A 228,847-nucleotide genomic window follows, 5' to 3' on the forward strand; every position below is an offset into this window, starting at 1 on the left:
GGAAAGAACGAGATGGCTTGTAGGCTGAGAACAGGATGCAGTCATTTACACTGAACATTTTTTACTGCAGGAAAGCATCCTACTGGTTGTTGTAATCAGGAAAGAGAAAGTGTGCAATGTCTTAATCTTGTGCAAGAAGTTTTATGAAGCAAGAGAGCTGATAAGAGACATGCAAAGTTTAGGGTTACACATTATGCTTATGTGTGGGACACAACAGAGAGAAGGAGAATGTTATTTATTGAAAGGGATCTTCTCATTAGGACGACTTATAACAAAAGGACAATGACAAACTAAAGATATAGAAGGAGTGATGCAACGTAAAACGATGCCAGCTGCTGGCAAACACCAGAAAAGAAGAAGTAGAAGAATAATTTCAGTAGGTGGCAGTCGAGTACAATCACGGAAGCGCCCGTTGTTGTACCAGTTCCTTTAAGGATGTCCAAGTTTTGTAGTTCCTGTGTTGTTGACCTGTCAGCCTTGTAGTACAGGCTGTCACTGCTGAGAATTTGTCTGTCCTTCTAGTTGATGCGGCATTTTGACAGCGACACAGAAAATACTGGGACGTTGGACGCACAGGATTGTTCATCTTTACCGTTGTCACTTGTGCTAGCGAACTAGCGAGCTAACGGCTAAAGTTAGCAAATAGGCGGCCAACTTTAAAAGGTAGATTGGTAACTAGCAACTGAGGGTGGCTAGCAGCGTTAGCTAGCTTTCTTGCTTTCAGCCAGCTAGCCTGCTGGCACTGCGAGGGTAGGAAGCCGCCCACTCGTGCAAGGCAGCATTCCGAAAAAAAACAGCGAAAGGTAAGCAAGCAGAAACTTCAAACAGATACCTGACGTTAGCTAATGTTACGAGCCGGGATTTTTAGCCTAGTGAGGTTGGGAATTTCAGTGAGAGGCGAAAAAGTCGGCACAGCCAGGTTTTTTACTGCTGTACTTCACAACTATTATCACCAAGCCCTCTGTCAGCTGTTGGTGTCTCTCCTGTCAATAGTTGAGGTTAGATGCCTGTTGCACTCTCTGTGTCAACTTTGCATGTGTCTGCAGCCTTACTGAACAGCATTATAACTTCCCAGGGATTCTAGACATTGTGGACATTGTGTTAAATGCTGTGTGGTTTTCAAAGTGTGGTCGGAGGACCTTTAGTGAGCCGGGCCAGGACCGAGTAACTTCTGTGTTTAAACCTTACTGTACGAGCGAAGACAGCGTTGGATGTGCACACAGTTACTATTCTTAGATGTGACCCGAATTTGAACAGGTAACTTCCTGTAATCAATGATTAATCATTTGAGTCATTTGTGGAACAGTGCCACAGTCAGTGTCTCATTTCAGTTTTTGATGTGTTTCTGGAAGATATGCAGGTTTTAGCCTGATAGTTGTCTTAAGAAAGATATTGAAAAGTCTCTTTTAGCTTTGAGAACGTAAAGAGAAATAAAGATGATTCTGTACTAGGCTAGCCAAGTATTTATAAAGCAGTTACAAAAAGAGCAACCACTGACTAAAGTGCTGGACAAAGCAATAAAATACAATTTGAATAAAGTTTAAATAAATAAAAGGCTAGAAGGCTAAACTTATAGGGTTAAGGTAATCACTACAAGTTTAATACATTATATTGTTTTCTTGGATTTGCTGAGAAGCATTGTGCTATTTAATAATTTTACAGGTTTGATCGTGTACCTCATTTGCACAGCACTTATTCACACAGTGCTTGGCACTGGCCTCTTTGTTGCGTTCTTATTATAGCAGTCAGTTTCAGTGACGATGACATGCGCTCTTCATCTAAGTCTTCTCTGTCACTGTGTGGGAGCCTTGTAGGACTTCTCAGTCCCAGCGTTCAGCTGCTGGCAGGAGGGGGGGGCGTTTGTGAAAGTGCCCAGTGTTGGATCAGGTAGCTGTCACCACCAGGAATGTTGAGCTGCCATGTCCTTCACTCATTGTACTGAGTCACAGTTTCATAACTGACACAGCAGCAGATGTCCAGCCAGGGGCTATTATGACCTAATCGCAAGTTAAAGGAAACGTTTTCTTTTGCTTTTCCATTTCTTCTAAATTTATTGTAAAAGTTTCAGATAATTAGGTCAGTTGTTAATGCTCTCAAATCTGGATACCAATGTTGAACTTTATTCATACATCACTTTCCAAAAACATAGTTGTGAAGTGCTTTGCATGACCCAGCAAAATAGATCACTATTAAAACTTTAAAAAAAAAGAAAAGTACACACAACTATAAAAACAAAACAGCAAAAACATGATATGTACTTGAACAGTGTGTGAAATATGACGGGTGAAATAAATATATGCAATAAAGCATCAGGTTTTTTAAGTATTGGTGTTGTCTGCATGAATTTGTTAGATGAATTTGACATAAAAGTGGTCATAAAGGGAGAACAGATAAAAACTTGTTTAAGACACAACTAGTGTTAAGTAAAAGGATGAATTGGGATTATCCTAAACTATAAATAATGCACATCTACTCTAGTTGAATAATAATATGGAGCTGGATATCTGAGTATGTCTCCTTTAAGGAAGTGCCATGGTTAATCATAAAAAGTGAATATCCACTTTAATGACGTGTGGTTTGATGGAATGTGTGGAATGAGGCAGAGCCTCCACCCATAACACTAGCACACTTATATTATAGACTTGACTTTTTTCTATATTCTGACTGTCGGGGTGGTTGGAACGTCTTTGTTTTGAATGAGTCGTGAAGCTAAATGTCAAGTGATGCTTAAGAGTCTCTTTTTTTTTTACAAGGGCACAGACACACTGCAGACAAGATACAAACACAAGACCTTCCCATATTTGTTTTCTTCTGCATGGTTGATTAATGAACATACACGTATTCGGTTGTCATTTTGGCTATGGATTACTCGTTAATCATTTTTGAAAGTAAGCATTTCTAATGTTTAATAACTTTTATAATGTGAGCTTGTTGGTTTGATAAGAGAAGCCGACCGAAGTCTCATGAGGGGATTATTCATCTTTGCAAGAAGTATTCCTTTATAGCTTCCTCCAAATATCTCAGGCTGTGCCATAAAGTTGTGGAAAGGCATCCAGCAGGCTCTTATGTGTATCACAAAGTCAGCTAAGTCTATCAGCGTAGAGTATAAAAATACGCCTACTTGTGGTGACCTGCTGACACTGGAGAAACGGGGCTGGGTTTAATGTTCCCACATGCGAGGCTAACTTGATCTCACACGAGGCATCAGATGTAAAGGCTGAATGGGTTAATGTTCTGTATGTTTAGAAATTAACTATGGTATGTTGGAACAGGTGGTGTTTGCTTAATTTTCACTTGACCTGTATTTCTATGGATGTGAGAATCTGTCATGGTGGTTCATACTGTGTTCTCCCAGTTTCTGGGTCAAAGGTGACTCGGCATATACAGTGGGGCAAAAAAGTATTTAGTCAGCCACCGATTGTGCAAGTTCCCCCACTTAAAATGATGACAGAGGTCAGTAATTTGCACCAGAGGTACACTTCAACTGTGAGAGACAGAATGTGAAAAAAAAATCCATGAATTCACATGGTAGGATTTGTAAAGAATTTATTCGTAAATCAGGGTGGAAAATAAGTATTTGGTCACCTCAAACAAGGAAAATCCCTGGCTCTCACAGACCTGTAACGTCTTCTGTAAGAAGCTTTTCTGTCCCCCACTCGTTACCTGTATGAATGGCACCTGTTTGACCTCATCATCTGTATAAAAGACACCTGTCCACAGCCTCAACCAGTCAGACTCCAAACTCCGCCATGGCCAAGACCAAAGAGCTTTCGAAGGACACCAGGAAAAGAATTGTAGACCTGCACCAGACTGGGAAGAGTGAATCTACAATAGGCAAGCAGCTTGGTGTGAAAAAATCAACTGTGGGAGCAATCATCAGAAAATGGAAGACATACAAGACCACTGATAATCTCCCTCGATCTGGGGCTCCACGCAAGATCTCATCCCGTGGGGTCAAAATGATCATGAGAACGGTGAGCAAAGATCCCAGAACCACACGGGGGGTGTTAAGGTTCAATATTGAGGAGGGGTAGAGGAGGTAATCTACTTCCATAATAACAACACTGGTCCGGCCGGGTGGAGTCAAACGATGATTTTAATGACACGCGTGGGAAGATCGCCCACTGTACGCAGACAGCGCCGATCCCCAACTTACAGAGCATAAGCAGGTGTTTTATACCTTCTGGGCTTAAATTCACTGACACCCCTAAACGTCACTCAGATACAGTTCATACATACAGTGGGGCAAAAAAGTATTTAGTCAGCCACCGATTGTGCAAGTTCCCCCACTTAAAATGATGACAGAGGTCAGTAATTTGCACCAGAGGTACACTTCAACTGTGAGAGACAGAATGTGAAAAAAAAATCCATGAATTCACATGGTAGGATTTGTAAAGAATTTATTCGTAAATCAGGGTGGAAAATAAGTATTTGGTCAATAACAAAAATACAACTCAATACTTTGTAACATAACCTTTGTTGGCAATAACAGAGGTCAAACGTTTACTATAGGTCTTTACCAGGTTTGCACACACAGTAGCTGGTATTTTGGCCCATTCCTCCATGCAGATCTTCTCAAGAGCAGTGATGTTTTGGGGCTGTCGCCGAGCAACACAGACTTTCAACTCCCGCCACAGATTTTCTATGGGGTTGAGGTCTGGAGACTGGCTAGGCCACTCCAGGACTTTCAAATGCTTCTTACGGAGCCACTCCTTTGTTGCCCGGGCGGTGTGTTTTGGATCATTGTCATGTTGGAAGACCCAGCCTCGTTTCATCTTCAAAGTTCTCACTGATGGAAGGAGGTTTTGGCTCAAAATCTCACGATACTTGGCCCCATTCATTCTGTCCTTAACACGGATCAGTCGTCCTGTCCCCTTGGCAGAAAAACAGCCCCATACCATGATGTTTCCACCCCCATGCTTCACAGTAGGTATGGTGTTCTTGGGATGCAACTCAGTATTCTTCTTCCTCCAGACACGACGAGTTGAGTTTATACCAAAAAGTTCTACTTTGGTTTCATCTGACCACATGACATTCTCCCAATCCTCTGCTGTATCATCCATGTGCTCTCTGGCAAACTTCAGACGGGCCTGGACATGCACTGGCTTCAGCAGCGGAACACGTCTGGCACTGCGGGATTTGATTCCCTGCCGTTGTAGTGTGTTACTGATGGTGACCTTTGTTACTTTGGTCCCAGCTCTCTGCAGGTCATTCACCAGGTCCAGAATGTGAGCAATTAGAAATTATTTTACTGCTATTGTTAATAATTATCATCATTACCATTGCATTAATAATACAATCTGCAGCATTGATATTGTATTCAGATGTTTAAACATATTGGTACCCGATTAGCCTTTATTACAGGTGCAGTTATAACCACTCTAAACTGTTGAGTTAAATCTATAATCTTAAATGCTTTTGAATGCTTGTTATAATCTTAAATGTGTACGTGCTGGCCTTCTGTCTGGTGGAAAAGGTTACAAGTTGAAACTGAGTGCAGTTCATGATGACACAAACACACAGTAGACTTTATCTCATTTATAGGTGAGAGGTTAATCATGTTTGCTTGTAACTCTAAAATTGTCTCTGTAAAAGAGGAACAGTTTGGTTTTCCAGACGGGAAGTGAAAGTCAGATGACAGGAAGCATCTGCTGTGGAGACGGAGACAATGTTATTTTAAACTGTCTTAAGTCATTGTGGTTTTGAAACCTATGTATGAACTGTATCTGAGTGACGTTTAGGGGTGTCAGTGAATTTAAGCCCAGAAGGTATAAAACACCTGCTTATGCTCTGTAAGTTGGGGATCGGCGCTGTCTGCGTACAGTGGGCGATCTTCCCACGCGTGTCATTAAAATCATCGTTTGACTCCACCCGGCCGGACCAGTGTTGTTATTATGGAAGTAGATTACCTCCTCTACCCCTCCTCAATATTGAACCTTAACACCCCCCGTGTGGTTCTGGGATCTTTGCTCACCGTTCTCATGATCATTTTGACCCCACGGGATGAGATCTTGCGTGGAGCAATTCATGGATTTTTTTTTCACATTCTGTTTCTCACAGTTGAAGTGTACCTCTGGTGCAAATTACTGACCTCTGTCATCATTTTAAGTGGGGGAACTTGCACAATCGGTGGCTGACTAAATACTTTTTTGCCCCACTGTATCACCTGTCATAACACGACAGCTGTATAAATTTACAGTCTGTCCGTGATGTATATTATATTTTTAGTGTGCTTGTGTGCTTTAATTATGTAATACAGTTCCTACCCCCAACATAAAGTGTTACTAATAGGGCTGGGCTATATCATACCGTTCACGGTAATACCGGTGTAATGTTGGGCAACGATAGGAAAATAAAATATCGCGATAGAATATGGGTAAAACGCGCATGCGCAGTGCCTTCGTTTACATACGCACATGGCGGCGATGCAGAATGAGAAGGGCGAAAGTGGATCGTTAAATGAAACGGATGAACCAGAATTGGTTTGTAAAAATGCTGCAACTTCAGTGGTATGGAACTGGTTTAGCTTTCATCCGTCAGATACACAACAAAGCACTATTTTTGGTAGCGCATGCTAGCGGGCCGTCGTTATTACCGTGTTTTTCGGAAAATACAGCACACTTAAAATCAATCCTTTGATTTTTCTGAAAATCGACAGTGCCCCTTATAATACCGTGTGCCTTCTGTATGAATTCTGGTTGTGTTTACTGACCTCGAAACGATTTCATGTCGTACACGGCGCTCGAAAATCTTTCAAATGTTTCAGTACGACTTTGCTAAGCTACAAAGCCGCACTGCTTGATGATTGTCGGAGCATTACGGCTACCGTAGTCAGGCGCCTCGCGGAGTGATACGTACTGTGCGTCAACATAATATTACCGTATTGTGTGTGTATAACCTCTTTCTAAGTTTTATGGATATTATAGATGGTTATGCTGAGGATATGTAGGCCAATTTCCACTGGAAATGCCTTTTGGTTAAGCTGTCAGCAAGGAATTTGCATTTGCACTGTTAATTTTTATATAACTTTAATGCACTTAAAAAAGCTGCTTGTTTACGTGAAAATAAGTGAAAATACATTGATGTGGTTTTTTGTTTTTTTTTGTTTTTTTTTGCACTAATAAAGTTGAGGAGTTGTAAAGTATTTTGTCTAGCGTCAATTATATCGTCAGTTATATTGTTATTGCAAATTTTCAAATGTATATCGTGATAAATATTTTTGGTCATATCGCCCTGCTCTAGTTACTAATTAACCTAGGACATGGAAAAGAGTTGAATGTGAAGTGTGGGGTGTTTAAATTGCACTTGTCTTGACCTTTGACCCAGATGGAGGCCCAAAGCTCCAGCACACTGCTGCTGTCAAGAAAGAGAAGAAGAGATGGCTCCAATGGGGAGGCCGAGGAGGGTGAACGGTTTGGGAAAATCCCCAGGTGTACTGTGGTGAGTCTTTGTGCTTTAACAGCACCGTATTTGCTGTGCAACCTTTGTGCGTAATGCTGTACAAAGTGCACACCAATGCAAAGAGCCCCAAGCAATAATACTGCAGTGTGAGATATCAGCTGATGTTTGCTGAGGAAATGTCATCCGTTCACCCTTGATGTCCACATCAGTTTATGCTGTAAGAGTCCAGGAAAGAGCAATTACATCATTTTAAAGATATGACGACAGTTTTTCTAGTATTTGTGAGGAAATTAATTTAAATAAAAAACAAAAATGCACAAATTATCCTTTATATCATCTCATTCTCCTCCAATGTCTCTTTCAGGGGCTCAGGCACCCTGCACCCTTTGCAGATGAGCTAGAGCCAGCTGATAGTAAAGCTTACAAAAGAGTCAGCATGGAAGAGGCCAAGAGGGGAACACCACGTGAGTCTGAATGCTTAAATCTCTCACACTTTGATTGCCTCTCTGGTGCCACAGTCTTAAGTAAATTCACACACGTGGTCAAAATGAAACCATTTGATTCTCTCTGTCCACCTCCTAATATCTTATCTCATCTGTTCGTCCAGCTGAAAGACCTGTGAGGGTCTATGCAGATGGCATCTTTGATCTTTTCCACTCAGGTCACGCCAGAGCCCTCATGCAGGCTAAATGCCTCTTCCCAAATACACATCTCATTGTTGGAGGTAAGCTTGAGTGTGTGTTGCTGCTCTCAGCTGCTGGATTTTGTTCAACAGCTGGATATTCTTTCAGCGTTTCGTTTTTATGCTCTGTGAGCGTACGTCACATTCTGTTCCCGACTGTCTAATAAAATAAGAACAAACAGTGTGGTGGTGTTTTTAATGGCAATGCAATCAGAGATTGTTACATGATGCTCCTTGAACTTTAGTCACAGTAAATCCCTCAGCTGAAGTATTTGAGTATTTTCTGTCTCTATGGCTTTCCCTTCTGTTTAAATCAGTTTTTCAAAGCCTCTTTCTTTTGTGGAGAAACTTTAAATCTTCACTTCTTTAAATATTTCCTGTCAGTGTGCAGCGATGACCTGACTCACAAGTACAAGGGCTTCACAGTGATGAACGAGGATGAGCGATATGATGCTATCAGACATTGCCGCTATGTGGATGAAGTAGTGCGAAACGCCCCCTGGACGTTAACGCCAGAGTTTCTTGCAAAACATCGTGTGAGTACATGACACAGAATTAAAAACCACAACTAGAAACTTTCAGTCCCTTCACTCAGAACTTGGAGTCAGACTGTAGACATGTTTATAGTGCTAACTTTTTCCCTACTGTTTTGTTTGTTTTATTTTGTTTTATTTTTGTACAGCTTGTAGATCTGAATCTCCTGTGTTTATCTGTGTTGCTTGTAATGACCTCTCCAGATTGACTTCGTGGCCCACGACGACATCCCATACTCCTCAGCGGGCAGTGATGATGTTTACAAGCACATTAAAGAAGCTGGTGAGCAACAGCATAATGGAGATTAGGAATGTGGTGTGCAGTCAACAAGGATCAAATTGGATAAGTCCAGAAACTCTTATCGCTACAGCTTTTTCTGCTTTCTTTAGGTATGTTTGCACCCACCCAGCGGACAGAGGGCATCTCCACCTCTGACATCATCACTCGCATAGTCCGTGACTATGATGTATATGTCAGGCGCAACCTGCAGCGAGGGTACACAGCCAAGGAGCTCAACGTCAGCTTCATCAATGTACGAAACTTTGCTTTGCTCTAACCGGACGTTAAACAGACAGCGGATGTGTTCGTTAACCTGTCTCCTTTGTCACGTGCACCCTTAACAGGAGAAGAAGTACCATCTCCAGGAGCGCGTGGACAAGGTGAAGAAGAAGGTGCGTGACGTAGAGGAGAAGAGCAAGGAGTTTGTCCAGAAGGTGGAGGAGAAGAGCATCGACCTGATTCAGAAATGGGAAGAGAAGTCCAGGGAGTTTATTGGAAACTTCCTGCAGATGTTTGGCCCTGAGGGAGCCTTGGTGAGGATGCTGGTTTTGTTTGGTCTTTAAACACTATTTAATGAGGAATTTGATTGGAAACGTGCTTTTTGGCAATGTTAAATGTCTGGGAGACTTTTTCTCTTGAAAGAAAGGCTTTATAGCCAGTGATACACACATCTGCGAGGTGAGAGTATTGTTGGTGTAAATGAACAAAGCATAAACACGGTAGAAATGGTGAAGTCTAAAATAACATGACTTTGTGATAGTAGGCTTCAGTCACACAGGACTGTAGACCAGTTACTGACAATGTAGGAACCACCAATGTGAGGGGAAAATGTGCAACTTTTGCAAGTGTCTGCTGTGCAGCCGCTCACAGTGACGTGGTATTGTTTTGATACAGCGATACAAAATGTCACTATTTTAATAAATCAATTTAAATACTCTGGGAATATTATGAACAATAGGGCTCATCTTATGCATTACCAACATCAGTTGCCAACTGGTCGGGATTACACATTTTTCCTTAGCGACGAGAGGTTACCAGGGGACGTTTAAGTCATAGATGTCTTTTGTCTTTATTTTAGGTTATTAGCTCAGTCGGTTAATTCCATTGTGCATAATATGTGTGATCTACAAATCAGAACATTTAATTTTGTCCTTCAGTTGTTTGAACTCACAGGCAGGCAAAGATCCAAACTTATTTTCGCTTGTCTCGGCCAAGATCTTGCCTGGGACTTTTAAAAAAGTTTTCAGCTCATATTTCTGATATCAGGTCGGAGTCCCAAAACACACGTCTTCCCATATGTGACACGATAGTACTATAGAAATGAAATGCAGTCTTAGTGTTTTTTGATGGTGTCTGGGATTTAAAGCAGAGATATAAACTTGTAACAATGAAAAAAGCCGTCAGGAAATGAGACTCATAAAAAGAGCTTTACTTTGAGAGTTGACTTCCTTTCTTTCTTGCACAACTTTAGCTGAAAGTAAATTGTGTAACTTCAATCAAAAAGAGCTATAAAAGCAAGAGACCCCCACATGGTAAAATTATGCACTGTTACAAACAAGTTTCCTCTTTGCAAATATTTCAATGGCAGAAACCACCACCTGGACCATGTGTACTGTGTGTTTTTGTTACCACTGTATGTAGAAAAGTCACACTGACTTAAAATCAGACGGCACAGCACATTATTCCTGCATTCAGCTGATTTGATCATCAGCTCATCTGTTCCCGCCTTTGTCTCACCTCCACAGAAACACATGCTGAAGGAAGGACGTGGCCGCATGCTGCAGGCCATCAGTCCCAGACAAAGCCCCAGCAGCAGCCCCACCCGTGAGGAGCGCTCTCCCTCTCCCACCTTCCGTCTCCCCTTCTTCTCCAAGACCTCCCCGCCGCCCTCACCTCCCCATCACAGCGGGGCCCGCGGATACCTCATCAGCGAGGACGACGACGATGAAGACGACGAGAACTAGACTTCGTTCGCGCTCTCCGCTGTCAGGTCGCAGTCAGCTCTGCTAAACTGGTAGCACTGTCGAGTAGCGTGAATTTCATCGAGCTCCTGCTTTAAATGTCTTTTTGTTTTATGGTTTTACTTTGACCTTTAGGACTTCATTGTCATTAAAACAGCCAGGTTTAGTTTTTTTGTTTTTTTTAAACGGCCAATTTCATCCTCTTTGTTCCTGTGTAAGGATCAGTTAAAATTATGGCTGTAGTCACTTGAGTTCTTTACAGGTAAGTTTCATTTATCTTTCACTTTGATGTTTGCGTTGGGGTTTTTTTTTTTTTTTTTTGGTTTTTTTAGTCACTCACTGTCACAGATATTTCACGCGGTGCACTCGTCTACAACGGTATTATTAAGGTTAGCATTGTATTGCATTAGTTGTGGGTCCCCCCGCCATGGCTTTGACACCAAAGTCGGTGTCGGAAAGGTCAGCCGAGGAATCACAAAGACACTGTTGGGTATCTCGGGCTGCGGGTTGTCAGAGCAGGTCAATTATTTTAAAGTTTTACGTGCCCTGCTCATGCAGCGGGGCAATTTATATTCTGCTCATACTAACAAAACAAAGACTTGGCTCTTTTTTATTTCTCATTTTTAAAATAACCAGGAAACTCCAGATCCAGTGTGAGCTGAATCTGAGAGTACATTTGTTCTACTAAACAGCAGCGTTTTTCCAATGTGTGTGTGTGTGTGCCTGCCTGCAATTGGGCCTGTTTTTGTCAGTGTATGCGCATGTTCGTGTGTCAAAGCTCTTAAATTGGCATGTTTGAAACGTGTTCTGTCAATATTTCCCATCTGTTGACAGATCTGGTGTAAGCTACGACTTTAATGCATATAGTAATAAATTTGCTTTTAAATCGTGTCTGCAGACGGGAAATCGGTCTTTGAAAGACTAGTTTGGGACTAGACGCCTTTCAGTGGCGTAAACAGAGGAACAGCAACAGTTTAGATGTTGATGTAGATACTTAAATGCTTATTTTTGTATATTTTGTTTTTCACCTGTGCTGCTTCATTTTGAGCAGATAATCAACATGAGCAGCGGTGGAAAAAGTAAAATACACAACAGTCTGGTTGCCCATCTTTACAAATAAGTATTCATAAGCACAAAACCAGGTTTCTTTGCTGAATAAAGCCTCCTAATGGGAAGCACACTAACACAGCAAATCATAAAAACTTAAGACAGGACTTCCACTTTCTGACCTGGGCTTGTGTGCACCACACTTATGGAGCTACCTCCCTCCCTGAACTGATTGTTTCCGAAGACTAGCACAAAGTATGGGGATAAGGTTTCCTTTCTAAACAGAGCCATTGTTCCTGCACTGAAGCAATGTGACTTGCTCAAATATTTAAGTCCAGCCTCTGTGTGTGTGTGTGTGTTATGTCCTGTATCTTTGGGGATAAATCATGATTTTTTCCTCCCCTCCTCTGTAACTGTGACTGAAACATCACAGGATATCTGAAGATGTAACGCAATACTGTTAAGATGACGCTAATATAAATGTTGACAGATGTCGATTGATATGCTCTAGGCTTGTTGTGGGTGAAATCTTAATTGGAACTTGAGGGAAACAGCTGAACAGGACTTGAGTACTCACCCTGCATTATTCCTTGAGGAAATCCAGCCTAGTCTTTGGTGCTGAGCTAGTTTTGGGAAGCCTCGCTTTGTTTCTTCTGGAAGTTTTTCCATTAAAAATAAATAAATCTGAACTTCTCATTAAGAGCAAATCCACCTACAAGGTGGTAGAGGCTCGAGTGGCAAGCCAAGCCAATAATAGCCACTATTACGAAGAGGCATGTAAATGTTTTAACAGGAAGTGTTTTTAATCGTGTTATTTTGCTGTTTGGGGCAATTTTGTTTTATGTCCTGTATGTAGAGAAAGAGCAAGGCAGGAAAAATGTATTAAAATTGTTGGCCAAAGCATTTCTGGATCATGAGCCATCATTTGTCTTTCAGTATTTTCCATGTTAACTGGATTCTTTGGCATTGTATATAACTTGCATTAAAAAAAACAAAAACCTGCTCCTGTTACAAAATCTGCTGTTCCCACAAAGAAGCCCATCCTTAATTCAAACAATGACAAAAGGAAACTGGTACACTAGAATTCAGACAGCCTAAAATAACATCAATCAAATGAAAACAAACAAGGTGGGTTTGGTTACAGAGTCAGATTTAATTGGACAGAACGGTCACCAGGGCTACAAACATGAAGAAGCAGACAGGTGCAAAGCAAACGCCAGGGGGAGACCTCACCTCACTGCAAACACGTCTAGGGCCTCATCTTTGAATCCCAAAGAAAACCAAGTGTGCCAAAGTTAAATTTGGGTGTGAATTTGGGTTACGACTTGCTTATCATGATGATGGTCAAGCTTAAAAACTGTCTGGAATGTTCCCTTATGTTTTAACTTCACTGACTGAATGCCAGGGGAAAAAAGTGAGGGAGAAGTAGTGGAAAAATACCAGGGAAATCTATCAAAAAAAACAAAAGGCTTGCACATCATCATTTCTGCTCTGCCTGCTTTTGAGATCCGAATGAGCACTCCTGAAAACACGGATCACATATCAGTCAATTCATTCAAAAGGGTAGATTCTACTGAGAGACGTTTGTATACAGGAACTACATCAGGATTCAATTTAAACCACAACAGCTACTAATCATCTTAGCAGGGATAACTTGAAGATTTGGGACTTCTAAGTGTAGAGTAGATAGTGGAACAATAACACTGAATAAACACAACAGGGGGGGAAGGAGGGGGGACCCTTCAAGCCTCTAGTTCGCTCCCCCGGACACTCCCGCATCACTCGTCTTTTTCTTTCAGACACCGGCTGGTTCATGTTTACTCATCACAACGAGATATATACGATACAATGGTTCACATTTTGCATATATCTGTGCATTATAACATATTTACTTTTTTTTTTCTTTGACAATGTAAATTTCAATCTTCAACACCTAGTTAGGGAGAGGTGGGAGGGGTGATAAGGGCTGAGGGAGAAAGAGGAAGGAAAAGGAGGGGAAAAAAAAAAAAATCTTAACAGGATAGATGGGAGGGGAAGTGGTGAGTTTGCTGCCTGGCAGGGGGGAGGTACAACTTTAGCAGCGGGTTTCATAGATTCCAGAGCGGCCGATGTACCGCACCCATTTGATGACATCGTGGTCACTGTAGTTGAGCTTGGACTCAAACACCTTCAAGTAGCGCACCTTCAGGCCGGATGGCGCAAAAGGAACCTGCAGGGACAAAGGAGGAATGTTACAAACGTGCCAAAACATGCAAGGTGTAGGTTGCGGGTTCTTGCAACAGGAAGTGTATTTATGTGGAAATAGTAAGCAGGATGTGATTTGCATGGAAGATAGTAGGATTTAATCCAAAGTCCATTTTTATGGCTAGCAGCTCTATAATAAGGTCCACTTAGCATTCAGAAAAGTAAGGCTCATGTGCCACTCCAATGAGCAATCTCACCTCAAAGTTCATAGAGATGGGAGGCCTGGCCCATTTCTTCTTATCGTTGGTCGGCAGAAGCTCAATCTCAGCACTGATCTGAGACTCCTTCATCCCAGCCATCCGTTTGATCCTAAACAAGCACAGAGAAAGATGTGAGACATTTATTTTCACGCCAAAAAAGAGGGAAAAAAGGAAAAGCAAAGAAAAGATATGAGGTTGTTAATCATTAACTTTTCAGAGAACATAAAAGCAAATTTGCTTTTCCCATGTGCAGCAAAGTTGATACTCACTTCCAGACAATGGCGTTCTCACTGGCCTTGTACTTGGCTTTTCCTTTCATACAAATCACCTGCACACCGCTAGTGTTGAGGGGTGTTGGGATACGCACCTGAGGAGCGACAATAAAACAATAAATAATTAGAGCAGGTAAACTTTTGACCCATAACTGCACATTTTCTCTGATTTAAGTTCTTAGAATTTAAAACGTATTTTCTTAACATCTTCTGCATTTCTGAGTAAAACACTACACATTGAGAGTAACATGAAAAAACAGCTGACCTCAATCTTCTGAGCCAGCAGTGATGGTTTGAAGTTGGACTTGATGACCACTTTCACCTCCAGTTTGGTGCGGCCCACCTCCCTGACTAGAGGAATAACTCGGAACGGCAGGATGATGTCCTTTGTAGTGCGATATCTGCAAGAAATAGCATGAGAAGAAACTATGTAAATTAGTAAAGCAGAAACAAGTCTAGTCAGTGTCTTCAGTGTTCATCCATGCCAATTAATGATGCTTTTAATGTCATTAGAGCCAAACAATTTCTCATGACTTCTTTCATGTACTGACCTCATAAGCTCATACTCTCCATCAGGGGGGATGAAGCTGATGCTACGCTCAGAGTCAAACTTACTGAGGCGCACACACTGGTGGAAGGTGCAGTCATCGATGGCTATGGACTGCTTCCCACTACCAGGAAAGAAAACACATCAGACACCACATGAGATCAAAGAACAGTCCACCTGTTTATTACTAAAAAACTACAGGAAAAACAAAAAAGGTCCCAGTCTCCAAAAGCTAAAACTACAACTTTCCCTCAATTAAGGTTTATCATATGACTACTCAAAGGGACACAACTGCTTAGTACCAAGACATGTGCACCTGGTTGAGGTTAATGTCATTATTCTGCACTTAAAACAAATCACAGTCACTGTTAGGTGTTTGGCTAAAGGATTAGATGTCAAGCAGGTAGGTGTGGGTGCAAAAAACAAACAAACAATTCTACCAAAAGAGGGAAAGCAACCACCAGGCAGCACACTCAAAAGTTAAAGACGTGTTTTGTTTGTATTGACTGTGTGGGGAGCAACAGTGCATGAGATGTACAAATTCTTAATTTGCTAAAGGGCTGAGATGAGACGGGAGCTGGTGTGAGTGTGCGTTGAGGTGGCAGAGGGTGAGGACACTTGTCAGTACAGTACCTTCCTCCCCCTAAATCACTGAGGTACAGCACATAGAAAAGAAAGAGAGGGAAAGAAAGAGATGCATCCAAAGGAAAGAAAAACGAAAAAGAAATTGTAAACCCTGTGTCGTTGCAAGCAAGACAATATTAACACAGACAAGCATAACTTAGGGCTTTTAAAACTTGGACAATGACATTTCCTGTTGTGGTTTTAAAAATAAAATGCATATCACTCACCTCTTCCCTGCATCATCAGAAGCTCCTCCCTTGCCCTGCTTGTCGATGACGATCTTGTCGTTCATGCCAAATTTGCACTCGGGCATTCCACTCAGGTAGCTCTTCATCACGACTCGGCCGGACACGTGAGCACTCAAGACCTGCCCTGTATGGGAATGCTTATGTTAGGCAAAGACAACACATGAAGCCCAAACTGTTTGATTTGTGGGATCTAATGCTGCTCAATATTAAACTCTTACTTAGAAATGTATGCCTCAAGTATGAAAACAAGTAGCAGTGTTATCACAAGTTTAGCGTTTATCACTTTCAAAATAAAATACATGCATTTCCAAGACAACAGTAAAACCTCTAAACATGTTTTCTGAGTAATCGTTGTAAACATAAGGACCCATGTTTTGGAAATTTGTAACTGAGACACCCATAATCATCTCAATCATGAGTTGCAACTGTAAACGTTAATACCTACTGCTGCTGGGGAAAAATGTCTGATACGAGACAAGAAGACAAAAACAAAAATCTGCTTTATTATTTTGAATTTGCATGATTTGAATGAGAAATTTACAGAAAGACAGTGCACACTTTATTTTCATTGTCACTTTTTCTAAAGGTGCCATAAACGCACCTTGTGGTGACATAAGCAGGTTAACGCTTTCCAGTACGTCCAGGAAGAGCTCATTGCGGCGATACTTGATGCCCTCGCGACGCCAGCCAATCTGCCCCGTCACCTGGCTGGTGATCTGAGACTGCTCCTCTTTTGTCTGAGAAACAGGGAGGGAAAATGTATCACTACTAACAAAAGTCAAAAGGGGATCATCAGCTCAGATTATCAGCATGGATCAACACATTTTCAGTATGCCGTTACCTGGTGCTGAAGTGTCCAAAGGTTGCAGTTGAGGGAAAACAATGAGACAAAAACAAAACAAAGAAACAAAAAGAAGAAAAATATTTACATTTTAAAGCAGTGGTCAGCAAGTTTAATTTTATACATTTTATTTTAGTATCATGACACTGATTAACCGCTAACCCTCTATTTTTCCTACATGACAAGTGAATATGCACTTTTTCATTTCTAGTGTTTCATATTGTGACACCGACAGTCTGGGAAATGGGGAGTGTACCCTTGTTCTGTCAGAGAGGGAGCATTCATTTATACTGACCTGTCCCTTAATGCCTTGCTGGGTTATGAAGGTCTTCAGCGCCCCAGTCTCTGAGTTCTGGGGGTAGCCAAAGTCCAGGATCTCTGTATGAACAAACACAAACACATAGCTTGTTGGGTAAGAAGGGAAAACTAGGACACGTAGGGCCAAACACAACCTGTTGACTCTGCCTTGACTTTAACCTGGACACAAACATAGTGAACAGACTAAAGCAGTGACCTCTTTTCCCAAAAATAAAACTATTTACACTCTACCATAATAGAAAAAAATATGTACATATTTAGAAAATTTAACTGATCTCTCACACGAGCGCTTGTCATCACCTACCATCCAGCAGCTCATAGATGAGCACAAAGTTGTTCTTGATGTTCTCCTCGCTGATCTTGCCGAAGTAGGCGGTCATGACGTCACACATTTTGTAAAGGAACTCAAACACCATGGCGGCGTTGACATTTTGCTTGGTGACGGCTGCCAACCAGATGTTGGAGCGCTTCACGTGGAAGAAACTGGTGCGGGCAATATTGGTTACCGGCGATCGAACCTGCTGCCTGGCGTGGATCACGTTCACGCGGAACGCATCCACAGCATTACGCCTAAGATGCAAGGACGAAAGATAGAAAGAGGAGAGGAAGTTGAGATAATTGTTTACAACAGTGTGACATCATGTGAAAGTACTGCTGCAGTTTAACTACAAGTTAAGCTCAGCCCAGACTCATAACAAACAACTTCTTAATACCTCAGGAACATATATATTCATTGAATAGAGTACCAGTTACCACAAACACATTCAACCAACAGAAAGGGGGCATGTTAAGTTGGTGTTGCTTTGTGTAAAGTGGGATAATTACCATGAAGAGACAACTGAGACATCAACGCAACAATGTCATAATTAACTCAACTTTATAGGAACAAAAAAAAAAAAAAAAAACTAACTAAATCACACAGCTAATCTTGCACAATCTGATCTTTGTTTTAATGTCTTTTTATTTAGGCAGAGAAAAAAAAAAGAGCAAAATAATCTGAATTGTATTCTACATTAAGTATACTGTAGCTTATTGCCGAAACTCAACCATGATTAACATGGATTTATAGATGACAGGGCTCTGTATGAGGGATGCAGCAAGTTCTGACAAGAATTGACAAATCCCACTGTCCCGGGAACATCTTCAAGGCCTTTTCCAGCCACGATCTCCCACCTTTACAAACCCCAAAATAAGTAGATAACAGAGTATCTCCTAACCAGGCAACATTGCAAATAAGCCTTTCAAACACTAATGTTCTACTTTTCTACTGTACAACAGCATGAAGGTTGTTCGATTTGAGTATATTTGCATATCCCCAAATAAAAAGCTGAACTCTAATGATGCCCAGCGCTGCGGTTAAGAGCTGCCTGTCAAATACAGGCCATGTAAAAATAAATGAATGATAACTAAACACAATCTTGTCTTGTTGCTGCTGCATATACAAGCAAATGTTTCACTTAAACAAAAAAAAACCAAAACAAAAAACTCTTAAGGAATGAAGGGTTTGTAAAACGTGCTAAATGCGGAAGGGTTATAAGAAATGCGAGTATGTACTGTGGCATACTGACGCGGCATGTCGGAGAAATTCTAAGTCTGCAATTGTAGAGCTTGTTGGCTAATGTTAACTTTGCCTCATGACTTATTTCATGTTTAATAAGCAAAGCTGTGACAGCATGAGTGCAGTGGGTAGCAGGTTTAATCATCATCTGCGTGTTAACACAAATACGTGTGCTCAGAGCAATAGCCTACTATTTGACAAAAACAACCATGTACAGAAACTCCAGTCACTACTCACTTCCATAACCACAGTGTAATGTAATAACTACTGGGGCAAACAGGAACACATGAGAACAATGCGTTTTAGCATGACAGTTGCACTGAACAAACAGAGGGAGTTAGGCCTGTGTTTAGCAGTCTTATTTCTGCTTTCTTATGCATTTGAAGTACATAAATGCCCCATCCACTGTTTGAGGAAATAAAATGGGGTGGACTACTTTTGCAATTCAAATGTAGCGAATTCCAATTACATCAACTGTCCATTCACCCAGATCACAGTGTATTGAACAGCAGCTATATCACAGTTAACTAGACGTTCCACCTTATTAGATCAGCTTCAGATTTAAATCATTCCATCTATTAAAATTTATACAAAAAATCATTGTTAACATCTACAAAAATGCCATTAGAATATTTAAAATCATTTGTTCAATTTATCTGAAGGGAAGAAAAAACAATAATTAGGGCAAAGGATATCTAACCATGCTCAGACTACATGCTTAGGCATCAGCAGAACTGACTGTGAGCAAGACTATTCACTGAAGTGGCCAAGTTCTTTGGCTATGACTGATGTGCTGTTATATTTCAGTATATGGTGGTTTATTTACCACTGTAATGGCATGACGGGTGACTCATGCTTGGAGAAAGTATCAGGAGTCTGACTGTGGAGTCAATGGGCATGCACTTTAGGGGATCATGGGGTCATTGATCGGTGGCCATGAGAAGGAGAGGTCATGCTTTAGAGGCTCGAGCATCTCTTACCTATTCCTACAGGGGCCAAGATGAACAGATGGAGGAAAATGGTGATACAGAGGATAGAGAGGAGACACGAATGAAGTAAAAGGACACGAGAGACAAAAATGCACAAGAGACATTTTCGTGCATCATGTAGACAGAGTGAGTAACATGGTGGTATTATGATGCCATCACTATAGCTGAATATGTTGGGAAAAGGTCAGCAGTATCATACTGCTCCTTAATCTAGTGCTTTACAACACAACAGCATGGCAAGTGAAAGATTATTTATGCCACTGCATTACCGAATTGTTATTTCAAGAAAATCAAGTTGCATGACAGCTTCAACTAAAAACTCAGTTCATAATGTAGCTGTCAAAACAACAATACTGAGCAAAGCACCATGTCTGGTTTACCCTGCATTCTGCAACAGTGAGGATCACCAATAGCAACCGATGCTGATGAGTTCACACATCAAAGATAAAGGACGAAATGTGCAAGCAAGAACATAACATTAGAATTTTCTCTGGCCTTTTCCCCCGGTAAGCGTAATACAAAGTCAATACCTTTCCTTATTCACTGCCATTCTGTAGGACACGCAACGCTGCGTTTCAGAAAGCACAACAAGCAGCTGTGTTTGTGCTACAGCTGACAACGAAGGAGCAACCATGAAAAATAAAGAAAACTATTACTTTACTGATCCTGCTAAAAACAGCACAGAATGAATATACAGATCCCTGCATGACACTGCATGTAGCCAACTCAGACCATTAAGTGGTGTCTGAGTGGCTCAGCTTTTCGAGGCAACAGGTCATACTGAACAGTTCTGCAATGCAGCACACAGCTTGCTATTCAACCCATTTTCTCCCCAACTGTGTTTGTGGTGTCACCATGCCTTCAATAATTAGATTAAATGTTAAAAAAGGTCAAAAATGTATCTCTTCACCCCAAAACAGGAGATTACGAGTGTATCAGTTCATATACTTATCCCTCTACAGCCTGTCAACCTTCACTGTGTAAATCTTTAAGGGCCTGATCTGCCAGTCCTGGAAAAGAGCCTACTTGGACTTCAAAACAGTCAATGAATGTGAATACACAGAATTTAATAGGCAAATTTAGCTATTTTCATTGGTGACTCTTTCTCAGTGTAACTCTGTAGAGCTAAATATGATACTACAAGCACTCAGCCAAGTCATACCAGACGTTAAACAGCTCTTAGTACAAAATATATATCATCCCAGGTGGCCCGGTGTGAGAACTGAGCTTGTATTTGTCCACCAAAGTGCCGCATGCTGCCTGATGGATGAAGAGCATCACCCAGGCATTGCTACCGAAATCAAACAGAGTAATACAGCGAAAACACATTTCAAGCAGACCATCTCCTGCTGTGTTACAAATATGAGATGAGGCAACTGTGGCTGCCTGACGTAATTTTACATGTATTATCTAGGGTGTTTAAATGGAGAAGAAGAAGGAGGAGATGTGGCCAAATCTTCTGGCTACCAAGCAGAGCCCTTACATGGCACATTTGAAACCACGTAGGCAACCTGACACTTCCATGGACATTATTACAATGTGGCGAGTATACTGTCAAAGGTTTCTCTTTACAACTGGCTTAAAACTGCTGTGTTAGGATAAGTCATGGTCTTCCAATAACATAAAAGTTGCTTTGTAAAGGCTTTCACATAGAAAAAACTTTTTTTTTCCTGGTATATATATGTTCCACTCCTAATATGAGACTCAAACTTACTTTTTGTGATTTTACAGAGAGTAAGTTTGAGGAAGGAGAACATGAACTCACAAATGAGCTATGCAGTAGTAACAGATCTGATATGCCTAGAGTCACACTTTATGTCTGTATAAGAGTTTTCCACAAAATTTGCAAAATACATTTCAAATTGGGACTCGATGTTAGGATTAATTGAGGATTTTTAAGCAATCTACAGCACGAATTTCTTCATGGCTTTTGTTTTCCTAACATGTGCTAGATTTAACTGATTTTATGTATTGTTATAAGCAGCGAACATTTCAGTTCAGCATACATCAGATATTATGCATTCGGTTTAAGACATTTCCTGACCCTAGAGAGTAACCTTCTGTTTGATTGAAGACTTTAAAGTTAAAATATGTGATCACTGACTAGTAAATGACTGTCTACAGGATATTAAGCAATCTTTATGGGGAGGAAAAGAAGGCTTCCTCTCTCTGCCTATCTGCCATATGGTAAGAATTAATAACTTGTGTCTTCAAGGGAGAGTCGACAGTGAATCAATTTGGAAAAGCTTTTCACTCAGCTGCACTTAACTTTTAAACACAAGGTGTGGTTGGATAAGCTTGAGTGAACCAAATGATTACCTCAGACATTATGGAAAAAGAATAACTTTTTTCCCTTTCAATTATTCTTTTCTGTATTTAGTCACTTATAAATCAAGTCTGTAATAAATATTTTTGTATCCATATATACACATTTGATTATTTAAAAAAATTGTACTACACAGAGGCAGTAACACTACTCTAAATTTAATCCTGGTGCAGGTTTGTATTTGGTCAACAACAGGAAAGACACGTGTGAACTTAGCCAAGAAGAGACATAATCCTCTCTCATCCTGGATCAACTGCAGGCTCTCCACCCACACTGCATCAGGACCTTCTCAGTGATCTGGAGTGTCTCAAAATCTGGGAACATTAGAGCAGGGTTTCTCTCAATTGAACATACCCTATGTCATCTCGGTAAACTCGGGAGATGAGGACCTCCCCCTTGTGGTTGTAGATGAACAGTCCTCCAATCATTGTGGCTGCTCTTCAATCCCAACCTGCCATGGTGAAACCAAAGCCCTCCTGAGAAAAGACAGAAATGAAGACAGGATATGTGGGAAGGAAAAGGAGGAAGAGAAGTAGAGAAGTGAAAGCAGCAAAAAAAAAATTGAGGGAGTAAGCAATAGTACAGAGAGGCATTTGTCCCTCACATCCGCTTTTTCTGTCCTTCTCACTCTCCCTCTCTCTCACACACACACACACACACTAAAGCCAGATGGATACATCCTGCAGCTGCACCACTGTGGTGACTCATTTTTCTGTAAGACGCGCACACATGCATACATTATTTACTCCGTACAGGCTAAAAACCACTGCAACTACTCTCACCACAGACAGTTCCCCGTTTTCTTCTAAAGTAAATAAGATTATTGACGAGAGATTAGCAGCTACCAATCTGACGCCGGATGCCACCAGACAGCCAGCTAAAAATCTGATGGCCTAACTAAAGTGTCGTCTTACATGTGTTGTCCGAATCGGGTTATATTCTATAATTAAAACATAATCAAAAATATTCTAAAGACATTTTTGTCGTTTGGTATTTAATTCTTGCAGAAATGTGCCCTCCTTAAAGAATGAAGATTCTGGAAAACAGAGGATGAAGGACATGCCTGACATTCCTCGAAGATAGAATCCAGACAATTTGCACACACACACACACAACAGCATTCAGAGGAAAACCACCGCACAGATATAAGCCCGCAAGTGAGAAAATATCTCCTCGTTAAAGCACCGCCGAGTCGTGACAGAATAAACCTCGCACAGAAGCCGAGGGCTTTAATCGCCCATTTATCGGCGAAGTCAAGATGTCTGCTCACTCGGGCCATTTCCTAACGTTCATACATTTTTCATATTTTTCATTTTTTCCCTCGGCCACCGCGCAGCCGGTTAGCTACCATTTTTTTGTCTTAAATATTATTAAGTGGCTTGGCTGTGGTTAGAGGCTTGACCTTCAACTAAGATCGAAGTGATGGAGAATACACCGAGTGAGATATAAGCTAGCTAATTTAGCTCAAGATAGCGGGCTAGCTGGCGGTGATATTCAGCGAACCGGAGTCGAGCCGTGCAGAATTTTAAATGGACTTCCGGTCAAAAGAAAACCAGTCAATTTGACGGGACCTTAAAGAGAACCATTAACTATCATCGACAACTTACGAGTTAGCCATGCAAATATACATCACGGGTTATTCAACAATGTTGGGTAATAATATAACGTAATAAAAGATATTAACAAGGGGGCCCTTGCTTGCTTTTAATTTGAAAGAAAAAACGAGTCCTTTCCGTTATCAGTCTAGTTACTGCTAATAGATTGACGTTAGCTAGCGCCGCGGCGGCTAATGTTGCTACGTTAGCATCGCTCAAGAATGAAACCGTTTCACCGGCTTTCCGTAACGGTTTCCGGACTACAGTTACCCTAATTAACGAAAAAACTGCAGTCCTTTCGTCTTTAGTGGCCTTACCCTAGTTCTCTCAAGAACGCCACCAGTCTTTTGCCTCCCCGTTCGTCCTCGGATAGCTTATGTCAGGATCCAGTAGGTTCCCAGTTCACACGCCCGCTAATTCCGCTCCTTCCTCCTGGTCCTCTGATAGCTGTCAGCTGACCCGCCGTCCTTACGCACAGCCGTTCCGCCGTGACAGGAAAAGGCGCGGCTGGAAAGATGTGTAAACCGCACCCAGGCCTCGATACGATAAGCGACATGGGTTACTGGCCAGTTATTTCGTAAAACATTTCACGTTTTACGGGAGATATGTTTAATAACCAGAAAGTGCGCTAGAATCCCTTAAACAATAGACTTGAATTGCGCTCACATGTATTTGTACTTGTTAAACATCGACAATTTCTCATTGGCTCCAGGAAGTTTAAGAAAAAAAACACTATTGCATTTTGTTTATTTTTTCCATGGTGGTAGTATGGGTGGTCTTGTTTTACCCTGTCCTGCAGAGTCAACTTCAATTTTATTTTCCAAACTAAACCGAATCGCCTCTCAACAGGAGTTTCCGCCTCAAACCACAGGGAACGTTTTGCATAGAGTTGTTCAGTCTGGGGCAAGTCCAAATGTACACAGGCTGAACGTTTGGACACTCCCACAGCGCTCCCGCCCCACTCTCACTCACTCACACACACATCTGTACAGCAGACTGCCCACCCTTCACATTCCTGCGCCTGGACGGTTTGCAGTCCACTGCTTTTAAATGCAAATATAACCTCAGGTACCATAGAAGGGGAAAAAAATAAACTCACTAGGTTTCAGTTTTTGGTTTTGCAGAAAGGTATACACAAGCAAACAAAACAGAAGCAGCAGATTTAAGTCATAAAACTATATTTATAAATAAAAAGACATTTTCCTTGATAAAAGAGTAGTGTGAAAGTCATGGTAAGAATTTTTTTTCCACTATACATTATCACAAGACAGTCTGAAGATTCGCTGGTTAGCAGATGAAAATGTAGTTGTGCCGTATAAAAACGACTCTGGAAACTGGATGCTCATGTTAAGCATTAAAAAGAAAAATAACTAGTTGTGACCAGCTACAAATATAATAAAACAAATGCATTCTCAAAGTATGGACTGTAATTCTCTTGCACTACATACATTTCTTTCTTTCTCTCTTAAGTCAAGCAAATACTTTAAAAGTCTGAATAAGGTTAACAGTTAGTGTTCATTTCAGCTTCTTTCAGTCATTCTTTTTTTCTTGTTAGAGGTCAGCAAGTGGGGGGGAAAAAAAACAAAACAGGAAGAGGGAAGAGGCTTCAGTCTCTCTCAGTTTTGACGTGGACAGGGGTGGGGGAGGACAGAGAACATTAGATAAGGAACCCAGAGGAGGGAGGGAAGAGTGAAAAGAAGAACAAATGAAAAACATCCATGTGGAAAAGCACTGAGTCATCTTCCCCAGCTGACCATTTCCACTGCCTCCCTCCCTTCTTCTGCTCTTTGTCCTCGCTAAAACTCTTCCCCACCGTGGGGCGGAAACTGAGAAAGGCGCTTTGGTTCCATCTGGAGCAGGGTGGGGGGGTGTTTCTTCACTGAAGAAAGTATGACCACTACAACTACTAAGAAAAAGTACAAGAGAGCAGGAGCATTTTCTCTCAGCATACACAACAGGGTGGTTTCCATTTCTGCCTTTAGGTCTCTATAACCGGTGTCACATCACATCGACAAAGAATTCTCCGGCGTTGCCCACTGCCATGCGCAGAGACTGCCGTGACGCAGTGAGCTCAGGGGGCACCGACGCAAGCTCTCTGCCTGGTGGGGCACCAGGTGCAGCTGTAGAAAGATGTGGTGGCTGAGGGGGCAGGCCAGGGGGGCCGTATACAAGACCAGGCCCATAGGCTATAGAGTGGGAGTTGGCACTGCGGTGGCTCACAGAGCTGCGGACGCTTCGTTCACTAGGGGGAGCCACTGAGCGCTCACTTGGTGCCCGGTGGCTCCTGATGTCTGATTCGCTCCCACTGCCACCGGATTTTCGGCCCTCATTCTTGCTACAGTTAGAACCGCTGCTCCCTGTGAACAGAAGAAAAGAGCAAAATTATTATGCAAGTGAGATGTATGTTTAAAAAAATAAAAATCACATCTTTTTCTAATTGGGTGCCAATGACATCACGAAGGCAGCGCTGACCCAGTTTGCAGGAGACTCCTGGGAGAGCTGCTTGACTAACGCTGACATAGTCTAGGAGCATTCAGGCCAAACAGTTTAGCTATTCCTGAAGGCAGTCACAGGTCTTTATTTTATTATCCCGCTCAGACTGCTTAATTTTAGGGCAAGTTCCTGAGAGTAATTAATTTAAGCCAAAGCAGCTCATCTGATTAAAAAGAAACTTGATGTGGAGGATGCTTTGGTCCAATGCATGTCATCAAATCCAAAAACATAGGAAAGTATTCATGTCAGTTTAATTTTGTGTCTACTAAAGAGCACGAGAGAGAGGTATAGTATGTTACCCTGTCTTAGCACAAACACTGGAAGCATGGGGGGAAAAAATCTCTTCTCCACCAGAAATATTAAAGCAAACCCAAACCCCAACACTTTGTCTTTTACATTCTGCATCCTGCTAGTTTGTGCACTACTCACCCGTGCATTTAAGTTAAATGAGTACAGAGCATCTAAGATGTTGTCTCAGTGGGCTCAGCTGTTGTTGGTTAGTAAATATCTCCAGTGTGTAAGGAAACTGCACCTTAAACCACAACGTCTGCTTTTCTAGTTCCACACATTAAACACAGAAACCCCAACATCTGAAGACTTTGGGGGTGATGGAAAGAGTCCTTTTTCACTACTCACAGAGCTAGGCTGTGTCCTTCAAGTTTTTGAAGTCAGCTTATTAAAACATACACTGTTCCTATAAGTGAATTCAAAGTGTGGAGGTAAAACTCCACACCTCTTCTCATCTCATACTGCTCAACAGGGTAAACTAAATGTAAAACACTGCAGAGATGTTGTAATATCACTTAATATACCCTTATATACTTAATATACACAGAATCTGTCTACAGGCTTATAAAGTCTTTCAGTACACTCTTTCACAAAAAAGCAGCTATAGCAAGCCCTAATGAACCTCAGCAGCAATAGCAGCAACCTTCTTGTGAGCTCTGCATCTTTGTAGAAGCTTAGTTGTTAAAAGTTTTAGGGAAACCATGTGCTACTGACATGAATTTTGATTTTTCTTTGAGGAGAAACTGCAAAAATTAACACTAATTTTATATGAAGTGCTTGAAATTTGTTGAGGACTTAATTAAACTGCACTAACCACTGTGCTGGCTCCCTGCACTGCCAGCTCCTGGTCCACCATGGAAGGGCTGCGGCAGATCGTAAGGGTGCGGAATAGGGAACTGGTAGGGCAGGGCCATGGGCCAAGGGGCTGACCCGGGATGGGGCAGAGGGGGGAGGGTGTCCTGATCTGAGGCACCACCGCTGGATCCATCATGATCATGCAGAGACAAGTGGGTCATGTCTGAGGAAAAGAGAAGACAACTCCGTTAGATTTTCAAGTCGCATCCCACTTAAACTTTGGTGAAACTTGCTGTTACTGCTCACGCTCTAAGCAGATCAGTGAGCTCAAAGTCCACTTACTGCCACAGAGGTCTCCAAAGACATAGTAGCACTGTTCAGAGAAGGTGATCTTATTGACTGTGTGTCGGATGTACCCAGCCTTCAGCAAATTGCTGGCATATTTACGAGCTTCACGGCGATCTGTGAATCCTTCCACATGATGGAAGAGCCAGTCCACCACATCAGAACCTGAAGCACATGTTTTAGAAATCAAATCGTCAGGCTACAGCTTCACTGATCATATTTAAAACTTTTTTGGCAACTTTACATAAATCTGATGGTGGTTAATTAATCTATACTTCAATTTAACATTGATTTTTGTTTTCAAGGTTGAGCTCTGGTAACCTGGTAATACACCTTGGTATAATAAAGGCAATTCGAGCTCATGCTGAATTTCTCAGTTGCTGGAATTTAAACTTTTTTTTTTCAAAATGTTAAAAAAAAAAAAAAAGTAAAAAAAAACAACAAAAAACAACTGAATTAATCGAAGCAGTATTTAGGTATTGCTTTGGCATCAGTGAAACACTCAATCTAAAAGCTGAGAAGATCTGTGTATGTGTGCGTGAATACTAGTGGGAGTAATTTTTAAAAAGCCCAGTCAAGCTCGCTTTGACAGACGTACCAATAAAGGCATTAGCGATGGTTATCTTGAGCCACATCCTGTCTCGCACCTCCAGACCTGACTCTGGGCAGGCCATCGCCTTAGCAACCGTTGCCATGTCACTGTGGATCGAGAGGTGGAAGTCATCGAATCCTAGGAAAGATGAGATGAGCAAGTTAACATGTGGGTGGTGTTAAATCTTTTAAATCAGAAATTGAAACATTTTGGTTTAAGGACAAAGAGGTCCGGCTCCATCAAGAATAAAACTGTTGAGCCACATTGTGTTTTGTTTCCAAAACATTTAAAATTAAAGAACTACTGAGTTCTGTTTTCTGGGTTTAAAAAAAATAATAAAAAAAATAAAATAAAAAAATGTTGGCCTGTTTTGGAATTTGCCTCAAATAATATTTGGTTTCCTGCGGTCTCGGCTGTTATTTGACCCCGTTCTGTTCTAATCGTGAATCAAGACTGGATTTGACTGGATCTTTGTTTGAAGTGGACTGCAACTGACTTGGATTTGATAAATCCCCCAGATGAGCCAGACCACAGTGAATTACATGTCCTCCCTAGAACACTAATGTATCTTACATATAATCTCACTGAGTTTCAGTCCATTCTCAGACAAGCTATCATGACTAAGCATCACAGTGTCCCTTCTCATCTGCCTCCATTTCAATAGGCTTTTCATTTCTTCTTTAAAAAAAAAAAAAAAAAAAAAAAAAAAATCCCTTCACAATACATCGTGGATAAGATAAAGGGCATTCATATTTTCTATTAAGTGAATTATAGACATGTAACTAATAGGCAAAAGGCAAGTTCAACAATGGTTCAAGAGAAAAGGAAATTTTTCTCCCAAAAGAAAAGGCATCGCAAAACTTCCAAAGATTAAAGGAGACACGAAAGTTGTGAGTTATGGTTCTATTTGGATACGAGTTACCGAGCAGATGGTAGCTGAGGCTGAACACAGCAAAAGCTGGAACAGATAATAGTCACAGGAATGTAGTGAGAGGGAAGGGCCGCACTTAACACTGAGACTTACTAACAGAGGTTTGGTGGTCACAGGGAGGGAGAGCTAAATGTTCCAAGTGGTATGACAAACCTGGAGTTATTTTCCTTCTCAAATGCTCATATTTATTTATTTTTAACAAGCAGGCTATAAAGAGGTACCAGGAAACAAAGGAGAAAACTAAAAAAAAAAAAGAGGAACAAAAGAGTAAAAAGAGGTACATTAAAAACTCAAAAGGTGGTACAGTTTAAATGTGGAGACAAAAAGAAAATGAACTAAAAACTGTGACTGAGAGTTAATGGAGGATGAAAGTTGCTTCGGATAAAAGTGCACTGATGACAAGCTCAAACAGGCAGCTTCGGGGGGTGATGTGACTCACGTTCAGTCTCAGGGATCGAGCTGCTGATTGAGGAGCTGGTGGAGGTGACTGTGCTCATGGAAGGGCTCATGCCATATGGAGGGTACACCCCAGTCATGGCTGCCGTGTGAGACACCCATGCAGCGGGGTCGATAGGCCGGATTGGCTCACCTGTTAAAGAGAGGGAAGGCAGCTGAAATTAATGAGGTTATTACAAAATCTTTCAAGTAAAAAATAAAAAAATGTGTCACTGCGTATAGTTATTGCAGAACAACCACTCACTCCTGGGCAGAGCAAAGCAGCTCCGAGGGTTTGGGTCCCAGCACTTTGCAACTGTCAGAGTAATGGGGCTGGTAAAAAAGACACATAGACAGTTAATTATTGGTCTTTTTGCACTCCTGTGTTATAGATGCTGCTTTTGCATTCGCTTACCCCGGCTTGTGCACTATGTCTCTTAGTACTCGAACAGCATCATCATTGCTCATGTTCTCGAAGTTTATATCGTTAACCTAGATCAATAAAAACAGAAAAATATCCCAATGAGATGCCAAGTTAGAACTAATGTGGAACTAATACTTTAAAGGAAGAGCTCAGATAGTTCAAAGGCAAAGAGACTGAGCTGGTTTGGACATGTGAAGTGAGGCAGTGGGTATATTTAGAGCAGGATGCTGAAGACAGAGCTGCCGTGGATGTAAGAGAGGAAATGCAGGTGGATGGGATCACAAAAGAGGATACAGTGGACAGGAAGGAATTCTTCAGTGTGCTTGAAAGATATATAAAGAGAGATAAAGCAATATGGCATTAAGAAATAGCCCCAGAACTACATTTTCTTCCTATAAACAGAAATATAAAAATTTCACAGCCCCACAGCGATTCCAGTTCTACTGCAGAAAGACATCAATATGGGGTCCCAAATAAGCAATTTTCCTGGGAAGTATTTTTTTACAGTATGATAAGATTGGATTAAAATCAAATTGGCAAAAAAGAGAATGTGTATAAGAAGAGTAAAAACACAAAGAATGATGTCAAGCGATGACATTACAGCCAACTGCATCTGTGACACATGCACAAGAACAGAAACCCTTGACATCATTCATTTCAGTAAAAGTGCTGGTCTCAGTTACAACGTGTACATCCACTCGCACTATGCTTGTCTAAATTCCAGATATTCAACTGTAAACTGTTTTCATTTTGTGTGCATCAGTCTCCTACTTAAGACACAAACACAGACACACACCTGCAGCAGCATATCCCCGGGCTCTATGCGTCCATCTGCAGCCACAGCTCCTCCCTTCATGATGGAGCCGATGTAGATTCCTCCATCACCTCTCTCATTACTCTGACCCACAATACTGATGCCCAAGAAGTTATACTTTTCTGTGAGGTGGGGAGGAACAGAGTATATTCAAAGAAATGAAGTATTATTTACTTCATATGCTCGCTGAACAAACATCTAACTCCTGTGTGTGTGCAAATCACCTACCCATGTTGAGAGTCACAGTGATGATGTTCAGCGACATGGTGGAGTCTGTGATGCTGCTGAATGACGAAGACTGAAGAATGAAATAAGGACAAGAATTATGAGGAATGCAAAAAAAATACATTAAGAGCAGAAACCTGAAAGATAATTTTAGGTAACCTTGGTTGATTTATTGTCTTTTACATCTGAGAGTGTTCTCACCCTGTCCATATTGGAAGCCTTGGGTTTCCTTCGCCGGCGTCGATGTCGTCTCATTAGACGAGAAGAGCTCTGCTCAGTGGAGCTACTAAACCTGAAGAGGAGGGGAAAAAAAACATGATTTAAAATGAAATAAATAATAACTAAATAACAGATGCAGATCAAATTGTCTCATGGGAGTCTTTGAAAGTAGCCGCGATCTAATCTTTGAAGTTTCTGGATATAAACTTCCCCCTTATAAGCAAATATCTCTAATTTTTTTACATGCTAATCTTCACCAGTGTACCAATATTTAGTTATAATATTGCTGCAACAATTGAGACTCTGATGTCCATCCGTTTATGACCACAGTGTACCCATTTCCAACAGGAAAGTGTGCCCATGCCACAAACCTTAAATCATCTCAAACTGGTTTCTTGAACATGGTCATGGGTTCAATGTACTTAAATGATCTCAACAGTCACCAAATCTCAATCCAACAGAGCCCCTTTGGGATGCGGTGGAATGGAAGATTCCTATCATGCACAGTCGACAAATCTGCAGCATCTGTGTCATGCAACATGAGCCACTATTGCTGAGGAATGTTTCCAGCACTGTGCTGTGCCACAAAAAAATAAAGGTAGTTCTAAAGGTAAGCAAGAGTCCAAATGGGTAGTAGCAAGGTATACCTAACAAAGTGGCCAACAAGTGTATGTGCTTCAGACACAAAGAATACTTCCAATTGAAATACATTACTTACAGTCATGCTGCCTCACAGAAATTTGTTTCTATGAACATGAATAAACAGATAGCTTCATCGTGACCATTTCAAGTTTGTTACCAGGGCTAAAATACTCCAGTCTACAGTAAGAATAAATAACCCACTGCTGTTTAATTGTACCATATAAATTTAGTAATCAAACGCTAACCATACTACTACCTACTTAAAAGAAAGGCATTTGCAAAACTGCTGAAGGCTCACTGATCCATATGTACTGGTCTTGTCCCAATCTTGTCCACTTCTGGACAGAGGTTTTCCATACCCTGTCCAGGATTCTCAGTGTGACGCTGGCCCCTGACCCCCTTCTTGCTTTGTTTGGCATCAGTGGGAATGAGATGCCTCTACCGGCCTCTAAAAGACAGGCGCTATCATTCTGTTCCCTGTTGGCCAGGAGGGCAATTCTGAGGTGGCGGGGACGCTGCACCTCCCACTAACAAACAGTGGTTATATGACCTCATGTCTAAAACTGGAAAGAATAAGACACTCCAAAACTCTACTAGGAAATTTCAAAGCATGTGAAGTTCTTTCCTTGATGTATTTCAAAATCTATAAGAATTTTTCAGGTGCATTCACTTTAGTCTGTGTGCAACTCCCTCATGTCAGGTGAACAGGTCTAGGGCAGTGACCTGGGCGGGAATGAATGGGATTATTTTGCAGGGACTATGTTATCTGGGGGACATATTTTATTTATTTTTATTTTTTTTTTAAAAGTTCTTTATTTTACCTTTTTTTTTTTTTTTTTTTACCTTAAGTGTATGGGCTAATTGCCCCAAATGTACAAATCATCTGTAATCCTTCTATTCTCAGAACCTTTGTTTACATCCATAAAGGAAAAACTCTTAATAAAAAGACATTGTTTAAAAAGAAGCCATTTGAAAGCCAGAAGGAAAACAGTTTCACAAGTCAGAATGAGCTTTAAGTATAAGACAGCATCGAACTACATTTGAAGGTTACAACATAATCAACAAAGCAAAACAAAAAAATTCTTTCTGCGTCAGAACCCCCCTAAATACGTAAGAGGTTTTTAATCCAGCTCTTTTGAAGCTGATTAAATGGGAAAAACATCCCGTCAGATGCCTAAAGACTGAGACCAGCAGAGTCTCTGCAGTGGGCTGCAAGGATTACCGCTGGAGCAGAACCCTGAGGTTACCACAAAAACCAGCACACAATTAGACAGCACTAATCTTTGCCATAAACCATCAACTATAACTCCACATGCATTCCTGAAGCCAAATGCATTTCTTCTTTTTGCAACAAACCAGCTCAACAGCTATATAACACATCTGACCTGCTGGTTGCATCATCATCATCTGAATCAAAGCAGGAAGTGGACTCCAGCTCGCTGCTCATGAAGGACGAGCAGCTGTCGTACTCGGCGCCTCCGCGTCCCATACCCCGCGATGAGTACCCGTTCTGCCGCCCACCTGCAGCAGGTTTTTAAATGAAAAACTTAAGCTAGAAAAATAAAACAATCAAAGGATACTGCATGTCTAAAGTCAATCACACTACACTTACTTTTTACCAACAAGATAACGGTTATTCATAAGTTGTGAAATACATGGAAACAACACTGATACATGCAATGAAAAACAAGAATAAGCAGCAAGTTTCTTTCTGACCATGGTCATTAGTGTGTTTCCGTCGCGGCCTCTCCCTCTCTCTCCTCTGAGACACCATGGAGCCGGTCTCTGTGTCATTGTCCAGGCTGTCCCGACCACTTGCTGCTTTCCCACTTCAGACAAGAGAGCGAGTGTTAAAGAGAGACAGAGTTACAAAACATCATGATCAGGGCATTTGAGCTTATTCAGCAGCCACTAAAACTAATGTTTATTTTAAAAGAGCTTTATAAGAATCAAATTGCTGGCTACTCTGGTTCACTGTGGTTAAGAGAGCGATCTGTACCTGAATATTTGGAAAGAATTGCAGATGTTGTGTTGATGGATTTTCAGTGTGGTGATAAAAAGAGTCACTTTACTTGCAGACATAGCATATTTCTTTAGATAGAAATATTAAAAAAAAACAAAAAAAAACAAAACAACAACTAGTAACCAGGGGCTTAAGTATGATAATAATAGCCTATGGATAAATGACTGCAAGAATTAAGCTAGATTTCCTTTCCTCCAGGGCAGTCACAAGATATCACACTTTTTTTTTTATTTAATTTGCTCTTTCCTGTTACTGTTCTTATTAGGCAACACAGAAGAACGCATTCAAGACACTCAAAAACACACAGACACACACTAAGCACAATATCTTTCATTCTCATTCACAGTAAAACAAAATATAAAGTATCAACGTCTCGTTTGAGTTCACTGACTGGTAGGAAGGGGGTCTCGAGTCTCCAATGCCCCCGGTCCTCTCCAGAGGTGGCGTCGGCTCTAAACTATCCGCCACCGAGCCTGCGTCCGTGTGCGCGCCGTCTCCGGAGACCAACTGTCAACAGACAAAGAGTCGGATCATTCAGGGGGATGAGTATCTCTCAGAGAGAAGAATTTACAGAAAGACACAGAACGAGTGAGCAGCAGACCTTCATTCACATCCACATTCAAAGGCTATACACGGTGTGTCATATTTTACTCTAACTTCCTAAATGTATGACACAAACATTTCAAAATCTCCTGCAGAAAGGGACTACAGTCTCTTGCTAAAATTCAGACTTAATCTGCCTCCTACTAGTTTCCTACTGAGAGAGCAAAGCTCTACAAAAGCAGCTGTGAATTCAGCGAGTTGAAAAAGAAAGAGCCCAAGCCAAGACTTGTGGTTTGTGTACCTGACAGTGTTGCCTAAGTTACCAAATTGTAGGGGAAAAAATGGTCTCCAACAGACCAGAACTAATGTTTTCTCAGAAATTAAATTACCGGTATGCATTTATTTCCACTTTTACCACATGCTAGTGTTTGTTAGCTTGAGACAACAAAACAATATAACTTAAATCCTGCTGTGGTTTTTGTGGAATCTTGGAAGTCATCCATATCAGAAATGAAGCATGTATTTGCATGCAACAACAAGTTTCAAGTTTGAAACTGTAGCCATCAATAGCAACCTGTGATGCTGAAAAAGTTCAGATTCAGCAGCTGCTGACCTCAATCTTAAGGATCCAATTTAAAAAAAAATATATTTAAAAAAAAAAATCAGGTTCAATTTCATTGTATGCACAGCCATTATGCACTTGAGAAATCTCTTTCGTTCAGTGCATGTTTATTAGAAATCAAGCTGTGACATCATCTAAATTAAATTACGGCAACAAAGTGAGTGTGAAGGTAAGAGTGTGTTGGAAAGAGTGTGTTGGAAAGATAAATATGTTGTGCTGAAACAGGGCATCAGTATATCAAATCAAATCACCTGTACTGTCATAATAATTCAGCTATATTACTATGTGGCAAGATAGCTCAAATTAAAGTCTTCTGCTCTTAATCACAATCACAAGAGTCTAGTTTGGTGTGCACTAAAGGGAGCTACAGAACAGGAGATACAGGGTGCTGGCTTGTTGTGATGAAATGATGTGCAGCCAGCCAGGCCTCTGGACCCCAGAGAATAATCAATCAGCTCACTGAAACAACAGACGAACAGCGGAGACAAACAAATGGACATACTCTAACAGAAATAACATTTGCCTGTACGTGGAACATTGCAACAACCCTCAAGAGATTTGGAGCAAAACGCACACAAAGGGGAACTGGCTTTTAAACACAGTAAACTAAACCTCCACGCAGTCTAATGAAAACGACCACAACAAAGAGACGCATTAGGACGAGCACGCTGGAATATACGCTCCAGAATGGAGCAATAACGCCATGTTGATGATGCTCGAATAATTAAAACCACACTGTAGAAATTAAGCGAGTGCTTTAGCCTTTCACATCACAACACAGAGCAGTCTTTCTCTCTGCTTTATTCTCTCCTCCCTGTGAGATTCAATCTTCTTGTTAGATGACCTGCAGTGAGGCCCTTTGTTATGGAGTATTTTCCGGCTATCCTGTGATTTCACTTGCTCTTAATCCAATTTCAATGTCGAGAAGAGAGGAAGGGAGGCCGTGCACGAGCGCCAGATGTCTCGAGTGTTGTGGAGACAGGAGTATTATTGCTTAGAGGCTTTAAATAAGAAATTGCATGCAAGTACATGTATGTGCTACATGTGCCAATTAACCTGTGTGCTTAAAAAAATTGATATTTTACAGTGAAAAAGACAAGGTTTAGGAAAAGAAGTGTATGTATACTGCTCCAAGGATCGTTATGTGATGATGATATTATCGCACAGATGTGCAGTGCCTCCCCCTACGCTTGAGCATGACTGGGGTAAGTCCCCAACAGATGGGACTCATTGTTACACATTCATGTACGCCACTTAACCACACAAGTTATTGCACACAAGCAAACAGCAAAAAATAAATAAATACATTTTATTGCAGCGTGTATTTTGGACCTACCCATGACACCACACGTCCATTGAAGCAGGGCAGCTTAGCATTGTCATCAGATATTTCTTCCTTTACCACCCTGTAAAGAGAACAAGGCTTTGTTTCAGTCAAACATTACCAACACAAAAGCAGTCCCTGGGCAATAAAACATGAGGGTGCATTTAGAGGAAGTGGAGCTGGACAATATATTCCACCAAGCAGGACAGACACTGACAACTGGGGACAGTTGTACACATTAAGAATCAATGACAATGTTCAATATAACCAAATGTTTGAGACTACTGGCACACGCACAGAAAACTAGTCAAAAGATGGCTCACTTGTCCATTTCATATATAGAAGTAAGCCTTAATGCGTTACAGACTGGTGCAAATACATTAACAAAAGGCATGTGTAAATGTAACCATGTGAATTTCGTGCAAACCCTCCCATTCATTCAGTCCTGCTTGCAAGGATCAGATGGCAGGCAGATCTTAACAACACCTTGTTACACAATGAAGAGGACAAATAAGGCATGTATTTAACAAGCACCTCAGAGTATTGGAGATGTCAAGATTAGCCAGGTCTTTAACAGGGAGAACACTGATGGTCAGTGAGGCTTTCCTGGTAAAGATCACAGGCTCCAAACCAGTCTAACAAGTTCCTAAAACACTAGACTTTAAGGCTAGACTTTAAGGCTTCAACAGTTAATTTAGTGCATGCACCTCCACTCTTGAAACAACACAAATAGCTGCGGATCCTTTCAAAACTCGTCCTTTCTATCTAGGTTGTTGCCCCACCCTTGTTTGAGTTTAGCCAGAAAAACTTTGGCAACCTGGCTCGAGTTTTCAAAAAAACAAAACAAAAGTACATTTCTCCCTTTTATTTAACTCTGAAGAAGGTAAAGTGTGGAGGACCATAAAACGTCTACTTTTCTGGCCATGTTTTAACACAAAGGGACACGCTCATAAAGCTGCCAGAGTGATGAACAGGGCATTCCTGTGTCCAACTTTGCATTCCTTAGGCTAATAGACAACAACAGCAGGGGCCTTCTGGTCTCACTCACTCACCAAGTGTCCGGTTAGATCCATTCATTAGCCTGCTAGCATAAGCGTTTCATACATTAGGCAGCAACTGACAGCTGTAACGTCAGTAACTAGTTAGTAACAGTGTGAATTGCTCCTTGTTTCGTTTAGTCTTCAATAAGTTTAAATGCGATTAAAGGCTTTCTCTTAGTGTTCGTGAAACTAGAAATGACCAAACTTGGTAAGACAGTACAGCATAAGCTAAGCACGAGCAATGTAAACAAACGGGGTCGGGACGCTGAACAGACCTGCTAACGATGCGACCTGGACGCTAGCAGCTAACAAAGGAACGGCAAAGCAAACGGCTAGCTGATGACTGAAAGACAGGTAACCTTAGAAGTGATGACAAGCCAGCTCCACGAGGTAACAAATATGTTACAGTTAATCTGACTGGACTGAGGTTAAGCAGACTCGGGTTGCTATGCTACGTTACGTCCACGTTAAACATAATGAACCTTTTAACAGTTACCCAAAGTCATCGTCCATAGATTTGAAGAAGAATTTGTAATTTGGTTTCTTGAGGACATTTTTGAAGTCTGCCAGCGTGACTTTGTCCGCCGGCACCGACAGTTTCACCAGATATGGTGTCTCCTGGTCGTCGAGGTGGTAGATAATTTTGGTCTCCCCCATCTCGGACTGCGGCTAAGGCAAGGCAGACTGGTTGCATCAAGCCAAGGGCCTGGCAGGCTCCCTCTCGGGCCCCGACTCCCCGTGGCGCTGGCGGCTGCGGCTTTGCCGTGGTCCACCCGGCTCTCCCTGGCTGACCGACCCGTTCCGTAGTGCCCGGTTGTGCCTTTTTTCCCCTTTCTTTCTTTTTCACGGGAGCTTGCTAACGTTACGCCTGACTCTCTATTACAAAAACACCTTGCTGTTCCACAAAGCGTCCAAACACCGCCTCAGGACTGAATTGGTTTAGTTTCCGTTTGTGTAAAACGTACAATATATCACAAAAACCTTAAAAATACGTGAGGAAAAACAGTTTCAAAGCGGCGCAAAAATAAACAATCTCAGAAGGGTCCGTACTCCCTTCTCGCTAGCTGCTCGGCTTTACTTTGTTGCACACGAAACTGCATAAAATCGTCCAAGCCTGTCTCGGAGGAGCGCCCCCCGCAGGTGAGGAGGAGAGTGACAGCTTTTCGAGGACAGCTGGGGCAATTTAACGGCTCCCATACTGCTCTGGCAAGGCCATTAAACGGCCTTTAGCAGTTTTGAAGCCCCACAGACCTCACAGTTATATGATGGTATACTTACACAGAGCTTCAATATGTTTATACTCCAATTTACAGCTGGAACCTTTATATGGATTGCAAAGAATAAGACCATCATTGTCAGTTATCATTTTACTCTCTTAGAATTTAGATCTTAATCACCCTAAAATTAAAAATTTCAGCTGTGACACAAGAGACAAATGGAAAATTTCCCTTTACATTTTAAATCTGCAAGGAGGGGGTTGGGGGGGGGGGGGGGGGGTACAAGAATGTAGGGCTTCCCATCATGCAGCAGAGAATTGGTATGGAGGGAGAGGTTTTGAAATCAAACGACTCCTTCCACATTTTTATTTGTGTATGAATTTTGCTGACCCCTTGTAATTGCTATCATAGCACCACTCAGACTGAGCAGAAGTCCAATCAGAGTGATTGAAAGGCAGTAATATTTCAATTTTATTATCAAGATTATTTGTTTTTCCCACATCAGCAGGTCAAAGAACTTAATTTATGACTGTGGATCATGGTTAACCTTCTTCAGTTTATTATATGGTCATGCATTGCATTTTGATAGAACAAATGCTGTAAATTACATCTTTATTAATGTAACTGTCAAAATATTCCACCTTTACTTTTGCTACTTATCAAAATGTCATAAATAACAAAGCAAGATATCAAGTATCAAACACTGCCTTTTAAAAACTGAATTATGAACACAGAAAAGCACAATGTGGAAAGTGTCTGATTGGCAACAGCTGACTTTTTTGGCATGACAATGGCAAACACACTGTCAATGCAGTTAAAGCAACATGACAGTTTAAAAAGTCTGAGGCTACAGTTAAAGTACTATAAGATGAAAGTACTCTTTATGGGGAATAAATGATATCTTTTCATACTAATATTGCACCTTGTGCACGTGGAGCAAGTTTTAACTGCTTTCTGAGATGCTAGTTATTGTGTCGATACTCAGAAAACAACCTAAAAGAATGCACTTAAGTGCACTGCAGTAAAAGTGTTTTTGTTTTTTAACATGTTTACGAGCATAAAGTCGTTTAACCTGTCCAAAACAGTTACAAGATGCACAATGGGCCTTTCTCATACAGAGAGTAACAACTTGAATCTTAGTAAAGGCTGCATATTAGCCATGTCTGACTTACTGCCACACCTATAGGGTGCAACAGAGACACTATTAATGTTAATTACACAAATGCTGCTGCTGCCAAAAGACGTTTGTAGGTTTTCCTGTTTTTTTAAAAGCAGGTCTGTTTTTTTGACAATTACAAGACTTGCATCACTGGAATTTTCTAAACGATTATGCATTATTATGCTGTTTATTATGCAGCGATGCATGTGTGTCTGTGTAATTTATACAGCTGGCAGTAGAATGGGAGGATGGCATGGGTCAGGCCAGCGAGAGGAAGAGGCTATAATATCCTAAGTTGAAAGCGGAGGTGGAACAGTGAGGTTGGAGAGCAATAGTTTGCACAGTGGAGATTAACAAACTACAACAGTCTACTCTGTTTCTGTTACTGTACTGGAGCCAACCCACATAATTTCCCTAGGGATTAATAAAGTATGCTGATTCTGATATAACCACCCAAACTCCTTAAAAAGTTAGAGATGTGTGGCCAAGCCGTACACCACACCATCTCAGGAATTGCTCAGTGCTGCAGTAAGTGGCTGCAGATGAGGAGCAAAGACCCCAGCTGGACCCTGACACACTCAATGCTGCTGAGGAACTTATTATTGCTTCATTATTAAAAGCTGCATTTTTTAGTTTTTGCGATAACTATCAAGAGTAAGATGCTCTTTAGTCAAATGTGAATATGTACAGAAACCAGTTTATTGGACTGAATGAATGTTCACTTGCCACAACAGAAAAAAAGCAAAACAAAAAGCAAAGAGTAATAAAATACAGCCCAGTGGACAGTTTTTCTGAAATTCTCAAACAATAAATGGTTTACAAAATGAGGGAGTCTGTCTACCTTTCTTCTGTGGATAAAACATCACTGATATCATGATCTGCCACTCAAACACTGCAGTAGGCGGATATGACAATATAACATTTTTACGGAGAAATACAAAAGAAAAAAAAAAGTGGGGAAAAGGGATTTGGTCTCTCTTTTTCTTTTAAATATGCTCTATAGAGTGCTTGGGAGCAGACTGTTGGCAGGTCTCAATCAATCATCGAGAAAGTCATCATCAAGGTTAACATCTGTGGTGTCAATGTCATCCAGCTCCATGTTGTCCAGGTCCACCTCGAGCTCATCCAGAGTCTAGGACGGAGAGACGCATACAAAAAAGGAAAATCCTTTTTAAACAATTTTCCAGCTAAATTTTCATTTGATTTTACTTCATCAACTAAGAACAGTATGTGCTACAAGTTGTTCTGTATGAATAAAACCTAAGTCATCACTTCCACACTAGAAGAGGGATTGATTGTGACAGCATAATAAATCAAAAATAAAGAGCAAAAGTCTTTACCTTATCTTTCTGTGAGAATTCATAGATTTCAGCCTCTTCCTCTTTCTCCACTGCTGCAGGAGGAGCAGGCTCAGGCTGTGAAGGTGTCACTGCAGCAATGGGAGCTGCTGCCTCCTCTTCATCTTGTGTCTGCCAAAAAAAGTGAATTAAATAAGGGAATTTTAAATTGTACTTGCCACTAATTTCTCCAGCTTTTATTCATTTTTACAGCCTACAGAAGCTACAGAACAATGAACAGTAATCAGGCTAATACAAAAGTACGGAGATATCGATACTGTATGCAAACCTTAGAGACAGGCGGTAGGAAGGTTCCTTTGGGCTCGTATCCCTGGGCCTCTTCAAGAATGTTTCTGTCTTCATTGGGCTGAAAATGTCACATACAAATTCAGAAGTGCTGCCATATTAGCGATAACACAGTTAATTTACCCAAAACTAAGCATCTTTTTTACTTAAGTCATCAAGGACTTTCAGTGAGTACTTTAATCACCGTCTCCTCACTGCATAATTTAAGTATTTTGACCAAAATCATTCAGCTTACTGTAACAAGTGGATAGTCTTTAGCAGGCCTCGTGGTGCCCAAGCAGGTTTCTCTCAGGTAGTGTTCAGCTGCAAAGGCTTCTTTCAGCCCGGGGAACAGATTCTCATACTCTGTAGGGTCTGCTAGGGATTCAGCCGCCTACAATGAAGATGCAGGTCATGACCAAGAACAGATATCTAGACTGATGCTGATTGAGTTTAACAACTAAAACAAAAATCTCAAGGACGTAACTAACCTTCTGGTTGACCTTGGCCAAATTCTCCCTCCATAATTTGACCACACGGGACACCTGGCTGGGTAGGTAAGTGCGAGCCAGGAAGGCAGCTTCAGGTAGTCTGTTTGTTCTGATCAGAAGCTCCAAACACTGATCCAGTCTGTGGAGAAAGCACAGCAGCAAGGCATGAATTACCCTGGTAGCCTCATTTTCAGTGTGAACAACAACATGATTCTATTCCACAATTCGCCCCTGCAGGCTCGTACATGTCACACTTACTTTCCCTGAAGGAAGTAGGTCATGAAGGCTACATTGTTTTTGCCGTCCCTTTCTGCTCCTTCAGCCAGCTTTCCCACCATGACAGCATTACCGGAGGCTGTAGCGAGGAGGAGCAGGCCACCATAATCCTGGGCATGGTGCAGGCACTCTTGGGCCAGGCCAAACTGGCACTTACTGATAGCCAGCTCTGCTAGCTGCTTCCACTTCTGCTCTGACTGTAGAGAACAGAGTAAAAAATATCAGAAATGTACTGGACAGAAAACCTGATCCATTGTGACATCAAATTACAATTACGGTCAAGCCTTTGATACAGAGTTTGCATTTGCTTCTGTGTCCTTACCTCTGCTTCTACAGCCAGCTGGTAAGCAATCTTCAACTCTCCCAGCTGCAAGGCTAACTCAAACCTGTGCTCAGGGTCTGTGGACACTGCCAGGGCCTGCTGCTTGAAACCCTGATGAGCCAAAGAAATTGAAACCTTAAGCATACTCACAACTCAAAAGACAACCATTAAAATAACCTCTAATAGACCAGTTTTCTACAGCTCATGTTTAAAGTCCAGTTGTGTTTCAAGATGAATGAATCGCCTTTGCTAACCTGTTTCTCCAGGAAGTGTGCCACCCTGGTCCTCTGCTCTTTAGGGATAGTGGGTAGCACCTTGTCAGCCATTCCAAAGTCCCGCCTCATCACAGCAGTCTGGTACTCCAGGACGGAGACAAGCAGGGAGTAGCTGACGATATTGAGCTCCTTGTCTCCCAGATACAGACGGTCATCTTTAGGTATGTAACCCAGTAGGTACATGGTCCTGCAGAAAAGGAAGTAGGTGTGAAAAAGCACCAAGGCTAATTTTAGAGGCCGCTTATTCTTTTTGTAGATTACATATTTACTGTAATCATCTGCTGAGTTTCTGCATTGCTGGACTGTGTTTCTAATAAAGTCGGGAGAGCAATTCTATTCAACTCGAGCCTAAATAGTCTGTATTCTTACCTGTCCAAGTGTGCAATTGTGACAATCTCTCCTCCAACGTAATAGTTGAGTCTGTTTACAGAGCTGGTGTAGATGAAGCAGTCTCCAACCCAGAGCCCAGTCTTGACAATCTCCTGGATCTCTCCCTGGACCTGAACATGTCATAACAGGTCAAATATATTTCTTAGATCAAGTATTACACTATGCTAAGCTATTCTGAACACTGACTTCCAACAAAGGATGTGAATGCACTCACATCCACACACCTACCTCAAAGGCATCTTCAATACCATCCTCTGTCACTCCCTCGTTGTTCTCTTGGGAGGCAGCGACTTTTTCTGCCAGGTAGCGCAGGATGAAGAAGGACTCCTCTGTGGCAATGCAGACCAGTTCACCAGAGTCTGACCAGAAGATCTGAAAAATATGAGAAAAAAGAAAGAAAAAGGGTAACCCTACTAGAATTACTGGACAACAGCTTCTCGCAGTCACTCACTAACTTATTTATATAGGCCAGTGCTAAAAATAAGGTTAGAGAAGCACAGAAGTAATTTGTGGTGACTTCAATTAAAAATGCACAGAGTTTCCAGACTGATAAACAGGGACCAGGACTGAGAACAAATATCTAACTCAGTAGAAGAAAGCCAGTCTTACATGCTTGGGCTGGATCTCAATGCGGCGGATTAACTCTGTGTTCTCCCAGTCGTAAAATGCCAGGCCGTTCACCGACCTCACCCCAAGCAAGAAACCTCCATAGATACCTGTAGAGCAGAAATACAGGGAAAACATCTGGTGAGAAAGACAGCCAACATACTTCCACTTCCAGTACCACAAATCCATCAGGCAGCTAAGATTTCATTACCTTCAGCTCCAAAGTCGGGCTTAAACGATTTCTTTTCTTTGAAGTTTTTAAAGAGTTTGACGACACTGCTGCTTTCTCTGATGGCATATCTTTAACAAAGAAATACAGATGTTATTCAATAAGAGAGTAGCAAAGGATTAGGGGAAAGTTAGGCTCAAGTTACGTTTTAAAATGTTCACTTACTCAGAAGAATCGTGTGCCCACACAAACTCCTGTGCTGAGCCGAAGCTCTTGTTTCTCAATGCCATAGCGGTGTAGATGATGTACTCTCCATCTCCACACACCACAACAAACCTGGTAAATGGAAAAACTGCAGATGAAGCTCCTCTGATAGAAATGTTATTATAAAATGACCAGAAACAAACATCTGTGATGCTCATTTCTGTTGATTTATAAAAAAAAAAAAGGGCTGGACCGAGTGTATGTCTACCTTCCATTAGGGTTGTGCTGGATGGTTTGAGGGTAAATCTCACAGCTGCCCATGTCTTTGACAGCCAACGGTAGCCTCTCTCCATCCTTGATTTCGGCATCACCCATGGCCTTCAGGTTGGCCTGCTGTATTTCACTGTGTTTGGCCCAAATGATTTTGCCATTGGTGTCCATAGACATGGCTGGCTCCTCCCGACCCACCTACCCGGGAGTGGATGACGGAAGAAGAAGATAGATTGGAAGAGGATGAAAATAGATTTAAGTTTTGAACACATAATTCATTTACAAAACATGATAACCTTGATAAAATTCAGCTATAAATGAGTAAATTTCAAATTCATAGTGAGTCTGTCTTCTTCCTTTCCCTCACCTTGATAATGATGCTGCCTTCATCGTAGCCTAGCGCCACATTGTTGGAGCCCCTGAGACCCGACACACACCACACTCGCTCCATGCCATAGTTCAGTGTGCTCTCAAGGCGGTAAGTGCTCGAGTGCCAGATACGCACGGTCCCTGTAGAGGGAGAGAGAACACAGTGTGAAAAGCAATAATTAATGAGATGGCAAAAGATGCATTTTGTGGGTGCACAGGTGAGGATGAGTGGGATTCCTGCTCACCATCCTCTGATCCAGTAATGATGATGGGCAGCTCTGGGTGGAAACTGACGCAAGAGACATTTTGGGCGTGGCCCTCCAGAGTTTGAACACAGGTCTTGTTCTACAACACACAGCGACAAATGGGTGAAATACTCACATGCACACAATGCTAAACCAACTATTCCAGCAGTAGCACAAGTAAATAATCACAACATTAGGAAAATCAAGTGAAATTCTCCTACCTGGTAGTCCCAGATCTTGACTTGGCGATCATCAGCCCCAGATATCAGGTAGGGCTTGTCTCCCCCACTGTAGTAATCAATACAATTTACTCCTTTCTCATGACCTTCCAAAGTGAAATTGGGAGATGAAGAGCCAAGCTGCCACACCTGTAAGAACCCCAGGAACATGACTACAAATACTTCAGGAACTTTTAACTACATATGTGTAATTTATAGTCATAAAGGAACCTACAATAGTGTATGACCCACAGTTCACAATCCACGGTGCAGATATACTATTCCTCCAGAACTTTCCAAAACATTTAGCTCCTAGGACTAATTTCCAGAAACCTTGAAGTGAAGTAAATATTGCTGTGGGATTTCACTATAGTATAAAACCTGAAAAGCAGACACTGGCCTGATGAGATTTTAAAAAGAAAAAGCTATTTTACCACATAATTTTTGCGCACCATCACAAAATAATAAACATTTTACCTTAAATGCTGACAAGTTGATTTTTTTTAAGAGTATAAGCTCAAATTCCAACTGGATACCCTTGTCTGCATAAATGCTTAAAAGATCATGAACCTTCTCAAGTCTTACCATGGGAAACAGGACTCAGCTTTAGCAGAAGCAGAAGTGAGAAAATACAAAGCAAGAGGCTCCTACCTTAATTGTTCTGTCCAAGGAAGCACTGGCAAACTGATTGTTGTCCTTGGGGTTGATGACAATCTGCATAACATAATGAGTGTGACCCTCAAACACCTGGCTGCATGACCACTTCTTCTCCCAGTCCCAAAGCTTGATCAACATGTCATCTGCAATGACACAAAAACACAGTCATGCATGTGTGATCACATAAATACATTGAATAAAGACAATTCTTCATAGTATGATCTGTGAAGCAAGCGTATGCAGAATGCCACAGATTTACAAAAAAACTAAATGAAGAAAGAAATCATGCGTTTACTAGCGTACCGCTGCTGGTGAGGATGTATGGCTGGGTTGGATGGACAGCAATGCAACGAATGTAGTCGGAGTGTGCCTCAAACATGTGGACTCGCTCCAAGGTGTTGTAGTTGAACACACGGATCTGCATGTCATCCTACACAGGGATGATAAAAAAGCTGAATTACTACTTGAAAACACATCATTTTAAGATTTTGACAACATTGGAAAACAGGATATGATCATGTGACTCCCTCAAAAACTTAGTGCACATAACATCTGAAAGATAACAATATCCTTAAAAAAATCATGTCATTAGTTTTTAAAAGTATTACTTAAAAGTTACTATTTGGCACTTCTGTTGCTTTTACCAGATGCAAGTGGATGTCTCCCTAGTGACCTGGTAGTTGACTATTTGAGTGGCAGACCACAGCATGTGTGGGATCAGGTAGGGTGATGAGGAACTATGCTGTGGCAGCAACTTTGTTACGTAGTGGGAGCAGAGCAATCTGCATCTTAATGTGGGAAAAACTATGGAGCTAGTTGGGGAGGATTAGAACACTGATGATTCGTATTTCTATACATGAGATCTGGGCAGACACAGGGAATGACCACAATAACAAAAAACTGAACTTCAATAAAAATACAGAAGACCCCCCTACAGTAAGTGCTAGAGGAATATCTACTTTCTGAAATGACTGAGCTCTTTTAATATCTGCTGGATGATGCACAAGATTCTCTGGTGGCCAGTGGCATTCTCTATTTTGTTGTGTTTGATGGGGCAATAAGCTGATCCACAGGACCAGAAATGTTGCTGATTTGGAACCTGACACTCTGAAAGCAGTGTCAGAAAAGAGGATGCTATCCAAGTTATCGAGAATACTGGTCAGTCTTTTTAACCCCATCCATGACAGTCACCAGAGCATGTTTTCATTTGCCATGTCTTGTTTATAATATCCATATAAACAATGGATAAACTTTTTGGAGTACTTTTTGGAGTATTTCATTTAACATTTAACAACTTTTTGGAGTATTTCATTTAACATACAGCACCTTTGAATTTTTTTTTTTTTTTTTTACCTTTCTGAGCTGTGATCCCAACAGAAACAAGTAAATATCACTCACCGCTCCTGTGATGACCCAGTTCTTCCTTGCCACAAATTTAGAAGCTCTGACAGGCAGGTCGCAAACTTCGAAAGTCTTGACAAGAGTCTGAAAAGAGAGCCGGCTTATAGTTTGCAACATATGGATGCGACACATCAGTGATGATCTATATGGATGTGAAGTCAGCCGTCTTTTTTTTAATATAAGCAATTTGGCACGGCTGTCACACTGGCTTCGTACCTGAGTTTCATGGTTCCAAACACAGACGCTGCCGTTGTACAGACTAGCCAGCATCCATGGCTCAGTTGGGTGAAGGTCCACACTCTTCACCCGGTCTGACCTGGCTGTCAGCCTCCGCTTAATGTCCAGCCTCAGAGGCTGAAAAGACGGAAAGAGATCAGTGTTTCCAAGCGCTGTTACAGGTGTTATGTTGAACTTAAAGTGTATCTTAAAAGCAATGAAGCTTCAAACAACAACTGGTAGCAAAACCAAAGCATCGATTAGCAGCTAGCATTCAACTCAATACATTTCGTTTAATCAAGCTAAACCTGTAACTGTGCATCCGTTAGTAATAACTGCGCAACTAACTCAACACAAATGTACCCACATGCTAACACTGGGGAAAAAAGCTTAGGTTGGAAATCCTAAAAGGCCGTAAGCTACAAGCTCTCGTGCTAACTCAAGCTAATTAGCCGCTAAGCTAGCTGCAAGATATTATTATTTGACATTGATTCACGGCTCTTTTTAAAACAAATAAGTTGGCATATATACAAACAAAAACACACTCTGTGATGTTTAAAATGCCTCTTACCATGTTTTGTCCCCGTGTTGTCACAATAAAATCAGAGAAATGTGTTGCGAACACTTTCAATCGGGGTCCAAATGTTGCGTTTTCTCAGTGAACAGCCTAGTGGACACTGACGTGGAACTTCCTGAAACGCAATCTCGCGTGAGTTGAGCCGTGCAAGTGCTGACGTGACAACATCCGTGAGCTTTGCTGCAGTCAGTCGTCAGGCTGCCACGGTGTCATTCTATGCTGTGTGTAAAGACTATATCCTATGTCTATTTTTATTCTATTATATCAGTTGCTATACAAATATAACTTCACCACCATCCATGGTTAGCCTATAAGATAAACAGGGCGCCTTTCCAATGTCATATTTTAAGATGAGTAATTTGTTGTCAATTATTTGTTTCGAAAGCAACATGAAAATTGTCCTAACCTTGTTGTCAGCTCAGTCTTATGTCCGTTTTATAATAAAAATGTAAAAATATGTAATTTTTTCTCCATTACTATCACATCATTGTCTGTTGTTAGATAGATAGATAGATAGATAGATAGATAGATAGATAGATAGATAGATACAATATGGTTCGCAAAGCATCTTTATTCATCGATTCGTTCTGCTCATATATTTAACAAAACATGTCACGTTCATTTAGAAGCATTGACTTTATTATTCTTTTCTCTTGAACACCTGACGACAAACTACACCTTCACATGTCAGCTCCTGTGGAGGAAGAGAAATCTGTTAATGTTATTCAGCAGAGGGATCAAAAGAACATTAAGCAATGTTATAGCTGGCCATTTTATACTTAACAGTCACATCCTGATTATGCAACACCTCCCACTAATGCAGTGGTTCCCAAACTTTTTTTTTTTGCTAGGGCCCTCTTTGTTTTACAAGGAAAATGGGTTTAAAAACATAAACAACTGTAGGATACTGTTTGTCTATTTAGTAAACCCATATTTACTGTTTGAACCGGGGGAACAAATTGTGGCAGGATCAGCCTGATATTATTTGTATCCCGCTGTAACTTTACTGTATAAAGAGCTAACATCTCCAAAATGTCAGGAGTAGTTAGTCATTACAACAAGTGTTTGTGAACTAAAAATCAAGAATGTGGGATACTGTTTGTCCGTGATTTGAAGAGCCCAGCGTGTGAAGGGAAAACCAATTATGCAGGGGAAACCTACCTTGGCACTTGTGCAGGTGAAACCAAAGGGAGGATATGCTTCATCATATTTTCTAGTCTTTGGCTTAGAATGAAGTTGGTTTGGAAACATACAAAGCTATGCTTCATCTCCTGCTTTGCGTTTGTGTGGGCACCCCGTGCTAACAGTGTCCAAGCGGTTTTTTGGGTTTTTTTTCCCTTTTCATACCGCGCCCCCCCTGCAATGGCTCTGCGCCCGACCTAGGGGGCGTGCCCCACACTTTGGGAAGCTCTGCACTAATGGGACACATTTCTTTATTATCATTCAGCACAAGCTCACTCTCAAATCTTTAATAACAATAAAAATAAAAATAAAAATCTAAATATCAGAAGCACTGTTAGCCCACCAGGTAGAGTTTGTCTCCTTCAGTCCAGTGCTTCCAGCCACGGTTGGCCTTCTCGCCTTTCTGAGTGCACACAAGCTTGTCCCCATCCCACTTCACCAGACTCTGAAGACAACAGTTAAACAGTTAAGCCAGTTTTTAGCTGGCGTAATGTAATTTTGTCTGAACATTGTGATAAAAAATTTCATGTTCAGATAAGCTTATATCACTGCTGCTCACATGCTCAGATTTATAACCCGAAGGCTAATGAACACTAACCAGCTTATCCTTGCTTTTATGCTAGTTTTTTTTTTAGCACTGACTTATCATAGGCATTTTTGCTCATTTTTTAAAACATTAAAGCATCAGCTAGTGCAGAGTATTAAATGAAACTTGACACTGATAAGCTTATAAATCAGTCTGAAATATACAGGACTGAATACTAATTACACATATATGAAAGATGGATTCATTTTTTAAAGAACCTTTTGTTTCAGGTATCCTGGACACACATGGGAAAGGACTGACTTATCACATCTGGACTCCAGTGGTTATCTTACCTTGACATTTCTGTTGTCTAGTCCCTTGGTGTACTCATCAAACTCCACCCCTACAGTGAAGGCCAGCTCATAATTCCTAAAGGTGCTCAGTGTTTTTAAGTCAAACTTGTCCCCATCTTGGAAAACCACTTTGGTCTGAGATAGGGAGATGGCAATTTTCCTTGTAGCAAAGTCAATATCTAGGAGCAGATTACAGAAGATTGTTCAGGCTGTATCTGAAGAGGAACAGATGATGAAGTGCGGCTGAACTGTGGTAACTCCTTAGTTACATATTAGTAATATAGCTAGCTTTGATTTTATATGTTGCGGTGATGTGAAAAAGTATTTGCCCTCTTCCTGATTTCTTATTTTTTCCATATTTTTCACACTTGTTTCAGATCATAGACAAAGAAAACCTGAATAAATGCAAAATGCTATTTCTGAATGATGAAGAAAGAGGATAAGGATCAAAGCTGTTCCTATGTTAAATGAATTTTTTTGGGAAGGTTTTAGTCTCGTTACATATGGAATAAAACTAACAAAGCATTGTATTGAAAGTACAACAAACCAACAGTTAAACATGGTAGTGGTAGTGTGATGGTCAGTGGCTGCTTTGCTGCTTCAGGACTTGGACGCTGATAAAAACCATGGTTTTAAATGATAAAACCACAAATTCTGCTCTCTACCAGAAACTCCTGAATATCTGACCATTAGTTTGTGTCCTGAAGCTCAAGAGCACTTGGGTTATGCAGCAGGTAATGATCTGAAACATCTAAGTGTGACAACTAGGCAACTATCTAAGACATCAGGAAGAGGGCAAATACTTTTTCACAGCATAATATGTATGTGTGACGTATAATCACACTCAGTTTTACTCAACAAGAATCTGTAGTAAGTAGCTCAAAATTAGACGGTTATTCTGTTAAGAAAAAGATTAAAAGTATTAAAATCTTTTAATCTTTCTTTAATCATATAACTAAGACATTTTAGTCTAAAATTGAACATATCAGGATGTAAGTTTTCTTACTCAGTACTTTCAAGTAATCCTCAAATTTCTCACTGGATTCCAGTATCCATTTTCCACTAAAGTCTGCTGGCATGGCTGCAGCTGGTGAAGCTGACATGTGACTGAAGAGTGTAGGGAGGGGGGAAGAGGCAGGGTGTCCTCTTGCTTTTATATGAGTGGGGGGCACGGGGGCAGAGTGCAACTGATAAGTGAGTTTATAGCTTAAAGAGGATTGGCAGGGGCAGTTATTTCTGAGGGGGAGGACATGCTTTCTGCGGTCACCGACGGAGGTTACCACAGGCACATCTGTGGGCATCCACGTTAAAGTGTACCATCACCATCGCTCTCATTGCACATGCACACTTGCAGCACGGGTCAGCATGCAATGTGTAGCCAGGAGAGGCTATTCTGTTTTCAGTGCTAACACTGTTTGGTCTGTTTCAATGGCAAACTCAACCAGAGCATTTGAACTTTGAACAGGTTAGAAGGTTAATAAAGTTCAACCCAACCGTTTTGTTTTCCAGAGATCCCCTCCAGAAGGTTTAATGCTACAGTATAATCACATTGAAGCACATTTAACTAAAATGCAGACTTAAAAAGAGCCCACCTTCAGCAGATGACCCACAAATTTATTGAGAATAAATACGCTTCTCTGGTTTCGTGTCGACACCTCACTCCTTCATAAAAGAACTTTTTTTTAAAACCACCCCAAGCAAGAGGACATAAATCAATAACAGCTCCTCTGAGGAATGATAAGTCAACAGAGCTTGCAGGTATATGCTGGTGAGGTGCCTGTGTGTGAATGCACAACAAGCAGCAGGAAGGAGTCAAAAGAGCAGCGTGATCAGAAGCAGCAGCGAAGAATGAGCAAGTGAGTTGCACAGCACGTATAGATGATGCCCAATTGGTAATGACATGGCACAAAGCGAGATGACAGATTAAGTGATTCAAAGCTAAATGTGACCTGAGCTGTTTGGTTCATTTGCAAGAGGAAGCAAAGAGATTTCTCTCGCATGGGAAGAGAGGTATTTTCATCTCAAAAGAGCTTCTGATACACTGGATGGTTTAGAACGGCTTCATTTATTGATTGATTCAACTTTCGCAGCCACAGTCTTAAAGGAACTGGGACAAATACATGTAACATTTTTATTCTGGAGACTGAGCATCTCAGCCAAGTTCTGCTCTTACCAAACAGGGCGCCTTCAGCTGTAATCATTTACAAAACTAAGTCAGTACATTTCTCTTCACTGCATCCACAACATTCCCAGCTGGCTCGCCCATCAGATCAGCTACAGCTATGGCACTTACGCATGCGTCCAGCACATCTAAACCTGCTAATAAAATACACAGCATTGAATTTTGTGGTGTTATATGTCAACTTGCCCATTTGTGCTACAAAGAAATTCCTTTGGCAAAGTAAGGCAACAGCATGATGGAACAGAAACGTGTGTTTGGTGAATTCACTACAGTAACATGGACACACAGACAGGCCGGAGGGATAAAAGGAAAGTCGGACTGTATGTTAGAGGAAGAGGTTGTTCCTGATGTGTCTCTCTGAGCCAGTTTTTGGTGCGGGCACCAGACTGTCCACTGAAAGCTGCTTTAAGTCTTCTTGAAGACCTGCTTGGAAACAACTCCTGCAGCTCTCAGCTCCTGGAGAGAAAAATACATGTTTGATATGTTTATTCAGACATGTGAGAGACTCAGAAAGTAATGCTGACCAATGAGAACCTCTAAGCAGTAGATGGACAAGGATTAGTGTCATCATTAACCAGAAGTAAGTGGTGCTTCTTTACTTTAATCATAAAAAGTGATACAAAAAATTACCAACTTGTAGTTAGTAAGGGGGGAGGGGCTAAAAACATCAGAGCTATCACAAACACTGGCATTCAAGGTCACATTGAACCCTGTGGCCGATTTAGAATCACCAGTTAAAATAACATGCATGTCTCTGGACTGTGAGTGGTAAGAACCCATGCAGGTACAGGGAGAATGTGAAAAAACTCCACACAGAAAGGTCCCTGCAGGCCGGTAGATTCAAACCCAGGACCATGAGGCATCACTGCTAACCACTGCACTACTAAATGCCCCCCTAAAAAAATGAAAAATTTAAAAGAAAAGAAAAAAAACAAGGAAAAAAGATGTTCAAGCTTTAAAAGTAAAAGAAAAACAATACCCTTTAGTTTATTTCATTTTAAAAAGAGCTATGTAGCCAAGATAAGCATGTAAACCTGAAATATGGCAGCGCTGTGGACTATTGCAAGATATAAACGAGAAGAACAAATCGGTCTCTCTAATCACGACAAGATTGTTGGTTTGTGTCCGTTCAACCTTGTAACACAGAGATCACTGATGTTGTTTTATTTTATTGATCGCAGATTATTTATTTTCCCAAAGACATGGGTGAATCTTATTGACCCACAAAAGAACACTGAATCCATCAAATGACCTGAAAAAAGTCGCCCCTCTTTACACTGAATTAATACACATTTCCAATTGCAGTTCATGTGTCAGCCACCAGGGGTCTCTGTTGCTCTACACTCAAACCGGCTCTGGGGAGCTCTCCACTAATACTGTAACTAATTTCAGGGAAGCTGATTGAAAACATCTGCTAGCATCACTTAAACCAAATAACTTGGCAGATTATTTTTTGTTTAGCTTTGATGGCCGTAATCATACACAGGAAAATCTGATAATGCTGTGCTAATGAAAACACTAATGGGCTACTTATTGCGTTAATGTATTTTCAGATGCAAATGCACTTTAACAGAATTTATAAAAGCATTTGTGATGCATTTGTTGGCTAACTCGAAGGCTCTGCTCATAATGACTGACAGAGGTGCCAACTACAGGAGTAGAAGAATTTGGATGGCTTTTAATTTCACAGTATGCACATTTTTTTTTTTTTAATCATGCAGTTTGCATCTGGAGGGAACACTTGGGAATCAAATATGTGAGCAGAGCTATTTAATTAAGTGGAAATAATTATTTGGCTGTGAGTCAGTTGTGTAACTGTCAGAAATCCTCCATACAGACTGTAATGTTACTGCAGCTTGAGCTGGTAGTTAATTCATACTAGAGTCCCACATAAAAATCAATGCTCTTCACATACAGCGCTGAGAGGCATTCTGGATTTGGATTAAAGTGTCTAAATTGAATGCATTAATATTCATGGCAGGGACTGATGTTTTCTTACCAGATGAAGCTCATCTCCCTCCACCCAGTGGGTCCAGCCTCTCCCTTCGATCTCTCCCTTCTGCACACACACCAGCCTGTCCCCCTCCCAGGTGATGGTGGTCTGCAAGACATCACAAGACAGAGAGAGAGAGAGAGTGAAAAAAGCATGAGGCATCAGGGAAGGATCTCTTACTACTCTTAAAACAGAGCATATTGATTTTAGTATGCAGAATACAATAAGCTGAATGAGTGACCCAGTTCTCACCATTTTCCATAATTATTCAGATAGATCTTTACGCAAAAACATGTGAATTTCCCTCTTAGCGGCACTCCAAACAGCTTAAAGCTTAACTAAAATCAGCCCATAAGCATACAAAAAAAGGGCTTTCAATGGGGACCACAAATAATCTGTGATCCTATTCAGCAGTCAGTGACATAATCTGATTAAATATGAGTTCTATCCTTGACCAGTTCTTTCCATGCAGCATTTGACATTGTTCCTTTTTACAACAATTTATAAGAGTTTGTAAAAAGTTGGAGGAAACTTTTATGAGTGGGTAGATTTTTTTTTCTGCTATTGTATAAAACAACCAGTTCTTGCAACACCATGTGCTCATTATGCTGAAGGGTGGAAGTCGTTTACACGCCCACAGAATCTGCACTCCCGTGTGTCAGTGCCCAAGATCCCAACACCTGGCAGCAGTTTGGTTCATCTGTGATGTTTAGCTAAAGTCTCAGCAGGTTCCTAACTACAGACACATTTAAGTACAAAAAGTAAAAAATCTTACCATGCATTTCCTGTCGTCCACTCCAGACAGATCCTCCTCAAACTCTTGGCCCACGTAGAAATCCATGTTGTAGTTTTTGAAGGTGCTGAGAGTCTTGATGATTATGTGGTCGCCCTCGTGAACGATGTCCTTGTCAGGCTTCAGCAAGGTGGCAATTTTCCTGATGGCAATGTTTACATCTGGCCCGTGAGCAAGGTGACAAAAAATGAATTGAAAACAAAGAAGCAGTGAGGTTTTATGCATATATGGACACACAAAGAATTGCCTCAGATTGTGTAAAGATCAGGTTTATAATTTCATCATTGCTTTTTCGAGCTGTACATTTGTGATCTGTGCCTTCCTTCTCTGGGCTTGACTCCCTGCTGAACTGATAAACTCACCCAGAGCTTTCAGATACTCCTCGAAGTTATCATTGGAAATCATTTTCCAATATCCGGTCAGATTAGGGACCATGTTGGCTGTTCCTCTGCTGGTTTCTTCACTTCCAGAGAATGAGGAGGTCTGTTGTGGACATCTGCTGGGGATGGAGTGCAGAAAACACTCTCAAAAGCCCCAATTTGAACCAAACTCATTTTAATCCGATTACCCTGCTGGGTTTCACTTCTTTTTTTTAACGGAAAATGTTGCTGGCACCTCCCACTTCCCTCCCAATGCCAACACCACGTAATCTCTCAATCCTCACCACGCTTTTACTGTGCTGGGAACCAGCGGTATGCATGTAAACACTTGTGTGCCTTGTGTTGGAGAATGCTTACGTGTTTAGGTGGGATTAGGATCAATACGCCTTCTCTATTAATTGACACAGGCCTGTTTATTTATGAAGCCACGTGTGTCAGATTTGGCCTGAAAGCTGATTCTTTTGTATAAAATGAGGCCTGCTTCACTGACGTTTGAATCAGTTTTTTCTTTTTTTAAAATTAAATATCGAAGCCATCGACAGACTAAATGAGTACAAAAGAAATCACTCAGAGAGCCAGTGAAAATGGCTGAATGGAGCATGCTAAGAGGATAATATTCACAGCACAAAAGCAGAATCACCTGAGCTTAAAATGATCCAACTCAAACAATTAACTGGCACAATATGTCTGTCACATCTTCTGTCTCGCCTTAATAACTCAATTAATTTGATAATCTCTCTTTTGGGCAGCACGCTGCAGCCAACACACCGCCTAAATCCTTTGCTGACTGAAAGACAGGCAAAGACACACACCATCATCATAATCGCCACTATTTAGTATCAATGGAATAGCAGCGCTTTCAGCCATTGGTCTCAGTGAGAAAACACCTCCCGTAACCGAGCAACTGTCAGGATTACTTTAAATCCTTTGATGGAAGAAACGCGGGCCTCACAGACACAGTGTGTGGATGACAATGGTGAAAATGAATAGAGCCAAGAATGAATCGCTGTTGTTAGGAGAGGCAGCTGCTGGGTAGAAACACCCACAGTGACACTCACATAAGAAATACGAATCAAAGAAGAAGAGAAAAGATGCAGATTCAAGTCTACTTACCTGGAAGCCTAGCAACTAAGATGTACACTCACTGGCCACTTTATTAAGTATTTACTAGCTTACTAGTACAGCTCTGGACCTCCTTTTTGCCTTCAGATCTGCTTTAATTCTTCATGGCACAGATTAAACAAGGTGCTGGACACCTCAGAGACTTTGTTTCATATTGACATGAAAGCATCACACAGCTTTGCTGGCTGCAGATCAATAATGTCAATCTTCAGTTCCACCACATCTCAACGGTGCTCTATCGGATTGAGATCTGGTGACTGTGGAGGTTGTTTGAGCACAGTGAACTTATTTTCACGTTCAAGAAACCAGTTTGAAATGATTTGAGTTTTGTGACATGGTGGGTTATCCTGCTGGAAGCAGCCAGTAGAAAATAGGTGTACTGTGGTTATAAAGGGATGGACATGGGCAGCAGCAATATTCAGGTAGGCTGTTGCATTTAAATGATGCTCAGTTGGTACTGAGGGGCCTAAAGTGTGCCAAGAAAATATCGCTGGCACAATTACACCATCGCCACCAGCCTGAACTGTTCATACAAGAAAGGACGGATGCATCAGGATGCAGGGAGACTGGAAAAACTGGTGAGAAAAGCTGTCTGTGTAACTGGAGCCACTTGAGATGGTTGGAAAGATGCACACTAAAGATCTTAGAAGCCATCCTCAACAACTCTGATCGCCCACTTTACAACATCTCTATGGAAAAAAAAAGATTCCTCTCCTTTCAATGTAAAATAGATAGAGAAAGTCATTCGCACCCACAGCCAACAGGCTTTTCAATTCTCATACAAATAGCAGACGAGCCAACGCAGACATGCGAATTTCTCTCTGGGATCAATGAAGATGTTCTTATACGTCTTATTCTACATGCCTAAATTCATCATGTAGCTGTCGTGTAATCGGGTAATAAGATATTTACATTAATGAGCAGCTGAACAGCCGTGAATCAAAGTGTATTCTTGTGATATGTGAAGCACATCATACTTTATTTATGATTTGATTTATTATTTTTTAAACTTGCGTTTAAAAAATAATAATTTTTCATATTGAATTGTCTTGACTTTCTTTGTTAAAGTGAGTGTATCTGTCTCTATGTCAACAAATGTTTGTGAACTGCGTAAACATCTGGCACATAGATGGGAAATAAGACTTCAATATGAAAGTCTTTTTAAATGTTTTAAACAAATAAAAACCCCAGCAGTCATTTTACAGCCTTTTTTTGTCGCGTGTGTGTTTGTGGGACTTGGGCCGACAAAAGCATAGAAAAATAAAATAGTCATGCGGGAATACAAAAAATATTTTATTTGAATTAATAGAACTGCCATCAAGTCCAATGAGTAAAAACACTGAATGGTGAGAAATCTCTAGGAAAAAATGTAGGATGAAGATGTGGCTCAGTATTTGCATCACTTTAGAAAACACCATGTTTGTGTTTGGATGCTTCTTACTAAAAAAAAAGAAAAAAAGAAAAGTGATGCCTGGAAAACACACTTAGGCCAACAGAGCGTCCATTCCCTGAAGACAAGCACTCATCTGTGAGTGAATTCACCCTTCGAGGGCTCCATCAGTCGTCTAGACTCTTTACCGGCTCCTGTGCCTGCTTAACGAGTGGCCTCAGCACCGCGCTCTTATTTCTCATCTCGCTGTCTTCTGTGTAAAGGTTGTGTCGGTGAATATATTCTATCACAGAGTCTGGAAGCAAGTACTTCACACTCAGACCCCGTCTCAGTGCCCGGCGGACCTCCGTGGCGCTCGTCTCGTTCTTCACCCACTCCCTCACGTGGAAAATGTTGTGCCTGCGGTGCGACAGCAGGTCCGACTCGTGCACGGCCCGCTCGGGCTGCAGCTCCCCTCGACTGACACAGACGAGGCCAAAATGCCCGACCAGCTCCTCGACGTGGTCGTCCCGCCACAAGCCGGGGATCTTGAAGGTGTCTAGGAAATCTGCCCCACACAGAAGCTTCAGCTGGGGAGACAGATCTGAGTGGGGTGGCAGAATAAAACAGAGAAAATGACTATTTACACACTTTCTAACCAGTTTTTATGATAAAACAAAAACAACGATAAAACACGGTGTGACGAATATAACAAACTTAGTTTAATTTCCCTCCAGAGATGGCTTAAAATATGCAAAAATATCCAAATTCATTGTTTTTATATCCATCCACACAATTTTAATCATCTTCCAGCACTATTGGTTTCCTTCAAATTAATATGTTGTCCTGCAGCTGGATATGCCAGTCCTCTTTCTGAGCAATCTCAACAGCAAAGAGTGACACAATCCCCATGTGCTCCTCTTTTTGAATACAGGGACAGAGTTCAGTGGGTTCTTGCCAACTGCCTAGTCCACAACCAAGCTTAAAAAAAGAAAAAAAAGTACTTTACTGAACTGCCTCCTCGAAGAGTCCACACACTAATAGGAAGCAAAATGTAAAAATTGAAGGCACCAGTGATGTGAATATCAAAGAAAAAGAAAGTGAACATTTTGCGCCTGGACAGGGCAAATAAAATGCAGAACATGACTAAAACGGACTTGTTCCACAAATTACACAACTTAGATATTCATATCGCTCGAGGCTTAAGAAAATTATAACAAGACTAATTATTCTAGGAATTCAGCTTTCACATTAAAAACTTAGAAGGTTTGCATAACCCTGATAAACCGCAATAAAAAGGAGACTGAAGCAGCAGGCGAGACTTTCTACTGCAAAATAGGCTCTGCACACAATTGCAAGCTCTATCGGCTTTGTTTTTTTCGATTAGATTTCACGAGTTTCTGTGTTCATTTTTATTTTTTGTTTCTCACAAAATGTGTCATCTTTATATAATGTGGTGTGCAAAAGCAGTAAACCCCAGAAGGCATCCCTGTAAATGCACCGTTATAAATCAAAGTTAATCCATGAAAATGGGCTAAGAATTCTCATTGGCTAGCTTTCATTTATAAGATCTATCTATCTATCTATCTATCACCATTTCTAGTAGCAAAGTCAGCATACTAACAGACTGACAATAAAAAATTCAACATCTTCATGTTTATCAGAAGAACATAAAGCCCAGCTGATGCAGAGGGCTGACATGAATGTTTTACTCTTCAAAGATACTACAAGTTTCACTTTGAGCTGACGGTGGAAGAGTCTACGAATCATTAATACTACAGCAACGCTAGTGAAAACAGTAGTGGGAGAATGCAGCATGGCCAGATTTATTAGGTGCAATGAACTTGTGATCTTGGTTGCCCCAAAGATGAGGAACAGGTCTGCAACTACTCACAGTCTACTGCCATCTTTCAAAGCAACTTTGGTCCGTCAAGGCGGCAATAAAACAGCAATAAGACTGCCATCCGTTTGTAACTGGATGGGCCCAAGTTCACAATTAGATACAATCTATTTTGACAATTTGGCAGTTAACTGTGATAAATTGCCAAAAATCACCAATCTGCATACACAAAAAATCCAATTAAACACAAATTCATTTAGAAAAGTCTTGAATGAAGGAGCAATAGTAGCTTTCTCACATACAAGGACTTAATCGATCTAAACCCCTCCCCAGTTGCTGCCCGATGGCAATTTAACTGCAAAATGACATAAGCGCTCAGAAAGCTTTTATATAGGAAAATAACCACAATACAACCATCTGGCAACCAGTCAAGTCGAGTCCCCTATTGCGAAGAGTGTTGCAGGCAAGTCGTACTCATTGATGTAGACTAAATTACTTGGTAATTATATGCAAATGCTTGACAGTCTGTCTGAGAGTGACAACACTTAGTCCAAATGAGACCTCACTGTCTGGAGAACAGGCTGCCTCCCACCAGGTGACCCATGCAAATGTATTTGAGCTGAAAGTAGTCTACCAGAGGTTGAAGATGTTGCATGCTCAACCTACGGGGAACACGTTATGTTGGTTTTATGGTCCCACAAATGTGTTAGTGCACACACAAGATTCCAGTCGGAAAGAGGGGGGAAGAGATCTGAGATGCGCTCCTGTGTAGTCCTCCAAGACCTCGACTGTGCACCTGCTCTTCTCTGTAGCTGGTTGACTGACCAACAACAGCACAAGCAAGAGTCGTACCACATACTTGATTTGGGCCGCCATGCTGGACCATAAAAACAGCTTTTTCTCATGCTGTAGAGTGAGGAGCCATAAAGGGACAAGATTTCATTTTCTGCGGCTGTCTTTAAAATATGCATGTTTTGTGATAATAAAAACATAATATAAATACCTCTAAAAATCCTGACAACACTCTGTAGTCAAGGGTTTCTAAGCTGAACAAAAAGAGACTCTTACTCGAGTTGTTGTGCATTCCCACGCTCCGCTCATACTCCTTCAGAATACGCCCGTAATGATACCTGACAACCAAAGGAAAAAAAGAAAAGATACTGATACTTTGTTTTTTTTAAACAGTTATGTGGTAATACATGCAGTTTTCTTTCATTTGTGTTTGTGAATCCAACCATTTCCTCTTTGTCCTCAGTTTTCTGTTGTTTTATTCATGTGCAGTGCATCATTCCTGCTTTGTGCAGTAACTTACTGTTCATGCATGTGCTGAGGTAATCCACTATTCAGTCTAAACATGTCAATAAAGCTTTACTGAAGTGATTAGAAAAAGGAATAATAGCCACGACTTATAGAAAAGCCTTTAAAAGAGATGAATGAAAACCTTCACTGTTTTCAAAGCTTCTTAAAGTTGTTCTGTATGTAAAAGTGTGTGCGTGTGTGTGTGCGTTGAATAATGTGTGACGTGGCCTGCTCACCGACTCATAACTTATAACAACAGTCCACTTCATGGCTTGATCAGCAAACATGGCTTACAGCAAGAATGAGACACAACTGGGCGTGTGCGTATAAGTGTCAGTTGTGGTCAGAAGTTACTATCCACTCATTGTGGGCATGAATTTCATGGTAATTTGGAGCTCTTAACAATTCCTCTGAACTGTTCTTTTACCAGGGTGGAACGATTGTACACCATACATCTTTAATGACTTTAAAAAACACAAGAACTGGGTCCATGATTCTGAATTTTCTCTAGTCTACAAAAAGTCAAAATTATACACACAGGCTCAAATATATACAAACACTCTAAAACCACTTATTAAAGGATTTAATAAAGGCTTTGCAGTGTCTATTGACTTGACAAGGGCTATTAACTTCTTGTTGGTCGTCACGATTGACTAAAACTGGTTTCTAGTTACAAACATAATGGGATTTATTGATTAACTAATTAATTTACTAATTTGATTAACCAATACTCAGAACAATTGGAAATTCCAATGAATTCAGTGAAGATTGATGAAAGAGATTTGTAGATTTACACAAGTTGAGAAGGTCTCTAGGAGTCATTTCTACATAAATGTAGATTCAAGAGCATCAGTTCAAACAACTGTACCCAAGTACAAGTTATTTAGGTGGAACAGCACTTTTCCAAAGTCTGGGAAAAGATCTGGACTGTCACCATCAAATAAGATGAAACTGGTTTGGATGACCAGCCTCAATCCTGGTCAAGAAGTTGCTCACACCTACGGTAGGCTAACTCCCCCCCCCCCCCCCCCCCCCCTCCCCCATCCTAAATTGGATAAGCAGAAAAGAACGGATAGATGGATGGATGGACGGATGGATGGATGGATGGATGGATGGATGGATGGATGGATGGATGGATGGATCTCTTGGGTCAAATAAATATGAAAATTCTGTCCAGTTAACTTATGTGTTAGTGAGCGAGCAAATACTCAGTGGGGCCTCTTTCCTATCCTTTCGCTCAGTGCAGCACCTCTCTTCAAACATATTCATCGCTCAGGCAGCCTTTTGCCACTAAACCGTTCCCAGTTGGCAAATGAATTTAACAGCCCGTGGTCCTAATTTCACCCCATGACAAAAAACAGGCCTGATATGGATCCAGTCTAGTCTAGCAGCCCCCAAGAGACTAAAGCCATAAATTAGGCAGGAAACCTGGTGGCACTCTTACATAAACAGCACAAGCTTGCATGATAAAGGGCTCACAGAGGGGCAGCAAAGGACAGTGGATCCCTGCAAACTCTGCTGGTAAGACTAGGATAATCTTATCTTCTTGCACATTAAAAAAAATCATACATATGACATGATATGAGACTCTCTAGCTATAGAATGCAGTTATTATGACAGGAGATATATTTTTTGACTGGAAATACACAACACAATGTTTCAACCAGTTCAATGTTTCTGATTAACCATCGAATTGCCAGCGCCAGGGACTTACTGACTGTGTATGTAATTGTCTGTGAGGTGTGTTCATAAAGGGTGACAGGAAAGAGAAAGAAAAATTGTTTCAACCATTCACTTTCTTGCACAATATCGCAAGATTGTTTTAAAATTTTATTTTAAAACTAATCTCCAGCAGTAAAGATGGTTTATACCTCATAGTGACCACTGTCTCCATCCAGTCTGGCTGCTGGCTCTCCCATTCATCAACTGTGACCCAGTTGGAGCTCTGAAGCGCCAGCTCTGCCATAGCAACACGATGCTTAGCCAGTACTAGGCCTTGCTTTCCATAGCTGTCACTCACTGGGGACACAATGCCACCCACCACTTGGTACTGGCCTGAGGGGAGAGAAGATTAACAGAGTTTAACTGGGTCACGACAGGGAAAAAGAAATGCAACTGTCATGTATAACAGAGATAGTGGCGTTGATACAATTAATGGTTTATCAGATCTCACATTTGAGGACAAATAAGACAATTATTCTCTTTATAACGGAGTGAGAAAGGTGGGTGATCGTGACAAGGTGTCTCAAATCATACTGTGTCATCAGTTTTAGAAAAAAGTGTGTTTATTTAGCTGACAAAGTTGGAAACAATCAGACACAGGAGGAAAAACATCTACTGTGATTTCTGAATGTCAACCTCAAGCTAGTCAGCTGATGCCTTATAGGTAAGGGGGTCGAAGGGAAAACTGTAAGAGCATTAATGTTCCTGCACGTTGAAATGCTCAGAGCAGCTTTACGATGTAAATGTCCTGAATTTATATAAGGAGGCTGTGTCTGCTGAAGCTGGGATTGTGTGGCAGAGCAGATAAGAACATAAAGCTTAGGGTGACTAATATATATATAAACATTGTTTGTATGATTGTATGGGATTCTTCGTACTGGGGTCTTAAAAGATGCAGCAATTGATTTTTTTTTCGGCCACTAGGGGGCAAAAGACCTCCACTGCCTGCTGAAAAAAAAAAGAGCCTAATTTCGCTTGCGGCAGACACAGAGAAACATTAGCATTCGTTTGGAGTTGTGTTTATGGCAACTTGACATAGGTATTCAGCTCTCTCTTCTCCAGCTAGTCGTAAAGTTTGCATGTCTGCTCTTTAGCGCTAGAAAGGTCGTAGGGAGTTTTATCAGGGATTGGTTGCCACCGCGGCAAGGAACAAGACAAATGACAGGGCGACACTCAATCAAACAGGCCAGAAGTGATAAACAATGAGCTAGTCTAAAGAGCTCTGAAAAGTGGCATAGTTGGGTTGTAATACATCACATATATAGTACCGTGCAAAAGTCTTGAGCCACCCCTCATTCCTTTATATTTTGCTAGGAAATAGTTTCAGGGATTTATTGAAATACATAGAATATACATGGAAATGCAGCATATGAGGCACAAACAGTTGGTACAAGTCTGATGAGCTTCAGAGTCAATGTTTCGTATGAACACTTTTATTCTTCAACACAGCTTAGGCAGGTTTCTTTGTAATTTCTTTAAGCAGTCTTCAGGAATAGTTCTCCAGGTTTCCTGAAGAACTATAAGCTATTCTTTGGATTCTGACTGACTTTTGCTCTGTTTTCTGTCTAGATGATCCCACACTGCTTCAGCAATGCTGAGGTCCGGGCTCTGGGGAGGCCAATCCATGACTGATAGTGTTCCAACGTGTTTCTCTATACAGGTATGCTTTTACTGATTTGCCTGTGATTTTTGGGAAAAAGAAACAAAGCGTTCGCCAATTAGACGCTATCCAGATGTTTATAATTCCATCAATTTTTACTTTTTGACAGTCACCCTTCTACTGAGACCATTTCTGATGGGGCTTCATCATGAACAGTAGATGGATCAACTGAAGGGTCAGGTGCATCTCTCAGGTCCTGCTATACTTATTCCTTAAGGACACGATTTTCAGATACTGTTCATCTGCTGTAGTTTTTAGGCCTGACACGTGTGGGTCTGGCCTTCACTTGTCCAGTTTCCTCATATTTCCTCATATTTTTTAAGGACACCATACACACCATATGCCAACTTTACAGCTACTTGCTCTTTTGGGAACCACCTTGTTGCAAACATAGTATTTTAGGTCTGTCTAACAGTTACATTTGGCATTTTTTGTAGAATCAGTTAAGAAAATGAAAACAAATGATCTGTTTTGCAACAGGCTATTAACAACGTACCTAAAGATACGTGAGTGGGTGGCTCTTGGGTGAAGAGGTTTAACAATCAAAAAACATTCCTCTGAAATTGGGCAGGTACAGGGACTGGACTGAGTGAGTGAAAAAGCAGTCAGTGTCCAAAGAAAAACTTTAAAAGTCCTTCAGAGAGGCTGGACAACTATTACTCATTGCTTGATTAGTTGTTACTACAAAGTCTATTAATCAGTGGGCTTTATGGAGGAGATCTTACAGAGGCTGGTTTTCTTTAAAGTCAAACGATACAGCGATACACAAATGATACGGGGACGTAGCGTTGTCTGTATCTGACCTGTGCTGTGCATGTGGTCTCTGGCCAGCTCGAACAGCCTCATGTGCTGGTTGGTGATTGGATTAAATGAGCCGCAGGCTAACAAGACTAGTGGGACACGGCGGGCGGCCATCTCGGTTTAACCTCTCACACCGCAGTCAAAGAACCTTAGAGGAAAGTGAAACAGAGTATTAGCCAGAGTCGCGTGATGGGACAGAAGATGACGAGACTCAAGGAAGACAGCAATGAGAAACAGTCCTCTTCTGGAAACCTCTGCATGTAATCTAAAAAGAGATTAACACCACACACACAGATGAGCACAGTCTAACCCCAGAGAAGAAAAAATTAAACTCAGGTTCCGATCTTCTAACAATTTGTCATTGGGACACCAAATCCACTTCCAGAAACATCGAAAAGAATAAAGGATGCGGCGTTTTTCTGAGGCTGAGCACTGGACGAAGTAAACAGCTACAGTGCAGTTTTGTTTTACTGTCCGTGTTTGTGTGTGTAAAGAGCCCAAAGGGAAATAAACACCAGCCACTGCTCAGCCAACTCACCACTCACTCTGCCAGGAATCCAGCCAACATTTATTTCACTTTAAATTAACTTTCTTGACCAAAGTTCAGTGAGTAGTTTATCTCAACATTTAGATCTAAAATGTTATTCGTTTGGGATTTTATTCTAATAGGCATCTGTGTGAAATTGCTCATAATTAGGAAATTAATTCTTAAGTAAAGGTCAAAAAATGTTTTTATGAGGTCATACTGAACTCAACCTTTGACAATGAAAAGAGTAATGACTCTATCCTTGATTGAGTGTTTGAGCAAAATTTTGAAGCGCTTACATGAGTGGGATGAATGTACAAAGACAACAAAATGCCTCTGGCCACAGTTGTTGGCAGCATAGAAGCAAATAGCAATCCTTCTGGATTTTGGGCTTGCCTGATACCACAAAGGTATGCACTACTCTACTATCTGTGCCTACACAAAAACGCATCGTCAGTAATAACACTAAAATCCGGGTTTTTTTTGTTGTTTTTTTGCTTACTCAATTCAGGGTTGGGTTGGAGCCTCGACAGGCTGCCAGTTTGTTTCAGGGATACGCTCACATTCACATCTACACCTAATTTAAAATCGCAGATTTCCTGAGCCCAGAGATTTCAAACATAAGGCCCGGTGGCCAAAGCCTCCAGCAGCTGTTCACAGGACGGCTTTGGAAGATGTGAAGCAGAGTGTGGATTTTTTTTACTTTTAGTAAGCAAGTCAGTAAAATGTATTATCTGTATCATCTTTTGAGACAAAGATCAAAGGTCAAAAAAAAATACATAAAAATAAAAAAGCAAGTCTAAAAAGATGAGTTTTTAGTAGTTTCTTGAAGGTGATCACTGAGTCCATAGATCAGGTCAGAGGGAAAGATTTCCATTGTCTAGGGGGCCACTGTAGCAAAATCTCCATCTCATTTAGTTTTCAGCCTTGTATGATGCACAACAAGTAGGCCCTAATCACATGACCTCAGGGTGTAAATGTTTACTGATGTGAGCTGGTGCTTGTCCAGGAAGAGCTCTAAAAGTCAGAACCAGAAACTTAAAATATACTCTGAATTTAACGGGGTACAGTACAGCTGTTCAGCAACAGTGTGACTTGAGTACAAGTGAACAATGAATTATACTAATCCAAATAAATCCATGAATAACAATCTCCAGTTCAGTGCAAACCAGAAAAGGCCAAACAGCAGCAGAGTCTGGATGAATCCTCCTGAGGTAGTACGGTCTCAGGCGCTGCGTATCCAAGCAGGGACATAGAAGAAAAATTCCTCTCCATGGAAACTCGCTAAACACAGGTAACCAGAAATGCTCAACGTCCCTTATCAGCCAGTCCCTCACTTCCAAGAAAAGGCTTAGATTCATCTGCTCTTCTCACTCTCCTCTTCTGTGGTCTGTGTGTACCCAGGAGGGCACCAATGAGGACGCCAAATGAGGCAGTAGGGGATACAAAATGCAAACACAGGAGGATGAGGCACCTCCTGTGTTTTATTTTTCCACTATCTACAATACAAATGCCTGTTTTTAAAACAGTGTGTCCATGGTTTAAAAAACATTTTTTTTCTTTCTGTAAAATAATATAAACTTTATATTTTATAACTACAGTACAGCCTGTGCAATGAGCTCCGTAATCACTCATCTGCCTGCTTTCCTAGGTGCTCGGCTGCTCTTCTATTCTTTACATCACTTCCACACGACCTACCTCCTCCCCATCCTCACCTCACCCAAGTCACTCAGACTCACTCAGACACTCAGCCAAGCCTTCATCCTCATCTTCACCACAACCAGCATCTACACATCCGGTGTGTCCTATCCTAAAACTTGTCCTGCTAGGATTACTTTCTGCCATGCTGGGTCACCTGATTCTAATTGCAAATTAATGGCGAAACAAAATTATTTCTCTATTTCACTAAATCATGTTCAATTCTTCGAAATGTTCTCTCCTTACTGCGCTTAATTAAGACATGTCAGGGATTGTTTAGCTTGTTTAGATACGTTTAGTTCAGTGGTTCCCAAACTTTTTTTGCTGGGCCCCCCTTGTTTTACAAGAAAAATGTTCGTGCCCCCCCTCGCGCGCACGAGCACATCCTCCAACCACACACACACACACACACACACACACACACACACACACACACACACACACACACACATATTTTGCTCCATTGCGGTTTATTTCACACCTCAAACATTTAGTAAACAATTAAGCAAATACAAGTAATCTGCAATAAAATACAGGTAGTAAGAAAATAAACTACTAACTCTTTTACGCTACGTCCACACCTACACGGTATTTTTGAACACGCAGCTGTTTGTCCACACGTAAACGGCGTTTCGAATCACCGAGAACGGAGATTTTTTAAAACTCCTTTTTTGCGTTTAGGTGTGGATGAGAAATACAGAGTTTGTCAAGCAAAGTCAAAGGTATGTGCCTTTTTTCACGTCACGCTGTGTGCACGTTATTGTTTACATGAGATGAATTGCAGAATGGCAGATAGAGACAAAATACTGTTAATCTGACTATCTGCAGGTTTTACACGCTTACATATACACACGCACACGCAGTTACTGTCCCTCCATTTAGAAAGGCAGAGGTGTCACGGTGTAATTATTTTACATGTAGTTGTTTTTTTTCCCGTGTAATAATATTCAACATTGCTATCAATACATTTTTCAAAAAATCCCTCTGCAAAATGGGTTCAAAAACATAAACAACTGTTGAATGCTGTTTGTCCGTGATTTGAACCGGGGGAACAAATCGTGGCAGGATCAGCCTGATGTTATTTGTATCCCGCTGTAACTTTACTGTATAAAGAGCTAACATCTCCAAAATGTCAGGAGTAGTTAGTCATTACAACAAGTGTTTGTGAACTAAAAATCAAGAATGTGGGATACTGTTTGTCCGTGATTTAAACAGCCCTGCGCTGCTCCCGACGAAGGGAAAACCAATTCTGCAGGGGAGACCTACCTCGGCACTTGTGCAGGTGAAACCAAAGGGTAGATATGCTTCACCATATTTTCTAGTCTTTGGCTTAGAATGAAGTTGGTTTGGAAACATATTCAGCTATGCTTCATCTCCTGCTTTGCGTTTGTGTGGGCGCCCCGTGCTAGCAGTGTCCAAGCGTTTTTTGTTTTTTTTTGCCTTTTCATGCCGCGCCCTCCCTGCAATGGGTCTGCGCCCCCCTAGGGGGCGGGCCCCACACTTTGGGAAAGTCTGGTTTAGTTAAACGTGCACCATATAAATTGATGTATTTAACTAGTAATTGTAATTTTGGGTATGAACAACAACAGTAAGATGCTGACCAGGAAGTTCTCTTCAGGAAGCGCTTTCAAATTACCAGCTCACTATGTTGAAAGAAAAAGAAGCCTTTGAAACACAACTTCCTCTTTGCACAAAGCTTTTAGTTTGGATGTGGACACTTACTACACCCTGCCTCACTCTGACAGAGTAATCAGACTCTTCTAGGTCATCTGGTAAATTCATTTTCACAGTTAGTACACTTGCACGCATTTCTACAATATCAACTTTAAATAAAGCTATGCAAGCAGGATCTCACACTCTCACTCCAACCCTAAAGTGTGTTTTTCTGTGAATACTCTACAATTCACATCTACTGGGAAGGCAAAATACGCCCTTTTTAAAATCTAAGTTTCTAATGATGTTATTAAGGCAGAATAACGTATGTGTCATAGATTGTAACATAATGAAGTTAATGAAGTAAGTTAAAACACCATCAACATTGAGGAAGCTGTGACAGTCCACCTTGACATTGAGCGGGCAGCTAACAGTCGCTAGCTTAGCGGACTAATAAACCAGGCGTAACGCGATTAATCAGTTAAAACAAAATAACAGCACAGTCAAGCAGGCGTGATACAATCCACACAGTGATTAAAGGCAGTAGCGATAGTTCGTTTCATTACCTTCTTTTCACATTGTTGACGTTTGGCGAGTGTGTCACACTGATACCACTCCCACCCTCCCCGTGTTTGGAGAGGCGCTTGTTTGAAGGTTCCGCAGATAAAACCTGGCTGAAGTGCGACCCCTGGTGGATGAAGGTTACAGCGACGGAGCTCTCCGTGGTACTGAAGTACGTGCAAGTTGTTGACAAGTCTTTGTAGTTAAACGTAATAACGGTGCCTTTTCATTTATTAGATGCACATTAAAGAGCAATGTTACTTTTTTTGCGCTCAGTGCTGCTGCATCTGTGGGCAATGACGGCATCTTCCCAGAACACCTTACAATTAGAAGCTGACCTTTACAGCAATGCAGCATCAAACACCTATGAGCTCCAGGTAACCTTTGATTCTATTGTTGTAAACTGCTTGTCAGATGAAAGGGGAGAGCACTGTACAACACTAACTGACTGTCTATAGAGCAACCTGCAACTGATTACAAAAATGGCCACAAATCCCTTTTCCAATAACTGTGCTTTGCAGAGAAGGTACGAGAATAACTTTAAAAGAATGTAAGCTTTCAAAGAAGTGACATGGCATTTAGCGAGCCATTGTTATATATCACTATAAAAATAGAGCAAGCCCTTTCCTGTGGGGACAACTGCACCAGTTTCATATAGGGAGCAGTGTGTGTCAGTTAAAACCAACAAAGGAGGCTTTCAGATGTGTTCATGTTCACACAAATGGATGGAAGTTATCACTGATCTTACATTTATTGCTGTTTGAGGTAAAAAATTAAGTTATCGCAGTGAATATCCAGTCCCCTAATGAATGAAACAACTGTTTTCTTTCAGTTACATGAATAATCTAGCAGTGATAAACTGTTGATAAACTATTGAACAGTTTATCACTGCTAGATTATGCCATGACTGCTCATAAACAGGAAAAAAGAGGAACAAATTAATCCAACCTACTTTGTGTGAAACATTAAGATTAAATTGAGTATTTGTCAATAACACAAGAAGCAGTCTTTTAGTGATGACACAGTGATTTTCTCCCTTTCCCTATACTAAATAATTGCTGACCTGATGGCTTCACTGCAATTAGAAAGACAGCCTGCACACCATCTTCCCCCTTGTCACTGCTCCGCTGTGACTTAGCTCCCATTAGCCATGGAAACAGCCAGCCAGGAGCATGTGTGTGTAAGTAATTGCATGTGCATGTAAATGTGGCCCTTCTTGGACTTGTATGTGTGTGTTTTCTGTCTTTGTTATCCTCTTAACTCTCCTGAGGTCTGCCCTTCTCTCTCTTGCTCCCTCTAATCCCCAGAACACACACCCACACCCAGCAGAAGAGGAAGCAGGAATATGTGTGTGTGTGTGTGTGTGTGTGTGTGGGGGGGGGGGGGGGGGGGGGTAATTGAAGAACATGTGGTCCTCGCAGAAAACCAGTGATTCTGCCACTGGGTGGAAAGTGAAAGACTCAAATCTGTGAGGGGGAGTATAGCTGTGCTCTTCAGAGGCTCTTGTTAGGAGGATACAGCTGGAAAAACATCTCACTGTGGCAGCTGCTTCATTCAATTATAGCTCTAAGAAAATGCACTTTACTTCTTAATTAACGTACATTTCCCAGATGTAGCATATCTAAGATAACTGAGATGATTAAGGGAGGGTAACTGCTAATGACCCCACTCAAAGATGCTCGTGGTTGCTCACTAATCTAAACACTTAAATGGTCAGCAGCAAGGTGTGGCAACTGACACTCCAGTGAGCCTGGAAACATGATGTTACATTTACATTGCATTAGTCATTGGCAGATTGCTCCAGGGGTTTCATTATCAATCCTCACCCCGTCTTGACACTAAAATACTAACACAATGACACTCTTCTCAGACAGATCCTCCCTGCATCCCTTCCTTCACATCTTCTGCTCCTTCTCTCTGAGAATAATTTTTTTTTGTCAAGTTTGTCAAATAAAAGCCAAACTGGGTTTTTTTTCAACATAAAAGCGTGCAATTTTTCAAAATTTGTGCAAATCTATTTTTAGGTCCGTGCAATAAAGGAAATGTTGTCTAAAAAGATTTTCTACTCCATGTAATTACAATGCTGTTGTAGCATTTGAAATGCTTCAACCTTTACAGTCGGTTGCTCTATTTTATTTTGAAAAGCAACTCCCGGAAGTGTTGGTGCGTTGACGCTATTTAAACGCCAGCCTCTCTCTCCCTCTTTGCTTACATTAACACTGACTGTCTCTCGACCTGCCGACTATCTGTCGCGCGGCCGGCCAGCTGAGAACATCCACGCGCTCGGGAGGTGAGCGAGGATATTTGGAAGAGGACAGGACGCAGAGACATCTCCTTCACGGCTCGACAAACATGCACACACTCGGGGTCCCATTTCTGCTGCTTTGGCTTATCTGGGGCCACTCCTGCGCGCTCGGTGGAAAAGGTAGGAACAAAAAGGAAAAAAAATTAGAAAGCGTGGAAAAAAAAACTTGGTTTCGAAAATCTTTGCCCCCTTTTTTGCGTTTAAGTTGCACAAGTTTGCAATGCGAGCGACAGCCGTACGTCCAAGAACTTCGCAGTCAGGTTTAGCTGTCTTGAAGTTCGGCTGCATTTAAATGATTTTTTTCTTATGAATTATTGGCCAGTGGTTAGCTGAGGTTTCCTGTCTTGGCTGTCAGTTACTGTGGCAGGTGTTCAGTTAATTGGAAGTTACCAGCGTCGAGTAATTTAAAAGAGAAATGTGTTTATATGAAACCACAACGTTAACATCAGGGGGTCGCATATGATAATTTTAATTTATGGCGAATGGATTTGCCTCATCGTTTGCTTTTAACTCTTCAAATGTGTGTGTGTGTGTGTGTGTTTTTTTTTTTGTTTTGTTTTTTTTTTTTACAAACGAAGCCTTAAAATACATTCAATTTTTCATTCTAAAAGAACATTTAATCTAAAAAATGTTTATTATTGTGTTGTATCAGACATGACTTCAGTTACATTTTACAGGTGTTTGCATGCTGTTGAACTGGTCTTCACATAACCTCCTCTGTTCTCAACAACTGTACTTGGCCTGGATACCTTTGAAGTGCAGGACAAACATGACATTTATGGCAGTTATGTTTTTGGTCATGATTGGTTGGTTGGCCAGTGATCTGAAGATGATTTCTGTCTACAATTATCGATCAGTGCTCAGGGAGGGCAGCCATGGTTGGGATGCTGTATTCCATCACGTCTTCACCCTGTGATACTCACATCTTTCTCCATCTCTTTTTCTCCGGCTCTCTCCCTCTCTCCCTCTCTCCCTCTCTCTTTCTCTCTCTCTCTCTCTCTCTCCCTCTCTCTCTCTCTCTCTCTCTCTCACACACACAGCTCTGGCTGTTGTTGCCTATGAAGGGCAGCATTGGTTTACAGTTGTATTAATTGGGTCTCTGGAGTCAGAGTGCTGGGCTGACTGGCTGTCTGCACTCAACCAAACATTATCATTATTTTTCTTGTTTATAAAAGACCTCCATATGGCCTGGAGCCAGAGGGAAAGCTAACTAGGTTTAGATTAAGTTGAGAGAATTGACTGTTTTCTGTAGAGAGTTCAAAGACTCATTAAGTTTTCAAAGGTGAGTGTAAAATGTGTGAACTCGGCTTTGATTGCTACGTATATAGTAAATCCAGAGTCAGTGGTGACTATGCAGTGCATGCTTGGGTCGTAGCTCTCTTTTCTTTTTTTCATGCTTTAACACCATAATTTCAGAAATGCATGTGAGGAAAAAAAGGTTTGAAAGGAGAAGTTGTTGTCACACAATCTTGAACCTTTGGGAAGTGAAGTGTCAGCGGTTCATATCACTTTATTGCACACTTCTGCCAACAAATCTTCAATGCAAAGTAGACAATGGAACAGACACTCGTGTGAGCAAGAATCTATAATCAGTAAATTTTATCTTAGGGAATGTCCACACAAATACATTTTAATATCAACCCGTGTAGCTTTTGCTGCATTATATGGACAAAAGCTCTTAGTCTTTGAATTCAGGTGTTTTCAGTCCCTTTGCTGCAGGTGTGAAAAATCACGTACATCAAATTTCTCATCAAATTGTGAAAGAATGGGTTGTCCTAGAGAGCTCATTAAGTTTGATAAGAGTAACAACAGCCCAATGTTACAAGTTAGTTTGTGATATCTCTTCCCTCTAGATATTCCACAAGCAGCTGTTAGTGGTATTATTGCAAAGTGAAAGTGTTTAGGAACCACAGAAACTCAACAGCAACTCAGCAATGAAATGGCAGACAATGGAAAGTTACAGTGCAAGATCATCAAGTGCTGAGGAGCAGAATCTGTAAAAGTCACCAACGCTCTGCTGACTCAATAACTACAGAGTTACAAACCTCCTCTGGCATTAATATCAGCACAAAAACTGTGTGCCGGGAGCTTTGCGGCAGGGGTTTCCATGGCCGGGCAGCTCCTGGAGGGGCAACGTGTAGGTGGCCCAGTGTTTTTGTGTACATAGTGTAAGTTTATGCCTGGTGGAAGTTTTGAAAATGCTTATGACACAACGCAAAGAAAACACTCCCGGATTTGGTTTTAGGCTGGATTTGCAGAAACTAAGAGGTTTTGAAAGATGAAGCAAATATCCGTATTTTTTTCTTTTTGTCTGGGTATTTTTTCCACATTGTCATGTTTTTTTCTGGCAGTGGATAATATTCCCCATACAGCTTTAATATGTCATGATATTTTCTTTCCAAGCCCCGAAAATCTGTCCTCTACGTATACTTTCAGTAACAGTTCCAGTTCATCATCTGACTTTGGTCCCAGCAAAGAAACCATGATGTACATAAAAGAAAATGCATTTATATTAAAAAAAAAAAAAGCTATTCAAGTGTAGAACCAGAAAGTAATATATCATCCTTTGGCTAGCTAATATAGGTATAGCATACCTCGGTTTTATTGTGCACTGCTCTATACCTCTCTTTGGCTGACTCATCTGTATCATTAGACCTTCTAGCAAAATATTCCCATTTTTCTCTTTTAAGAGTCCCACATTCCCACCGGGGCTTGGCATTTTTCTCAGTTCAGTTTCTTGCCTGCTCCAGTCGCTGTTATCATAAGTTATAGCGGCGCATGTTTGGTATTAAAATATGAATCTTTGACAATCACAGTAATATTGCCCGACCTCAATGCAGTGCACAGTGACTGAAGGCCAAATATTGTCTACTAAACATTTAATGCAACAGCTGAAATGCCTTTAAAAGTGGTCTCTAAATGTCAATGCGATGTCCTAACACTTGACAAGGCGTTGTATTGTGAAGTACCGTTTTGAAAAAGAATAGATCAGGGACTGAGAGTGCTGGTTGGATGTCTGCTTGTTGTTTAAAAAGACAAAGAGCGATTTTTCTCTTGCATTCTTGTGCGTCTGTGCAGCTTCTTTGTATTTCCAAGCTTTACAAGCTCAGCAGAACACATTATATACATGAAACAAAGGCTTTCTGCTGAATACCTTTACATAAGAAGTCGGGGAAAATAGACCAGAGCAGATGAGCGCCAAGAGAATCTGAAGGGTGCTGGGAGAGAGAGAGAGGGAGAGAACGGCAGGAAGAAATTGAAAACAAGACCAGATTTATGGGTGTCTTTTCAACAGAGCCATCCAGCTGCATTATCCCCGCCAGAACATAAATCGTGAAAGCGATGGGGAACGCAGAAGCATAACTCAGGTTTTCCTCTTCTGTGCAACGACTGGTGAAACAATGACTAGTGGGAAGTGCTCTGCCCATCCTGTCGCTCTTTTCCTCTTTACTGTCATTCATGCCCATTCTATTCCCTTTAATTCCCCCTGTTTCTTCCCGGTTGTGTTTTCTCTGCCAGCCTCTCTCTTTCTTCCTTTGACTCTGTATCACTCTTCGCTGTTCTGCTCCGCTGAGCTGATGCGATTCAGAGGGCAAATGTCACAGAGAGAGAGAAGTGTTTCGTCATTCTCCGTCTCGCTTCTTTTTTCCATGCTTGAGCAGCCTTCGTTATGATTTCCAGAGGTAGCGCTGCTCCCTCACTCTTTCTCTCTCTCTCTCTCTCTTTCATAGCCAGGATTCAATTCCAAAGGTTTATGGGCTCAAGTGAGATGTATAAATGAAGAGGCAGTCTTCTTTCTGTCTTACTTTGCCTTTTCTCATTTGGCGTGTGTCGCATTCTCACTCTATCCCGGCTGCCTCTATTACTGGCCACCTCCTCGGTCCCATTTCTATTTGCTCTCTTTCCTGTAGCTTGCACAGATTTGACTTCTGCTCTTTTATTTCCCCCTCAACTTTTCACCTCTCTGCTTTGCAATCATGTTTTCTAAATGAGAAGGTACAATATGTTTGCTGTGCGCAGTAACGGTTAGGTATTGACTTAAAAATGTCCTGAGCACCAACGTGTGAAGGAATGCTCGGTCTGACTCCTGCAGAGAGTATATGCAAATGAGGGTAGATATGCAAATAATGTCCTAATTTGGGTGTTAATTACTCAGCACAGCTAATTATAATATGTCTGATGAGGCGTAAGGTGGAGGAGAGGAGTGAAATGGAGGGGCTGCCATTGGATGATGTATGCACGGCGATAACAGTGTGTGTTTGCGGTGTGTTTGTCCGGGTGTGAGGGGAGAGAAGTGCTGGTGTTTAGCACTGCGTGTATGCCAGTATTACACCAGCTGGTCCAATGGCCCCGGTGGGGCTTTCTGGTCAACACGGCTCAATATGTGGTGGATAAACATTGCATGCAGCGCTGACTTCTGAAAGACAACCTCCTGCACTCGTCCCCTGTTATTTCACTAATGAAGTGACACACACATTCACACACCTAGACACTCCTGTACTTTAAAAAGTACAGGAAGTAAACACTTTATTTTTTTTTATTTACACACAGTAATTAGCAGCCACTGAGCTGGTGCTATAGAAGAGACTCAGAGTGAAAGATGAAAGAAGAACAATAATGTGCAGATGGATTTTCTACTGTAACAATAATCCATTTTTCTTTTTCTTTCATTATCCTCTCAGCGTATGTTAGAAATAAGAAATACATGAGGCTTTATGACACATATAATCAACTTGGACCTCACATTTCACAAGATTGGCTTCATTTGTTTGTCGGCATCAGTAAAGGCACCAGTTTGAGTAATTTGAACTTAATTACATCAAGCACCAAAGGCATTTTCGTTTCTCAAATGGTCAGAAAAATAACAATAAAATCCAAATTTATGTCAAATAAGGTAACATGATCATTTCCTTTGTGTCCACATTGATCGTTTTCACTGTTTACTGTTAATCCTCCGTACCTCCAGAAAAAACCAGATGTAAAGATGAAATCAATAACAAATTAAATGTATTAGAAAATACTTGAATTTCCCGGCAAATGATTCCAAACACAGGGGAAGTTCATGCTTAAAAGACTCAAGCTGCTTCTTCAAAAATAGCACAATGTGTGTACCTCAAGTCAGATGGTCATAAATCTTTTGGACATTAGCGCAGTGAACCAGAATGAAAGCTGCGAGCAGCAGTCATGAATCCTGTGACACTTTAGGTTCGTTCTGTTTGTGCTCATGTGTCACGTCTGCGTGGCAGTTTTCTTTGAAACAGTCCTTGCCAGCACAGTAACACCGAAGTGATACTTTTATCATCTCGGCTGATTGTGACAGTGATTGTGTTTATATTCCAGCCAGAGTGTAGGATTATAAATCCTTGACTCTTTTTGTACATAGCTAAATAAATGGATGCATTTGTAATTTAGCAATTTAATTGCTTAAGTGCAATTGTTTCAGTGAGTAATTCTGTTGCTTTGATGGCTTATTTGTTCGTACTTACCTTTCAGGAAACATGGGAAACGAGGCTAAGCATTTGCAGAAAGAGTAAACAAAGTTTGAGTTCAAGTAAGCTGTGTTTTTAGTGCTTAGACAGCCATGCAAAACTACCACTATTGAAATGGCTTGTCCTCAGTTAACATTTAAATAGAGCAATGTTGAACAGCGGCTTACAACTTGAACTGAAATGCCGTGCCTTTGCTGTGTCCCACGAGCCGGTGTCAGTAAAGCGTTATCAATTGTCTCTATGTACACAGGCCTAGCAATCCCTTATTAAACAATAGACTGTGGTCTATTGTGACTCATGATAAAGCCTGAAGTTATGAAGACATGCACCACTGCGTGCTGTTTTAATTATTATTCCAATACAAACTTATTAGCCTGCAGTGTGTTTGCACACCTAATAAAATGTGTTAGCATTGTGGTGTGTGTTCAGTTCCAACCAAATATAATATAAACCCCCTACACACAGACATACACGGTGAAACACACACATGCAAACCCACTCACACACACAAAGCTCTTTTCATGTTACCCCGAACTCGACTGAGTCATCTCCTTCATCTCTCTTTCAAGTTGTCTTGTGTGGGTCTCTTGTACAGTCAATCCAAAGCATCGCTATATGCTTTGAAATGGTTTTATGTTTGATTTTTTTTATTGCTTCTGATTCCCTCTTGTAGAGACCGTGAAAGATCCTTGTATTTTCCTTTGTGAGTTATGACTGTGGGATACGGGTGAGGTGGGCTCAAAGTGAGACTGCACAGTTCAACATCATAGGTGCTCTGGGAAGCCATGCCAAGGGAAATTCTTTTAGGTTTTCTAATACTTTGTGTACAAGGCAGCTGAATGTGTGATTGAAAAACAAATCACTTTGAAAACAAAGAATACCTTGAGAAAAACCACAACTCTGTGTGTGTGCGAGAGAGAAGGAGAGACAAGAAAGAGCGAGAGAGGGAGTTTGTGGGCTTTTGCTCACACCTTTCGTCGGCATGCACACACAGATGCATGCACCAGGTGTACCTGGAGCTACAATTGCTATTCAGTAAAAAGGGATCACAGCAGGTGAGGGGAAATGAAAGCATGTCGCTGAAAAGAAAGGTTTAATTTTCATGAGTCATCAGTCACAAGAGATGTTTCTCTTTATCGGCCTTCCTTTTCTTTATGACTATCTTTCCACCATCCCACCTGTCTCTATCTGTATCATTGATTTTGCCACATATTCTCCTACTAGCAGCACATTATGAGTGAGTTTTGTATGTGTGTGTGTGTCATTACAAATATCCCAACTTCAGATCACTTTCAAATTCCATTTTCTCCTTCCTTTGTAAAGCTGCCAGTCTGGGGCCTCACCTCACTACAGAGAGGTTGTTTTTGCCTCTGTCGCTGCCTTTCTTGTTTCCTCTTTTGTCCTTTTCCATTTCTTCTCCATATCCCCCTTGCTTGCCTTGTCTTCCACTGCCATTATAAATCATTTAGATGGTGTAGTTATAAAATGTAACTGTGTTTTGAGGTGACATTGCTGTGTTCAATTTTGTGTGTTTGTGCATCACTTTTGTACAGTGTGTCTCTTTGTGTGTGTGTGTGTGTCTATAATAGATTGTTTATGCAGAATCCCTTTATAGCAACTTGCTATTTACCAAGAGCTCTGCCTGAGACGGCGACAAATTTTGATGTGCTTCTTGAGTTTTGGGCTTGGATTTGTAAGGTTTGACCTCGCTGTGTAAAGCGCCCTGAAATAGCTTGTGATTTTGCAGCGCTTAGATGAACTCAAATAGACTGCGATGTTAAATTTGCATGAAACAAAATGAACATTTATCTTACAGGCACATCAAAAGTAGATTAGATTTGTTACTTGAGAGTATGTGTTCTCTTGTATAACACCAGAGTTTGCAGTTTTCCCACTTTAATTTTCTCCCATAAAACAATAACCTCTTTGATGAAATATCAAAGGATTTCTTCTTTTCATTGATTAAAGTCTTGTTGGGCAAATTCTTTTTTTACTTAGCTGCCTAATAACACACTCAAGTTTCAAAGTCGTATAAAGAAAAATAACCACAGCAGTAAACATCAAGGCCATTTTTATATTATTGAACAGAGATAGGTGCTCTTTGCCTCTAAAATTTACACTTCAAAGAGTTGAGGACCCAAACCCGGGTCAAAGAAGACGAAATAAACGTTCAAATTAGGGATGCACCGATACCGATACTGGTATCGGGTATCGGGGCCGATACTGTAAAATGTGTGTGTACTCATACTCGTAAAAGTTAACCGATACCATGAACCGATACTAACTTATTTCATTAATCAGAGGGTGGCATGTCATTTTTGTTGTAGTTTTTTTTAGATTGGCCACCAGGGGGACATCCCGCGCTAAACAGGCACAGGGTTAGACGAGTCAGACTGGCAGCTCCAGATAAAAAAAGAGAAACTGGAGGCTGCTGTAGCTAGGCTAAACAAAATGTCAGCAGTGTGGACCGGAACAGCCAACTTTAACTCAGGTTTTGGAAAAGCGATGAAAAATGTCAAGAGAAAATCCACAAGCAGTTAAAATAACAGAGGCTCTGACTCATTTTATCGCTCTGGATGACCAGCCAATGCCGGTCGTGGAAAACATAGGATTCTTCTCAGCATACTCGAGCTGCGATATGAAATTCCCAGCTGCCCACACATCAGGGAGATAATGGTGCCAAAACTTTCTAAAGAGGTAAAGACAAGCAGTGTGTGCGCGATGTCAGTCCTTGGTTTAACGGCACAGTGGACTGATGATCCACGGGCAGATGGGGAGTTCGTTCGTCAATGCCAAATACTTTCGTTATTTTGTTTGTTTGTTTACATTATGGACACTCTGCAACAATTTAAAAGTTTATTTTATTCTCAAACCTAATTTGTATTTATTTTATTCCAAACAGAAGTGTTTATTTATTATTCCGAAAGCTCGAGACAGTGCCAATAGTTCAGTGATATTTTGTTAAATTACAATGTGGAGACTCTGCAATAATTTAACAGAAGTGCTTATTTTTCACTTGAAATTTTTTTGTGGTCATTTTTATTAAGATATTATTTATTATCGGCAGAGAATAAAATAAAACCAATTCATTGCATTTGTGTGTGTGTGTGTGTGTGTGTGTGTGTGTGTGTGTGGTAGAAATATCGGTTTTTGTACTCTGTATCGGCAAGTACTCAGATCCAAGTATCGGTATGGTATCGGTTTGAAAAAATTGGTCTCGTTGCATCCCTAGTTCAAACCCTTTAATTTAAGGCTTAGAGTGCTACACAAATAGGCTGTCCATGAGGTAAACAACAGAGAAATATCAATGTTTTAAAAATGAATTCTGTACAATTATTCATCTAATGTTGAATAATAATGTTTTTATTACTTTGCTGCTCTGTGATTAGCCAAAGTGCCCATGGTTCCTGGGTGTGTGCATAACTATATCAGCTGCTGCGTCTAGTAGATTTGAAATTGAGATGTTACTGTTTCTATTTAACTTGATGAAGATGCAGTTTAATTGAACATCATGTGTTGGTTTTAAAGCACAGTTTTCTAATAATGTACAGGTTGGACACACTCACTCTTATGAATGATTAAGTGTGATCAAGCTTTTGACTGTATTTATGATAAAAGTGTAACTTGGACAGAAACAAGATTCCTGATTACCTGAAAATGTTGCTTTGATCTTGTTGATTAATGCAACACCAAAAGTCCAGTGTCTGTAAAAAGAAGCTATGTTGAGTTTGTCTGAAAGGTTAGAGGAACAGTCGTGATTCAGCTGAAGCTGTAGTTGTGTTGACACATTAGTTGTGTTGTGTTTAAAGCAGCAAAGCCTACAAAGCTCAAAGGTAGACCCTTTCTAAATCGTAGCCACGTTAATGAAATATTGTGAGAAAGAGCAGCACAGCATTCAGCATTTATATATTTACTAAGGTTAGAGTCATTATGCATATCTTTATCTAACACCTCTGTTGTCTCTGTAATGGAAGAATTCATGGCTAAACTAGTATTGTGTTCTATTTCATTTAACAAGTTAATAAAAGTTAATAAGGCCGACTGGGACTCTTCCGTGTGGAGTTTGCATGTTCTCCCTGCGCCTGTGTGGTTTCTCTACGGGTACTCCGGCTTCAAAAGACATGCCTGTTAGGTTAATTTGTGTTTCTAAATTGGCTGTCGGTGTGAATGTGAGTGCAAATAGTTGTCTGTGTGTCTGGACAAACCCAGTAAATTAATGTACTAAGACACACCAGCACACCAATACTGCCATCCCGCAGTATTCATTATTGTCACGTAGTGGAGGTAGGTGGACTGCAGCTTACACATCATCTCTTTAGTATGATCATTCCTATTACAGGGAACAGGTGGTGTTTGTTCCATTGTTTATGTTTCTGAGGCATTGAAAAGCCCACTTTGTAATGCAGTGTTTGTGTATTATAGATATATGTATGTGCATTATGGTGACTTGGCAAGTTCAAGCAGGCACACAGTGCAAACACAAATACACGCAGAAAATGCGCTGCCAGTTATAACAGTGAGGAGGTGCAAGTGAACACATAAAAGTTTTACAGGTTGAATCGAAGTAAACAGAGCTGTCTTTTAATGTGTTTACTGTATTTGCTGATCGACTCTGGAAACCCGGTCACAGGAAACTCTCTGTGTGCCAGAGGACAAAAAGACTGCACAGAGGAGAGTTGGGGCTGTCTTGTTTTAGGTGCATGCTTTTGCTCCAACCAAATGAACACTTATTGGGGTTTGACAAACAAAAAATGGCACCTGGTGTTGGCATCTGGACACACACACACACACACAAATGAATGATTCTGATTCTTCTAATAGGTTGATGCTATTTATCCACTAATGTTAGTTTTGGTTAATCAGAAGCACAAATATTTTGGTTTTTGACAATTCCTAGTTACTGTTTAACAAGAACATACATAATTACATAATTACCTAATTTCATCACTCACTTAATAGTATAACGTTTCCTCTATTAATACACATGAAAGATGAAGTGTGGGCATAGGGTTTATTAGGCTGTTCTGATTTGTTCATTCTGCTGTTGGTTCACTATCAAGCTCTCCTAACATTCAAACAGAAACTCCCTCTCAATGGAATAAGCAGAATTTTGACACTCACCACTGTTGTGTCAGCACAGCAGCATTTCTCATCGAGTTTTAATTTTTACGTACTCTGTTACATTAGCATTTTCTGCTGTCATTTTATTCTTGGTTCACAGCTTTTGCCATTACAACTCTGTTCTCTGTCAGCAAAAAATCCCATTTTTCTCTGCAGAATCAGCATTGTGTTTGCACACTCTGATAACGGTGCTTTATGTGTGTGTGTGTGTGTGTGTGTGTGTGTGCGCGCGCACGCGTGTGCTTTTCCAACTTTTTAAAAGTCATCATTTTGAATCAATTTACAAAATGAAACAATAATTTTATTGTAAGAGGGTGTTATTTGCAGTTAACACATTGTAAGGCCTTTGTGTATGTGCTGGTAATTTGTTTTGATTGAAATGCAGTGAGGTGCTGGTGTGCTGTGTTGTACGAAAGCATGTTCTGACAAGCTTTTTGTTATAATTTTGTTATTTATAATCTTCCTCCTTTAGAGTTTTGTGCTTTTTGTAATATTGTTAAAGCTACTTAGTGAAGTTTAGGTTGTTGCAACAATTTACACTCATGGGCTACTCTGTGAGGTATACCTGTTTAACTGCTCGTTAATGCAGATATTTAGTCAGCTAATCACATGGCAGCAACTCAGTGCAATTAGGCATGTTCATATGTACAAGATGACCTGCTGAAGTTCACACTGACCATCACAATGACAAAGAAAGGTGATTTAAGCGAAATTGAACATGGTACAGTTGTTGGTGCCAGATGGGCTGTCTGAATATTTCAGAAACTGCTGATCTACTGGGATTTTAACAATCATCTCTAGGGTTTACAGAGGATAGACTAAAAAAGAGAAAATATCCTGGGTGAAAATGCCTTGTCAAATGGCCAGATCACACAGGGTGCCATTCAGTCAGCTAAGAAGAGGTAAACAGTCTTGATTTCTGCTTTGATTTTGATGATAGGGTTAGAGTCTGACAATGAATTAACTGTACTCAAACCACAGTCACCACATCTCAACCCAGTAGATGTGGGTGTAGATTTGCATCCCATCCTGGATGTACAGCTGTCAAATCTAAAGACATGCTATCATGTCAATATAGACCAAAATCTGTGAGGAATATATCCAGCATCTTTTTGAATCTATGCCATGAAGAATTAAGACAGTTCTGTAGGCAAAAGTAGGCCCAACCTTGTACTACCAAGGTCTACCTTGGTAAAGCATCCAGTCAGTGTATAAGTACTATTTTCCGCTTCCCGCCTCAATTTGTGAAATTTTCTGATAAAATCACAAAGCATATGTTTAGATTTATTTTATGTTTTCATGAAACAACAAAATAAATCTTTCTTCGTGTTAAAAAAAATATTTTTCTCCAGTCAAACTGAAGAAATGACTGTCTTCCAAAGAAAAAAGCCAGGCAATAATTCATAATGAAAGTAAAGAATGTCTTCTATAGTCTACCTGTCATAATTAACTCACGAGTGAACTGGCAGTAAAATGCCAAAGCTTTGTGTGTGGATTTCTCACCCTCACACAGTATCTCTGTAGCACTTTTCCTCTGCAATTATAGTCAGTTTTCTTTGCAAGCAGACAATAACTATATTGTATTGAGTTGAAAAAACACCAGCACCATACTGGCATGTCATAGTGTGAAAAATAGCTGAGAACAAGAACATTCTTAAAGCCGTTGACCTCTTTACTGTGCGGGAAACCTGCAGTTAGCTGAGACTGAAGAAGTCACTTGGATGAGTGATGAAACGTTTTTTTCACTGAAAACACTATGTTCAGATGAACAGAATAAACTTTTTAGCCCTTACCTGGATGATTGAGCATGCATCAAGACATACTTGATAATAAACTCCTGAGACTTAATCACTGACCTTTCTCTAAAGTCAGAAGCGAGCTTTTCTCCTACCCAATATTGGTTGAGAAAATGAAACTCTTCAGCCAATAAAAACTTTATAGCAACACTTTAATTTTACAATTTATTGCAACATATTGAAATACGTTGGACATTTACTAAGCAGTAGGTTGACTGTGAGCATATTTCCATGATCAGTGTTCCAATTGTAAGTCTGTTATGTTGTTTTCAGCATCATTTTCTAAGCTGAAGTCGCTGCAGTTTCGAACCTGTTTCGAACACTTCATTACATGTGACCAAAATAGACATTTAGAGAGAGCAGACTGTGGATTCTCTAAAGCAAATAAGGAGGTAGTTGAGGGGGATCAAAAGGTCACCGATGGAAAAACCAGAAGTAAGGTGTGTGAAAGTGAGGGCACTGACCACAGTGCATTCATTTGGGACTCTCTTTGCCCCTCTTCTCCTCTTTATGGCCACTCAACAGTTATACTTTATCCAAATTGCCTGGTCAAAAATTGGTTTTAAGATGCCATCAATTGTGTAAATGCAGCAATGCTTACAAGCTAGGCCTGTAAATGCTATTTGCCTTGATTGGACTTGAAAAAGTTATTTGTCTGCCTTGTGCTTTGTACTTTACCCTGAGACTGTCTTCTGGTTAAGAAAACTCAACAGGTTGTTTGTGCAAGACCCTCATTACAGCCTTCAGGTGCATACATTTTAAAACTAAGCAACTGGAAGAGGTTTGTGTCCATGTTCTTTTTTCACCTAAACCATAATCTTTTCATAACTAAGTATCTTTAGTGAATAAATGTAACAATCGGTGATTACATTTAAAAATAGTCCTCCGAGAGACTTGAACCAAAGTCTGCTGGATGGAAGTCACATGTGTCGTCCCTTTTAGACTGAAAAGTAGTCATACTGGTAGCGCCAAAGATGAAACATTATACAATATTAAAGATCTACGGTGTTTACTTCTCAAGGTGATGTTTGCCTCTCCAGCATCATTTCTTTATTTAGACAGCAGCCTAGAGGAGCAGTGTGAAAGGGGGAACACTAGTAATTGCTTGGAAAGTCTTGACAAAAATTCACAGACTTGGATTTACCAGCTCTTACAGACCTTGTTTACTAGTATCATTATATTCAGAGTCTTATTTTAGTCCCGTGCTGTTTTTTTCTGTCTTTGAGAAATGAGGTCAATTTTGTAGCTATGCTGTGATTTAAGAAAAAAAAGGGGAGGAGGTGATGCTACCCTCTTCGTTATTGCAGAATATGTAATTCATCCCTGTTGTCAGATATTGATTTTTGGAGAAAAGTGATGAAAAACAATGTTTTCTTTCCCACCTTGATCCCTGTGGTAGATTAAAACAAACTGCTGAGAGTAATATGACTTGGCTTAGTATTAAATTCTGAAAATACCCTCCATGGTCTTCTGACTTATGACACTATGAAAGTGTAATACTCCAAATATATCGAAATCCCTCCTGAATCAACCTCACTACTCACATACTTTATGCTGAGGGGTGATGAAAACAAATGCCATGAAAAAAGTATTGGAGACTAAATAAAATTCCACATAAATATGGCGTTCCTGGCTTAGAATTACAGTTCAGATTGCCACTGGAAAGCAAAGTATTGAACTGTATATTATTAGAAGACGTCCAAAGGAGAACAAATAATGTTTAACATTCTTTGTCATTGCTTGCTGACATTTGCCGTATAGTCCTTTCAGTCCTCAGTCAACCCACATGTACAGCAGACTTGCTGAAATTGTCAAATAACAACAGACAAACTATCATTAAATTGTCCAAAGCTTGCACAAGTCACCTCAACTGTCCTTCTGTGTATTGAACCTCCAGGCTTTCTTTCTTTCTTTGGTGTCTGCCCCCTGTGTTTTGAAAGAAGAAATGAAGGACAGCAATGCGTCAGAAAATACCAAAGAGAAGGAAAAGAATCAGACCAACAAAGACGAGGAGGCCTAAAAACGAGACAGTGCGGAGAGGATACAGAAGGCAAGGACAGATGAAAGGCGAAATGTTAGGAGAGAGGCAGAGATAAGAAAGGAATGAAAAAAATGCGAGAATCATGACAGATAGAGAAGGAAGATAAAGGGGTAAGGCTGCATGGTGTGGCCATGTTTGCCATTGCCACTCATTGTTTGGCGGCGTGAGCAGTCTGTGGTTGGTACCAGGCCCCAGAGCGATTCATCATGATTATGTGCTGGTAGGCAGGTAATGTCACAGCAGGCAGGGCCAGGCACACCCGAGGTGGAGGCTGCCGCTATTTCTGAGCATCTGTCTTTTCCAGCCAGGATCTAGTTTGTCGCATCAGCCTGTGTTGTGTTTCTGCCGTGCCCCCTGGATGCCTTTTCTCTCTCTCTTTCACTTTCTGTTTTCTTTAATTCTCTTTGACTCGCACACACATCTGCTTCGTGGGCTGTTATAGTTGTTCTACAGGACCACATAGCAGATGTGCATGTGTTGCTTTTAGATTAACAAATGGACAGAATGTTTTGAGCTACTCTGTGCTGATGTTTTTGGATTTTTTTCCCCTCCCTAATCCTGTCTGGAGGAAGTAATTTAAACATACTTTTAAATGTTAGATTCTGCCTGCACCTGTTTGGCACTCACCTCCCCTCGTTTCATTCTCCCCTCCCTCTCTCTACGTCTCGCTCTTTTTCGGTGACTTTCTATCTTGATACTTCTCGTATCGCTAAATTCTTCTGTGGCATTTGAAGTAATTTGAATTCCTAGCCTTGAAGATTTGCATCTCTTTTATGTTTCAGTTTTTACTTATCCCAGTCAGCCACCTTTTGCTTCTTCTAAAAACAGCAGCGATGAACAGTAATGCTTGTTTGTTTAAGTGTTGGCAGTTTCGGGTATAATCCAGTTGGTGGTGGTAAGCTTGTGAAAGAAGTGCCACGTGCTTGTAACTTTTGTTTGTGTTTGCATGCTTGCAGTTTTTCATGTTCATCATACAGTTGTGGGTGTTGTTGGAGCAGAAAGACAAACACACTCACTCATACATAAACACACTCTACGTTATGTATTCTTCTTGGCTTCCTGTACACCAAGTCTCTAATGCATTGTGTGGTGGCGGGGAAGTCTGAATGATTAATGGTCGAGTCTGTGGTGTGTCTGCCGAGGCTGCGACTACAACCAGTGTCATTCTCACTTGCTGCTGTCACTCCATGAATATTGTATAGGTTAGGTCTTGATTGCCTCAAAAATATGTCCACACCTGTCCGTCTACCACCAGCTGGACATGTTTTAATTTGACTCTTTAGGCAGTTGAGCCTTCACTAAGACAGGAAATTGCTTTAATAATAGTTTTGAAATATGGAAGAGAAGTTAAAAAAATCACTATAATATGGACTGGAGAGCTAAAAATACAGTGTAAGGATATTTTTTAATAAAAATGGTATTAAAGTCAAGGGAGTCAGCACCTGATTTGTTGACATTTTGTGTGAAGGAAAAACTCAATTACTCAAAAATAAATTATGAGCATTTATTAAATAATAATGCTCCATAAATAAAAGAAAAGAATGTTGTATTTGTGCATAACAAAAAGCTCACAATTGTGCAGTCAAAATGTGAACTAAATGATGCTGAGCATAATAACAAAGACAGATTTCGCAGCTGCTCTGTTCCCAAGTTCTACTGCGTGACTGACAGCCTTGAGTTTGAAATCCGCTTAGTAACCGTGTCTCTTAACAGGTGCCATTTATGGTCCCTATATACACACAATACGGTAATATTACGTTGAAGCACAGTACGTATCACTCCGCGAGGCTCCTCTGTAGCCGCAATGCTCCGACAATCCATCAAGCGGTGCAGCTCCGTAGCTTACCAAAGTCGTACTAAAACATTTTTTGACAGATTGCTGAGCGCTGTGTACCACATAAAAGGCGCACTGTCAACTTTTGAGAAAATTAAAGGATTTTAGGCCGTGCAGCCCCAGTGGGCTGCATGGCGTTAGCGTGGTTAGCTCGTTAACACATTGACGCCGTTAACGGAGATTTGCCGTGTCCATCTTGTCGTTGCCTACAGGTGAAGCGATGGGGGAGGAGGGTGAGTTGTGTTCAGTGAAGGTGAGAGGCGAGGCAGAGTAACGTTGCGTAGAGACAAAAGTGGATGAAAGAGAGGCAAACTTGCGGCTCCACAAGTATAGTTAAGACGTAACACAGACTATGTCGATATAAACAATATTGTCACATCTTATATCTTTCATAAAAATATATCGATATTTTTTTAAAACTCGATATATCGCCCAGTCCTAATTGGTAATGTTTGGTACAGATTTTTTTTAGCCTTCATTGTTGTCTGTTTAAAGTGCACCTGGCGAATCAATGCAGACTGCAAACCAGTTATTGTTTGATCCATATCTGACATCTGCCCTCTTCAGTTTTGGACTTTGTAACTCCCCTCAGCGACATAGCCCCGAAAGTCATTATGAAACACAATGTGAAAGTCTTCTTTACAAGTAACTTGTATATGTATAGGTGTCCTTCACTGTAAGCTTCCTATTAATATGCTGCAGTACTTTATTCACTATTGACTCATGAATTATTTCTGAAGATGGATCTGGCGTAGAAAACAAGAAGGCTTAAAATAAGAGATGGAAATTACCACTTCATGTTGACTATGTGTGTTAAACCACTTGTCCAACCGGGGACGTACTGTCAAAGTCATCATCTACTATAATCACTTAGTTGACAGTTTACATTACTGAAAAGTATTAGAGTGTCAGCGTGCTGCTATGTGCCTCCAGGTGCTCTGGAATATGATTACCTGTCTGTAGATTTGCTCTGTCAGCAAAATCTTAGAGGGAAACGAAGCAGAACAACATTTAATTTTTTTTTTATGTCGTCACATCTTCCGCTTGGACAGCTTTTTAGCAGAATGTTTATATGTGCACTTCTCTCTTTGAAGTAGTAATACACGGTGAAAGCCAGTGTTGTTTTGATTGTTTAGATAATACTGGCTTCCCAAATGTTCATATTTTTCCTTGTCCTTGGACAGCTAAACACATAAACAGAAAAATTAAGGCTCTGTGATAATGACGACTTAGATTCTATACTTAACAACCATAATCAGCACCTTTGAACCAGCCCTGCGCTGCCTTGGTGCCTACACTGCTCTTCATTTGGCTCTTTCTACATTATTTTGTCAAGTGTATGTAAGTCAACTAAAACCATTGTCTACAAAGTAACTGAAAGACAAGGCTTTTTGTTGAAAGAAACCATAAATAACATAGCACTTCCTAATTCACTAACTTTACACCATTACACGCTGTCCTCCTTGTCATTTTCTTCACTCTTCAGCTCCTTAAAGTCCTTCTTCCATCTTCAAAACAAACTCTTTTCACTGGTTAGTACATTTCCATCTCTGTCCTTAATCATCCTAACCTGCTGCACATCCTTTTCTATTCACTATAAGCCTTTTCCTTTGCCACTTTGTCTTCTTTCCTCCATCTGAGGATGCACTTAACACTTTCTTGGTGGTATTGCTCAGGACTTCAGCTGTCATTTGGTAACTCTTCCCTACCACCCAGAACCTGTCTAAACTCCTCCCTGAAGTCTGTGAGACATTCTTCCTTCTTCAACTTTCACAATTTAGCCCTAGCCTCTACCTTCACTTGCTTCCTTTTGATGATTTCCATATTCTCCCCAGACACCACTTTACAGTCTTGTATCGCTTTCAGATTGCACCTTCTGCACAAGATATAGTTCACCTGTGTGCATCTTCCTCCAATCTTATATGTTACCCTATGTCCATCTGCTTTAAAGATATGCTCATCATGGCAATTTCCATCCTTTTTACAAAATCCGCCAACATCTGCCCTTTTGCACCTGTGTTGGCCAACAGCACAAGAGACAGTATTTGTGAGACATTCTTGAAAACTTGGGCACTGAAAAAAGTAACATAATGGAGCAATAAAAAATTAAATAAAAACAATAAATCTGAAGCCTACATATTTTATTGAAAGACCGCAGGTAGAGTAAGTCATTTTTTATCAGGCTTTGTTTTGATCACAAATATATGCCTGCTTTTTGAGTGACTTTATATTGTTTTTCCTGAATAAACCAAGAATCTATTGGAAGAAGAGAAGCCTTTGGGCTTATGAAACAATATCTGTGAAGAATGTATTAATTATTTATTTATTATTTAGACTCTACATAGGTAATATTTTATATGAGTAAAATTATATCCATGTCCACGACTTTTAATCTTTTATTAAAAACCATTCAATGTTATGATGGTTAAGCTGACTCCAGAACAGTTTTGTTCTTTTACCATCTCATTAGTTCAAATTACTAATCTGGTTTTAAGCATTTATGTCATTCTTCTACTTAATAGTAGTAATAGCCTTGTATTTCCTGATTTTATCCTTAAATACATCTTAAAAATAACTGGTCTGGTTTACATTATATGTAACTTTTAAAACGCCAATATCATTCATAGCATTTTTGTTCATCCATGAAGTCTTTCCCAGATGCCTGAAAGCTACATCTTTAACACTCACTGTCCAATATATCCATTATCCCTCCTCTGCACATGTGCAAATCATTTGAGCATTGCTTCTCTAGCTTTGTCTTCAAAATGCTCAACCTGAGCTGTCTCTCTGATATATTCATGTCTAAACCTATCCCTCCTGGTCAGCCAAGCTCCGCCTCCTATCTTTCTGTCAGAGCAACTGTCTCCAAACCATACATCATAGCAGGCGTCACTGCTGTCTTCAATTTCATTACAGGGTAAATGAGTTAACATTACATCATTACAGTAAATATTTGATTTTAAGGGTAAAATGTTGCATATTTAATCTCATAGATGAAAAGAATAGGTTAGCTATAGTCCAATAAAAAAAAACTGCAATCTAAACTAAAATGCGATGTAGTTGAGTATTAAAAACAATTCTTGTTATGTGTTTTCCAAGCATGTTCCCGCAATCATAAAAGTTGTGCGAGGTCAAAGAAATGTTGAAGAAAAAAATGTAAACGAGGCAAAGTGATTGTGTAATAAAACAGCAGATTTTAAAGAAAGAAAGAAATCCATTCTAACAATCACAACAATGAAATGTCCACTTATGTCAACAATTCTGAAAAGTAAAAGGTGCCTAAGGCCTTACTCAATCAAGCAAAGACTGGTGATGGACGCCTTGGTAACATGTATATCCCAACTAGCTGGCAAGTGGTTGCGGGAGGTTGCGTGCTTTCACTGAGGAAAAGCTTGTTAACTACTTGCAAAATGTGACAAGTGTGACAAAGTGTGCAAAATTGGAAGCAGAGACGGTTCACCTTCAAAGTTAAAGTTTCAAAAGGTACAACTTTTACTTTGCAGTTGACTAGTCTTGATAACATTTCCTGACTGGTTAGTTTGAATTTGTTTCCTGAAAAATCTGTATTGTTCATGTAAGTTACAGCTCATGACCAAAGCAATCACCTAGAGCTTTTTAGTGAAGCATCCACTTTGCAACAATTTTACCCAGCCATAGCAAGCTACCACTCTCAAACTGGTCACGGAAAACATATTTTTCCATCCTGACCAGAAGTTGCCAGGGGGTTGCCAACCAGTCTTGATGCCTGTGTGACTGAGACCTAAGACTTAACATAATATGTTAGGCTTTGAATATATCTCTTTCCCCTCTTAAAGATGGGTTCAGTGCAAGGGCGTAGATTTGGTTTTGGCATTGGTGGGGACGGATGATTCAACTACCAAACTCTGCCCTGTTTCTTTTATTTTCCTTTTTGTTTTTGCTTCTTAATAAAAAGAGGAGAAATATACTTGCCTACATATGCTATTCTACGTGCTTTTAAACCATTTAAAATCGCAATTCATAGTTTTATATGTGAATTATATAATATAATATTATATAAGTTACTATTAAACAAATGACTGCCTAAGTATTTTAGGCTTTAGTTTACTTCAGCCATATTCCATATAAATCAGGTATCATACAAACATAAAAATAGCTTCAAATACAGTCATGACAATAAAAGAATATGACTTTAAGTACTTAACAACATTACTTCAGTTATACTACACCAACATCTGTTATATTTTGGCACTAAGGGGACACTGAATGACCTGGTGGTTTTTGTCCATAAAACTACTCATCTAAGATTACCACAAAGTAAAAGATCTCTCAGCAAAATTATGCAACAGTTTAGGCACACTGTTGCCCCGATCAAATCAGTGAGCTGGGATGTTTTACTCTAAACATGAACTACTGTTACAGCAACAGACATGGACTACTGGTGTCCCACACAACAACTCAATGTCCTCTATGTGAATGAGCCAAACACATGCCTGCTCCTCTCGTTAACTGAGATAAACTGCTGGCATATTTGTTTTACATCTATACTGTCCAGTCTCTCCTGGTGGACATACAGCAGCATTGTTTTACCTCATTTGAGTTATTGTTAACCTTAGCCATTTTTTTAGTCTTCTGAGAGCACTGAAGCTTCTTTCAGCCTCAGTACATGCGTTTTATCTCCAGATTACAATTATTATTCTGTGCTTGATGTGCCTCACCTTTGGCCCTGGCTCTTCCCCTCTGACTGCACTAGGACATATTGCTACCTGATAAAATAACACATTGATTCGTGCCATATATAAAGTGAGACGTGTCAATTCAGATTCTTTGTAAAATATACACTAATGAAACAATTTACATCAGCAGCCTAACAATTGTCATGATAATAAATACTATTTAATCTACAGCACCAAATCATCAGTCAGTCACCTGTGACCTCACCTCTTCACCTCTGTCTGAGCTACAACATGGCAGAGCTGCCTCTGTCACCTGATAAATAACAGTGAGACATTCCAGATACATGCAGTCACACATGTGCTTCAAATACAGTAATGAACAAACAAGTCATCATCCAATTTCACCTGTGATCTTGTGTCACCATTACTCTCTGAGCTTTGTGTTGGTTCTTCTGTCACCTGACAAATAGGACATACATGACAATAAGAATAAAATGTGTGGCTGCTTCAGTGTTTCTGTCAATTTGTGCAGATCTTGACTCATCAGTAATGTTTGTATGGTGAGTGCATTTTTAAAACAATTTGTGCAAACTGCACTACAAGGTGGATATTTGCAAAATCATGACTACCTCATGACATTTTGTCTCAAAAATTAACCCTATGAATATGTCAGTACCATCCATCCATCCATTCGCTTCCGCTTATCCTTTTCAGGGTCACGGGGGGCGCTGGAGCCTATCCCAGCTGTCATAGGGCGAGAGGCGGGGTACACCCTGGACAGGTCGCCAGTCTGTCGCAGGGCCAACACACAGGGACAGACAACCATTCGCACTCACATTCACTCGCACATTCACACAGCCTCTGTAAACTAATATCCTGGCTTGCTCAAAGCTGCCGTATTCTCTGAAAGTTTCAATCAAAATTAGAAATGCTACTCTGGGAGATTGAGAGAACTAATAGTGCTGCCTGTTGTGCAGTTAGTTTCCAAAACACGTTATTCGTGATTACATACAATTTTAGACTGGTGTGGGCCAAAGCCTAGCATAGCCTGTAACGTTATTATGACGGACACATTTTATGAGTTAATTTGGCTTTAAGTGACTTACAGGTTTCTTTGAAAAATACTTATATCCAGGTTCTTCCTTTTTGCTGCCATCCTCCTCTCCTCCTCGCAGCGCAGGCTTGCCGCTGCTAAAACTAAACAGAGCTCCCTGAAAGGCACAGCCAATCACATTGGCCATATTTGTCACATGAGGTAGGACTCCAGTAGAGGACGTAATTTAACTCTTTCTGCACTGCTGGGTGAATGAGACGTTGACAGATTGTTTTTTCTTCTTCTTTCTATCGGGTTTGATTTTCTTTACTCGAATAGATCAAATTATTGGTGGGGACAATTCAATAATCGCTGAATATTGGTGGGGACATGTCCCTTCCGTCCATGCCAAATCTACGCCCTTGGTTCAGTGTATCTTACACTAAAGCAAATAAATAGGAATCATCAAAATAGCTTTTTTTTTTTTGCATTTAGTTAATTCAACCAGCTCTTATCACAGTTGCCACTTAGATGCTTCCAGGTCATTTGACTCAGGAATCTTCCTAAGCTAAATAGATTATTCAGCCTCAGTCCCAGTGTTGAAATGTATGACTTAATCATGCCCACGAGATTCCTGTACACGTCTAGTTTATCACTTTGGAATATTGGAAGTCAGCCATAGCTTTCTCTTCAAGCAAAGAACATAAAAAGGTCTAAGCTTATCAGAGTTTTTAATAGATGAAGCACATTTGCCTTAAGTGCCTTAAAACTGATTAGCTATTCATCGTGCTTCACCCCTGTTAAGGCTTCAAACACCAAGCTACATATCACTAATGCAAAACATTGCAAGAGGGTGATCAAATTCAGGAATGGTAAAAACTGAAACATCTTTCAAGTCCTAATTTGAGCAGATGCTGAATGAAAAACATGGTCACCCACTGTTTTTATGTCCATAAACACAGTAAGAAAATACAGAGCATCCTTCCTTTCACTGATAATGGCACCATTTTATTTCAAGCAGTTAATGGGCTATTTGGACATGAGAGTTGTTGTGGAGCATTGAAAGGAAACAGCTGTGATTACCTTGATCATAGTCATTTAACTGAATATTTTCAGGCTTTTTTTCTCTGTGAGTACTATGTCAACAAGAGACATTTACTGAACCTGTTCCCTCTAATACTCAGGTTAAAGGGGTGACAGTTTTCACAAAATTTGTTTATAGTGTCTTAAATATTGCCGTTGTTTATACCTATGTCTTTAAACGCCCTTGTGTATTATCGGAAAGCATGGTGTCTGTCTCACAGCAATAAACAACTTATAATCGATGTCATGCTCTCCCGCACATACTCATCTTCCTCTTTATATATTTAAATTCACAAGGCCATTTTTGGATTATTACTCAAAAGTGAACTAGTTACTAACATGGCTTTCCTTTCACTTCACAAGTGGTAATACCTGGTCCTTCAATTGCTCTTTCAAATTGTATTTAATTTTTCACCTAATTAAAAAGAAAATAAATGAAGCTTAGCTTTAGAGGGGCATGAGGGATCCGTTAACGCACTACTTAAGAAGTGTGATCTCTTGCAGCCAGCTTATTCCTGTGTGAAGAGAGAAAACGTCAAACTTTCAAATGAAAATCAGCTTCCACTTATAAATGCTACATGAAAACTTATAATCAGAAACCATGAAAACCCTCTTTGTATATTTCAGATACTGCTGTGGTTCAGTGATATTTTTTGTACATCAAGTAGAAACTCAATAAAAAATGATAACATTATTAACTGCCTTAATAGTTGGACTGTTCTATGTTTTTAAATGTCAAATGTATTACATAGACAGTTCGAAACACAATTTCTGAACATTGTAGTTATTTTATTAGATATTACAGCTCTGTTCTACAGTATTAAATTAAATGTTGAGGAGGAAGAAAAGATAGTGAGCTTTCAGAAATCCTTCCTTGTGTGATTGTTTTGTGACACTAATGGATGATATTTGCAGCCTTATGAAAAAGTTCACCACACGATTAAATCACTTGTACAGCCAGCTTTAGCAGCAATAACTTAAGTAATAATTTTCTGTAGGATCTTATCTGTCTCTCACATTCTTGTGGAGGAATTTTGGTCCACTCCTCTTTACAACATTGCTTTGTTTTATTGAGATTTGTGGCCATTCGTTTATGCACAGCTCTGTTAAGATCCCACCACATGCATTTCTGTCAGCTGGACTTTGAGTGGGCCATTGTAAAACCTTAATTCTTTCGTTTCTTTTTCAGGCATTGTGTTGTACGCTTGCTGCTAGGCTTGGGATCATTTTCCTGGTGTAAGGTTAAATTTCTATTTCCTATTGAAAAAAAACAAAAGTTGTATCCAAGATTGCCGACTTCTAAATGGCCACCATGGTCACCACCCATCTTGAGGAGTTTGCCCCCTCACATATACTAATGTGCCACAAACAGGACTTTAATATCACCAACCATTCCCATGTTATTACGGTGTATCCATATAAATGGCCCACCCTGTAGAATACTTTGATATATACGGAGGGGTTCATAGTCAGCTCCACCACTGTCCTTGAAAGCTGGTATGAGGTGTTTGTGCTCATATACTGTGTTATAGCCAGACACCCCCACTTTAAGAAACAAGATTAGCCCTCATTTATTAATATTTTCATTGACAAAACAAGTGAATACACAAAATTACTGTTCGATTTTACCGTACATGGTCTGTATTTTTACACATGGGTGTGTTAGTGGATCAGATGCAGTCTACACCAACAGGCTTGTGCAATCTGCATACTGTATACCACCAGACTCCCATTTCTCTATATAAGGAAAAAGGTTCCTCCAGGTAAAGAATTGAAAGTGGTGACAGTGTTACAAGTGAGAATTCTGCACCTCTAAGGCAAGGAAGCTGCGGAATGTTAAACTGGAGAAACTGAAACAACAATGTCTGAGGAGGAAGCTACAAAAGGCGCACCTTTCCAAAGTGTTTCCACTAGAGTGATAATGGGTTCACAAAACAAACATGAAAAAAAAGACAAAAAAAACAGATAAACAAACAAACAAAAAAAACAAATGCAAAGTTCAGGCTGAAATAATGGAGGTTCTGAAGATTTCTTTACCTGGAGACGCTTCACTGTAGGTCAAGTAAAAAAAGAGGTTCAGGCATCAATGTTCATGTGAACAATACAGCCCATAAGAAAAAGAGGAAAACAGATGGAGGACAAAGGAGCACATGATCTATCAGCCCAAAGAATGATCAAGATAAGATAATATTAGAATATGTTTACATTAAAAGCTGACAGAGTTACTCAGCTCGCAGCAGTAAATGTTGAAGACTTTGTGAAAGGGATGTCAGTTATCCAAGCTGTCAAAGGTATATATTAAAAAAATTAAAATCCCAAAATTAAAACTGAATACCCGTCAAACTAGTAGATATTCTAATAGTCTTGGAGTCCAGCTCTTTCCTGCATAAATCCATTCCCCTATAAAGAAATGAGAGCAACAGTTGCAACACTACAAAGAGAGACTCACATTCAGACTGAGACAGAGAAAGGCTAGCAGGTGGTGGGAAGACAGACAGCACAAACTGTGAGGATGGGAAGGGCATCCAATGTTTGACTTTCAAAGACTCAGAAGGACAGAGATAGACAGCACAAGCAGATGAAACGTTGCTCTCAAAAAACAAGTGCACATACAAATTGGCACGCTTCAAGGATGAGAATTCCCATTAGAGTTATTTTTGGGTGGTAATTGCTTTCAGCTGACTGAAGATAATGAAACAAAAAAGCAAAATATGAGCATTTAAAAGTGAGTTCTCTTTTGATCTTATACCAAGTAATAGAAATGATAATATTAATTTTTTTTCTACCAAAAAGAAGTCTAATCTTTTGAGGAAAAACTCCTAACATTAATCGTCTAATAGTGTTTTGCTGGGAATAACTTGAGTCCTGCATTTATGTGGATGTTATTTTGACACATATCATCCAGCCAAACACTGATGGAGGCCAAGAGTTTCCCTCTCACCGCTAGCAGGACAATGTACCTAGCCACACTACAGACACTGCTTGGGGCTGTTAGTTTTTCTTGGGCTAGTGTTGCCACTCTAAAAGAAAATAAAACTTTCCTTGTGGCTTGCCAAAGGCTCGCTGCTCCTTTATGCCTGTTTAGATTTATTTATTTCCCAGTTTGCTTTGCTGCAAAATGCTGACTGTACAGGACTGCCTAACAAGCCTAATCTAGTTACCAAGTCTAATCTAATTTGCTATCTTTAAACTGTACAGGTAGCAGATTTGATGCAATTTTCTAGGGGAAAACACAACCTGGATGGATTTGTAATAGGGTGAGGTTAATACAAGGGCAGCTGACTTTGGCAGTGCATTTGTTTTTATAACAGGTTCACCCTGATCATTGGGGTTTTTGTTTTTTTTTGTTTTTTTGGGGGGGGGGGGGGGGGGGTTGCTGGTATATCTGGTAGGGGTAAACAGCTTTGTGTCCTGTGCACATACAGTAGTTCAAGCCAAAAATATACAATAACATGTAAACCTCAGATTCCCCCACTGAAAAAAACCCCTTTGATTTGTATATTAATGTCCCAAAGGCAAAATATCAAAAATATGATGGTTGTGAATCTATTTTGGATGCAAACTACACACCCTTCTCTGTGTTCTTCCTTCCTTTTTCTTCCTTGTGATATTTCTCTGTCTGACACAAGATAAGAGCAAAATATATTATTGGACAACTGAGTGATTTCTGATTTGATTTCCTTCCTGGAAGAACGAGTTAGGCAGACCAAAACAGCACACGAGAGGAAAAGAAATAATTCTCTCCCCCTCCTTGCTTTGCTTCCTTCCTCCTAAAATGCTGTCTCTTTTCCTTTGTTTGTTTGTTCACTCTGAGTGTTGGGTTGTCACAGTTAGTATTTTGGTGATGGGTTGTCTTGCTGTTGTAGAGTTTGCAGATGCTCTGTTTATTTCACTCATCAGTCGAGTTAAAATTAAGAAAAATACAACAAAAAATCCTTTTCATCTCAGCATGCTGCCACTGCCTAATCACAACTTAATTTGCTTTTCCTTTTTAACTTTTAATTTGTTTTTATTAGTTTCCTTTTTATCACACTTTGCATAAGCTTTCTTTTGTGGATTTGATTGCCAATTAGAAATTTTTTGAAGTATGATCGAGCAGCTCTGAAACTTAGTATTAGTGTGTATTTGTCAGCTCATGTTCACGAGTTATAGAAAAGTACAGACTGTAATTTATCATCTCAGTCATGTTTCATTGTTGGGGTTAACACATAGTCACAATTATTGATGCTCTGTGTGGAAACACTCAGTAAAGTTTCAGGTATTTTATAAGCCTAAATGAAAGACTGCTCCAAACAGCTGGAAGCAACAAATATTACCTAAGCTCCTATTAATGTTTTACCAGAACCAGATTATGCTTATTATTGGTGATTCTCATTAATAACCTTTTACAGACAGGACCTATGCTATGTGCATATTATGTGCAGGCAGTGGGGCGGGTAGAAACCCTCGGAAAGATGAAGAAGGCAGTTGCCATTTTTCATTATATTAGAATCTTTAAGTATACCCCATTTGAATGTCTGTCATCGTAAATTTAAATAATACATCATTATGGTCATTGTGATCAAAGATTTTGGTGCTCTATGCAAAGCAAGTGATGTTGATCTGTTCCTTTACAGAGATTTACCTTCAGTAAATTGTCTATCAGTGAATAAATTCCTTAGGCACATCAATTTTTTTTTTTTTTTTAGTATTTGTACACTGGACATTTTAACAAAGTTGTCAGACAGTCCGTTCTGGAAAAGTTAATTTCCCCGATAAACCCCCTCTTCATTGCAGTGTTGATGTTTAAAAAGCCACGTTTGTGTTATTGATATCTTCCAGTATCAGAGGTGAAGGGTTGAGAGGAGCGAGGGAAAATTAATAACAAACTGCAGGAGTGCATAGCAGAGCCATTGATCATTTTCAACAGGCTACAGAAAAAAACATGTTGCCTTCTGCATAAATAAGTGATCTACAATGAGAAATACAACATTTACATAGATAATAAAATTACTTGTCTTGAGATAAGGCTAGAGCTTCCTCTTTTTTAATTTATGGCTGATTTTTCACCCCCTCGTGCTTCTTTATCTCTTGCTTTATTTCCACTCTCGGGTCTTTCACTCACTCTTGTTCTCGCTCACCCTTACTCAACATCCTCATTGAGGCTAAAGAGTCTTTTTACATAATTTCCTTTGGAAAACACTGCCACAAGGAAGAAACTTCCGGTGTTATGTTAGGGATTTTAACTCAGGAATGGAATATTAAATTAAAACTTGAACTGCCACATTTTTCATTCAGTCTTTTTTCTCTCTTACTATAAAAAATAATCTTGAAATGATGACACAAATGTGTCAAAATGAAGCACTTTCTCCTTTAAACCTTTAACATGTTGTGCAATGTGCAACATTTCTTAATCACTTTCACTGTAGCGCTTGGCTTCTTCGTTCCTTTTATCTGTCCAGATTTCTTCACAGAGTCCTTTTGTTCATTTATTTCTGCTGTGTAATTAAAGTAATATTGCTGGTTCCCTTAAGTGGAATCTTTTTGTGCTTCTTACACCTCTGCAAATGAGAAGACTGTTTTCCACTTGAGGGATAAAATCTGTTGTCTCGCAGCACTGATACCCATGAATGTCAAAGAACCTTGGCTGGACTTAACTGGTATTATATAGACTTAAGACAAGATTCTCCTAGGATGCTCTGGGGACTGCCTTGACAGTCTGTCAACATTACCTCAAATGACCTCTTAATAATCTTGTCCTCTTCTTTCCTCTGTCTTTACCTCCTATTTCTTGTGATGATACTTTCAGCCAGGCACTGAAATTAACCCCTGGTGAGCACCAAGTATGGGTAGATTTTCTGTTTGGATAGTAGCTCTTGGAAGGCAATCCATTTTAGTCATTTAGTGATTTTCCCCGTAGTCTGATCATCCTATCATCCCGTTGTGGGATCGCAGATGACTGATCGCATTGCCAGCAGGGTGAGATATGTTATTAAAGTGCAGATATTATGGTATTGCCTGATCCCATAATCCACAATGCTCAAAAAAGAAAAAGAAAAAAGAAAGAAACTCCTGATGTGAGACACCATGAATTTATTTATTTATTTACTTTAGCATGAAGATACATTGTATGTATATATTTTGTAAATGCCTTATCTCCTCCTTAACGGGTAAGCCAATCTGAGGGAATTTTTTTTTTTTGCATGAATACAGTAAAGCCTATAGCAATAATGGGTAATTTTTAAAGATTTTTTATGAATCCCAATTTTTTTTGATTTTCATATATATGTATTACAGTCATTTTATCATCCCCCTGAAAATGCGATGTGATATTCTGTGTTTGTTTCAGGTGTCAGGTTCAGCGTACATCACCAGTCGGTAACTTAACCATCACCAATGTTTATTGAAGTATTTAAATAAGTCCACATATGAGATCAGTAAAGAAAAAAATACAAAAAAAGCAGTCATATTGAATTAATAACAATAATATTTTATTTTCCTTTTAAAAATATTATTATGGCAGCATGTTATAACAACCCGCCCTGCTGGACTTGAACTAGACACGTTCATGGTGAGAATTTTAAGCCTCAAGCTTTTTAATTCTGTTTTTTTTTTATGACTGTGCAACATCAGCAAACTTGTTTCAACCAAAATTTCATCACCCAGCCATAAATAAGCATGCCTAACACAAAACCAGTAATGTGTGGTTTTTATTTAAAAGAGCATACAGTACAGTATTTCTGCTGTAGAGCTATTTTGCCTAAAGATATTTTTCTTTTTCAACTTTTCAAAATATTGGGAACAACTAAGAATATGAACTAAAAACATTCATTCTGACCACAGTCAAAGTGTTTGCATTTGTATCACTATTCACCATTTACAGTCTCGTAAATGTTCCTCTGTTAATCAGAATTCATTGCACTGCATTGTTAGGAAGCAGGATGTTAAATCTGTGACTGTGACTGGGTTGAGTTTTAGAGAGGTGTGTTGAACATGTTTCACAACAGCATGGAGTCATTGCGCATTAGAGTGTTAAGTTTCTGACTTCATTAAAATTTAATTTTTTCCCAGAGAAACCAGTGCTCCATTTTTACTTTTCTCTGTGCTCTGCACACACCTTCACTATCTAGGCCAATGCACCCCATGGCCCCGGACTAACTGCAAGTGTCGTATTGCAGGGAAACAAAAGACTCATACACCGTTGTGTTGGCACACCTGAAGACGTTTGTGCTATATTTGTGAGGTCCCTTCTAGTTCATATCTATTTTTTAAGACCAAAACCTTAATAAATAAAAACAAGTGAGAATCTTCAATGGGTGTTTAAAGAAGTGATGAGCGGCCCCAAAATGCCCTCATTTTGCAAACAAAAATATTTTGCTCTCAAGGCCTATAGCTTACATAGAACATATGGCCACACGCGCACAACCTGCAGTGTCAGCTGTCCTGCTGGCAGTGCCAGCCAGACAGGGCCAGCCCCTCGGTCTAGCTGTGTCCAAGAATAGCGGTGTGTACGTCTCTGTGTTTGTAAATGTGTGCACACGTACACTTTGCACCAATAGAAAGAGAATGTGTTCCTATCCAGGAATAGATTACTGCTGGATGCAGGAGCTTTATCATCTGCAGGATGTTTACTCAGAGTTGCCCATACACTCGATTCGTCTCCCAGAACCCCTAATATATCATACTGGACTATAACGACACACAGGGTATTACAATAAAAATGAATGCGGTGCAGCATGTATGACACACCAATATTTTAATCCACTGTGCAATATATTTGTGTGTAACAGAGGATGTTCTCTTTTTCTGATACTGTCCTGCTAATATTATACTATTTTGCCATTTCAACCATTTCACTTTCACAGTATGAAGGGAAAACACTAGTAAAGTTGGGATGTGTTCAAATTTGGTTGAAACAGTTGCATAACTAATGGGCAGGAATGCAGTGTAATGCTTCCTCTGTACTGTGCTGCCTCTCCTACACCAAAAAAGTCAAAACAGGTACAGGTTGTTGCAAAATGTGGCACAATGTGTTAATTTTTTTGAAAGGTGGAGTTATTTTTTGGACATTTTGTTGACTGTTTAACTATTTGTGAGTTTTTGCAAAGACTTAGCGTGCGCTGACTTCATTCTGTACACATGTGTTCGGAACAGAAACGATTTTTCATTTCTGCCAGCGATTTAAAAATTTGCTACTGGTTTTGTATGTGAAAGATAAAAACTGGGCAACACTGATATAGGTGAGTTAATGCATATAAACAAAAACGAATGCAACACCACTGTAAAAATTGCTATACTTGAAATGCACAGGGATGTTCACTTCTAATACCACAGCCTAAAATTTTTTAAGAAAGCCGAGGTGACCGATGATTGCATTGTTGCCTGAGGAAAGCAGGAACTGTATAATCACAGGAAAATACACACAGGAATGCTGTTGCAGAAATATGACACATTATTTCCTCATCCCTCCTTTCCTCTGTGTTTTTATCTACAGCAGTGTTGCATACAGTTAAATGTTACCCTGACAATAGCAGGTTAACTGTTTGACAAGAAAAAAATTAGTGTGGCAGAAGCGCAGGAACGATAAAGACTATAAACATGTGCATGCACAGAATGTTTGCTAATGTAAACAGTGTAGTCCATCAGTTTGTCATGTTTCGGCTGTGTGCAGGCAAGAGAAGGACCCAAACGCAAAACTCACCCCGCAGGAATAAAACTCAAAAAGCTGCTTTATTGCAGAATGGCACAAAAATATAACAAAACTAAACTGGGGCATGGATAAACTGACACACAGGGAAACACAGCCATGAGGGAGACTACGACACTGACAAAGAGAAACACAGGGCTTAAATACACAGAGGGATAACGAGGGAATGATACACAGGAGAGCACAGCTGGGAGTAATCAGGCCGGACGAGACAAGGGAAGCAAAACTAGAAACACTAACATGAGACATGGACCTTCAAAGTAAAACAGGAAACACACTGACTGAACCCTAAACATGCAAACTTAACAGCAACTGAGAAGACAGAACATAGGGACCAGAAATATGGTACAAAAAGGTCACAGTAGACACAACATTGAACACAGTGAAGCCATATTACAAAGCCAAAGAACTAAACCTATGATAACCATAACTGAAATCTAGGGAAACAAGAAACAGTACAACGAAGGACTCAAAACATAATCCATAATATAAAAACACAAGATCTCTTCAAAATAAAATAGGAAACATAATGAGACGCAGACATGACAACCAGAACTTGACAACGTAAGACACAGACATGAAACACATGAAGAGCAGGGGAGACTTAACAGGGGTTGGAAGACACAAGGGGAATCTAATAACAAAGAACTAGAAAAACTCATGAGCTTAATCATATAAACATCCAAATAAACTAAACTCAAAACACTGGGTCATAAGACCCAGGATCGTGACACAGTTTTGGTTTATACACTATGTGGACAAAAGTATTGGGCCACACCTCTTAAATTTAGAATTCTTACCCTTGCAGTCTTCCTTTAAAAGACTGTTATGAAGGATTCTGGGCCATTCTAAAGAAATCACTGAAACCAAATTAAAATTAAAATTATAAATGCTGATTAAAGATGAAAACCTTGAAGCGAACCTCATTTTTCGGTTTCTAATTAAGGTTTTTGCTATGACAAATGTAGTTACATTTGTTTCTTAAATCTTATATTTAAACTGAAAATTATTTTAACACAGGCAGTTGTTTTACTTGTGTGTACAATCGCTATGGACAGTAACCTTAAGCTAAAAAAACATTTACAAATTAGGTTTTTTTCAGTTTTCTGTTAATTGCTTTTTCAGTTTCATTTTCGTTTAGTAAACAGATCATATTTAAGGGTTGTATTAAGGAGTTAAGGAGTGTTTTATTAATATCTCATCTTCGTAAATCTGGAAACATTTAAATAAATGGGTTTTCTTTTCCACAGCCAGCCATCGTGCTCCTGCGTTTTCACGCACAAACACACAGACAACATTGGCCATGGTTCAGCCCTCAGGCAGCCATAGACTAAAGTTGATATGGCAGCTTTTAAGATAATGTCTTAGAACATTAGCCTTTATGAGTAACATCACTGCATGAAAGGAGAGCTATAAAGGCAGGTAGAGAGATACCGCGCTGAAATCATCATCCTCTGTGAAAATCATGCTGCTGGAGGTATTTTTCTCCAGTTTTATCTCAACAGGGAACCACGAGAAACTCTCTCCATTCCCCTGCAGGATAAAATCTAAATAAAGAATTATATCCTGTGTCTTTAAACCATAATGCTATTACTTCTACTTTAATACTACATCTGCTGTCACTGATAATATCCTGAAAAGAAATCTTTGCAGCTCAGTGCACGTGTACCTCAAGAGTAGACTGACAGCTCAAGCAGATTGTAAAACAATCTCATGGAGAGTGAAAATCTGGAGAAACTCCAGTTTTTTTAGTTTTTACTCTAGTTTTTTTTTTTTTACAATACAAAGTTGACATAACAAATCGGTTTTGTGTCAAAAAAGTGATTGGAGCCATTCAGTATAAATGATGCATGTAAACTTACACACAGTTACTAGCTGCTAATCTAATGTAAAGTGCGATCTGTTAACGATGGATATTGATACTAGTGCAGCCATAAATTCAGTTTAAAGGTTTCTTTAGTGATTCCTGATTTATTTATTTTCCCACATGGGGAAAACAGTAAAACAGGTAGGCTGACAAGTCTGCCGTTTTTTTGATTGTGGGGGAAAGAACAAAAAAACCATCACCAGCTCTGTCTGTCAAGTGGCAGAGAACACAAAGCTGGATTTCTGCTGCAGGAGGAGGTTAATGGAGCACTATCCACCAGCAATACCACATACTGTGTGGTAAAGTCACAGCAGCTGTGTAGCGTAGGCCTGGATGCAGCTCTTGCTGATTTAGACTCCACTGCTGATGGTGAAGAGAGAAATCAGTGGGAGTCAGGGGGGAGAGAGGCTTTATCCTACCTTAATTAGGAACATAAGTGAACAGAAAGTGGCTGAACAACTGAAGGTAAAGGTTAAGTCATAACATGGATCCTTTTCCCCAATGCTCATGCCCAGCGAGGGGTTAGTTTGGTGTGGAGTAATTGAAATGATGGCTGGGAGTTCACAACCCGTCTCGGCTCCACAGAGAGCAATTTACAGTCTGAGCCCTCCTTTGAAATATTTAGGATTTTTGGTCAGCAGATGGCCCAAACTGTAGAAATCTAAGTGTGCTGACTGAATAATGAATTGTCTAGTGATAAAAGCTTCATGCAGCACAGGTCCTTGATGGTTTGATTATTTCCTATCGGTTGAGTAAAAGATAACTGTTGTTCCGTGTTTTTGCAGCAGAGCTGGATTATGGCATCAGATGTTTATTCTGTGTAACCTAAACAAGTTATTTTATTGGTTTATTTTTAACGTATAGGTGTGTAGATGTTTTGCAAAGATCCATATGTTAGAATAAATGAGCTAATACCAGTAGTTCTATCTCTCATATGTGTTTTTCTGTTTTGTTGTAGACATTTTAATGTCAGAATGGTTTCCTGTGAGGTGTTTTTTTGTTTTTTAAAAAGAATAATCAAATAATCAAACAGTGCAGAGACAGAATACATTAAAGCCTTGCATGGAACACAGGTGCAGAAAAGCTCCACTGCCATGAGTATGACGTCAATGATTTGTCATTTGTAGCTATTAGAAAAACGTGCCAGCACTGATGAAGGGAATTGATAAGTTTGGAGACAAACAATTCCAAATGACAGATCACAGCTGGAACGTGTTCTTAAATCACATTTTGATTATTTTTCCTAGAAAAGTTTACAAATTCACCAGCTCTTAGTAAATATTCAGCCTTTAGTGTGTCATCTTTCTCTTTCAGCTATTTTTTCTTAAGACTTATTGGGTCAGTGTCAGATTGCATGAAATACAAATATGTCTTTTGACATTAGAGAAGGTGGTATTGAGTTTAGGCACAGCTGCACACTGGAGACCTAGATGCATTGACAGTTTTCTCGGTATAGCCATATAACCCTGGAAGCTGTCAGCCATCAGTCTTGTTAAGGTCTCCTGAGGTAAATTGGTCCCTGCAGGTGGCCAGACACAAACGATTTCAAAACCCCTAATTAACTGCAACCTTTGGAATGATCAACCTCACCTGGACGAGTGGGAACAGGGCCCTCTGCTGGAGCCTGACTTGGCACGGGGGCTTATGAGTATGAGTGCCTGGGACTGTACCGCAGCCCAAAGGAGCAAAATGGAGCTGCAGCCATATGGGCACACCACCTGCAAGGCAAGGTGCTGAGATGTGTTGCATTGCCAATCAAGTGACAGACAAAAGCGGGATATTTGGCAAGCTGACGCAAATCTCTGACAGAAACAGATATATCCTGCCGAAAACTGCTGCTTAGGATGCAGAAGCTTGCTACTGCCAAGTTTCAGCGCTGATTAATTGAATTAATACAGTAAAGAAGAAAGGAAGGGTCTACTAAATGATAATAAATTGGTCTGAAGATAAATAAGAAGCCTAAAATGAGTTCTGCTCAACAGGGGAAAAAGAAATCTTGTTTCCATTTGCGTGTCCAGTTCTACCAGACTCTACCTGCTTATCTGAACCCATGGGCTACCTATTATGTTCAAACTGAAGAGTTTAGAGTGATTTATTCTCTTTTGATCTTGCATCATTGCTCTCTCCCCGTGGCCGTCGGTGTCAGTGCACAACACCGGCAGCCTGAGCGCATCAATGAGCTGCGGCCTGAACTCTGCTGAAGTGTGAGTCACCACGGGCAACAAAACTTTAAAGCTACTTTACACCTTTGATGAGATGCAAGAAAGCATGAGCTTAATAATCTTCTGACAAATGCTACACTTAAAATATTTTGGCTGTAAGCAGTATTTCATTTTAAAAAGCCTCTGCTCAGATTAGGATTACTATGACAATCAGAATAAACTGATGAAGTTTAGCATTTGATGAGAATTAAAATCCACAATTAAAGTAAAGAAAATAAATTCATTTAAAAGAAAAGGGTTTCCTGATTAAGCCTGTCTGCAGCTTAAGCGTAGCAGATATCAAAAACATATCTGTCTGCTCATTTTAATGCCGCTGAGATTGAGACACACAGCACATTTAGACATATAGGAAAAGGAGCAACACATCTATCCTTTTCAACCAACATGAACAATGCAGGGGAACCGTGTGAGCTGGTGATAAGACTCTGCATAGATCTTCACTGCTGCCATGTGGCAGAGCCACTTACACTCGCACACCAACACGCCACCTCAAAACCAGCCCAAAATGCACTGTAAATATCCCAAAAACACAGGCTGGGGATGTGCTTAAATAAATTAAAGAAATTGAAATTTAGTTTGGGGGAGGAAGATAACACGCTGTTGCACAAATCATCGCTGGTGGATATGAAGAAAGCGGTGTGTTACAATGAGGCTTTTCGTGAATGCACCAAGGCTACTGTCAAGTTCTTTTTTGTAGAAAATCCAAAGAACTTGATGTGATCAAATATTCAGTGCCAGAAATGTTTAAAAAACAAAACAGTGCAGGCATACCAAGATGCTTTTAAGCTAATTTGAAATGTCTTATTGAATCAAGGAGCTGGTGGCATGCTGCCAGGATGTAAGAGGATTCTAATTTGCTTTTATCATGGAGGAACATTTCTGTTCTACTCAGCATGGTGAAACTAAAACATCTGTCCTTTTCGAGGTCCCGAGCTGTGATCGAAAACACAATGTTTTAACAACATTGTAAAACATTGTTTTCGCAGCTTTTTGTGATTTTTTTCTAAATGTGTTGAAGAAGGAAGATCACTGGCTCTCTACATTTATTGCTGCTTGCCCATTAATGTGCTAATCATACACATCATGAAGAGCTCCTTCAATTATACATGCAGTAAACTGAGGAGTGGATAATACGTTTGTAATTAGTATGAAGTTTATTTAAGTTGGCAGGTGCAGTGTTTATACATTAAGAATAATTATTGCATTTTCATCTGCTGTACACAAAGCACCAGCAACTGAGACCGTGTGTAACTGCGGGCAATAATTCCTCACGGGGAATATTTCCCAACACACAGTGAGATTTGCTTCCTCCCTCTCTCTCTCTCCATCTAAAAGGTCAGAGGATGAGAGCCATTTTCTTTTGCAGCTCTCTGCTTCCCGCTATTTTTGATCCAGACTTATGAATCCATTCTTTATCATCGCTAATAAAATTTGCCCGCGCTCCCTATTGCATTACTTTCTATCCCTGTCTGCTCTGTAAGACGACTCTGGTCTGATAGGGCATTATCAGACAACAGCTAAGCCCGGGACAATTATTCAACCATTAGACCAAGCAGGAAGTCTGATTAGCTTCGCTGTCAGACATCTGCCATCCCACCTGCAACCCAAGGTCTAAATAACCTCAGCTAGAGCAGAGAAGACTGCTTAGTGGGCTGAATACTAGATGGTCCTTCTATGAGTTAAACTTGCTTCATTTGTATATGATTAAACTTAAATGTGTATATTTTTGGTACGTTTGAACTGGTAAACGTATTGTTATTGCAAAAGTCAGTTCCGGCTTTATAAGCGGTTATGGAATGGCTTTCGTTTTGAAAGCTCAAAATGAACGTTACATATATATTTATATATTTCTTCACTGTTTTACTTGAAAACACAAAAGGGATCAGAAGAGGAAAATAACCTTGGATGGTTTAGTGCAATTTATGTTGCTTTAAAATACTTATGTATATATGCCTTGAAGAACAAAACGTTCAAATCTTAAGATTTGTGTCTAATCTCTGGGATAACGCAGAGTGTGTTACTTAAAAAAGAGCTGTAGACTTAGTTGATTTAATGGAACTGGAGCTCTCTAACATTAACAGCAAGTTAAGGACGAAGTTACCGTTTCCAGTCATTTGATATCATTGATTGTTGTTAATTTCTTAAAAACAGGTTCAATAATGTTGCTAATACTAAAGCTGGTTTGAAGCAGTAACCACAGACGGCAAGTCCACGCTGGTTCCAATCAACTATTAATACAATATTTACACATTTGTTGCTGTTCCAATGCAAAAGAAATTTACTTCAAAAAAAGGTCCAATGTGGTACACACTGTTTTTGTTATGCACGTTGTTTGCAGCTCTCTGTAGGACTTCACGGATGTGTTAACAAGCTTCACAGCACCAATTTGAATTCTAGCTGTCCAAGCAATTTTACAGAAGCGAATGATCTTCCCTTGGAAATGGCTGCTTGGCTGACAGTAAAGAATCTGCAGTGCTACTTATCAATGCATACACACTTTAATCCACTGCGTGAATATCTAGTTGAGTAAGTGGCCTATAGGGCAAATGTTACATCACTTCATTAAAGTTCCACAGACAATAAACACAGCCCCTGTTATGAAGAGACTGCACTGATCCCCTGCATTTCTATAATTAACCAGCAAATTAGCAAGCAGCAAACAGGGAAGGAGGGTGAAGAGGACAGATGGTGGGGTTGCCACCCATGCCGATGCTGTACGAGTGAGAGTAGGCAAGAGCCTGAAAATAGATCATTAAACAGAATAAAGGAGGATGAGGACAAATCATTGGCATAGAAGAATGAAAAGAAATAAAACCACAGGCGCAGTATCGCAGCAGATGTGCAGCCTGAAGTAGCACATAGTTTAGACTGATACATAGACACTTGTGGTCCTGCAAAGTTTAAACAGTATATGCAGTTTTTTTGTGAGTATTCACTTATGGGATTTGTAATGATATAAAAACTGGGGGTTTTTATAAAAAAAAAATTTATGTAATTTTAGTTATATTTACCATTTAAAAAGTAATGCAAAAATACAGAAATGTGTTAAATAAATAAATATAAGAAAAAAATGGGAATTGGTAAACAGGATCATCTGATCACTTAGGAAGCATTCTCACATCACCGCTCCAATGTTTGACAGTAGGATTTTTATGTTTGAGGGCGTATATCTGCTGCAATGATCCTCATAGCGATTATGACCAATTGTCATCACAAGTCAAACTAGCCAAGCTGAGTTAGCATTAGCCAACCTACCTGTATGTCAGTAACATGACATCACCCGATTCAAAGTAAATGAAAACCGAGGGTTTTGAATCCTGTGTGAATCCTGCCTTAGGCCCAGATGAGCGGGTGTTTTTGACAAAAAGGCTCGTCTAGCAGGGGTAACTACAGGTCCCTGCCAGCCCACCACAAAGAGCTAAACTTGACAACCAAACGACACCTCTTTTGCGTGCTGCTGAAAGCTGAGTGGGTGAGAGCCTCCCGGTGATTCGGAGACAAAGGTAGCTGCAGGCAGCTGTTACAGGCTTTTAGAAGTGAAAATCTAATTAAAATTACAATCTGATTACTTTCTTAGTCCTTAAAAAAAGTACACACCTCTGTCCGTACCACTCTCATGAATGCAGTGTGCCTTGAATGTCTTGAGAAAGAAGAAAGAACTTATTGTAGTTGTTAAAGGTCAGGATCCCTGTGACGCCATGTCCATCCCGTTTTTGTGAAAAGAAAATCTCAGAAACAACTTTAACTGACTTTCATTACATATGGAAGAAGTGATCTCAAATCAAGGGTGAGCTGCTTAGGATTTGGTTTACACCACAAAAATAGATTTTGTAGCCAAAAGTCAAGAATTCTTAATTAAACATGGATGCAAAAAACTGCAACTTGATTTGTTCGCGGAGGCAAAATAACTGCAAAGCTGTAACTCTAGTCTGCAAGCTTTTTTAAAATTGTTTTTCTTTAGACAAAGCAGTAACAGAAGTAGTTAAAAGCCTTGTGCTTCAAATGAGTATGCAGTTTGGGGAAAAAAATGATACAGTAATATATTGCGATAATTTGTGTGGCAATATTACTATTGATACAGGGACACCAAATAATATTTTATTAAATAAATTAAAATACTCTGGGAATACTACAAAAAAAGAGAGCTCATGTCACCTATGAGCTGAGCCCTCTTTCTGCAAACAGTCTGATTTCTACTGACTGCAATCATCCTCAGAGAGATAGTTGAAGGTTTTCAAATAACGTGATAATCTGCAGGGATGCAGATCACATGTGTGGAGAAGATGACCCAAAAGCAGAATCTCAGGCAGAAGAAAAAAGAAGACCCCACCCCCCCACCCCCCCTAAACAAGCCCTTTATTGATGTCCATTGTATGAAAACACAAAGAACCACAAAATAAAGGAAAAATGGAAAACTGTCACTTACTGAAGCGGCTCTACTCTGAGCCCCCCCTTCTCAGCCTATCTCTAAGGGAGAGGCCAGCCACCCTTCGGAGGAAGCCCATTTCTGCCGCTTGTATTCGCGATCTCGTTCTTTCGGTCACTGCCCACAGCTCGTGACCATAGGTGAGGGTAGGGGTGTAGATCGACTGGTAAATTGAGAGCTTAGCTTTTACGCTCAGCTCTCTCTTCACCACAACAGACTGGTACAGCGTGCGCATAGCTGCTGCCACTGCACCAATTCGTCTGTCAATCTCCCACTCCCTTCTCCCATCACTCGTGAACAAGACCTTGAGATACTTAAACTCCTCCACTTGGGGCAGGAACTCGTCCCTGACCCGGAGTAGGCACTCCACCGTTTTCTGGCTGAGGACCATGGCCTCAGATTTGGAGGTGCATATTCTCATTCCCACTGCTTCACGCTCGGCTGCGAACTGTTCCAGTGCGAAGTGCTGGAGGCCATCACCCAATGAAGCCAACAGAACCACATCATCTGCAAAAAGCAGAGAGGAACTCCTGAGACCACCCAAGTGAAAGCCCTCCGCCATTTGGCTATGCCTAGAAATTCTGTCCATAAAAATTATGAGCAGAATCGGTGGCACGGTCGAATGCCTTCTCCAAGTCCACAAAACACATGTAGACTGGTTGGGCAAACTCCCATGCACCCTTAAGTATCCTCGAGAGGATAAAGAGCTGATCCAGTGTTCCACGACCAGGACGAAAACCGCATTGTTCCTCCTGTATCCGAGGTTCGACTAACGGAGTTGTCGAAGAGGATGACCTGCCAATCTCTGGGGGCGAGGTCACTGAGGAAGTTAAACAACTACTTGGCTCCTGAAGGATGTTGTAGGGCTGTCTTGGTTGACACACCTCTACAATGTTGCGTGGAGATCAGGGGCAGTACCCCTGACTGGCAGACCGGGGTGGTGGTTCCCATCTTTAAGAAAGGGGACCGGAGGGTGTTCCAACTACAGGGGGATCCCACTCCTCAGCCTCCCTGGAAAAGTCTATGCCAGGGTTTGAAGAGGAGAGTACGTCCGTTAGTCGAACACAGGACACATGAACTTGATATAGGCAAAAGATAAACAGAGATGTGACTGACTTCACAGAGGAGATACAAATAACTAAAGACGGAAAACTAGATACAAGAGGATGGGAAATATTAAGGCAGGAGATCGATAATAAGAATTAACTCTAGACTAAATATTCAAAATACAGGAAACAAATATAGAGACATTCAACAAACCCAGCATATTAGAATATTCAAGTAAACATTAGAAAGTCCAAAAAATGCAGTTTGCCAACATGTTGCCACCGATCTGAGTGAGTTTTTATCAGTGAGCATGACTTGAGCACACTTAACTCAACTGACTGCCAGCTTGTTGCATTCTGGTGATATTCTGATAGAACAGGAAAAGTGCTGAGTGCAAATATAAGAGTTAAATGGGAATTTCTGTCTTTTTTAACAGCAACACGTGTGGTTTTCACCGATTTATCACAGGTAGTTGTTATATTATCAGAAACAAATTGCATATAATTGCCAAACTGACCCATCAGACTGATAGCTGACTAAGTCTGTCTTTATCTTATTGGATAAAACTGATATTGAGAAAGTTTAAATTTGAGGACATAAACTAGAGTTGAAAACGGTGATGAATTGCTATATGTATTACTGCAATACACAATTATATCGGATTGTGAGTGAAGTATTGTGATAACATCGTCTCGTGGGGTGTCTGGTGAGTTCCATCGCTCATATACATCCATAAATCACAATCAAAAATAAAAGTAAACACATTTAAAACAACAAGAATGAAAAGCAGACGTCTTGTACACCGTCAATATAGTGAGATTTACACATGTTGGCTTAAAAACACGAGTAAATATCACTTCTTTTTGAACACCAAAGAGAAGGATTTGATGTGTATTTTGTTTCAGGCTTGGGAAAGAGTAGCACAGATTGCTAATGGTCCTGTCCCCCCAGCAACATCCTCTCTTATGACTCTTAACAGCTTGGTTTGTGTCAGTTCATCTGGACATCACAGACGGATACTTAGGGCAGAACAAGATAGAGCTTTTAGTTTGAGGAATAAACTTTGGTAAATTATGTTGAGAGAAATGTATGTGTGCAAATTGCCCATTGCGTCTCTGGACTCCATATTGCATCCCTGTGAAAATGGTCAATTTATCCCCATTTTAATGTATCCACAAACCCCCACACATGCACATACAGACACATTAGCTTTATGGTTGTGACCTTTCCTGATAATGGTCAGATGGCTATCCGCTGACCTTGCTGTGTTAACAGTTTGTCCCCTGGCAGCTTTTTTTCTCCTTTTCTCACTTAATGGATCCCCTAATGTGATATTTCTAGAAGAAGGGAAGTGTGTGTGTGTGTGTGTGTGTGTGTGTGTGTGTGTGTGTGTGTGTGTGAGTGAGTGAGAGATAGAGAGAGATGAGGAAACAAAATTGGTAGTGAGAAGGAGACAGAGAGAGAAAATAAACTCTGACTGAGAGATGACACTTTTGTCTGAAAGTTAATGCTATTTTTAAGTACACTCTGAAAAAGAAAACAAAACTAAAAATAAAATATGCAGCTGTCTCCAATTCTCTGCCTAATTTAACAATACAAGCACTGCAATAGACAGAACCAGCTCTGTAGTTCTCACTAATGCAAGGCCATGGCTCAATTTCTTTCACAATCCATGGGCACAGAAACAAAATTATAGGCTTCCAGAGTTTAGATTTATGACTTCATTGCTTATTTTAAATGCTGTATGTGAGGATATTATGATTCAGGGTCAGCCCTTTGTCATAAAGACTTTGATGGATGGTTGTTGAATTGGATCCACTAATGACTAACCATTTGGCCAGTTCATAGCTGCTAGGAAAGCATAGACATCTCCTGGCCCTGCCATTAGATGCACTTTCTGGATTTTTTTAAAATTGGGTGACACTGGGAGAACCTATAGGTAATGGAGTTAACTCCATAACTGGCTGTAACTATAAATATTTGTTATTCTGTTGAGTGGCACAATTAAAGAATGATGTTTTGCACATAGTTTAAGTTCCTGCTCTGGCTCTACTCTACAGCTCCCTGATGGCTGAACTCCTTTCCCTATTTCTAAGGGAGAAATAGGAAATCTCCCTGAGATGGATTTCTGCTTCTTGTATCCGCAGTCTCTTTCTTACAGTCACTAACCAAAGCTCGTGAACATAGGTGAAGGTAGAGACATAGATCGACTAGTAAATTGAAAGCTTCGCTTTTAGGCTCAGCTCTCTCTGATGGTACATCCGCTTCACTGCAGCTGCAACACCAATCCATCTGTTGATCTCCCACCCACCTCTTTCGTGAGCAAGATCCCGAAATACTTAAATTCCTCTACTTGGGGCAGTAACTTGCCCCTGATGTAGAGTAGGCTCTCCACCCTTCTCCTGTTGAGGAACGAAGCACCAAGAACAAGTCCGACTCATTGCTTTGGCTTCTCTTAATATCGACATGTTTGCTTTGTTATGTTATTTGTTTTAATAGTTTAGACATCATCACAACTTTTTTGGGAATTAGGATTGTATATGTGATTTTGATACAAAGTGCAGTGGATTTGAAATGTTTAACCAGAATCAGCTGGGTGTTTTGGACCCATTCAAAGTTGACGGTTTTTCCATAGCTGGTCAGATATTTATAGTCTATGTTCAGTGTTTCAAATGATACCTAATGTAATGCTTCTCTAAAATATCTATAAATTGTTTTGAATTGAATTGTTAGACTTTTTTGGGAGAAGATGATTTTGCCTGTCACTGCTGCTCATGTGTGAACTACAACCCTCCACATTAAGCCATTTTTTGAGGCAGAGCAGGAAGAACGTTTTGTCAAAAAAGTATTTTTTTCTTTTGTGTATTTGCCAGTTTTTTTCATGTTGTGGAGACATTTAAAATTGAGCAATGATTTTGGAGAATTTGTGCACACAACACAAATGGCTGGCATTCAGTCTTTGTCATGGTGTCAGAGATAATTGATGTTTGAATAGCTGCTGGTCTGAGTAGTTCTTTTACTAAAGACAAAAACTGCATGTTTCATTCACCAGATTCTTTGTTTCTTTACCAAAACCTATTTTTGAGCATCACAGCCCTTAGCATGCACTACACACAGTATGTGTTTGAAATCAGCTACTTTAAATTATTAATGCAAACCAAACAACTAAGTCTTGATTTCTGGCTATAAAACCTACTCTGCTGTTTTTAGAGTCTATCAGAGGGCAGTAGGAAAGTATGATGAAAACATAAGAAAGATAAGAAGTATGTAAAACAGCAACAGCAAAAAGTAGGAGCATTTTCAGACTGCCACCTCAGGGGAAATCTATGAGTTTAGTTCCCTGCCTGGGGAAATTACCTGCAAATGATTAGTGTCTGTTGCATTCACGAAAGCTATATCTGCAAAGGTATTTGGACCCACCGGACAAGTTCTGAAGACCCAAACCGTAGAAAACTGAGGGTGCTCAGTTTGTGTGGAAAGGAGCAATGGACTGCCCCAACTGATGTCTTGTAATATTGAAGGTAACACAAACTGAGCGCCGTTTGTGTACACGTGGATGTAGAAAAAAAAGCAACTTGGGAGACAGGGAGGAGGAAATTCAATTTGATTGTAATCTGATGTACACATTCTACTGTTTGTGAGTTAAATTAGATTTTAGATTTGTTTTCTCTGCCTCTCCCCTATACCCCTTACAGTATTAGAGGGGGGATTTATCTGGAAAGATCTATGGTTGTGCCTGATTGAAGAATCATGCTGTGGGAATAGTGGGCAGATGGTAATCTATCAAACAGACAACGAAATGTTTTATTTCTTGTTCCGTTGCCAAAGCACTGAAGAACAAACATCTTATTTTACCCTCAATTATAAAAGCCTTGGTTCATGGACAGGCTGTTTTCCATGTGACTGGCTTAAAACGCATAAGCAATTGTTAGCTTTTGGTTTAGGCAGCGTAGTTCAATATGTTTCATTAGTCCATTTTCTTATTGTTAGTGTCTCTCTCTGTCCAGATCTTTCTCCAGATCTTTCCTTTTTTTCATTAACTAACACATTATACTATAAACCAGCATGACCCAATCTAAGTTTCATACACTGTTATCCACCAATTTCCACATAGTGTGTAAATTCAATGCGTTTCAGTTAGCTGCTGAACCATCTTTTCTGGCACAGGTTTTTGAATTAGAGGAGGAAAAACTAAATTAAAATGCAAAATTGTTTGTTTTAAAACAATGTAAAAATTGGACTGAACCAATGTGATATCAGTCACAGGTTTTCATTGTATAACTTAACATTAGTGTTTTGGCTGTGGAAATGTTGGATACTTTACTTTATGAACGCATACCGCTTCATGCACATATGTCTAAACAGTACAAAGTAATTGGCTAATAAAATACTAGAATTTCATTCATCAGAGCTCAAACAAAAACTTCTTGTTGGGCCTGTATCACAGCCAGTCAGCAATAGTCATTAAAAATGCTCCAAAAGGCACCAAGAGCACACACAGGGAAGAGGTCCAGATTAATGGCTCAAAGGAACGGATGAGGCCTGACAGACTCTGATTGGCTCAATCAAAGCGGCCTTGCCCCTACCTCAGTTATCCAGGTTAATGAGTTAAAAAAAAAAGTTCACTCCACTCATAGATGTTATGAGGGTTAAATTAAACATTAAGGCTGAACCTGACTGTATATTTGCTTGTTAAAGCTGTAAAGATGGTCATCGTAACATTGGAGTCTCTGGGGATTGACGCCCTTTTTGCAGCCAGCCACACGTGGAACCTAAAAGTACCATAGGTTATGCCGCCTTTGGTATTACTTTTCAGCATGCCTGTAACACAAAATACAAACACCTGTGAGAAAAAAAATTAAGGACATCATAATGAAAATTGCTGAACCATGTTTAGTGACATGTCTTTCAGTGTCTTTAAAGATTTATCTTTGAAAAATATCTGGAAGTAGAATCTAAGTGGTGGTTGCAGACTGCGGTAAAAGCAAATAAATTATACTTTGACCCGAAATTTCTACACTTGAAAGAAAATGCTTGTTGGATGGTGAAGAGCATAAGAATCGGGTAGGATATTTTCAGTTGTTTATTTAATGTTTAAAAAACCTAAAATTGAACAGTTGCAAATAGTAGTTGCATGGCTCAAGGTGAGAAGGTAAGTGTTTGGATTTTTATGCCTTTATATCTTAAAATCGGTGCAAATATTAATCACGAGGACTTAATGAAAATCTGATTAGATGTTGACTAAAGGTGACTCTTAAAGGACACGGGGGTGAAACTGATTAGATTTTAGTGCTCATTGTTCAAGATAACAGTGACCACTAAAATGTTTTTGACCTTGGTTTAAGAATTAATTTGCTAATTTGCCTTCACAGAAATAAAGTCCAGACATTTTCTCCATGTAAACGTTTGCAATATCATAATTCAGCAATAAAACTTCTATTGGTATTATTCAAGTTTCACATCTGGGCAAACACATTACTGGATTGTTGATAACCTATTAAATTCCTTCAAATTCTTCAGTTTATAGCATCTGGACGGAAATTGATACATACAACAAGTTTACAGTTTGGTGCAGGCAAACAACCCCATCCTCCATCCTTCATTTTAATTGTTTTTTCTTTCTTCACATTTCCACGTCGACTCATTTACAATTAACTGTTCTTAGACACATAGTTAATGTTTTTTCACGCCTTTTTTTTTGACGACATGCTTTAATCTTAGACAAATGAAATAACATCTTTTGCTTTTAAGCAAACAGATGATCATATAAAGCTGGTTAGGAAATGAGGAGAAACGAATAACATGCAACTAGTGTCCCCTTTTCAAATTGAATCACTTGTCAGCATCTTGAAACTCCACAAATCTCACCTGTGCATTCCTTTCTGTTTCTTGTCTATCTGCTACCCAGCCTGGCTGGGGAGAAAAAGCCCCAGAAATTCTCTCCCTCTGGCTGTCTCCAAGGGTAGTGGGGACAAATCACCTGCTGTAAACCTCAGCCGTGCACTCTGCTCACTGTTCCCTGTCTAAATTCAAATCAAGAGCCAAAGCTGGCGAAAATTTGATGGGGCAGTGCAGGTGGGGTAGGAAATGAGGACAATTGGTGAGAGGAATTTTATGAGTAAAAAAGTTTTTTTTACACTTTGCTTTCTGTCCTTCTACCTTATGTCCTCCTGTTTTCTTTCCTGTGGTTTCTATCACATTGTCCTTCTGACCTTTTCTTTTTAGAGATCTCTTCTGACCCTGGTTGCAGAATACCTCCTATAACTATTTCTCCCATAAAGATAACATTCGACATGACCCGTACCCTTAATGATGTGTTTTGACACCTCAGAATATATCATTATATTAAAATCCTGTGTTCTGACAGAGCCCAACCCCCACTAACTTCAGACGCACATCCAGTCATTTTGTTCTGTAAGCAGAAACTGTCCAGTTCAAAAACGAGCTTCAAGCTTTACTCCTAGTAGTAAAGAGTTAAATTTTACCTCATGTTTTTATTTCTGACCTCTTTTTCATGTATCATACTTTTTCACCACATGACTAGATTCATTTTCATCCAGGCAGTTTAATAGGAATTTCTTGTTTTATATTTGGCCTGGAATCACTAAGGTACACCTTTTTTCCCACTTTCTTTTAAATTCACTTATAAAAGTTTCTTTTTTACCAAAGGGAGAGTCTTACCTTTTTAATAACTGTGAATTAGATGTTGCCGACATCTAGAGCTATAGGTTTAGTTTTTTTTAAAAAAAAACAGCATGTCCCTGTTTACGTGCAATAGAGGACACCGAGTGATACCATATAGTCCCTGGATCTCCCTCATTTTTCTCATTAAAGTCAAGTCGGCTTTTTAGCCTACACAGCGTCTTCGTTAGCATAAACTGAAGTCAGCCAGAGATGGATTTAAAGACCTCTGTGCTGTGAGACTAAAACAGACGCAGATGTCAGATTTAAAAGCTTGATGCACCGGCACTGTATTGGAATAAGTGTTGCTGTTGAATCACTACATCGCAGTGCTTATTTAAGATGCGGCTCCACTGTGAAGGAATCATCTTATTAAAAAGACCTGAATTGACCTCATATCTACACATCCAGCACCACATGCATTGTCTCTATCTGCAAACCATACTTTATTATAACCTGGCCTTCCCTCATTTTTACTTTTTGAGATATCTGTGCAGTTTTTTTGCTATCAGACTACAACTACACAATGATTCAGTGTCTGCAATTAATTTGACTGAAACATTTAAAAACCCCAGGCCTGCTTGTTTCTAATGCTAATTCTGGCCCCGATGCCTTTTATCATGTAACTGTGTCAATTGCCATGCAGTGATGCTGTGTAGTGTGCACCAACACAATGTCCTAATGACTGCAATACAACCACTGTGCTGCTGTGTCAGGAGCACAGAATGAATCAGCAGGCTAAGCATAATTATAGAAAGGTGCAAGGTAACAGTAGCATGAGTACCAGCTAAATAACTTTGTTTTGAGTCGCACCATCGTCCCATTTTGTTCACATGCAGTTGTAGCCAAATTAAAGTGCCAAAAATGTTTAATCATCCATGTTTTTTTCTATTCTCTTTCATGTATTGAGTAGATATTTCTACCTTCCTCAGTTTGTGTATGACTGGCTATAGATATAAGCCTGGAAATCTGTCAATAAGAATAGCCGGCACTGCTAGATTGATTTATTGGACAGTTTCTCACACAGTTGATGCTCATTTAATCGATCATAAAATTGTTGAAAATGATGGATGCTTATGTTAAAGATGAACAGAGTTTCATATAATGAGGTGAGTGTATGTAAGAGTAAGCTTCTGTGAGCCAAAATGTGAGGTTTCAGACAGATTGAAACACTATATGACTTCAGAGAGAGAGGTTATTCTTAATATGGTATTTCACCAAGCACCTCCCACATGCTATTGACACCTTGGGTTTGCATTAGCCAGCCAATCAGAAGAAAGACAGACGCTCAAACCATTATTGTGAATTTAAAAAGCTCCAAAAAGAGTCCAAAAAAAGTAAAAAGGAGCAGGGATGCTTTAATTTTAAACTTCTGAAACATTTCAAATATTGTTTAAATCAAAGCAAACAAGCAATTATTGTTACAAACTATTTATTTATTTATATATATATATATATATATATATATATATATATATATTCTTTATTCTCCACATTAATAATGCAGGTTTTTTAAATTAATTTATCTTCACAACCTAATGTCACGGGCTGCTTCACAAGCCGGATCACTTTACTTACTTTTCTCATGCCTCGCCTGTGTACCACCTTTTACTCCCCACAGACTTCCACTGTCGAGAGACTGGATCTCATTATCATTTTCTTGTTCCCCCGAAACATGCGGATCATCAAGAATGCGATTTCCTTTTTCCTGATAATGCATCCTGGAAATGAACACTCCAAGCGGAGACAATTCAGCGGTAGGTGGGTTCAGTGTCATCCATTCTCTGTACAGTAAAAGCCAACAGAGATTACATGGTAAGAAATAACAACCCAAAAAGAAAATTACTGCATTGATATTATATGCTGTTTATTTATATATAAATGTTTGACGACAAAGGCAGATATCAGTCAAAATGTGGTGTTTTTTTCTCTTGACTCACCACCTTGTGAAAGTATAGTTCAGTAAATTTATACATTTATCATTTATATTTCTAAAACTTGTTAAGGCGATAGGTGCCACCCTTTAAAACAGATGTTTTTTTAAATATAAAAACAATGAATCGATCAGCTTGATTTGATACTAATAAATGTGGGTGTATGAGCAAACTTGTGCAAACACTCACTTATGCAAAAGCAATTAAGCAGTCTGCACTATAACATATGCACATGAGTTTTTTTCTTTTAAAAACCCCCACTTTGATTCTCACCAACCTCTTTCCTCTCACATCTGTACTCTCGCTTTTGTTACTTTCTTTGTGCTCTCTGTCAAAGCACAAAGAAAGTAATTTTTGGTAAAGATTGGAGAGAGAGTTGGTGAACAGAGGGTGCAAGCAGAGAGCAGGCTAATACCATACTGTGAGGTTGAGAGTTGGGTGCTCGAAAGAGAAAAATGACTTCAAATACTTCTGTTCCCTTCAGTGCTGTACCTCCCCTGGACAAAGCACTCTCTGGTGATGAACACTGCATCTGTGTGACCGGGTCACTCGTCACTGACTTTCTCTCGTCTGTCCTTCTGCTTATCGGATTATTGACCGGTCTTCACACTGTGCCTTGGCCCCCTTTTTTTCCCCCTCATAAATTTTAGGGGAGCTGCAGCCATCTGAGGATCTCAAGGTCATGTTGAATTGCATGTTCATTTTCAATAAGGAAATCTTTTTAGAAGAAAAAGCTAAGCCTGATCTTATATAAAGAAATAAGCCCACTGTATATCTAATTTCTTGGTTACACTCGGTTTTTACTGTGCTACTGTTTGCTGCTGCAGGCTTTTTAACTTAAAAAAAAAAAAGGCAAAGCGGATTACCCACCTTCAGCTTGACGACGCCCAGCAGGATGGAAATTTTCACCTTTTTTTTTAATGTTTAAAAAGAGAGAAAGAAACAAATATGACATTTCAGATAGGAGACACATGGACATTGTTGTTGCTGGGGCAAAAAGACTATAAATACAAATCATTATCGAAGTCATTATCAAAAAATATAATACGTTAGCAGGTCTATGCTCATGTTAATGTTTCTTGGCTTTGTCTAAGAAACACTTTGTTACCTGATAATGCAATACAGCTTTCCATAAGAGCAGGTTATAGTCATAAAAGTCATTAAAAACTCAGAGCCACCAGGTAAATTATAATTCACTTTTGCTTCTTGTGCTTCTATTTTCTTGTCAAGAAAAACATGCTTTGCGGTGCTGTGTGGTAAATATCGAAGGCTTGCAGCCACACTTCCTTTACTGCTGATGAATCATGCTATATCTGCCTGTAATGTAACAGGCTGGCACAAACACAGCTATAGGTGCATCCAGGTCAGTTAGCTTTGTGTTGGACCAGTGTTTTTTCTTCCAGGAAAACAACATGTCCTCATCTCTGAGATCACATTGTGATGGGAAAGCAAGACTGTTTTTGCCCGAGGGGTGGAGTTTTAAAAATGCTACTGAGAGTGAGAGACAAGGAAATAGAGTTTCCAACCTCGTATTGTAAAAATGGGCTTGTAAAATATAGTTAGTGTCCTGTGTGGGCTTACATGATCCTATGAAAAGGAAAACATGCCCTCCTTCACGTCACAGGTTTCATGTATCAAAAATCATCTGGTCTTTTTAAAATTATTTAAAGGCAATCTCAGATGACATATTACACAATGTCATTATTTATTCAGGAAAAACTGAGGCAATGTGTGACAAACTGATTACACCCTTACTGCTTCTATAGAAATTAAGAGTGTAAGTGGCATCTAGGTGCTGATAATCAAAGGCAATTAATTGATCATCAGCACATGTTAGCATTCCTATAAAATACAATATAATGCAGAATCTTATAGAACAGGGTTTAAAAGCAAAAACTCTTTTTAAAAGAAGCAAAAATATTTTTTCTGCATGACTTTATCAGTCTCTTATATCATTGTGGAGACATTTTTTTGTCCCGCTCTTTACAACGTTGGTTCAGTTCATTGAGGTTTGTATGCAATCATTTATGCACAGCTCTCTTAACTCAGCACTTCACTCAGGTTGAGGTCTGGACTTTAAATGGGTCATTGCAAAACCTTGATTCTTATCTTTTTTAACTATTCTGTTTTAGATTTGCTACTGTGCTTGCAAACATTGCATGACAAAGGTTTACTCTCAAGCTGCCAAGTTTTAGCTGACCTCACAATTGATTCAAAACTGTTTTGTGTACAGAGCAGTTTATGAATGACTGACTGACTACAAAGGTGCAAAGATCCATCAGAAGGTTGGTGGTTTGATCATTGTCTGCCCCAGTCTGAATGCCAAATATCCTTGGGCAAGATACAAAGTCCAAGTTGTTGTCCGATGCGTCAGTTGGAGTGTGAATATTAGATAGAAAGCACTTACGTAGAAAGAGCATAGAAAAAAAAGTGCTTGGGTGCATGAGGTAGTGTAAAGTACTTTGAGTGCTCAGAGTGGAAAAGTGGTATTTACCATTGCCCTTCACAACTGTCTTTGAAAGCTGATATGAGCTGTAAGTTCTCATATGATGTGTTTGGTTTTTGTCTAAACGGTCCGGCCGTTGTTGTTTTAGAGAAAAGAGGCTTTCTACCGGCAACCCCTCACACAAGCCACACTTGTTCAGTCTTTTTCTGATTTGACTCTCATTAACATTAACATTAAACATGCTAACTGATGCCTATAAAGTTTGGGTTTTTTGCAGTTTCTTTGAGCATTGCATGATCTAAATTTACATCCACTCCTGGGAAGACTGGCAATAGTCTTGAATGTTTTCCTTTTGTTAATGATCTTTCTCATGGCAGAATGATAGATTTTTAAACAGTTTGGAAATGGTCTTACAACTCTTTCCAGACTGAGGGGCAGCAATAGTTGCTTCTCTCAGATCATTGTTGATGTCTTTACTCCCTGGCATTGTGTTAACACGCACCTGAGTGTTCTAGGCCAGCAAACCGCCAAACCGTCTCCTTTTATAGAGGCGCTCACACTCACTGGTGATTAGTTAATCAAGTCCAATTGATTAGCGGCACCTGGCTGCTACTTACCCACTTAATTCCTATGGAAGCAGTGAGGGTGTAACATATCATGTGTTGTTGTTCTTTAAGGATTTTGTATCTGCTTGATGGAAATAGCACTCTCACACAAGAAATGATGAATAAAATAGTTGAATTGTGCTGTACTGGTGGTGTAAACTCACAGTTTTGGGGGTTTCTAGTGTTTCATGCTTTATCTGACTGATGCTTACTTTGTTATTCTAGTTATTCCGCTCACAAAGCTTTATCTCTGTTGTATTGGCTAATCGAGGCATAATGGCTCCCATATCCCTACTTCTAGCCTAAGAAAAGAAAGAGAAAAAACCTCAAGAAACAACTTGTCAGCTCAGTCCTTTGACTCCTCTCCTTTCCTGACAACTACAACTCTATGCGCTGTGTCAAAAGACAGAATAGCCTAATAGTGTTTTAGCCTGTTGTGTGGCCCACCATAACAAACCACTTTCAGTAGACATGCTCCCCTGCTAGGATATGGCCATACCTGTACTTTTGTCGCACAGAGCAGATCCAGTGAGGAATTATTATACAATATAAAGATTTTCAGGTTGAAAACTTAATGCTTTGAAGCCACTGAAGTAATTTCATGGATAGAGTTTAATTTGTAACCCTGACCCAGGCATTGCTGTGGTGCAGTGGAAGCTGTTGTGTTTGAGCCCAGAGGGAAACATGATGTAACACTGCGTAAATGTTTCTCAGTGTTACTGAAGGTTGTTTTCCATATATATGACATTAGTTCAGTTGATTGTTATTCACACTCTCAGTACTTGTGAGTCTCATGGTCCCACCAAGTAGAGGCTTCCTAATTAACTTCCCTTATTTCTTCCTTCCCTCTTTGTCTGTATTTTCTTTATACTTTGACTTTCTTTGTGTCAAAGTTTGTTGCTGTTGGCAATTGTTACCTTTCTCCCCGACTCCCACAGCTTTCTGAGCAGCTAAACAACTTTTGAAAAATGCCAAGGGAGTAAAATCACACTGTGAGGTGTGTGAATGTGTCACATGCCCATGTCAAGAGAAACTGCTTTTTATAACCCGTGTTACACAATCCATGACAAATACTCTAAATGACGTTAGTAGTGTTTTTGGACCCAGCGTGCTTCTGAGTGTTAAACCTACAAAAACATGAGGTTTTCATTTGAGCATATCTTTTAATGTGGATGCACTAAAGTACTGTGTAAAAACTGCATGTAGTGTGAAGCGCTCTGAGTGGTCAATAAGTTTAGAAAAATGCTATAAAAATGCCAGTCCAATCCCTTTTTAATTTTTTTTATTGTTCCAGAGAGGAAGGCTGTTGTTATTAAGTGCAAGCCATATATTTAGAAATAAACAATGAAAGATGATTGCTTCTTTAGAAATATTTTCGCACTTTGAATTGCATGCCAGGAAGAAAAATAGTTTCAAACAAGCTAAGACAGGGGGAACAGAATAGAGGCCACAGGGTTTTTGCAACTGCATAGGATGCTTTCTGGGCCTCAGCCTACCGTCCATGTTGATTACACATAAAACAGCTCTGGTTTTTGCATTATTGAATAAGGAGCAGGGCAGATGTTATGACTTGTTGCTGTTTAACCCTTTTGCCCATGGGTTCAGGTAGCTGTTATCATTCTTTGCTGTGTGTGAAAAGGGTGATTGTGTTCTGTCTCGTTGATGCAACCTTTCCTTCTTTCTCTTAACCTTTTTTTTCCTTCACCCACTATTTCTTTATATAGCACAGGCTTAGTTTGCACAGTGTGCACATAGGTCCTCTATCTGCCTCGAGTCAAATTTGTTGTTTTCTGTGTTTTTACTGTATCTGTAAAAATCACTATAATTGCTGGAGGAAATTAGTTTGCTCGACACAAGCAAGTGAAGAGCAGAGTCCAGTTTGAAAACTCATTAGTACTGAGTGTATTTCACTGCCTTTTTGAGTCATGCTGAGCACAAGTGATGTGTTCATTGCACAGGAATCTGAGATAACGCTGTTGCAACTACTGTGTGGTTCAAGCAGTGTATTTGAACACAGAGAACATATTTGGACAAAACTGTCAAAATAAATTGTATTTGAGATTACATTCCTTCAATATGTAGGAAGAGGCCTTGAGGCAAAGTAGCGCATTGTCATGCCTGCACTCTACTGCGTCAGTTGGTTGTCTTATACCATCACATGTTGCTTATACTGAAGTCTAGTCATAGATACTGTACTGTGCAGCCTAAGGCAGAGAAAATAGCTGTAACATACACAAAAAGTGGAACACAGCTAAAGCTGTATGTTATATAACACAAAATACTGTACAAAAGTCTTAAGCTATCCCCCATTTCTATATATTTTACTTCCAAGGAGCCAGACTTTGGGTATTCATATAAAGTTGTCTTGAGAAATAGTTCTCTTTTTATTTTCAGAGGAATGTTTTTGTTTGCTCGTAAAGCCCCTTTCTACTGACCTATGAGTCAGTCAAGAATAACAGAGGCACCTAACTCAACAGATGAGCAAATGAGATGAATAAATAAAATAAATAATAAATAAATAAAAGAATAAACCAATAAACACCAAATGTTGACTTTCAATATGAATAAACAAAGGTTTGCGCAAGACAGTAATATATATATCTATATCTATATATCTATCTATATATCTATATATCTATATCAATATATATATCTATATCTATATATATCTATATATCTATATTATTTATATATATATATATATATATATATATATATATATATATATATATATATATATATATATATATATATAGATATAGATATATAGATATAGATATATAGATATAGATATATAGATATATATATATTTAATATAGATAGTTAAAGCCGTGGGAGGGAAGGAGGGTTGCCCCGTAGATACTGAATTCTGGATTAGGTCGCCCCTCTAGCAGCCATACCGCTTTCCAGCATGGCCTTTGAGTGCGACTAGGTCCCTTTTATTTTTATTTCCCCTCTCCTGATTGGGGGATCGGTGGTGGCCGGCACGTAAAGAGCACTCGAGGTCCACCCCAGCATGTCAAAGCTCTAAAACCAAGATTTCTTTCTATATATATATATAATATATAATATATATATCTATATATCTATATATATAGATATATAGATATATATAATATATAATATCTATAATATATAATATCTATCTATATATATATATATATATATATATATATATAGATGATATTACTTGTTAAAGACACACTGATGTTTTAGTGTTATCATTTTTTTGTCTTTTTTGGTTTTAAGAAACATTTATGCTCCAATTATGTAAAGCAACGCTAGCATGGTAAGGAAGGAGGTTTTTCTCTTCCTTTCCACCCAACTGGATCCAGTATTAGAGGGCTGCCATTGGATTGCAGTCATTTATCTTTCAAATGTGTATATGGCATTATGAGTAATGGTACTTTCACGCTTTTTAGCTCCCTTGATTACTTTGGCCCCCACTCCTCCTCCCCCATGCCTTTTTATTCCAATGACATATTCTTTCGACTGAAATTCGGACAACTTTGACAAAGTCAGATGCAAAATGTGGAAGATTGAAAGTGAACGGAAGGGCGGCTGGGGGAAGCAGAGGTTTTGGAAATGAATCAACCTTAGAACAACAAGAACATGAATGTGGTTCAGCTGTTTGAGTTCGGCATCACTGAGGAGTTGCTGATTGCCTTTTCTTGAGTTTTTATACTAGAAATCGGTGTGTGTGCATATTTAACATAAACAGCATTCTGTTACATTCTCACGTTGTTAGTTCATCCTCCATTCATCATGTTATTATTGGAAGACTCTGGTACTGCCTCAAACCGTCCTAATGTTCCCCGTGTGGTCGTTTGTCTTTTTAACAGTGATGACACCTAAAAAGCAAAAAAACATTCTCAGGACAGACATGCACAGTTTTCAAAATGAAGAAAACACAGCTAAAATAACAACAAAACTTAAACTTGATTGATGATTCTTCAATCAGTTGGCTTTCATCAGTGTTATGACTGGAAAGTTGAACCAGCGCCGTAGCCATGGCAGCCTGTTTAGTTGGCTGACCAACTGCTGGTCAGTGCCCGCTTTCTGGTGCTGCTCTGGAGATGAAGAGTGCCGGGGAAAAGCCTGATTAGTGTTACTGACAGCTCATAGATCTTAGCTGGCTCATCCTCAGCCCAACCTCCCTGCCTCTCTTTTGTCTCATCTGCTTTCTCTCTCGTGTGCACACACATTGTACATGTGTGTGTGCACAAGGCCAGCCGCTCTATGGAGATGTTAAAACTATACCAATTTGGATTCTCTGACAGAAGCAATACCAACATTAAGTCTCAAACCTAAAGCAGCCACGCCGGCTTCTGCTCCACAAGTATTTAGAGGATGACACATTTTTACCCCTCAGCTGTAAAAGGACTGATAGGGTATTGTTGTTGTCACCCAGCTGGGCAGGTGGATGGCATGGACATCTGAGTTTGAGAATGTGACAACTTGACATTGAGGCGATGTAGGGTTTTGAAATTGATACCATAGGTGCATCTGCTAAAATTCTTGGACAAGTTACACTGACCTCAAGGTCAAGGTCAGAGGTCAAGTTTTCTGAAAGTCTTGTGAAGCCAATAACTCAAGAAGGAAGTTGCCTAGGATTTTCAAAATAATAGCACAGGTACATCTTCTTCAGCACTGTACAAGTATTTTTAATTTTTTTTTTTTTTTGCAATCTTGTAATATACTTGATCACTTTGCATTTTAAATCAAACGATAAAGGTATGATAGAAGTGTAGAATTTATGCTTTAATGCAGGTGGATTTACAAAAATGTTGTATTGTTTAGTAAATACAGCACCTATAAGTCCTGCATTTTCAGAGCCTCTGTGGTGTTTTCTTCTTCTTCTTTTCTTACTTACTTAACCAAAAGCTGTAAGTTCAAGTTTGATGGCAAAAGACATTTCTGACCAACAGTTTTGGCTTGCAGTTAATTCAAACTTGAAGAAGACCTCAACTCTATACGTTTCTCTGTTGAGTTCTTCTAGAGAGAATATCGTTAAACGACCATAAATCAAGTCACAAATTATTCTTGAAAAAATAAAAGAGGAGCTCTGAAAAGAGATGTGCCTGTGTTACTTGAGCACAAGTGTTCCCAGCTATTAACATTAGCATATGGGTGAAGAAAACCTGTCATCACACTTTAGCTAGAGTCAGTAGACTTGGCTACACGAGAAAAGGTTACTTGCAGAAAGCGTAGTTACACTAGAAGCGTATGGTGCTTTGTGGGATTCCACAAATGGCTCTGAAACAAGGCGGCATTGGCCAACTTTGCAAACTTGAACTTGTTTAACAACTGCAAAAGACACTTTCTTTTTATTGGTTCTTCTTTGTACCGAATATGAAAATCAAAATCAAAAGTGTTTTACTGCCTGGAGGTTTGTATACAATATTTTAGTGCAGTGGCAGCATAAACCCATAGATTTGCCATATAGTTTTACTATCAACATAAGGATTAATGGACCTTTCTGTACATTATGCAGACATGAAAGGCCAAACCTGCTGAGAAAGGGGATGAATAATGGCATATGTACGTCTCGGGCAAACACAGTGTACACAAACAGTCTGCAGTCTTTTACTGACCTAGCAGGGTGCATTCACAAGCCTATTAAGTTTTCTTCTGGTTTGTGTTTGTGGGCCAGTGTGTGAGAGAGAGTGTTGGTGTGTGTCATCCTCTATTGAGGTTAAGGCCCTAATAGTGTGTGCTCTTATCTGTGTTGGTACTTAAGGCTAAAGGGAGTAGTGGCAGCATGTGGTCATATGGATTAAATGTATCAGTGTGTCTACTTAAGATAGTGTAAAAAGATTGAAGTGTCTTACTGCTATGACACGAGGGTTCCTGATATTTTATATATAATCCTAGTCTTTTAACTCTTTTCATGTGACACCTGACAATGTATAATAACTGGATCAGTGGCAGTTTCAGGTCAGAAGGCAGGGATGTCAGTGTGATCCAGTTGTCTTGTGTTACATGGATCAGCTGCTCCTGTCAGTCCCAAAAACCCAGCTGAAAACCGGGGGGGGGGTTTCAGCTTTTTCAGTTATTACCCCTAAATTGTGGTATGATCTCCCCGCACATGTTAGGATGGCGATTTTTAAAACACGTCCTAATCTTAATGTTGTTGTTGATGATTTTTCTGCAGTGTTTTGGCACTTTGTCAGACTTTGTTGTAAAAGGTGCTCTATAAGTAAAATTGGATTGGACTAGACATCAGAATAATGTTTCCCTTGTCCACATTTTATTGTGTATTAAATTTTGCATCATCTATTGGATCATCTAAAAACATGAGGCATAGCCTGAACTCCCTCCCCTCCTTCTGGTGCCCTGAGGTGGTGGTGATTTATCTGCTGCTCTAGCTTCTGGTCCGTAACAAATCCCCCCACCCTCCAATCTTTCCGTCTCTTTGCAGTTACTGTACATTCACTTTCATTTTTATGTCCCTTTCTTTCTTGGTCTCTGTTCCACTTACTCATCAAGCTCTCCTTCAATCCCATTTACAATTTATACTCTTTTTATTTAACACATAGTAATTACATATATGAATGCAGCACCCCTTTCACCCAAACTCTGATGCAGAGCAGACAATAGGTTCTGTCTGTTGTGCTGTTTGGTTTTGGCCCATTTTTTCTGCGTCATACATCCTACCAGTCACCCTCACAATCTTCTGGGCTTTCCATCAGTCTGCAGCAAAGAACACAGGTTACACACACACACACACACACACACACACACACACACACACACACACACACACACACACACACACACAGTAGTAGAAGTTTGCCCAAGGCTGTTGCTGAAATGACTGGCTAACCACCAAGAGTTACATGGACTGCTTGAACTCTATCAGTCAATAGGCCATCACCCCAGGTTCTTTCCACCATGGTGGTTTGGATGTAGCCTTAGGCTGTGTGAGTTAGCCTGTGTGTTTGTATTCTGGAGGCATAAAGTACAAGTATAAAAAGAGAGGGAGACAGAGAGTGAAGGAAATACTAAAATATTTATTAACAGATTAAGAAAATAGTTTTCCAATAGTGTGCGCCTCAATCCAGTGCTAATGGCTCCACATAGTATCTGCAGTGTTTATTATGAAAGCATGGAGAAATGGGCCTTTGGAAAACAAGTAGTGCTGAAGTGAACATAAAAAACGCACAGAGTTGAAACCAGGTTAAAACTTAATACTTCCTCTCCAAGAAAAAAATAAAATCATTAAATATACCTGTATTGGTCTTGGTGGTCACCTTTGTTTACCTTTTTGGATCGCATATCCATAGCAACACCAACACACAACACATGACCAAGCATTTGTAGCTACAGGACACATGCCCAGCACTATACTGATTTTTGAAATGTGCTTAAGTGCATTACAGATTAATGATAAGGAAGTCACCAAGTGGACTGTCTCTCTAGGTCATAACATTCATTCTCATTCACTAGATGAGGCAGGATGCTCTGTATCTGTCAGATGGCTGACTGACGTCTCCTTCACACGTGAATATCCAACAATGTCTACAGATCCAAGTTGAGACATTGTCAGAAGTCTGTTTTGTAGTGTTGCCACTGTAGGTATTTTGGCCAGTATTGGCATTTAGAGCCAATATGAGGTGGCACACAGTCACTCCCTGCGTATTTACTGTGCTTCAGACAGACAGTCATATCGGACTGTTTGACATGTACCTTCATCTGGTAATGTCTAGAAAACGTTAGGACTGCATTGCATGTGCGACTGTGTGGATGTGACACTGACTGTGTTGTTTGAACTTGTGATTTATTAGAGGAGACTGTACCAGGATCATGTGAGGGTGAATACTTGAATATGTCGGAGTGATTCAGAGTACTTTTCTCTCCAGATCAATTCAGGATCTAGACCAGTGGTTCTTAACCTGGGTTCGATTGAACCCTAGGGGTTCGGTGAGTCGGTCTCAGGGGTTCAGCAGAGCCTCCACCGTGACATGCACGGCTCATTTTGTGCACCAATAAAAAACATATCTATGTCTTGAATTTGAAAAAAATCATATTTTATTTTTCACTAAAGAGGGGTTCAGTGAATGCGCATATGAAACTGGTGGGGTTCGGTACCTCCAACAAGGTTAAGAACCACTGATCTAGACAATAACCTAAGGATTTTGCCTTGTTTTTTTAGTTTAAACCCAAACAGCTTTACAGATATTAAACACATCACCAGCCTTTCCACTCACCTAAAGCTTAGAATAAGACTTCATTTATTTGCTGAAGTTGAAAATTTTTTGGCCTGAGCAGGGCAATCTGTGCTCTCTTTCATCTTTGCATTAACTCTGACTGTAATTATTCTGCCTATAAAATGATTTCCCCCCCCAAGCTGTTAGGCCCCAGGGGTCAAATGCGTAGGCTGATTATTGCTCAAATGAAAGAAACCAAGCAAACACGAATCAGTCAGAAGTGACAGAAACGTTTCTTTGAAATGCAAGTTGGATAACTTTTCAGTCAGTTTAATGTAAAATCACTATAATGCATGTCTCTCTTAGTATTTCCCATATAAAATGGAATGAGTTTTACTATTTTGTCCCTCAACACTGAGAATTTTAAAACTGTGTTTGTTCATTATAGTCACTGTGGTACTAAGCTTGATCAAATCAAGCTTAGAAGACGCACTAACCGCACCACACTTTGATCTGTCTCTTTCACTCATATTTTTTCCCCAAATTAGGGCCAATACGTATTGCTTAACTTAACAGTGAACTCCAGACTGATTTTATTATCATGACAGGTCTTCAGCATGTAAGACCCAAATTTCCATGATGAGGGTGTGTACGTTTTAAAAAGGACAGCAGAAGTGAAATTAAAATCCACACACTCGCACACAGAGAGAGAAGCTGACAGCTTAGTTTGAATCACTGTCCATTTTCTATGTTTTTCAGCATCAGCGTGCTGCTCAGCAATGAGACAGGGAGGAAAAAACATTTTTACACGCTGATTATTTTAGTCCTTTGCTGAAAAAAAGACACCATTACACATAATTATGACCAGAAGACTTGAGAAATGGTGCTAAAATTGTACTTAAAAGCTCTAAACCCTTGTTTCCCAGTGGTGCAGTATTTACTAAGTCTGTTTTGTTAAGTTACTGTGTGTTGGTGTGTTGGCATGCACATTTGTGCGTACGAAATGAGTCCTCTGTGGAAAGTAACTGTTTTTCACACTCGTACTTTTCCAGAGGGGCTTATAGGCCCCTTCAGCCATGACTAAAGCTTTTCTCTCGCTTTAAAAGTGCCTCTGCCAGCAACTTTAACCTCCCTGGGGTGATTTCTCACTTTTTATCCACAGTACCATAACATGGATTTGCAACTATTTTCCAGCCACATGTTACACCTTTATATTTAAAGTCCTTTAAGCTGACATGTGCCTTCTGAAGGAATTCCACCCATATTTTTGCAAACTGATTGAATATGGATGGATAAACTTATAGAAAAAAGGCTGTCTCAACTTAAGCCCAGGAACGTGTTGTTTCCTTGAGAAGGATGCTTTGTGGACACTTTTTTTTTTATATCGCTCTAATGGCACCCACATGACTCGTGACAGCAAATTTAATTTTTATTACAACAGCGAGCAGTCAGCAGCTCCGGAGAAATATTCACATTTACACTGGAGATCATTTTATAATTAACTGCATGTGTAATGTGATGTGCATTATACTGTTTAATCCAAAAATAACTGTATGCTCTTTACAGAAGAATAGGAAGTGGCAGCTTTAGGATGTATTTTCATCTTTTACACAAAGGGAATAGACTAACCACTTTCAGACCTTCTCATGTAGTCACTGCACTGCTCTATGAGCTGTATTGAGGACACCAGTGGAAGTAATTTCCTGCTCCCTCTTGTTAGAGCACTATTGGAACAGATTTTTTTTGCTGTAATTGAATCAGACATCTTGCTGCCCGGACAGATGTAACATACTTCCTGCTCTTTTCAATCCATTATTCCTCTGGTGGGCGTGTAGATTTTGGCGATTGTCGAAAGGAAACTGAACTGACAGGCCACGAGGAAGCAGGTTGAAGGTGGCTAGTTAAGTTCCTGTTGTACACTTTGTTTTTAAATTAAAAACCTTAAGAAACACTTTAGTGCTGTCTGCTGTGTTTTTCTTGGTCTTAAATCACATTAGGGCTAGACTATTCAAATATTTACTTCTTTTCATTGTTGCCAAATTAATGACATTGTCACTAGATTTTCTTTTTGGACAATTAACACCAGCATTGTTCTGTGAGTGGAAGGTGTGTGAGTGCAGGTCCACTACACTACAGGTAGGCTGCGAGGGACCATGGGAAAAAAGCTTATGGAGTAAAATTAAAGTCTAGTACTAAAGTTTGCTCATGTGATCGTGCTGACCTTTTATTTTAAAAAAAAAGTTAATTGTCAATGATTAATTAAAAATGTGGGTTGTTTCTTGTTTCTGAATTGAGGGATGCAGGGAAGGGTTTTAGAAACTTCAAGCTCCAAAGCTCCAAGCCCAGAAAATGATTCTAAGTTTGTTCAGAATTTTAATGTTTGGCAGCCCTATTTTTAAAATCTGTCACCACCTGTAAACATGGATTTCCAATGTATGTTAAATATTAGTTTTGTGGCCCTCACCTTTCTCAGGAAGAAAAATCCCCAAACAAAATGATCAGACTGACGGTTCACATCTTTTCCCTGATAACAGTGACAGGTAGTGAGAATGAGAGACGGCAAGCCAAGTAAAGCCACGGTTAAATGGCTCTAGATGACATATTTACCGCAGCAGACAGGGACAGACAAAAGATCTGAGACAGACGGCAAGAATCAACACAGTCAGACTCACATCTGATGCCTCTAAGGTGTAAATCGGCACTAAAAAGGACGAGAGCAGCAGCAACCAAACAGATGTCTGCCGGAGTACAACTTTCATGAGTGGATTCACTCGGAGTTTTAAATGTCAGATTATCCAGGCAGAGCAGGGAGACTTTGTTTGTGGTGATCAGTAAGCTTATATGGCACAGTGGAGCCTGCTAGTTGATTATAAAAGTGTTCTGCACATGTGATATAATCATAATTTTGTTTGGGTTTTCGGATAAGTTCACAACTGTAACTCTTTTTCTTCCCAGGCATCTATAACTGAGGTTAAACCACATTGGTATATTTGTTATTATCACTTTTTTTTCTATAATATTTCTAAGAAATGAAATAAAAGTTATTATTCAGCATAACAAAATGTGAACGAGAGGCCAGACGGTTTGGCCTGTTTTGTGTCAGTCAGTGCATTTTTGGAAGCATCAGCAGCCTCTATTTTCCTCAAAGAACAACCCCACAACTTCAGAAAATGTCTGCACGGAAATGGCCTTGCTGACAGCAACACAAAACACCTCAACAAAGCAGAAACCCATGATTTCAAAAGACTCACAAGAGAATTACCTTCCTGCGAGTGATTTTGGTAATGCAAACTTGATGCTTCCAGGAAATACCAGGAAATGAAATGAGTTTACTCCTGTGATATGCTGGCATTTCGTATTCGCCTTGTTGTCGCATGTGTGGGGGGTTTTGTTTGGTTTTTTTTCACAGTGAAAAATGTAACCAGTTCACCACATTTAAAAGTGCTGAAACACGTTTTTTCACACCTTCAGTGGAAAGCAGGCTTAAAAGTTCCATTGAATGTGCAAATCTAGGCCTGAACAGATGGAGGAATCATTCATTCCAGCCAGTCAAGGTGTGAAATGTTTATTTAACTTTTTTTGACGTTTAGCAGATTGTTGCATTTGAAGGGTGTTGAACTAAGTGCAAACTGTAGACTCTTTATGTTGGCTGATCATCACATGAATCCAAAGTCTGCAAAAGTGGAACTGTTTCTAATTGAATCCGGTCCGTCACACTGCCATCCATTCCTCCTCACTGTGGCTCCTCTCGTCTCCTGCTGCTTTCTGTTAATGGAGATATCGCCTCCTCCCTCCTTCTCCTTCCACCACTGTCCTCATCCCCTCCTCTGTTATCTCTTTGTTGTCCTCCACTCCACTTTCACTTTTCAATACTTGCCCTGTGCCTCTTCCTTGGCCCGCTCCTTGAAACTAATCGTCAGTGTGCTGTCACTCAGAGCGCTGCATCTTTTCTGTTTTCCTGCAAAAACTAATCAGTCGGCCTTTGTTGATTATTTAACACATGCTCCCTCCTTCTCTCATTATACTGTAAATCAACAAATGATTAATAACAAGGCGCAACCAGAAAGAAAACAAATAGGGTTTATTAGTGAGTGTGGGTCTGGAAGGCAGGAAGACTGAGTTTCTTTTAGCGAGGCTTAATATTCCCTGTAGTGAATGCCAAGTGCTCTAAAGGCAAACAGTTGGCATTTTGAGATCCCCTGAGTATCTATTTTTCTGCAGTGTCCTGAAATGCCCCAGCTTAAAGTAACTAAAACATTAAGCAAATGTTAACTTAAATTGTAATGATGATCATTTCCTTTTGGCACAGAGCTCGATGGTATTTGGCTTGATAGCTGCTTTGACATCCAAGATACCCTGAAACTTTCAGACAGATGGCTTGCTTTCATGAAGTTGAAGGTTTGCTTGCTTGGGTTTGAATGATTACGGTGCCTAGCATGTTATGTGCCATGCTTTTTATAGTCATTTGATGCCTTGGGTCTTTACCGTCAAGACTGGCCTTCAGTCTGTGGTGTACCTTTTTGCTTCTTGTGGTTAGACTGGTAAATATTATATTGCCAGCATGAAAAGCAGTGGTTTCTATTTTCTGTTTGAAAAGTGAATAATATTTTATTTCATTAGTTTTGCACACTAGGAATCATCAGTTATGACAAATACATATTCATGTTTACCTATAATTATATTACTTATTATTTGGGCAGTGTTGATGTCATGATTACTCATTAACTTTAGAAATATCACATTCGTTGAACTTTGTAAACTCTCTCTCTAACAGTTGAACGTAAAATGCAATTCAGCTGAAAGCCAAATAAATCAATGAAAATAAATAACAGTGGAGGTTGTTGGGCCATAGGGTTATCTGGGGAGGAATGAGGCCCAAACAACAAGCTTTCCCAAATGGGTAACATGTGGTCCTCGCTGCATCATCCATAATGGAAGGTCTGCAGGTGCAGACGGGGGTGATGAGGCCCAGGAAGCATTGCAGTTTTTCCATAGGTTCACCTGAACTTTATAGCAACTTCTGCTTCCTCTAGATAAATGAAAGACTAGCAGAAGCAGTCCACTGTAAAGAAAAGGGGTGCCCTGGTTTTCTAGTACAGGCAAAGCAAAAGTTATGAATGCAGCATAGCAACATTTTATCTCATTTATCTCTTTTATAATTGTTTGAAGCAAAAATACTCCAAAATAACCCCACCTACACACTCCCTATAATCTCTCCATAGGGTCCTGCAAACTTTTTAGATCCTCCAGAAATTGAAACCTTTCATCTCAAATTATCATTTTCAAGTTAAATTTATCATTTTATTTTATTTTCCAATCCCACAACCATCTGTCCAAATACCACAACGCTTCCGTTGTTTCTTTTGAATGCCTATAGGCATTGTGTGCAGAAAATTAAACACAGAGGCTTTGTTCCCTGTATCAGTTCATTTTGATGAAGTCAGCAGCAGACAGAGAAGGGATTGTGTGTTGCAGAGCAATTATGGCACATCTGTATCTCACATACTGCTGTTAAGACTTGAAAGCAACCATCACATCGTCTTAATGGAATTGTGGGGACAGCTAAATCTGATCAATATTTCCGTGAACTAATTGTATTCACAACTACTGTTGTGGGGGAGTTTATGTTTCCTGGTTGATGGAGACCAGAGTTTATGGCTGTTTTAATGAGTTAAGGAAAAATCAACAATACTAAAAAACAACAATATTGCCTGGAAATCTAACTGTACAAGGCAGAAAGGTCCTGAGAGAATGCAACTGAGGAGAATTAATGCTCTGAAAATGAAGCGTTGATCATCTACGACCCACTTTTGCTCCGAGTGCACAGCTTAGATGCTGCAGTCAATATGCCTAATTACTTTGTACTTGCTAACTGCAGCTCACACTTTAGCAGTGGGACTGTAAAACTCACCGTCGATGCTCACAGTACTTATAGACCTAATGTAGTCATGTTGTCTCTTCGGCATTGGAGTTTCTTATGTCTAATCTACTGGTGCTGTTCCCTTCTCTGAATTTAACTTTTGCATTCGTTTATGTGTCTGTGTTTCCAAGAGCTGTCTCCTGAACCCACTGATGAATGTCTGAGTTGCTTAATTTACATACCAAGTAATGCATTTTGCTTGTGTATTGTCCCTCTGGGTTTGAATACTTTCCGAGAATGTTATACCTATGGGGAAATCTTATTATAGGAAGTGCAACTATATGTATATATTCCTAGAGGGGAAACACTAGCAATCATTTCCAAATAGTTTCAAATGATTAAAGACTGGCTGAGGCTATGAAGACTATCAGGTATTAGTATATATTATGACATGCCTTTTGAATAGAGTGAGCATGTTTTGTGGTTCTCATGTACATGTGAAGTTAAAAGTAATGCCATGTCCAATAGTCAAAGCAGAGAAGAGGAGGGGGCAGAGGTTAGAAGTTAAAATACACTCGCTGAGCACTTGCTAGTACTGGTTTGGATCTTTCTGGCAAGGCGCTGGAAAACTTCCCAGATTTTGGTCCATATGGACATGATAGAGTCACACAGTTGCTGTTTCTCTTAATATTGCCATATTGAAACCAGCTGATTTGAGCCTTGTGACATGATTCGTTATCCTGCTGGATGGATACACTGTGGTCATAAAGGCACGGACATGGTCAGCAGCTCTCAGGTAGGCTGTGGCATGTAAACGATGCTCAGTGGGCACTAAAAGACCCTAAGTCCAAGTCCAAGAAAACATCCTCCACACTATTACACTTCCACCAGCCTAAACCACTGAAAGAAAAGGGCAGGATTTTATGTTATTTACAGCAAATTATGACTCAAACATCTGAATACTGAAGCAAACTCATTAGCTCAAGCAAGCCGTAATGGCACGCAGTGTGTTTTTTTATACAGCAACCTGTCTGCTGCAAGGTTGGGCATGTTGTGTTGGCAGATTCTCTTGTATTGGTATTTGAGTTGCTGTTGCCTTTCTATCAACTCAAAGCTGTCTGGCTATCTGCTCTGACCTCTGGCATCAACAAAGCTTCTTCACCCAGAGAACTGGATAGTTACTCTTTTTCATACCATTCTCTATAAAGACGGTTGTTTGAGAAAATCCCAGTAGATCAGGAGTTCGTGAAATACTCAGACCAGCTCGTCTGGCACCAACAGCTATCCAAGGTCGGAGTCTGTTAAATCACCCTTTTCTCATTCTGATCCTCAGTTTGAACATTAGTTGGTTGTTTTGACCATCTCTATGTGTCTGAAGGCATTGAATAGTTGACACGCTATAGGCTGATTAGAATAAGCAGTTGAACTGGTGTAGATAATGTTGGACCTGTTATTTTTAGCTGCAGGAAAAGATCAATAGCGTTTCAGTTTTGACACTATTACCTTTGTGTAACTAGAAAAGCTGAGTTTAAGCCTAAAGATAGCTGGATAACGTGTTAGCAAACAAGTGCTGTATTACATACGCAGCTGAATGAACTATAATCGGAGTTGGTGTGTCATGAGCTCATGAAGGGGCTCTTTCTAGATGCTAAAGTCATCTGGTACTTGCTCATGATTTCTTCTTATAATGTGTTTCGCAGGATAAAGTTTCTGGAGATGAGTATTGCGAATCGGCACAATGAATTTAATTGAAATTGAACCAAAATATTGTTAACTTTGTGTGATGTTTACTCTAGGTAGTGTTTTAACAGGGCTTTTTTAATTAGCTGCAGGTACACATGAGCTAGTTTGAGTTAGTTTGAGCCAAAACAAAATATTTCAAATGTTTTATGCTGTAAATCTAAAGTAATGAGATGCAGGACACTGAAGTCCTCTGCAGAGTTGGGGGAAACAATAAATGTTGCCTTTTAATCAAAAAAGATTAATCATTTTCCTCAAGGAGTGAAAAAATAATCAAATGAAAACTAAAAAAATACAAAATATGAACAATATTGTCCATTATCTTTTATCATAATAATAAAATAAAGTAATAAATTAAGTATTTTAAGTGTATTATTATTATATACATAAAGGTAATGTAACTTTGTGGATATTTTCAGGCACACTATCGACTTTGATAGCTGCTAATGCTGCGTTATTACTAGCAGACATAAACTCCTACATATCTAAGCTATTAAGCTGCCATCAATTACTGTTAGAAGTGTGATATAATGAGATCCACTGTTCAACGCTGAAGCAATTATCGCTTTCTAACCAAGCTGAAAAGCTCTGAGTCCACAGTTTTAATTCTCTGCCCGCTTTTACTGTTAAACTAACAGCATCATAAACACTTTCCCACATGGACACATCGCTATAAAACAGTAAAATAAGATGATTTGTTTAACTGCCTCATTAGAGAAAGCAAGAGTTAAAAGACGGTGTTAAATATTGTGCTACATCTCGTGGTGTCAGGGAGAGTCTCAGCGTTGCTGTTTTCTCAAAGGTGGGTAATTAATGTGTAATCTCCTTTGTGCGAGAATATGAATAACACGCTCTTGTATGCTCCTTAATTTGTGTAAAATGAACATGAAGCCAGTTAACAATAATTGGATACAAGTCTTTGTTGTTGTTCTGTTAATGAAGCAAGAATCAGGGTGATGGGGCAAAAAAAAAGAAGCGATGTATTTAAATCAGCACTAAATCTGATTTAATGTATAGTTTAAACAGTATTTTACAATTTGAAGAGTTGAGAACTTTTCCCCCCCAACAAATGTAATCAGAAATCTTTTTAACAGACTCAGTCTAATTTATTTTGACAGCGTAAGTGATAATCAGTTTCTTTTTAATGCCAGGGATGTATTTTTAAAAACCTGGCCTACTCAGAAGCCTCTTTTCTTACTGCAAGAGACGTGGCGCTGCCTCGATTCAGCGCTGTTATTCTGGCAGTGTATCCTATAGGAATCCAGTTTAATAATTTAATAGGGGAATAAATGGAAACATTTGTAAGGTTGTAAAGGCAGCAGTCTATTCTTCTGTCTGTCTGTGCCTGTCCTCTCTTTTACCACTTTAGTGCCCCTCTTTCTCCCTCACCCCACCTTCCTGCCTGCCACTCCTTTCTGTTATCTTTTCTCTTGTCAGTCTCTTTCTCTCCCTCCTTTTAATTTCTTCTTCTTAGCTCTAAATTTGAATTCGTTTTTCTGTTTTCACATTCAGGTAATACTTTATTACTGTATCTTTGTATTATCCTATTTTTCCTCACCGATGACGGGCGGTGTTGGAGTGAGATTTTAAGCCAGCTCCTCCTGTATAGACACATGAACTCTAAACCAGTCTGGATTCTCTGATAGGAGCTTTACCAAGTCTCAGATCTAAAAGGAGCTCCTCAGATTCAAAGTGTCCTGAATGAGAGAATAAGCCTTCCAGAATCAGTAAAAACCATCTTAGACATTTTTCATTTTAATCCCTTTCTGCATTTTTCATTTTATCTCCTCTTATTTTATACTGCTTTTATACTTCTTCTTATCATTATTATCACCTCTTGGTAGTCTCACCTTTTTTTTCCACTGTCGCCAAAGGAAAGATGTCTTTCACCTGTAATCAAACAGACAGTGAAAAGAAATGGATTTGACGTGACTTAAACTGATCAATACTGGCACGCTAACGCAGTGTCTTACAATATGAGCTGGGACTTAAATTAAATATAGATTATCATCCAGTTGTGTCCCTGTAGAAATATATTTTCATGAGCTTCAGTGACCAGGGGAAGACAACACAACAGATATTTTGATTTCAATAGCAGGATGGATACAAGTTAATAATCTTTTCCACTAATGTTATTTACAGGAACTCACTATCTTGTTTCTTGTGTCTGTCTCTATATTACTGTCATATCAGATTTTATACAATGCTCTAAACACACAGATCGACTTTAAGACTGTTTCTTCTAGTAAGTCAATTAGTCTTCCATAATGTGAAGTCTAATTCTGTAATGGCTGCAGATGGATCTCAGGAAGTGGCCAAAGATGCCATGCACATTGTGGCCATTGACACATGTAACCTTATTAAAGGGAAGCCTGAGTCTGGGGATGGCAGCGTCTGTCTCTCAGTTGTTCAGTTCACTGTTTTTTGTCTGGGCTCCAGGCCTATTACAATGATTTTAACTTAATTTTAGACATGCAAAGCATGAATCCAACTGACTTTGGTGAACTACTGACTTTTTCTCTGTGCCGTAACATACCATTTTAAGGAGCTCGACAACTAACTGTCTTGCTTTTTCATGCCAGTCGTTTGATATTTAGCTCTGTGTTATCCTGCTGGAAGCAGTCATCAGAAGATAGGTACTCTGTGGTGATTAAGGGATAGACATAGTGCAGCAATACTCAGGTAGGCTGTGGTATTTAAACAATGCTCAGTTGGTACTAAGAGGCCCGAAGTGTGCCAAGAAAATATCCCCCATATTATTACACTACCAGCAGCCTGACCTATAGATACGAGCCAGGATGTTTTCATGTTCATTTTAACCCTGAATATCAGAGCAGAAATCAAGACTCGTCAGACCAGGCAACACTTTTTCAATCTTTTATTGTCCAATATTAGTGAGCCTGTGAGAACTATAGCCCCAATTTCCTCTTCTTAGCTGACAGGAGTGGCACCACGTGTGGTCTTCTGCTGCTATAGCTCATGCATCAAGGTTGCATGTGTGAACATTCAAAGATGCTCTTCTGCATGCTTTTGTTGTAATAAGTGGTTGTTTTAGTTACTGTTGCCTCCCTGTTAGTTCAAAGCAGCCTGGCTATTCTCCTCTGACCTCTGGCATCAACAAGGAATTTTGACCCAGAGAACTGCTGTTCACTTTATTCTTTCTCTTTTTTCAACACATGTAAACCCCAGAGATGGATGTGTGGGGAAAATCCCAGTAGATCAGCAGTTTGTGAAAAACTCAGACCAGCCCATCTGGCACCCTCAACCACACCATGTTCAAAGTCACCTTTCTTCCTGTCTGCACTTCAGCAGGTCGTCTCGACCATGCCTACATACTTAAATGCACTGAACTGCTGCCATGTGATATATTAGATAATTAGATATATTGATATACTGTGAACTTGATCAGGAAGTAGGTGGTGACTCTAGAATATGACAACAATAATATTTGCTTAAATCTGTGGAGAAATTGCTCAAACATTGGGAAAAAAACCCCAGCGTGTATGTACATGTCCTCCAAAATCAACTACTGAGTATTATAATCAAAACAGCAATCTGTCCCTGTTTCCTGGCTTAGAAGTGAGCCCTTTTAATTTCCTTTGTATATGTGTGTGTGTGCTAGTCTGGACTGCAGATTCACATGCATGCAGTTAATGATACGTCGACACGTTTTCACAGATGAAAAACTGTGACTACATGACAGCAAGAATCTGAGCCATTGTTTGTTTATAGCAGCTCATCAAGCAAAAAGGAAACACCACTTGTGTTAATGTACAATCTTTATTTTCCCATGCTTTTCCTGTGTTTTTCCTGAGCATACAGTCTGTACAAACATGCAACAGGTACTTGGATCAGTGATGAAATTGACATTGGAAGAACACACATAAATGGAGAGCATAGACAGGTCTTTATTGCTTTCAGCTTTGAGAAATTGTCTTACAGAAAACTGCTGCTGTAGTTTAGCTGATCTTCTCTCGAAAGTTGTTCCAGACTCTTTTCTTTTCTCTTTGAATGCAATTTTTGTTTCATTACTGTGGCTCAGTACAACGATGTCAAGGATGAATACTTTAAACGCATCACTAATGGCTTTACAGTACTTCATGTCATGAAAGCCAGTATTGGTAATAGCCCATTTCCATGGTCTGATGTGTGCTATTTTGCTAATATATAGCTCCAATATCAGACTGCCTTTAAAAACTCCCAGCTCTGCTGCGTCAACCACCACCCAATTTGTTTGGGATAAATGTAAGACCTTGAGCTAGAAATTGAACTTGCCATCCATGAGTAAACTGAACTGGCTGTGGGCTGCTATTAGACTTACTGAAGACATCTTCAAATGTAAATGAAATGCTGTGTGAGCATGATGGATTAATATGTATTTATGCATGGTTAGTGCAGGCACACAGGAATGAAGAATCACTTTGGTACTGCTCATTTTTATAGTCACCTCAGCACTTCACTTTAATATTATCATGACTTTCGAGAGCCTCTCTGTAACATTGTTTCAGTTCATTTCATCTCTACTTTTTTATGGTAATTTTACACAGAAGAGTGTGTAAAATCTAAAAAGCAAGGAAATCTAAAAAATATAAGGATCAGGCTGTACCTGCATTAGGACATAAAAGTATATGTGTTTTAATGTCCTGGTTAATGCACCATTGGATCTAGCTTTACAAGTAAAATGTTCCTGAAGTAAAGATACCTAAATACCACTTGAAAACAGACCTCCACTTCTCTCTTTTCGCATTCCAGCAGAGCAGAGTCATGCTGTGTGCTGCAGTGCTTTCTATCTACTGCATGAGCATAAGATGACACTTCTTCCATGAATAATGTCATCCCTTGTGGTTATTTTTCACTGCTTATGATCCACTCTGTACTCTCTCTCAGCATGGTAGGAGTGCCATCTAGAAACATTAGATCCTTGGCAGCACAATGAAAGATTATAAGACAAATGTGACAAAGAGTTAACACAAAAGGTCATGTATTACACACATAGATGAAGATTCTTAGGTCTTGCTTTTATGTTATAAATCTAATAATAAAGCTTCGAAAGCACCGTAAACTTGTTCCAGAGGCTTTTATATAAGCCACTCTTTTGTCACAAGCTTAAAATGTTTTTGTCTCTGGGTTTTTTCTCCTTCACATCAAATGTGTTGCTTTAAATTTGTGTTTCTTTTGCTCAGACCTATTTTCTAGTTTTTGACCCTGTCCTCTCAATTCAGTGACAAGCAGGGGAGAAAATGGGATAGTAGGACAAAACAACTAAGATTTGTTCAAACAGATGAAAAGCGGCGAAAAAGCTTTAGGAAGAGTTTGATGCATTTTAAATCACTGCCAGCTGGACATGTCATCTACTCATTGGCATGAGACAAAGTGTTCCTCTTCAATGGATTGAAAGGTCGGGTTGACATCCCAGCTCCCTGCAGGGACTCACACTTGTGCACCAGAGATGCAGTATGTGTGTGGATACACAAAAGTGGCCAAGCGCATATGGTTTTTCTTGTGCCACACTGGTGTCTGTGTATTTGTGAGGTCCTGCTGCAATGAAGCAGAAGAATGTTCAATTTAAAGACTCAGTAATTCCTACATGTGTGATGGTGATCTGTGCTAACCTGTGATTTGCAGCATGGTGGTTATACTAGAAATTGTATAGTAATAAATAGAGATGCACAGAGTAAGAAACAGGGAAACAGACAATTGTAAGAAGCTTGAAAATCAATATGTCCAAATATTGTTATTCTTCAGAACTTTCTTGGGCCAGCTTTCCTGTAATGTCTTTAAGTAGTCTCCATTAATAGTTCTCCAGACTTGATGAAGGACGTTGGCTGCCTTTTATTCCGTTTTCTATCAAGATGATCCCACATTGATTCAGTAGTGTTGTTGTTGGGCTCTGTGAAGGCCAGCACATGATTGATAGTGTTTCATTGTGTTTCTTCTATCGGGGTATATTTATATTGTCTGGGCAGTATGTTTGCGATCAGCATCATGCTGAAAAATAAAGCCATTGCCAGTCCAGTTCTTTTGAAATTTGGCGTACCTCAGCTTTTTCTCACTATTTTGCTTCTTTAAGAATGGCTTCTTGACAGTCAGCCTTCCACCTCGACCATTTCTGATGAGGCTTTGGCTGATAATAGGTGGATCAACTGAAGGGCCAGATGCATCTCTCATGTTCTATGTCAGGTCTTTGCTGGATTTTTTCACAGTTTCTTAAGGACATGACTTTAAGATGGTATTCATCTGCTTTTTTTTTAGTCTGCCGCTTCTTTTGTCTTCCACTTACTCAGTTTCCTTCAATTTTTAAAAGACATGATGCACACAGTGCTAAGCTATGCTAAGCTTTTGGCAAAGCTAACTTTGGGAATCACCTTGTTAGTATGAAAATACAATTTTATGCCTCTCAATTTGTGTTATGTTTGCACTTTTTTGTAAATTCAGCTAATGAAATGCAAACAAATGATGTTTTTTTGCAACAAGCTGCCAGTAACAGTTCCTAAAGATATTTTTTTTCTTTTTGCTAAATTATCTATTAGGCGTAGACACCACACTGGTTCATCCCTTTAGTTAGGTTATTTTTCCTTTAAAAGCAATAAGCAATTTCACTGCATATCGTACTGTGTTTGACTGTGTATGTGACAAATAAAATTAAAACAAAACAAAACAACAAATTCCTCTGTAAAGGGTTGGGGGTTTGGGTCTGAAAATGAGTGAAAATGTTGCCAATGTGCAGAGAAAAACCTGAAAGGATCTTCTGAAATTCTGTAGAACTTTTACTTAAGACAACTTTAAGAATTACAAGAAAGTGTGGCTGGAAAATAAAAAAGGGGGACCTCACAACTTTTGCACAGCACAGTACTGGAAGTCAAAGTGTAGTTTACAGCTTTGCTGCAATGCTTTATCAAAGAATCACAAATTCCATCCAACAAACAACATTTTCTTTCCACACTGTTCGCCTCTTGACTTGTATTGCTCCTTTTTGCCACCTGTGAAAAAGCAACACTCCGGTGGAGGGTTATATCCTTTTGCGTCTCTCATTCTGAGTCTGTCTGTTGAGGTGACTCACTGCATTATGATAAACATGGTCATAAACTGCAGAATGAACATAGTATTGTACTAATGAAAGTACCAGTCTTTGCAGTAATGCTGTTACTTTCTGCTGCTCCCTTATTCACAAGGCATCACTATAGCAGGCAGCTCTGTATTTGTTTTTGTTTTTTGCTTTCCCTGATGTACTCCCAATGGGGTTTGAATTTCCTCTTGGGATCCAGGGATCTTTTACTTGTTAGGGCAATGTATAAATGGCTACACTATGTCTTTGCAGTAATACTGTGAACAAAATGTGCATTGAATTTCTCAAGTACAGCTATACAAACTAAGACAGTATCATTTATGTCATCCTTCCTCCTCTTTTCGCAGTCAACAAGCACAAGCCATGGATAGAAGCCTCTTATCATGGAGTGATCACAGAGAACATGGACACAGTGCTGCTGGACCCTCCGCTGGTAGCTCTAGACAAGGATGCCCCGGTGCCGTATGCTGGTAGGAAATGCAAATGCAAAATAACAAACACATTAATATCTGTTGTACAGCAAAGTGCACACATTTTAATAGAATGCAGCATGTTTATATACACACATAGTACACAGAGTGTTTCTCACACACACACACACACAAATAGAGAAGACTTTGACGATGATGCTTCAGTGCTGTGTGCAGGCAACTGTGGCAACTTCACACCCCAAGACAAAAACAGATGATCCACCAGTTCTCTGTACTCACTGTTTGTCATGGAGACTGAATTCCATTTATCACAGTTAGCAGTGTAAAACAAATGGCTTTCTTTTTAAAGAGAACAATTCTTTTCTTGCCGTTGTGCAGAATTACTTTACATGGCCCCCAAAAATAAAAAAAATCAAAGAGTTTCCTTTCTTTCTAACTCAACAGAAAACTTCTGGCCAGGATTGAGGAATTTAAATTCACAAACGCATAGACCAAGGTATTCAAGCTTACGAAAATAGGTTTATTTTTATTCTCTCACAGCCTCTTCGGTCTTCCTGTCAGGGATCTTTTCGTGGCTTCTGCTGAGGCAATTTTTTCCCATAAGCTGAAATGCCCCATTAACCTCAACAAAAGGTTGCTCTTAAATATTGAAACATATGAATATATCTCTCCTCAGCGTTTCATGATGACAATATTTATTTCAGAAGCAAAACAATGCTCTGTCATTTTCACTAGAACACTCACCTAGAATAAGCGGGGTTTACTTCACTGAATTTGCATTGTAGTAAACAGCATCTCAGCTCCAGTGTTAGTTAAATTTAATTATAGCTATTTGTATTCCGCTATCATACATTTGCTTTAATCCCAGCCACTGCAGGATTTAATATTAATTAGTTTATTATATATTTACAAAGATTTTAATACCCTCAAGGTGTCTAGCACGTGCCCTTTAGCAATAACTGACTGCAGCATCTGCATTCACTTGAAAATCTGGTTACTGAGTACTCACTGTAAGTTTTTGCGGGGAAAAAAAGCTCTCTGTGTTGTAGTGCAGTACAAATCTCCCGGGTAGCGTGAAAAACAACTAAGGAACAACCTTTGTTCAGTTTAACATTTTATTGCGTTCGTGTTTGAAGTTCGAGCTGCCACACAAACCACAGTCTTTAACATAGACGTGGATGCTCCGGGTGTAGCACTCACATGTGACACATTTAATAATGATGGTGCAACATCATTATGAACCTCATCTCCAGATCGTAGTTTCTGGAGCTGATTATATCGCCTAACAAGAGCTAAAATCAGGCAGGCGTTACACAGGTACAGCAGTGCTGACAGTGACAGGAAGAAAAGGGACAGAGAGCGCTGTTATAATTAGACAAAGTATTCTGAGACTCAAAGGCAAACGAAGAGGCTTTTGGCAGCTAACGCTTAACAGCTCATTATGGCGAAATGGCTGCTATTAATCCCAGAGCTGACAACCATGGAAAACTGATACTCAGCTATTTTTCTTCTTCTGTTTTCTTTTTTTTGTGTGTGTGTTTGTGCCAAAGCAATCTTTTCTGTTGCTTTCGGTGTTTCTCGTGAGCTGTTCTGTAAATAATCGGTAAATACAGCTGACTGTAAAGAGTGTGAAATAGCTGAAATTCATTTTCAACAGCTTTTTATACTTAACAACGTTGTACATGTTGTGTAGTACTCTATGGTGTAACCCAAATGTTGTAGGATCTGCATTGTAAATGTACTGTATAGAGATTTAACGATCCCCTTGCGGGGGAAAGGAAGACTTAGTTTCACCTCAGAAGAAAACGCAGAATATATTTAGCAACAATAGCAACTACAGTCATATTTTATTCATTACAAGTGAAGATACTGAAGAAACCGCTTCCAGACATTGTTTCTGTCCACCCAAGCAGCCTTACAGTATTTTACAGCACATAACGTTCCCTGGTAACCAAATCCATGATTTGGTAAAGGTTGAATGACACCGTGACAAGTAGGCAAACAAAAGAGGAAATTAATTGTAATTGTTTTTCTCCATGATTAACATGTGGTTTGTTTACTTGAGAAGGTCAAGCTATGTGAAATATTGCCCCAGAGGAAAACGCAGAGCTGTACACTGGCTGCTGACTGGTGATATTTCTCTCCCTGAATGTTTTTCATTGCATACGGTCTAATGAATGAAACCCATACAATAGCTACCAAGGAGACTGAAAAAATGGCCATAAAAGAGCAGCTCTGTCCCAATTTATCTCCCCTGGCAATTGCTACAGCTCACCCCGGGTTTTGCACACAATGCCCTCCTTTGGAGTTGAACTATTCTCTCAAATCTTTATCTCGATCTAGACCTTCATTTGTATCTTTCTCTCCACCCGGCGCCACATTCTTTCTCTCTCAATCCAGCCATCCTTCTTCCACTTCACTATGTCGACGCTTTGCTCCTAGCAAGCCCATATACAGCCAGTCACTTGCGCATTATATACACTCTCATCAATCCTGGTTTCGTTTTACTGCTGAAAGGAGAGGGATATCCTTCTGGCTCCACATTATTTGCAATGTGGAAACACAAATGAAGATTGCTAGGTACTTTTATTCTGTAATTCTTTATTTTTAATCATGCTAAAGGTCTCACCTTCGCTTCTTACCCCATCTCACATGTTTAAACATCTGATTTTTTCTCTTTACCATTTCGTCTTTGGCTCTGTCCTGCCCTCGTCTGCAGCGCCACATTTCACTTTGATGTAAACTACCCACGGTGGGCCTAACTTGAACATTATACGCTGAGACAGGCATCCTGGAGATAAATTTGTTATTACTATGTGGCTTGATGGCATCCTGTACCCCCCCCACCCCGCTCCACCACCTACACGTCCCTTGAGCAAAGGTGTGTGGGTCGAGGAGTATGTGCTGATAGAGCGTTCTCAATCAAATTAGCATGAGGAATGGTGACAGTGGACTCTGGGGTGCAGCAAGCCAAGCAGACAGTTTCATTTGCCTACTCTTTATCTCAAGGCCACAGTCAACAGACACAGGTTCTTACCATTCATCATGGCACCAGAATAATCTACTATGGTACATTGTTTCCACTGCAGGACACACACGGGGTAAAGCAGCACGAATTGTTTGAGAATGAGAGGCAAAGTGTGAATAGTCAGATGACAGAAAACAGAGAAGCCAGATGGACAATGACAGTGAGAGCAGGCTATGACAAGCAAACTATTTGTGCCAAAAAACATGTTTGATCATTCCCATTGGCTGCCTCTGGACACTCATGGTTATTATTGGCAATTATCACTTTAAGTTTACGGTGGTTGTTTTTTTGTTTTTAAATATTGGATACAAATCATCTGTTTATTTCTCCTAATGAACTGTTTGTGTTTCATTTTCTGAGGCCAGTCTCTCTGACCGTTAAGTATCTTAAAATATATCTGCGTAAACAGAGAGGTTGATTTTGGTTTCATCTGTTCAAAGAATGTTTTTCCAGAACTGTGTTGGCTTTTTAGCAAAGTCCAATCTAGCTTTTCTATTCTTGAGGTTTTTGTGTGGGTTCTGCCTTGCAGAAAACTCCCTGTATTTTCTCTTTATGGTACACTTGGATATTGATAGACCTACCTCCTGAAGAGTGTTGTTCACTTTGTTGGCTGTTCTGAAGGGGTTTCTCTTAAACCATGGAAATCATTCTGCGATCACCCACCATTGCTGAATTCACCAGTGCTTTCTTTCTTTCTTTCTCAGGATGTACCAAACTGTAGATTTTGTCACTCCTAATATTGTAGCACTTTCTCTGCTTTTTTTCTGTTTTTGCAGCTTAAGCGTGGCTTGTTTCTGTCATGGCTGTGTGCGGGCAGGCAGGAAACAGGACCCAAAATGCAGACTCGTGGAGGTGGAATTTAAACTCAAAGTCCACTGCTTTATTGTAGGCATAAATCAGGAAACGGAACAGAACGATGAGGGCATGAAACTGAACTACACAGGCCAGAATGAGGGTACGACGCGACGACGAGCAGGAGCAGACACAGACATTAAATACAAATGGTAAATGGTAAATGGCCTGTATTTGTATAGCGCTTTTACTAGTCCCCTCTAGGGATCCCAAAGCGCTTTACACACCCAGTCATCCACCCATTCACACACACATTCACACACTGGTGGAGGCAAGCTACAGTTGTAGCCACAGCTTCCCTGGGGCAGACTGACAGAAGCGAGGCTGCCATATTGCGCCATCGGCCCTTCTGGCCAACACCAGTAGGTGGTAGGTGAAGTGTCTTGCCCAAGGACACAACGACCGAGACTGTCCGAGCCGGGGCTCGAACCGGCAACCTTCCGATTACAAGGCGAACTCCCAACTCTCGAGCCACAATCGCCAAGAGGAAAGTAGAGCAAAGGGAAAACACCTGGAAGACACAGCTGACATCGATCAGCAGACAGGACAGGGAGAACACAACAGGTGAAAAAACAAATCTTGTTGTCCATGTTACCTTTCATACATGATTCTTACTCAGGCGTGTAAGTGTATACATTTTTTAATTTTAAGAAAAGTCCATTTGTGAAGATTCAGCCCCCCCTGTTCCCCCCTCAGTCTGTCTGTGTAAGTTCAGTTTCAGCTATTTACTGCTGTGTGAGCCATGGACGGTCCCCTTTAACCTCATTATTACTTTCCTTTGTACAGCAAAAATATTACCAGGATAAGAACAGCCTATTGATGTGCTGCCTAATTGTATCAGTGTTTGCAATATTTATCATCTGTTCCAAAAGAACAGGAAAAGACTCTGTTTCAAGCCAAGACAATTCTTGATCAGTTTGCCAAAACTACATAAACCAACTACCTGAAAGTAAAGCTGCACCTTGGTGACTAAAGCAGAGATGATAATTAAAAAGTGGAGCCCAACGAAGCACAAGCTAAGTGAAAATTTAAAGGTGGCGAGAAAAACAGAAATTGGAACAAGGAAGGAGGGAGAGAAGCAGGAAATGTTGGGGGGGAGGTGAGGTAAGAGAAGGAGATGAAAGAGAGAAACAAAGATCCATCCAAAAAATGAGGATGTGAAGTATACGTGTGTGTGTGCGAAAATGAGACTGAGAGAATAGAAAGAGACGATGTGATGGATCATCAAAGGATAAGAGAGGATATTGAAGGCAAAGTCTGATCAAACCTGCAGGTGTCTGTTTCTCTAAGGACGAGAGGAACATATCACTTTGTCTGCCTCACTCTCCCGTTCTCCCTCTTCCTTCTGTCTGTCCTCTTTGCCTTTGTGCGATGGTTAAATTTCTGCAGTGGGCGCTTAGTTGTGAGGTAACACCGAGGCAGGTCTGAAACATGAAACAGAACATCAAAGCTTCTGCGTTCTCTTCAGCTTTGACACCTACAAACCGGATTTCACTCTGCTGCAACCGCCATTAGCACATGGCATTATAAAAACTAATTTAATTCTGTCAGCACCGTGTCTGTTAGCTCCCTGCATAAGTAATCACAGAGCGCACAAAGCCAAACTCACTAGCTGAGTTATTATGAAGTGAGTATTAATAAGTTGCTTATAGAAAGAAACCCACTGGGAATGTCACTTGTTATCTTGCATGTTTTTAATTGAAAATGTTTTAATTATCTAAACACAATAAGATATGCATGAGATAAGATGAGTAGTTATGCTTATCAGTCAAAATTTAGCACTTTCACTGGAGCATAATGGAGCACTAGTGGTACAACTCCATATAGTTTGTGTACTTTGTCGACACATAAGCAAATCCACAGTGGAGGTGGAACTGTAGTATAGCTGTGCTACTTAATTTATGTCTTATAGGCTTAATTTGGCTCAAGAGCCATAAGTTGGCCCATCCAGCTGGTCTGCAGAGCATAATGTCTAATAAACACTAAACAAAACTGATTGAATGGCTTCCAGCTTTTTTTTAATCATCTGTGAAGGCTTTTAAATTTATTAAAATATGATACAGGCTCTGCAGTACAGGGTGGCACAGCGATGCAGGAGTTACTGTTACCTCACAGAAAGAAAATCCCAGGTTTGGGTTTGCTGGTTTCTCTGCGTGGAGTTTGCATGTTTTATCCCTCTGCCTGTGTCGATTCTCTGGGTACTCTGGTTTCCTTCCACAGTGTTAGGTAAACTGGTTATTCTGAATGGGCTGCAAGTGTGAATGCTTGATTTCGGTGTGTTAGCCCTGTTCAGAGACTTTGAGCATGAACAATCACCAGTAAATCCAATAAAGACATCCAAAGTTGTTGCTTTTAAGAAAATAGATGGATGGTTGGTTTCAGCAACTGAATGTACTAAAATATATGATTTGTTAGGCTTACTATCAAGGGATTCACTCATTGCACTTAATAGCTAATTTTAAAATATTTAAATATAAAACAATGAGTTATGGCTTTTATTAATTTTAACAGATAAATATTATTGATTTTTTAGAATGCATCCAATACTGTATTGATAGTTAGGGATTTTTAAATAGCACTAGTATTGTAAGAAGTTGCCTTCATTGCCGCCTGGCCTGCAGGTGATGTGTGGGTTTTTGTTCTCGTGTTTACAGGTGGTCATTTATTTTCAACTTGTAGCGTTTCGTTGTCAGTGGCCATAAAGGATTAAACTAACTCTTTCCTCTTTATGTCCCACCTGTGTTTAACTGTACTGCCCATTCTTGCGCTTGGTTATAAGACCTTTGGTTCCTGTCTACAGAATTTAAAGCTCAGCAGATGTAGCCTGTTTATGGTATGAGGCTGATTTCATCCTTTGTTTGTTTCAAGGAAACTGCAGCGTGTGTATCATAAACTCAAATCATCTTAAATGAGTAAATCATCTTAAATGCCCTGTTTCTGAAAAGATGCGCTTGTGATCTGGTACTAACCTTTTATTGGAAAACACTGACAAACAGTGAAAGAGTCCATTTATATCACGAGAAGTGCTATGTCTCTTCACTGTTGAAGGAAGCTAATTGGATCCATATAAGATGGTCAGAGTAATTACACATCCAGTAATGCTCCACTGGAGCTCTGTCGTCAATGCATTGTCAAATTGCTCACGGCGTCAAGCAACCTCTTAGCCTCTGATTGATTTTACAAAGGACTCAGACCCTTCTATTATCACCCTATTACCCAATTTTTTTCTATTTTACACTGGATCTGTCTCTCAATTCTTGACACTATGCGATGATTTTCAATTTCCCGATTACTCTCCATTTCTTTTAGTGTGTGTGCAGCTGCCCAACTTGTAATGAGCTGAGGTTTTGAGTGTGTTTTAAAGGGACAAATTTTGCTGCTTTTATATTCATGCCTTGAGGGGTCAGATAATTACCTGTAAAATAGACTGTACCATAAAAAAACAGACGAATTCATCAGTACACTCATTATCAGTCTTTGCTGAGCTGACTGCAACATGTGTCTTAGCAATAGGAGACTGAAGGGCTTTCTATCTGGTATTCTGGTTATATGCTTATATAAAGGCAAGGTTGCTGAGTGCCCACATCAGCTTGCAGTTAAATCACCGTCTTGCAGCAACTACGTAACTGTTTATTTGAAGTCAATGAGATTTTGGCTGGACTCTGAATACAAGTAGTTTAGTGTATGCAGACGGATTGTAGACTGAACCCATCGTGTTGCCATTTATCACCATTGTGGCAGACCTATTCCACGTCTTCAAAGCAACCATCTCAAAGTTTTGCAAAATTGCAAGTTCATTGCACACAATAACAGTCATTTTGGTTGTTCTACAGTCTCCAACAACTGCAGCTGTAGCATAGGTTTGTAGGATTATAAGATGTGTAAAAAAAAAACAAAAAAACATTGATTACATATACCTGTAGGTAATATAGTGTGGAACCTGAAACTCTTTAGATTGAAGGTTTTCACTCCACATTAGCTAAGACAGTGGTACATTTGACAAATACAGTGGTTTTACGTGACACTAAAAGTCTTTCCTCGTGTACTTTTGGCAGTAAAAACACATATTATGAACAAGATTCAGCATTATTGTTTTAGATCTTTGGCTCTTCCTCATGCTTTAGAGTGAATGACTGGATAACTTTATGCTGGAACCTAAGAGCAAGCCTATTTATTTATTTATTTATTATTTTGTATCTTTGTAAAGGGCCTGTAAGTTAAATGTTGAATTTTTGCCTGAAAATCCACATTTAGTTTCAGTATTTCAACCTTATATCACAGCCATTAGATATTTAAATATATTGATATCAAAGGCCGCTTTAAAAGGGTCATTTGGTGTGAAATTACAAATTCACTCAATAATTAAATTTCTCATAATCTTGAGTGATAAATCTTCTACAAGTATCCAAGTAAACTACACATGCCATTTGAGAGAAGAGAGCTTGACAGATGTAGTGGTAACACTGTAGCTGCTAATGAGCCGGGCTTAGAAAACTCTCCCTACTCACTAATAACCTATATCAAATTAATTTACGTATTGAATACTACGAACACAGCTCCACAAACTTACCCTGGCATTACTTGTCGAAGTATTGATGAAGGGGAAAAAGAGGAGGAGATGATTTTGAATCTGTGAGGGGATGAGGATGTGTTGCTCACCGTTTTGTTTTCCTAATGTTTTCTTGCCACCTTTTCAACATTTGAATATGCCTTCCTGGTACCATCTACAGTGAAGGGAAGCTCGTGAACGCTTGTTTACTGGCAGTATCTGTGTTTTTCATTGAGCCAGCAATGTGTGGAGGAGGAAGGCAGGGCTGAGATGTGCTGCCTCTCTTGTCAAAATGACAGCTGAAAAATCTGCGCTTCAAGCATGGTGCACTGACCCATGGTCCTGGTGTGAGCTGAAATTGCTTAATGAAATGGGCAGTGAATAGCAGCTGAAACTAATCCAGTAATTCTTTGTGTTCCCTGGCTCTGGCCCCTGCTCTCTCTCTCTTTCTGACAGGGGTTTGACAGGGCTTCAGAAACCTGACAGGCCAATTAGAGAGCAATTTGCATATCTTCCTCACTCCATTTGCCTTGTTCATGCGACCATAAAATAGGATAATCTGGCTTTTAGACCTGTGTACAATATCAGAATTAGTCAGACTAACTTTATCCTCCATCATCCATGACCCCTACACCCTCCTAACGCCATCCCACCTCTCTTTTGTTGTAAACCACTTAAACCTCTGTTGTTCTGTCACCAGTTCTTGCAATAATCTGGATAATGACCAAGATAAATGTGAGACGGAAGGAATGAAATAATGAGAAAACAAATTGCCGTTTGTTGACTCGCTTTAACTGGAGATGTTGATGTTGTTTATATTTGTATGTACTGTTACAAGACCAACCACCACCTGCATATAAACACTCTCTTAAGGAACTGGTAGACTGTGGTTATGGTCAGAATGAGTCAACACTATATAAAATACTTGGTTCCCTAAAACTTAACTCTATGATTAAAAATTATGATAATAAATCAAGTGTAAATCTACTGAATTAGAAATATTTGAGTGTACTTCTACTTAGAGTCTGACTCATTTGTTGGTGGTCTGACATTATTGCCAAACTTTAGCAATTTGCCAGTCATAACACCGCAATAGACGGCCAATAGATGAAAATTTTAAAAGTAAATAAGAGATGGGAGAAACACCCTTCAGCTATGATACGGGTGTTGGGATTGCATAGTTTGTCCACCAGAGGGCACTCTGTAAATTTACTGTTGGCAGGGTTTGGCAAAGCATAAACAAGTAAATAAATAAATACATATATCAAATGTTAGGGAAATTTATTAATGTTTTGTTTACTTTGAAAGAAGTAAAACATGAACTGATATATCAGAATATCAGATTATTAAATCACCAGATATCACTATCAGTATCAGTCTTAAAAGTCAGTTAGACTCCACTTCTGTATTTGACTCTGTTTAATTCCATGTTTTATTCTGGTAGTCACAGATATGTAATTCGCATATTTTGCTCTCTTTGGTTGACCTTGCTGAGTGCTGCTCCTGCTATTTCATTAAAAGTCCATGTAATAGGCTAATTGAATATTTTGGGGGACACAGGCACAGAGTGCTTGAATTTGCATCTTGTCTAAATGACATAAGACTAATTATGGAAGTAATTTTATATTTGTATGAAATAAATTCTCCCCTGTCCAGTTTAAGATGGGTATGAACTGGAATACCAACTAAAATGATGACTAAATGACTAAATACTGATTATGCTTGGATGAATACAAGCATCAGCAGAGAATCTGTGCCTATATTACACATGATGTTATCATGTGATAACATCATGTGTCGTGTTTTGAATTGATTAAAAATGCATTATTTGATACCTGTGCAAAGCAACAACAACAACAATGACATAAGCATATATGATGAGAATGGAGGAACACAAGTACTTCAATATCCAGGACAATATATGAGTACAGAACCACAGAAAAAATATCCTCTGTTGTTTGTGAATCTGACAAGATTCACTGAAGTAGTCTGTCATTTAATAATTTTATTAGATTAGATTTATTAGATCATCTATTATTTTTATTGAATTAAATTTTTAATCATTTTAATTTAATGTTTTAATAAAACTTATACATGCCAATACTACACTATTGTTTGAACAGCATGAATTAGCCGTGATTCAGACAAAAATATGTGATAGATGTTATATATATGGTAAAAATTGGTCTTTTTAGCCTTTCGGTAGGTTCTTGCTAGACAACATTACAGCTTATAATATGCCACATATAATGCAACTTTTGTGGCTATTAATGACATGCCACTGTAATGCAATTAAAATGATAGGATGCTTTTATAAAGTGTTGCAGTGGCACAAATGCTAAGAATGGCACATTTTAACCCATTGCTAAGTGATGTCATTATAATATCTCAAATAGTTAAGAACTTTCAGGGGCCTCGGATGTACCTGTGTGCCATGTTTGGTGGTTCAAGTCCTCATAGTCTAGGACAGGGGTGGGCAATCTCAGTCCACAAGGGCCGGTGTCCTGCAGGTTTTAGATCTCACCTTGGGTCAACACACCTGAATCACATGATTAGTTCGTTACCAGACCTCTGGAGAACTTCAGGACATGTTGAGGAGCTAATTTAGCCATTTAAATCAGCTGTGTTGGTTCAAGGACACATCTAAAACCTGCAGGGACACCGGCCCTCGTGGACTGAGATTGCCCACCCCTGGTCTAGGATGAGATTGCAGACAAATAAACAAACACAAAGACAGACAAACAGAACGAGATTTGTGGTGTATATATTAAGATATATAGTGTATATAGTAAGATTAACTGCAGGTCCATCCAGCAAGCTTACATTTGCAGGAATAAAAGTTATCAAGTTTAATTAGTGGAGCTTATTTCTCAGCAACATTTGTCCCTTTAATAAATTGTCAGTGTGTCAGTTGACAACTTTTGTCATGACCTCAACTGCAATGTAAGAGCTATAAAGAACCATCATACACGTCAGTCTTTCCTAACTTCTTGGATTTCCAGAGTTTTGCAATTGTTAAAAAACAAGAGAAATATTAGAAATAATACATATACAAATACATATATTTGTTCCTTGCTTTTTCAGGCTGTCCTATCCCTGTACATTGTTATATCTAACAATTCTCCCTTTCATATTGTTTTTCATGTTTTTATGTTTTAAAATCTTTTAACGGAGAGTAGAGCAAAATCATTTGCGGGTGTCAACAGTCTAAGACTCCCTGTTTACTGCCAGTTAGCTTTGGGTTTGCTGCTATTCACTAAATTAGATTCCATCCTCACGGTCCAATATACTCCTAATTAAGAGCCACACACCCACACACACACACACACACACACACACACACACACACACACACACACACACACACACACACACACACACACACACACACACATACACACACTACCTTAAGGCTGATGTGTACTTCTGCACATGGGTCTCAAGGGTCAATTATGGCAGTGTAATGATTGTAATTTGCTAATTTTTAGCCCATTATCCAGTTTTATGTCTCATGCAGTGGGTTGTAATTTAGTGAAGGAGCAATGACTGCTTTGGCCGTTGGTTGATAGATGATAGTCAGCACTAGAAAAGGGGAGCTCTGTCATTAATAGTGCCTAGGAATGAGCTGTCATGTCACCACCAAGCCCACACACAGGGACAGAGCAGAGGACAAGAGGAGAGACTGCCCTTGCCGCATTGCCTGTGGTTGCTGTGAGCTTATACTGTATTTTGTACCTTATGGATGAACTGAAAGCTGTAAACAAAATTCAGAATTTCACACTTGAACCAAGTGAGTCAGTGTTATTTGTGCCATCCAGTCAAAAATGCAGTTATGTCATTCAAATATCTTTTCTTTCTTTTTTTAGTTGACGAATGTGCCCACTTTCCCCCCACTACCCTTGCTAATTATTTTTGCCCATTGTGTTTTTCACACATTATGACATTCGGTCCACAGCACAGGGCTAAATCATCTCTGAAGTGGTCGCACAGGATCTGACAGCTGAGCAAGTAAAATACAATTTTTGTGCGTCTTCGCATGGCACCATGGCTTCTATCTGCTGTTAGGAGGAAAAGGAGGAGAACCCACTTTTTCCAGAAGTGCCAGAACATTTGAAAGGCAATTTCAAACAAGTGACAGAGTAATGGATGAGGGCAGCGGTGGCCATCAGTCAAGTGCTGCACAAAGCTAAGTCAGAGTTCCAGCTAACATATACTTATAACCACTCTCCTACCTCTGCACTACCTGCAAATGACTCAATTTCCCTCCCTGTTGTTGGGAATGACTTTGAAAAAATGTGCAAAATCCAAATACCTTCCATGAAGATGCTAAGTATTTCAGAAATCCTTTGGCAATGTCACTTGGCCACTGAATTAATGCCAGGTAGTTTGTGTATGTATTGATGTTATGAAGTGCTCATGAAGCAAATATTTTTGAGTGATTATTGACATTTTCTCACTAAAATGATCTTAGTGCATGCATATATGGCTGTATTTTGTCTATGACTTTCTCAACAGGACGAGATAGGGTCAGGAGATGCACAAACATTATCACACATACAGCATTTACTAACATGTTTTTCAGAAAGACTTTTAATAAATTCCAGTTCTTTGGATTTTTCTCTATATTATGGTCATTTTCATTTTACATCTCCTTCACATAACTTTACACTCGCCAGAATTTGAATCCTCGATGGAATTTTTTTCGACTCACCACTAAAACAGAATGAAGAAATTGAAAGCACCAAAGGTCTGTGTGAGTATTGAATAATAATGATTTGTGACTGCTGTTTCAGTTTAAATTCTAAACAGACCAATTAAATAATAGTAATAATACACAGTGTTCTTCTTCTTATTTTTAAAAAGTACCATATTACATAATGCAGCATTTTACTTAATCACTTGCCAAAGAAAATAATTTGTTACCAAAAAAGGGCAAAAGTACAGATTTTCTTTACGTAAGCAGAAGTACAGACACCTGGGTTAAAAAATACTCCAGTAAAAGTACCGAAGCAACTTTTTGTAAAAGTACAGACTCTGAATTGTACTCAAAGTAAGAAAGGAAAAAGTTGCTCCTCGAAGGATGTTTGTCATAACAATTTTACAATTAAATATTCACAGACCACGTAAAGTTACAGAGTAGGGTCGCTGAGGTGCATAGTGAGTAAAAGCAACACTCTGCTGACTCAGTGACTGCAGGGCTCCAAACCAGGAGCTTCATGGTGTGGGTTTCCGTGGCTGAGCAGCTCTTTTTGGTTGCCCTGTACTTTCGTCCATGTCATATATTCACTCAAGGTAAATGCAGATCAGCTGCCCTTTAAGTGTACACTTTCAGGTAAATCTCTATGAAAAGATGAAAGCACGAATCACCGATTTGTTTTCATTTTATTTTTAACAGAGACACTTATGCTCATTTACTTACATTAAATAAAGAGACCTCACTGGGATGTTGCAGTCTTTCAGCAAACTAATATCTCCAAAAATATCTCTGAAAAACTAAAGCTGAGCACCCTCATGTGCTAATACTGTTAAAACCACCTGGAGCTCTGCTGAGCAGCTGCTGAACTAATTTATCATTTCCAGTAAGGTTATTAGTATTCATTCTCAGGTTTTATCTAATGTTACACCCCTGAGGATTTCTTTGTCTCTGCTAATTGTGAGAGGGAGGATAAAGCCAAAATGAAAAAAGAGGACGAATGGGAATAAGGAGGTTCCTCCTCCTCCCATGGCACAAAAGGATGAAGACAATCTAATATCAACCCGTTCCTGCCCTTCTAAGACCTTTTGCTGACCTTTTCTTGTCATTTAACTATCACGAGTGGGGCTGTCGCTATGAGGTGATGAATCTGTCAACTCGCAGTGCGTGCACGTTGGGTGTTATATATGATGATTTTGGCATAATGGACGAAATTTCATACGAGATCTAATTAGTGAGACATCACTAAATGTGTTAGTGGGTAGTCATTCAACGGCAAAATATGGATGGGAGTCATATCTCTGTATCTATATCTATCTATATCCTTCTATTTCTACATCTATCTGTCTATCTATAACAAAGTAACAAACTGTCCAAGCTACTAAACTATCAAATGCTAGTCTATCGTATGGAATTGATAGTATTTTCTATGCTAATCCTTTACATCATGATTAAAATGTTATGTAAAAAACACTTATTCAACAGTCGCAGAGAACAAAGTGAACCAACTGGGATGTTGACTCTTTTAACACGCCACCGATCAAACTCTGTTCCACAAGCAGGATGTGCGTTCATGTGCTTTGTGTGTATGCATTATTTTCCTTTAAAAGAAAATTGTGTTTCTGTCTAGCTAATTAAATGTCGTTACAGTATTCACAAGAGACAAAACAGATATGACAGTTATGAAAAACTCAAATCTATTGTTACTGCTTTTCCAGTTTCACACTGTGATTCATGGCTGTATAAATGAATGGAGCTGTTCTCTCTAAAAACAAAAAGGCACTTTTACATGTACTTCAGCTGAGGAACTGCCAAATGATCAAACATGACAGCGGCGCATGCATGAGCTATTGCCTGCTGTCTTTTACGACTAACATACGCAGCATGCAGAGATCAATGAAAGTTGACAGATTAGGTTATCTTAACCTCTGCAGCATATCAAAACTACACTGCTCATTACCTTCTCTTGAGATGTTTTCTCTGAATTTACCGTCCCGATGAATGCTACGTGCAGTCTCGCCCCACAGGCGACCCCCCTGCTGGCCCGCCTGACTGATGGTTCAGTGATGTCATTTTAATAAGTGTGTATTAGCATGCAAAAGGTCTCCTGTGGATCTCAATTGGCACCTGTCAGATTTCATTGATGTTATGTTTGCTTTAACGCGTTCTATAGTTAAACATCTATAACATAATGTGTAAAATGATTATGTATCTGTTCTCACCAAATAGGAGGAAGACAGAGTGCCTGGGGAGATTAAACAGAGAAACAAATGAAATGGATAAATCTATCTGCTTTGTTTTCCATGGTGCAGTCTGTTCACAGATTGCAAAAGCCGACGAGTAAAACCTTCTATTTCCTAAACAGGAAACACAGAACATAAATGTACGTTATCTGATAGCTCAGTGGGTTTTGCAGATGACCACACGAGTTTAAGTCCGACCTGCAACCTTTTGCTGGGTTTCTTTCCCCTCATCCCTCCCCACTTTTCTGTATATCTTTACCACTCCACTATCCACTAAATGTAAAAATGCTTTAATAAACAAAACAAACATAAAAAAGATAAGCCTTTATTTGTAGTGAAGATAAAAACCACAATTCAAAGGATGGTTAATAATGGACCTGCCAGTGGTAGAAAGAGCATTTAAATGAAGGAATAGAAGACAGCTGTTCATTAACCCTTTCATCATAGAGGCCTGATAGGATAATAATAATAATAATTATATTATTATTATTATAATTATTATTATATTAAATAATAATTTAATAAATGCTCTTGCATATTAAAATATGCTTTTAGTGGGTCTTACTTAATATATACTCACCGGCAGCTTCATTAGTTATACCTTTATAATACTGGACTGGACTCCCTCCTGCCTAAAGAACAGCCTTATTCTTTGTAGCACAGATTCAACAAGGTGCTGGAAACATTACCCAGAGATTTCGGGCCATACTCATATGAAAGCTGCAGATTTGTCGGCTCCACGTCCATGATGTGACTTTCCAATTTCTCCATATTCCAAAGATGCTGTATAGGATTGAGATCTGGGAGGTCATAAGAGTACAGTACGCTTATCGTCAAGCTCAAGAAACCGTTTTGAGAGGATTTAAGCTTTGTGACATGGTGTGCTAGCCTGTTGGAAGCAGCCATAAGAAGATATGATCATAAGATGATGGACATGATCAGGAACAATACTCATGCATGCCGTGGCATCTAAACAGCGCTCAGTAAGTACTACTGTAGGTTTCCCAAAATCCATCCATCCATCCATCCATCTATCCATCCATCTAGTTCAGGATTAGAGGCTGGAGCCTACCTCAACCACATAGTGAAGGCAGGGCACAACCTGGAGAAGTCCCCAGTCATAAACTTTTGTAAATAACAGTGCAGGCTGCCTGGGGTTGTACAGTGCATCTTTATCTTTTTAGTGAGAGAGCAGGCCTTATTTTGAGAGTTCCTGGATCTCAACATCAGTTCAGTTTTTAAACTGGCTTTGACATTTATGCACTTGTCTTACATTTAAGAAAGATGATAGCACAAAGGCCAGAGAAAAGTTAATTATTAGCTGCAGCAGACAAGCACAAATTATTGCATGTACCATGGATTTGTGTCATGTGTACCAATGTTCTGGTTCTTATATAGTGCTTTACTCTGAGCACTCAAAGCTCTTTATACAACTTGCGTCAACTTGAGCTAGACTGACGTCCAATGAATAGCAGGGATCAAAGTGAATCAAAGTGTCCAGCATTTAGACTAAATACTCCTGGAAAAGGCTGGCAGGTAGCAGAAGAAATTCTTGTTCCTAAATTTCCCTGTCTTTTAGCTTTAATAGTTACAGATCTAACATAGGCCCTGGCCACTGAGTAGCATGTGACCTCTGAATAAATAAATTATGTCAAACATGCATTTATTGAACAAAGTCAGCTGTTTGAATACTGAGGGTGACTGTATGGAGCACGTAATTAAACTTTTCCTATACATGCTTTTAGTGATGTGTTTATTGTCACAGAGGCGATGAAAATGCGATTTAACAGTCATGAAATCCGTTCCTGATAGGAGGTTTGTGAGAGCATCTGTGTCAGTGTGTCTAAGCTACTGAGCCATGTCCTTCTCTTCTCAGCGTGCCGCTGAGCCGACGGAGGTCATAGTCAGAGCCACAGTGACATTTACAGCTCAGAGGCTTATGGAAACTCCCTGCTGTACCTGGAAATCTGTAATTATCTCAGAACTAGCCTGAATGCAGCCCAGCAGAAGGGTGTCAAAAAATGCACAAAGAAACAGAAGCACAGTGATTTGAACGTCACTCATAAGAGGTGTGATTTGGTTGAAAAGATAATGAACAGATGATGTTCAGTACAAAAAGGTTAATAGGAGAGCAGGCAGGCTTCGGGGAATTGGTTCTTTTTAATGAGAGTGTTTCCTGTCTCCTGCAGATTTATAATAATCTTTTATAATTATAAAACAGAAAAAGAAGATATTACTTTTATCGTCAGTTTATTGTATTCTGCTTCTAATATAAGGGGAAGAAAATGCTTGAATGATTTGACATACGATAGCAACATGGACCTGCCTATTCGGATGTTGGTCAGTCGAGTTTCTGTCTGCCAATGAATGTATCATATTCAGCCAGAGGCTGACTCACTGTCTCTGCTACTACTGACATTTGAAATGTCTTAGCAAATATTGAATGGGTAGCAGTGAATTTTGGTACAGATATATCCTCATCAGGGTGAGTTGCAGCAGGTTTTGTGATGCCTACATAGTCCTGTGAAGAATCAAATACACCCTTATTGCTTCCAAAGCCATTAAGAGGGTAAGCACAGCCAGGTGCTGTTAATCCGTTACACTTGATTAATTGATCGTCAGCAAGTGTGAGCACCGCTGTAATAGCAGAATTTTTCACAGTTTGATGAACTGGTGTGTGTTAGCACAATGCCGCAGTCCTCCCAGGAGTGAACGTCCAAACAAATTCACCTTAAAGTCAGGCACATCCAACAGATGAGACCAAAGTGGAGATGTTTGACCATAATGGATAGCACCATGTTTGAAGAAGCCCAACAAGCACAAGAACCTCACACCAACTCTCAAACTTGGCGATGGAGCGATGATGATTTGGGCTTGTTTTATAGCCGCATTGCCTGGACACCTTTCGGTGATTAAGTCGACCAGGAAGATGTGATGCCGTCTGTCTGGCATCTCAAGCTTGGATGAAATTGGGTCAATGTCCCCAAGCACAGCATCAAATCTACAACACCAAGTGTTGCAATAGTCCAGTCAGAGTCCGGACCTCAACCTGACTGACATGATGTGACGTGTCCTTAAGAGAGCTGTGCATGAATGAATGCCCGCAAACCTCAATTGACTGAAGAACAGTGGGCCAAAATTCCTTCACAACAATGTGAGAGACTGATCGTTTCACACACAATTACATTCATTAAAACATTGTTGCTACAGGTGTTTCTACAATGATGGAGGGGGCACTTGAGTTTTAACAGTACTACATGAAAACCTTATTTTTTTCACATGACTAGATTTCATCCATAACTCTTTAAGCTTGCAAAGCTGGAGATGCTCAACTGTTGTTTCTGTCAGTCCTAATTTATAATCGATCTGTTTAACTAAAATAAATTTGGCTGACATAAAAATATGCATTTTTCAACCTTTGACCAACAATTTAGGTTTAATTTATCAAAGCTTTCAAATAAAATCTTGAGAGTTGACATGAGTGCTTTTTAAGTTGTAAACCTGTCCAGTGAGGCTTAATTGGAGCCTTTTGAAAGTGTTAGGATAGAAAAAGAGAGAATCTGAATTGATTTATGGTTTAAATTGATCGGTGTTGCACTGTTTTTGTGTTCCAACCCGGAGACAAACAGCGTGAAGAGGGATGCCCTGTGACAGCTGGGATAGACTCCAATGCTCCTGTAACCCTGAAATTGATAAGTGATTAAGAAAATGGATGGATGATCTTAAAAAAATGTCATATATTATTATGACTGTAAAGCAGCATGATCCTGGCCAGGAGCGTGTTTAAATATAAGCTGCTGCATGTGTGATCAGTGAAAGAGCATGAAGCTATTAAATTGTTAGCTGGTGACCTATATTAAACAGCAGCTGACTGAGGTGCAGAGGAGGAGGTGATGAGGGTGAGTGTAGACACATGAGTGTGTGTGTGAGGTGTGTCAGGGGTGAAGGAGGGCAAGGCTGAGTGGTGCATCTGAGTGCTGATGTTAAGAGCTAAATAACTGCTTACCGCTGTGAAAGCTACTGCAGCGGAAGGGAGATGAAGCATGGGGAGGAGAAGCTGGCGAGGAGGAGGAGGAGTAGAACCATGATGAGATACTCAAGAGGTTGGTAGTGTTATTTATACCTGCTTTAGTTATCTCACACACTGGTATTTCTCTGTATACTTCCTCCCGCCTCCATCTCCCCTACAGGGTCTCTGCCCGCTCTGCCTCACTTTTTAATCCACTTCTTTGACCTCTTCTATTCTTATGCTATTGATGTAATTCAACTTTTTTTTTTTTTATCTACCCATCTTTACTGAACAAGTTTGCTGTAAAAGCACGCGGCTGAAGCATATAGTGCTCAAACTATCATCTTTCTAACACAGTTATCCAGATGTTTGCGACTGTGCCTGATTCAGCGGTTAATGGTTTTAGGCACTTAGGCCAAAATGCTCTCCTCTTCAGCATTAAAGTCACAGCTACATCTTCACTGACAGCAACAGTTCATCTGGTGAATTCCAATCCCACAACTTCAGTTTCCAATAAACACTAATTGCATCACAGACCTCCAAAGCCCCTAGCAGAATGAATGTGTATTGTCTTTGATAATGAATTCTCCCCATTCCTATATTGTGTTGTCTAAGGCATCAGCAGTCCTGGGTGAATGGATAACCTAAATGTGTGTGTGCTTGTGCATTTGCGTGTGTGCGTCCCATTTGTGTAAGCTTTTACTTTGTCACCCTGAGGTCAAGTGGATGGTGCGACAATCTCCCAAATGCAATTAGGAAGTGGCCAGCTATCTAAAGGAGACTCTGATGAATTACTCCTGCATGTCTTTCTTTAACTGACTTGGAGTTAAAGTGGAAAATAGATTCACCCATACACAGAGACAAACTGCACATTGTGTGAATACCGAGCTTTTTACTGCATTTCAGCGTGCCAAACAGGCTCTAAAGAATTTATAGCATTGAGATTGTTATCTCCTTAAAGTGGGACTATTTATTGCAGAATTTTCTGGAGGAGAGTGAGATGAGAAAATCGATTCTGGTGCGTTTGCATTAGAAGACATTTCAGAAGTAATTTTAGCTCAGTTTTAAAGAGGTAAGAACTCTTCTTGATTTATTTTCCCAATTGTCCTTGTTTGCAGTATATGTAAAGAGATGCTTTCATTCACTATACCAACCAATGGAGGCTTGCGAATCGAATACTAAGCTTACTTAACAAGCCTTGGTTACTTTCTAATTAGTAAGCCTTTCTTCTAGCAGTGTGGTCTTTTAGTCTGAAGTAGTGGAATAAAGCTTGGACTGAGGACCTAAAAATCTCTATAAAATGCAGTGACAAAAGAGCCACTACTAATATTGATAACATCGCCTCCCATCCACTGCCAGGTGCTCGGTGTCCTCTCTGTGTCTTCACCGAAACCTTCGGAGACAATCCTCTTAATGCCAGCGGGGAAAGGCTTATTGTAAGGCCATGAACCTTCATCATCCTCTTTCTCTCTTTTGCATTTTGCTCTTCCAACCCTACTCTCTTAAAACAACAACAGTAAAATAAAAGTAGCTAGAGAGGAGAGCTCCTTATAATGTTCAACTACTGCATTTATATTGAGTCACTTCGATATGTATTTCCAATAAAACTAATGTGTGTGTGTGTAGATACAGAGCTCTGTCTCATCTAGTATTTACTGGACTGCATTAGACTGTATAGCCTTGAATTGCTGAGTACAGATGGAGCATTAGGGGTTAAAATAATGTCCTTAAAAGTACAGTTGGTAAGTCTGAAGCTGGCAATCTAGTTGGAACATCTTAAACAGTTCACAGCTTATGGTGACAGAAGACTTATAGCACATTGTTTACTCTGTCACTATACAACCATCCATGTGTGATTCAGAGCAAGCTCTGTCTTCATGAACTAATTTATAACTACAATAAAATTCACAAATGTTGTAAAAATCCAACCAGTTACCAAGGATCCGGTGACCTTGCTAGAGGGCTGCAGGCTACAAAGTTCCTAATTTAACAGAAACATAAATCCCCTTTTCTCAGTGCATTTCTATTATTTGCAAACTGCTACCGGATACCTGACCAAAGGCACACAGCTCAAGCTCTTATCTTTCTGCATGAGAAAAACCCCTCATAGCTAAAGAAAAACCAAGTCCCATTAAAATCTGACACTGAATAAAGCATTCAAAATGATTTCTGATTTTATTCAGTGGGTGTTTTTTGGAGCACACTGTGCATATTGGGCAGCATGTTTGTACTTAATTCATAGAATATTTGCAGAACATTGGGTGCATACGGAGGCGTGAGGACTGTAACACTACTCAGTTACACACAGAGGTCTGACTGAGTGTAGTGTTAGAGTTTATCTGTGGGCCAGTAGTGGGATGAAATGTAATCCATCCATTAATTAAACTTGAGGGGCAAGGGTGACCGTGAGATCAGTGCTGAAGGCAAGAGAGTGAAGGAATCGAGGCTTAAAACCGTCTGATACTCTGCTTAGAAACCCTCTTTAATCAGGGTCTTACAGCTCCTTCCTACCACACACACACACACACACACACACACACACACACACTGTCACAGTAAAGCTTTTGTGTTTCCCGCTCTGCACAGAGTCAGACAAATGTGCACAGACACACCAGATGGAGTCACAACAGTATTTGATTAAGAAAAGGAATTAACATGATTGAATTTTCTGTTTCTCTGTTGAGGCTTGACTGAGAAAGTGGGTTCATATAAGGCTTTCAGTACTTTAGAAGTCACTACTTGAATTTTTCATAATCCTGTGTGCATGAACATTTATGAACCTAAAGATGTTTTCAACGGAGAGGTGACGATTGTTTGCGTGCTGTCTTTGGGTGTCAGAATTTTCTACAAGCTTCCAGATGAAACATATGACCTATGGTTTGAAGGTATATGGAAATGCATATAAAACGATCACCAACTCAATATTGTATTGCAAAAAAAAAAAGCAGAAGAATGTGCAGAGCAAACTATTATGACGCCACTAAACCAAACTGCTGAATAACTAGAAATTTGCTGAATTAAAAGATTTAAAATTATGCTGATTATGTATAAAGTGCAAAGCCATCAATTACCTCCAGGTGTCCAGGATTTGTTCCAGCTGAGAACAAGCAATTATGAATTAAGAGGAGTATTTCTTTTTCAAAAACCTATGATAATAAATAATGAAAAAAACACACTGTATTTCTGTTAATGGGATCATTTTAGGGAATAATGGCAGAGATGATCTGAAGTTATGCAGTGCTTTTGTTACACTTAAATGTTTGCTTAAAAAATGTGTCCAATAAGAAATACATCAAAATTTGATTTACTTGAAATTAATGTTATTATGAAATAACATTGTCACTTTGTGGTTAGATAACCCTTTAGTATGTATAAAGGGTAATTGTTGTTTTATACTTGTTTATTGTCTATTATTTATTTTCTGAAATGAAAAATGACATGAAAAGGAAGAGAAGAAAGAAATTGAAATTGCATTTCTTGAATGTTTTGCTGTAGATTTCATGTTTAAGCGTCGGTGTTCGTAGATCCTGATTGCTGCGTGTATTTAAAGTATTTAGTAACAGTCACTTCTGTAGTAAGTCATTCACATCTGACATGTTACAACTCTTCCACTGTTGCTTAAATTTTGAAGCCCCGTTAATTAATTAATTAATGTGTCAAAATGAACTGTCATTTAGCTGCATGTATGGAGTCGCCAATCAAATCTGATTTCTTAAAAAAAACACTAAAAAAGTTTGCTGGCTTTTAAAAAGCAGAAAAAAAATAAAAAATAAAAACTTCAAAAAGCTTTTTTCTCCCTAACTCTAACCCTGTTATTTTCACAGTGCTGTTTTAATTAAGCAGAGCCATTATGAGCCACGGGGTCATAACAGAGGAGTAAAACCTGTGAGTGCTTTTATAGCACCTAATGTTCTCGTTTCATTAACATCCATGTGGGTTATCAATCATCCAGTTCATGGTGAGTGGTTGAAAAGAAGGCAAAGAAGAAAGGTTTTTAGATCTTCAATTCTTAACCCTCTCGAGGCAGGCGTTGCCGATTTGCAACAGTTAAAAACTAACAACCTGATTACCCCACATACATATTTTATGTTTTTTATGAGTTTTTTTACTCAGAAGTACCACTGCAGGACTTGGTTGTGCATTAGCAACAAAAAGTTTAATTTGAGCCTGAGAGGGTTAAACAACTGATAGAGAAACCTAGATATTTTAGGGGATAATCCAAAGTTCAGCTGCCTTCTTTTTAGACGCTCAAGAGTTCTTGTTTCATTAATCTGGATTTTGTTTTCTATTAAGTGGGACTGTCTCTAATTCCTAGTTTTTAAGGAGTGGTGTAACATGTTTTTTAATACAGACCTTTTGTGACAAAAAGACTGGAGGTGGAGCTGGAGGTGACAGAGCTGAAGATATGAAGATTTTCATTAGCAGCGACGAGAAGGGACAAGATTAGAAATGAGCACATCAGAGGGAGAGCTCAGGTTGAGCGGTTTGGAGAAAAAGCTAGAGAGGCATGGGTGAGATGGTTTGCATCCTTTGTGTAGTATATCCACTATCCCTCCTCTGCACATGTCCAGAGTTCAGGCAGTAGGCAAAGAGGAAGACCTCAGAGGAGGTTCATAGATGTAGGGAATGATGCAGGGGCAGAGGGTTAATGTGACAGAGCAGGATGCTAGAGATAGAGTGAAGTGGAGGCAGATGATCTACTGTGGTGACCCCTAAAGGGAGCAGCCGACAACACAACAGTCTGTAAACGAATCTCGGTCAGTTCAACCATTTGTTATATCTGATTCCCCTGCTATCTCTCTCAACTTTTCTTATGAATAAAGGCTCGGTAAGTCTATATCTGTGGCACACACACACACACACACACACACACACACACAAACACACACACACAGAGGAACTTTGTTTAGCAGTGTTTAGTTATCATATAGACTATCACATTATCACTTTACAAGTGATAATCAGAAAACTATGCAACAAACAGACTTATCTGCAAAACATTTAGTGCACAAATTCAATTTAGAAACTTTTACAAACTCAGTACATGAAGTGGAGGAAGTAGAGACTATAAGACATTCAAAAAGATTCAAAAATACATTCTGGAAAAACTTTTTAGGTCAAGCAAGTTTTATGATGGGCCATTGAGATGATACAGTGATGACGATCTGGGAGGAGGAGCAGAAAGAACTGATTTAGCCATTTGGACCTAAAGTTAAATTCTTCTTTTAAACAAGCTGCGTTTGATGTGGTTAAAATGAAGATTGAACAGAAAGTGTGAGCAGTCCAAAATATAGAAATGAAAGTTAAAAGAAATGAAATGCTCTGTCAAGTCCTGCAATTTGCAGCGGGAATGCGCAAATTTGTTTTGGCTCCTTGTGACAACGTGTTAGCTTGCTGGGAATCATTTTCTCATTAAATGTATCCTTACTGTCCCTTTCCATTATTTTGGCAATTTAACATCCCAAGAAATACATGTTCCCCGACAGCTTGACATTTTGTGTCGATGCAGTTTATGCCGCTGAAGCATGCAGTGGAGTACCATCTATTTTAGATGATTGTTATTATCGAGCCATTTTTTGCTGACTCTTGAATTTTCCTCTCTTCCGTGGCGACGGGCCAGCTCCCTGAAGCAAAAATCTATGCATTTGGATATTTACTTTGAAAACCGACCCTTTTTCGCTCATGGTGTGCACGCCAAAAGATTGGGCTTCATTTCATCCATGCACGGCAGAAGGTTGAAATTATAGCATTCCCTCTGCTGATGAGGAACAAACTAAGTGGCGGGAAAGAAAGTCTATATATGCATGCACATTATTAGGCTTGCATGGATGGGTGTGTGTGTGTGTGTGTGCGCGCAAAGTACTTGCTGAGAAAGTAGGAATCTGCTTCAAATCTCTGTTATTACCATTAACATATACATTGACACATCTTATTCCTCCTCTTCCCTCGCTCTCGCGCTCTCGTTCTTTCCTTGCTTCGTTATAAAGCTCAGTTTGGTTCTTGTGTAAAATGTAATCCAAAAAAACGCATTGGTCAAAACAGATGGAGCGAAAAATGTATTTCTATCCAACCTCCAAACTGTTAAGTGGAAGTGCCCTTTCCTTCTTCTACCACCAAGTCAGCACTGTATTAAAATCACCCTATCTGGGCACATCTGAGACTATAGGCCTGCCTGTGCATGTACCGGCATGCTTATTTCCCTTTTTCAAATATTGTCTTTCTATAAATGCAAATTGTGTCCCACTGTGATATTGAGAAACTTGTCATTTCTACAAAATTTAAAAGGAGGACAATTCAGGGGCCGGGCATCTTGAAAATTCATAAGGGATCAAACTTTGAAGAAGACTATGTTTGGCTTCACCCTAAAGCAGATTTGCAAAGTTGAATCAGGTTAAAAGGATCTGTGTGCATGAGAGTGGAGAGGAGCTAAAGTGGAGAGAAGCCAGCGATGACAGGGAGCTTTGTCTTTGTGTTTGTTAGTGGCATTTCCTCTATGTCCCACTCTGTTCTGAGACATCAGCCAGCACAGGGTCAGAGCACACTAGCTTTTCATTGCCTCTGCAAAAAAGATTTCCCAAATCCCTGAAATGAACACTTGTGCCGGGGGATGAATGCCGCAGACGAGTCTAGAGCCACAAACACACAACACAATACACTGGCAGAGTGTGGTGTAAACACTTTGCAGACAGGACAAATTCACTCCTTTGTTGAGGTGGCGCAGCTCGACACAAATCAGAAATTATTTTTTCTCTTAACTACACCCCGGGAGCTCCGCAGTGTGATTTTGTGAGCCGGTCATGCTGACAAAGATTCCTCTGTCCAGAAATGGACTGAAATTTGAAGTGATAGCCAATCTGTAAAGAAAAATGCCAGCAGTGTCTATTGTTAGTTCTGCTTCATTACCCGCAGTTTGATTCATCTTTAACTATCTGAGCTGTTGGGTGGCTACTGCTGTGTTTGAGAAAATGGCTGGGAGGGAAAAAGGCAGAAACAAACAAAGCAAAATAATAAGATTTTTACCAACAGTGTCATGAGAGAAAATTAAATGAATGAGGAGAGAAGAAATATTTCCCAAAGCTTTCTTTTTTTGTTGTTGTTTATTCACATAATGTGGACTTAAATTGCTTGTAGGTCTGATAGTTGTGCTGACTGCTTTCATGTTAAGTACCCATCAGTGTCTGTCCACTGATGAACCACATGCTGCGCAGATGTTGACTCTGTGTTGCCTTTGTCTTCTTCATCTTTGTGTCTATTTTTTTAAAAAGAAAGATCAAAAAGAAGATTTTTATTAGCCACCTAGCTCCTACTCGAAACTATCTAAAAGTCAGTGTCTTTGCACTTCAAAAAACAAAAACAAAACAAATTCTCACTACTTCTGACTGTGTAATCCTTTGAAATGTAACATTTCCTCATTTCTGTTCCTCTTAGGGGAGATTTGTGCCTTTAAGATCAACGGCGATGATGCTCCATTTGAGGCCGTGGTGTTGAATCGCACATCAGGAGAAGGAGTGCTGAGAGCCAGTAGCCCTGTGGACTGTGAGAGCCAGAAAGAGTACACCTTTATTATCCAGGCCTATGACTGTGGGGCCGGCCCAAGTGGTGCAAACTGGAAGAAATCCCACAAGTAAGTCAAGCTGCGACTGTTCATGTGTCTGCATTCGATTTAGGTCCGTAAACATCCGGACAAAGAATTGATTTACGCAACGTTTTCTGCTTTAATCAATAAAATGTCATTATGTTAAAGATTCTTTTTTTATAGTGCGCCAAACATTTTAGGAAGTGTCTTGTTTATTTGTGCTTTTGTGAAATTCTGTATATTTTCTGAAAACTCGCTTATGAAAATGTAGTATTAAAACTGTCACATACGGCGCTGCCTGTTATTATTTATCACAGTGTGACTCATTTGTGTAGCTGCAACTATAGCTGATTTATAGGGGGTGGACAAAACAACGTCTTACAAATAATAGATGTTATCTTCAAAATATACATGTCAGAGTTACAAAGGCAGCTGCTCAAGTGAGTCACATTAACTTCTGGGAACACAACAAAACAATGCCAGTGTTTGAAAAACAGACAAACATCTCCAGCAGTGAGGAGCACTGGATGAAAAGTTTTTGGAGTGTCATGCGCAAAGTTGTCGTCATAAATGCAAACTGTGCAAACGTTTTGAGCCACCCCTGATTTCTTTATATTTCTTAGGTGGTAACAATAATAATAATAATAATGATAACAGTGATGGTAGTAATGGGAAATAAGTGCATATAGGACAAAAAAGTTTGTGCAAACTTAATGAGTTTGAAAGTCAGTATTTGGTTAACCATCTTTCGACGCAGCCTGAACTCTCTTAGGGAAACCTTCTTGCAATTTCTTAAAATAACTTTTAGTAATAATTCTCCAGGCTTCTTGAAGGACAGTCAAAGCTCTTCCTTGGATGTTGGCTGCCTTTTGTTCTGTTCAGAGTTTCTGGGATCGTTGTCATGTTAAAAAATGGAGCCATTGACAATCAGATGCTTTCCAGACTGCTTATTGCTTATAGCGCTTTGGGAATGCTAGTGCAAAAAATAATATTGTATGCCTGTGAAACTGTGTCATTTTTTATAGATTCAACTAAAGAAATTATAAAATCATTTGTACAGTTTAAAATTTACATTCCTCTAAAAATGGACCAAAAAAAGGTCTAGACTGATAACTGTAAAAAAGTAGCCAAAGTATGTCGAGAGACAAACTTTGAAAGACTTTCAAAAGTCTGTAGAACTTAAGACCACTTTTAAATGTTGCAAGCAAGTCTGGCTCCTTGGAAATGAAATATTTAAAATAAAAGGAGCGGTGGCTCAGTACTTTGCCACAGTACTGTGTTTATGCAATGTCTGTGGCTTTGCATTCATTTGAATCTTTATTTTGTTCTAAAAGTGTAATATGCAAGTTAAAAGGCTTCTGTAGGTTTAGCTCTATTTATAAATTCCTTCATAAATTACACTGCGAGTTACAAAAAAGAATAACTGTGATAATGAGATTGAGTCTTTCCTTTCCTAGTTCCTTTCTTCTGTTGTTATTGTCTCTCAGTCCTTTATACTCTAGCAGTCACAGCTGTTGCAGATATGTCTGAAGATATGTCCTCCTAATGCTTTGTCAATATAATGTCTGTCTGTAAACTGTGTAGCGGTGCTATGTGAATTAGATTGACAGACAGGCAGACTGGCGTGGACAGCAGCAAATCAAACCCTCTGGTTCTCCAGTCAGAAGCACCAAGCAGCTAAAATAAGACACCGCTTATGGGAGAAGAGCGAGAAATGGAGAGACATTTATCAGCTCACGGATCTGTGATGAATTTCTTTAGTGGGAGATGAATGACACAGACTGTACCCTGGGTGTGTCTGTGTGTGTCACATTATCATGGCATGACATTCTAAATAGGGCTCATTAAGCTAATGTCATTAATTAGCCAGATGTGCATGCTCAGATACGGTGGGAGTTGCTGGCAGCAAAGGTCACCGGTGAAGAAAACTTCATGATACATCTGCGTTATTGCTTCATTTATATACTTTAGTGCACAAATGTTATCTGAGAGCTGCATTAATGCCTCCCAGCAGATGATAATCTGAATTCAGAGTTGAATGTAGGGAGAGGAAAAGCAGGTGCGAGAAGAATTTGAAGCTTGAACAACAACAACCCAGCTTTGCAAAACATTCAGGGGATGAATCTGTGCTTTCTCCTTAGCCTTAGTCTTCCTATTTACCCATTTCAGCTCCACATTAATTACATATTTTACCTAGTGTGTAATCCCTCATATCATCATCTTCTGTCTTCTACTTTTTCTTACATCCAGAGCTGTAGTTCACATCCAGGTGGATGATGTCAATGAGTTCTCCCCAATCTTTCGGGAGTCTCTGTACAAGGCATCAATAACAGAAGGAAAGATCTATGACAGCATTTTGCAGGTATCAGTTTTCTGTTTTTATCATTGCTTTATTATTAAAATCAGTATGTCAGATAAATGAATAAATGAATATGGTCTAACAATGCCACAAGAAGCGTACACAGCAACAATGTTATTAGTAGTGTTTGTGTTGGATTAAAGTGTATGTTGGTTGTTAAAGGTGGAAGCCTGGGACCAGGACTGTTCACCACAGTACAGCCAGATCTGCAACTATGAAATTGTGACTGCCGGGACGCCATTTGCCATAGACCGCAATGGTAAGTGTTTTTGTACATGCGTGGCTTATTGTCTGGCTGGAAAGTGATATGATTAGGAACAATCACATCACAAACAAATAAATTAAAAATTGGTCATTGTTAACATTTCTTTTAAATCAAAAACAAAAAATGATAAAAAAAAATTTTGATGATAAAGGATTTAATTAAATGGTAAGAACATAAAGAATTGACCGAATAGGTTCAGGCTGAAGCTTTAGGTACTCACACCTGCTGTTTTCTAGCTACAGTAGATATCACCAGAAACATCCCAAAGAACATAATAAATCAAGAAATTTTAGAGGGAAGTGGAATTTAAAATTACAAAGAATAAGAACAACATTGAAAAGGATGTCTATTTCAATAGTGGGAGTTAAATTCTGGAATGAGTTAAAAGAAGAAATAAAGGTCAGTAGTGATATAAACCAGTTTAAAATAAAACTCAAAAAAGAAATTTTAAATAAGTATACGAATGAGGAAAATGCAATTAACCCAAGACAGCAGTCAAACTGATGTTTATTTTCTTCTGCAAATTAGCAAATCTAAATACAGTTTTAGTTGAACATGAGAAAATATTTTTTTGTGATGTTATGTTCTAAGTTGAAGGCGTTGTATACGTTTTTGTTGTTCAAATTTATAAGATGAGGATGTAAACCTGAGGGGGAAGGGCTAAATAAGTATATACTTCTGCCTACTCCTTTTCAAACAACTGCATGGAATGATTTTATGAAATGTTGGTGAATGTATATGTTTGAAATAAAAAAGAACTGAACTGAAGAAAAAACATTAAACAAGTAAAAAGATTAACATTTCATAAACAGTGATAATCATACCTCACTGTTATAAGTGTTTATGACCCGAGTTTTAAACACACAGATTTTTAATTCCCTATCACAATCACTCAACGTGTTTATGTCTTTTACAGATATACATCTTTTTTTTTAAATATTTATCTTGACCTTGCTTTTTTAAACATACCTTTGAAACAGCCTCTGAATACGTCCTGGAAAGAGATTATTTTGTGCTTTGTACATTATCAGTGCAGTGCAGAGATCAACTAAGTCATAAAATATTAAAGCATGCAATTTAATAAACAGTCTGTTGGTTGGTTTATAATAATCTGATCTATTTATAATTCATTTAGCTTTCTTCTGTAGCAAATAAACTGAATTGATGTGTTTTGGATGTGTTTCCCCATACCTTCACACAATAGGTAATTGTGAAACTTTCAAGGAAAAACAGAGTATGTATATATAACTTTTAAAGATATTGGTAATTTTATATAATATTACAGTTTTTAAGACTTTTATGTTGGACATTTGGGAATTGTTTGTGTGAGCCTGTCAACTAAAGTGAATTACCACACTCAAAAATGTAGTGTGAAATTTCTTGTGAAATTCTTTCAGAAAATGTTGTGATAATTAATTTATATTAAACTCATTCAATGTTTAATTCACTTTTGCTATATTCAAAAGCTGTTCCAAACCTCTCCCCAGTGCAATATAAATTTGTGTCATTAGCAAATAAAGCAAATATTAACAATTTCGACATGCTACATATGTTATTTATGTACAGTATAAACAGCACAGGGCCCAGCACAGAACCCTGTGGAACCTCACAAGTAACCGTCACTAAATCATAGTCAGCATTATTTATTCATCTATACTGATATCATTCATCTAGGTAACAATATAAACATAAGCTGACTGTCCCTCTTAAACCATTCCAGTTCTTGCATAAGTAAGCTTTTTGTATTTCTTGTTATCCAGTGCATGTGTTATATCTTCTACTCATTGCATTACAGTTAAGGAGGAAGACCTATTTGCTTTAAACACAAACTAACAGTCACTTGATAGGATTGTGTATTTCAATGCTTCCAGCTCTGGGAAGTGGAGAAATTGTTCTTTAATTGGATAATGTGTTTTTCTCCACTTTTATATATTGGAATGGCTTTGGTTGTGTTTTCTTGGAAATATACTTGAAAAAAATGACTGTAGACACTCTACACAAGTTTGTATTGACAACATCTTCATCCACACCTTCCTTGTCTCTTGACACCACAATCTTATTGGCTAAGCAATTACGATCTTCTTTTTAAACTACTTTAACTCTTTATTTTTAAAAAAATGAGACTGTTAAACACTCATTTTATGGTAATAATCAATTTAATTTAGTCTAATAGCTCTTGTTAATTTACTTTAGATGTCATATATTTAGAGCATAAAAGCATTTTGCCTGGAGACATTTATAGTTATTGTAATACTGACCTTGCCTTGTGGGATTAAGGCCTTTTCACACTTTTGATGTATTAACCACAAAACAGTTAGATTCATGCACTTTCAGTGAATAACAAAATATAGTGTATAGTGATATAGTGGTGGCTCTCCACCTTACACTTTACTGTATTTGTAGCACAATCTCTTATTTTGTTGGTAAAAATCATTTTTAATTTTTATCATATGAGAATTTTTTTACATTTCCAATACAGTTACTCTAACTTTAACGGCTGTGAGGTTCTTGTCCCACTTGAACACAAACAGAATGCCCAATGTCTTGAAAAGAAGAAAACTATTCCTCAGCCATACATGTAATACTGTGATCTCAGCCAGCTGAACTTTGCCAAAGACGAACATGAGACAGCCCGAGAATCCTCCGAAGACTTTAAAATGAATAATGGAACGGGCCATGGAGAACAACTTTGTGTAAAGAAATAATATCGAGGATGATTTTAAAGTGACGCTGTCTGCACAGCAGATTAATGTTAATGAAAAGGGAAAAACAGACAACTGTAAAATATTCCTTCTTATTGGAATAATACTGTAATCCATGAGGTAGCTCTTTATCGGTTCATAGCTCAAAAGTTACTTGACAGATAGCTGCCTACCTGTTAAATTGTTTTGAGTTTTCCCGTGTTCCTTTGTGGCTTTACGCCAGTCCTACTTGACTGGAGGAGTGTATTTTATTTTTGATTAAGTGCTATTCTGAGCTTATCCGCCTATATAAAATTTCAGCTTTGGGATTTGCACTACTGTCTCTCTGAGCCTGCACATCCACACTGCGCTGATCTGTGTAATCCAAACAGACACATACACTGCTTTCTTTACTGTATCTCCCTCTCTTAGGGTCATATTTAATATTTTGTCTTATTACTTTTTGAGTTCAACCTCCTGGTCTTTTTCTCTCAGTCTTTTACCATTGTCTGGCTCATTCAATTTAAAGCCCTTACAGGCACAATATTATTGTTCGGAAGAAACATATTAGTTAAACTTTCTTTATAGAGAAATGGTAATTTTGTGAACTGAGAGAAGTGCAAGATAAGATAAAGCGTAAATGGGCTGCAGCATGTAGTTCTGCTAATGGATGTGGCGTGAACTGTAATCTTAAAATTAGACAGTAAATTTAGAATTAAAAATTATTGAACCCAAAGCACCATTGTTTAGACTCGTATAAATAAATGGGCTTCAAGCCAGTGTTACAAGAGGTAAGATGTTGCATATTTGCTACAGTGAAATTCAGCTCTTTAGAAAAGAACATCCTGTTTTGTGATTACAGATACTACTTTTTGTACTCATTCATCCTTCTTTAAATGAGTTCAAAATCATCTGTAAGGAAATATTTTTTTAGGTATTGATAAATAAAATTAGATAGTTTTACTTCATATTCTTTTTGACTGCTGACACTGACATAATTTACTATAATATTGCTTAGATCTGTGCAGACATACTAGCAATTTAGAATGACCAGTGGATAATTTATTCTCATGAGCATTGCTTTATATTTTACTGGATAAATGGGAAAAGACGCAGGGAGTTTTGCAACATGTGCGAGCATATGTGCAAATACAGAATATAAGACAAAACGGAGTTTGTACAGTTCTAACAAGCTTGAAAGTCAACATTTTGTATGACCACCTTTATTATTTCCTAACATTGTCAAACTGAGGAATGAACCTGTTGCTTTCCCCCCCATGTTTTTCCCATCTGCTTTAGATTTTTTTTAAGGCCTGCCATGTCTTACATTCTCCTTCACTTGTCCAGTGTCCTCAATATTTTTACGGACACACTGTACACCACACTGAGATATGTCAGTATTTCAGCTGATAGCGCTTTAGAAATCATCTGTCATCTAATCATCTATCTATTTATTTCATGCCTGTCCAAATGTGTTATCAGCCCTTTTAAAGTAATGCAAACCTTAAAGGGATATTCCAGCCTATTGTTACTGTACTAAAAAGCATCATAGTACTCAAAATCAGTGCAGGACAAAATATCAAAGTATTAATAATATGACGACTCATTAGATATTGTATTTATATGACATATTTAAATAAAACTCTTTTTTTCTCTAAATGTCTTCATTTTTAACCTTCTTAATGTTTAACTAACTTACTTAACTCTCCTGGCTCCTTTTCATATTAGGTCAGTAAGTAAATTTAAAAATTATGTTTAATTTGCTTATTTGGCTTCTCTTTAAAAAACAAAATATGAAGATTGTTGCTTTAAGTCACATTGATGCAGAGTCATTGCAAAGCTTAAAGGGCGTCCAAACGTTTTCCGAGAAGCTCTATCATTTTATTTCATTTTGTTAAAAAATGTTAAAAATTATAAATCAGCCACCTGGAGAAAGGTTCTCTGCTAACAAACAGAGAAGGGAAATTGTGCTTTTAAAATGATACATAACTGCACCTGTATACCTGTTTTTGATAATTGGTTGCATTCCTGTTACTGTTCACACCAGCAGCAGATCAAACACTCACTGTTGGAGTTTTTGGTAAAAAAAAAACTGTCTGATTCTGACCTCCTTGCCTTTCTTCCTCTGACATTTCTCTTTTTTTCTGTCTTTCTGTTCTCTGAACTGATTTTCTTCTCTGCCAGCAGCCAAGCCTCCAGATGCAGCACAAAAATAGTTTCAGTTGTCTTCTGGGGTCTGAAAACACAGTCCTTAATGCCAATGTTACAATAATCTCTCCAAATCCAAACCAAGTTTCCCAAATCAGTAAATATGTACGCATCAAGCTGTCACAAGCTGTCAAAAAACCATCATAAAACAGAAACATTCAAAAAGCTTAAGGACAGCAGTCAGTGGCTAATCTATAAGGGACATTGTGTCAGAAAGGTACATTACTAGCGTGAACTTTAACAGAGAACATCACGGGAAAAATGTGAAATGCTAATAATTATCTTTTACAGTTAGCTGGCAGTGAGTCACCCAAGGCCTCTTATTGAAAATGTACAGGCTTGTGGCATCTCTTCTTCTCAAAGCGTTACCCTGGTGACAGGTGAAGATAATCCATCAGTGCGGTTTTACATTTACTGTTTACAGAGAGGTTTTAATATTCAAATGTAATACAAGGTTACTGGACCTTGAGTTTTCAGTAAAAGGCTTCAATAAGTACAAAGAGCAGTTTCTTTAATGCCAAGTCGTTTCCAATTATTGCTCAGTGGAAAGCGCTGCTTGCTTTGTTATTGCCAAATACAACAACACAACAGCTTTTTTTCTCCGCTGGTGAAAAATCATAATTATATTTCCATTGTGTTTTTGTTTTCCGCAGGTAACATCAGAAACACAGAGCGGCTGAGTTATGACAAACAGCAGAGCTACAAGATTATGGTGACGGCCTTTGACTGCGGTCAGAAGAGGGCGAAGGAGGATGTGGTGGTGCATATTGAAGTGAAGCCTGTCTGCAAACCTGGATGGCAAGGTTAGATGAAGAAATAGTCCCTTAAGTATTTGCACGCTACCTTAATTTACCTGCCAGTAATGGACAAAACTGACTTGCATCTGTATTTGGATAAAATATGTTTACACTTTCCCTAAATGTTAGCAGTGCCATCAAAATTGATGGAGGCAATTCAGTGCATTTTCTGTTTTTTTGGCATATCCTTTCCCTCAAGGGAATTCTCTTATTTTAGAATCAGCATCTCTCGAGGAAATCAGAGACCTGACAAAAAACCTCCAAAGGGAAAGTTGACTAGATTGTGGGTTTTTTCTTCCTCTTTTAACATGGCAGCAGCTTGGCATTCGAGTCAGCCTGTCTCCCCTGCTGCTTCACCTGTCAACACTGACAGCATCTCAGGAGTCAAGTTCACACAGGAATGAAAGAGGAAGACAGAGAAAGATAAGAAGAGACAGGGGAGATGGGGAAGAGGAAGGAGGAAAACTCGAGGGAGGAAAGGAAGAAACAAAGTTACAGTGAGGGAGAGAGGTGATGGGTATTCTCACAGCTTTAATCTGACCAGTATACAGCTTACTGTGTAGCGGATGGTAGGAAACCTCAAAATGTACCAGGTAGCTGTGGTTCTGTCTGAAAGAATGTGTTTCTTTAGCCCGAGTTGGTTGTGTTGTTTTTATATCTACCACGACCACATCTAACATCTAACCCATCAGGAGCTTAAATTTATCCCCATCATATTCACAAAGGTTTTGCAAAGCTGAAAGATAAAGTAAGCCAAAACAGCTATTATTTATCCATCAACCAGGCTGCTCTTTGCCAATTTCTAAGTACACAGAAAATCCTGTGGGGGGCTTATTATTTTCTGAACTATTTTTAGGACATTTTAAGCTTGTGTTACTGACAGTGCAGCAATGACAGCAAACAAGAAACACAGAGTTCATGACCATTGTCTTAAATCTGAAGCCAAGGACACAAGTTGTCTTTGTATATCTTGAGAAAAATATGGTATTTAAATAAAAAAATACAAACAAAAAATTGCAGAGGTGGTTTACGAAGTTTTTCAAGCCGTGAATACTGCAGGTATGAACATCAGGGGGGCATCACAGGGAAGCCGAGTAGCTTCTTTATATCTTGCAAAGACGGCAAAAGAAGCCAGCAGATCGCTAAGTACTGTAAACATAACTAAATGAAAGTGATCTAGATTAAGAGATTACATCACAGACGGCTGAAGATCTTCAGTTTAAGTCCCGTATGATACATTCTGACCAAGGAACTGCTTTGGCTACAGTTTAACAGTTTAAGTTATTTTAGTGTAACTTTTTATGATCCAAAACACATTCACGTTTGGTTTATTACTATAGATAAAATATTGGTGTAAGCAGATCTTTCATAGATTAAAGTCCAAGGTAAAATCCATTAAAACCAGGAAACTAAAATCATGATGAGAAAGACCAGGCAGAAACCAAAAACACAAAGAGTTAGGAGAAACCAGGAGGAAGAAATTAGAAGACATAAGGGAAAAGACACAAGTATAAGACAGGACTATAAATACACTGGGAGCTGACTGGCGAATGACAGTTGAAGATAATCATGTAATCAGGGGGGAGACAAGGACAGGAAGGAAAGCTAACACAGTTCATGAAAGAAATCTAACCTTCAAAGCAAAACAGGAAGCGACCAAGAGACACAAACTAAACAAGGAGACAAGAATAGTCACTTAAACATGAAGACGGGGAAAAGGAAGCACTGGAGGACAAAGGCATATGACATAGAAATTAATCAGAGGGGGCAATGTATACAGAAAAGACTGAAATAACAAACACAGTGTAGGACCTAAGGCCTGATACAAGTCAAACACTTAAAACTGGAACAGGAGCCAGAAGGCAAATTATACTGCACTAATGTACTCAGCATACAGGTCTTCAAAGCCTAAACTAAGGATAAAAAACCTCAAACACTAGAATAACAGTAAAACTGAGACAGAAACACAAATTCATATATATTACCTAAGAATGTAAAACCCAAAAACAACACAACACCTTCAGGCGACGACAATCACTTTGACATAAGTTGGCATTAAATACATCATACATTAGTCCAAAGGGATCACACAAAAATACAAAAAATTAGTGTGATTTCAACTGGTTTTGGCTATGGGGTAATTTATTGAGGGATGTGTAATACTGAGCGCAACATCACACAAGATAAATATAATAGAAACACTAATTATTTCTAAAGGTCATCTCCATGTCATAGGCATTAACACAACAGGACTAAAGAAAAAACTAATTTAAGAATACAGGAGTCGTGTCTATTTTTATACCAAAACATCCAGCATTGCTCAACATGAAACTACTGACAGGAAAAATGTCTCCTGGAGCTGGAGGACTCTTCTTGTTGCTCACAGAGAAAAATAGAGAATTATTTTTGAGCTGCAGATGGTATCAAAGTGTTATCATGTCGAATCTCGCTTGATCTCATGTGCTGCTAACATCCTCATCAAAGTTGCATTATTCTTTGTAATTTGGCTCATAAAAGAGCCCATACTGCACAACCATTAACCCGCGTTTAGCTTAACGTAAAACCATTAATCCATAGTAGCTTATGAATAAAACATAATGCAGTGATGCATTCAGGCCAAGTCCTCTGTACACATAACCTTATTTATCATCTGTGTGTAAAGGTCGGCTGTGCCTCTGCAGCTGCTCTTTTGAAGAAGTCTCTCTGGCATTAATACAAGCTCCACCTCACCTCTCACTTCTCTTTGCCTACCTTATCACAGTCTGTTTCTCTCTGTGTGATTTTTCTCAGGAGACTTGATATCATATTGTGTGGGTTTAGCAAGAGCTACCAGGTTTCCACCACCAACACAGAGATTTCTATAAGGAAAAATCTAAGTTATGAATCTCTTTCACCACCATGATTCAGTAAATATAAGTAAACACCTTGTTGGATGACCCTTCCCATCCTGTTTCTAAGATGTGATTTAATATCAAGCTCATTACAACTTGTGTCTTGATGCCTAATTTCCTTCTTATGTAATATGGGGTGAAAAGATCATTCAGATAACTCCAGAGAGCAACTGAATACCTTCAGGTTCACAGCAAAAGACCACTGATATGACTAAATAAACTCCCTAAGGTTTACAAACTGTTGCAGTGATTTTGTCCTTTCAGGTTGGAACAAACGGGTGGACTATGAGCCTGGGACTGGGAGCAAGCAGCTGTTTCCCAAGATGCACTTGGAAACGTGTGGAGGTCCCTTATCTGGCGTGAAAGCAATGGTAGAGCTGCAGACAAATCACATTGGAAAGGGCTGCGACCGCGAAACATATTCTGAAAAGTCTCTGCAAAAACTCTGTGGTGAGGAAAAAAGGAGTGTGGGTGGAGGGTAAATTAATCTAAATGGAAGTGAGGAATGTTGATGCCCTGTTGAAATAGGGTGGTGCCATTTTAAATGGACTCTGATAATAATGAGAGACATGGAAAACTTTAATCCGAAGAATGAAAAACTTCTTGACATCTGAACTCTCGATGCATTTTAATAAGCCAAATGCCTGCATGCCATTTTACTATTCCGGAGTGACATTACATCCCATTAATAGCCTGAGGCAAGTTTATACAGTAAATGTGAAAACGCTGTGAAACTGTGCCTTCAAATCTGATAGGTAACTTTATTCGTTTGTAATTACTGCCAGAAAGGGGGAACAGGTAATTGGATTACTTTTTTACCGGAGAACAAATAAGCTTGTAAAGGTTTTGTGCATTAAACATTTTGTGCTTTTTGAACACCCACTCCCAACAAAGAAACAAAACTCAATTAAAAACAGTCCATCACATCATTTCAACCAAGCACATAATTAAATTACATTGAAAAACACATACAGATGGCAGCTTTACCGAATTGCATTGAAGTTTCTAATTATGCTGTGTCTTTGTTGCAGGATGAATGTTGACTATATAAGTAGACTGCATGCTACATTAGGATAGATGGATTTATTAATCATGGCTTTGTGACTTCCAGGTGCAGCATCAGGCAGCACTGACCTCCTTCCTGCCCCCAGCCCTTCCACAAACTGGACAGCTGCTCTGCTGACGGACAGCGGCAGAGACAGCGACCTTATCTACAGATTTGATGGGCGTCAGGCTGCAAATGTCCCAGATCACGTGGTGCCACAAAACCTGACAGACCAGTTCACCATAGCAACATGGATGAAGCACGGGCCCAGTCCAGGACTCAGAGCCGAGAAGGAAACCTTACTGTGCAGCTCTGACAAGACCGGTGAGGAAATCATTTCACTGTGCTCACTTATAAGATCCAGACTACACAAAACTAAATGGCAAATTAATCTTTTCATTAAATTCAGTTCGCTGACATTTGAAGACCAGTATGTTCCTCCTGCAGCACTACTGGAAACCACTGACCTTTCAGTGACACTTAAACATTTTGTCCTTTGTCCTACATTGCAAAACATACCATAAGAAATCAGAATCAGAAAGGGTTTTATTGCCAAATGTTGAGCAGGTTTACAACATTAGGAAATTGCTGCGGTACTTAGTGCAAACATACTGTCATATAACACTTAAATAGACATAAAAATAAAAATAAGAATTAAAAGTGCTAAGTAGATAGATATATACATGAGTGCAGGTGGTGATCAGTGCCAAACATGGAATGATGCAGTGAACACAGCGTAGGGTCATGTGTTAGTGGTGGGAACAGTCACACGGTTATTGTTCATGAGTCCAACAGCAGAGGGGAAGAAACTGTTCTTATGGCGAGAGGTTCTGGTGCGAATGGACCGGAGCCTCCTGCCTGAGGGGAGCAGGTCAAACAGACTGTGTTCAGGGTGAGAAGGGTCAGCTGAGATCCGAGCTGCACGCCCCAGTGTCCTGGAGGTGTACAGGTCCTGCAGAGATGGGAGCATGAGCCCTATCACAAATCAATAATAATAAAAAACCAAAAACATTTCAAAACAACCGGGTAATTAAGCTGAGACCAAAGCCCACAGTGGCAAATGCTCTTTAAAACTTTTTCCCCACTGCATCTCTGAACTGAGCTGCCTGCACTGTGTAATTAAACAAGCCATCTGCACATTGCACGCGCTCACAATGGTCTCACAGATGGCTTATTAGCTTACGAAATTAGTAGCCTGATCTTGTAATGCAAAACTGCAGAGCAGTTTATTGTAGACCACCAGCATCTTTTAAACCACTTTTTATTTGTAATCTTTTTGCTTAAGAATGTGAAAAGTACCAACAGTTTCCAGCTGTGAAATAAAATGTTTTGAATCCCATCACTCCTCTGGGTGTGCCAGATGATATGCAGGGCCAGTGATGAGCCATATCACCATCACATTCATTTTCATGCCATTATAGTGATAACTCATGTATGAAGAGTGTATAATATGTTCCTAAATGCATGATCGCACTGAAGTTTATCATATTCAATTGGGGTTTTTTTTAACAAATGTTCCTATTTTTATATTGAAGAGTTGAAGAGTAATAGAAAAGCAGAAAACAGAAAAAAAAAACAGAAAAACACACTATAAATGAAATTAGCTAATTGTGACTTCTAACAGAAAACTGTATTAGAATTAGAAGCAATCACCCCTTTTACACGTCTTATGACTTAATCACACTAGAGTAAAAATGGGAAGCCAACCTCTTTGCAACAAGGAAAAATTGGTGGTTGGCTGGTGATTATGTTGATTTTTTTTTTTACATTGTTTGTAAATAGCTGCCGTGACCAGCTCGGCATGCAACACTCACTGCTTTCACTCACAAGCCAATTGCACAGGTCGCCTGGTGGGAGGGAAGTTGCAGCCAAACAATCGCAGTTTCAGACAGATTGGCAAATGTTTGCAAATAATTTTCATCTAACTTAAAAATTCAGACAGACTTTGTCTTTGAAGTATGCATTTTAAAGGCAATTGGATTGGAAGTTAAGCCACACAGTCACGGTAATTTGGTCATCCTGCAGTCTACAACCACTTCTTTTCCATAGTGTGACTGGAGCATTAGCACTGCTTAAAAAACTTGTGATAAATATCTTTATTATATGATTATATGCTAAATAAATATTCATTTTCACACCAGTGAAAGACTAAAGTTGGTTCTTCCATTAAAAACACCAAAAACGATTAAGTTAAGTACCAGCTCCTCAGTGCGGGTGTGTGTCCATAAGGAAAAAATGCAGATATGCAAGCGGCTCAAACCACACTCACTAAACTGCCTTTGTTTAGTTGACTGATGTGGAAAACCCATTTGATGTGAAAGTAAAAAGCTGTACTCTATGCCAATTTTTGAACTGAAGGAAAAACAAAATTACTGACATGAACATGAGCAACATCAATTTTCCTTGAAATAAACCTGCTGATTAGAACATTGTGTAATTTAAAACTGCACTATATTCAAATGTGTGCACGTTTTTGTATGACCATGCCTCTTCTTGGTCTTCCCATTGTAGAGATGAACCGCCACCATTATTCTCTGTATGTTCACAACTGCCGCCTGGTGTTTCTGCTCAGAAGAGATTTCACTCAGCTTGACACTTTCAGACCTGCTGAGTTCCACTGGAAACTGGAGCAGGTATGGAGTACATATTTGTGTGTGAGTATGTGTCCTATTTAAATCTGAATATAGATTCAGGGTGATTCTGTAAAGCAGGGCTTTTATTCATTCTATAGGGAAGGGAGAGGCTTTTCATTTTAATTACTGAAGGCCTTTCATGGCTTTTGTCTGCTTGGTGCATGATATAATACAGTAAAAGACACCATTATCCTACACACGTACTTAGACTCACACAGAAGTACAGACCAAAAGAGGAAAGTCTGTTTAGTTATGGGTAATAGCTCACCCAGCAGCAGATCTCTACTGCCTGTCATGCCTCTGGAGAGTTGTTGAACTAATTTGCACTGAAGGTCTGTGTTTCAGTCCTGCAGGGAACCTTTAAGAGGTAAAAAGTTGCATCATGCAGTATAGTGTTGCGTCTACTAGAAGAATGCAAATAAGAGAGTTTTTTTTAATCTCACTGAATGTTGCAGGGAGTAACTATTGCATTAAATAAAATGCACTGCAGGGAGGTAAAAAGTTTTAGTCTTCAAAACGACTTCTGTTTTTAACCCTGTCTGTTTAGAACAATGCAGACTGTCAAACTGATGTTTAAAGGTCAGGTACATAAGTGAGAGGGACACTTAAATGAGAATCATCTGGATAAAAGGAAGCTACTCCCCGCAGCTCTTGAAACAGGCGTTGGTGAGAGTTGCATTCAATTCAGTTTTATTTACAGAGCACCAAATCACAACATCTGCCTCATGGTGCTTTAAACTTCAAGGTAAAGGTTAAACAAGATGAGAACAAAACACAGACTGATGGCAAATTTAATGATATGTAACAGCGGTATGTAAACACCTAGAGAGTGAAAAGAGGTGAGTAAAAAGAAGTGCTCAGCTTAACACAGCACCTCAGCAGTCTCAGCCTACAGCAGCATAAGTAAGTGATGCTTCAGGGTCAGAGAATCTAACCCTAACTATAAACTTTATCAAAAACGCGTGGTCTTAAAAAGTGTAATCTTAAAAATGGAGTGGCTGTCTACTGGGAGCTGCAAGATATTGCACAGATGAATAAAAACACTCCAACATATTTGTTTAATGTGCATCTTAAAGGACATAGGCTAGCATTTATAATGTAAAAAGTATTGGTCTCAGCACTTAACCTTGTGGAATTCCATGGTTAAGAAGAAGACTAACCATTTACGTAGAAAAAAAATGGATCTGCTAAATAGGCACAATGCTCCCATCAAATTGAAATGAGCTAATATTTTCATGAAATAGCAAAATGCCTCCATTTAAATATTTGATATGTTTTCTATGTTCTATCATGAATAAAATATGGGTTCATTCAATTTTCAAATTATTTCTGATTTTATTTACATTTTAAACAGCAGCTCAACTTTTTTTGGGAGATCATGTTTGCATTTACATATTGTCTGTTTGCGTGCACATTACTGAAACAGCGTGACATTTGCAGAGCTCATGAATATGTGACTCATTTCCCTTCCTTAAAGGCTGTCTTTCCTCTTTAACTCGCGTTTAATCAACTCAGCGAACGATTGTCTGTTTGGCGCTGTTGTTGTTGTCATCAAGTTGCTCTTATTTCTTAAGTGTTTGTATTAAAATCAAGGCTTCCACCAAGTTTAGCTGCAAAGTTTGTGTTTTGTGAAAAGGGCAGAAGTTTAATCACCCAAATATATGTGCAGAAAGAAAGCAGCCAGAAAGTAATCTAGTTAAATCATTCACATGGTTCAATTTTTCATCTGATTATTTTATCAGAAGGGTTGTTTTCGCCCTCTGCCACCGTTTTGAGTCAGTGTGAGTCTCTTTATTGTGTCTGCGTAGTGTTAGCGTTTTTTTTTTTTTATTATTATTATGTTTGGGCTTAAATGTAACCAGTGAGTAAAGGAAGTCTCATATGTATAGAAGATCATAAAATTCCTCATGTCTAAATAATTTTGATGATAATCCAGTGAACCCTCCCAGCTCACCACTGTAATAATGAATGCTAGCTATATATCTAATCTAATTGTTTACTCTTGGGATGGCACATTTATCAGCCACATTTTGAAATTATTAGAAAATGCCTCATAATTATGGAGAGTTCTCAGAAGTTTCCACTCACAAAGCAGATTATAAGAGATTTGTATTTGGTCTTTTTGTCGGTGCAATGGTGCATCTCAACCCTGGCTTATGGTTTATATTTTATCTGTAGGGTTGCTCTGAAAAATAAGTGCAAGTTCATTTTCTTGGTTTTTTCCTTCTTTTTTTTTCATTGTGAGGGCATATGCAGTAATTCCCTGCATTCATACAAACATCAGTGTATCTCTTGGTTGTCATCTTTGTTAGTGGTGGTGTGTACCTTCCAGGCAGAACAGTTGTTTGTTGCAGGTCACAGGTACAACAAAATGTGTTTTTCTCAGGTGTACCTTCCAGCCAGGTAGCTGTTTGTTCTAGGTCAAAGGTAGATTGAAAAGTGCTTTCCTCAGTCCACTGTTATTTTCTCCTGTGGCCCACAGAGGTGGATGTGACAAAGAGAAGGGCACCCAAGCAGCAGATTGCTAAGTTTTCCAAGCAAACAACCTCAAGACATGGTTCTATTTCTGCTTTGCTTTTTCTCATTCTCTCTGCATCTGTTATCTTTCTCCTATTACCTCTCTCTCAGTCTTTGCTATTACACGCACACAGACACACACAGACACACACACACACACACACACACACACACACACATATATATATATATATATATATATATATATATATATATATATATATATATATATATATATATATATATATATATATATATATATATATATATATATATATATATATATATATATATATATAGTTCATAGTTCAGATAGTGGGGATCCCATTTGCTCCTTTAGCTGGATCTTGTGAAAGACCGTGGAGGGATTATGCTGTGCAGTCAAAGAGAATTTGTGATGGTGCTGCTCACCACTACAAATCACTTGTGCAGAGATTCTCATTAAATATAAATGGAAACTGGTCTGAAATACCAGCGGTTAATGAGAGGAGTACATAAATGAACAGAGCAAAGGAAAAAAAGTGATTATCGTGAACTGATTATGACTGTGATTTGCTGCAGTTTTTTTGTCATGTTTCTTTATCAAACGCCAGAGCATAAGTTTAAGGAGATAGAAATAGAAATACATGCATGAAACTGATGTGTTATTGTTAAATCTAAGTGCAAAAGGGTCATTTTAGAAAGAAATGCTCCTCTTTAAAACTTAAGAACAGATATCAAAATCTGATCTGTGCCCTGAAGCAGTACACAGTATTTGATATGTGAGTACGGCTGATGCCAACCGTCTACAAAAAAACCCTATTTGGATTTTTTTCAGATGGCAACCAGGGACCATCATGCCAATTAGTTCTCAGACCAAACCCATCAAAATATTATGTTTACCAGACAGCCATGTATACGCACTCACGCATGCATGCACGCACGCACACGCACACAAAAAGAGAGAGAGAGAGAAAGCAGCACTGGGGCGTTAAAAGGTTTGAGGGCTACTTCCACTGCTCTTTATTTTGCAGGCATTAGTGAAACCACACTTAGCTTTAAATTTCATTTTGATCTTCACTAAAATCTTTTTGACAGAGAGACATATAGACACCCGCCGAAACTTTGTAATCAGTAGCTTTAACTGGTCTTCATCCCAGCAGTGACAGAGAAGGCTGTTTCCAGCTGAGGTCACAGAATGTTACTTCCTTCCACAAGTTTATAAAAACACAGAAACAATCATAACCGGATTCCTTGGTTGCAAATAACACTCTACTTTTACTGTACTGAACGTAACGGCATAGACTAACAACAAGCTGGAAGTATCGCTAAAGCAAATGGAGTGGAAAGTGGAAAGACGCAGGTCAAGGTGCATTCACACTATTGTACCACAGTGTACAGTACTGTGCAAAAGTCTCAAGCCAGTAATCATTTCTTTATGTTTTTAAATGAATATGGCAAAATAATGCAGCTACTTACTGAATGATGTGCAAACATATGTGGAAATACAATACATAAGGCAAAAGCAGAGTTTCTCCCTTGAAATTCAATACCGCAGTTTCAAGTATGGCCACCTTTATTCTACAACACTGTCTGACCTTTCTTCTAATTTCTTTAAGTAGTCTTCTGGAAAAGTTCTCCAGGCTTCTTGAAGGACATTTAAAGCTCTTCTTTGGATGTTTCTGCATTTTGTTCTGTTCTCTGTCAACATGATCCCACACTGCTTCAATAATGTTGAGGTCTGAGGTCTGATAGTGTTGCACTGTGTGTTTTTCTATCCAGGTATGCTTGTATTGCATGGTGCTTGGGGTCATTGTCATGCTGAAAAAGCTGTTTCCAATCAGATGCTTTCTAGATGGTATGCAGTCCCCAAACCATGACAGAGCCTCCACTGTGTTTTACAGATGGCTGTAGGACACTCACAGCTGTACCTCTCTCACGGCCTCCTTCAGTACATACTGATGATGATTGGAACCAGAAATGTCAAGACCAGAATTGCTATTGTGTGTTAATACCTTGAGTTAGATTCATAGACCCGTATTAAGTGGGTTCAACTAAAAAAAACAAAAAAACATTCCTCTGAAAATGGTCAGGTATAAGGACTGGACTGAAAATGGTTGAAAAAGTGGCTAGTGTCCAAAACGGCCTTTAGAAAGCCTGGAGGACTATTGCTCAGCACTTTAAAAAACTGCAAGTAATTCTTGTTCCAGCAAAATATAAAGAAATGAAGAATGGCTCAGGACTTTTGCACAGTACTGTGGATAGGAAAAGTAATAGAGTAGCAGTAATGTTGTATTAAGAGTTTTCTGGAAGTGCACAGAGTGTTAGACAGGATCATGAGTTTGAAGCTGGAAACCGAAGGGCTGATGTTGAAGGTTGTGAACACCATAAGTAGTTGTCAATTAGAAGAGAGAGGAATTCTGGAGTAATTTGGATGAAGTGGTAAAGAGCATTCCCAGTAGGGAAACAGCAGTGATTGAAGTGGACTTCAATGTGGGTGAGGGGAACAGGCAGATGGTCTGCTTTGATGACTGCTAAAGTCAGAAGAAGGTGGTTTGACTGAGTGACCAGTGACCACCAGTATGATGGTGGCTTCTCAAACGTAAATCATAATTCCACTAATCTTCCTATTAGTTATCCTTCACAAGCCAAAGGGACTATCACTGTTTAGTGATCAATGAAGTTCATCTCCTAGATTCAGATGTCATGTAAGCAGAGGACATGAAATAAGGTATGCTTCATTTCTTTCATATAAACTGGTTCAGCAAACCAGAGATTGTCCTTGTCGGCTCCCTGCACGGAGTACAAAGTACTACTAAAGATAGATTGTACCAAATGATAATGCATTGCACTTGTAGGCTGAATCACACTGAAACCAAATAATGAAATTAAGTCTGTACTCTCAGCATTAGCTCTACTTCCAAATGCCTTTCTTTCGCACTACTGAAAGAATTTTTAACATTCACTGCTGAATGTTACACAATGTATTATATATTAATAGTGCATATTAATACTTATTATTTAGTATCTCAGAGTGCCTATAGTGCTTAAAACAGACTAAACTAAGAACAGGAACTGCCAGAGTGCCTTGAGGTGAATAATGAGTACAAGAGTAGTGGAGGCTGTTGGAAAAAGGACTGTGGTAAGAAGAGGAAGAAGAAGAAGGGGTGACTGTGGAGTGTCACAGCTGCTTCGTACTGTCCTTGTATCCCAGCACTTAGAAAGGACACCCAATGGCTTCCGCAGCAACTCCATTTAGCTCTATTGATTTTGCAATTCTGAGCCTAAGAGAGGAGGGGTAGAGTGTGATGAAAGCAAGCTGGCAAAGAGCGAGGGAGAGAGAAGCCTCCATTTTCCATGTCGATCGAATACTCTGAAGGAATGTCACATTGGACAGAAACCGTTATGCACGCATCTACAGGCACTGACTTATTTATGAGTTTATGTGAACACAACCATCCACACAAACACACACACACACACAGGATGCCTGCTTTTCCTTTCAACTTCTCAGTGTCGGTAATGGACTAAAGGATGAATCACTACCCATTCTGAACATTATTCACTCTCCCGAGTCTGGAGAGCCTATCGGTACAATCCAGCTGTCGTTCTTACCAAGTCCTATACAAATCAAGAAACACTCTCTTTAAATTTCCTGCAAGTCAAGAGTGTGAGCTTTAATGTGCACCTACACCTTTCTATATTTCCCCAAAGTCAAGAGCGTGTCCATTAAAATCAAATGCTTCATAGAGAGAGCACAAAATATAGTTTATTACAGAAGGGTTAGAGGGGAATCAAGTACCCAGTATTTTTCTCAGCATAGTTGTGAGATTTTGAAAGGATTAAAAGATTTCTTTTTCTTTTTCACATCAATTCAAAATAACAGTAAATATGACAGGGCATGGTGAGAGCTCCCATGTTGTGAATCACAAAACCAGCTCTCCGATTTCACCAATTACACCTCTCACAACTTCTGCAGAACCCCTGCTATTTATTGTTTATGTCTGAGATCAATAATGAGGACTGAATGCTGGAGTTAGAGCAGAATTGCTCTTGTTGTTTGTCTCTAAAGCCATCTACAGTTATCTGCCTTATCTGCCTGTTTCCACCATGCCTATCGTGCCATGGCTTGTTCTCTGCCCTGTGTGGATTAAAAGGCCCCGTTTGTTTCCCGAGAGATTAATTGGATGGTGTGGGTGGTTGTGGTGTGGCGTGCATTGCCTCTCCTTCTGTTTGTAATAGATAGCGCCTATGCAGAGTATGAGAATTTTTCATCTCACACACAAGAGACTAATAAATGTTTCAATTTTACATCTAATTATGCATATCCACGTGTTATTTTCCTACGTGAAGCCTCGGGGCGTTGCAGCTGGAGTGAGTTTTGTTTGCTAGAGCAGATTTTTAAAGCAAAAGCATCTGGAGCGAGAAGACAAGACAGAAAGGCAACCACGCTTTGTGATAGATGAGAGCACTTAGTTTAAAAAAAATCCGACTCCATAATTTCTTTCAGTTCATGTCATGTTTTCTCTCTTATTTACCATGGATCACTTTCATTTTGCAATTTAATCTACTGCAAGGACTCAAATGCAGCATGTTTTTGAATAGACAAACACAAGTTGGCACTGGAAATCACATTTGTTCCTTTCTGAGAGTGCAAAACAGAAAAAGACAGTAAGCAACTGAGGAAATGTTAAGAACTGCCTCGAGCAAAAACACTCAGTGTTTATTTCATTTCTAGCCTCTATTTTTCAAATGCCTTCATTTGAGAGCTCAGCTGGACTTTGTCCGCTTTAGGTGCTCCCTTCATCTCTCTAAATGTAAATTTCTTTGCACTCTGTGTGTGCTCGGGCCGGAGGGTGAGGGATAGCAGGAGTATATGTGTGTGTGTGTGTGTGTGTGTGAGAGAGAAAAAGGCTTCTTAATGCTCCTTATTGAGTACTTTGCATACATGGTGAGTGCACTACACAATGTACTAACAGCTTGTTTCTTCCATCGTTCTATTTACCACTTCCAGTCACTCCACACGTCTCTCCAACTATTGCTTGTCTGTTCTCTTCTCCTTCTCCAATTCCTGCCTTCAGTTCATAAAAAAAAAGTCTGTTCACATCAGCGATAAGGTAGAATTTAAATTATTTACAGGTATGATATTGCTTCATTCATCAAGTAAGAGCTCCTGGAGATATAGGGGAAAGATAAAGACAGGCAGATTTCAAACATTATGCTGAAAGACGGTATTTTCAAGCAGACCTTTCACTTTAAGCATCTGGCATGTTTTTGCATTGATCTAGAGCCTCATATCTTTCTTTCTTTGGATTGTGTTGTATCACTAACACAAATCAGATCTTTATTAGATATCGGATATTTTTCTTTTTTAAAATAGTTTGGCAAAACTTTTCAAAGTAGAAACTGATGGTTTAGAAGTTTTAGATAAGCACACTTTGCTTTATAACTTGTGGAAAACTTGGCAACTCTGTATTCTTTTAATTGGACAGTTTTTTTTCTGCATAGAAGTTTGCTAGATTTGCCCTTTCACAGAAAACTGCATGTTTTTTTATGCGCGTGCCGTTGCGCATGTTAGCAAAGCTCGTTTCCTTTCTTCCTTTCTTTTGCTTTGTGCCATTTATTTATTTATTTCACTATCCTTGTCATTCCCACGGTGACACATAATACGCTGGCATCAAAAGCGCGGTGCTGCATCTGTGTCAGAAAAGAGATGATCAGAGGAGAGGGGTGCGAAAAGGAACAAAAGAGATGAAAAGGGAAAGAGAAGGGAACTGGAAGTTATGACGGATGGATGAGGTGGAGGTGGGGAAAACAGGGGAGGGGAAAAAATAGTTCAGACAAAAGGGCATAGAACGGGCCGGATGAGAAGTAGAGAAAAGGAGGGCTCTGGGGAAAAACTAGACTTCCTAAAATTATCTGGTGAATGTTTGAAGAGAACAACAACAACACAACTTCCAGCATCCACAGTTATTTTACCCAGTACTACAGTTATCATGTCCATCACACAAGCTAAAGTACTAATAAATCTGATCAGACAAAAGGTTAGTTTTCACTTGAAACAGATGAAAACGCCATCATATATATTTTATAAGACTTTAAGGAAGTCCCCGCATCCGAAACCTCTCCAGTATATCGAAATAAACTTGACCTTATTAAAGGGCTCCTCAGCAGCCAGCACAATGTCCTCATTATTCTGTCGATGTCAGCAGATCTAAAAAGCACTAATGCTGTCTGTGAAACTTTGCTTTGGTGTCCTCCTCAGAAAAGGTTCACACAACCTATAACCTCTGTTTGGCCCCAAAATAAAAGATTTGAGGCCGCCGCTTTCCTCGTTAGCAGCTGGTCTAAGGCAGAGCTGGCAGCATCGAATTGTTTTGCCAGGGATCTTCTGGGTGAAAAACCTCAATTGAGTCCGCGTTGAATTGAGACTGTGCAATATTTTCTAGGTCCAAGTGGCTCTTAAGATCTTCCTTCTTCTCTGCTGGTGTGTAGGATGTAATAGCCTCTCGTAAATACACTGTGGCAGATCTCCACAAGATAGACTGGCTTATCTCCAGCGTTTTATCCTCAGCAATAAAACACTGCCGCTGCTGCTGCATGGTAATATTCTCTACAAAGGAAATCAGGCTGAGTAAGGTAAGGCTTAGTCACCACGGTCTCCAAGATGAACCTCTGTCAGAAGAGACCTACTCTATACTGTGATAGAGAAATGATTAGAAAGAGGATACTGTCTGTACAGTCCTTGAATCTATGCAAAACAATTAAGGACATAATCTTAGGCAGCACACGTATTTTTCTGTCTAATTGATAGAGCGCTCTAAGTGGGGGTTTTTAATCCGATTATTTAAAAAAGCTGAAGCGTTGAATGCTGGGAAATGACAGTCACATTGTAACAAAGCCTTTTATTTTTGCACACAATGTGCTGGTCTTTCTGATAGAATTAAACAATAAAACAATTGTTTACTCAAATTTCCTTCCTGTTAGACTGCTTCATAGCAGGTTTTGGTTTGGACTAGCAGAAAAAAAGAGAAACTAATTTTGTTAATGATGGCTTTATGCCATCAAAGTTCCCAGTAAGCCTTGACAGTGAGCCAGTATTTAAAAAACCCTTAGCTAACTCACTTAAATGGAAGACATTGACCTTGTGTTTTTCCTGCAGTGGCATGCCCAAATGTTCTCTATAAAGTGAAAAATGTAAAACAAGCTAACTGAGCAAGTACAAGAAGTCCTGACAGAAATAGTGAAAGCACCTATGTGAGTGTGTCAATAATGTAAATATGCTTTGAGGTTAAAATATTCAAAATGTGTCATACCTAAAAGCCACAATCAGCACTTTTACTTGCACATTCCCTCTGCAAACAGTAGTGCACAGGAATTCAAAAGGGTTTCATGGAGGAAAACGACAAAAAATGATGTTCTGCGGAGGTTGTTAAAGTGATTTTTGAATCATTGGACTGTTTGTCTGTCCTCTGTGTCTTCTGTATGTCCTGTTTCTTATGTTTCTTTCATTCAGGGTGAAAAATATAACCTAAGTTTTTATTTTTATTGGTAGTAGGAAAGGAAAAATTTGCAAAAATAACACCTGCCAGGTAACTGACATGGAAAATATTTTCCAAAAATGCCCCAATTTAGCCTGGTAGGAAATCCCAAAAGTTAAGAAAACTGTAAATGCATTTTTAACTTCTATGTTAGTGCAGACGTGATGTTTATGTCTCTGCACTTCAGCCTCTGTCTCTCCTATTTTCTCTCTTTCTGTTGTGGGAATGCTCTGATGATAGCATCCATCCTAAACAGGTCTGCAACCTGCCCGAAGACCAGCTCATTAAACTGTTTCAGCATTCATTGTCTCGTTACTTTGATGCAGAGGAGAAGTGCTTTCAAGCTCACACTAACTAATATGTCATCAGACAAGCAATGCGTATACAAACATGGCTCTGCAACAGAGAATTGCTGATGGTATCTGCTAATGATGTGCGTGTGTGCATTTTTAAATATGTGAGCACGATTTATTTTAGACAGTTTAGACAGTCAGCTGCATAAACAAAGTCAGTGAGAGATTGGATTCAGAAGCTAATCTTTCTTGGATGAAGTAGTCGAGTATATGTGCAAATAAATTTTCGCACTGAAGCTAGTCGAGAAAGTTGATCTGTAACAAAATGACTTGTGATCTTTCTGTAATATTTCTAGTCATTTTTTAGCTTTCAGGTTCAGGTTTCAGATTCAGTTTTACATTCTCTGTCATGCTTTGGTGCTGAGATATTTCTCAAATACAGTCTGATTATGCGTGTGCTATTTATTTTTCAAGCATGCAGTCACTGTGCATGCGTTCGAAAACTTGCATATAAAAATAGATGTTATTCGTCTTTATTTCTGTTTGGAAACCACTCCATCAGTTATTATAATCAAAAGCAGAGAAAAGCAACAGCAACACACAACACAATATATTTCCACACAGCCTTACAGCAAAAGTTTTTTATAGTTTGTCTGGAAACGGACGGAGTTGCCAAAGGGATTTGTAGCCATGCTAACTCTGTTCATGTCTTCTGCTGTGGTTCAGTCCGCTACTTTGACCTGAAATATGAATTCAATAATGAATGGATCAGCATAAAATGTATCGCAGATATCTATCTGTTCTCCCCGAGGATGAATCGTTCACTACAGCGTCGCCAGGATAGATTTCAGTTACAGGATTTAGGTTTACTAGTTTTGTTACTCATTCAGAACCATTTGCAAACTAATGCCATTTTCATAATCCTTAGCTCTTAAGCTAAAACAATCCTGATAAACTGCATCTTTGAATCTGTTACTTGGCATTGATATTTGTACAGAAATATACAGTCTGTAGGCAAGACACAAAATTTTGTACCAGAAATATTCAGATTTCTCTTTGTCGTCTGCTTGTTGTCTGAGCAGTATCGACCAATCAATTCAATAACAAGTCTAACAACATCATTTGAGCATGTTTTTTCCCCCTTTAAATCTATCTGTAGTCAAACTGTAATCATTGACAAGAGTATAGAAAAGAGTCTTGATAGGACACAATAGAAGCCAAGAGGCAGTGGCCATTGCACCCAGAGGGTAAGTCATCTGGTGTCCCAAACTGTGCTTTTATAAGCTCCACATAGTCACAGCTCTAGGAAAATGCAGTATAATGCCATATAAGTGGAGACAGTCACCCACATAAACAGTGCTGATAATTGTAGAGGCATGCACTCACCTCTGCAGGCAGTCAGCCAACCAGCGGCTAAATGAAAGTGGCAATTCATTCTGCCTGTCTAGTCAAGTACCCGTGCAAATCCTGAATGCGAGATGATGAAACTAAAATACACTGTCATTGTTAATAACACACGGGTGACTTGCCCGAATATTTCACTTAATGTACAGTAAAGGAAGGTTAAAAAAAGAAGAAGAAATGAGGCATGACGTGAGGAATGTCATGCTACCAAAATGTAGGTTGTGATGACTACATCCCAATAAAACATCTTGAATCATCACATCTGAAGGTGGTTTTAAAAAGTGAGGTCTAGTGGGTAGGAGCGGTTTCTGGGCTCTCCTTTCTGTCAGCATATCATGTTATAAAGCTAACATCCCTCGAGATTCTTAGTTGCTCCAACAAAGGTTTCGTCTACATTAGTTTCTATGTAAGCTTAAGCAGAAATTTATTCTCCGTGTCCGTGTGTGTAGCCACTTGGCCTTAATGAGAAATTCTCCGTCCACCTGTCAGGTTTTCTCTTCGTATCTGAAATTAGCAGATATTTCTCTGCTCCATGCAAACCAATCTTTTCCCCCATCTTTAACCAAATCCTGCCCACCAGACTGATTAAACTAAAACAGTCTGGCCTTTTCTTGTCTAAATACCTTTAAAATTATATTTACCTCAAGTGACCAGAAATAATAACCTTTAAAAGAAAGTGCAGTTTCATTTGAGAATATTTATTTTAGAAAACACTGTGGCCTCATTATTTGTGAAAGAAGTTGTTCAGGGCCCCAAGCAGTGCTGTTTGTACCATTATTGCTTTGGGCCATAAACTATACTTGTACTCCCCCATTTAACAGCATACAACATGAAACTTTGTTTTTTTCTCATTTCTATAGCTGTTTACTGTGTTCGGCACTGTGCAGGACGGCAGGTTGTCCTTACATGCACTAAGAGAAAATGCCAGAGTCTTGTCACAGTAAAATATGCTAAGAAGGTATTGATATTTTAATTAGAGCTGTGACTTTTCTTGGAAGCATTGCAGTGCTCTTCAAGGTTGAAGCCATTCTTTGAATTCACTGGTGTATTGTTATTTTTAAGGCCTCTGTAAAAATTAGATTTCATTAGATGGCCTCTAACAGCTCCAAATTAAAGCAGCATTCTCTCTGTAACTGCCAGATGTGTAATAAGAAGCCACTTGATACCATATTGACTTAAAAGAAAATATTATTTCATTATTGTTTTTAAAGTTGGTTGTTGCTGCTAAAAAACACGAGTCATTGCATGTTTTATTAGAAAGCTCCATTCTGTGTAACAGGAACACATACTGGCTTCTTCCCCTTCAGTTCAGGGTCGACAGGCAGTGTACACCAGTGTAGCAGCTGGAATAACATACTGAGACATCCAACCATTCACACCTGCATCACCTGTTAAGCAGACCTGCATGTCTTTGAACTGTGCATGTGAAGAGAACCCAGTCAGCATGTAAACGCCACACAGAAAGGCTAAAGCGAGAGAACAGGCTCTGTCTTTATAAGTTCTCACGATCGAGAATGTTTGTGAAGGTTGATAAAAGTTGTGTGACGCGTGACTCTTTCTACAGCTGTGTTTGTCACTCACCGTGTGCCTTTAATGAACAGCTCATTAGACGGAAACCTCATTAGCGGTCTGACGACAGGGAGCAAATGATCCGGGGAAAAGAAGAGGAATTTGATGCGTCTCATTTATTGGAGGTAGAAAGACAGGGAGCATTCAAGGATGCGCTTTTGGGTTTGGAGTAAACATCATCATGTTCATAACAGCAGCCCTATAAACATAATCCCCCATGGCAATACGCTCCATAATAATACTAATAATAATAAAAAAAAAACCAAAAAAGACGTGTAATTGCTTCAGTAATGTATTTTTAAAGCTGCCCCTTTTTCATTTCTGTTTTAATCGGGCCTGTTGTCGTGTTTCAGTGCGTACTAAGAGGACATATAATTTACTGGCAGCATAGCGATATGACAGTTTTTCTCTGTGCTTTACAGATCTGTGACAAGGAATGGCACTATTATGTAATCAACGTGGAATTTCCTGCAGTGACTCTTTTTGTGGATGGCGTGACTTACGAACCCTACCTAGTGACGGATGACTGGCCGATCCACGCCTCGAAGATCGATACGCAGCTGACCGTGGGCGCCTGCTGGCAAGGTCAGTGTGTGTGTGTGTGTTTACCATACATAAGCATAGAAAAACAGCCATTTTTAATGCTTTATTTGAAAGCACCAGGGTTAATTAATTGTTTCAAGGCTGCATACATCCCTTTAACGAGATAAATAAAAAAAGGAAATGATATGTTGTCCTGATTTTGCAAAGCAGGAAATTGAAAGCAGGTCTTGCGTATTCTGATACTATGTAATATTCAACATGTGACATAATTGCCCTGTGCAGGAACGCTATTGAAAGCAATACATTTCACAGTATGTGCATTGCAGGCCACTGAAATGCATAATGAAATGCATTATGCTCCAAGAAACCGAATAGTCTGTGCGAAAACTGCAGGTGCAGCAGTCAAAAACATGTTTTCTTTTAATGTGCAGTTGTTACCAGCCTGAAAAATGCTGACAACATATCATAAGCATAAAGAAACCGCATCAACAAAAAGGCAGAGCAGCCCAGAGATGTTTAAAATTACATTTGAATCACAAAGGGAGATAGTGAGAAAGAAGGCGAAAATAAATAAAGAGACTAACATTTACATCCCCGGCCTGCGAGCTGTTTCCTGTGGCACAAGCCGAGCGGGTATCAAACAGGAAATTCTGCGCCGTCGTTTCCAACGAGAGGGAACGGGAGCATGCAGAGATCGCGTTGGACTGAATAAAAGCTACCCTGCTGTCATGTTTATTACTTGAATAATTACAAAAATAAAGTGCTTCATATGAGAAAGAGACAGTAGTGATCCTTTTCTTGCTGCCTGCCTAAATCACATTCACAACCCTTGCCAGCATCATCCAACGCTTCAATCCTGATGGCATTTTGGTTGCTGCTTAAATTTCGTTTCATCCTGTGCCTGATTGCAATTTTCTTTCTGTCGTCATCATTTTCTTCCTTGCTTCATACAGCCCTCTCTTGCCGCCTCTTTCCATGAATCTCTGATTGTGAGAGAAAGCCCTGAAGGAAGGATTAGCTAGAGTGAATGGAGGACAACTTTGCCAGCTATTACATCCCAATGAAGCCGCTTTAAGCTTCACTAAGCCGCAACTGATAACTTTGCAGGCCATTAGCGAGCAAGATTGCCTTTCAGAGTCTCTCATTTCTCCATCCTCCCTTTCACCACAATCAACAACATAATGATGAGACATGTGGAATAAAAAGGCATTTAGACTGTACTTTTCACTGCCCCGAGAGCAAAAAGAAGATGTGTGTTGTTTTCTTTACAAGGTTAACCCCAGAGAACGGATTTGGCTGTTGTTGGGTCTAAACAGTTTTCTGTGGCATTAATTTGTCGTTGAGCTTGAACGGCAAATGTGAGTTCGCCGTCCCATTTCATTTAATCTGCGACACGGCCGTGGGTGTGGACTTTTTTAAGCAGCCCTCACAGTATTCAGAAATTTTAGCAAATAAGAAGCTTTAAAAAGAGCGTGGGGTGATTTTATGTGGGAAATGAAAGGCATCAATCAAAAGAAAGCAGCATAACGTACTCCTTTTGAAATCCTTTGAGAAGGCAGCAAAGAAACATGTATTCTTGGACTGGAGGTAATCCACCAGACCTTTCTCGTTTTGACTTGTCATAATAGGAAACGCGCAGTTGTAACTAATAACATTAATTATGGCTCTGCTCTTTCAAGGTGTCGCAGTAATGGCAGCGAAGCAGCGGGAGCAAAACAAGAGTGCATGAAACGCGCGCGGCTACGGGTGTGATTAGTGTGTGTGCCTTTCAAGAGAAAGTTGAGTAGGAAAACAGAGTCAAACAAGATCCAGTTTTTTGAAATATTCAAACATTTTCTAATGTTGATACGCATGCATTGACCTAGAGCGCGCTAATGAGTCAGTTTGCCCAAATAAAATGCAAGAGAATCACAATGAAAACAAGAATGGTTGTAACCTTGAGACGGGAATGAAACATATTTGCTCGTACTTAAAAGCATCAGTCCAAGGGCCAATGTGTAATTTAATGCAGAGTATGTCTTTGAAATCTGGAGATCTCTCCTGATGATTTTTAAAAAAATGTTTTCTGAATGATCTTGCTCACTGTTTCCAAAATGTCACAACTCCTGTATCCAAGATTTGCTAGTTATAGTATCTGGCATTGTACTCTTCAGTGTTTACTCTTCTCTGTTTTATTCCGTTTTGGTTGATTGTGCAAATCTATGTAAAATAGATGCATGTTTGGATGTCATTTTGCAGGAAAACATGTCTTGGCGATGAAAAACCTTTACACAGGCAGAAAGAAAGGGAGATGATAGACAGGCAAATTCTCTGCTCCCACTTACACCTACCTGTGTTCCAAAATGCACAATCCTCACCATGTCTGCTCTGAGTGTATGGGTATAAGAAATGTACTATAAGAAAAACAAGAGTCCACCTATATATATGGAAAATAAACTTAGATTGCATTTTGTATGTGAAGGAACACTGTATCACTGTAGACACAGATTGTGATATATCTACTAAGTGTCAGAAAACTATAAAAACATAGCAAAAGAAGAAGTGGCAGGCCTAAAAAAACTGTCTAAAAGACATGACCAGTATCTGAAAGTCATATCCCTGAGAAATAGGGGGGCGGGCAATCCAATAAAAGACCTGACACAGTACCTGAGAGATATATCGGGCTCTTCAGCTCATCCGTCTGCTGCTCACTGAAGCCTCATCAGAAATGGTCTCAGTGGAAGAGTGGCTGTCAAGAAGCTGTACTTAAGGAAAGGAAATGGAGAAAAGGGTGAAGTATGCCGGATTACACAAGAACTGGACAGAAAATCAGTGGAAACAGGTCTTATGGAGTGAATGAATCCAAATTTGTCATTTTTGGCTCAAAAATGTGAGCCTGAGTGTCTACAGCTATCTGTAAAAAATGGTGGAAGCTCTGTTGTGGTTTGGAGCCAATTCAGCCAATGGTGCTGAGAAAAGTATCATCAAATTTTGATCCATCTTAAAGCCATCTGATTATTAACAACTTCTTTCACACCGTCAATGCAGTAAAAGTATACCTTAACAGACATACACACAAAATGTGCATGGCAACAGGTCTTACAGAGCGATTAACCCGAAGTGAAATATTTCCAATAAATTGTCAGAAGAGAGCTACAACAATAAGTGTCCACAGCAGCCTGTGAAGCACGATGGAGGCTCTGTCATGGTTTGGGGATTCATTTGAGCCAGCAGTGTTGGAGATCTTATCAAAATTGATAAAGACACCGCAAATTACGGCCAGATTTTGATCCACCGTTTTGAAAGCATCTGATTGGCAAAAGTTTAATTTTTCACCATGATAATGCCCAATCATCCCACACGTTGCCAGTACAGTAAAAGCATAGTTGGACAGAAAAACATACAATGGATTATTATCAGTCATACATTGGCCTCCCTAGAGCTCAGATTTCAACATTATTGAAGCAGAGTGCAATCAGCCAACATCCAAAACAGAGCTTTGAATATCCTTCAAGAAGCCTGGACAACTATTCCTGAACACTACTTATAGACATTAAGAGAACGCTTGACTAAGAGAGTTCAGGTTGTGCTGGTGAATAAAAGTGGTCATATCAAATACTTTCAAGTTTGTTAGAATTGCACAAACTCTGGTTTTTGTCCACATGTTTTTTTGCAAATCGCTCCACGTGTTGTCCATTTTCCATTTGCAGAATGTAAAGAAATGAGAGGTGGATCAAGATGTTTGCGTGTAGTTTTTGTATTTTTTCATGTGAAACATTAGTGTAGAATTGTGATAACTGGGGAATAATTTTAAGTGTTTTTTCATCTATGTCATCTATAAAAAGTTGAACACTAACGATTCAGCCTGTTTGTTTTTGGACTAAAGTCTGAGGTAGCACAGCACACAGACATATAAGACATCCAGATCAATCAAAGGTTTATTGATTTGGTTGTCGTTGGGTTAACTGAAACAAAATCTATAAGTTTAAGCATGTCTGCTTTCATTTAACTTATTAAACTAACCTTCTGCCTTCAAAGTCAGAACATCGTGTCATACAGACCTCCTCTTACAGATACCAACAATACATTTTCTGTCACAATATGTGATGCAGAAACTGCTGCTGATCATTCTCTCTCAGCTCCACATGTATACACCCTTGTATGATTCACACTGCCTGAGCTGAGGGAGTAGATGCCTGCAGCCCTGTGCAGGCCATCTAGTTCTGAATATCATCTGCAGTGTCTGTCTACAATTCCCCCGAGCGCCTCTGTACAGAATAGCTCTGTCCCAGGAGAACCTCCTAGCTCTGCTAAACGAGTGAGCAACTTTAAATAACAAAACTGCTGAGTCAGTATTCTGCGATGCTAAAAAGTTATATTCAGTTGAAAATGAAAAGGGGGGGAAGCACTGAATAAGAAGCACCAGTAGAGGACTACTTGATACACACACTACTGTTTTTGTCTGGGTTAATAAAGAAGTTAAGTCATTTTCCCAGATAAAATAAAATCAATATGTTTCAGTAAAAATAATAATGATCAAATTCTAGAACTGGAAATATAATTCAATTAAAGACTGTGTAAATATTTCATTGCTACTGTGACATACTTGTTCGTGACACTCGGTTTATTACAAATAGAGCGACATCCACCATTTTTGCATTACTCTAAGAGGAGCTGCTGTCACCTTTTACGAGAATTTTAAAACACGTAAGCCATAACTGACCTGAAAGACTCAGGCAGGAAGTAATTTACCTTAAGGGGGGGTTAGACCTGTATGGAAATTACACCTGTCATGAGAAGTGGTGAAATTGTACCACAGGGCAGAGCTGACAGGAAAATCGGCTACGCTCTCCATATGAAAAAAGTGCACTCTTAAGAAGATGTCAGGGCTTGACAGACCTCCACAGCCTGTACTGCTGTGATACCTTTTACACAGAGGACTGTGCCAAGGTGTTGGCTTCCACTTACTGGTTTTATTTAGCTTATATGAATGGTTAGTTTGTATTTCCCACCGGCTGTGGCAGTCGCAGAACATTTTAGGTCAAACTCACACTACCATCTGTCAAAGTCATAAATCCAATGTGACAAGCTGTCAAAATCTGCTGTTCTGTTGCGTCCTGCGATGTTTCCTTGAATACTGCAGACTATATTCTGTAGGTCATGATGTCTGCTTTTCTTACTTATCTAGAGTGTACAGCACTTAATGTATGTGTACATTTCACATCCCTAACCTAAAATTTTTACCTAAACCTATTTAAACACCTATTTAAAGAGCAATGTTATTTTCAAAGTAATCAAAGTACTTTTTTTCATGTTGGAGCTGATGTAAAAAAATTTTTCATGTTTCTCTTTTAATCTAAAAGTTTGAGCGAAATAGCTCTCCATGGTTTCTGTATATTTCCTTAGAAAAGCACACACCCCTTTTTCACTTAGCTTTCTTCTCCATATTGTTACGTCTGTACTTTCCTCTTCTTTCCTCTTCTTTCTCCTCTCATATATCATATATCTTCTCTCTTCCCCACTAGGTGGCGAGGTAGCAACCCCAAGGTTCACTCAGTATTTCCGTGGTAGCCTGTCGGGTCTGACGATCCGACCGGGTCGCATCGAAACCCAGAAGGTTATCTCCTGTTTGCAGGCTTGCAAAGAAGGTCTTGATATTAACTCCCTTGAAAGCCTCGCTAAGGACATAAAGGTGCGTGGAAAAAATGGATTCATTCAACTTATTTCTCCACAGTAACAGCCAACTGCATTTGCATTGGTCTAAAAGGAAGAAGGAAAGCCCCATAACTTATTTATGTGCCGCTTTTAAGTTAAAGCGCTTTCATTTCAATCTCTGGAATATAATGGAGTTGAATTTAAGACGTCCACATCTACATGCTTTTTGATAAAACTGCTCTAAACCTCCACTCATCGTATTATTGATTTACTTTGGAATCTGAATGAGAACAAGTCATTTGTTGGTTTTCCCCAGTTTCATTTTAACCCGGCCCAGTCTGTGCTGGTGGTGGAAGGAGAAGATGTGGACAGCATCAACATGGCCATGACCAAGGTCTCCTACATCAATTCTCGCCAGTTCCCCACACCTGGCCTCCGACGGCTGCGTATCACCACTACAGTACAGTGAGTGCGCATTTACTCTGACAGTGCGTTTTTATCTCAGCTATTTAAGAGGCGAAACACACGCCATGGCTTTTAAACATCCAGCTTTTCGCGCACCTGTTCGTAGCTGAGGAGCTCAGCTTTGGAGCAGCTCTGCTGGAAGTACTGTGAGTTAACAACTTGCTCAGGGGTGCATTGACTTTGAGAGACTGGTACTTGCTGTGCACGCACGCACACATGTTGTGGAAATCTCGTGGTACCAGATTTATTCATGGAGGAGCAATACTCAGGATGTTTTGTGCACAAACATTTACTGGAGACATAAACCCACCTGTCATAACATAAAGCATTAAATCTTGTCCTGAGATGTCTTCATGTATAGTGATTTGGTCATTAGCTTAGCTTCCTGCAGTGGAAATCACACCTCTGTAGTTTTCAGTACATAGGCTATATAATTATTAGCTAGATGACATACTGGAGTATGTCACCCCACATTAGCCTAATGAGCTTTTCCCAGCTGCAATGGGGAAAAGGAAAATATTCATGCAAGCACTGAAGGAACAAGCAAACTCATCACTAAAAGGCATGAGCTGACCAGCATGTTCGAACCTAAAACCTTTCTACCCAAAAGCAACTGTACTAACCACAGCATCAACACACCGCCCCCTGCAACTGTTAAAATTAGATAGCCCTTCTTACATTCAGTGTGTAATGGAGCGATTTAGGGACCTGTTTGATGTGCAGAAGAGCTGCACATTTAATGTGTCGTGGGCTTCTGCGTTTTGTTTCTTTTTTAATTTCCGCCTGTTTCTTTAGACATTAAGATTTGAACTCTTTCTGACATTTTAATGTTTGTGAAAATCCCCAGAAATCGAACGTAAAATGTTTAAAGAAGGTGGTCAGCATAAGATGGGTAGTGGTCACAGGCTATGCAAACAGCTAACAAACAGAAACAGTGGTGAGCAAAGCAGCTGCCAGAGCCGAGCTCTCAGTGAGATGGCGTAGGGTGGATCATTAGTGTAAAAATTATTAAACCAATAAGCAGGCCAGCTGTCCCTGGTGATTGCAAAGACCATATTGCTAGAGTCTATTTTCCTTGATTTTGTTATGTTTTCCCTCTTCTCTCTCCCTCTGTCTTCTGGTGCTTCTATCTCTGCCTTTGATTTGATTTGACTTGATTAAATTGACTTTGTTCACTAGTAGCAGCAGCACTTCAGGATGATGATGCCAGTCACTCAACCTGCCTCTCTTTCAAGTACTTGTCCAGAAATCTCCTGCATGTTATTATTTCCCAGTACTGCAAACAGACAAACATGTCCATGAATTTGGATTCATATTCGGTTGGCTTTTGGTGAGCTGATACTTTCTATATTTTCACCACTAGATAAACCTTACATTATATATTAAATGTAGTTGATGGAATAGACAAGTAGTAGGCTATATATATATATATATATATATATGTATATATATATATATATATATATATATATATACATATATATATATATATATATATTAGTGTGCAAGTGTGCATGCACTGTTAGCTGTTAACAAACTAAAAAAGATACAACTGAGGGTTTTGTTAAACAAATTCACAGAGAATTCACTTTCCCTTTCCCTTTAAGACGAAACATTCGAAAAATCTTTTTTTATCTTGTGCGATAATGACTACGATTATGTCTTTTTTAAAGATTTCAGTGGTAATTGTAAGTGACACCCATGTTTGAATTACTACTTTGAGACTAACTCATTCCTGCGTTTCCTATTGGATCATTATTACATCCCAGTACTGATATGGATTTCCTCTACGGGGCTCATGTCTGAACCGATCTGCTTCAAAGCACTAAGCTGTAGCACATTGAATGCAACATGCTTGATTGCATATATAGATATTGCTTACTGTCCCAGAGAGAGAGACTTGTGTCTAGCTTGAGTGCTTGGTACATGTTCACGTGTCTTACGTCTTGTCTCCACAGCCACGCAGCACCTGTTCGTTTGTTGAGCAGCAAACGCAGGCGGGTCAAATCAGCTTCGTGCTGGTCGATAAAGTGAGGCGAGCTCCAGGAGCAACAATAGAGGCTGTCTGACTCTGACAACACTTCACTGTGCTCCTCGAGATAACGGCAGATAGATCCGCCTTTGCACTCAGCAGATATGTTGAATCCGCAGTCCTTGAATAGGGAAAAAAACAACAATATGTAGTCACATAACACATACAGTGTTCAGAAAATTATTTAAGACGTTGTGTTGTTTTAAAGCCACGGGAGTTTGCTCCATGTCACAAGCCCTGTCTGCCATCATAAGTAGCTTATCAACATTTTCTTGGGCCATATCCATCTTTAAAATATTGTCTATACAACAGGTACAAAAACACCTGATATGTGTAGTTAAATTAAAAATGATGTTGGACAGGGGTGTAAAGTTCTGAGATTTCTGGCACCCTTTTGTTAGCATCCATGAGTTGGACTGTGTCCATCTTGGAGGCTGCTTCTTGAAGGGTTGCAACCCTGTCGCGCTGACAGTGTGCACACAAACAGACTGAAATAGTACTCAGCGGGTGTACCCACTGTTGTGGGAACTACCACACTGCTGTGTAGTAGTTCCCACAGCAGTGTTGTTTCCAGGAGCAGCTTTTGCTTTGAGACACACACGGACAGATTTCAAAGTGATGCACTAGAGGCCATGTGGTCAAGGCAGGTAACAAGCCAGGATTGATCTGAGACCTCAAAAGCTAACATCCCCTTTTGTGGATTTCATTTCTTTATACGTAAGTGGGATGTTTTTATGTGCAGGTGAGAGTTCATGGTTGCTCGCTTTCATAATCACACTGATTCAACTTAAGTCCAGTTGAAACTGGGTTTTTCTATAGTGATATAATCTACTTACAACACAATAAAACCGACATAAAAATGTAATTCACATCCTTTCATAGAATTTTTGTCCAGAATAGAAAAGATTTTTTCGTGATAAAGCAATGGAAATGATTTTTAACAGGAAAAACTGAAAGAAAATATTTTTGAATTAATATGACTGTACATGTTTTCATAAAGCAGCTGGCCTGTTTGATGAGTGAGTAAAACAAACTCAGTGGAGAATTTGGAATTCTTGCCAGTTTTTCTTTTTTGTTGCCAACCTGTTCTGGCAATCCAACAAACCTCAGAAGTGGTAATCAATTATGATGCCTTAGTAAAAATTGATTGCACAAACAAAGCACCTCAGCGGCCACTTAAAGCCCCTGAAAACGTATTTTCTAAACCAGTTTTTTGCTAAGAGGGATTGAATATGCATAAATTTCTAAGTTTGAACTGTTGGAGGTTTTTTCTTCATACTGGTGTGAAATGAGCGGGCACTATTAGCACTGCAAGAAAAATCTTCTTACAGCCCCCAAAATTATTATTATTGAAATTAAAATAATCTTAAAAAGCTCTAAATACATTTAGCACTTAAAAAGAGGTTTTATTGCATGCAATCCTACGCAAAAGTCTAGAGCCAACCCTTTATTTCTTTATATTTCGCCAGGAAGATGGGCATGACAATGAAAAGAGCAGTGATCCAAACATACATGGGAATAAAGCATGTAGTAGTTCTTAAGCTCTTCTTTGGATGCTGGTTGCATTCTGTTTAGATGATTCTTCCTGTTTCCTCCCTTATGAATGGCTTCTTCCACTGAGACCATTTCTAGCTTTTTTTGGTGTGTGTGCCACTTCTTTTGTTTCCACTTGACACACTGCACCCCACGCCAAGATATGTCAAGCACTTGGCTAACAGCTCTTTGGAAATCACTTCATTGGTACAAAAAATATGATTTTATTTCAGACTGTGTTGACATTTTTTGTAGAGTCGACTAAACAAATGGCAACAAAATATGTGTTTGTGTCAGGCTGCTAGTAACAAAGTGCCCAAAGATGCAATTTAAATTGTTTCTTTACTAAGTTGTCTATTACAACACTGGGTCATCCCTTGAGTTTGGTACCTTTGTATAAGGACTGAAAATGAGTGAAAAAGCAGGCAACGTCCAAAGAAAGACCTTCAGAAAGCCTAAAAGTTTGAAGCAAAATATGAAGAAATGAGGGGTGCCTTGAAACTTCTTCACAGTAATGTCAGAAGTGAAATGTTGTAGGGGTAAATTTGAAGGAAGAGTACATGAAGAGTATTTTCAAGGATTATGAGATTGAAACTGGGAATTGAAGGAGTGATATTGAACGCTATCAGTGTGTGTGTGCCCTCAGAAATGTATTTCAGATACATTTTTTCTTATCTAGCCCTAAAGGTTTTGGCCTTTAAAACATATTTTCTCAACATCATGAACACAAAAACAATATTTTCAACCAAACCTAGCACTGTTTATGGTTTAAGGTTTTTATTTTTTGCTATTTTACTGTTAGCCTGCTGTGCTTATAGGTTTGCAGTGTGTGAGGTTCAGTTGGAATAAAGAAATGTCCCTGTCACTCCCTGAGCCTTTAATTCAGTGCTGCGGTACTTAAATTATACAAAAGCAAATACGCCGCAGTGAAATCAAGAGACGTAAGCAGTGAGGCAGCAACACAGGTGCTGTCCTACCCTGTAACCTTTTCTTCTCCTCTTCTCTGTGTGTGTGTGTGTGTGTGTGTGTGTGTGTGTGTGTGTGTGTGTGTGTGTGTCAGGTGTTTCGGAGAGGACACATGTCTCTCCATCCCAGACATCAAGGCAGTAGTTATGGTGCTGCCGCCCAGTGAACCGAGAATCACCATTGCTGGATCTAATCGACTCGTCAGGCCTGCCAGCGACCTCCGGGGCCCGCTGGGTGTGGCACCTTTCAAAGAGCTTCACATCACAAGCACAGTAATGAAGGGAGATGGCTTCGGTGGACGTGAGTGGGCTGTTATAGATGCTCTCAGCTTATATGTGCATCGTAATGATGCTTTAGTTAATTTACAATCATCTTTTGCTTTTCTTTCTATTGAGGTGTTTTATATTCGACCATATACAGTGGGGCAAAAAAGTATTTAGTCAGCCACCGATTGTGCAAGTTCCCCCACTTAAAATGATGACAGAGGTCAGTAATTTGCACCAGAGGTACACTTCAACTGTGAGAGACAGAATGTGAAAAAAAAATCCATGAATTCACATGGTAGGATTTGTAAAGAATTTATTCGTAAATCAGGGTGGAAAATAAGTATTTGGTCACCTCAAACAAGGAAAATCCCTGGCTCTCACAGACCTGTAACGTCTTCTGTAAGAAGCTTTTCTGTCCCCCACTCGTTACCTGTATGAATGGCACCTGTTTGACCTCATCATCTGTATAAAAGACACCTGTCCACAGCCTCAACCAGTCAGACTCCAAACTCCGCCATGGCCAAGACCAAAGAGCTTTCGAAGGACACCAGGAAAAGAATTGTAGACCTGCACCAGACTGGGAAGAGTGAATCTACAATAGGCAAGCAGCTTGGTGTGAAAAAATCAACTGTGGGAGCAATCATCAGAAAATGGAAGACATACAAGACCACTGATAATCTCTCTCGATCTGGGGCTCCACGCAAGATCTCATCCCGTGGGGTCAAAATGATCATGAGAACGGTGAGCAAAGATCCCAGAACCACACGGGGGGACCTGGTGAATGACCTGCAGAGAGCTGGGACCAAAGTAACAAAGGTCACCATCAGTAACACACTACAACGGCAGGGAATCAAATCCCGCAGTGCCAGACGTGTTCCGCTGCTGAAGCCAGTGCATGTCCAGGCCCGTCTGAAGTTTGCCAGAGAGCACATGGATGATACAGCAGAGGATTGGGAGAATGTCATGTGGTCAGATGAAACCAAAGTAGAACTTTTTGGTATAAACTCAACTCGTCGTGTTTGGAGGAAGAAGAATACTGAGTTGCATCCCAAGAACACCATACCTACTGTGAAGCATGGGGGTGGAAACATCATGGTATGGGGCTGTTTTTCTGCCAAGGGGACAGGACGACTGATCCGTGTTAAGGACAGAATGAATGGGGCCAAGTATCGTGAGATTTTGAGCCAAAACCTCCTTCCATCAGTGAGAACTTTGAAGATGAAACGAGGCTGGGTCTTCCAACATGACAATGATCCAAAACACACCGCCCGGGCAACAAAGGAGTGGCTCCGTAAGAAGCATTTGAAAGTCCTGGAGTGGCCTAGCCAGTCTCCAGACCTCAACCCCATAGAAAATCTGTGGCGGGAGTTGAAAGTCCGTGTTGCTCGGCGACAGCCCCAAAACATCACTGCTCTTGAGAAGATCTGCATGGAGGAATGGGCCAAAATACCAGCTACTGTGTGTGCAAACCTGGTAAAGACCTATAGTAAACGTTTGACCTCTGTTATTGCCAACAAAGGTTATGTTACAAAGTATTGAGTTGCATTTTTGTTATTGACCAAATACTTATTTTCCACCCTGATTTACGAATAAATTCTTTACAAATCCTACCATGTGAATTCATGGATTTTTTTTTCACATTCTGTCTCTCACAGTTGAAGTGTACCTCTGGTGCAAATTACTGACCTCTGTCATCATTTTAAGTGGGGGAACTTGCACAATCGGTGGCTGACTAAATACTTTTTTGCCCCACTGTATGTGTTGGATATTTGACATCTTATCATTTCAAACACTTTCACACTTGTGCGATTTTGTGTGTGTGCATGCAGCCCGCAGGCCAGGGGTTATGGAGGTAATGCACAATCTGGACTACTGTGATGTTCTGGTAATTGGAGAAGAACTGAATCCAGACAGAGAGAGTCTAGAGATTCAACACAGTGCTCTGCTGGGAAAACACCTTGATGCCACCAACTCCACCTCTGGAATATCAATTTATGGTAGGCTGTGTGACCTTCTGCAGTCTCATCTTAGGAAAAAATCTGGAAAATGGCGTGCCCTTTAATCAGCAGTCAGACGATCATACATTAAGAAAGATGTAAAGGTCCCTGAGACATGTCCCTGTCGTTTAATTACAGGCTTATTTATGTCGCCAATATGCAGTTCTGCTTCATGACATGTGTTAGATATTAGTAAGGCATAAATCTTTTTCTGTGTTACAAGGTGTGGACTCCATGGCTCACTATGAGCAGGCACTGAGGCAAGTGCGCTACAGGAACTGGCGACCAGCCAATCTGAGTGAGAGGAGGTTCAGACTCACCTGTTCGGAGCTCAACGGTCGCTACACCAGCAACGAGTTCAATTTGGAGGTGAGTTTGATATATAAACATTCTCATCTACCCAGTGTCTCTGTCTTATTTTTATGGTTTATTTGTTTTATCTTTCAATGTTATCCTGTTTCGTCTTCTATTTGTTCGGCATAGGTCAGTGTTCTTCACCACTCGGCACCTGTGGAGCACGCCAATCACATGGCTGTCCAACCCCAGTACATGAGACCCATCCATCACCCACTCATAATGCACTCGCTCAACTCTCACATGTCAGGTAAGACACAAATAGAGTCCAGTTCATTTATAAAGCGCTGGTCCTTAACAACAGTCGCCTGTGGGTGACTGTTTCTCAGGAGGTAGAGCAGGTCGTCTACTAATTGAAAGGTTGGTGGTTCGATTAAAGTAGTGAACACTCAGTTGCTCCTGATGTGTTCGCTGGAGTGAGAATGTGTGCCGATGTTAGATAGATAGAAAGCACTTAGATGTAGAAAAATACTTGTGTGAATGAGACATGTTGTCTTTTATCCTGTCCTGGAAGACAGGATAAAAGCTGAGCAGTAGTTGGTCACTGTGGAAAGGAAGAACTCGCTTTAAACAAGAGATGTTTTCCAACCAGGGAAAAAGGTTCCCCGTGGGGTACTTCTGCGTGAGCTGGGGGGGGAGGACATGGACACATTAGCTAAACTAATCTGAAAACAACTGATTGAAAGCTTTGATCAGGAAGTTAGCTTAATGTAAAAACTAACAGTTGGAATATAGCTAAAAGTATAAAAACCAAAAGTGTTTGATAAATGTACGCAAACTAGCTAACTGTGTTGTTTAACAAAGAAGATACATAAGATAGATAACATAACAGTAAATAAACAGTTGAATAGCAAAATTGTAAATTCAGTCACTACTGTGGCCCCACTGCAATTTCTAATTTATGATTCTAATGAACATTTAGTTTACTTGTACTCTGTTACTCCGATGTAAAACATTTGCATTCGTTTTTTACAGGATCGTTAGAGAACTTAAAGGAAACGATGAGTATTATAGGAAACCATTGTTATTATTATTATTGTGTGTGTGTGTGTGTGGTTGTGTGTGTATGCATAATGACTTTAATCACTGTTTTTTACAGGATCGGCACCTCCTGCAGCCACAGTCGTTATCGTGGTTTGTATCGCAGCACTGGTAGTGATCGTGGTTATTGGAGTCTACAGGATCCACACCACACATCAGGAAGGGTCGAGAGAGGAGGAAGATGAGGTCAAAGATGCTGAGGAAGAATGCGACAACTCTGCGCTCACCATCACTGTCAACCCCATGGAGGTAACTCTGAAAGATGTGGTTTAGCATTTAATGCCATTATCAGGGTATTTTCTTTAGAAGAAGGACCGAGTGGAAGACTGAAGATAATGTCAACAGTGTTTGTTAACAGTATGAACGTACCTGCAGTTACACACGTATACACTGATTTTTGTTTGTTGTTCTCTAGAACATAGGAGGACCTCAGGGTCTGGGTGATGAGGTAAGGCAAGAAGAACATGAGGAGGAGGAAGAAGAGGAGGAGGAAGAGCTGGTGGGAGGAGTGACAAGTGCTGAGTCAGAGAACAGCGATGAAGAGGAAGATGATGATGAAGGGAGAGAAGCTGCTAAAGAGAGAAAGCAGAAGGGTAAACTCGGATGGGACAGTTCCTCCATAACATACTGATCACGAACATGTAAACATTAACACATATGTGCACAAACACACGCTCATGCACATTCTCATCGGACACACACACACACACACACATAAAAATACACAGCACACACATATCAACCAGACATTCCTTCATGCTCTGTAAAGGTATACACACACACACACACACACACACACTCTGATGAAATAATTTACAATCTGTTGCTGGAAAATACTCTTCGAATCTTCCCATGTTGTCATTTTTAATGTAACATCTCCCCCTGCTGGACACAGTCAAACATGGCGTATGACTGAATGGAAATCGTTGTCTGTGTGTGTGCATCATTATTCACGTCACAACCAGTAAAGCAGAGAAAAATATGTCAAACAAGCACAGTCGAGTCATTTATTATGTGGGCACATTATATATTCAGTCCCAAACTCTGAGCCACGAGCCAGATCTTAAATGATGTGACACTGATACGAAACACAAGCTTAAAATTGACTTTTATCCCTGTGTTCAGTATGTGTATCGTATCCTCCGTTACTTTTAAATCTTTTATCCATCAAACTGATTGTTTTTATCAATTTAACTGCAAGGTCTATCCATCTACGCATCAGCTAGTTCATGTATCTGTAACATCTTTACGTAGAATTCCCATGTAGGTAGGTATGACATAGCTGTGCTCTCTCTCTCTCTCTCTCTCTCTCTCTGTGTTTCCTCTCTTCTCAACAACAACACGTTTGATGTCCTTAAAGTCTGTGGTTCTGTGGCCTGGACACTAAAGAGAAACATTCCACATTTGTCCTGATTTACTGCATGTACAGAACAAAGTAGAAATATCAATTTTTGAACTGAATCTTTCATCTTTGAGTTCTTTGGATTATCTTGAAGCTGAAACAGTCACTTTTCCATTAGCTTAGAAGCTGATTGTTTGCATCTGTGTGTGTGTGTGTCAGATCTATCCGTGCAGTGGCCCAAATGTTTACTGTTTAGGAGTAGCTAACTTTGGTTTTTACTCAGCACATGCAGTGATACAGAAATGTTGCAGTTTGCCACTATGATCCCATGTTTCCTTTGGTTTTATCCATAGTAAAGGGAGTCCTCTATGCAATTATGGACCTACCATAAAGGATCGGTGCACAGAAACAGGGGTACTCCAGATATAAGAGACAGATATAGAATTGATGCAGAACAGGCTATAATATCCTGACTTTAGTGCCTAGTATTGATCATTTTCCAGAAACAATATACATTCCACCTCCCATCTATCAGTCAGTAGCATCTCATCTTAGACCTGCCGGTTTCACAAACACCTAAATTGTCACGAGTTTATCTAGTTAGACTTGTCTCAGAGTCAGGCCGCTGTGATGTCGTATGTTGTGTACAGCGTCCTTGAGTAAATAAAATAGCTTTTGATGCCAACAATTTATAATGAGTTATATACTGTAGGATCTCGCCTTTAGCAAAACCAACAAAGTAGGATTTTCTTTCCTATTTTGTTCAGTTGCAACAGGCGCGTCTGTGAAACGGGCTGCAGAAGTCCACATCTGCAGCTTGTAACACAGGCTTTCATGTCAAAGCAAAGGACACCCACAGATATCACCGTGCTGTTTTTATCCCTCGTGTAAAGGAAAGTAAATTCATTGTGTTGTCGGAGTGCCCGTTTGAAGTTGCGCGTAGATGTTGACAGAAACGGTGGTAAATTTAGGAGAAAAGAAGCAGTGATTATACAGTATATCCACATTCCTGCACAACTTCACCACAGCTACAAGAAGAAGTGGATACTTCACTTACAGTCATTCCTCTTTGTGCCGGCGTCATTACTGATTAACACTCACTCTGACAAAATTAAATTCCAGTTTGTTTAAAAGCTAAAAGAAACCGTGACATTCCCATCTCTGCTCACAGGAAAGCACCGGTCACATGTTCGTGTGTGGACAGTATCTATGACGACCTCTCTCACTGAGCTCTCTGACTATGTGTCCTGCTCACCTGTCCCTCCTTCTGTTGGCCTGTGGTTGTGATGTCATCATTGTGAAATAACTGCCTTGTTTCCTTTGTCCCTCCCTCTTTGTCATAATATGCTTCTGAAGATTAAAGATTAAAAAAAGGTTCTTTTACATATAATAACAAACCCTGTAAAAATGTTCAAGACACTTATTTTATATATCAGTTTCTTTTTCTTTTTGTAAACTCTGTGGTTGGGATTTCTCTCTCTTTAGTGGTCATCCCACTGCTTCCTGTATATTGACCAATAAAGACTTGTTTTAGACTCTACAAAGCTCTCCTTCCTGTCTCTACACTATACACCTGACCTGATGTGTGTGTGTGTGTGTGTGTGTGTGTGTGTGTGTGTGTGTGTGTGTGTGTGTGTGTGTGTGTGTCGAGCAGCTTATAAATTGAATAATTAATGAGCTGTCATTGTAGCTGTTGGCCAGCTGTATGAATGCATCATGCTGGAGCTGGCTCCCTGTGTGTTTCATTTGTTTTCATTACAGGCTTACACAGACAGAGGCAGGTGGAGTTCACATGGAATCACTGTGTTTATTCAAATTGCCTCTGAGCCAAAAGGAAGGAAGATACTCTGTATAATAGATTTTCAATCTGCAAAATGGTTCATGCACGAGGTTTGAAAACCCAGAAACAAGAGTTTTTAAAAGGTCCCAAAATAAATTGGAGGGAACTTTGAATTTTCAATCACTTACCTGCATCTTCTGTTTTTTGGAGGGGGGACAATCCTGAAATGATCCTTGTCTTCATCCCTTAAAATAATCACTGGACTGTTTTTCATATAATTGCCCAGAACATACTGTATGTGCATAGCAGGTTCTTATTAGCAAGGATTATTTCTGCATATTCAGTCGTTTTAGGACCCCACGTGCCAGAACAGCTGGGTCATACTGGGCCACAAGGTGCAGCACTCAGCTAACGCTGCAACACCAGCACCACGGGTGCAGGTGTAATTGCAAATACTAACCTTTATTTCCTTCATCATGGTGTATCCTCTATCAGACTCTTATTAGTCAAACCATTTCCTGATTCCTTTCTGTTGTTTTTCATGTTTCTGACTTAAGCACTCTAGTTTCACCAAAGGAGTGAAGCTTTTTATTGTGTAACTTTTGAGCTATTTGCCCGTTTTTGTTTAAATTTGGAGTTTCAGGTTTCACAGTTTCTATTTTCATATGCATAGTAAAGGCACAGGCACAGTTAACAGCACACTATGATGGGACCGACTGTTTCTTCTTCACTGAACTCTTCACTCTGTGTGTTTGTATTTAATCATTACAGCTAACGGGGGTCATTTGTCATTTGTTAGTTGAGGTTTTCTCTCATATTATTGTAAGGTCTTTACCTTACACTATAAAGCACCTTGAGGTGACTGTTGTTGTGATTTGCTGCTATATAAATGAAATTGAATGTGTGTTCTTATAACTTTTTGGAGATTTAATCAAATATGTCATATATATCAATATCAACATGTCACAAAAGTGGTGGCACCATTATTGGGAAAACACTTTTTCCTTTGGTCACTAGAGGGCGCTACAGCAACAAAAACAAAAGCACCTTGCCCTAAACAGCTCGGCTTCACAGCTGCTTGTCTGATCAATTTCTTAGATTAAAATGTTGTTGGTTTTTTTTGTTTGTTTTGTTCTTACTTTTTCATAAAAAAGATAAATATTAATCTAAACTCGTGTAATTTTAATTTTATTGAATTAGAAAAAGCTAAATGTTGTGGTAAAGATTCTCACTGATTGGGATAGTATGCATTCAGTGATGCAATATTGTGCAACTGGGACATATTGAAAACACAACAGTTGTGAATCACTGTACGTGTCCAGAGCGAGGGAGGCAGCTGCTGCTGCCCTGGGGTGCGCAACATGTTCAGAGACACAACTCTGAACGTGATGTAATGATTGTGCCACAGGACAACATCTGTTTGGAGAACAAGAGCAGGTTTATGCTGTATATAAAAATATAGATGTAGCTGCTCAGTGTAAGGTAACACTGATCTGATCATCTTGGTTACCTTTTATAGTCGCTTTGTCTTATCCAGGAGTTGGGAATCAGTCATACAGCTCATGTAACATCTACTTATATTTGACTTCAGCTGGCTAAATCCGCAAAGAGCATTAAATGTCAGCGCAGCAGCAGCAGGTCAGCTGATCACAGCCTGTACACAAAGAAAAGAAATCGACTGAAGCGCCCATTGCAACATTTTTTACTTTTTTTTTCTTTATTCTCGCCCCCTGCCAAATCTCACATTAATACAAATACATACTAAATACTAGAGATGGACCGATCCGATATTACGTATCGGTATCGATCCGATACTGACCCAAATTACTGGATCGGATATCGGCGAGAAATAAAAAATGTAATCCGATCCATTAAATATCAAAAAAGCACCTCACAAAACTTGCTACACAGCGTAGCACGTCGCAGCAGTGTGCATCACGTGATAGAGCGGCTGTGTGTATTTGTAGCCTAGCTAGCAAACCAGCATTTCATCTCCGAGGAAGTTTTCCCAGAGAGAAGTAAAGCAAGTGTGTAAGTTCATCTCTGAATGTTTGTAAAGCTTATGGAGCGACTGCCCCTCTCTCTCTCTCTCTCTCTCTCTCTCTCCTGCTGCTACTTCAATCGTGAAACTGCTTAATGATCAGCTGATCGGCTTTTCTGTCGCGAGTCCGTCTCTCTTCTTCGTTTTTGGCCCACTTCTTACCAGAAAGAGGAAACCAGCGGCTGAACAACAGCAGCACGTTTAAGCTTGATAAGCTGTTGTTAGAATTTATTTATTAATACTTTCTACACCAGGATCCTTTTCTACATAGCTGACTGCTGGTAACTGTGCAGGGGCGGATCTAGCAAAGTTTAGCCAGGGGGGCCGATAGGGCATGAACAGGAAAAAGGGGGCACAAAGACATACTTTTCTTTCTTATTCTCATTTAAAATGTCTAGCTTTTAATAAACAATTATCTGACTCTTACACCCAAAGTTTTAATCTGATGTAAAATATATAGAAGTCCATTACTGTATATAGTAACTGTTAAGTCTAATATACCCTAGTAAGCTATACTACTTTTTCCTTTGGGAAGATACCATCTGTGCAGTCTGCAATTCTGTTGAAGAAAGATGTTGAATCTATTTAATTATTCTTGAAAAATAATTTATTTCTGTGTATTTTTCCCCTGCATCAAATTAAATTTGATTACATCGATTAAGCATCATGAGGTGGAGGGTGGTTCCCTATTTTTTTTTTTTGCTGGGAGTTTGCAACCCTATTAGTTAGGTTGCTTAATATTTCTGCTAAGTACTCTTTAATATACCAGAATAGGGAGGATGGAGCAGGTTTAAGGTTATTAGTTTGATCAGTATTGCTGAAGTATGAAATATTTTGGGCGCAGTGTATTTTTTACATACAGGTATAACAGAATAGCTTTAGTGTTGTTATTTATTTAAACTTGAGTATAAACTCATACAAAATGCAGCAAGATATTAAAAAAAACGTTTTATTGATTAAAAAACACACTATATCGGATTCATATCGGTATCGGCAGATATCCAAATTTATGATATCGGTATCGGACATAAAAAAGTGGTATCGTGCCATCTCTACTAAATACATGCAAACCCATCTTACAAGGTTCAGCTCACAACTGTGAAGCATTACTGTCCCCTGCTGGTGGAAGGCCTAACTCACCTTTCAATACTGCACGTTGAGAGATCAGTTCTGCGAAAACTCCACAAATAACAGAAAACTGTTACATGCATGGTTGTTGGCTGATAAAGAGGAACACATACGCTGGTTGTAAGTTTAATCTTATCTTGCAATATTTTAAAATGAAACAAACAGCCACTTGTCAGCTTTCCTGCAGAAAGCCAAACTGTACATGTAACTAAACTTCACACTTGGTTTTAGCTGTAACGATGTTTCTTGGCAGTAAATCTTATATTTGAGTTGAGTTGAGTGTGTGGGCTGTGTCCATGAAAAACTTGCCAAATCTTCTCTGCCAATGCCAAACAGCTTATTCTGCTACTGACCCATCTTTGGTGTCATTTATTGGATTGGATGATTGAAGTCTGAAGAAACAAGAAACATATTAGCAATTTTAAAAATTGATTCATTTAGCAAAAAGGGGCCTGAGTTGTATATGGACAAACATACACCACCACAGCAGCCTGCCACAGTCTACTCATGCTGGTGACCAACTTGGTCACACACTGCTGTGGGATGACATCCCATTCTTCAAGAGTTTGGCACAAACAGCACGCCCAGACTGATCACACAAGTTTTCAACAGGGTTGAGGTCAGGACTGCAGGCAGTCAAATTCTGGAGGTAGTCTGTGATAAACATGGAGGTCAAAGTTTGGGCGTCCATGGCGACGAGATATGGGATTGCCTCTGGTTGCAGACATCTCTCTGCATTGAGATTACCTCCCATGATTAAAAGCCTTTTTTTTCAGCGAGGGAGATGCTGCCCCACACCGTCACACTTCCTCCACCTAAGGTGTTAACCTATTCTCTGCGTCTTCTTCACCTTTTAACCTTATCATCCAACTATTGTAGGTAGAATTGGCTGTGTGAAGTTTGTTCCAGAGCTTCTTCGTAGAGAGCCGTCGGTCATATTGTCCCACAAACCTTGACTGCAAATCAGTGGCAGACTGCCCATTCGGTCTTCTTAGGACGCCCACTCTGCAGCCCGTCTCTGACATCGCCCATTATATGGAACTCATTCTTCAATCTGGAGATGGTACTTGGGCTCACTCCAAATAACACTGCTCGAAGTTGGCCTATTTTGCAGGCTCTATCCAGATCAGTCAAACGTGGCATGTTTAGAGGAAACAACAACTGACTGCTGTAGCAGGGTCCATGCTCACAGATGCTGACTAAAAGGTGCTAATCAGATGCCTGATAGTGGGTACCAAAAGCTCAAAACAAGATTCAGCAGCAGAACAGGCTGTTTGGCAGAGAAGATTTGGCAAGTTTTTCATGGATGCAACCTGCATACTCAACTCTGCTGCTCAACAAATGTGGGACCATTTAAGTGAAATAAACAGGCTTTGGAACAGAATATGATTTATTGCAAAGAAGCATTGCTACAACAAAGAAATAATCACCCAAATACAACTTTCCTTACTTTTTGTGCTAGGCTCACACATGCCAACACATGTGTGTTGGCATGTGTGAGCCTAAACTAAACCATATTTAACTTTCGTCATTGGCGCTTTGATGTCTCATAAGCATCCTAAAATGACTCTTAATTTGAAGTTTGCAAGAAGTGTTCACCAGCCTCAGCGTGTGGTCAGTCAGTGGTGATCCTACAGAGCTTTTCATAGACCGGCACTCATTAAAGCGGATCTATTAAACACTAAGATTTTGTGCATATAAAGAGTTGCAGCTTTGTTCTGGCTTGGTGTTCACAGTATTGCTGACTGTTCACTTCTGTACACGCTGGATCCCTGAGGATGAAGAAATGCAATTGACTAATTAGTAGCTTAATGTGCCTTCTTAACTGAAGAGCACCGCATGTTCAATAACGCTGTAATGGACCTCAGAGGGGCCAGAATGCAATTAATAGCTATTGACTTTGTTCAGCTCTTTTACTGCAAATATGCGTTGTTGTTTTTCATAGTCTGTAGATCTCTTGATTGGATTTTTCACTGTAAATTAATTTAATGTGGTTTTTCCCTGGCAACCTGGCCAGAGTGGAATTGAATAAGCGATGGATGGATGGATGTTCCCCTTAATTATCCAAAGACAACACCATGTTTAGCTTCCTTAGGATATGCTAAACTTAGGCTATGCTATGATATACTCATGATCAAGATACACAACTTTAACACTGAGGGATGAAACCAAGTGGACAAAAACTGTCACGCTCTGACACACATCAAACACACCCTCTGGAATGGGTTAGGATATTTAAACACAGGATTAACACAGTTTCATCCTGTTGGACTGTTCCAGCGTTGGCTAGGAAAACTGAGGACATATAGCATGTGTGTGTTTCTGTGCTTTGCCTACTAATTTTCCGATGACTTTTTTATTCTTGCACAGTACAACGCACTTACAGACTTGCACGCACATGCACACAGCCCCTCGTATGTGTGTCACACACCATAGCAACACCATCAAGCCTGTTATCAGGCAAATGGTCCTGTTTCTCATCCCTGTTCTTTTCCTTCGCGTTTCAACCTGTCCCCTTGTTTTGTTTTTTTACTTCACTAATGGACCGCTGCGTGTGTGCTGATCTGCTGGGGTAGATGAGAGGCTGCAGTGCGAATGCACGTAATTATTATTCTTCCGGCTACAAAGTGACATTCTCCTTGCTTTAAGGCAAAGTGGGAGTTTCCTCTTCTCTTTGTCTCTCTGTGTTGATTTTTTTCAGGGCTGGTATGAGCACACTGAAAAACACTGTAGCGCCACAGCCAAAACAGCGCATGCAGCCCCAGATGGTCACAGTCATAACAGTTTTATGTGATGAGTGCTCTGGCTCGCTCAGCTACATTGGCAACACATAATGTTTGTTTCTCTCAGCACATTTGTTCAGCGAGCCCCCCCCCCCCCCCCCTTTTTTTTTTTTATCTAAAAACTGATGACAGGAAAGCAAAAATATTGAAGAATGTCGCTGCTGTTTATTCAGATAGCTCTCCACTTTAAACATTTTATCTCCACCCTCTGGTCTTTATCGCCACTCCGAGGCCAAACTATCTAACTGGGGGAGGAAAAAAGGAAAGGCGCGTTGTGTCGCGGACCCTTTTCACACCTCTGCTTCCTGCCCAAGTCCCAGAATAGAAAATAACAGCAGCTTTGTTGCCAATTCTCTGCTTTAGTGAGCATGAGGGTTAAATGTTTTGAACAGACTGGATACAGCAGGCACTGTATTCCTCTAAGGTCAGATATTTTATTTTAGTATAAGCTAAAAGGATTTTACTACCAAAGACATGATACTTGTGCCTGCCTCTGCTGTGCGCTCCAGATTTTTGGCACACCATACATTTCACTAAGCTGCTTTACTTTTTGCTCGGACACTTGGCGAGACAAGAGACGTGGAACTGGAGATGTTTATATGAGGTCATTTTCCAAACTACACAAGTTTGAAATTGTTGTGTGAATTGATCTCGAATGACTTTTGTGTTATTTGAGAAATGCAAGATATTCTTTGGGGGCAGATTGAAGTGAAATATCTAAAAGTAGAAGGAAGGCTTGTTGTCTATAATCCATCATGGAGAAGTGCCTGTTGTTGTAATAACAGTTCACATGTTTTCTACTTCCATGAAGGAGGTCTCTCCAGGCCAGTCTAAGTGAGGTTGTGGGATTTACTTTAGTTATTAAAATTATTGATAACTACAAGGATGCAGTGAATAACAATGTTAACCATCTACCAATTTAAATGTATATATTTTTTAAATTAAAGCATTGTTGTCTCTGAATGTAAGATACACACAGAGATGTTTATTTGAATTTACTGTCTCATATTAAAAACAAGATTATCAGATCTGCTGTGGAGTTTGAGCAAGATTTATGCTCATGTGACTCATTAGGCAGATAAAACTGCTGATGGTCTGCCTTCTGTTAGACATAAAAAGTCTGTGAGTGTGTGTTTAAGGATACACAATGTCCTGTTAAACTAAGTGTTGGATCCATCTATGGCAGGATGATGACGCAGGAGCATCATTACACGGTCTGTCTGCTATTGATCTCCAAAACAGTCCCCTGTGTGCTGAGATATGGTGAGCTGGACCTAATGATGTTTCAGTGGGAGTCTGATTTCAGATTGTGCAGCGGAAATATGACGCCTAAAACCACAGTGAGCCTCGGTAATGTTTGTGTTTGCGCTCCGGACGTTTTAGGGCATCGGTATCTCTCTCCGGCTGAGCGTGAGCTGTATTTACAGCTGCAGGAGCTGATGAGTACAGCATTAGCCGTTTACGTCCTCAAGTGGAAACTGCACACTTGACAAGAACTTGCAGCTAAATACTTAACAGCCCAATTTT

At 39.7% G+C, this 228,847-nt stretch overlaps 8 protein-coding genes across 11 annotated transcripts; 2 read left to right on the forward strand and 6 right to left on the reverse strand.

Annotated features, from left to right (window-relative positions):
* Positions 1 to 385: 385 nt before the first annotated feature.
* On the forward strand, positions 386 to 12,967 carry pcyt1aa (phosphate cytidylyltransferase 1A, choline a). Of its 3 annotated transcripts, none has more exons than XM_006786710.3 (9): positions 386 to 803; positions 7,327 to 7,440; positions 7,766 to 7,865; positions 8,009 to 8,125; positions 8,468 to 8,619; positions 8,821 to 8,899; positions 9,007 to 9,149; positions 9,241 to 9,429; positions 10,642 to 12,965. In XM_006786710.3, exons 2-9 carry the CDS (start codon positions 7,327 to 7,329, stop codon positions 10,858 to 10,860), a joined length of 1,113 nt encoding a protein of 370 aa, XP_006786773.1. In that variant the 5' UTR covers positions 386 to 803; the 3' UTR covers positions 10,861 to 12,965. The 3 variants fall into 3 exon arrangements, with proteins under 3 accessions (XP_006786773.1, XP_087688342.1, XP_087688343.1); XM_087832216.1 differs by lacking the exon at positions 386 to 803 and adding an exon at positions 3,575 to 3,974; XM_087832217.1 differs by lacking the exon at positions 386 to 803 and adding an exon at positions 6,402 to 6,482 and having other exon boundaries at positions 10,642 to 12,967.
* Positions 12,968 to 13,037: 70 nt separating this feature from the next.
* Positions 13,038 to 24,149, reverse strand: LOC102784988 (AP-2 complex subunit mu-A). The gene is made up of 13 exons (XM_006786711.3): positions 23,984 to 24,149; positions 22,426 to 22,547; positions 17,503 to 17,768; positions 17,176 to 17,258; positions 16,881 to 16,886; positions 16,641 to 16,776; positions 16,019 to 16,163; positions 15,801 to 15,818; positions 15,172 to 15,291; positions 14,886 to 15,021; positions 14,618 to 14,715; positions 14,346 to 14,457; positions 13,038 to 14,113 (listed from the first exon to the last, which is right to left on the reverse strand). Exons 2-13 carry the CDS (start codon positions 22,497 to 22,499, stop codon positions 13,979 to 13,981), a joined length of 1,329 nt encoding a protein of 442 aa, XP_006786774.1. The 5' UTR covers positions 22,500 to 22,547; positions 23,984 to 24,149; the 3' UTR covers positions 13,038 to 13,978.
* A 678-nt stretch (positions 24,150 to 24,827) lies between these two features.
* LOC102785473 (segment polarity protein dishevelled homolog DVL-3-like) lies at positions 24,828 to 38,514 on the reverse strand. Its single transcript, XM_006786713.3, has 15 exons — positions 37,918 to 38,514; positions 36,394 to 36,463; positions 34,284 to 34,399; positions 33,586 to 33,698; positions 33,255 to 33,390; positions 31,210 to 31,300; positions 31,012 to 31,081; positions 30,766 to 30,905; positions 29,961 to 30,037; positions 29,811 to 29,878; positions 29,550 to 29,699; positions 28,186 to 28,317; positions 27,585 to 27,752; positions 27,262 to 27,465; positions 24,828 to 26,023 (listed from the first exon to the last, which is right to left on the reverse strand). Exons 1-15 carry the CDS (start codon positions 38,076 to 38,078, stop codon positions 25,665 to 25,667), a joined length of 2,055 nt encoding a protein of 684 aa, XP_006786776.1. The 5' UTR covers positions 38,079 to 38,514; the 3' UTR covers positions 24,828 to 25,664.
* Positions 38,515 to 40,454: 1,940 nt separating this feature from the next.
* copb2 (COPI coat complex subunit beta 2) lies at positions 40,455 to 48,215 on the reverse strand. The gene is made up of 22 exons (XM_006786714.3): positions 48,100 to 48,215; positions 47,529 to 47,666; positions 47,310 to 47,396; positions 46,215 to 46,341; positions 45,906 to 46,054; positions 45,258 to 45,404; positions 45,037 to 45,136; positions 44,790 to 44,932; positions 44,421 to 44,620; positions 44,174 to 44,284; positions 43,991 to 44,079; positions 43,783 to 43,889; positions 43,402 to 43,545; positions 43,153 to 43,283; positions 42,763 to 42,970; positions 42,509 to 42,619; positions 42,169 to 42,383; positions 41,911 to 42,049; positions 41,676 to 41,813; positions 41,424 to 41,501; positions 41,138 to 41,266; positions 40,455 to 40,929 (listed from the first exon to the last, which is right to left on the reverse strand). Exons 1-22 carry the CDS (start codon positions 48,100 to 48,102, stop codon positions 40,834 to 40,836), a joined length of 2,790 nt encoding a protein of 929 aa, XP_006786777.1. The 5' UTR covers positions 48,103 to 48,215; the 3' UTR covers positions 40,455 to 40,833.
* Positions 48,216 to 48,664: 449 nt separating this feature from the next.
* rbp2b (retinol binding protein 2b, cellular) lies at positions 48,665 to 51,282 on the reverse strand. Its single transcript, XM_087831425.1, has 4 exons — positions 51,173 to 51,282; positions 50,167 to 50,345; positions 49,631 to 49,732; positions 48,665 to 48,799 (listed from the first exon to the last, which is right to left on the reverse strand). Exons 1-4 carry the CDS (start codon positions 51,267 to 51,269, stop codon positions 48,746 to 48,748), a joined length of 432 nt encoding a protein of 143 aa, XP_087687551.1. The 5' UTR covers positions 51,270 to 51,282; the 3' UTR covers positions 48,665 to 48,745.
* Positions 51,283 to 52,212: 930 nt separating this feature from the next.
* rbp1.1 (retinol binding protein 1, cellular, tandem duplicate 1) lies at positions 52,213 to 55,669 on the reverse strand. Its single transcript, XM_006786717.3, has 4 exons — positions 55,497 to 55,669; positions 55,117 to 55,295; positions 54,348 to 54,449; positions 52,213 to 52,804 (listed from the first exon to the last, which is right to left on the reverse strand). The coding sequence occupies exons 1-4, from the start codon at positions 55,567 to 55,569 to the stop codon at positions 52,754 to 52,756; spliced, it is 405 nt and encodes a 134-aa protein (XP_006786780.1). The 5' UTR covers positions 55,570 to 55,669; the 3' UTR covers positions 52,213 to 52,753.
* Positions 55,670 to 57,914: 2,245 nt separating this feature from the next.
* Positions 57,915 to 69,855, reverse strand: nmnat3 (nicotinamide nucleotide adenylyltransferase 3). 2 transcript variants are annotated; one of them, XM_006786715.3, is made up of 5 exons: positions 69,771 to 69,855; positions 65,330 to 65,475; positions 63,016 to 63,199; positions 60,914 to 60,975; positions 57,915 to 58,609 (listed from the first exon to the last, which is right to left on the reverse strand). In XM_006786715.3, the coding sequence occupies exons 2-5, from the start codon at positions 65,439 to 65,441 to the stop codon at positions 58,194 to 58,196; spliced, it is 774 nt and encodes a 257-aa protein (XP_006786778.3). In that variant the 5' UTR covers positions 65,442 to 65,475; positions 69,771 to 69,855; the 3' UTR covers positions 57,915 to 58,193. The 2 variants fall into 2 exon arrangements, with proteins under 2 accessions (XP_006786778.3, XP_087687550.1); XM_087831424.1 differs by lacking the exon at positions 60,914 to 60,975.
* A 2,143-nt stretch (positions 69,856 to 71,998) lies between these two features.
* On the forward strand, positions 71,999 to 221,120 carry clstn2a (calsyntenin 2a). Its single transcript, XM_006786719.3, has 18 exons — positions 71,999 to 72,190; positions 148,200 to 148,322; positions 175,086 to 175,281; positions 177,484 to 177,595; positions 177,755 to 177,851; positions 183,400 to 183,549; positions 186,699 to 186,884; positions 187,546 to 187,803; positions 189,991 to 190,112; positions 203,838 to 204,000; positions 209,463 to 209,629; positions 209,909 to 210,057; positions 214,683 to 214,888; positions 216,684 to 216,851; positions 217,075 to 217,220; positions 217,335 to 217,455; positions 218,305 to 218,495; positions 218,662 to 221,120. Exons 1-18 carry the CDS (start codon positions 72,118 to 72,120, stop codon positions 218,875 to 218,877), a joined length of 2,844 nt encoding a protein of 947 aa, XP_006786782.2. The 5' UTR covers positions 71,999 to 72,117; the 3' UTR covers positions 218,878 to 221,120.
* The last annotated feature ends 7,727 nt before the right edge of the window (positions 221,121 to 228,847 follow it).

This window comes from Neolamprologus brichardi, chromosome 18 (assembly GCF_056152115.1).
Source record: "Neolamprologus brichardi isolate AB-2024 chromosome 18, ASM5615211v1, whole genome shotgun sequence".
In the NCBI taxonomy this organism is placed as follows: Eukaryota; Metazoa; Chordata; class Actinopteri; order Cichliformes; family Cichlidae; genus Neolamprologus; species Neolamprologus brichardi.

Excerpts from the sequence above, each read along its gene's own strand:
- pcyt1aa (XM_087832216.1), top strand. The coding sequence starts at position 3,750 with ATGGCCAAGACCAAAGAGCTTTCGAAGGACACCAGGAAAAGAATTGTA. Across the intron at positions 9,150-9,240 it reads TCAACGTCAGCTTCATCAAT|GAGAAGAAGTACCATCTCCA; the intron begins GTACGAAACTTT and ends CACCCTTAACAG. Across the intron at positions 9,430-10,641 it reads TTGGCCCTGAGGGAGCCTTG|AAACACATGCTGAAGGAAGG; the intron begins GTGAGGATGCTG and ends TCACCTCCACAG.
- LOC102784988 (XM_006786711.3), bottom strand. The coding sequence starts at position 22,499 with ATGATTGGAGGACTGTTCATCTACAACCACAAGGGGGAGGTCCTCATC. Across the intron at positions 15,022-15,171 it reads GGAGAGTATGAGCTTATGAG|ATATCGCACTACAAAGGACA; the intron begins GTCAGTACATGA and ends TATTTCTTGCAG. Across the intron at positions 14,458-14,617 it reads GAGAACGCCATTGTCTGGAA|GATCAAACGGATGGCTGGGA; the intron begins GTGAGTATCAAC and ends GTGCTTGTTTAG.
- LOC102785473 (XM_006786713.3), bottom strand. The coding sequence starts at position 38,078 with ATGGGGGAGACCAAAATTATCTACCACCTCGACGACCAGGAGACACCA. Across the intron at positions 33,391-33,585 it reads GAAACACACTAATGACCATG|GTGGGCGGCAGAACGGGTAC; the intron begins GTCAGAAAGAAA and ends AACCTGCTGCAG. Across the intron at positions 31,301-33,254 it reads GATGATGATGCAACCAGCAG|GTTTAGTAGCTCCACTGAGC; the intron begins GTCAGATGTGTT and ends CCTCCTCTTCAG.
- copb2 (XM_006786714.3), bottom strand. Across the intron at positions 43,546-43,782 it reads TTGAGATCCAGCCCAAGCAT|ATCTTCTGGTCAGACTCTGG; the intron begins GTAAGACTGGCT and ends CATATTTTTCAG. Across the intron at positions 43,284-43,401 it reads GTATTGAAGATGCCTTTGAG|GTCCAGGGAGAGATCCAGGA; the intron begins GTAGGTGTGTGG and ends TGACATGTTCAG.
- rbp2b (XM_087831425.1), bottom strand. The coding sequence starts at position 51,269 with ATGTCAGCTTCACCAGCTGCAGCCATGCCAGCAGACTTTAGTGGAAAA. Across the intron at positions 50,346-51,172 it reads GGATTACTTGAAAGTACTGA|ATATTGACTTTGCTACAAGG; the intron begins GTAAGAAAACTT and ends ATCTGCTCCTAG. Across the intron at positions 49,733-50,166 it reads TAGACAACAGAAATGTCAAG|AGTCTGGTGAAGTGGGATGG; the intron begins GTAAGATAACCA and ends TGTTGTCTTCAG.
- rbp1.1 (XM_006786717.3), bottom strand. The coding sequence starts at position 55,569 with ATGGTCCCTAATCTGACCGGATATTGGAAAATGATTTCCAATGATAAC. Across the intron at positions 55,296-55,496 it reads GGAGTATCTGAAAGCTCTGG|ATGTAAACATTGCCATCAGG; the intron begins GTGAGTTTATCA and ends CTCACGGGCCAG. Across the intron at positions 54,450-55,116 it reads TGGACGACAGGAAATGCATG|ACCACCATCACCTGGGAGGG; the intron begins GTAAGATTTTTT and ends GATGTCTTGCAG.
- nmnat3 (XM_006786715.3), bottom strand. The coding sequence starts at position 65,441 with ATGGCCGCCCGCCGTGTCCCACTAGTCTTGTTAGCCTGCGGCTCATTT. Across the intron at positions 60,976-63,015 it reads GAGACAGTGGTCACTATGAG|GTATCATTACGGGCGTATTC; the intron begins GTATAAACCATC and ends TTTGGTTGTCAG. Across the intron at positions 58,610-60,913 it reads GGGAATGCACAACAACTCGA|ATCTGTCTCCCCAGCTGAAG; the intron begins GTAAGAGTCTCT and ends CACCCCACTCAG.
- clstn2a (XM_006786719.3), top strand. The coding sequence starts at position 72,118 with ATGCACACACTCGGGGTCCCATTTCTGCTGCTTTGGCTTATCTGGGGC. Across the intron at positions 148,323-175,085 it reads TGCCCCGGTGCCGTATGCTG|GGGAGATTTGTGCCTTTAAG; the intron begins GTAGGAAATGCA and ends TGTTCCTCTTAG. Across the intron at positions 175,282-177,483 it reads AACTGGAAGAAATCCCACAA|AGCTGTAGTTCACATCCAGG; the intron begins GTAAGTCAAGCT and ends TCTTACATCCAG.